The sequence below is a fragment of the Saccostrea cucullata genome, unplaced genomic scaffold, assembly GCF_032062105.1.
Source record: "Saccostrea cucullata isolate Sc308-1 unplaced genomic scaffold, CSIRO_AGI_Scuc_v1 ctg503, whole genome shotgun sequence".
Lineage (NCBI taxonomy): Eukaryota > Metazoa > Mollusca > Bivalvia > Ostreida > Ostreidae > Saccostrea > Saccostrea cuccullata.
The window spans coordinates 389,213-672,675 of NW_026935642.1; the positions used below are offsets into that span (position 1 = coordinate 389,213).

Sequence of the window (283,463 nt, forward strand, 5' to 3'; positions counted from 1 at the left end):
AGCCCCCCTCCCCATTTTTGTATCTCTGACCCAGGGGCCTTGAAATTCACAATTATGGAAGAAGAGCCAATCTCATCATAACTGTGTAAATAGTTCATTCTGCTTATTACCCAGGAGTAGAGAAAAAGATTTTCATAGATGTAATGTATTTTCACCATATAATCATTATAGAGCCACATCCTAACACCATAACCCCTGACCCTGGGGCCATAAAATTCACAATTTTGGTAGAAGCATTCTTGCTCATCATAACTATGTCCTTAATTAGTTTATTTAATACTCAGAAGCAGAGAAGAAGATTTTCAAAGATTTAATGCATTTTCACTATATAATCAATTGAACCCCGCCCTAACACCAGAACCGCTGACCCTGGGGCCATAAAATTCACAATTTTGGTAGAGGCACTCTTGCTCATCATGATTAAGTACTTAGTTAGTTTATCAAATACTCAGGAACAGAGAAGAAGATTTTCAAATATTTAATGCATTTTCTCTATATAATCAATAGAGCCCCGCCCTAACACCAGAACCCCTGACCCTGGGGCCCTGAATTTCACAATTTTGGTAGAGGCACTCTTGCTCATCATAACTATGTACTTAGTTACTTTATTTAATACCTAGTAGCAGAGAAGATTTTCAAAGATTTAATGCATTTTCACTATATAATCAATAGAGCCCCGCCCTAACACCAGAACCCCTGACCCTGGGCCCCTGAATTTCACAATTTTGGTAGAGGCACTCTTGCTCATCATGATTATGTACTTAGTTAGTTTATCAAATACTCAGGAACAGAGAAGAAGATTTTCAAATATTTAATGCATTTTCTCTATATAATCAATAGAGCCCAGCCCTAACACCAGAACCCCTGACCCTATGTATAGGCCAGCAAATTCACAATTTTTGAAAAGGCAGTCTTATTTAACATAATTATGTACTTGGTAAGTTTTTTAATACATAATAGCAAAGAAGAAGATTCTTAAAGAGGTAATGTATTTTCACTATATAATCAATTGAGCCCAGCCCTAACACCATAACCCCTGACCCTGGGCCATTAAATTCACAATTTTGGTAGAGGCACTCTTCCTCATCATAACTATGAACTTAATTAGTTTATTTAATACCAGGAGCAGAGAAGAAGATTTTAAAGAATAAATGAATTTTCAATGTTACCAATAGAGCCCCACCTTAACACTAGAACCCAAAGCCCAGGGAGCATGAAATTCACAATTTTTGAAGAGACTCATTCTGATTACATCATATAACTTTGTGCTTGATGGTTTATTTAAGAAGAAGATTTTTAAAGATTGCACTAAATTTCAAAACCAAAAAAAATTATAGAATGCCAAAATTTTCAATATATAGAAGCTGAAAAATGTTTAACGACCCCTCCTAACACAAGAACCTTTGACCATGGGGCCATGAAACTCTCAATTGTTTAAGAGGCAGCCATGTTCAACATTGGTTAGTTTATTTAATGCTAATTTTTCAAAGAAATAATTTTTTCACCACATAACCTTTATTGCCCCGCCTTAGTACAAATTTTAGTGGAGGATTCAATGCTGATTACAATCATGCTGACAGTTTCACTGCTTGACAAATAGGCAAATATTCAATTAACAAAACAAAAATGAATAAATAAATCACAAGTTTCGTTAGCTTGATGTCTACTGTAAGAAGGATATTGCATTTTATAGGTGCTTTTGCACGAACAGCCCCCCCCCCCGGGTATTCAATGAAATTCACAATGTTTATTCCATGCATAAAGCAATGACAAAATGGTAAAAATTGATAGAACGTCAGTCAGCATTTGACTCAGTGATAAATGTTATTTTTGCTAACACAGGTCATTGTATTGACAATAGACAAAAACCGATAACAATGACTTTACCTCTGATATTCCTTGTTTCATCAACTTGTTTGTACAATAATTTACATGTTTAGAAACATAACCATACACCAAGGAGCCGTTTCTTGATAAAAAAAAATATTTGCAAACATTAGGACACATACACGTATATATTTCAAGGATGGCAATTCAATACAGTATATTGCTGCATAAGTTAAGGGAAGTTGACGATAGAAAAGTTACCTGTTAACCGTTTGTCATAAAGCTTTTGTTGATTAATTAACTTCTTTTCGAATGTAAAATATCATATATAAACAGGAATGTTTCAGAGTCTAGATTTTTATTATCTTGATATTAACAAAATTTTGCACAATGAATGCTACCTAATAAAGACATTATAAAAGAATTCTAATAGATGCTATGTAATGGGAATAAAAAGTCCAACAAAAAGCTGTATTATAGGAAAAAACCTTCCACACGCCCCCGTGCTAATGATAGTGCAAGCGATATTTAATACAAAAAAAAGACTTTTAAAACAAACAGATTGAAAACTATGAGAGGTATAGGAGAGGCCTTACGAAGTTTTAGTACGAAATTTAATCTTTAAAGTTCAAAATCTGAATTAATTGATTATGTCAAGCAATTTGAAACTGTTACACACAGACAAAATTTTAAAGTGTATTTTTATCTATGACCTTTTGACCTCAAAATCAATAGGAGTCTTCCATAGGCCACAGGGAGTTGTTATGCAAAATTTCATTGCAAAAGTTCAAAATGGTTAAATTTTTAATCAAGACAGAATTTTCTTGATTGACCAAAAATCTCAAGTTCAAATGTTCTGTAGGCTATAAGAAATTGCTTTTTTATCTTTATCCTTATTGCCAAAACCCAAAGTGTTTTTGAGATATTTTGCGAAGCTAAAGCTTACAGACAGAAAAAAATGTTGGACGACTTTAAAGACAGGACAGCTAGACTGACAGACAAACCCAGATTAATACCGCCCACTTAAGTTCGAATTGGGAGAAAAATATATTTTAGTAAGGGAATAACTGAAGTCATCACGTTTGTCACACAATTTAGTTTGGAGTTGAATCTTTATGCCTTCTCTCTTTTTTGTTCCCCGCTTTTTATTTCTAAACAATCTCTATAATTTTTGGAGCTCTGCCGTTTAAAATACAATGTAATCACCTCATGTTGAAGGGCTTTTTTTCACAGGACCAAAAAAACTCGTAAAACCAAAACTCTCGTTCAACAATATTTTATAAAGCAATGGAATTTTTGGCAATTTTCATTCAAAATTAACTCGTCCAAAATTTATGAAAATGGACATTGCTTCTTCTAAACATTATTTTGCCATTCTATGATATTTTTCTGTTTTATTTCAATTTTTTGACAAAAACCTATAAGTTGAGAGAACAAAGATTAGTAAAAAAATATTTGCCTTTAACATGAATTTATTATGTCAATCTCAGTCCATAACACAATACGAAATAGGAGCAGAGAAAACACTGATCTCCAAACATCAGAGGTGGAACCCAATGTCAGATTATTCACTCTATTAAATTTTCCATTATATTTCATTAGTATAAACCAGAACAATGTCAAAACAAAACAGTCATTTTCTTCCAATGAAGCTTACTGAATGTACATATATCGGAAAAGAGCAGATATTTATATGGTGATGTGTGAGAATCATCCATCAATATTCATGGGTTTCAAGTACTTCAATAATTAACCATTTTTAAAATGATACAACTTATTCAATCTACTTGGCTTCTGAAGTTGGATTTAAATGTTTTATTGTTAAACATGATAAAACAATTACTAAGAAATTGGCCAAAGAAATAGAAAGTAATGTTTCCATCATGTGTTAGATTTCATTGACTACTCAGAGGTCTCAATTAAGAAACTCTGATTAAGAAAACACTGAGTAGCATTTGTATTTTATACTTTGAAAGTTAACTGTCTTATCAAAGGGTCGGTACCCCTTAAATTTTCTACATCCACAAAATATTTGTTACGATTTAAAGCAACTACTCCCCAACTAATATTTGCATTATTTTTCAATAAGTTGTATGAGTTCTGTTGGAAGGGTTTACAACTTAGTGAAACATTAAGACCTTTCTTTATTCCAGTTTTAAAACAAAAATTTGAAAATGAAATATAAACAAATTATATTTAAGTAATTTGAGAAAATATTTTAAAAATCATAACATTACCTCAGGTAAAAATGATTATAATATTATCATAAATATATCCTCACACGTAACAAAAAGGAGAAATCCAGAGAGTTCAAAAACAACATGAATATACAAATGTCAGCAAAAGCCTGAAGAAGTAAAAAAGCCATTTTGTTTAATCTGAAATTTACTATGAAGTTTTATTCGCAAGTTCAGTCTACCCTGATTACCCCTTGAGAGTTTTGTAAATGTCTTCCAAATATATCTTTAAAAGAAAATAATATTCCCATGTACATGTGTGTAAACTTGATGATGTTATCAAAGAGAAAACATTTTTTCCAAATATCAAAACTTATTCTGAATAGTTGTTTTTCCAAATAAGAATACAGCAATATATTGCTCTATTAACAAATACGCTTCACTGTAACTTTATTTCAAACTTCTTTGGTTTTTTTTCCAGCATCATACATTTATAAGAAACATTTTCTATAGATAATAAAATATAATTGACAATTGTTTACACTGTGATAGTTTTAATGATTATGATTCTTGACTATGGCGTATATAAACATTTTAATTATGCTTTTTGTTTATATTCACGGAATTTACTATTCTTATTCTATATCATATCACTCATATTTCAAAAATAATATTATTGGAAAAGTGGTACTCTTATGCAGAAATGTGATTTCTATTCGATTATTTATCATAATTGCAAATCATCATCATATGAAATGCCTTTATGTAATAAAGAATCTGTGAAAATAATCAAAATATCATTCAATTTTATCCAGTGGTATAGGAGGGGTTACGGATCAAAGATGAGTAGATTGATTGATTGTGTATTGTTTAACGTCCCTCTTGAGAATGTTTCACTCATATGGAGTTGGGACCTCTTGCCGGTGGAGAGCTGCAAATTTTGTTCTATACTCGGCATTCAGGCCCATTGATGCGGAGGTCTTCGTGTTTGCTAGTGCCTACTGCGATTTTGTATATTTGTTTAATGGTCGTTCATTGAATACGGTCGTCCATTTCCACAGTTGGGTTCAAACCAATGACGTAAGGATCAGCGCCTTACTTCTCGACTCTAGAGCAAATGTCTATAGTAACAACTGCGCCACGCCGGCCTTCAATATTAGAGAAAAATGGAAGTGTCATTATCTTTCTATTGGACACAAGAAATTTTCGTTATCTCCATATCCTTCATGTTTCCGATCAAGAATTGAAATAAGAAGTACACAACACTATATAACACTATGTCCATGTAACAATTAAAAATCTATGAAAGTCTCATTAAATTTTATTCAGTGGTATAAGAGGAATACCCCAAAGCTTAACAGATGGACGGACATATCGATCACTATATACTCTCCCATTTTTAAAGCGGGGTATAGCAATGAATCATACAATGCTTACGAAATATTTCAAAGGAATCATATCCACCTGTAAGTGGTATCTAAAAACCCAATCGTTTTATCGACAAAAGTATTTAAGAAAAGCTGTCTTTTTAAGTCAGGAGTTAAAAAATTAAAAACATCTATTTATTTTTCAGTCATTGGTCTTAAGGTAATTTGATCCTCAGGTTTAAAAAAATTAGCAGTTAAGAAATCAAAAATACTCATAAAAGTTTCTCTGAATCCACAAAGTTATGTAAATTTATCCACAGTATTTCTTTAAAGTTAAATATTAAACTTAATCATATTATATAGGGAAACTTGTCAAATCTGCAATATTTTTGCAGAAAAGGCGAATGGGAATAACAGCAATGCATTTTCTGATTTCAAATTGATCAACAAATATATTTTAGGTTAAAAAAAAGATAGGTATCCAGGCATTCAGAGAAATTATGGGTTTTAATTTTGTCTTCTATTTCCGTCATGTATTCTTTAATACATAGTGTTAAAGGCTTTTGCTCTCATTGGAAGACACCACAAATCAGTTCTTATTTCACATAATGCTAATAAGCATTGGTATCTAAGGCTGGATTCTAAAAAATCTTAAGTTTCAAAAACTGTATTAATTTTTTTTCCTTTATTGGGGTACAAATGTAAACTTTTATAAGACATTTTCTAAGACTTCCAAAATCCTTGAATCTTATAAAGATGAATAAAATGAAAATTGTTGCATGAAAACATTTCATTATCAAGCTTCATTTTGATGCATTTCAAATTAAATATTAATTTTTGGAGTTATCCTTCCTGGCTGAGGATCGGATATCCTTAAGGGCCGATGATACAAACCAAAAAAAATTGATGCCTGGATAGGTTTGCATTTCTGGGCCTATTTTTGTTGTAAATGATACAACTAATGATTTTCTAAAATATTAAAGAATTGTAAACCTTCCATGATGTTAAAAACGCTACCTCTCTGCAACCATCCTTATTAATCTATACAAATATTTTTCACTTCAAATTTCACTTTTGTGTAAATTTAAATGAAAAATTAAAACTCTGCGGTTAAAGTTGTTCATTTTACTCATTGAAACATGACTCAGTTTGTTATTTGCAATTTTTATGACAAAAGTGTGTTTATGTTATCTGTCATTAAATCAAAATTTGAGGTACACGACATGTGCTCTTGCGTTTTGAATCAGTAAGGCGTCGTCAACATACATTACTATATAAATGAGGGAAATTAAATACGATAAGCCAAAGTCAACCCAGTCGCCTTTATCGTATACAGAAAGTTGTTAATCAAAATGTCGACAGCTGACTCGGTAGTGTCTTTTATACTGGCTTATATTTCAAGTTAATTGAAAATAGTACATAGATGATACAATTGAATAAGTGTAACCATAGTTATTTGAGTAAACTTCAACGATATATTTAAATTAAAGGCAAGACCGGGGAAAGATTTTTCTTCTTTAATAAATCTGCATCAGGTCCGCTAATAAAGCAAATCATGGAAATTTCATCAGATTGTTGGAAGACTAGGCTACTAAATATAAAAGCAAATATTCATTTTGTCAATGTGGAACTTCATTTTCTTTGTCCTTTCAACTTTAAAGTACTTGTATTTAGTATCTTAATGATTTTTAACAAAGTAATTATGAAGATGGCCAATCAAAATATACATGCATGTATAAACATAGAAAAGTTCCAAATTTTTTAGTGATTTTATGATGTCAAATAGCCTGATGTTTAATTACAGCAAGAAATGACTGTACGGAGTACCGAGAAGGCAGAAAAGGTCTTTCTGCTATTTAATGAATATGTCCTTCATATCCATATACTGCTCTTTCATTGATTATCTGCTTTATACTTTGAGCAGGGTATGAGAAGTTTGATTGATTGTATATTGTTAAACGTTCCATTCAAGAATTTTTAACTAATACAGAGTCGCTACCGTATGCCGGTGAAAGGCTTCAGATTTAGACTTATACTCGGCACTCAGGTCCATGGAACAGCGAAAGTTCTTTATTGTGCCAACGCCTACCGTGACACAGGACTCATGATAGGAATGATAAAATGTTGTCTTTATAGCAATGCATAAAAACCTTCACAAGTAAAGACATTCTTACCTCCACTCTGGATATCTAACCACCATTCAAGTTGCCATATTTAAAAAAAAAATGGTTGGGAATTAAACGATTTCTGTAGAAGACTGTGTCTATTTTTGTAATATTCAATGAAAAAATGTGATTGATTTATGATAAGTTGTTTTACATTCCATTCGAGAATTTTACACTCATATAGAGATGTCACCATATACCATCGAAGAGCTTTAAATGTAGACCTACATGTATAGTTTATAGTAAGCTGTCAGTATCCTTATGCAAAGAAGGTTCTTTCTCATGCCAACATCCTTCTTGACCCGGGACTTTTTTAAAAAGCTATCATGATCATCCGAAAGACCCGTGAATTATACGTGTTCTTGGCAAAGGATCGGTAAATACCAAATGTTTATGTCTAAAATCGAAGTAATGTGTGAACAAAATTGATTAGATTCGACTATTTGTACTAGCGATGAAGATGAAAACAGAAAAAAAAAACATTTGTTATTATTTTGTGCGGGACTTAAAGGTCAAGACATTTTTACACATTGAATGTAGAGGAAGCGGATGACAATAACAATTTGTAGATAAACATTTTGAAAGCAAATTGAATGTTCCGTACGAACGTAACGCTTTTGGTAAAATAATAAATAGCGACAAACAGTATAACAGCTTATTACAAAACTGAGACAACAGGCAGCGTATTGTGATTTTGCAAATCAGGATGAGCAAATTCAGGATCAAGTGATTGAAAAGTGTAGGCCGCACAAAATTAGAGAAAGAAACAAATTTTACTTTAGAATAATTAAGCAACTACAAATGAAACAAGCATTCTGAGAGTATTGCATAAGCAATACATGTCCCCTACCGGGTTCCCCTTTTTCTTCAGGATGTCATTTTATTATATGCAAAAGTCATGTCCAAGGTAAAACTGAAAGATTTTCAAGTTGTAAATGCCTTGAAACTAATAAAATAATCCACATTAAGACGAAAATTCAACTCATTTCTCCACCCGACCACCGTCTTTTCCTCGCTTCATATTTTTGTCGACAATCGGAAGTTAGTGCAGTTCGAACCCGATTATAATTAAGCGATTATGAAAAATATTCAAAATGCCATAATTCTGTCAAAAATCAATGAAGCAAAGAGATATTCAAACTTGATCTGTAACTCATTAAGATACACTCACATGCCAAAGTTCAGCCCAATATCTACAAGCGTTTAGAAAAAAAGTGCGGAAAACCAAGTGGGACAGACTGACGGGGACAGACAGACGGACGGACGTAAACAGAGGAAACCTATAGTCCCCCGGTTTCACCGGTAGGGGACTAATAACTGAAGTACAGACAAGACATACTGACACTGAGATTTTAGTGTCGGTTAACAGAATTCAGGGGCATCATGAAAAAACTGACAAACAGAAACCAAAATTTCAGGACAAAAAACTAGGTAGTAAGTGTTTTTGTTGTGGACGTTGTGTCAGTCAGAGAAAAGGTTGTTTGCTTACAGGTCAACAGAGCTCTTAAAAATCAGATCTCAGAACAATTGAAGAAACTAGTAACAGCAGAGAGGAGCAATTCTATTTACTGGATGGAAAAGGACCAGCGTAAGTAGTGAGAGACACTGCTATGAATTTAGTTTTGAAACTTGGAGTCAACATAGTATTGCCAACTGACATTGTTCATGATTATTCAGACTAGGAAAACTTAAAGACTCTATGTTGAAGTTACATATAGAATTTGAAACCAGTAGCACAAGCTTTGTACAGAATACCGTACTGTTTGAGGGATAAAGTATGAGAACAATTGGATGAACTCGAGTCTCAGGATATCAATGAAAGAGTTAATGATCCTACACCGTTGGTCAGTCCCGTCATTATCGTATCAAAAACTGACGGTGACGTTAAATTGCGTGTCGATATTAGATAGAACCTATGCTGCTATAATTCGTGAGCGGCATCTTATTCCAACAGTGGATGACATACCCCACATGGTGAATGGTAACTAATTGTTTAGTAAGTTGGACATAAGAAGTGGACACCATCAAATTGAGCTGGAAGAAGCGTGAACGGAGATCACTGCATCCGTTACTAATAAAGGTATCTGCAGATATAAAAGACTGTTACTTGGGATTTCATCAGCTTCAGAGAAATATCAGCAAATGATTTCACAAGTGTTTCATGACTGTGAAGAAGTACAGATTATTTCAGACGATATTTTAATTTATGGTCGTGACAAATCAGAACATGATGAGCTACTTCGCTAAACCTTAAGGATAAGGATTGACACTAAATCTAAACAAGTGTGAATTTAGAATGAATAAAATAACATTCATGGGACGTGTCTTGTCAAAAAAATGGTATAGGGCCGACTAGTGAGGGGAACAACTCATTACTCAACGCTAAAGAGCCAACAAATAGATTTGAAGTGAAAAGTTTTCCTTGAACTTGTGAACGTTAGTGCTCGTTACATACCAAATCTCACTACTCTGGCAGAACCACCCAGAAGGCTGACAAAGGAAAACCTGAAGTTTGTCTGGATAGCTGAGCAGAAAAAAAGTTTTGACACTTTATAGAGTTGTTTTTTAAGTGTGAAAAACTTTTGGGCATTGCAGAATAGATACAGAAAAAAACACGATAGGTGCAAGCAATGTAGACCCGGGAGCTGTCCTATTTCAATTTAACATGAGTAAAACACGGTTCATCAGTTATGCTCGTCGAACATTGTCAGCGGCCGAAGCAATTATTCAACAATAGAGAAAGAAGCTTTGGCAGTTGTATTGGCATGCAAGAAGTCCCATATCTATCTATACGGGATTTTGATAATTTGATTTTTAATTAATCACAGACCACAAGCCATAAGAAGTGCTTTATGGAAGACAATGCAGACCTAATGCAAGAATTGAACGATGGCTATTAAAACTTATGGCTTAAAACTTCAAAATATGTTACTCACCTGGACATCAGAATATTGCAGATGCATTATCACATTTGGAGGACAAGACACCTGTATAAAACAGTAATTCAAGAGACACTGATTAATATGTGAAATTATTGCAAGGGATGCCACCCCTCAGTAATTGTCCACTCGCCAAGTAGAAAAAGATTCAAGGAGGAATGAAAAACTTGTTAGAATTCGGAAATTTGTCAAAGAGGGAAAGTGGGATAAATCATGTGTTAATTATTACCTACTCGGATATAAACTTTCTTGTATTGGAAACGTGGTGTTACGTGGATCCAAAATAGTGATTCCGATAAATCTGAGGAAGCAGTGTGTACAGTATGTACAGTGTGTACACCAGGGTCATTAATGAAATGTTGGTACAAAACAGCAAATACGAGGTTTAGTGGCCTTGGATGGATAAGGAAGTAGGGACGTATGTAAAATCGTGTCGTGGATGTCAGGTTACCATTGCATTTCCGAAACCAGAACCAATTAGTCCTACACCCTTGCCAGAATTACCATGACAAGAATTGGTAATTGACATTTTTGGACCGTTAAGATTTGGACAATATGTATTAGCCGTTGTTGACTATTACAGCCGATACTATGAGATTGATATTACCAAGGATACTGGTATTACAAAGGATAACATGATTAATACACTGGATGTGGACTTTCATTACCAATAATTTCAGACAATGGACCCCTAATCAGATTAAAGTTGTTTAAGGATTATTTGACAGATAACTGTATCAAGCACCGAGCAGTTACACCGTTACATCCGTCAGCAAACGGGGTGGTAGAACAGATCGTTGAAAAGAATTCGAATAGCGCAGCAGAGTCTAAGAATTGGAAGACAGATGTCCACAAACATATATTTGCATACAGAACGACACTTCATAATACGACAGGAGTACCACCTGCAGAATTTATGTTCCGTCGTATACTGAGAACCAAGCTCTCGCAAGTAAACCTACAAGAAAATGTTTATGATGATGGAGTGCGTGATAAGGATGTGAATTTCAAATACAATAACAAGCTTTATATCGACGAGAAACGTATTGCAGTGGATTGCGATATAGGGTCAGGAGATTCGGCCCTCTTGAAGAACGCTGTCAAGGATAAAATGAACACGCCGTATCATACTGAGTCATATAAACTTGTACACAAAAAGGAAACAGTTGTGTCTTAAAATCGGCGGAGGGAGTTTCAATGAGGCGAAATACTGCATTCGTTAAAAATATCAGGAACCGGAAGGTATTCCAGACAATTCTAGCGAAGAGAGTCTTGAGTCTACTTACAATAGTGACTATGTCCCGTCATCTAATACAGTAACTCTGTAACTGAGAATGTCAACCCATGTTAGGTAATTAGCGCAACGTTTTAAGGACTTTGAAATGTAAAACTTGTTTCTTGTGAATGTAATTGATTGTGAGTTATCTATATCTGAGAGTGTAGATTGTAAATATTTTCTAGCAATATTTTGGACAGTAATTTCTTTTCAGCAATTTATTTATTTGAGATTGATGTTATCTAATGAGTCTGAATGTGTGTTTTGTGTAAAAGTTTGTGCGCAAGAGTTTGGTCATGTGTCATTGGCATGGGTAGTGCGTTCAAGTGGAGGTCCTGACTGGAAGTGGTGATGTAAGCTGTTAAACGTGAAATATAGAATTGGAAAATGGATTAGATCTTCAATATTCAACCATAAATGTTTTTATAGCATTCCATATATAGTTTGACTATCTCCTAAGATACATTTCATTTCTGAATGTAATAAATAAAAGATAAACAAGACAAAAAATTATAAGAAAGTCATACATTATGTTATATAAAAGACTGGAAATAATTGTAGTATCCCCCAACAAATTCTTTAAATTGTGTTTTCTTTTTTTTTTTGACAGAAAAATCTCACATCTTGTGCACACTCAAAGATAATTGTTTGTTTCAAAAAATAAAAACCAGGTCTTGCTTTTCACTGAATACACATGCATACAAACTTCACTGTACTCTCTCTATAATTCTATTATATCAGGAAGAGAAATTTTCTGTTAATGAATGACAGTACATACCAAAAATATAAATATAAGGAAGAATAAATAATCCAAATGATAAAAATTTTAGTTCAGTATATGAAATACTGCAGCATTTAAACCATTGCGATTATAAAGTTGCATAAATTCTCTTTTATCTTCTTAAATATATAAAAAGATTATTCGGAAGCTTATAATTATAATGCTGACATAAATTATCATCAAACAGCAATAAATAATGTTATATTTCACTTCTTAGAAAAGATTAGTACATCTCATTGGAAGTTGGAATAGGCGTCATACTGTTTCATGAATTCCATAACAGCATCATAACAAAACTTGAACTGTTCCTGAAAATGCAAAGGTTGTAGTGAAAAATATACATGTAGAAACACAATGACATTTATTAGTTTAAAAAATGATGTATGTTCAGTATTATACACCGACGAACTTCAAGAAATTGATACAGTACCATATTTGAAATTATGCTCGGTCTCACGCTTCGCATGTGCTGAACAACTTGGTGGATAGCTACATCTTGTTCTATTTTCATTCTTTCCAACACGACTTGCAAAACACAAAACAAACCGCTTTTCTCAGCCCCATTTCTATAAAAAAAAAATCAATAATTTTTTCGTGTAATATTTTCTTTGAAACTACTGAACACTTAGAGCACAGAAAAACATCCACTTATTTATACTTTTAAAACAACCTAAATTTACAAATTCATCAGCAATTCCTCTTTAAAAGATCACGTGAGAAATCAATTTTAACCCCGCTTAGGAAGATATTCAGTAAAATCTGTAAAGGTTTTCTAAGCTGTTTAAGTTATATATCGAATGTTAAATATTAAAACATAATTTTATTGTAAAAGGTCACAAATCTTACAGGCACTGAACAATAATAGGTCCTGTGTTGTTCTTATTATGATGCATTTCTACATCATTTATCAACTTTAAAATTGGTGAAATGGACGGCGGAATTGTCTCGGAATCTCTCCAGAACTTGCATTTAAATACTGTGATCATCCTTTCTTCCTAATAAATAATAGTTTATATAAGTAAGGTTGTGTAAAAATTGTTTGTTAGTTTTAAATACAAAAGAAAACGATAAAACGAATTAAAAAAAATACAATTAAAATACATATATAATTTAAAAAAAATCTTTCGCAGAAACCGTTTGTAATCAATGGATGATTTTAAGAAAAATAAAACAAGTTTTTAATAAAATAAAGTCTAAATGTAGGCGAAATTGCTTCTTAATATTTAGAAATGTATTCCATATACATCAAACGTAATGATTTTACCCGTTCCTCTGCACTGAAGATAAGGGTAATAACACTGTAATTTTCATCTTCTTGTGTTGAAGTTTCCTTGGTTACTCTAAAAGGTCCATACTGAATACTATCAGTGCCTTCTGGCCAATATTTTCCAATATTCTACAATAAAGTTATCCTTATTTTCTATGAATTAATAATAAAAGAATGATGATAAAATTGACAACTAAATAATGATAAATTTAAAACATGTAACAACGTCTCTCCGTTAATGTAATAAGTTTCTAATTTCTTGTTTTGAAAAACTTAAATAGATATTCAATTAACTGTCGAATTTTAAAACAAAATCGAGAAAAAATTGAAAATCTTATATTCACTTTGAAACTTTAAACAACTCGTTTTTCTTTATTTAATAATTTCGTTTTTCTTTATATATTAATTTCGTTTTATGTTTTTCTTTATATATTAATTTCGTTTTTCTTTATTTAATAAGATTTTTTGAAACCTCAATGTGTAACTTAGTGTGAAACTATCAACGAATCTTGACCATACATGATATGCTTAATGTATGCGACGATTGATTGATTTTATGTTGTTTAACGTCCTCTCGAAAATGTTTCACTCATATAGAGACGCAACCACTTGCCGGTGGATAGCTGCAAATTCTGTCCTATACTCAGCACTCGGGACCATTGAGCAAGGAGGAATCTTTTTTGTGCCAACACCTACTGCGACACGGGCTCTTGGTTTATACGGTCTCATCCGAAGGACCCGGTCTCAACGTCCCACAGTGGGATTTGAACCCGCGACGTAAGGATCAACTCCTTACTTCGCGACTCTTAGAGCAGACGCTATAACCACTGCGGCACGCGGGCAACTGTGTGCACAGAAGTTCAAATTAAAGTCAAACAGTGTTCGGGATTTTCCTACCGTTAAAAATTAAAACCTCAATTTTATAAAAAAAAAAATTGATTTCATTTTTCAAAAAATTGTATTTCTAATACGTTATATATAAAATACATAATTGAAAACCTGTTCCAAATTTGACACATTTTCTTACTACTTCACCGAGGAGAACGATTGTAGAAACACGTTGCTGGTAAACTAGCCTCCAAAAGTCAACAACGGTCTCTCTGAGAGGTATCTGTGTCACTATGAACGAGTGCCTGTTTTTGTAGGCCTGAAATATACATTAAAAATACTGGTAATTTACACACTTACAGGTACATAAAATAAACAAAGATAATTGTTTAAATATAAACATTTCGTGAAGCGTTATTGGTAACTTTCACAAGGTACATTAAGTAAAAAGATACATTGTTTAAAAAGACTAAAAATGATTAACAATGTGAGGAATTCTAATATCTTTTTAAGGGGTCCTCATTTTTCTGACTTATGTTCATATTGTTTTGTGTTCATATTCGTATTGTTTATAATTGGGGGAAAACACACTAAAAATGTTTAGACGTAATAGGACAAAAATACTTGGCTTACTGGCAGGAAAACGGCGTTGATATAGATGGGCTTGTATCTTTCATCCCAAATCTGTGGCATGTCCTAACTTTTTTGATAGTTATATCTGTACATAATTTTCATAAAAGTTTAACATAACATAGATTGTCTTCTGAAGATATGTTACAATAAACATAAAATGAATAAACCTCAATTAATGAGCAAAACAATTATCAAAGAATTGTTTGACATATGTAAAGGTAATTCTTTTAAAAGTATGTATCACATCTTTAATCCTAAATAGAAATGTTGATCACGATATAAAATAGAGACAAATTAGAACCTTTATCTGCAATTTTTTTAACACGCGATTTTGCATGGTTTTATTCCAACGATCCAACGATTCAACTATAAAAACTATATTATTATGTATGTATATTTTCAAAATCATTCTCGGATAAATTTAAAAAATAACAGGTTTCAGTACCTGTAAATTCACAGCGAAATTCACACCGAAATCGTATGTTACTATAAACAATCAGCTTTAGATTGATTGTCAATCAGTTTGACCGCCCATATTAACTAGACATCAGACGCAGATTATGGTCTATAACTTAAGCAAGACTGTATACATAATAAATAACATTGTATGTCAGGAGGATATCGCAGACAATCTCTTTTCATTGTTTATTTATTGTTTAAATGTACCTCTAGAAAATTATACACCCATACTGAGACGTAACCTCTTGCGGTGAGGGCTGCAAATTTAGGCAACACCTACTGCGATTGAGCAGTAAGGGATCTTTTTCCTTGTCAACACCTACTGCGAAACGGGATCTTTTTTACATGGTATCATCTGAAGATCAATCTGCACGTTCCTCTATAAGATTAGAACCCAAAACGAAAGAATAAGCACCTTGCGAATTTAGAGCTTTAACATCTGCAATCCTATCTTGTTAACTGGTTACTAAAAAGAAATTTCAAATGCCATTCCAATACGAAATGTGTGCATTCTCCTATTTTCTTTGAAAAGCTGAATAAACTTGACTTTTCTTCATTCAAGCAGGTCTTTAAAATTGTCCAACAGTTATATAAAAACAAATATGGAATCGTCTTACATATATACAATGGCACCTACATGTACCTACCTAACTACTTACATGTACATTATACACCAATTTACTGACTATGAGGACAACAGCAAGTTTATCGCCCCCCAAGACAGCCAAATCTGTTGTCGAGTGTGACGATAAACTTGCTATTGTACTAATAGTTAGTAATTATGTGGTTTATTATACCGATGCTGACTAAACTTTCTGTACTTTTTATACGGCATAATCTAATGACACAATCCGGTTAAAACTATAGGTTTCCGAGATAAAAAGCGAGGGAAACATAATGCTGCGGGGGAATAGTTTGATGACCATTTCACCATGGACAGACGGCACAAAAACTATTTCATGGTAGGGAATGTTTGTAGAAAAAAAATGTTTATTCGTAATATTTTTTATAGAAAAAATTATAATAAGCATGCATATATCTGCTTGTGCAGGTTCTGACCTAGAAATAATTGATAAGTAATCTCTTATAAAGAAAGTCCATTTGATCTTAAAATTTAAATAAAGCTTATTCAAATTTAAAAATACTTGGTAAAATATTGCTGTATCTGTTCTTTCTTCTGTTTTCTTGTTTCTTAGCAAAGTCGTAGGCAGCTTGAGGGATTTCAGCACAACCAGTACACAGGTTCTACAAAATTAGTATACACATTTTGTCACCAATGTACCTCTATGAAACGAAGCAGCTTTCTGAAACAATTCGAGAGCGCTTTACCTCATAATATTGGTCAATATGTCTTTTGCCACTTTTTGGGTCTACTTTCATCAGATTTTGATAAATCTGAGAAAATTCGGACGTTGAAGGAACAGTTGATGTACACATTAATGCTTCAACAAGGGCATCGTGAAGAAATATATACTGCTCCTTTTAAAGAAAATATAGCAGCATTTAAATCACTACTACAAGATACAAAATATTTATCACTACATGTATAAAGAGCGAGAAAATAAAAATTTTTAAGCTACCGTATAAGTGAAAATTTTACCGAGACGCAAATTTAGCGCTTTGTTCGTATAAATGTTTTTTTTTTTAAATTTTAAGCGAGAAGTGATTTTAGCGATTTTAAAAAGCTCACTAAAGAAGCCATTATAAATAAAATTCAATTAATTTTTAGCGATATTCAATTTAAGCGATCCCACTACCCTCGATAATAATGCCAAAATTAAATTCTCGCTAAGATTTCTGCTTATAGGGTATTTCAACACACGTACCAGAGTTTGCACCATATTGACGCGTTGTCGTCTCAATGTTTCCACACATCTAAACACGTCTATAAAGCCCGATTCCTTGGCCTGCTGAATCAGGACATCTAACGCAATAAAGGTACCCGTTCTCCCAATGCCAGCACTAAATTTTATATATATATATATATATATATATATATATATATATATATATATATATATATATATATATATATATATATTAAAATAGGATTCCTCAAGTGTAAAACACAGCAGCAAAATAGAGAACATTACAAAAAGTAACAATGAAAAGAAAACCTGCAATGCACAACCATAGGCCCTTTGCCCTGAGCGATAGTACTTTTCACTTTTGAGTGAAAATGAACTAGAGATGAGGCGTAGAGAGGAACTCCTTTATCTGGCCATGCCGTAAAGTGGAAATGTCGGATGATTCTCTGTCCACTTTCCTGGTAATTGAAACAGATGTTAATTATCTCAAGATATAATTACTGTAAATACGATAAGTCGCTAAGAAATTAAATAAAAATTGAAATACATTATTACCTTTTTAATGCAAAATGTTCGAATTATGAAGTCTGCAAACTCTTCAGTATCTACAACTTCTATGATTAATTCTCCTTTCTTCATAAGGCCTTTCTCAGGCCAGTATTGGATGCATTTTATCTGAAAGAACATTTACAATGAATGATACTATTCAATAGCCAGAAGCTTTGGTTGTTACTGTACTCCAACGGTTTGATGTCTTGAAGTAATCCATGTATGTATGTGGTAGATGCAGTTGAATTTTAGTGGGCCAAATTCTAAACATGAAGATCGTTTTTATTTAGAAGGATCTATTTATCTATCTATCAATTTTGCCAAACTTTTATCCAATTTCTGATTGACTTGAGAGAGTTCAATGAGTTTTTAATACCCATATTGAATGAAATGTGTCCTTAATATTTCCATTTCCATTTCTATTCGTTTTCTCTGTGATAACTCTTTGAAAGTTATGTGGAAGCATATATCAATCTAAACAAAAAATACAAATTTAAGGATCATTCTTATAAATGCATGAAAAATATATAAATTTTGAAATATTTTCTTTCGAAATTGATCTCAGCATATCTAAAAAACTATACGCAATTTAGGAATGACATTTTTGCGGCAATTTAGTTTCCATATAAATATGAATATGTGACTAGAGAGTGGAATTTTAATTATTTATTCTATGATTATTTCATTGGCAATCTTGGGTAAACTATATGAAAAGGTCTATACATCTCTATAATGTTCATTCAAATTTGTCTGTTGATTTAGAGGAATTAAAGACCTGTGGAAAAAATAATGATTCCTCGAAACATTGTTAGGGAAAAAACATTCGTTAACAGACTGTTCTGTTCATTTTCAAAGCTTCATATCACCTTGTCATTCTCCTTTAAGTTTGTAAGCATCACAATTTTCCCACAATTTTCATTCCATACCAATGACCAGAAGTCGTCAATAGTATCTACCAAAGGCCCTTAGATAGAAAACAGTAGAACACTGTGATATTGCAATTAAAGTTCCCAACAGTAGTTACACATTATTACGCACTGAAAAGGTTTTTTAGTAAAATGAATTACTCATATAGCTAATTATTTTATAAGAAACAATTACTTTTAAAATAAAAGCTATACAGATTTATATTTTATAAATTATCATTATTTTATATGTCATAGATTGCATTTTATACCTTGTGCCGCAATATATGCCTTTACTTTTCCATATCCCTACGATCAGATCAATGTTAAAATTTATTAAGAAATTAATTACAAGAAATGACTCCGAAGAGGTTTCGCTATGAAAAAAGATACTAGTGATTATTTACACAATTGTATGATTTTAATTTGAAATAGACCTGTAATAGGATACATACGTGTATAAAGGATGCATTGATGAAATCTGATTTTCCAGGATCATTTTCTATGTTTAGCTTTACACGTGTTTCATCGTCTATTTATATCATTAAAAAAATAAAATTGAAAAAATGTTAATCATTCTAAACATTTTCATAAAAATAATGAAAAGCAAGATAGTCGCAGCAAAACAATACTAGTACTGACCAAGTATTAAAATATATTTATATCACTTAAAATGTTTCTTTATTAGTAAAGGAGGAGAATACTTCATGAAATGTTTTTTATCACTTAAAAAGTTTCTTTATCATTTAAGGAAGAGAATACATATCACAAAGATAAATCAGGATGAAATCTTACATGGATAGACGTGCTTATATTTGTTTTTCGACTTATTGCCAGAAGCTACAGCAGCCGTGGCCGGAAACTGAAGACCATTATAAAATTTCTGAAGTGAAAAATACTGCTGTTAGGCTTTCTTTAAAAAAGAAGTGGCAGGTGATGTGGTTAATCTCTCTCTCTCTCTCTCTCTCTCTCTCTCTCTCTCTCTTTATCTGGTTAAATCTTAATCTCTCTCTCGATCCCATCGAAGTAAAGTAAAAAAAAAATCAATCTTCAAAGTTCATATCTATGAATAATTTTAAGAAATACTTCAGCAGGTGCAAGGTAACGAAAAAATGTAGTGGTCGTCAAATAATTATCTGTCAGATGCCATCAATAATCAATAATCGGCTGCCGCCCTCTAGCTTTATATGTCTGCAAAATAAAGATCTAAAGGCCACCAGAAATTATTGGCAGCCACCAGTTCTTTTTTTGGGCCGCCGCCTTATCATTTTCTTTAGTAAATTATTTTTTTTCGTCCTGGCACCTACATACTTCCGTTATATACTTTGTGTGAACAATAAAAAAGTAATCAATAATAATTTAGTATCTTGATTGGACCTTCTTCAGTTACATTCAAAGCGAAAATGGTCTATTTTTTGCAATATTGAAAAGAAGACTACATGTAAAATCCGGAAGACTTTTTAAAGGATAAATCATAAAGCGAAGAATAGTGTTGTCAATATTTTGCACAGGCAATCGTTAAGAATTTATTATTGCCTTTATTTAATCTACCAGAAATCAAAAGAAGGAATTAACGTTAACATTACTGTAAAATTGAATGGTTTGTCAATAATAGAAAATTACCTTAAATTGATTGCTGAAGAAATTGTTTTCTCTCTTTCTGTTCTCCACGTGGTCCTTGAACATTGATAATTTGATGGCAGTTTCCGAAGGCTTTGAAGCTGGTAAAAACTCATAATAAACATTCTGATCTGGTGTATTCAAATTATCTTTATTTGTTGCGCTCACGTTTTCATATGTTTGTGATCCGTCGTTTATCTCTACAGAAAAATTCAAATAATTCCATTTATATTAAATATTGTATAAAATGATAAAATAAAATCATTAAATGAGCTATATGTATATAAAATACATATTTCGAAGGCAATTTTTTGTCACCTGCCAAGCAAATGGAGACCAACTTTGAGGGATAGGGATATTTGTGATTGCATTGCAGTCTTACTATGATTTTTTTAATTGTACTTGTAGGTTAATACACGAAGAAGTAGTATAAATCCGGTAGTAAAATAATAGACGACCATATTTTGAATTTACCTCTTTTATGCTAAAAAGAAGACGACACATTTATTCCTTTGAAAGCTTACAAAACTAGCTATTAATTTTCATATCTGTGTTTATTATTTGATGGAAACCTATTGAGTGATTTTTTACAAAGTAAAAAATAAGATGCAATGAATTTTAAATTTCAAGAGGAATAGACTTGTCCATAAGATGTTACTTTAAAGCTGTGAATTACAAATGACTTGCCTGTTGTTAGGTCAGTGATTATAATTCCTGTTTTCTTCCTTATTGGGTCAACCGCTGCATATTGATTATCCAAGTTGCTTAGCATTTGCTCGTTGTCTGGGGGACAGGCATTAGCTGCGTTTTTTATTTTTGATTTCCTCCTTTGTAAATGATATATTTTGTATCAAGTCCATGTTAGTATAATATAAGCGATAAATTGTTATCAGAATAACTTTGTTAGCTATTAAATTTATTTCATATAATTTAATTTTTTCATTTATTGTAGTCAATAAAACAATTTTCCTTTAAAATGCCTTAATTCTAATTGAGCATAGTTCATAAGTAAAAATAAGCGGAATAATACTGCTTTGACGTAAGTTATTATGACGTAGGCAACATATATTATGCGATATAAATCAAACATTTTATCCAATTGAAAGATGCGATACATCCAAAATTAAAATTATTGAGAAATGTACCATTTTCACCAAGAAAGGGTTGTTTTTACGAATTAATAAAAAAAATTATATTAAGCAAGGTAAAGAAAAATATATTTAAAATAAATAGTAAATATGTTATAAGTGAAATACAATTTCCTTAAAACAATGTTTAAAAACACTATACCTGAGGAGTATCAGTGCGATAAAAATAAATACCAATATACCAATTCCACCAAGTATCCCTCCAGACAAAGCTCCGATGATTGCTTGAAAATGATCGACTTTCTCTGCATCAAAAGCAATGCTCTGTAAATCTGCATCAAAAGCAATGCTCTGTACCCCTCGTAGAAGCGTAACATCAGATTTGTAATAGATCCTCTTAATTTTATCCCCACAACATTGCGACAAAGTATAATTTCCAAACAAAAATATATTGGATTCTTTCTGCATTTTTGTTGACATAACCCGCAAGATTCTACTTTTATTGGAAAGTTTTTGAGCCTGTTGCTGCACAAGACAACACAACAATAACAACAACAACAAAAACTTATTATATAAATTCAAAGCCATCTTGAGTTTTGCATGTCCCCTTCTTTATGTTTTTAAGCTTTATAATTTTTGTTGAACTAGCATTGCTTTTAATAGCTATATCAGTATCTGATATTAGTTGTTAGGCAGGAAAATTTACACGCTTCTTTCATTTTTCCCAATTGACATAAATCCTTTTATATAAATCCTTTTTTCTCTTTATGAATTTCAACACAATTTTGTAATACTATTATTAAAAGTCAAAATTCTTGCTACAATTTTTAAAGAAAAAAGTTATCATCAAAAAATAATTCAAGGTGCATTATGTCTTGAAAAATAGAGGAAGCTTCATACCTTTGCAAAAAGGTTCACCACTTACGGATGAAAATTCAAATTTATCTTGAATTTTGCATGTCCCCTTATTTGATCCATTGTTTATGAAACCTTCTTTGCACTTAAATTCTTTTATTTCATTGTATTTGTAGATAATTGTAGCATCCTTCAATATATTTTCAATTTTTATGGCCGAAACGTTGCACGTTATTGCGGTGGAAAGAAAACAAAGGCACATATGACAAGGATGTCCATTATTTGAAATATTTCGGATTACCATACTTCGGCATTAACATCACTGATGAAGAGACGTAAATTGCTGCAACACACATCTCATTAAAATTGGCACCATAACCCAAGATTCCTCACTATATATCAAATCAATTCTAAATCAAATATTTTTGAGTAATTTTCGCAGTTATAACGTTAAAGGATTGTTTCACTTTTGAGTGTCCAGGAATTGGCGGCAAGTAGAATAGGAGGAAGCACACTTGCTTCTCATCGTGAATTTATGAGTTTGAATCATGTCATCTACAGTGGTTGTACTTGACAGGGTATGGTTTGGACATGTGGTTTTTACCGTGAACGGTACTATATCTTGCAAAACTATTCCTTCTTGCAAATATAAATTATTGATATAAAAGGATGCACTTAAATATAACAGACTAGTGATAGAATATAAAGACCATTGTACGTTTTATCAATAGAGAAATTCTCTTCATTGTAGAGATATATTTTCACAAATTCCGATTAAAACAACCTTGGCATCATGGTTTGCCATCTTCGGAGGAAAACAGAAAACTGTTTGTGGCATCAGACGTTCCATTTTCTGATCCATGTCTGATAAAGCCCTCTGAACATACAAATGTTTTTTTTTCGTTGGAGTTGTAAAATTTGCTTTCTTCAATTATTATGTTGGGAATATCAATAGCTGTTTCATTACACCGTATGGCTGTAAAGAAAGTAAAACACACGCAGTATCACGAATCGGATGAAACGTTCGCGAGAGACATAAAGATGCTTAAAAAAGGTTTTCTGAAATTATTTTGAAAATCCTACGATAATACGTGTATGGAAATTTGATTCAGTTTCCAAATGTTTGCCTTCACTTTAGGGTAAGGTACCATTGTATAAAGCTTCCTTGGTCGAAGAAAAGATAAAATGAACCGTGCTGATTATTCCCTTCAATGTTTATTTATACCTGTGACAAATCATTTCTTGTCTGACCTGGTCTAGTTCACTTCAAGTATTTACCGATATTTATCGGTTCCAATAATACCTGGGGGATACAAATAGCAGCAGTCACAGAACACTTGACGTCATGTAACTTTTTGTCGTCAGTTTCTTCGGAAACTCTCTCCTTTTATTTTTCCTACTGGACATTTTAAATCGTTTTAGATTTTTTTCAAGCATTACGTTAGAATTAACAACCATCAACAAATATACATGTTAAGTTCTTAATTATATCCCATTGATATTTCGAGAATCTATCATGGAAGTGATCTTGAAAAAAGAAAATTTGACTTGACATGATATCATAACTTTCTTAATAGACTTTTTATTTAATTTCAATAATTCCAAATGGATTTCAAAAATACATTGCCTTAACAAATGTTATTTTCCTTTCAATGTTTCATATTTTGCATTTAGTTTGTGGTACAATCTTCAATGAATTTTTATTTTTTTATTGTATACATGCATACTGCATGTAGTTGAAGGAAACATTGATAAGTAATATCACAAGAAAACTATTATTAGCAGATACTCATGTATTAGTTACCTTATTGTACTGACTATCACATACATATTTAATATAAAAAAAACTCTATCAGGTAGACCAAACACGTATAGATTCCGCGATTTCAACATTATTAAAAGATGCATGTATTACCCGCCATCAAAAAGTGTTGAGAGTTGTTAAGTTCTATCACAAAAAGACAAAATTTAATTATTTAAAGAGGTTAAGAAAGTGTGTCTGTTTTTTGGAAATAAAATTCAAGTTATTAACAAGAAAGTATTATATTTTTCAATGATAAACGAAGTGTTAAGAGATTGAAATTAAGACTCTTTAGAATAGAAATATAAATAGATATTTATGTTTTGTCATTAATTTTGGATTTACATGCTGTTTATAAGTACGTGTGTATGCTGGAAGACAGTTTTACCTTCACAATATGGCTTTCCATCGTCAGGCATAAAAACAAAAATGTTGTTTTGTAAACATTTCCCCGACTTAGAGCCTTTTAAGTTGTATCCCTTTTTACATGAAAAGGTTATGGTCACATTAAATGCATACATTTCTTCTAGAGGATCTAAGAACAGATTGCTGCTTGTTACAGTTGATCTGTTACACTGTATTTCTAAAAAAAATGTTGAAAGATAAAGCGTTAGTAATTGCGATTAAATAGACAAAAGAACTGCATGCATAACACATTTTACCTGTACAATTCGGAGATCCATCTGTATATTGAAGTCCATCTTTTTCGCACACAGCTGTTGTTGGTTTTTGTAGAGAGTATCCACTTGCACAAGAAAAGTTTATCCTCTCATGGTAGTTATACTTCAGCTTTGAAGGAGTCTTTATTATATCCGATAGATTGTCAGCACTAGAACAAGTTATAGCTGTAAAGATGATTTAAATATATTAAATTATAGGTATTTGATATACATGTACTTATAAAAAGGAACAAAATCATAAAAAAGATATTTTTTAAATAATTAAAAACAATTTTTAGAATTTTTAGTGCGAAAAGGTGTATAACACGACATCACATTCTTATAATGTGCAACGCTTTTTTTGCTACATGTACCTTCACATGATGGATACATGTATTTGGCAGAACGGTTAGTGTTAATGAAAATCCCCGCTGGTCCACAAACTGCTTGCGTATATCCCAGGTTTATAAATCCTTCGTGACATGTAAAATGTACCGATGTATTAAATTCATAAGAGGTATAATCAGGAGAAAGGGATATATTTCTTTTTGCAAGATCTGGTCTTTTACAAGAAACGACTGAAATGAGAAGGAAAAAAAACAATTTAAGAGAATTATTTCAAATATGATAAAAATGCATGATTGAATGACCAAAAACTAAAATAGGAAAACATTGCCTTGTGTGCAATGAGGACCCTTCCATCCAGGATTGCAATTAGGACAGGTAAACTGTTTATTCAAACACTTTTCTGTTTGCTGGCAGTTTTTAGGACAAAAACTAACACAGTCTTCTCCTCTATTTTCTGTTAATCTGCAAGCTGAAATGAGAATTCATTAGTAAGTGACATTAGCAAAAAATAAATGGCACAATTTTTTTGATGAATTGTTTTACGAAGAGGGTATTATTTAAGGAATCACTGTCTAGTTAGTATAGTATGCCAGGGACATAAACGATAGTGGGAAACATGGGGTAATTTATGCATAACGGGCACTATTGTTTATGTTCTTATATTTCCACTATATTCAATTGGATAACTTATGCATTCGCCCGTTATGCAAATTATACAATGTTTCCCACTATCGTTGATGCCCTGGCATACTATAATAACTAGACAGTTATCCCTTAAATAATTCTTTAAAATGCAGACGATTAAATTATAGTCTTTGTCTACGACTTTATGCTTCGTACTTTTATATCAACCTATTTTCAAAATGGATGTGAACAATAAAAATAGTCAATCCTTTCTCAATCATATTTGGCATTCTTAAGTCCTCCAATTTTCCACAAGAAGATGATATTTATAAAATATGAAAGTAAAAAAAAAAAATAAATTTCATCCGCGATTTCATTGGTTGTCGTGCTCCTCACAACGTTCCTATACATTTCAGAAATCCCGTCGTACATTTTTGTTTCAAAAGATTCATTGATTGTATAGCGCTTAAAGTCCCATTCGAGAATTTTTCACTCATATTGAGATGTCACCGTCTGCTGGTGAAGGGCATCAAATGTAGACCTATACTCGGCACTCAGGGCCATTGAACAGTGAGGGTTTTTTATCGTGCCATATCATGACACAGGTCCTACGTTTTTAAGGACATTCTGAAAGACCCGTGACCTTTACTTCCAATGCCGAGCCCTTGGCGAAGAAACAGTCACTACTTATGTCTACGTCTTAGGTTTGACGCGGCGCCGCGAACGATAATCGAACCCAGGCCTCCCGATCACGAAACGAACGCTCTACCACTAGTTTACAGTGAACGGTTGTTTCAAAAGAAAATAGATGATAATTTATTGCTTTTTAATAACCAAAATATTAGTTCTTCCTGGATATGTTTAGAAAAAAACTATATTTACTATATTCTGTATGAAATTTGTTGCCCTTTTGATTTTGTATTATAGAAATCATTTGAATAGCATTAAACCCATAAATACCAAACACTTCTACTTCACAGAGCGCGAGAATCTGGTATCTGCTTTCGTTTTTAACCAGATATTCTCCATCAATGATGATCGTGTGGTACAAAGATGATGTCATAATTGACGAGTCTACCCAAACTGAACTTCTTGAAGTAGCATTTCCTGGATCTGTATACATCAACTGCCTCAAGTTTGTAAAGTTTAGTCCAAATAATCGAAATCCATTTATTCTCTGTTCTGCAAAATGTTAATATATGAATATAGAGGTGTTTGATGTACCTTTACCAACGAATTTGGAATAAGAAATTTTGATTTCATATATTTTCGTTAGGTCCATCCTTATATGCCCGTGCGCAAAACATATTGAAATAAAGCAAAACGGAATGCTCGATCATGAGTTTTGATTTTAAACTAGGAATTCAGTTCGATTACAAATTTTCTTCATTCGTTGAATATATATGCCCTTCTATATATATTGAGATCTGACAAATCAGTTTAGAATCTTCATGCATTAAAACAGCATTGTAAATGATTTGTAAAATATCGTAATATTTACATATATCAATCTGCGACACTTGTTTGGGTAATTAGAATTATGTGGTATTGAGCACGTACAGGACAGTTGCTTACTAGTATTTTGCACAGTTTAATTTGAAAAAAGAAGATACCGAAAAACTCTGATAGATTTTGAGATATGCAATTGACATAATTATATATCAATAGGATTATAAAAGGAAACATAAATGGCTCTACACATGTTTTGTTATAACTGTGTATATAGGGTCTTATATTTTATCGTCTCATCAAAATGAAGAATATAAAGATAACGAACAGTATTCAATGTATCAAAGTCCATAAAGCGATATAATAACCTATAATTTGTAATAACTCCTTATTTATACGAATATTTTGAATTGTATAAAGATGTTTTTACATAATTAAAGGCAAATTCTAACCTATAATCTGTAATAACTCCTTATTTATACGAATATTTTGAATTGTATAAAGATGTTTTTACATAATTAAAGGCAAATTCTAACCTATAATCAGTAATAACTCCTTATTTATACGAATATTTTGAATTGTATAAAGATGTCTTTACATAATTAAAGGCAAATTCTTTTGTTTAACAGATTTTATTGCTTTTATTTCGACAGTACTATATTGATATGATTAAATATCTTGTTTCAATCGAAATTTTAAAATCAATATAATTTTTCAGCTGACAAAACTTAAAGCAATAAAATCTATTGTAAACAAGAAGATGCCTTTGATTATGTAAAATATCTGAAAACAATTCAAAATTTGTATATAATTAACGAGTCATTACACTTAGTATTTGTTTAAAATTATTTCATCATTTAGTATCTTCTCCTTTATTCGAACTATAACTACAAGGCAAAAAAAAAAAAAAAAAAAAAAAAAATCAAAATTGAACAAACATAAAATATGAAAATAACAAACCGTATTTGTTTCTATTTGCGATGCGGACTGACATAATGGAATATGGGCTTCCAAGATCAACATTCCAAAAAGGGCCATTAGTCTCATGTTTCTCATAAGTGTGTGTGCATGAGTCATTGAATAAATCTCCTCCGCTATCCCATCCATCTACAGCTTTGTCAGGTGATGTTAAAGTATTGTTGTAAATTGATGACTGCGTGGTCTTTTTCCACAGTGCAACATTGCGTCCTAAAAGAACCAAATACGTAAACAAAACAATCTAAAGCATATAAAATGTTATACTACATTATATACCCCAGGTATCTAAATTAAAGACAAACAATAATTCAAGGAGAATATAAAATTAAGATATGTTGCTTTTTCTTTAAGATGAAATTTATTTAGAATAACATTTTATACTCTTAAATGTATTGCATGTCTTCAGTCGAATGCCATGGTGAAATTTGAAAAAGCCCTATACTTTGACTCAGTGGAAATAATCTTAAGTCTTGTAAGCGACATGTTACTTTTCTCAAGTTCAAGTTCAAGTTCAAGTTCATTTATACACTCAAAACCATTTAAACTTCATGGTACATGAGGACAATGAAAAATATTTACAGCATATATTTATATATATATATATATACATTCAGGTCAAAGGTATAAGTATATGATATACATAATAAGACAATGAAATGGGAGAAAAAGAAAAAAAAAAGAAAATGAAGGGAAAAAAATGCTACTCAAAAAACGATACGAAGCATTCAAGCTGAAAATTATTTGAAAGATATGAACCACGTTTCAGTCTAATTTAACATTAATTGAATTTTATTTTAACTGTCATTAATATCAAAGCTCATCAGTATCTACGGTACCTGTATTTGTTTAGAAGCAGGCCTGTGCATTGATTTTGTTCACAATTGCATATTTTGGTTGTTTATCAAAAAAACAAAAAAAAAAAAAAACGCTGAAAGACATGTTATGACAAACTGATTTACTAGTCAGTTTCGCTCTGCATTTATACTAAAACTTAAAGATTGCATTTTAAGATTTTGATATAAGCATAATACTTTGTAACAGCTGTAATCAAAGCCCTCAATAAAATTTGTTTTCTAGAATCCATGTATGAATAGAGGTGCATATGACAATCTCAGAAAAAAAATTACCTGAACATTCATAACAATAGGTATTTCAAAATAAAAAGGAGTTTTATGCATTTATCAATTCAAATTTCAATTAAGATAAAGACAATTATTCGATTATTTTAATAAAGTGTCATTCCAGTTTGCTTGCAATTGCATGGTTTCATATGTAACTCGTAAATTTACTTTGTCGTAGGTTATTTCCAAAATTATTTTCATACAAAATATTCTGATTGTACAAACAAGTTCTCTGAAGTCGACATCAAAAAGATGCTTGAGTTTCTGATTGACAATATTATGGTGTTTTGTGAGCAGGCCTTCCAACAATCTACTGGAATTCCCATAGGTACTAATTGCGCTCCGTTATTAGCAGACATGTGTTTGTATTCATATAATGCAGAATTTGTGCAAAATCCTATGCGTGAAAAGAAGAAAATACTTGCTGTGGCCTTCAACTCGATTTTTAGATATATTGACGACGTGTTGTCAATTAACAATTGTATTTTCTATTCACATGTCGATACGATATATCCTGGTGAGCTTGAGAAAAAAGATACCACAAGGTCTAACACATCTATTTCATATTTGGATATTTTACTCGAAAATGCGTTCATGGTAATCTAACAACCAAGCTCTATGATAAACGCAATGACTTTAATTTTTCTATCGTCAACATCCCTCACTTATGCAGCACTCTACCTTCATCACCTGCATGCGGAGTATCTGTATCTCAGTTGATTCGATACGCACGAGCATGCTTTACCAATAAACAGTTTCTAAAATGAGGTAAATTATTGATAAACAAATTGATGAAACTCGAATATCAACAGTCTAGTTAAAAGTCATCATTTTGTAAGTTCTATTGTCGATACAAGGACCTTGCCAGCAAATACAATTTATCATTGAATCAAATGCTGACTGATGTTTTTCATACTAATTGTTAGTCCATTATTTAAACACTGAATTGACGACGGATTTTTCCTTTATTTCCCGATCAAGACAAGAAGCACACGGCGGGTGTGACCGGTCGGCAGGGAATGCTCACTCCTCCATGGCACCTGGCCCCACCTGTGTAGTTTGGAGGTCCTGTTTGTTCTGCTCCTATTTTGTATTGTTTTATGGACCTTTGATGTTGAATATGGTTCGTTTTCTCCATATGTTTCATGCATAGTGTTTTGCTGTAAAAAATAGCGTATTGATCAGAGTACCACATTTTGTTATTTGTTTATAACATGTTTAACATCCCCAGAATTTTTCGCTTATATGGAAACGCCACCACTTGCCAGTGGAGAGCTGCAAATTTTGTCCTATACTCGGAACTTGAGAGGGGTTCTTTTCGTGCCAACACCAACTGTGACATGGGACCTCGATTTACGCGGTCTCAACCGAAGGACCGGTACGTCTTCATGTCCCCAAGTTAGATTTGAACCTGCGACAGAAAGATCAACTACTTTCTCCGCGATTGTAGAGCAAACACTCTAACCACTTCGAAACGCGGACGACCAATATTGTTTGAAAAATATGTAAAAGAATCTCGATGCACAGATTAAATTTAAGATATATACAATTGCAAGCAGAAGGTTGATATCTATTTATGCGTGTAAATTATGTTCAAAAAATTATCAGTAGAAATTGAATACAAACCTCCAAAAACTTCTATTTCCATAACAGTTTGCTTTTTTAAGAATGAAATGAACAAACTTCTTGTTCTCAAAATAAAATTGCAGAACACGATATGGGAGCCCTCTTTTATGTTACCCATGTAACATGTTTCGTTTTTTGGAGTTTTTATTGTCACATTGTTTGATTGTTTACCTGAAAAAAAGAAAAAAAATCTTAAAAGACAAAATCCATATTTTAAGATACTATTTTTCCCCCTTTAAAAAAAAATTCCTTCTTAGCTTAAAAGAAATATCAGTACATTACCATGAATAATCAAGGCCGATATTATAAAACTTCCATTAAATTCAATTTGTATTTCTAAAATCTGCTCAGATGTATTTAAGCTTCCATCAAGGCTTGCAATGGAAGAGGACGATCTGTATGCCAAGTTCACTGTAAAAAAAAAAAGCAGATTTAAAGTACCAGTACATGTACTTAAATGATATGTTGACTTACAGTGCTAGGGTAACCATATATGAATTGCTGCAAAAGACGGGAATGGTAATCTTTCGAAAACAGTTAATGACTATTGTGATGACCTCAACCTCTCCATTTTCATCGTCCCATATTTTTGTATCTCGGGTGTCCTATGAGGCCCATGGGCCTATTGTTTTTTTTCCCACATGAAATGCCATAGAAACACAAAAGTCATGATATTATACAGACAATATGAGAGCATATTAACGTCTTTTAGTTTTCTAAATCATGGAGATGAATGAAATGTTCGAACACTGTATAAGAATATTAGTACAGAACTCTCTGAGATAAATCTCTCCAAAAACAAGATCATCAATGTAAATATGGCGCCTATTTTGGTCATTAAAAGATTATTTTATCTACATATTCTTACGTTAAACTAATTTTCACACAACATCACGTAAATTTATAATTTAAATGAATTGTAGTTTGTACAAAATAGAATTTACTATGACTGTACATGGTTTTGTTGTTCTCAAGAAAGTTAGTCTCTTTAAAATATTACTTTATATTTACAAGAAAAAGCTCGTTTGCCTATCATTAACCCTATCCTTTACCTTGGGCAATTTTTAGTTAAATAGAAAATTCAATCTACAACATGTAAGAAATAGTTCACATAAGTTTAATCTTTTCTAGTCTGGTGGGTCTTAAGAAGATTTTTAAATGAACCAACCATTTTTCACCATTATTTAGCTCGTAGCTACCCTTGGATGACGGTTTGGCATTTACTTTGAACATATCTAAAAATCATTCACCCAGTGATATCCTATATTTTGTTAAAATCGGCCCACTGTTTCTTAAAAATGTAAAAATTTTACAACGACGACGGTGACAGCAGCTAAGGCAAAAACAACGCAAACAACGGAGAGTTTGATTAGAAAAACTTACTTAAGCAGTCGGCTCAGGTGAGCCACAGGTAATTGTAGACAGGAATCCCCCCCCCCCCCCAATATTTAATCCCGGGGCTTATCGGACATTTTTTTTCTCAAATTATATTCATTACACTTATTCATCATGTATACAATAGGAATAAATCATAAAAACCCAAAATATTCCCTCCACAAAAAATACCATACTTGTACATTAAATGTCGATCACACTGTATTAACATATATTTCTGACTTAGAACATGCTATCGGATTGACTCTGCATCTCGTTAGAATCCCACAATTTCTCCTTAAACAGCATTCCAGTCAGAACGTTGACATTTTCTTAGGTAAAAGCAACGGAAGTGCACAGAGAACTATATTACCTATTAGGATAACATCAAGAGAGATTATTACGTCATGTGGTATAAAACTTTATATCAAAATCTCTTTTGGAGATATTTTGTGGAAATATAAATGTATTAAATAGATAGTATTTATGAATTTACGACCTTGACCTTAGGATCTCAAAATACAGAAGAGTCTTCCGTAGACCACAGAGAGTTGCAATGTAAAATTTAATTGCAAAAGCTTAGTATTCTAGAGATAATTATAACGCGCTAAAACGGAAGGGTTACAGACAGACAGGGAGACAGGCTGACGGACGGAACCAAATTAATATCTACAATTTTCATTGAAATTAGGGGACAACAATACAAATCAGGAGCAGAGCAGACACGGACCTCTTAACCATCAGAGTTTGAATCAGGTGCTATATGTAGTAGTGATAATCCCTTGCTGACCAGTTAAATCCGCACGGGTTTTAAATTATGTTCAAGATATCGGAAATACCCACCAACAATTCATTGTGAAAATAACGGCCCAACAATGATTTGGAAAACGTTCATGATATATCGTATTTCCTGACTAGGTCACCGTACATATATCGACCATAGAACTTATGAAATTATTATTTTGACTAGAATGTTGACATCCTTGTTTCCTCAACTTGTTTCTTTAAGACTTACATCGCTTTTGAAATTGATCATACGTAGGACATGCTCTTGAAAATCGAATCAACTGAGAGATATTTACCACATATGCAGGTAATAAGGGTTTATTGTTGCATGCATAAGGGTAGTTGACAATTGAAAAAGTAAAAGTCTAACTAACAAGAAATAAATAGAATAAAAAGTTCAAATTATCCGTTTAGCGTCTATATCTGGAAAAAATTTTGTTGAAAAGTAACGATTCACAAAAAGGATAGTGTCGGTCCTTATACTCTCATCTTTGCTATACCAGGACAATATAAGAAAGCTTACAATTTGCTTTACTTATTGATAAAGACACTCAATAATCTTTACCATACTGACATCCCGGACCCATCCATCCTGGTTCACACTGGTTCTTTGGAGATGTACATTGTCCATCGGATTTCCGAAACTCCCCAAGGCAGTGCTCTCGTCGGGTACAATTTCCTTTATTGTCTATTGTTCTGCCCTTATGGTATTTGCAGTATCTATGTTCTTTTTCTTTTCAAAAGAAATATTAATGATTATGTCAATCTTTTAATATATGACAATTACAAAAGCATTATATCAGGTAAATTAACTGTGAACAGTTTTTGATTAAACAAAAAGTCACTTGTATGTTATTCCAATAATTTTGACAAATGATACTAAGTAATGCTGATATATTAATTCATCTTTGTATCCCTTCCAGCACTCAGACTGTGGTTCGCTATTTTCACCAATATCTACTTTAATCTCTTTTTCAAAAATGGCGAAAAGAAATTTTAAAGTGGTAATTTTTTAAAATATATACCACACATGAAAAAATGTGTGCATTTTCCTGATTAGGCCCTTTGTTTATTCAGTGAATACAATTATGCCTCTTTGCTTGCTTAATGCAAGCAGAGGTGTGAATTCAGGGTGTGAAATGTACGAATGTACTAGGAAAATAGGTCTTGCTTGTACGCATGCATCTTACTTGATAAGTTAAGCCTGGAGGAGTATCTTGAGCAAAAGGATTGAATTTACTTGAAATAAAATCAAGATTGGTTATGTAAGGAGAAAAAAAAAGTGTATTTGGTGATGAAATTAGTAAATTTAGATTTTTATTCTATAGTACTATGAGTACCAAAAGTAGAAAAAGTTATTTCTAATGTACCATGTATGTTTAATGATATCTTAATTTCATTTTTCAAAAATCTTATCAAAATATGAAGGAAAAATTTGAAAACAAATCGTGACAATAATTGCTTTGAACGCCAGGATATCACTTATTTAAAAAAATAATAATAATTACTGTGATTTGTTCAAAGAATGAAAATCTAATTTTTTAATTAAACAATTTAATTTCTTAGATTCATGAAAATATACAAGAAGGGTTATTTAAAGAAATAAGAGAATGCCTGTACATATTAGGGATGTCAACGAATAGTCGACTATTCGACCATCAGTCGAATGGATCGACGATCGAATAATAAAACGACACTTGAATATTAACTCTTTACAACTTACTGAACTTGCATGCAACGTACACTAAATGTTCAAGTGATAGAAATAGAAATTTACCATTTCCCCGCAAGCACCTTATAGCGTGGTACACGTTTCTCTAAAATTTAGCGTAAATAATATTATAACGCTATATTTTAATACAAAAATGACTGTTTTTCTTTGATGAGATTAATGCAAGTATAAAATAGAAGGAAATTGGCATTAAATTAACGATAAAGTGAACTTTTTAAAGTGCGTGAAAATGCGTGATTGCGGGGAAACGGTATATGCGTGATTTTGCGTTAGAAATAGGAAATGGTATATGCGTTAAAATGCGTGACTGCGGGGAAGGGGGTTAAATAAATGCAAAAAATAGAGGTGATAAAGAAATTCTCATCTCAGAAGTGCAAAAAACCAAATTATTTCTCATACCATTATAGTACAGTCCTCAGACGAATATGAGATCAATTGCCTTCACAGTACTAGTATATAATTTTCCACATTGTACTTATGGAAAGTAAAGTTAGTTATTATACATACCGCGATAATTATTTCTCAATTATATATACTAAACTCCAAAAATGAATTTGAAAATTATTAAATGGACATGTACCAATTATAAAATCTCTCCCCTTTTTAATTTTAATAAGCTTTAAAAGAATCGTGCTGACAATTCTGTAAGCTTACCGGAATGAAACTAACTGTACAGGCCATTGAATGTGAGGAGAATTTTAGGGAATCACTGATATACATCTATTTCAATATTCATTATCTTAACTCTTATATCTGAGATTCGGTTTGCAATACAGGCATTTGATGTTACTTTTTACATAAATTTACGAATATAGTCTTGAGTTATAAATCTTCTATCGATGAGATTATTTATGAAAAAATCTTCCTAATAGTCGACTATCGTTCGAATAATGCAATTGAATGTTCGACTAAGGAAAATATATATTTTAACAGCCCTAGCTTTTATACTCGAGTACTCCTAGGGGAGAAGTAGAAATCTGAGGATGATAAAATAATTAAATTTAAAAAAATTCCCCAAAATATCTTATTTAAATTGGATGAGCACATCGCATGTGACGAAATGATTCTTTCTTGTGGCTTCAGAGATACAACTGGCGATTGTCAATTCTGTACAATATAAATTGTTTTCGTGCATTTTGTTCAGGGTATGTATAAATATTCTGGTTTGAAATAGAATATCATATTTATGCTGAAATGAAGTAGCCAACTTTGCATTTTATGTTTATTGTTTAATGGACTATTTTTAGCTTGAATACTGTTCGTTATCTCCATATATTTCATGAAGTAATAAATCTTAAATCTAGTGGGTATTATGATCTAGATTTAGATTTGTCACTGAGGCAAGGTAAAAACATGCAACTAAAGAACAACTTTTCATCTAAAGCATATTCAAAATACGTACATGTATAGCTAGAAGAAAATGGTTTCATATTATACCTATGATGAGACTAAGATGTATAAAATTTTATTGGTATTTACTTATATCACAATAATCTCCAGTCCATCCTGAGAGACAAGCAGGACAGGCAAGGTTGTCACTCATCTTGTCAAAGGACGGGTGGCAGTTCTCAGGAAACAACTGTGTACATTCTGATGTTTCATTTTTTGAGGGAATACAAGCTAAATAAAAAAGCAGTTCTGTGTGTCATTCTCAAATATCTTTTGATTTTTCTTCAAAACAGGAAGTGACTAGTCATTTATTGATAATTAGTTTACAAATGTAAAAAAAAAAAGGAAAACATAGTTGAAAAAAAAAAGATTTTTTGAAATGTGTTTTTCATGCATTAAATTTAATTTTTGATGGAAATGTAATCAATTTCATTGTACATTTCATACTTAATAATATTCTGTCAAACGTAACTATATATTGTCAAATGACAAGAAAAGTCATTGTCGCAAAACGAGTTCCATTTTCTGAAATGAGAAAAATAACATAAACACATTACATGTATACCTAAAACGTAAACTTCACAAAGGTTGATTATTTTTTCATGGTTGATATTATCACCCCTGATTATAACCTCATTTACTAATTCATTCGGCATGTAGGAAGAGTCAATCCAGATATCTTTCCTTTTGCTTTGTTGTTTGTCAGTGTAAATCAAGCGTTCCTCTCCAGAGGCAGTTTTCACGTGTACAGTAAACCCGTTTATTCGTTCACCTATAAAATATAAGACTTGAATCAAGTAATCCATTAAAGAATATTTCTGTCATTACACTGTATAGATTTGAGAAAGAGAGAGAAAGGAAGTTTCAATCAAACTCTCGATACATAATCTCTGTAAAATTCTCCCCTATGGAATGAACTTACTTCTATCCTCTCTGTTTGATATATACACTGACAATATTCTGTAAAAATCGCCCAGCATCACACTCCAGAATGGATTATCTCCACGAAGCTCAGTATGTATACAGGTATTGTTGAAAAAGTAGTGGTCACTGTCCCAGCCATCCACCGCCTTGTCTGATGCATAATTAGAACTGTTTTCATAAGTGCTTGACTGTGAGGTTTCTTTCCACAAAGCCACATTTTTACCTGAATGAAATATTATGTCTAAATAAAATCAGGAATAGTTTACAGAAAATACTATGCCAGTGAAATTCAAAGTACTTTAATATTTATATCATAAAATGAGCTAAATATATAACGGTTATTCAATGTGTGTTGAAACGGGTGTTTAGCATAATTTAGAAAAAATGAAACAAAAAAAGAATACTAGTAACATATGCTGTACATGTAAAATTTATCAATAAATAAGTTGACATAAAAATGATGCTTGAATTTCAGATTGACAATATCTATGTTGATTTTGAGACCAGGTCTTCCGACAATCTATTGGAATTTTCATGGGAACCAATTGCGCCCCGTTATAGTAGACCTGTTTTTGTGTTCATAGGAAGCAGAATTGTCCAAAAGCCTTCTGTTGGAGAAGAAGTAAACACTTGCTGTGGCCTTCAACTCGATATTAAGGTATCGTGACGAAGTATTGTCAATTAATAATGATTATTCCCATTCTTATGTCGATACGATATATTCCATTGAGCTTGAGATAAAAGATACCATAGAGTCTGACACACCTGTTTCATATTTGGATATTTTACTTGAAAAAGATGTTAATAATCTAACAACCAAGCTCTATGAAAAACGTGATGACTTTAACCTTTCAATCGTCAACTTCCCTTACTTATGTAGCAATTTCTAAAACGATGTAAATGATTGAAAACAACAAGTGGATACAACAAGAATATCAGCCGTCTCGTCTAAACGTCTTCATTTTGTAAGTTCTATGGTCGATTTATACAATGACATTGTCAGGAAATACAATTTATTATAGAGTAAAATGCTAACGACGGTTTTCATTCTAATTGTTAGTCCATTATTTGTACACTGAATTAACGACGTATTTTCCCGCTATTTCCGATCATGACAAGGAGCACACGGCGGGTGTTACCGGTCGGCAGGGGATGTCCACTCCTCCTAGGAACCTCCATGATCCCAAATCTGATGATTTGGATGTCCGTGTTTGCTCTGTTCCTATTTTGTATTGTTTTATGGACTTTGATATTGAAATACTGATCTCCATATCCTCCATTAGTTCACGGTATATATGTTGAATTGATCACGGATTTTTCCGTTATTTTCTAATCATGACACGGAGCACACAGGTGGGGTGTGACCGGTCGGCAGGTGATGCTCAGTCCTCTATGGCACCTGTTACCACCTCTGATGTTTTGGAGGTCAGTGTTTGTTTTGTCCCTATACTGTTTTATGGATTATGATCATGATTCTCGTTATCTCCGTATGTTTCATACATATTTATGATTTCTTCTACCCACAGAATCTCCCAGTCTCAAAACCTACTGTTTTTTGCTTATATTCTTCGCCGTAAAATATGCCTCAAACGGAACGTACATTTCTGTAAAAAATATTCTACATTTGTGAAAAGTTTTTGTTAAACTGACAAATCGTGGAGATTTTACAATAATTGATTGAAGCCGAACACTTCTTTTAAAACGGCACCGTCAAACGGGTATATGAACCCTTCGACTTCGTTACACCCGACTGCACACTTAAAACTCGTGGATGACATGTAATATTCCTTTCGTGGTCTTAGATTTTTGCGTTATTCCTTGCTTCTATGTGCAATTTCTGTTTGTTGATTATTTATTGACTTGTATTATTCATGATACTGTTCACCTCTTTTGAAAAACAATGGGTAAAACTTGATCATTTCATCTCGACTGAGTGGCAGTGTAAGATGTACGTCTACACTCGTCGGACCTCTACAGCATAATACATTTAATTGTTTAGAGATTTGCTTGTAATTTGCTAGACATATGCTATGGGTCATTTCCAAAAATAAAAAATAAAAAGATTTAATTTTTTTACTTTTCCGCATTAGTGTCATTAGGTTTGAAAAAATGTATAGCATATGTATGTAATTCTAAACATCTTGACATTTTTATCTCGCATCTAGATATAATATTTAAAAGCATAACAGTGGCAGAAATATGCTACCCCTATCATACTTCTTAGAATGCACATATAGTAACTGATCTTTATGTTGCTATAAAACTAAACAAATATTACAGTTTCATCTTGAATTCACATATAATTCCAAATTATTCAAAGAAAGAAAGTAAATACCACCAAAAACTTCGACTTCCTTCACCATGAAAGACCGATTAAATGAAAACAGCAGTCTTTGAGTTCTCACAGGACGTTTAAGATATACAGTGGAATCCATCCGCAATGGTCCATCATAAACTGTTATGCCCTTGCTGACTGATATTCTTACCGTTGTATAGAAATTGTTTGAATCTTCCGAAATAAAGAAAACAATAAGAAAAAGGCATAACAGTTTTATATAAATGTATTTGGAAATATTAAGTATGAATGATATTGAAAACGTTCGAAAGTTTCTATAATAAATTTAAAATAAACTCGATAACAAATCCAATTTAACGTTTAATTATTATTGAAGAAAGTAAGTAATTGTCTAATCTATTTCGAAAAACATTGAAATAAAATTAACCTGATCTCATACCGTCATAAAAATCTTATAATCAAGCAATTATAAGGATATCAACAACGGTATTGAGCTAAAGCAAGCGTCAGTTTGGGTTAATATAAAATGTACCAAAAAAGATGTTAACAGCTGACACGATGAATACCCCTGGAAGGGTTAGTTCTTCTTTGGGTCCTATCAAACGAATTGTACTCAAATGTCCGTCGAATGCATGGTCCCGCTTTGATTATCAAAAGCCAGGTTAACTGATATTAAATTAAAAAAACATTTAATTTAAAATGCGTTAGACGACATGAAATAATAGGCTTTGAGCTAGAAGAAGGAAATGTAATTTATCTGATTTTACCACGGTCACATAAAATCATCTGTCTAGATGCTTGGAGCCATAATAGAGGTTTTATGTTCAAAGAGAAAAAAAATCAGGAAGTGTATTTATATATACATAAAAAGAAATAGAAATGCTCTATAGAACAGATTATGCAAATAACAGTAAGTCTAGAAGAAAAGATGTCCAAGGCTTCAAAATGTCAAATATCAAAAAATATCTTAATGTGTTGTTAATTTAAATCTCAATTCTCGCACTTTTGACAATATAAAAATGTATGCAAATTTACATTACTTTCCCAAGTTGTATGAAGTGGTGAGATTTAAGCACATTAAGAGGCTTATGAAAATTGTGTATCACCTAAGAGAATTTAGACCTTTGGAATGTTTAGATCCTTTTTCAAATTTAATTATTCAAAATCATACATTGGATGAATAAATAAATTAGTGATAATTGTTTGAAAAGCGTACTGGCTGTGACATCCAATGCAATGTGAATAAAATTATGTCCGGGAAATATAAGATTCCTATGCCTAGTAGTATTTTTGAAATTACTTCCCTCTTGATGGAGCATCCTAAAACATAAGTTTAGTCCAACTCTGTAATTATTAGTTTAACAAAGAAACCCGTGAACATTGGAGATGAGCTGTCTTATAGTACATTGAAAAGTGACACCAACAACAAATATTAAAAAAACCCAGAAAAACAGAAACCAAAGCAAAGAAGAAAACTTACTACAATGAACCAAACAGCAAAACAATATTAAACAATTTAGAACAAAAATGCATACTGCTAAAACTAGAACTGCCCAAAAGGAACAAATATCCCCCTTCCGCTAGATTTTGCAGAGAAGGTACCAAGTCACTTATACTAGTACTGGTGTTCACACTTTGTAAAAACATTTAGAGTAGAATCTTACTAGTAATTGAATCATTATATATTTTTAATAAATAAAACTAAACCGTAGCTAACTTAAACAACAATACTATTACATGGACTGAACACAAATTAGGAACCTTTTCTTCAGTTACTTTGAACTTGCACGAATGACCTTGGGTTTGTCAACATCATGAACCATCCTCAGGTCACAAGCATTCTTTGTTTAAATTGGGAACTTGAAAGGTATATCCATTAGAAAGATATGGACGTACCCAGATTAAGCTATTAACTTTTTCAGTGACAGTGCACTTGCACAAATTACTAGGGTGAAAGTGAAGACACACCCTCAGGTCATAAGCAACCTTTGTGCTAAATGGGAATTCACCATGTTTATCCATGAGGAAGATGTTAACCAGCCACTTATTATGACCTTGTTCTGTCAGTGACATTAAACTTACACAAATAACCTTCGGACAAGGTCAAGTCACACCCTCAGGTCATAAGCAATATCTGTATGAAAAAGGAACCTACTATGTTTATCCACAAGAAAGATAAGGATTAGACACATATCATGCACTTTATCTTTTAGTGACCTTGAACTTGCACAAATGACTTTGGGTCAAAGTCATGACACATATGGTATGAGCAATCTTTGTGTGAAGTGGTAGATTCTAATGATTGTCCATAAAAAATATGGACAGCATACGTTCGCACAGAGAGACAGAAGGACGACAGACAGGGGTATACATGCAAAATTACAAAAATTAACCATCTTCACGTTTCTATCTATTTTGAAATGTGGTTACATTTGAAGTTAGTTAAGCGTATCAGAACTCCAAAATGCAGTGTTTGGAATAAACATGTATTGCATACATGTAAGTGGCAGTATTTCTAATTCTGGGAACTATCTTAAATTTAAAGATTCAATTTTTTTGGGAAAACATTTTATGACAGATATATTTTTTTTCTCTTAAAGGTCAGTTAACTACATATACCGGAGCTGAATAGTTCTGAGCTCACCATACTGGCATCCTGGTCCCATCCATCCGGGTTCGCATTGGTTCCCAGATTCTCGGCATGCTCCAATAATCTCGTCAAAGTTTTTGTCTTCACAGTGTTCTAGTTCCGTGCAATCTTCAGTGTGTTTATACTTCCTCCCTGATTTGTATGAACAGAACTTCCCTGCATAAAACAAAACTTTATTTTTTTTTTATGTTATCTCATTACTCTTGTTTGTCAAATTCTTTCTGTAATATGTAGGTCAGACGTTAAATTATATTGCTGTTTTCAAAACTTTTAATTCATCAATTTGGAGATTGTCTTGAAAGAATTCTGAAAAAAGGCATAATATGTATAGAAAGGTCGAACAAAATGACTCACCTTTGATAAAAGGGATGTGTAAAATTGCAGCAAAATAAATAAAAGTAGTGAGAAGAGCAGTCATCTTGACAACTAAAAAAGAGGAAGTAAATTTAGTTCTTTAACGAAATTAAACTCTTTAAGTTTTAGTTGCAAGCAAAGGAAGCGGAGAAACACTATAGGACACTTAAAGAGTACACACATGTAAATAGAGGCATGCATTGGTAATTTTGAAAAAAAAAACTGGCTTTCTTAGTCATATGTTTTTTTTTAATCTTCGGTCACAGTTGAACATGCTTTAATAGTACTTGTGTTCATTTGCTTGTCGCAAGTAATAATAAATGTTTTTAATATTGATACCACTTTTTATTTTACTTCAGAAATATTATTTAGTGAAAGAGAACATAAAGAAGTTGGTTTAAATTAAGGTATCTTATTGAATATTTGTTTATTGTTTTGTGTCACTCTCGGAAATTGTTCACTCATATGGAGACGAAACCTCTTGCCGACGAAAAGCTGCAAATTTCTTTTTCGTGCCCGCACTTACTGCGACACGTCACTCGGTTTATACGGTCTCATCCAAAAGACTTGTATCCATGGGGTTCTTATTGATAGTAAGGAAAAAAGAAAAAGGAAAAAAGAAAAAGGATGCATATATGCATGCACATGTTCTTGTATATAACGACTACTTTTTTCTCAAATGTGTAACTTTAGTGTAGTCCGGATGCTTTTAAAAGTAATTGTATAACATTTATGGTTTGATCTGGATGTTTTAACTGAGAAAAATTTATAATGTATTCTTTTTTTAAGGCGCCGGAGTAACCTAGCGTTAGAATGATTTATTTATTGATTGAATATATGTTGACAGTTGTTTAACGTCCATCTCGATAAATTTTCACTCAGATGTAGGCGCCCATACAGTAAGAAAAAATGTTCTAGAGTTGCACACAGGAGTTGAACCTTATTCTTGGGTTAAAATCCCAAAGCGGGAAGTAAAAACCGGCCCTTTTGATGGCCGAGGTGATGTGTCGACGACAAACACCACTTAATAATCAATGTTTCTCCCCTGAAAGTGATAGGGTCTCTATATAATTGAAAAAAAAACTCGAAATGGATGTGAAACGTACAAATTGTTTAAAAGTATCAACCTAATTTTAACACTTCAAAAATCCGCTAGCAATTCACTAGTTTTTTTTTTTAGATAATATCAAGAATATTGAAATGATGAAAAACAGAACAGAATAAAAGAATTTACTGTATATGACCTAAAATACATTTGCTATACTGAAATATGCATACATGCATTTTATTTTAATTTTATCACAAATTAACCATTTATATCTCATTTTGATTTATTTCCTGAAAATTCGTCCCCTTTTTTCCGTCCTGTTATAAGAATCGTTAAAAATACTTTGAAGTAACCTATATATCGAATAGTTAGCATTATGTGCAGAATTTTCTCCTCTATATATACGTTTTTACCTTGACACTTTCTTAAACCGTCTTTTTAATTTTATTTTGTGATAAATTAACGTTAAACATCATTTTAATGCTACATGTTGGTTAAAATTTGTCTTTTATTAATTATCTTAAGCTTTCAGAAAGCGGCACTTTTACTACAGACAAAAAACCCCAATAAGTCAGTAAAAGAATGATTTGTGGAGAGAATAAGAACTTGAATGGGATTGGAAGGAAAGCAATGACACAACACACCTGACCGTATCTTTCTGAACAATTTCAGTCACGGAACACATTCTGCTTTCATAATTAAGTACGAATATCCTGTTATTTATTACAATACGCAATTAAATCAATGTGGTCCTAATTTTTTACATTAGAACCAAAAGGCAGTGACATTGAACTAAATGCATCTTTGACTCGTTAATTCTGAATTATATTAGCTCCCTCGATTTACAAATAAGCGTTGCAATTTTGATTCTAATAGATTACTTTAAAAAATCATATTATCAATTGCAAATATTAAACACATTATTAAACACATGCAATATATAGATTTAACCTTACCTTTTAACCTTGGAATTGTTAGTTTTTGTGGAAACTGGGTAAAAAGAAACAATCATAAAAGATAACTAAATGCATTTATAGGAACATACACATATATATCATCCAATATACTCTGTTCGGCATTGCACGCACACTAACTGGCACACTTATGTACATGAAAGCATAATTTTGTTCCGTGTAGATGATAAAATAACTTTGTTCAGGATTGATGTTATAATAATCGCGAAATATCAGTAGAAATTACCAGCTCCAATATTCAGATAATGAAAACTTCGGTCGTCTTCTCTCACAGGACTTTCATTTTACAAAAAATAGACAGTCTAAAGCTATCAAGTTGAGCGTATAAAGAGGAAAGATGATTATGGAGTAATATGATTATAATTGTGAATTCAACATCCATGCTTTCAAAACTTCCTTATTCATATTTTCCCAAGAAACTCAAATTTGAATTTTTTTTATTACGTCATCTTAATCCATCATTGCAAACCATGGATGTCAATCCGCTATTTCCTACCGCTTTGTTTTCACGGGAACAAGGAGGAAAGTAACAGTAACTGTACTGAAAATACATGAATTCTTTAAAAACTTCTCTGTTCCTCTTGGTATTCAATACATTAACCAAGTACATGGTTATGTTGAATCAGGCTGCCTCTCCCAAAATTGGGAATTTCATGGCCCCAGGGCCAGGGGCTCTGGAGTTAGGGTGGTACTCTATGTTCACAATTGGAGAAAAAAAAAACTTTTATCCTAACGCTTGGTAATTTTGTCAATGTTGCGTTTTTGTTATTATTAATTTGGGGTACAAAGTAACTGATGGTATACTTGATTCCGCATTTGAACAATTCAATTTTTTTAATTTTAAATTTTTTAAAAACAACGCTTTGCAAATTAAGAGATCAGGATTACGATATTTACGAACTTGACAAAATATTATTATATATAATTAAAGAAAGAATGAAATAAGTTACTCTACTTTCCTGGCTTTGAATTTTAGTCGTAAAGATTTTATGGTCTAAGATTAATTCTACTCTATTTGTATTAGTCATCTGTCTTAAAGAAATATCCTTTTTATACACGAGGGGTTATCAAAAAGTTCGTGGACTAGCGTCTTAAAATTAAAACCGCACATCAATGAATTTTGAAATATCTAGTTAGCATCATCTTTTCTACCTAAAGAATAAACGATAAATCATAAATTTTATTTTTTAATAAATTAGTAATGTTTTTGTAAGCAATGGTATGTCCAGGCGGCGCAACCTCGAACACGACGTTTTGCGACCTATGTGTAACTGAGAAAACTCTTTTGATATGATCATTTGACATCCAAAAATCCCGTTAATTCAGGCATGTGTCGGGACACAATTGTTCCATAAAATATTAAATTTTCACTTCATTCTGAAAGTTCTATGAAATTTTATAGTAAATTTTCACGGAATGTCCAAACAAATGAGGCCTTGAAAATGACGTCAAGGGGGGGGGGGGGTCCGTTTCCAACTTTCTATAAAGTTTTGCCCCCGAGTAAACTGGTATAGACCTAAAATATGTTGAAACTGGCTACAGAGAAATAATATGCATTCAGAGTACTTGTCGTTTAATGTCAAAATAGATTCAGAGAGAAAAGGGATACACAGTTAATGTCGATTTGCAGTCAAGGTGTGAAAAATCAATCACGTCAAAAAATGAAGTTGATCATGTGTTGTAGATATTGAACTCCCAAAAGCAAAATATGCCGCACAATCAAGTGCGGATCTCTCCCAATGCATAAATCCATTTGGAATATCATTTCATTGAAGGCCACTCTTCATGACATTGTAAAGTCATATAAACAAGGCGGGTTTAAGTCCTTATCAGCTCCTGGGAATCTCATCAAAAAAGTGTATGAGGTATAAGAAGCGGACATTGAAAAAGCAATGACGTTATCGGACGTCATGAAAATAAACGACGACAGCGCCGGATGATCATATAAGGTCGTTTCATATTATAATAATTTGGTAAACAATGAACGTATCAGGCTAAAATTTTCAACACTTCTTTAATTTTTGCCGTTTTATGTTCCGTATAAATTTTGAAAGCACAGACTACATAGTACTAATTTTATACCCTCAGTCCACGAACTTTTTGATAACCCCTCGTACATGTTAATGATTTCCTTAATTGATAAATTAATAATTTATTTGAGAACCCCATAACTCATACGTATAATTTTGAATGAATTTAAATGTCGCTTTCTTTGATGATGTCATTAATAGGATCATCTTTATCTATCTCTCACATACCCATATACAATCCATTATGTCGTACATATCAGGAACATATTAATTAAATGCTTTCATCTAATATCTAGTGAGTGGAAAGCACTTTTGTCGACGCGCTGATCAATTGATGTATGATTCTCCGTCCTCACAAAATGCTTAGAAAACACTTAATTCTTTATATTCGGTGAACAAGATATCTGGCGTCCTTGATGATGCTTTTCCTTTAGTAGAAAAATATCTTACGCATATTTAAAAAAAACAACTAAGAACAAAAATTTATATATAATAAAGCGTCTTATGATAATAGAACATATTATATATTATATATTTTAAAGCTATGGATGTATAAACATGATTTCTAAATAAATGTAAAATAAACTATAAAATTCAATCTGAGAAAAAACAAAAATATGTTTGAGCGCACTTTTTTAATGCAAATTCAATAAGATTTGTCTATGTACCTCTTCTTTTATTGAAAGTTGAATAGGCACTAATTGGTTCAAGAACTCCATAACTTCATCGTAACAAAACTTCAACTGCTCCTAAAAACGAGTGATTAATCAGTGATTCTATACGGAAATATATATTGAAATACGGACAAAAATAATGTTGGATATATTGAGAGTTATCTTAAATCTAATTTACATATCTTATGCAGCACTATTTATGCAGTGAAAAATGGCCGAATTTTCAAAAGTCTGCTTGAATAAAGAAAATTTTGACAGGTGTTATGTTCTTAAGATTTTTTATTTGATTATATTAAATAAGGATTCGTCTAAAAAAATCCTCTTGAAAAGAAAAAGGGGAAAAATAAATTGATATAGAAACGAACAACGTTTTACTAGATAGAAAAAAATATGTAAATATTAAAGTAAACTATGAGCACTGAGTCACTCAGTATCGATACCCACCTCCCCCCTTCCCCCTAAAAACCACAATAACTAATCGTGTTCCAGCTACAAAGTTCTTTGAGAAAAGGTAATTTGTGATTAGAGTAAACAAGATTTTATATTCTTAACTTATTTGTCGATAGTTTTTTCGTTAAACATTCTGTTTCCTATCAAATCAACGAGGAGATATAAGCTGAAATATGTTGTTGCACACTTACACTGCTGTATATGCTTTGGTGAGGAGCAAAGACAAAGGATTAGTTAAACTTGTATTAAAATCCGCCTGCCTCCTTTTCTGTAAGGGTTTATTTTGTACATGTATTTTCAGAATTTCATTTAAAAATTTCAGATACTTTTGAAATACTGTATTTCAAACTGATTAATTATTTCCGCCTTCGAAAAAGAACTATTTGTAGATAACCAGCTGCAGAGGGAAAACAAAGTTCCTCTTAAATACAGTGAAAATGACTAACCTTTGTTTTGATATGCAATATACCGTATTACTTCTACATAATACATAATCTACATAATCATAAATACTTACTTAATACCATTGTAATAAGATACAATGTTGCACTATTTCATAATCAGGTCGTTGTCAATAATTTTTAAGTGACATATTCTTCGTAATAAACCTACCACATTAGGTATGATGCTTGGTCTCACACTGCGCATCTGCCAGCATCTGCTGAATCACCTGATGTATGGCGACATCCTGTTCTATCTTCATTCTCTCCAGCACAACTTGTAGAACACAAAATAATCCACTCTTCTCAGCCCCATTCCTAAATTAGTCAATCAATAATAAAATTCTCCCCTTTTGCTTTATATTTATTAGCAACTTTTGTTCTTATATAGATAAAACAAATCTTATCAAATCTTTATTAATTACATCGTCCATACTGAACAAAATATATGAAAGAAGGGATCATTTCTCTACATACAAAAAACTATCGCAATGACTTCTAACCATAGCTATATCTTTTGAAATGTGCACCATGAAACTACACAATCTCTCTCTTCACCATTTAAATTCGTAGTGTAGTATTTGATTGCTAAATATCATATGTGCTATTGTTACATTGCACAATCATGCGATTTAAATGTCTCCGCCTATTTGCAGGTACCTAAATTCGACGGTGGTCCTGTTCAAATTTCCGGAATTTAAAGGCTTAAACATGTTCTTTTCAATGGCATTGTCTGTAATTATAGAAATATGTTTGACAAAAAACCAAGGCATAAATATCAAAAGCATATGCTTGCACAATAATTATAGATTAATTCAGGGATATATTGTAATGTAAAGATTAAAATGGGTAGCAGAAAATGTTCAACATGACGTACAAAAGTGCATTCATTCTTTTATATTTTACTACTAACGTAAAGCAGAATAATACAAAGACTTAATAATTTGTTCAAACAAAAGGTAGGGTTGATTTTACAAATTGAAAAGAAAACCTTTGATATTTTATTTTGCAAGGTAAAGAAAAACATATATTTAAAATATGCACTACATATATATGTTATAAATGAAATGTAATTTAGATAGAACAATTATAAAAACACCATACCTGAGGAGTATCAGTGCGATTTAAATATTAAATACTAATATCACAAAGCCAACAAGTATCCCCCCAGTCAAAGCTCCGATTATTGTTTGAAAATGACCGACTTTCTCTGCATAAAACCAAAGCTCCGTAAGCTAAACATCGGTTTTATCAAATGGTTCCTCTTAATGTAGCGCAACATCCCAACATCTCGATAAAGCATTATTTCCAAACGAAAATATATGTAGTATTTGATATTAGTAGTTAGGCAGGAAAATGTTCATGCTTCTTTCATTTTACGCAGTGGAAATAAATCCTGTTTTATGAATTTCAGTACAAACTTTTAATATTATTATTTGCAGTCAAGATTTTTGATTCCATTATTTAGTAAAAAGTAATCATTAGCTTTCTGTATATAAAAATAATTTATTTAAAACAATGTGAATTTCGTCTGAAAAATAGTAGAAGCTTCATACCTTTGCAAAAAGGTTTACCACTTTTGGATGAAAATTCAAAATCATCTCGAGTTTTACATGTCCCCATCTTTGATCCAGTGTTTACGAAACCTTCTTTGCACTTAAATTCTTTTATTTGATTATATTTGTAGATAACTGACGCATCAATCAAAAGATTTTCAACTTCTATAGCCGATTCGTTGCACGTTATTGCCGTGAAAACAAAGACACATATGGCAAGAATTCTAAGCATTGAAATATTTCGGATTTCAGTTTCAGCAGGAACATCACTGATGAAGAGATAGACATTGTCGTAATATGGTTCATCAAAATTGGTAGCGTGTATGATTTATATTCAACACGTTTTTGTCACAGAGAAAGAGAAAAAAAATAACACACGTTTCTTCACAAAATATTAAACCAATTCTTAATTAAAATTTTTGATTTATTTTCTCAGTTAACTGTAATAACGTCTAAGGGTTGTTTAACCTATGAGTGTCCGGTATTGGTGGCAAGTAGGGAAGTGATAAGCACACTCGCTTCTGATCGTGAATTCCTGAGTTTGAATCGCCTCAAACCTAAGAAGTAAACATAGGTAGTGACTGTTCCTTCGCCAAGCGCTTGGCATTGGAAATGAAAATAATGGGTCTTTCTGATATGACTTTAAAACATAGGTCCCATGTCACGGTAGGCGTTGGCATGATAAAGAACGCTCACTGCTCAATGGCCCTGAGTGCCGTGTATAGGTCTAAATTTGAAGCCCTTCACCGAAATACGGTAACGTCTCTATATGAGTGAAACGGGACGTTAGACAATTTACAATCAATCAGTTTGAATCATGTGATCTACAGTGGTTGTACTTGAGAGGGTATGGTTGCCCGTTTAGACACGTAAATATTTACCGTCTATTCCGACTTTCCCCTTTAGAATTGGTCTCCTCGTTCCAAAATTCATGCAATAAAGGACTCCATTGGTAAAAAAAACTTTCGAGCTTTCGTGGGCAATTATTAGGATCATTTTTTAAATAAATTGAAAAGACATAATTATTATTACTCATTCTAAGGAATTTAGTTTTGTTGCAAATCGCCTTTATCTAGACCACGGAATATAATCTAAATTGAATAAATGTAAAACCTTGATAAAAAAAAGTGATCAATATAATTTATAAAAAAAAATGAATCAGGAATAGGACAAAGAAGGACTCCTGAAAACATAGGATCAGGTGTCCAGTGAAATATACATCCTAGACGGTATCAATATCTTCGCATCATATTCCTTCTTGCAATTATAGATTATTGATATAAAAAAATGCACCACAACATAATAGACTAGAGATAAAATATAAAGGCCATTGTATGTTTTATCAACAGAGAAATTCTCTTAATTGTAGAGATATATTTTCACAGATTTTGATTAATACATCCTTGGCATGATGGGACACCATCTTCGGAAGAAAACAGAAAATTGTTTGTGGTATTACATATTCCTTTTTCTGATCCATGTCTGATAAAGCCCTCTAAACATTCAAATATTTTTATTTCGTTATAGTTGTAAGATTTCCTTTCGTCAATGATAATGTGAGGAACATCAATAGCCGTCTCATCACACCTTATAGCTGTATAGAAAGTAAAATATACACGCAACAGCACGAATCGGATGGAAAGTTTATACGAGACATTTAGATGCTAACAAAGGGTATTCATAAATATCTTAGAAATCCTACAATGGTAGATATACATTTAAGGGCATTTGATTCAGTTTTCCAATGCTTACCTTATCATTAGATTGAGGTACCATCGTATGAAATTTTCCTTGTCCACATAAAAGATATAATGAACCGTGTTGAATATAACCTTCAAATTATGGATTTTAAACACTTAAAATTAAGCCTACGTATAATTTATCAAAGTGACATAATTAATTGTCGCCTGACCTAGTAGATAGAGAATCTAGTTCACTTTTGGTTCCAATCATACCAGGGCATACGAATAGTATAAGACAAAGAACCCCTGACGTCGCGTAACTATTTTGTCATCTGTTTCTTCTGAAACTTACACCTGATATCCCGTTTGGGTCTCTCCTTTTATTTTACCTACCTGGTATTTTTCAACGATTTAGATTTTTTCAAGCCAAGCTGCGTTTGCGTTTAATCGTAGAGTCATTTTTATAGTTTAATTGTATGTACTGCATGTAGTCCAAGGTAACACTGATAAATAATATCACAAGAAAAATATTATCAGCCGAGACTCCTCTATTATTTATTATACTGACTATCACATATAAGGGTTGTCCCAAAAAGTCGTAGACAATGGTTATAACTATTTAAAAAATCATTCAATACTAATCAAATTTTGCATAGACATAATATATCCAATATTCTTTAAAACTGTGAATTCTTAAATATATATCTTCCATATTAATAAAATTAGGACGATTTATATGAAGGCCGATATGGTGTGTCGGCGCACGAACAAAATTCGGAAAATTATACGCAAAGAACTATAATATTTGCTTTTATTTCTTTAGAACTATTTAAAACATTGAACTCAAATTTAAATAAGTGAAAACAGAATCAAATCTTAATATCCTGTCAAATTTTCATATAAATAGCGTTAGAAACAGACGATTGGTGTCATGATTTTCAAAGTGTTGTTGGCATTGAGTTTGATGAAAATGACGTCGTCGGACGCCTACCCGGCGCACGGAGATAAATTGTTTTGGATATGTTTTATATACATAAGAGACGGGAAAAAGAAGTACAGAAGTGACATTTCACGCTAGCTTCTAATGGAAAAGTCGTTTTTAAATGGTATGAGATTCAATAATAGTTTTTCCTCTATACTGCACAGTAGTTACCGCATGTAAGAAGTAGAGTACTGTTTGTTAAACGCAGACAGCGCGAAACGTTCTGGGCCACGCAAACGTCAAACAATGTTTATTCTCTGGTGTCTACAATATAAGCTAATCTTTCGACTCAATTTCGGCAGAAATTTAAATCTTTAAAAAGATGGACAGTTGTGAATTCCCTTAGTCAAAAGTGGTTTTTTACTTTAAAAAATTATTGTACGTTAACAAACGCGTGTGAATCAGAAAAAAAGACCATGACGTTATAAGAGACGTAAATTACGCTTGCTCTCGTGCGCTGATGCACACATACATGCTCTCTTTATTTTTTCATAGTTTTCTTACTAAACGTGATATCATCATGAAACTTGAAATGCATGATCATGAAATGTTACTTGTTGCTATGACAAGAAAAGAAATTTTATTTAGCAAAGAGAAACTAAATTATTTTCCCTTTCTACGACTTTTTTGGACAACCCTCGTATATATTTACTTTTTTAAACAAAACTGTAAAAGGTGAACTGCAAAGGCATAGATTCCGCAAAGCCAACATTATTAAAGGATGCATGTATCACCAGTCGTCAAGCAGTGATGAGAGTTCCTAAGTTCTATCACACATGAAGGCATGATTTACTTATTTAGAGGTGAAGAAAGTGTCTTTTTTGACGAATCAAATTCAAGTTATTAACAAGAAAATATTATATTATTCAGTGGTACACGAAGTGCTAAGGAACTGAAATAAACTGATATAAAATGAATAGAAATACATTGTATCAATAATTATTTGCGCTATGTCATTAATTTTGGATCATCATCAATAAGACTTACTTGCGTGCAGAAGTATGTGTGCATGATGGAAGACAGTTTTACCTTCACAATATGGCTTTTCATCGTCAGGCATAAAAACAAAGACGTTGTTTTGTAAACATTTTCCCGACTTTGAGCCCCTTAGGTTGTACCCTTTCTTACATGAAAAGGTTATGGTCACATTAAATGCATACATTTCTTTTAGAGGATCTAAGAACAGATTGCTGCTTGTTACTGTTGATCTGTTACACTGTATTGCTAAGAAAGTTGAAAGATAAAGAGTTAGTAAACGCAATAAAATAAACAAAAAAACTGCATGCATAGCACATTTTACCTGTACAATTCGGATATCCATCTGTGTATCGAAGTCCATCTTCTTCGCACACAGCCACTGTTGGTTTTTGTAGAGCGTATCCACTCGCACAAGAAAAGTTTATCCTCTCATGGTAGTTATACTTCAGCTTTGAAGGAGTCTTTATTATATCCGATAGATAATTGTCAGCACTGGAACAAGTTATAGCTGTAAAGATAAAATTAATGTAAAACTACGTAATTATAGGTTAGGGTTGGGGTTGCGGCTAGTTGATAAACATGTACTTATTAAAAGGAACAATAATAAACAAAAGATATTTTGAAACAATTAAAAACATTTTTTAAATCTTTTAGTACAAAAAGGGGAGAAAAAAAGATAACTGTGTATCACGAGATCCCTTTCTTTCTAAATTAAAAAAAAAGCTGGTTGTTAGCTTTCCTGTCTTATGATGTGCAACGCTTCATACCTTCGCATGATGGATGCATGTATACAGAACGATTATTATTAATGAAAATCCCCTCTAGTCCACAAACTGCTTGTGTATATCCCCGGATTATAAATCCTTCGAGACATGTAAAATGTATTGTTGTGTTAAATTCATATGATGAATAATCAGGAGAGAGGGACAAATTTCTTTTTAATACATCTGGTCTTTTACAAGAAACGACTGAAATAAGAGAAAAGAGAGAATTCTTTCAAACATGTTAAAAAAGAATACAATATACAAATATTAAAATGAATGTGATAATTGATGGAAAGACCAAAAGTAAATGAAAAAAAATAACCTTGAGTACAATGAGGACCCTCCCATCCAGGGTTACACTTAGGACAGGTAAAGTTTTCATTTAAACACGTTTCAGATTGCTGGCAGTTTTTGGGACAAAAACTAACACAGTCTTCTCTGTCATTTTCTGTTAATCTGCAAGCTAAAAGTTCAATAGCAAGTGACAGCAGAAAATATTAGCAATTTGTTTGATATGATTGTTTGTACGCAGAAGGTATTATTATAATTACATGTATTTACTTTCACAGACATCCTCTGAAAATTTCACCCCCTTCCCAAAACATCTCACATAAATGTTTCATTTTTTGAAAATGATACTTGTCTTACAAATGTTTACAAGTAATGCTGATTTTTCTAAAATGGTGTCGCGCCATTGTGAGTTGGTAGGGATAGGGTAAAATAGTGTTTGTAAAAATTTGAAAGACGTGCTTTATGGTGTCAAACACTTTTATAGGGGTTCTATACAATCAATTCCTTAAAATGCAGACGTGTAAATAATAGCCTTTGACTACAACGTTATGTCTCGAACTTTTCTATCAATATTTTGTTTTTCAAAATGGAGTTAAACTATAAAAATTGTTTATCCTTTCTCAATCATTTTTGACATTTTAAGCCCTCCAATTTTCCACAAGAATATGATATTTGTAAAATATGAAAGTAAAGAAAAATAAATGTCATCCGTATTTTTATTGGTTGTCGTGCTCATCATAACGTTCCTATGCATTTCAAATATTTCTTTAAAAATGGGTACTGAAGGTCCCAACGTTCATTTTTGTGTCCAAATAATTGATTGATTTTATATTGCTTAACGTCCCATGCGAAAATCTTTTACTCATGTAGAGATGCATGCCGGTATGTATGCGTATGCGGGTAAAGGGCTTCAAATGTAGACCAATACTCGGCCCTCAGTGCCATTGAACAGTGAGGGTTCTTTATCGTGCCAACGCCTACCGTGACACGAAACCTACGTTTTTAAGGTCATTCCGAAAGACCCGTGACTTTAAGCGCTTGGCAAAGGAACAGTCACTAACTATATTTACGTCTTAGGTTTGACGCGGTGCCGTAAACCCGGACCTCCCGATCACAAAGCGAACGCTCTATCACTAGCCCACCGTGACCAGTTGTTTCAAAAGAAAAAAAATATAATTAACTGTTTTTTTTGAGGTGTAACTGAATATGTTCAGAAAAAAAATCTATTTTAATATATTCTGTATGAAATTTGTTGCCCTTCTGATTTTGTATTAAAGAAATCATCAGAATAGAATAAACCTATAAAATATTAATACCAAACACTTCTACTTCACAGAGCGCGAGAATCTGGTATCTGCTTTTGTAGTTAACCAAATATTTTCCATCAATGATGATCGTGTGATACAAAGATGATCTCATCAATGACGAGTGTACCCAAACTGAACTTCTTGGAGTAGCATTTCCTTGATCTGAATATATCAACTGCCTCGTGTTTGTAAAGTTTTCTCCAATTAATCGAAATCCATTCAACCTTTTCTCTGCAATATAATTCATATGAAATATTTGAAATAATATAAATACCTAAATTTACATAGTACGAAAGCCTACAAGGGTCAAATTAGAAAATGAAGAAAAAAAATTAAGTCGTAATAAGGACTTTTTATCTCGTAATAAGGACTTTTTATCTCGTAATAACGACTTTTTATCTCGTTATTACGACTTTCTTAAGTCGTAATAACGACTTTTTATCTCGTAATAACGACTTTTTATCTCGTAATAACGACTTTTTATCTCATAATAACGACTTTTTATCTCGTAATAACGACTTTCTTAAGTCGTAATAACGACTTTTTATCTCGTAATAATGACTGATTATCTCGTTATTACGACTTTCTTAAGTCGTAATAACGACTTTTTATTTTGTTATTACGACTTTTTATCTCGTAATAACGACTTTCTTAAGTCGTAATAACGACTTTTTATCTCGTAATAACGACTTATTATCTCGATATTACGACTTTCTTTAGTCGTAATGACGACTTTTTATCTCGTTATTACGACTTTTTATCTCGTAATAACGACTTTTTATCATCAATAACGACTTCTTGCATCAAACTGCTGATGAATGTCGGTTTTTATAGCGGGGCTATTCCACGGACCTCCCTACACATTAAACAACGTGATTTTAGCTCTAAAACAGGAGCATTATTTTGTTATTGTATATTCATTTTAACTGATCAATACAATATACGAACAATTTTGTAATTTAAAAAGGCTATTTTTAATGTAACGAAAGCTCAAATCGTCTGCATTCTATACACAAATAAGCAAACAAATTTTACCTCTGGTGTTAAAAGAAACAGCGTAATCGAGACATGGTGACCTAATTCGTTCCTCTATAGAGGAAACGATTATCCGTATTTTAGTGACTGTAGTATACATGGTAGAATAGAAATAAAGTCCTTGTTGTCGTGAATGATGCAGAATAACCTCCTCGGTCTCGAAATGTTGTTTGAAATATAAAAGCCTCGGCTAACGCCTCGGCTTTTATCTTTCAAACAACATTTCTCGACGTCGGAGGTTATTCTGCAACATTCACGAAAACGCGGACTTTATTTCTTAAATTAATTCTGAGAAGATGACAATACATTATAAAACAAAAACAAACCGAATTTATTTCTACTTGCTATGCGAACTGACATAATTGAATATGGGCTTCCAAGATTAACTCTCCAATAAGGACCATTAGGCTCAATTATCCCATATGTTAGTGTGCACGAGTTATTGAACAAATCTCCTCCGCTGTCCCATCCATCCACTGCTTTGTCAGATGTGTAATCACTGTTGTAGTCTGATGACTGTGACGTCTTCCTCCACAAAGCGACATTCCGTCCTAAAGAATTCAATGTTACCTCAATAAAACGAAAAAAAAAAAATCAAAATTCTTGTCTTAAAGTTGCTTTTCATAGAACTTGTACAACATGAGAGAAAATAGTATCCAAATAAATTTCTTGTTTGGTTTATTAGACTTGATGAACTACAGCTGATGTTTGAAATGAATTCTCAAGAGGAAAACATCTTGTAATAAATAATGTTTTTATGGTCTAATCATTCACCATTTCAATAGTCTCATTTGTTGTTGTAGAAAAAAAGGGTCTTTGAAACATATCTTTAGTGCAAAAAATTTGTTATGTGAAATTTTCTAACTGAATTCTTAGATCAAACGCACATTATTAAGAATATTTTTGGCATGATTAGGAGTCTATTAATCGTGTAACTTGAAGCTTTAAACAAAAACGTTTTATGTTCCTTCTGAATATATATCAATGGGTATAGAACACATTGTGAACGTATTGTGAACGCAGCAAGCGCAGTGAGAACGCTGTGAACACGAGGTGAAAACTCCTAACACGCCGAAGCGCAGTCAGTCACCAAGAGATTTCCATGGGAACGCAGTAAAACGCTGTGAGATCGTTGTAGAATCGCGTCCGTCGCCGTAAGGACGCCATGATATCTTCACATTGTGAAAATTTTACAGAATTTTGAGCAATTTCCCTGCGATTCCTCGGCGATTTTAAAAATTTAACAATGCCCTTAAGTCTCTGTGTGAACGCAGCTTGGTGTGACAGGGCCTTAATAAGCAAAACAATATAATAAGAAATAAGATAATAAATAATAATGAAAAAGATCTTAGTCAATATAAAATGAATATTCTAAGAAAATACCTCTGCGTCTTTCGTATATCAAATATTTTGGCTGTGAAATCTATTTTTTCAATAAAAGAAGTTTGCAATTGATAAGTGATAAGATATGCCATTTATATATATAAAAAAATCTAACAGTTAAATTTATGATAATTTAGCTACATTGACAATAAAAAGGGATATTTTCATGTCTGAATTTATTTTCAAAATAAACATATAAGAATAAAAATAAAAAAAATAAACCTCCATAAACTTCTATTTCAGATACGGTTGTTTGTCGTGTAAATGAAATATCTAACATTCTTGTTCTCAGAACATAGCTGCAGAATACAAGAGGGGTGCCTTCTTTAATTGGTCCGATGAAACATGTCTCGTTATTTAGAGATTTGATGGTTACGTTGTTTGACGAAATTGCTGTAAAAAATCCAAGCAGAAGAAAAATAAATCATATTTACCATACAAATTCGTTGGATATTGGTTTTAACTACACGATTTAGCCATGTAAAAGATTTCAAGGCAATAAAAAATTAATTTATTACCATGAATATTTAAAGCAGAAATTATAAAACTTCCATAGAAATCGATCCGTATTCGTTTGATGTCCTCAGATGTGCTCAAGTTCCCATCAAGACTTGGCCTGGTGGATTTCTTTTTATATGCTAAATTTACTGGAAACAAAGACGTAATTCATTGGAAATAAAGATATTCCTTTAAATTGTATATCGTATTATAGATAATCATACTTGTAATTGCATATTGGACTGAAGTCTTTCAGGAACTTTTTGATATCTTGAATGAATATTTACATAGCAACACACCAAGAGATTTGGGGAACAATCCTTTCTTTATTTTCACTTTAAAATATTGATATTCACATCATTGTTTGAATGATTTTTATGTGTGCAATAGGCATTTTTGTATTTTTTTTTTCTTTTTTTTTGGTATTTAGTATTATTGGCTAGTCTCATATAATAAAAAAGTCTGTAATATTCTTGGAATTACAATCATGGTACTAAATTAAGCAGATTTTTTTTAAAAAGTAACAGATTATTTTGATAAAGAGGAAAAACACAACATGTAATAAGCGTTTTCTGCAGGGAAGGATTTCAAATCCGTTATAATTTGTCACAAAAAATGTCAACAACAAAATAAGATTTTAAAATTCTTGTCAAAAACTTGATAAGGGACAAAATAAACAGAACTGTGTGGTGATATATCAATTAATGTATCTTAAAATATCCGGGTCTTAACTTTGACATAAATAAGTAAAGAAGACATGAGGTATAAAAACCAGAAATTTCCTGAATATGTGTTCAATCTGGCATTTTTTAAAACGTAAAATACATTGATAACAAAATATTATTAATCTCACAAATCTAGGGAAAAAAACCAATCAAGAGCAGTGCCAATAATATCCTGAAAACACCAAAGGTCGAATCAGGTGACTTAGAGTAGTAAGCATACCCTGTTAATCGTCCAGATCCTCCATGGGTACTATGTATTAATCAGATATACGGAGAACTTCATCAAATTTACAACAAAAACAATGATCTAACAAATAACGTCAAACCTGTCAGACAAAAAACGATTAAGCAGGAGGTAGCATTAACAGGCAATGCATATATAATCTTTAGTATTCAGAATCAATCATTCCTAATTCATAAATAATTGAAACTGGTGAGTATGTCCAGCAGTTATTCTAAAATCACTTATTTAAAGTTAAAAATTATCAAATTACATGCCGTTGTGTATTATTTATTGTGAAAGTCTTTGGTCCATATTTGCTTGGAATTATATATGAACATTGTTGGCAGAATAAACATGACGAGGACATGTTTACATGTTCAGGAATATTTAGTTGAGTCAAAAGTTTGAACTTAATCATGAGGAATGAAGTTGATGCCATAATCCCGATAAATGCCACAACTGCATTTTCCAACAAAACGAGGAATTTTAATGATGTCTTATTTCATAAAATTAAAATGATTAACAAGGACCATCGAAACTTATAAAACAAATAGCAGATTGAATATTTTAATTGGTATCTTAAGCCTCATGCAGAATTGTTCAGTTTATGGGATTTAATTAAAAAAGGAGTCAGCTGTAATACACCTATTGATGAAAATTTTCCATTTAAACTAGATAAGTATACTTGAATGTGAGGAATTGGCCCGCTACACAGACAATAAAAACGCTGATAAAAATAAATGTACGAGGGCCCTGGTATAATTTGTAATATAATTTTAGTGTTTGGAGATGGCCTTTTCTCTTTGATGTCCAGTAAATGTCCCCCAGTTAATGCCTGATAAATTTCAACAGTTGGCATGGAAATGGTATGGTTAAAGCCGTTATTAAATTTAATTTAAAAACAAAAAAATATTAAATATATACAAATACGTTGTTGTCACTAGGATTTCAACAATCCGGTTGTTCATAAATAAAACATATCGCTGTGTTCATACTGAAGAGCTAGGTTCACTTTATGCATAAAATGACCCTGTACTTAAATCAATTAATGAACTGTTATCCTCTTTACCATTTCTTATATCGAAATAAAGGAGAGACTTGGTACTTCAATTTCCTATAATAGAATTTCTTTTTGAGATTCCAGATATTGGAAAACAGGCTTTGAGAAGTTGCAATTTTCTTGAAATTTGCAGAAACCATGTGTATTTGACTCCATTCAGCAAAGAATTAAAATATGAGCAGAGCCTACGATCCAAAAAATTAAACATGTTTTTTTTTATCTTTAGAAACAGATCTTTCATTATGCATTTGTATATTTTGGATCTGATGTTGTGCTCTATATGAAATGTTGAAAAAATAGGCCATTTTCAAAGGAATTTACAGGATATGGGGAAAATGACGTATTTTTGACGTCATAATGCATTGACTAGAGGGAAAATTACGTCATGATTAATAGATACGTGGTCAACAACACTCCTAGTTATAAATACTGCATTTGCAATCTAAACTGAGCGGTTCTGATTTTTCAGAAGTCTCAGGGCCAAATAAGACCCTAAGTGGCTCTTGCTCTTAGCCTATAAATTACTCTGTATTTTGACCAGTACTCTGTACTGTTAGTGTGATTGTTCCACAAGAGATGCTGTCTCTACCTATGCACCTGAAGCTACTTCTTGAGTTTTGTCTACCTGATCAACACATGCATGCACTGTAAAGCGGGTTTGACAAGAAAACAAGGGATGCTTACTCCTCCTGGGCACCTAACACCTTTAATATTTCAATGGGTCTGTGTTTTGCTTTGTTCACAATTAATTATTATTCTGTCATTATGAATTAAACACCATTCCTTATTTTCACTTAAGAATTTCAAAAGGTCAATTTGTCTGAGCTTACTATATTGACAGCCTGGTCCCATCCATCCTGGTTCACACTGGTTCTCAGGCCCTAAACAAGCTCCCGTTTTATCATCAAAGGCCTTTTTACAGTGCTCTAGTTTAGTGCAGTTTTTTGTGTTTCCATACTTCCTCCCTAATTGAAACGCACAGTACTTAGCTGTAAAAAGTAAGATTTAAGTTATTTAATCGCTCCATTTTAACATTCTTGTATTCCTCAAGTAATAAATACGTATTATTTAACCGATTTTGAGTGACATATACATTGTTTATCCTTTCAAAGCTACTAGTATGTTATTTTTAAAATGTTATAATTATACTGCAAGAACAATTTGAGTAAAAAGTCAAATCAAAGTAACTCAAAATTATCACTAAAAGTTAAAAAAGAGAAAAATAACTTACCATTAATCAAATGAATGTGTAAAATGGCAACAAAATAGATATAACCAGAAAAGAAGACAGTCATTATGATGACTAGAACAAGAAGGAAGTAAATTCTATCATTTCAATCATCACTGTGTTGCAATGCAAGTGGATGGTACGTAGAAACACCATGTACGTGTAACAGACTTTGAAGTTAATGTGCATTAAAAGTGTAGTATAAATACTTTGCTAGGAAAGGCTTTCAGAGCTTTGTATGAGTGCTTTAGTACTATTCCATAAATTTTCGCTGTTTGTTGTTTAATCTTTTTGAATTTCAGAAAATTTGAACGAAGCATTCCCTTAATTTATAGATTATTTTAAATATATAAAAACTACGGAATATAATCACTTTAAAAATCTTAAAAAGGATTCACTGCATTTGAAATATTGCAGATTCCTTTTTACTCAAACTTTCAACTTCAAGTAGATACTGTCTACTGTAAACAACTTTTATTCGCATGCGAGAAATAAAAGTGAAGTTCGCAAGAGCTTGGTCATCGCGAATATTTCCCGACGCGAACCGGTTCTCAAAGTCTATGTGTCTATTAACAAAAGAACCTAAATAGGCTTGATCGCAAAAATTAATTGTCGCGTAGTTTACCCAAGGTAAATCGCAAAATAATGTCGTCGCGAATAAAAGTTGGTTTATGTTTAGTGCCACAAATTCGATTCATTACATATATTCATCCATAGCCATAATGCTCTCAGTATTCCTCAAGTTCTTTCTACATCAGTTCATGAGAGTTTAAAATGTCTTTGATTTATAAATCTATGAAGAAAACTCTTTTCAAAAATCAGAAAAGAATGAATAGTATATTTGATATACGTTATACGATGTAATGACATAGTGCTGAAAATTCTAGCATTGATCTATTTCCTGAAAATACTTCCTTTTCCGTCCTGATAAATTTATCCCTGTGATATTATTAATTATAATTTATACATTAATGTATTTTTCTGATCGATAATTTTATAGTAATGGAAAATTCTCTTTAAAAAATATAAATAATATTTATTTCCATGGTGTTCGCAATATTATTATTTCAATTATTGATATTTGTATATACTTAAACTATTGTAATCTAACCAATAACTCATTATAAACATAAATGGAGGAATTAAAAAAAACATAAGGATGTACTTGTTTTTTCCTTCGGCTTAAACAATGATTTGAAATACCAAGCAAGTTTTACAGCAGTTATTCAACTTTTATTTTACTGAAAATCTCTTGTTCATATCTCACAACTGATTCTTTACACTAGCACCTTTTCTGGTAACGAACATTTTTGTAACTGATGAATGCTACTTACGAATAAGTTGACAATACAACAGAAGATAAATATCGTTGGAAGTAAAGAAAATGAAAATAATGCAGTCGATTTTATTGCTTGTTTACAACTGATTTTTATCTTTTTGGCTTTAGTTATTATGGAACATTTTAGAGATTACAGTGGATGGTTGTCCACTTATTTTACCTCTTTGAATTGTTTCTGTATAAAATTATGACGAAGAAAAATGCTATTTTTTCCAAACAGCCCCTACTGTGAAAAAGTTCCTGTGCCATTTGCTTTTTTTAAATTAATCATCACACTATTCCTCGGCAGCATTCTGTTTCCTCTCCTTTTAATCACCGAAATCTTTTTGTTTTTATCCATATTATGAATCTGTGACACATATCAATGTACATATTGTCAAATGTGTAAGTCGTAACATAAATAAATTGCATGTTTCATATTACCATAGTAATCTAGCATGTTGACATAAACAAGTCGCATGTCTATATAATTATATTGCCTGTTAATATTAATATGTTGCATGTCTACATAATTATCTTGCACGTGCACATTATTATCTTGCATTTTAACGTAAAGAAGTCGCTTGTCAACATTTTTTTTGTATCTTGCATCTTGTATGTTGTCATGCAGATAATGACGTTAGTGAAATGAAGTAAATTTACCCATACTAAAATTGTTATATTCTCTGATAAAATTAGTAACTTGCATGCTTACATAATTATCTTGCATGTTGACATATTTTTTTCTTACATGCTAACATTATTTATCTTGCATATAGGGGACAGAAATACATGTATGCAGCCCTACGGGAGAAGTGTGAATGTCAAATGCTTTGTTTAATAAGAATCGAGGGAAGTATAAGTCTTCCCTGGAAACAATATATTCTATTATTTACCAACAGGAAAGTATACAACAAAAATGATTCGTTTCTGAAGGAAAAAAATCTGTATTTGAGTCAGGGTTAAATAAACAACCGCGTAAGCACCACTTTATTCTTTCAAAACTTTCTAAATGACGTGTAATAAAAACTAAACCTTGAGTTAGTTGTTTCAGTTGTAATGCCTAACCACTAGACCTGTGAAATTTGAAGATGATAAACAGTGATTGATCTCAAGATCGAAAACACGGACCCCTGGATATTTTAGACGTAGGCCAAGGCGCTTTAAATAGAGCCTGGAGTGTGTATCCCTTGTTGACCTGTCAGATCAAACATTAGTCCTATACTTCGAATACGATGGCAGATGTTAAGAACATAGGAAGATGATTCCGAAATACTACTAAATAGATGATGAACTTGACGATGGAAAAATTGAAGTCTCGATTTCCAAACAATTTAGTTTATAGTTGATCCTAATACAAAATTTGGATTAACATATCTTAATTGGTAAAATAAATTGTCTCATACGCAAAATGTTGTATTGTTCATAACTTATGTAATTTACCATTTGATTTTATTATAATTTCATGTTAAATACTAAAATCTGATTGGTTTAGACGCAGTTAAGATAATTCCACCCTCCTATGATGTCATAGGTTTTTGCAAAAACTGTAATTAGTTTAAATTCATACCTAATAGAACAATATCTCTTGGAAGAATGCTTTACAATAGGTGTAATGATAAATATGGTTAAGTTAAAGAATTTCAAAAATGCATATTTTCTATATTTAATCAATTATTCAACCTTTAAAAAATGTTGACAAGGGCAATAACTCCTTCTAAGGTCTCTTCATTCAGGCATTTGCTTTATTGTAAAATAGTTTCCCTGATATTCACAATTCAAAAGTATCTTTCAAGAAGGAAGTATTTAGGAACACTCAGCATCAGAATTATGCATTTTAACCAATTTTTACATATTTTTCATAATACTGTTTACAAAAAATGTGCGATTTTTTTTATGTTGACATACACTTCTGTTTATTTATGTTTTGCATCTTAAATAATATGGTGACCTATACTTTTTTCGCAATAATTGGAAAGTTTAAAGTATATTAAATGAAAATAAATGCAGTTTTTTTACTTTGAACCCATAAAATTGTGAGTGTGGAATCACCTTAATAATCCGTTCTATCACCTCAGCCTTAGCAACACACGTGACAACGGGTAACACAACAGTAATGTCACATGCGTGGAAATTATGCACGTACGGTTCACGGTAGCATTCTCAAAACGTCAGTTGCGCGTTTGAAAGTACCTGAATAAGCTTGACGTCAATAAAAGCTTGCGTCCGATGTAGCAAACTTGAAAACAACAAACGACAGACGAAACATGCTTGCGAGTGCCGAAATAACGAAACCTTAGATGATAAAGCACCCTCAGAGTATCAAATAAACAATAAAGAGGTCAGTAAATCTTTTTTAAAGTAGCGGGGAGTTTGAAAGCTTTCTAAACGTGAACGTAAAGATGATCGACAATTTTTTTGCTGACATTCTAAATCGAGAAGACATTCAGTATAATAAAAAAAAATGGTGCCTGTTTTGGAGGGTAACAGTTAAAATTTACACCCCTCGGACAATCATTGTCAACCTTCGCTGACGCGTCGTTTTCCTTGGGGTGGGGTGTTAGTTTTAAATGTTATCCTCCAAAACAGGCACCATTTATATAATGTCGCCCCGAACAAAGTGGGGGGGGGGCGACATATTGCGATTGTACGCATGTTTTTGTTCTCCAGGCTGTTTCTCGGAGATGGCTGGGACAACCTTCCTGAAACTGTTTTCAAAAGACGATCACTAGTTGTAGTTTTGCTGTGTGGTCATTCAGTTTCAAAATGGCTACCGTTGTCAAGGAAGCGTGTGAAAAATAACGAATTTTGTCCGGAAGTGTTCTCTCTTGTCCTTTGAACATTCATCATGAGACTTTCTTATATTAATGATTAGTAATTGTAGTTGTGCGATTCGCATTTAAAATTTTCAAATTATCGATTGCTGCCATTGTTGATTATTAATTCAATTTTTTTGAGTCATGCAGGCATACGAAAATAATGACGTCGCACCAACGTATATAACGTCGTGATGACAATATACTACTTCTGGTGAAAAATTGTAAAACTTTAAAGTTTTTTTGGAGGAAATTGAGCGAGAACACATACTAATTTTTTAATAAATCGATTCTAAATTTAATTCACATTCATTGTATCAAGTAATATAAAATTTCGTCTGCTTCGTTTTAATTTAATAAGTATGGTTTTCAAATGCGTATACCGGCAGAAAAGGGACATTTTACTATATATTTCATTGAATAAGCGTCATCTGTTTCACCAACATTAGCTCATTTGAATTACGATTGCAACCTAACCACGCAGACGAATCTCAAAAAAATTTCAGAAAGTAAAATCTCAAAACGAGAGGAGTTCAGCTGACAAATCTTTAGCCTATGTTTTCAGGCAGACAGTACACCCGCGATCTACCTTAAAGGACTGAAACGAGTTGATGGGTGTCCAATCTTCGCTATTGGGTATTGTTTTAGTGATGAAAAAAAAGAAAGTCTTGCCCAGTTCGGGGCGACATACACTATTGCTTGCAATAGCAGACTTTCTAGTTGTTATTCCTTTCAGGTTTCTTTTGCATTTACTGAGATAGCCAGTTTTAAAGTTATATATGGCGTGACGTATATTAGATAAGTCCAGACTTACTAAAATTAGAATGATCTTTCTATTTGTTTTGTTACTTTATATAAAGATAGAACTTTCCCGTAAATTACACAATTTAAATCAATTGCATTTTATAGATATTTGAGATTTAAAAAAATGACCGACTTATTTCCGACTCGGAATTAGACAAACAGACACAGTTTAGAGTCAGTTTAAATATAGAAACATGGGGATATGTAAATAGCAAATATCAGGTAAATCTACATTTTATTTCGTATTTTTTTTTAGCTCAGATAAACCATATATAGCTCTAATTGAAAAAAAAAGCCGAGGGATTTTACAGCAACCACCTCTTCCCCTCCGCCACTTTTATTGGTGTTTCTTACAATTTATATACCGGTATACTCTTCTTTACTTGTAATTTGTTGCTTATGAGGAACGTATATATATATATATATATATATATATATATATATATATATATATATATATATATATATATATATATATATATATATATATATATATATATATAATTTGGTGCATTTGCTTTTTTGTGCACTATACTTTTGCTTATTATGTGTTTCTGCCATTATACTATTGGATGAGCTGTTCTTGTGTGTCATATGATTAGGAAGAATTATGTCATGTGCATGTGACTAGTCAGTATGTTTAAGTAGTCATTAACGATATTTTTTGTTTTAAGCCAAGTCAATTAATTGTTGTATAAGTTATCATAGTATGTAATCCGTAGCTTTAGTTGTTTTAGTCATTTGTTCGTTCAAAAAATGACATTTTCACTCAATATTGTGTTTTTAATAATTTATACAAGAGGTTAAGCAAAAACAAGCTGCGAATAGCCAGAATTGTCTTTTCTAATTAAAGGAACAATTATAAAATATGAACTCTTTTGTTTAAAAAAATCATGAAAGTGGATGGAACAGATGGATCAATGCTTAATTGAAACTACATGTTTCACAGTTTTTCAAATATGATTTCCTTTTTCATGTTTTTTAAATAATGAAATTATTTGAAAAAAAGTCAATGTATATTGAACGTGGTACACAAAAGCTTTTTATTAAGAGTTTTACATAATATTTGCCAATTTCCGCAAATTGCCTGGGCAGAATCAATCAACATCACTTATTTACTTAACAAATGTTATTTTGGTAATATTGTGGACTAATTATAAATATGCTATATATTATAAGGAAAATAATTTCTGTACGTAATCGTAAAAAAAATGAAACAGGGTAGAACATAAAGAACGTTCAGAATACACATTTGAAATTCGCAATACGAAATTTAAAATGTGAAATTCAATGTTTAAAATCTAAATAAAGTAATAAGCAGGCAGTTAAGAAACAATTCCTATCCCATGCTATGTTTGACATTCAAAAAAAAATCCCACACATATAATTTCATGATGAATATTAACCTCATCAAAAACAATTAACTAAAATAAACACTTGGCCCTATACCCAAACTCTAATTTTGTGTGAAAAATTCAAATTAAATAAGACTAATTAATGAGTGATTTCCATCTAGAGGGGTGATGTAGATGCATTAAAGTTGTTAATTGGAAACAAAATCAATTCAATTAAAGTAATATTGGGTTTCTTCATTTCAGAACCTCAATCTTAAATTGTAAAAAAGCAAAATGACTTGAGTAATTGATTGAATGGTGTTAACGGCAGGTCAATATTACAGCAATATTTTACTGGGTGAGTTGAACGAAGACTGGGCCATTATGTGCCTTTTCGTGTTAAAAGCAACAATTAATGTACTAGTATTAACTGTATGAAGTATTGTCTTGTTATCTAAGTGGTTATTATCAATTTAACGTGGACACGATATATTCTGGTGAGCTTGAAATACATGTTAAAGATACCACAGAGTCTTCATGGTCTGACTCATCTGTTTCATGTTTAGATATTCTCCTGGAAAACGTTTATGGCAATCTAACAACCAAACTTTATGACAAACGAGATAGCTGTAACTTTCTAGTCGTCAACTTACCTCTGTGGGTATGATAAGGAAGCATATAAATTATTTCTCGGGAAATATAGACTTTTTAAGAAAATTAAATTTGATAAGTTCAAAACCGCTGCTAAACGTAACTATTATTAACTATTGCATTAAGATAAAAGAGTGTCTGACACAAAGACATACACCACCTCCACGGCATCGCTTGACTTCTTTAAATACCGAAATGTTCTTTAATAAACAAAAAAGCAAAGAGATCAACAATACTCCGGAGTTTAATAATATCTTTCAATAAATAATATAGTCAAAAAACATCTATTTTGCCTAAAATGTGCTGCTAGAATCCCCTGTCCTGTCAGTAAAATAAATATTCCAAACATTCGCACGAAACCTTACCCGATGTTTTGAATTTCATACATATGAATCGAGATTGTTTGCAAAACCATGCTTAACTCGGATTCCTACTATTTTAGAAGGCTAACTTACCATCTGTTTAAATCTTATGTTTTTAAATATCTAGATTTTTGTTGTTCTGTTGCATTATTTTTGTCACGAATGACAGAGGAAATGCCGACCAGGATACTTATATAGCTGACTGTCTTCGAACGAGAATATAATCGATGGAAATAAGTCAGCATACATGTTTAATTAACTGAACTTCATATGAATTTCAAATAATATTTACGATATTACCTTACCGATATTACCGATATAAACTGTGGTTTTTCCTTACAATTTTATGCCATGATTGTTTACACAGTGAATTGTCGACAGATTTTCCCTTTACTCACCGATTCCGACAAGAAGCACGCGCACTCCTTCATGCCACCTGATCCTACCTCTGATGTTGCGTTATGACCAAGACACGATGTATTTAACGATTTTGACAGATTACTTTTTTATAGTGTGCTAAAATATATCTTTATACTTGTGTGTATAACAGAAAACTTTAATGTTTTACTTACCGTTAAATCCTCGATATCGCGATATCGTACGGTTATCAAATCGTTGTTGCTCAATGCATTATGCAGGCACGTACATGTAGCAACAGGGGGGGGGGAGGCAGGGAGGGCCTGCCCCCCCCAAACTTTTTTCCCCAACATTACTCATACTAAAGGAAATGTACATTGAAAGGCTGGTTGACCCCCCCCCCCCCTCCGTGTTGGTATTGAAAGAAGTTGGTATTGAAAAATGTTGGCCTCTACAACCCCCAATCCCATCCCACCCCCCGTCCGAAAATAATATTTTCGAGTTTGGGAAGCTTATCTTTTTTCATTTTTTTGGCTTGTCAAATTTTTTTTTTGTTTAAAAAAATATTTCTGCCTGCCCCCCCCCCCCCCCCCCCACTTTCATGATTGATTGATTGATTGTATATTGTTTAACGTCCCTCTCGAGAATTTTTCACTCATATGGAGATGTCACCGTATGCCGGTGAAGGGCTTCAAATTTAGACCTATACTCGGCACTCAGGGCCATTGAGCAGTGAGGGTTCTTTATCGTGCCAGCGCGCTAAGTACCATGACACGGGACCTACGTTTTTTAAAGTCATATCCGAAAGATCCGTGACTTTCACTTCTGATGCCGAGCGCTTGGCGAAGGAAAAGTCACTACCTATTTTTACGTCTTAGGTTTGACGCGACGCCGCGAACGAGAATCGAACCCGGGTCTCCCGATTACGAAGCGAACCCCACTTTCAAAAACGATTCTGTTATAGTAAGAACCCTTGATACTGTGTTTTTTTTTATATAAGCAGTTGTAATATGATTACTATCTTGTTTTTCGATTATAAAAAGTGCACCTATGTTTTGTCTTTTATCAAGCAACTTTATCAAATTTTCTATCCTAAAAAATATCCTTTTTAAATAGACCGTTGCCACAGTTACATGTTTTCTCTAAGGGCCCTTTCACAATTGGCGCACGAGAAGAAGCGACAAAATATTCGTGCGACCGAAAAACTTTGATTTGGATCGTAAACTGTTGCTGAAATAATCGCATTTGAAAAAGGATTCGTAAGAAATTCGCACGATCTAAAGCGACCGTTGTGCATTAAATCTTACGATATATCTCTCGTCTATATGCGACTGTTATACAATGAAAGCGAGAGTTGTAAGATAATGCGAAAGGATCGCGCGAGTGATCAGGTGATCGGACGATTGAATGTGCACCAATGCGATTGGACGTAAGACGCTCGTGCAATCATGCGTTTTATGGTACGAATGACCTAGCGAGTGAGAAGGGGAATATATATATATACTACCCGTTTAAGCAGCATCCATTGTCAATTGTGGTCTGAAACAGAGATGCTTATACAGGGTTTACATATACTAGTGGCAAAGCATGGGAAATTGAAGCTGATAAATTGTGCATAGTAAAACGTTGCAAGATTACATGAGACACGTTGACAAACAGTCTCATGGTCGCATAACACACACATATACAGTTGCGATTAATCTTACGACCTTTAAAAATCGCGCATCACTCTTGAGAGTACACAAAACGTTGTAAGACGCTCGTGCTAATATTCGTGCGTTGAATTGCGATAAAAGTGGATCGCATTTGGTCGCGTCTGAATAGTGTGCATGTCAACTGTTTTGAGGAGACTTGATGCGACCACTAAAACGCATGCAACGAATGCGAAACATCGTGCAACGTATGCGAGAGCTCTGCGAGAGCTCGTGCGAAGCTAAAATATTCCGATCTCAAAGTGTTGTAAAGTGCTCGTGCGCCAATTGTGAAAAGGCCTTAAGACATTTGTAAGAAAATAGGGCGCCTATCTGATAGAAATATTATACTTTTTTTTCTTTGTCAAAATTCTACAAAATGCTGTGATGATTTAATGTTTGGTATCTTAACAATGTCTTTCCATGTCAATTTAGCATTTTCAGATATCATGTGGCACATAACATCGATATTTCTTGGTGTCCCCCCAAGTTTCAATCGGCCAGATTGATTGCAATGTTTAAACTCTCTTTTTTAAAATTCTGAGTTATAGTATTCATCTGAAAAGTATACAGCATTAAAGATAATTTTTTTCTACATATAGAATCATATCTTTAAAATGAGTTTTCACATACACTGATATTGTCATCTTCTTGGCAGAGATCATGTTATAAGCAGTTTTCCGCTCAGTGTAATGACCATGCTTACTTTGAAAGTGAATTTCTTTGCGAAGACAATAGGAAAATTCATGGGTATTTCTGTCTTTTAGACCTCTTTAATAGAACTTTTCAACAGTGAAAAAATAAAATTAAATGCCTCAACATTTATGATATGCTGTAAGTTGCATTACTTATTGAATGACCCTCATATATGGTATCGAGCATTTCCAATTTATGGTTCTAGTCAGCATCGATTTTCGATACGGTATTCACATCGAATTCGTTCTTGGACATGTATGGCGATGTTTTTTGAGGTCTGTGTTTGCTGTGCTTCTATATATTATTTATTGTTCCTTAATGCCATATATTTCTTTTGTCTTCTCAGTTATAAACCGTTTTAGATCAGCTCTTACATTCTTTCTGAACAGATTAATATTATCCCAAGAAGTCATGTTGTTAGGAAACAAAAACGTTTGATATTACAAAGGGTGATCAATAAAAATATCTTAATAAAATTATTTCACTTATACTTTTCAATTTTAAAAATTGAATTTTAAAGTATCTACTATTACATTAACTTCTTTTTCCATTTCTAAAAATTACTGAAAAAAATATCTATAAAATCTTTTCCCAATACTGTCTAACTATTTTGGAATTTGTTTTAATTTGTCGTATTTGTATATATGTTATACACTATTTTGGAATTTATTTAAATATTTGTACAAAAAAAAAAAAAAAAAAAAAAAAAAAAAAAAAAAAAAACCACTTGAAGCAGAGAAAGTTTTCTTATGACGTCAATATTGTTTTATCAGTGGTATATAAGCTAAATTTAAGCATGTGTTTTGTTTCTCGTTTTTTTTTCTTGGCCCGAATCTGTTTTGTCTTTGTTGTCTGAAGCATGTTCTCCTCTTCTTTTCAATATTATATTCAGTTACTTTAACATCATTGGTTTGATATATTGTTTATGCTGGAAAACTGACTTTTCATTCCCTTCTTTATGCTTTTTGGCCTCCATGAGCATTTCTTAACATTGTTGAAATGCGCTGTGCTTCGTTTTTTCGAATTCAGTTTATCTTCACATTGTTTAAAACAAAATTGAAAAAATACAAAAGTCAACAAGTGCAGACTGTTTTGCACAAAGATTGATTTGGCAAGCAAAAAGACGATTTCTTAAATGCAACTGCCGAAAAATTTGAGCGAACAAGACATAACGCGAAAATCTTGAAGTACTATGGTCAAATTTTTATAGACGATTGTTGAAGATCCTTTGGTATAGTGTCCTTATCAACATGAAATCATCGCTCTAAATGCAAATGTTCTAAAACCTTTGAATCCTTCCCAGGTTTCATTATGTAGCTACTAGTATATTAATGAAAACAGTATTAAAGAAAACGAAGGTATCAATTGGTTGTAGGGAAATTTTCCACATGTTTCTCTTCCAATGTACCAAAATCCCCTAAATGCTCATTTGTTACTATCTCTTATATAAACGATTATTTTGGCTGCAAAGCTTCTATAACTTTTAGAATTTAGAATAAAAACATAGTTGAAAAGGATGATCAAGAAAAATTATGATTTAAAGAAAAACTTGTTTGAAAAACATTTTACTTTTATATATACGTACACATTTGTAATGTTTGTGTTAAATTCTTAGAAAAAAATTGGTTTAACTTTATATTACATAAAGCTTTTGTATGAGATTGCAATAATTTGTTGCTTTTCGTAATTAATTAATCAAATCTCTTGAAATATCTGTTTGCTGCGAGCAAGTACTATGTGTGATTATGTAAAATACTTTCACCTTCATAATGTGGTTTTTCATCGCCTGAGACAGAAAAAAAACAAGGAGGTCGTTTTGTAAACAAAAGCAAACAAAATATTACGAAAAGTAAAATATCAATATATAACTTTAAATAAAAACAAAAATCACCTTGCGTGCAATGAGGACCCTTCCATCCAGGATTACACTTAGGACAGGTAAAATGTTCGTTCAAACAGTCTTCTCCTCCTTGGCAGTTTTTGGGACAAAAACTAACACAGTCTTCTCCCGTATTTTCAGTTAACCTACAAGCTGATATATTCATTTAATGCTTGATTTTATTTCCGAAATGGTATTCTGCAAAATAGAACTATGTTTCTTTATCTTAATTTTAAAGCAGGAAAGATGACAAACTTTTCATCAAAACATAAAATCGTGAAATAAAGTAATTTTTAAAAGATCTTTAAATTGTAATAGATAAATTCTTAAACATTAACCTGGGCTACTTGACAATGCTTATCAAATAAAATCATACTCTGGTAGTTCGTGAAATAGAATTTTATCATATACATTCTTAAGCAAACTTGAATATGTACTTCTCAAGAAATATTATATGTGAACATTATTGAATATTGTATTTCAGTAATTGCTGCCATAACCTTTGACAAAACGGTTAATCAATTTACCAAGTTATATATTGTATAACCCATTTCTTTGTAACAAATTAAAGTCAAAATATTACATATAAGATCGAAGCTGAGATACATTTAATCCTTAAACAGAATGTCATTCGCACGATGCTATACTTGAGTTACAAGTGTTTAATGAGTTTTTTGCATGCATTTGCTCAAGAACGAGGTGTTAAAAGGAACAATGCGAACATAGGAGAAGAAATTTTAAAGTTTCAGTATTTCTGATGCTATGAGGAGGCATATGAGTATGAACGAATGTTCCAGTGTGAATTTTCATTTCATTTCATGTGAATTTTCATTTCTGACGCTATGTATTTCCTATTTTTACTTAATATTTTACTCAAATTATCCAGTATCAATATGACTTACTGATTTAAAGTAACAAAAAAGCTATCTTTATTAAAAGTATTACACAAATTTGCGATAGATCAATTGATAATTCTAAAATAAGGCTCATTCTCAAATCGAATGTCTGATTTCACTATCTTCTTTTAGGAGTCTGATAGAGAAAATCAAGGATACAGATAAAATATGAAATTACCAAACACATCTACTTCACACAGAGTGAGAATCTTGTGTCTGTTTTTATAGAATACCAAACGTTTTCCATTAATGATTAATTTGCGATACGAAGTTGTTCTAATAATTGATGAATCCAACCATATTGGATTTCTTGGAGCAGCATCTATTTTGTCTGTATACATCAACTCCTCGAGTCCTGTTGGGCTGATACCAAAGAGGCGAAATCCATTCAACCGCTTTTCTGCAATGTAAATAAGGTGCAATGCTAAAATAATTAGAGAGCAATTTTATTTACACATGCCTGCAGGTTTATGGTTTATTGAAGCATTTCTTAAAAAGCAGAAAATTATAATATTCAGGGTTCTCCATCGTTTGGATTTTTATTGTATTGCAGTGTTTACGCAAAGCACTAAAATTTAGCGGTATTTTCGCGATCAAATTCGCAACTGAATCACTCTTCATTATAATTACAAAATATATATTCAAACACTTTTTGAAAAATTGCTAATTGGTTACACAAATAGTATGGTCGTACATATTGATAAAAGTAGAAACACATGCCTGAAAAGCAGAGGAAATTCTGGTCGATACAGTCGAACTACTTAACATTTTTTAAAGTAAATTTGCCGTGATTATTTGTAAAATAGTAAAGTGATTTTAAGAGTTCCTTGAACAGGTCCAATTTATTTACAACAATTAAATGACTTCGGTACGATGTAATGTTTGATATACAGAGTAAACCTATTTTAATGCAACTACCAATTAACCGTTACATGGAAGTTTGAAAACAAATTATTTGCCTTTGTTCCCTCATGCGTAAAGTCCGGCGATGGTCTAGGAGATAATTGATTGTGCAAGGTGAAGCCCTTGGTAATTAAAGATATATATGCCGTATTAGTGTTTTATCTTTAAAGAAATAAATATATCTGGTGTCTCATCTAGTTATGTAAGTTATTTACTTTCTACAAATAAGACCACTTCACTCCATTGCTTTTAAAAGTTATGAAATATTATTTGGTAAAAATTATTTTCTCTCCGAGTCGGATATTAAACCCCCTCTTATTGAAATATTCATGATCACGTGGTCTCGCATGCTTACAGCAAACAATGGTCCAATCTCGTGAATGAGCCGAAAAGCATGGTGGTCTACTACGTTTTTACTACAAACATGTTGGTTAAGTAAATTTAGGATGCGTTTTCAAATGACGGCTAAAAGCCATTTACAATTTTGAAGCGTGTTTTAGAAAAATAGGAAGAATAGGTCCAAATTGAGAATTCCCAGGCTCACAATAACAAACAAATTAAGTTTTTCTTGTTAAACAGTATTTTGAAATGCCGCTCACAAAGTCTCCACAAGTAAATAAGACTCCAGTTTTTAAACTCGATATTCGTAAATTTGCCATGTAACTGGATGAATTAGGGGACGACCATTTGATTCTGAGGGGGGGGGGGGGGGGGGCTGGCAAATTTTTTTGAGACGGATTATTTATTTTCATGCCTGTCAAGGACAGATTATTTATTTTCAAGATTATCGAGGACAGATTATTTATTTTCTTCTTTGTCTTAGGGTACCTTGATCGATTGATTCTAAAAGACTTATCATTTATATACCATAGGCGGATTCAGGATGGGGGGTGTGTATAACTTCGTTCAAGCAAGAGGTCTGGGGCCGGGTTAAGGCCCCCAGTGGGTTCTGGGCGAAGCACTGGTGGAGGCCAAGGGAGGGAAATTCCCTAGAAGCTCTTGGGTTTTCGGGTATTTTCAGAGTAAAACCAGGACAATTATAGTGGTATTGGTTATTATATAGCAAAGTATGACATTATTAATATTGGTCATATCATACTTTGAATGAAGGGGGTCCAGGGGGCGAAGCCCCCTGAAGCTCGTGGGTTTTTGTGTATTTCAAGAGTAAAAGCAGGCACAATTATGTAGGAATTGGTTAGTTATGTTCCAAAGTATGACATAATTAATACTAGTCATATCATACTTTGAATGAAGGGGGCGCAGGGGGCGAAGCCCCCTAAAGCTCTTGGGTTTTTGTGTATTTAAAGAGTAAAACTAGGCATAAAAATATTGCTATTGTACTTAAAGCATGGCAATATTAATATAATTCATATCATACTTTGAAATTTTAGGGGAGGGTCATACACATGTATGCCTTCCTTAAATCCGCCACTGTATACTTTGTATTAATTTATCGGGAAGTATTTATAATTCTTTGAAAAGAAAATCTATCTTTTGTGGTGTTTAAGAATTGGCTTGTTTTTAAAGTGATTCATCACATCTACTGAGTGCTCATTGTCATGTTGATCAACTGACTACAAGTATCCAGTCTGGTAATCTGATTTTAAATATTATTTGGTTCTAAAATGGCGAGCGAAGCGAGCCCAAAAAAATGCTGAATTGAAGATTCTGAGGTTAAATTACACGGAAATAAAAAGGTATTTTCACAATATTTAAGGTCAGATTATTTATTTTCTTTGCAGAGGAGGACAGATTATTTATTTTCAACATTTTCAGGGACAGATTATTTATTTCCAAAATCTGCCAGGCCCCCCCCCCTCAGAATCAAATGGTCGTCCCCTTAGTTGTTGCTCAGTTATTACTTTAATTTAAATTTAAAGTTTATGCATTTATAAAAAAGACTTAAGTTTCATTTTTTTTTTAAAATTACCTCGATCTATAATACTTCTCATGTGCATTGATCGTAAAACGTGTATAGAGTAGCATACTGTATGTTTCGAAGTTGTACACATCTAAAACATTGTTAATACGTGAGCACACGTCAGAGTTAGTTGCTTTTTGTACTGAGGAATAGTCACGTGAAATTGTCTTTTCCCTGAGAGTACAGCACGGGGAAACTGTAAACAAACGGACCTGTACAATGGAGTGGAGAAAACTAATTTTTATCATTGTTAATCAATCGTATGCAAATGTGAGAATGGGATTAGTAGATAAAGATGTACATAATGCATTAAGCGTGTAAATGCTTGGGAAAATGCTTCATGTCTTTCTGAGAGCTATTTAAAAAACTAGCCTTTTCGAAAAACACATGTAGTATTTTATGTAGTAACCCATAAATGCATTAAATGCAACTCATTGAGCTGACTGGTCGATTGGTCAGTCATGTTGAGTCCTCAATGAGCAGATGTCAGAAAAATAGTTTCCTCGACCTGATGATTCTCGGTATGCTTTTCCCGCGCATATGCGCAGATCCAGCATAAACGTCAGTCTTTTATAAATATGCATGAGAATATCGTGTTATTTTCCCGATCAGTACTTTGTTAATACCGAATAATATTTCGTCGAATTTGCAAGAATGCTTCATTTTTGATAGCTTGCCATACTTCAAAAATTTTTGTTTGGTTTCAGCTGTGCAAAAATACTGTTTAACACGACATACATATCTTTAAGTGCTCTATCTTTTAGAACTGAAAAGACGGTAGAGTTGTTTGATTAAAGTTTAAGTCAGGGGAAATTTATATGATTCTATTTTCTAATTATCACAGATCGTATTGTGTCGGCAAACTCTTTACTGTGTCGCACGCATAAAATTTGAATTGTTACTAAGTCGGAGAAAATTTTACTGTGTCGGGAGCAACACATTAAAACAGCTCATGGAGAACCCTGAATATTTTATGTAATCTTAAACGTTCTCTGATTGATATATAAAGTATATAAAAGAACTCACTTGGTCATTTGCAACATTATTTTGTTAAAACACATTTTGATTACACATACAAATACTCTGAAGTTGACATCAAAAAGATCCTTGAGTTTCTGATTGACATTATGTGTGTTTTGGAGAACAGGTCTTCAATCGATTGGAATGCCCATGGGTACAAAGTGCGCTCCGTTACTAGCAGACTTATTTTTGTATTCATATGAAGCAGAATGTGTGCAAAATCTTATGCATGAAAAGCAGAAAATACTCGCTGTGGCCTTCAACTCGACATTTAGATAATTATATCGACGACGTATTGACAATTTACAATGGTTACATTTGTATTTCCTTTTTGAGTAAATTTGATTATGATTATGTACAATGATAGATATAACTTGTTGACCTTAAAATAACTTTAGATTAAGTTGAGTTCCTGGCACACATTCTGAGAAATAACTGTCTGATGGAGGCAGTCTCCAACTGTAAAGTACTGAGTAAATGAAGAAATGTATTGAGCTAGTAACTAGTTTGATGTCATGATTATTGACACATTCTGAGAAATAACAGTCTGATGGAGGCAGTCTCCAGCTGTAAAGTACTGAGTAAATGAAGAAATGTATTGAGCTAGTAACTTGTTGCAATGTCATGATTATTGAAGTAATGAAATGTACGGGAATTGTTAAAAGTTTGTTTAATTTTTACACACTCGATCATTGTGTTGTATCATTGTTCCTTTACACAAAAAATTGAAACAAGTTTTATAAAATTATATTTCTATACTATGTTATAATTATGTCATTATGCTTTCTTACAGTTCATAAAGCTAATTGTTTAGCGTTAACATTGTTAATCATAATCTAGATGTTTTTCTTTGTTAACATGGTTAATATATAGAATTTTAGGTCAAATAGTATTATACAAAAAAAAGGAAATTCCCGGCGTAATTCTGATCTAGGCGTCATCTTAGTTTCCAGGCGTAATTTTTTCCGGGCTTCATTTATTTTTCTGGGCGTAGCTCATTTGCATTTTTCGCCTCAAATTCCTGCCCATTTCCTCTTGGTTTCCGATTGGGTTACGCCCGGAACGTGTGTATCACCATACTGTATATGTAGAGAGATAAACTGACGCCCGGAATTCCTTCCCTAAGTACGCCTCTATTCTCCCTATATGCCGGGCGGAACATTTTGTACAGGTCTCAAAATATTATATACTGTGTGTTTTAACTTATTCTTTTACTATTTTCAAAACAAACTATTCCTGTGAGCATTGTAAAAACACTTCACAGGCTTGAAATTGAGACAATCGAAAGAATTGCCTATTTATACTTTTACACTATTTTCATTTTGGGCGGCAAGATAATTCGTTCTAACGGCTGAAAAATAGCGACATACCAATCAAACAGACTTAATTAATTGTAAGATATTTATATAACCCGACACTCCAATCAATGCTTATAGAAGATAATTATTTTTGCATAGAGCAGATTTTTTTCGAATTATGCAAGTAGTTGTTGAGTGCTTCGAAAGTTTAATACTATTAGCCTCATCAGGGGTCACAGATATATAATTAATTTTAGGTGATACCTGATTATCTCGTCACCTATGTTCTTGTGTTTGAGTTAAGCTATGTCTGTTTGTGAATTAAATAGAGCTTTGCATTCCAGATTTCCAAGAAAGGCATTCCAATTTACAGAATTCATTTTTTTTTAATCCTGTAATACAAAGATTAAATTTAATAACCAATTCTGTAGGGCTACGCAATGACTGTTCGTGAATGTTTTGGGGGATGTATTTTGATCGGTTTGTGTTGATCGTTTGTTTGATATAATAGGATTAATTGTTGAACATGTTGAAGTAGAGTAGTCTCGATATGATCAGTGCGTCTAGAAGTCATTAAGTGTTGCATGTAATATTATAGGGTCAGTTGTGCTACTTCGATGTCTAATGCATTCTCCTTCAATAAATCCTTTAAAAACAGCTAGGCTATGAGCGTTCTGTCTGTCCTGGTTCTAAAAGGTATTTATTGTTTGATAAACGAATTGATACACGTATCAGGTTTAAAACTGTGGTCATTTTGGGCGACAAGATAATTCTTTTAACGCGCTTCGTGCAAATATCAATCATAACAGAAGTTGTAAAAGGTCTAAGATATATTTTGAAATCAAGTTCTTGTATAACTAAGATTAAAAAAAAATGGTAGAAAACTAGAAATTAATTTTAAAAAAATCGAGCACAACTTTTTGTGAGCAATAAATAATTAAAACTTTTTTTCCCTAAAGATTGCACTCTCAGCTAGTCATACATCCGATTTTTTTTCAGACCAAAACGTCAGTCAGCAAATTTCTCAATGATAAATTGTGTTTGCGGACAATTGTATCGCAATTGGTACCCATGGGAATTAGCATTACAAGGCAAGCTACTGATAGATACGGTAATATACCGGTATATCTCTATCTATATCAGTTACTTCGTTTACAACCTTTTTACATTCTATACTATACATATAACCTACATTACAGTAAGTTTGATTGTAGAATTAAAATATTCACCTAAACGTTAAATAACTTTTATATTAATTTACAAAGGTTTTATTCGTGTCCATTTGACTTTAAACGATGTTCTTTCTTACTCTTCAGAATTATTTAATTAATTTTGCCTTATCATTTAGCAAAATTGTCTCATTTTAAGTTTATCAACTAGAACAAAACCAAGATGATTATCTCTTATGAACATGCAAGAAACAAACCTAGATTCTGCCGATTTGCTATGCGAATTGACATAATGGAATAGAGGCGTCCAAAATCAACATTCCAAGAAGGACCATTAGTCACATTTTTTTCATATGTGTGTGTGCATGATTTTTTCGACGTGTCGCTATCACTATCCCAGCCATCCACTGCTTTGTCAGATGTGTAATCACTATCATAATCTGATGACTGTGAAGTCTTTTTCCACAAAGCGACATTGCGTCCTAAAGAAAACAATGTTACCTCAATTAAACGGATTAAAAAGATGTATTAAATTCAATTTTTTTTATTTAACATCAGCGAAAATTTAAAAAAAGTATCAATTCAAAATTAATTAATTTACTTGTGCGATCAATTAGACTTTATGAACTAAAGCTGGTGTTTGATTGATTAATTGTATATTGTTTAACGTCCCTCTCGAGAATTTTTCACTCATATGGAGACGGCACCGTATGCCGGTGAAGGGCTTCAAATTTAGACCTATACTCGGCACTCAGGGCCATTGAGCTGTGAGCTTAGGTTCTTTAGCGTGCCAGCGCTTACCTTGACACGGGACCTCCCTTTTTAAGGTCATATCCGAAAGACCCGTGATTTTCACTTCTGATACCGAGCGCTTGGCGAAGGAACAGTCACTACCTATTTTTACGTCTTAGGTTTGACGCGACGCCGCGAATGAGAATCGAACCCGGGCCTCCCAATCACGAGGCGAACGCTCAACCACTAGGCTACCGTGAACGGTAGCTGGTAATTGAAATGAATCGAATTCTATGGTGACATATTGATGCCGCCTATATGCAAGATAAAATTAAATTTATGGGAAAATAAAATAATTTATGACGACAAGATTAGATTTAAGTATTATATTATGTTTTTGTCATATTGTCATTATACTCAAGCATCAAATGCTTACACACATTTATTATTGGAAATGAAATATGACACCGTGCAAGTAAATTTTAGCTGTCATCCTCAGTAAACCCTGCCCCATTCTGCATACCTCGGAATACGTGCTTTTAATTGGTCTTTGTAGATGTGTCGCCCTGGATTTTCCAGGGGTCTGAATCGTTTGTGGCATTCATTGATTTGGCTGCTCGCTGCAAGGACGATTTAAAAGGGGCGAACCAAAATTCTTTCACATTTGTTCTCTAAATTTGATACTTATTTTGCGATCATTATGACCTGTCGGGTATTAGTTATTGCTCATTCCTTTATTCGTCGTCTTGACGAATTTATCAGAGAGTGGAATAATATATCTCTTGATGCCGGTTAATTTCAAGTTAGTTTTAAAGGAATTGGGGGTGGTACTGTCCGACCGAGTCAACGGTGTTTGCAAAAACCTTGTTATATTTATATCGTAGAGACGTTAACAACATTGTTAAGTTAACAAACATATCGAACATTTATGCAACAATGCAAATATTACCTTTACGAGCTCGAGCGTCATTCCTTAAGTAATGCAACATACTGTATATCATAATGAATGTTGAAGCATTTAATTTAATTTTTCACAGTTGAAAAGTTCTACTAAAGAGGTATTAAAGACAAAGACTGAAAAATATCGATGTTATGTGCCACATGATATCTGCGAATACTAAAATTACATGGACAGAAATCGTTAAGATACTAGACATTAAATCATCACATCACTCTTAGAATTTAGACATAGAAAAAATTATAATATTTCTATCAGGTAGGCGCCCTATTTTCTTACAAATGCCTTAGAGAAAACCATGCGGTAAATGTGGCAACGGTTTATCATTTTTTAAAATCAGAAGATAAAGTTGCGTGATAATTGACAAAACATAGGTGCACTTTTTTGTAGCTGAAAAAAAGATGAATAAGGAATGTGGAAACAAAGAAAAGGTGTTATCTTATTATGATAAAGAGAAGCAAGTGCTCCAAACATGTTTTATTAGTTTTGCGTATTTACAGATATCCTTTAGAATGTGTACATGTATTCAAATAAATGACTAGCAATGGTAACTTTCACGTTCGAATTTCACCTTTTAAAGTTAAGCGGATTTCTTGAAAGGGCATTCCAAGTTTGGGTGACCAGGGTGTTTTTTCCTGTGCCTGACAACGCAGTTGCATATAAGCCTAGAGAAATAAATAAGATTTTGAAGAAAAAAAAGTAAACAGTACTTTTCCATTGGTCATATTAGATAGATCTAAGACATTGTAAGATCTTTTGTTCCCATAGCAAATGAAAACAATGAAAGGAAGATTGTACAATCTCAGATATGTTATGGGATATGATAATTGTCAGTGCCTTTGGGGGATCCCTAAAGATGAATATGCTGAGGTTTTCTGTGCATGGATACAAAGACATAATACATATTTATGTAAAGGGTAACAGGGAGTACCTTGAAGGATTGAAACTATTAAGAATATGTTTTATGTACTTTTTCATATGTTTAGATGACAGGTTGCATTATTTGTTGAACGACCCTGATAGGTACTATTGCGGATTTGGCAAAACAGCAGATCACTTACGCTCAGTGATGGGTTGCTTTTAATCCATTTGGAATGCTGATATATACAAAGAGCATCTGCTATTGGTATTTGTCATAAACGTGTATGTTTTTAAAATTGTAACGTATCATACAAGGTATAAAACCCTGTCAATGTTATGTAACATTGTTTGATATTCATGATGTTGCCTATGGTATACAGAACAATCATTTGACCCTAAATTTTTGTGTTGCTTGTTTATATTTCACAACAGTTTTTGTATGTACACATTTAAACTGCAATACTTATGGGTAAATTTACTTACCAACGCCATTATCTGACATCGTACATGCAAGATGCAAATTAATTATGTTGACATGCAACTTATTTATGTTTCCATGCGAGATAATTATGCGAACATGCAAGATAATTATGTAGACATGCAACTTATTTATGTTAACATGCAACATAATTATGTAGACACGAGACTTGTTTATGTCAACATGCAAGATAACTAAGTTAACATGCAACTTATTTATGTAAACATGCGACTTATTTATTCAACATGCAAGTTATATTTCAATTTGCAAATTAATAATGTCAACACATGCAAGCTGATAAGTTGCATGTTAAGGAGGAACAGGACCTTTCGCTGAAAAAATTCCTGTCAGTGATTTTTTTTCGTATTTTTTATTATACTAATTTAATATGTACTTAACATTTTAAAACGGTCCTGTCATGGGATTTCTTGACTTATTTAAAAGATATCGCCCCACAAATACCGCCTTGTTTAGAGTTTGTATGGAGTTAAGATACTTCATGTTTACGGGCCCTTAACGGAGTCCATAATGCGAATTTTTACGCACAAACGATAAATATGATAGATAGCACTATATAATCAAATATTCCAGAATATTCATAGTGTTCAAATTATATGAAACCAATTGTTTTAATTTTATATAGTATTTGGATGGGATAATTTCTGCATTTTTCAAGGCAGCTTGAACGACAAAAACCTCATTTGGAAAAATTTTTGTCAATAAATATTTCTAAATTTATGATTGAATGTCAGTCCTTCATCGTAATTATTTACTGCATAAATATCAGAGGGTGAAGCTTACCTCAATATCGCACAGCATGATAAAAACGCTTCACATTCGTATTTTCCGAGTGCGGGAAATCAATTGTGACGTCACACGAAAACATAAACATTATATAGAGAGAATCTCTGCTACTAAACACGAAAAAAAATAATTTTAAAAAATCTGCTTTAGAAATTGATCACGATACATTGACTGTGACCTGTTTATTATGAAATAAAACTGATCATGACGGGTGTGTGTACTTGATCTCGCTGCACTGAGAATTCAAACACTACGTCTATGACGTCACTGACGTCAGACTGCAGGGTAAAGAGAAACAAATGTGTGGATTGGGCAACTTCACAATATCTAAATAATGGCAAGATCTTTAAAAATTTTATTAATAATAATTTCTAAAATCAAATGTTTAAAAAACAATTTTAGAATTTAGAATAAAATTACACAAGAACTGTTGATTTTAACAATGTTTAACATGTATATCATCACCGATTATGACGTAATATGTCTTTTTAGTCATGTGACATGTGTCCTGTCTCTCATTTCAAAATTTTCAAAATTAATAGAAAATATAATTCAGATTTTACCCCATTCATACGACGAAAATTTGCTATTTATAACATGAGTAATTTACAAACGTAAGTAAAAATGAATTTGCGATGCGTTCAGACGAGATTAATGTACTGTATGTAAACCTCATATTTTCTTAAAGAATGAGGAAACACATTCAGAATGGTGAATTTTTTTTTAATGTTCCCCAAAGAAAGAAAAAAAATCCAATCGACTGATTGGTAAGACAGTTCCGAACTTTATGACTAAGAACAAAGATTGGTATGAGAATATTTTAATGGAGATGGGAAAAAATCTACAAATTTTGTTAAAAGTTAAAAAATTCTTTGGCCCGGCCAAAAAGACTGTAACAGAGTTGTATGTAAAGGAAAACGTGTCTATTTCCATCTATTGGTTATCGTCTTCAGTCCATTATAGGGCAATTAGAAATCTTTATCCTGTTGAAAAATCTACCATTTATATGATTATGATCATCAAGTTTACAAGGCATTCATGAAACATCTGCTTGAAGAATTCGTGTTTTTTTTCCAAAAAGGGGAAAAAAAAGGGGAAAAATAAAGAACAGTGAATGATCTCAAATATTTTAAACAAATATGTGAAGCGAAAAACGAAAAAAAAATGACCCCAGGAAATTGCCGCCATGGATCTGGTGCTAAAGAGGAGTAAGAACCCCTCTTCAAAAGTCACACCCAGCATGAGCCCTACGATTGACCAGGTAGACGGAAAATTCCGTAGTAAAATTCCGTATCAAAATAAAGGCTTAACAATTTGATGAAACATGCAGAAAAAACACGCTCCAGTAATACTGTAAAACGAAAAAAAATTGGCGAATACGTATTTTAGCGCAAACGCAAGTGGGAATGCATTAGCGCAAATAAATTTTAGCGCTTGCACTTATCATTAAGGTCTTCAATCCCTAATAGGAAGAAATTCAATGAAATTGAAGACATAACAGATATGTAGGCATTGAATACTCAGTTTATTTAGACATACTTCCCATTTATTACTATAAGTATGTTTAATGCGATGTGTCCTAATTCATGACCTTGAATTTTGGTAAGAGTTATCTCCCCTTTTCTAATTAATAAAAAAAATCAATTAGAAAAAATTTAGCTGGTCAAAAAATTGTTTTCAATTATCATTCTCTTTTAAAATTTCAATGCATCTTTCCACCACAGGATTTATTGATATTCAAATTATTTGAATTTTTATTTTGAAAAAAACGCTTTTCCCCATAGACTTCAATGCAATCTTGGTTAATTAACTACTGCTTAATTAATGAACTTTTTGAAAATTTCTCGTGGGCAATCCTTTTCCACTATAAAATGCTTTAATATAATATCAGAGTATTGTGTACTTGACGGACATTTAAGGCTAGAGAATTTGGTACCATTAGGGATTGAAATCCTTAAAATATATGAATGTCAATTTTTTTTTTATCCACGCCCGTATTTGAATTTTTGGTTAGTCAAGCACGGAAACACAATAGCCAAGTAGGTATATAAGTAAACATTCGTCAACTTTAGATGTACCGTGGTGTTGCAATCACTTGGACGTGGCACAATGTTAAAGTTTATTTTAAATAAAAGAAATGGAGAATTTACGCATTTTTTTTCGTATTAAAACAAGGCACGCATCGAAAGAAAGTTACTTGGATAAACGGTAATCATAATCAGGTATTGTCTGCAAGCTCAACCGCCATGCTTGATTGCATTGTTTACCTCAAAGCGATATGATTAACATGCCGAGAAGCCAAACTTTGAAGATGCTAATGATAATTATCGGATAACAACTAACAATACTTTAATCAAATTATAATTTGGCAAAACTTTCTTGATCGATCCTACCATGTACACTGCTAGAGTTTGTATATAAAATCAACGACACTTCGACATTCCATATTCGTGCGTTTCGGTTTACAAGTATATGTGAAAGTATCGAACACACACGTACAAAATACAATTTAGAAATCCGTTAGCGCACAGTAAATTTTACTGTTTAGGGGCTCTTGCGCCAAAGGCGCTAAAATAAGTAGTGCGCCAAATAGTCTCGTTTTACAGTAGTTGCATTTGCTAACGAGATCAATGAACATAGAATAGAAAGTTTCCAATGGACACGATTTACTTTAAACGAGTTTGTTTATATTTCTTTAACATCAACTTATTCGTCAATAGGCTACGTCGGTTTAAACAAGAGGTCATAGGCCACATCAATCAACTGAGCACTGTGGGTAGGGAAAAGTAAAAATAAATTCAGTATTCAAAAGCTTGAATGCATAAGTGGTCCCGATCTCCCCTCAAAAAGGGGAAGGGGGTTTGATTTGAATTATCTTGAATCTACACCTACAAAGAATGCTTACATACTCGTATTTCTTTGACTTATTGTGGCATTTGTCCTCTGAGTTTGGCATTCTATTTTGGATGCACTCTACCCCTGGGGGTGATTATTTAAACAGGATTTAATATATATTACCTAAAGATGCATCTATATAAATAAGAACAATCATGGCTTTGCTATATTCTTGAGAAGAAGGTTTTTTAAAGACTTTTCTTGTATATTTCTATGTACATGTACAATTTTGATAGGCTATGGTGACCCTGCACTACCCCCAGGGATCATGATTTGAACAAATTTAAATATAAACAATCTGAGAATGCTCCAACATAAATATAACTAATCATGATTATTTAAACAGGATTTAATATATATTACCTGAAGATGCATCTATATAAATAAGAACAATCATGGCTTTGCTATATTCTTGAGAAGAAGATTTTTTAAAGACTTTTCTTGTATATTTCTATGTACATGTACAATTTTGATAGGCTGTGGTGACCCTGCACTACCCCCAGGGATCATGATTTGAACATTTAAATATAAACAATCTGAGAATGCTCCAACATAAATATGACCAATCATGGTTTTTATTTGTACTTAAATGAATTTTTTTTTTGGTATATTCCAAGGTAAAACTTTGATCGTCCAGTGTGGTCAAGCTTTACTCCCAGGGGTAAATGGTTCGAATGTACACAACCCAAAGATCCTACGACATTAGATTTCAGCTTCTTAAGAAGAAGATTTTTAACGGGATATTTGCATTTCTCAATTTTCAAAATGAATAGAAAATGAAAATGAAAAAACATACCTCCATAAACTTCTATTTCATATACGGTTGTTTTCCGTGTAAAGGAAATGTTTAGCATACTTGTTCTCAGAACATAGCTGCAGAATACAAGAGGAATGCCTTCCTTAATCGGTCCGATGTAACATATCTCGTTATTTAGAGTTTTGATGGATACGTTGTTTGACGAATTAACTGTAAAAATCCAAGCAAGAAGAAAAAAATAACATCATATTTGATATAGAAATTGGTCCGATATTGGTTTAAACTACAGCTTTGTCAATAGTGAATTTCTAAGCAAAACATTTTAATAAGTCAATTTCAAAGCAAAAAAACTTTATTTATTACCGCGAATATTTAAAGCAGATATTATAAAACTTCCATGGAAATCGATCCGTATTCGTCTGATGTCCTCAGATGTGCTCAAGTTCCCATCAAGACTTGGCCTGGTGGAATTTATTTTGTATGCTAAATTTACTTGAAACAAAAATGTAATTCATTTGATAAATATTTCGTTAAATTGTATATAATAATATAAAAAATCAAACTTTTAATTGCATACTGGACTGAGGTCTTTCAAACACTTTTTAATATCTTGAATGAATTACATAGCAAGAGACCAAGAGATTTGGAGATATAAGGAAGATTTTACCATTCTGAATTTATTTTCACATTTAAATTTATTTTCATCATTGTTTGAATGCTTATTATGTGTGGATTAGGTATTTTTATGCGCCCGAGTCGATAGATCCGGGGCGTATTTTGTTTTTGTCCTGTCTGTCTGTCAGTCTGTGTCTGTTTGTCTGCAAACTTTAACCTTCGCTATAACTTTTGAACCATGAAAGATAGAGACTTCATATTTGGTACACATACTCCACTAATGAAAGTCTTTCAAACGACACCAAGGTCAATGACCTTGTGACCTTGACTGTGACCTATATGCTAAAAATAGTTTTTTTTCCCTGCAAACTTTAACCTTCGCCGTAACTTTTGAACTATAAAAGATAGAGACTTAATATTTAGTATGCATACGACACTAATATATAAGCTCTTTCATATTTTCATATGATACCAACGTCAATGACCTTGTGACCTTGACTCTGACCTATATGCAAAAAATAGCTTTTTTGTCTTCAAACTTTAACATTTGCCATAACTTTTGAACCATGAAAGATAAAGACTTCAAATTCGATATACTTACTTCACACATACAGTTCTTTCAAATAATAATAAAACTTTATTTAAAGAGGGTAAACCGATTAGTGCAATGCACTAGTCTTCCTCGGGGCCCTCTATACATGGCTAGTACAATTATGTATACAATAGTACAATAATCAGAAAAATTACAAGTATATTTCATACGTGAATTACATTTGGAAAAAAAAAAAAGAAAAAGAAAGTATATACAATGTATTATCAAAACATGGAAACAAGTTACTAATTACGAAATGTTGCGTCCATTGATGATAAAATTTTCTACATTTTTACGGAAAGATTGTACAGTTGGGGAAAGACGTACATGTAGAGGTAATTTGTTCCATAAATGAACGCCTGAATATTGAAAAGAATTTTTAAACAGATTTGTTCGATACTTTGGTAGACTAAGGTCATAATTGGATTCAGAACGTAAAATATAATTATTGGAGGAAATAAATTCGAACGAGTCTCTCAGATAATCAGGTGTCATATCATGAAGTGTTTTAAAAAGCAGTATGTATTTATGAAAATCTATTAATTCATATATAATCAGCCAACCAAGTTTCACAAATAATGGTTGTGATGGAGCATCTGGTGCCACATCTAATGTAATTCTTGCTGCTCTTTTTTGTAATTTAAAAACTCTTTCTATGCCAGCACCTGGAGCATTGCCCCATATAGTTAAGCAATAAGGATCACTGCATCATAAATAGGGATCTTACCTATAGGACCGGGCTTGGTTTTATTCTCTACAAAAAGCTTGTCGATTTCCGTTCTGATTAATGGCATTAGGCTAAATACATATAACAATTTGTTTTTCCTAAATCTTTATTTCAGTGAGTAGAGATAGGAGGAACCCATTTTATTGATTTTCTGAGTTTGTTATCTCCAAATGTAATAAATGATATTTGTCTTTACTTCTCATTTTGCATAAAGGTAATGTCTACTGTCTCTGAAATTCTATTCTTAATGTCTAGGCTATTTATCCGTGGATATAATAAAAACTTGTCGTTAATGTGTGCAAATTATGAAGGCCTAAATGAAATCCAAATGAGTGCATTTACTGAAATATGTAGCCAAAATCAATGTGATTAAATTCTAAGGAATATATACAATTGAAATTCATCGCAGCTCAATGCTGCCAAGAATACCCGTATTGAGTAACACACATACTGAGTTATTCTTGTCCTCGGAGAAAGTGTGCTTATACTGAGGTTCGTTCCACCTGACTGACAACTGTACATTGGATTGTTACGATTTGATATCTCTTTAGTTTTTCTTATATCAAGAATGGGCATGCATAAGGGATAGATAATTGAAGGAAAAATACACAAGTCTATAAAACAAATTAAAATAGTCTTTGAAAAGGCGAAATTTAAAGCTGTATAAGTGTTTTACCAGGTGGATTCGAACCCCCGACTTTAAAAAGAGAGTATCCAAGATGTAAAAGTCAGCGCCTATATCAACTGAGCTAGTCTGACTATAAGAATGAATAGCATAAATTTAGAGAAGATTTTGAAAATCTAGTTTCCTTATTTTTTGTAGGTTTTTTGTGAATTTCGACCCCAGGGCAGGGGTGCCCCTAAAAAATCTTATCGTAAATTATTTCTTGCATCCTAACCTATCAAAATATTACAATTTTATTTAGGGGCAGGCCTGCCCTGATGGACTTCAAGGCCAAAATTCATGCAAAAATCAACGCTTTAAAGGACAAAATGATGTTTCGATCAACTTTGGAGGTTTATTGTAAAGTTATAAATAATAAATATTAGATATAAAATACAAATTTGAAAAATTTAGACATATATACGGTAGAAAAAACAAATTAAGACTGATTTTCAAATGTCACTTTTTCCGGGAAATTGTTCTCTCCTATAGGTCAATTCTTTTGTTAAAGCGAATACATCCTTTAAAGATGGCAGAATTAAGGAATAACTGTCTTATTTTTCGAATTCATGAAGTGATCAATGGATTGGCTTGTGTGATAATTTGCATAAACGCCGAAGGCGTTTATGCATAAAATTATCACACAAGCCAATCCATTGATCATCTTCATGAATTCGAAAAATAAGACAGTTATTCCTTATATTTACATGCTTTGATTCCGCCAATCCACGGGCTCCAAACCTGCTTCTCTCTAGGTGTTGTCCCGCCCTGCACGTGGTTTTTTTTGGAACCGCGCCAAAACATTCATGAGGAAATAAATTACATTTACAATTGGTAATTTTATCTCGGACAAAGACATTGGAAATGTAAATATTGTACAATGAAGCGCATTGAAGTGGTAAAATTTTCCGTTTGACTGGAACGTTTTGAGCTATCTTTAGAACGATGATTGTCATACAATGACACGCCCATTTCTTTAGAAAGGAAAATTCGGTCGGATGGTTCATTCGAATACCTGTAGAACAGGTATTCTATAAATATAATAGCCAATCAAATTGGCGGTCTACATATAAACACCGAGTAAGCACGTGTTCGACCGATACTTGTGTTATGGTAACTCCAATGAACATGATAAATTCATAATTATGGACAAATTCGTTGCAATATGTGTTTTACAGAAGCAGGAACTTTCAAACTTTCTCTCCTATGATATAAAAATCTCAATTTCGGTGTAACTCATGTTGCTTGTCACGAAGAGTGGGGTGTCCTTAAACATAACGACGAATGTTTCTTTTTCGTTTCTAAAGAAATGGGCGTGTCTTAATGTTATAATTGACGTTCAAAACATGACTCAGAACGTTTCATCCAAACGGAAAATTTTACCACTTCAATGCGCTTCATTGTATGCATTATAAAAAAGTTTCCGCGTGTGTAATGGGAGAAATTTTTTAATTTTACGTAACGTAAATAGTTTATACGTCAAGGACTTGCAAACAGAATCAATATGACTAAACACCAAGGTCATTGACCTTGTGACTTTGTCTGTGACCTATATGCTAAAAATAGTTTTTTTGAACTTTAACCATAACTTTTGAACCAAGAGAGATACGGACTTCATATTTGGTATGCATACACCACCAATCAAGTTCTTTCAAATTATACCAAAGTCAATGGCCATGTGACCTTGACCTATATACAAAAAATAGCTTTTTTCGAACTTTTTGCCGCCGGGCGCATAGTGTTTCAGAAACAATCTTGTTGTTTTAGTTACAAGGATTGAGCATGAAAAATATTTCAAAATATCAAGATTACATTTTTATATGCAATTATGCTGCTGCTAAAGTAAAGATAAAAAATTTTGTTTTTTTTCCAAAAAATTGAATTTCTAAATGAACCTTCGACACACGAAAAATGTTTTTTTCTAAAAAATAAATTGAATGATTTCATGCTTAAAGTTTTCCTGACAAATACAGAGAGCTTTTCCTGTGTTCAGTTTGCTGGATGACTCCTTTGCGACCAACTGCACATTTGCTGTAAGCAGGGTCATTATGTTTTCATTACTATACATTTTTTAGCTCACCTGAGCCGAAGGTTGTCGTTGTTGTTGTAAAATTTTCATATTTCCATTTTCTTCTCAAGAACCACTGGGTCGATATCAACCAAACTTGCTACAAAGTATCCATGTGTAAGGGGATTCAAGTTTTTTTTCAAATGAAGGGCCACGCCCTCTTCCAAGGGGAGATAATTATGAATTAAAGAAAAATTGATGCCATTTTAAAAAAATCTTTTTCTCAGGAACCACTGGGCCAGGAAAGATGAAACTCAAGTGGAATCATCCTCGTATTATTTAGATTTAAGCTTATTCAAATCATGACCCCCGGGAGTAGGGTGTGGCCACAATGACCGATCAAAATTTTACATATGAATATATAGGAAAAATCTTTAAAAATCTTCTTCTCAAGAACCATTGAGACAGGAAATATGAAACTCGTGTGATATCATCTTCAGGTAATGTACATGTAGAAACAAATTTGTTCAAATCATGACCCCCGGAGGCAGGATCAGGCCACAATGGCTGATCAAAGTTTTACATTGGAATGTACAGGAAAAATCTTGATAAAATCTTCTTTTCAAGAACCATTGAGACAGGAAAGATGAATCTCATGTGAAATCATCCTCAGGTAATGTAAAATCAAGTTTATTCAAATCATGACCCCCGGGGATGGGTGGGGCCAAAATTGCCGATCAAAGTTTCGCATAGGAATATATAGAGAACTCTTTTAAAATCTTCTTCTGAAGTACTTCAAAGCCATGATTAGTGATATTTATATGGAATCATCCTCAGGTAGTGAAAATTCTAATTGGTTCAAATCATGATCCCCCGGGGGTAGGGTGGGGTCCACAAAGACTGATCAAAGTTTTACATAGGAATATATAGGGAAAATCTTCTTCTCAAGAACCATTGAGACAGGAAAGATGAAACTCATGTGAAATCATCCTCAGGTAGTGTAGAATCAAGTTTGTTCAAATCATGACCCCCGGGTGTAGGATGGAGTCAAAATGGCCGATCAAAGTTTTACAGAGGAATACATTTAGAAATCTTTTAAAATCTTCTTCTGAAGTACTTCAAAGCTATTATTAGTGATATTTATATAAAATCATCCTCCTTAGTGTAGATTCTAGTTTGCTCAAATCATATTACCCCCAGGGATAAGCTGGGGCCACAATGGGGGATCAAATTTTTACATAGAAAAATAAAGGAAAAATCCCAAGAACAGAAAAGCTATGTTTAGCCATATTGATCTGTAAGCATCCTCATGTACTGAAGATTTAAATTTGTTGAAATCATGCCCCTCTGAGCTAGGGATGGGAATAATGGGGAATGAAATTCAATTTATTACGAAGTATTATATCGGAACAAAATGTTTTTAAAAACTCTTTTTATCAAGAATAGCAATGCCATATGCTGTGTTAATATGAAGACATTCTCAAGTAGTATTAAAATTCAATCCCCCCATCTCAGTAAACTTTTGAGTTCAGATCTGATTTGTGCTTTTTCCTAACCGATGTGCTCAGGTGAGCGATGTGGCCCCTCGGCCTCTTGTTCATTTATACACTAGCACGTAACTGCATTTAGTATTACTGGCTACTCATAATAAAAAAAAGTCTGTATAATTCTTAAACATTACAATTTTGTCACGAAATTAAGCCGATTTAAAAAAAATTAAAGATTATTTTGATAAAGAGGAAATATACAAGGTGCAATACGTATTTTTGGTAGAAAAGGATTTCAAATCTGTTTAAATTTGTCACAAAAGATGTCAGCAACAATGTAGATTTCAAAATCCTTGTCAACAAGATGTGCTTGTGAAACACTATGCAGCCGGCGGCAAAAAAGTTCAAAAAAGCTTATTTTAGCATATAGGCTACAGTCAAGGTCACAATGTCATTGCCCTTGTCACCTTGGTGTCATTTGAAAGAACTTAATTCGTGGAGTATGCATACAAAATATGAAGTCTCTATATCCTATGGTTCAAAAGTTATAGACAGCGTTCAAAAAGCTATTTTTAGCATATTGGTTACGTTAGAGGTCATAAGGTTATGACCTTGAAAGAGTTTAATTAGTGGAGATTGCATACCAAATATAAAGTCCCTATCTTTCATGATTCAAATGTTATGGAGATAACTCGAAAAAGATATTTTTAGCAGAAGATATTTTTAGCAAGATCACAAGGTCATTGACCTTTGTGTCATTTGAAGGAACTTAATTAGTGGAGTGTGCATACCAAATATGAAGTCTCTATCTTTCATAGTTCAAACGTTTTTGCTAAGGTTAAAGTTGACAACAGACAGACAGACAGATAAACAGAGAAACAGACAGGACAAAATCAATATACGCCTCGGATCTATCGATCCGTGCGCATAAAAATATTTTCCTGATATTAAAATGACTAACAAGGGCCATCAATAATCGAAACCTATTAAACAAATAATAGGGGTGGGACGATACACAGATCTTGCGATACGATACGTATCTCGATATATTGGCACGATACGATACGTATCTCGATATTTTGATATATTATAAAACTATTTAAAAAAATTAGTATTTTTTTTCATTTCTTGTCTTGTCATTAAATCAACATAATAAATTATAAAACTATTCAAAAGAATTAGTACTTTATTTCATTTTTTGCCTTGACATTAAATCTACAAATTATTCTATATCAAATCATGTGTGCTTTGAAATTAATACTTGAAGTTCATCAATAGCATTCACTAACATTTTACAAAAATACATGTACATATTATTATTACCAAATTACTTTTAAGAAGTTGTTTACAAATAGTTGTGTAGTTCAGCAGAGAACACTGACTAAAATTTATTTAAAATTATCACATTTACATTTTTATTAATTGCTGAAAGTCTGTAGCAAATCTGAGATTACAAAAAAAAAAAAAAAAATACGAGATGGACTAACAATTAATAATGTCAAATGCTCTAGAAACGATGTTTTCTGTGTAAAGCACGCATTACATACTGAACTTTTCTTGTCCAATCTTCCGAGGCTGTTTAATAGTGAAAACATTTTACCCTTAAACAACGACTTATTAGTTCTAAAGTGTGTTTTCAATAATCAAAATCATCTCTTCGCTTTGTACAAGCCGCCATTTTCTAAGGACATGTACTTTCATTTTCAATTTTTGGATAGGTCGTTCGTGTATCGTTTCGTACCGATATTTGAATGCTTGTATCGTAAACCGTATCTTAGAGAAAAATATCGATATGTATCGGTGTATCGGTATATCGTCCCACCCCTAACAAATAATGAGTCGGATATTTCAATTGGTATCTTACGCCTCATGCAGAACTGTTCAGTTTATGGGCTGAAATTTAATCATGAGACATCTGTAATGCACCCATTGATTAAAATTACCATTAAAACTAGACAAGTGTACTTGTGAGGACTTAATCATTACCCGCTACAAAGACATAAAAATTCTAATAAAAGTACATGTACATGTGTATAACCAATAATATAATATAACTGGTTGCAGATGGTTTTCGCTCTTTGATGTCCGACAAATGACCCTCAGTAAACATCTGATATATTAAAATAAATGACATGGAAATGGTATGGAAAAACCCTCTTTTAGTTAATTTAAAAACAAAGAAAAATATTGAATACATACAGATTCTTTGTTGACACATGACTTTCAGGTGACGTAAATATAATTAATAATGAGGACCTTAGATCACTTATTTTAAAAGGTCCTATATACAGGGAACCTCGATCCTTCAACTGGCGTCGAAAGTTCATAAATATATGTGTATTATTGATTCTGTTGAAAATTACGATGGGCCAGATATAAAAAAGAAAACGTTGAAACCTTGTCAGACTGGGTTAAATGTATCAGATCTATGTTAAAGTCGCGTCTTAAAAGATTGAGGGGCACTATGAAAACCATCTATCCTTCTGTGTTCAATAATCCAGAAGTAAAAAAAGAATTAGATAGATTACATGATCAGTACGTACTGGTCCCTACCGACAAAGCAGGTAACAACATTGTCTTCGTTTGTAAGGCTCATTATATAAATTGTATTTAAGAAGAACTAGGATTAAATTCTGAAAGTGGTAATCCTACTTACTACTCATAGTTCCCTTTCTAAGGAAGAAATTCTTCAAAATCATATGTCAGTTTTAATTACTTTTTAACATTCCATAGAGCCAAAATGAATTTGAACTACCATATATATATAATGGATTCTGAAACTTCCTAAAAATCCTTACAAACAAAGATACAATGCGGGTTCCAGTAAATATTCAACAAAGCCTCTTTCGTTACTCCTCACTATGATTTTGACAGTAGTGAAGGAAAAACTGTGCTACAATATAGTCAAGAAATGGTGTGAATCAGATGTGGATACTTAAAAGTTCCAAGGAACTTTTAGACAATTTGAAATCACAAGATTTTATCAAAATCAAGATTAAAAAAATACGACTTTCTACTTTATACACAACTTTTCCCCACGATACATTAAAGTCCAGGCTTTTTGATATCATTGACAGCTGATTTTTTAATGAAAATGGAACTCATATATTTACTGACCTGGTCATTGGTCATTTGCAAAATTATTTTCTTAGCACACACTCTGATTGCACACACAAGTACTCTGAAGTTGACATCAAAGGGATATTTGAATTTTTGATTGACAATATCTATGGGGTTTTTTTGGAGACCAGGTATTCCAGCAATCTATTGGAAATCCCTTGGGTACAAATTACGCTCCGTCATTAGTAGACCTATTTTTATATTCACATGAGGCAGAACTTGTGCCAAATCCTATGCTTTAAAAAAGAAGAAAACACTTGCTGTGGCCTTCAACTCGACATTTGGATACTGTATACAGGGTTATTTTCGCCCTTTCACATTTGGAAACAAGTTTGCCCCTTTTTAAATTAACCCAGAAAGATTTTTGTTAAAGATATTATAGTATTTACTTTAAATTCGCCCCGTTTTATATTCGCCTACTTACGACGAGGGCGGAAGGTGCGAAAATAAAATGGGGGCGAAAATTTCCCTGTGTACAGTATATCGACGACGTATTGTCAATTAACAATGGTAATTTCCATTCCTACGTCGAAACGATATATCCTGGTGAGCTTGAGATAAAAGATACCACAGAGTCTGACACATCTGTTTCATACTTTGATATTTTACTTGAAAAAGACGTTAATGGTAATCTAACAACCAAGCTTTATGACAAACGTGATGACTTTAACTTTTCTATCGTCAACTTCCCTTACTTAATATGCAGCAATATACCTTCTTCACCTGCATACTGTGTTTTTATAACTCATTTGATTCGATACGCAAGAAAATGTTCTTCGTATGAACAATGTCTAAAACAGGGTAAATTATTGACAAACAAGTTGATGAAACAAGAATATCAGTTTAAAGTTTAAAGTCAACATTTCGTAAGTTCTATGGTAAATACAATGACCTTGTCAGCAAAAATAATTTATCAATGAGTCAAATGCAGACTGACGTTTATCATATTAATTGTCCATTTTGTATTGCTTTATGCATGGACTTTGATATTGAATACTGTTCGGTATATCAATATCCTTCATACAGTAGACAAGACTGCTAACGCACCACTTGTGATCTATTTATTCATTTTTGTTTTGTTAATTGAATACTTGCCTATTTGGTACTACATGTGATTATCCCACCTGAGCTGCAAACTCAAGTGAGCTTTTCTGAAGACATTTTAATCATCGTCAGTCGTTACTTATTCAATGTAGTAATATATATGAAAAATCGTTTAATTATCTTCTCCTCGGATTTATACATGTATGTATATCTTTGTACTTTCAGTTAACCTAGCTTTTCGAGGCCTGAACATAGGTGAGCTTTTTGACGGAAATCAAAGCACATCTCAGACAATTCGAACAGCAAACGTTCAGCTTGGAGGCGTTTTTATCATTTCTGCTGTGAATGTACATGGTAAAATTCCTCAAGTGTTTGAAACATAATCAAAAAGAATATATTTTTGAAAAGAACACAAAAAAATAATCTGTTTTCTAATTGTTTTGTCTCTCTTTCTCATACTTGATTATGTAATATGATAACAGGACCTGACTATCAAAATCAAGGATAGTTATCTATAATAATTATTTGTACGTTAAAAATCTTTTTTCCTTGAAGTTTTTCCAGGAGATTCTCCTCATCTGACCATAAAAGACTCTGAAAACAGAACTAGTTACTCTTCTGTTCTATTAACAACTACGATTTACCTCGATCGAGTGTTCAAAACAAAAAGTTTGGCTATGTATTTTAGTAAAAAAGTTGCCGTTAAAGAAATAGAGGTGTTCGGTGGTAAGTATATCTTGTATCATTTATCTGAAGTTCTTTTTAAGAGAAAATGTGCTGATTAATGTTTTAACTTTGTAACGTTTTGTAATATATATTCTAATTTTAACAGGGTTGGCAAAAAATATACTAAAATATTTTCCTGTACGGTGGGAAATACTGGTAATTCTCGGGAGTTACATGTACCAGTATTTACCAAGAAAAACTGGGAAATAAGAAATAGCTATATATCTTTAATCATCTTATGTCGGTATACTCACAAGATAATACCTCGTTTTCACAAGATAATTTCTCGTTTTCAGAAGATAATTTCTCGTTTTCAGAAGATAATATCTTATTTTCACAAGATAATATCTCATTTTCACAAGATAATTTCTCATTTTCACAAGATAATATCTCACTTTACTTGAAAAAGACGTTAATGGTAATCTAACAACTAAGCTATATGATAAACGTAATGACTTTAACTTTTCTATCGTAAACTTCCCTTACTTAAGCAGCAAGATACCTTCATCACCTGCATACGAAGTATATATATTTCAGTTGATTCGATACGCAAGAGTATGCCCTACGTATGAACAATTTCTAAAACGAGGTAAATTATTGACAAGCACGCTGATGAAACAAGAATATCAGCAGTCTCGTTTAAAGTCACCATTTCGTAAGTTCTATGGTCGATACAATGAGGTTGTCAGCAACTACAATTTTTCATTGAGTCGAATGCTGACTGACGTTTTTCATTTCAATTGTTAGTGTATTATTTATACACTGAATTGACGGATTTTTCCTTTATTTCCTGATCATGACAAGGAGCCCACGGCGGGTGTGACCAGTCAGCAGGGGATGCTCACTCCTCCATGGCACCTGATCCCTCCTCTGATGTTTCGGAGGTCCGTGTTTGCTCTACTCCTATTTTGTATTGTTTTAGGGACTTTGAGATTGAATACTGTTCGTTATCTTCATACCCTTCGTTCAACAACACAGTTGTTCACATATAAAACTTATCGCTGTGTTTGCCTATGAATTACTTTGTATTGTGACCAGTGCTCTGTAATGTGACTGTGACTGGTCCTTAGGCGATGCTGTCTCTACCTATGTACATTGTACCTGTAACTATCTCTGGAGTTTTATCTTTCTGACCAACACATGCATGTACGGTAAAGTTCCCAGCGGGTTTGACAGTTCAACAGGGGGTGTTTACTCCTCCTAGGTACCTTTAAGCTCTAGTATTTCTATGAGTTTGTGTTCTGTCTTGTTTACAATTAATTTTTTTTGTTATGATAATGATCACCATTCCTTATTTTCACTAAAAAATCAATTCCAAAAGGTCAAAGCCTGAGCTTACCGTATTGACAGCCTGGTCCCATCCATCCTGGTTCACACTGGTTCTCAGGTCCTAAGCACGCTCCCGTTTTATCATCAAAGGCCTTTATACAGTGTTCTAATTTAGTGCAATTTTTTGTGTTTCCATACTTCCTCCCTAATTGAAACGCACAGTACTTAGCTGTAAAAATTAAGATCTTAGTTATTTATTCGCTCCATTTAACATTCTTGTATTCCTCATGTTCCTTAAAGTAATAAATACGTATTATTTAACAGGTGTTGAGAAACACATCCATGTTTATTTGTTTTTAAATCTATGAAAATCTATGTTATTTTTAAAACGTCTTAATTATACTTTAAGAACAATTTTAGCAAAAATTAAAATTAGATGTTAGATCCGCTCGTAAACTCGTTACACTAAGTGCGAGCGGATGTAACATCTAATTTTAATTAGATTGAGCAAAAAATCAAGTCAAAGTAACTAAAAATTATTATCAACATTTCCAAAGTAAAATTAACTTACCATCAATAAAATGACTGTGTGAAATGCCAATAAAATAGATATACATGTAACAAGAAAAGAAGACCGTCATTATGACGACTACAACAAGAAGGAAGTAAATCGTTTCATTCCAATTATCGTTGTATTCAAATGCAAGTGAATGATACGTAGAAACATCAAGTACATGTAATAGACTTTCAAGTTAAAGTGCATAAATAGAGATACAAAAATACTTTGATACAACGGTTTCCAGAGCTTTGTATGGATACTTGAGGAATATTCCCTAAACAGTTGCTCATATATATCCCCTATCCTCTGCTGAACTGGTCTGCTCATTGTTAAATATCATCTGAAATTGAACGAAGCATTCCCTTAATACAAAGAACATTTAAAATTTTTTTTAAAAAATACGGAATATAACCCCTTTCAAAAAATCTTATAAAGGATTAAATGCATTTGAAATCATGTAGGTTCCTTAATTTCTACCTCAAATTTCAACTTTTAAAAGAGATTGTCTAATTTATAGTTAGTGCAACTAATTCGATTCATTTAAGCTATTCATCTTATGCTATGCTGCCCTCGATATTCCTCACGTTTTTCAACATAAATTCATGAGTGTCTAAAATGTCTTTAATTAATAAAGCAACGAAAAAAATCTTTTCAAAAATCAAAAATATAAATAGTATATATATTATATACGTTATACGATGTAATGACATAGTTCTGCAAATTCCTGCATTGATCTATTTCCTGAAAATAAATTTACTTCCTTTTCCGTACTGTTAACGTAAACCTTGCAATATTTAATTTGGATCTATACATTAATGTATTTGGTCTGATCGGTAATTTTATAGTAAAGAAAATATTTCTTTGGAAATTTGAATAATTATGTATTGTCAAGGTGTTTGTCAAGGTGTTTGCAATATTACAGTGAGACCTGTCTAATATTAATCCGACATGCACTAAGAGACATATTTTGTGTCAGAATAGACAGGGTGTCGGATTGCATAGTGTAAAAACCATGGAAAGTAGTAAAATGGAAAGAAATTTCACGTCGGAATTAGCAGTGTGTCGGATTAGACAGTTTTCACTGTATTACTTCAATATTTGTACATACATGTGCTTAAAATATTTCTAATGTAAGCCTTAACTCATATCATATATAAAGATAAATGGCAGAATAGAAAACATAAGGGGTACATTTATATTTTTGCTTAAGACTAAGACAATAATTCTTCATATGAACCAAGTTGTACTGTAGTTATACAACTTTTTTCTACTAAACAATTCTATAACTGATGAATGCTACGTATGTACGTAAGTTGATATTACAACAGAAGCTAAATATCGTTGGAAATTAAAAAAATATTGAAAATAATGCAGTTGATTTGATGACTTATTTGAAACTGACATCTACCTTGTTTGGTATTAGTTATTATTGAACACTTTAGAGCATACTTTGAATTGTTGTCTTATGTGATAAAGAAATTGCAGTACATGAAAGTCATGTTTACATTTTACTACAAATACGTGGGTCGGGTAAATCTACGGGGCAATACGTATGTTAATTTTGTTATTGTGGTACAGGAATACCGCATGAATTTTATAATCTGACCACAAAATGTCAGTAAAACAATATGTCATTAAGTCACATGGTGACTTTCATTCTTTCATACTTCTTGATAGACTGAATTGTCCTTGAATTTTTCACTTATTTCCCGATCATAAAATGAAGCACATGACCGGTGTTGACGATCTGCAGGGGATGCTCACACCTCGATGGTACAATATCTGATGTTTATAAAGACCCGTGTTTGCTCTACTCCTTTTATTGTTTGAATAGACTTTAAAGCTTGAATATTGTTTGTTTTATACATTTATTATACCTCTTTGAATTTAATTCAGGCAAGCTACTCATATATAAGTTCATAAGGAGAAATTTTTCTATACAATCGAATACATAGCATTATATAAGAGATCAATAATGCACAGAACGACAATAATGTCATTTTGCTTTAATTAAAGCTTATAAAAGTTCTTCCATCGCAAATATGAGCAACTATAGTTTATAAATGTTCTATTTTTCTATCATTGAAATGCTTGATTATAAATTTTCAGCAAAATTTTCCCATGTCAATCTTGCAACTCATATTGATAATTTTAATAAGTTTTGCTTCTTCGTGTGTAAATTCTTATACCATTCTTTCTCCTTGAAGTCATTAATTAAGTTGTACCGAGAAATCAGTGAGGAAGATTTAAAAGTTAGTCGTAAAGATAAGACTTATACCCAAACAGTAAGGAAAAACCCTTTTCTATAAAAATTCACAATTCTGAATCTATCCATCTCCTTAATTTATATGAAAATATGAGAATCAAATTAACTTTTACTTACGTATGTAGATTTACTTATATGTAAATTTGCACACATAAGCAAATTTTCGTCGTATAAATGGGGTATGAGATGCTAAAATACACTCAACAAAAAAGTTAAGGGTTATAAAAACTTTCATTTATAATTTCTACATCGAAAAAGTATATATTGTTTGAATAGACCTTATAGCTTGAGTATTGTTAGTTACATCCATTTATTATACCTCTTTGAATCGTTACTGTATAAAAATATGACAAAGAAACATGCTATTTTTTCTAAATTGCCCCTAATGTGAAATGGTTTTTGTGCCTATTTGCTTTTTGTAAAATAGTCATCAAACTATTTACCGGCAGCAGGATTCTGTTTCCTCGCCTTTTCATATCCGATCTCTTCCGGTTTTATCCATATTGTGACGTGTAGATAGTGATGTTATATAAGTAAAATCAGCTTCGGTATAATAGAATATTTATTTACTGACTTTTTGACAAATGCAAGCTCTCAAAAGCATATATTTACCTCGTTTGCGCCTCGAGAAATATTTGCTGTCTTGGGGGATAAACATGCTAATGTCCTCATAGACAGTATTTAGGTTATAATATTTCATACATAAGTAGCCTTAAATAACGGAACAATGAGTTCCATGTTCATTAATGTGTTGTTTGTAGGTGCAAACCTGGAAATCGTACATATCAATGTACATATTGTATGTACTTTGTGAAATGCATAAAAAATTACAATATGCTTCGAAGAATAAGACGAAAGACAAGCATAAAATTTCAGATGTATTTTTGAAGAAACTCATAATGCAATTAATCTCATTTAGTCGATTGTTCAGAACGTAAGTCTTAACATAAGCATGTTAACATAGTTACCTTGCATGTTGACATAAACAATTCGCATGTCTACATAATTATGTTCCCCAAACGGAGTTTGGGAACATATTGTTTTTACTCTGTTTCTTATTATTATTATTTTTTTTCTTATTTGTTCTCCGGTACTTTTTGTCCGCGAGTGTTCTCAGAAACTGTTCACCCAACTGAGCTAAAACCTTTTTAGGGTTAATAGGTGTGTAGCGTAGGTGTGCGGAACGAAGGTCATTTTGCGCGCATACGCATGCACGTGCGTGCGCGTGAAATGAGTGAATTGGCTGATATACTTAATATAGCTATAACTTTTACATTTTTTGATGAAATGATTTGAATCTCATTATATAAGGATAGATTAGTAGTGTGATACTGTCAAATTTGCATGACGTGCGCTTCGCTCTGATTGGCTGAAACAAAAATCTCAATATCTTCTCTGTTTTTTGACAAAATGCTTTGAAATTTAAAACATAGGCATGCTTTAGGATGTTCTACAATATGGTATATAAGAATTTTCATCAAATCACGCGCATGCACGTGCGCTGCAATCTGATTGGCTCAAATTTTAAATGGCTATAACTCCCGTGTTTTTCAACCAAACAGCATGGGATTTAGAACGTAGACAAACATAATGGACTCCTAGAAGAAGATATAGTCATCATGAACATACTTGCACGTGCATGAACGTGCGCTTCGCTCTGATTGGTTGAAACAAAAATCTCAATATCTTTTTTGTTTTTTTGACAAAATGCTTTGAAATTTAAAACAAAGGCATGCTTTAGGATATCCTACAATATGATATATAATAATTTTTATCAAATCACGCGCATGCACGTGCGCTGCAATCTGATTGGCTGAAACTTTAAATGGCTATAACTCCCTTGATTTTCAACCAAACAAGATGGGATTCAGAACATAGATAGATATTATAGACTCCTACAGCAGGGAATGGTCATCATGCATATGCATGCACGTGAAATGAGTAAAATTCCAAATACACTAGATTCAACATATTTTTGGATTTAATGCTGTAATATTTAGTATATTAAAATATATCAATAGTGTAGACAAGATGATATGGTCATTACGCACATGCGTTCAGATGCGCATGCGTGCAATGCTTAAATTGAATACTTCTGGTAAAACTTTGTTAAAGTCTTAAATGTATGGCGTTTGTCTTATTTAATCAAGCTTACAGGGAATAAGGCACCAAAAGGGAGTTGGGGAGCGTTTGGGGAACATCTGTAACGGTTCCCGTTACAATTAGCACTAGTTATGTACCATGTTAACACAAGTAAGTTGTATATCTACATAATTATCTTGCATGTTCACATATTTATCTAGCATGTTAATATAGAAAAGTCGCTTATCAACATAATTATGTTGTATCTTGCATGCATGAAATATATTAAGACAACGAACAGTATTCAAAATCAAAAGTTCATAAAACAATTAACAAGAGGCCCACGGGCATTATAGGTTACCTGAGTATCATGCAACACAACTTTCAAGCAACTGAATTTGGTTTGTGTTTTAATCCAAAAGCCAAGAAATGCTTAATTTTAAAAGAGGCACCATTGCTTATCAAAGAGCAGATTTCAAAGCAATCAATTTATTTTTAGACAAAGTAAGCCCCCCCCCCCCCCCCCCCGACCAAGGGGCCTTGAAATTATCCATTTTGATAAAGGTACTTTTCTTCATCATAAGGCCAGTATTTTTTAATTTATAGATTTAGTTACGAACATCTGAATGAAAAAGTCGCATAGGAGGAGGAAATTAAAAAAAAATGGGGGGGGGATAAATTAATTATTGACATTTGTACATTCATCTTTGCTTCTTTTTAATGCTATCCTAACAGGATCCTTGCCATTGGACACATATTGGTTACAAATAGAAAAGTAGAACATTAAATTGTTTATAACATCATCTGCCAGGTTTGAGCCAGTGATATAAATCTTGTGATGTTGATCGAAATATATTTTTAAAAATCAATTCTTTATAACTCTTTCAATACATCTTCATTTATTAATATGTGTTACTCGGGTGAATGTGTAGACATTGTTCTAAAAATAACATCTACTTGATACCTAACATTATAATTCCAATCAAAAAAATAGACAGGGAGTGTACTGGGGAGTAGGGTGAACATTTTTTCAATTAAGTGTAAAATATTTTTTCTGGCTGTCACAAACGATACTACATGTCTGTATATATTTGTATATACTTGCTTTTAAATAGTTGATTTTTTTTATTTCTTAAGGCTATTGTTTATACCTCAAATGAACTTAACTTCTCTCATAGTTTTATTTATTACATCTGATGCATAATTAAGCAATCTTTTTCTGAAGAAAGATGCTTAGAATGTATATAAGCTACAACAGAGACCTAAACAATGCCGCTAGCATTAGCTACCACGGGTAGTTTTAAACCTGTGGGAAGAAAATAATTTACAAATTACAGATACTTTTGTATACGAATACATAATTATCTCACCAGTATGTAATTGTGCAACAAAGTCGACAGCATTTTATTTGTCCTCTAAAGGGGTGAAACGTTTTGAATGGCATTCCTATCAATACATTTTTACACTAAACCAAACTATGGTGCTGCTATGAACTTTGCAGATCTGTTAACCCGCCATGTTCATCTTAAAACCGGAAGTACGATATGGTAAATTTGAAATCTCGATCCCGATTCAAATTTGACATCGGAAAGACAAAATTTTTTTTTTTCCTGAAAATTCAAAAACTCTAGCGGCGGGTTTGCAAACCTAAAAATAAAATGCTGGCCTTAAATATGTAATTAGATCATTGGCATATTAAGCAGGAGCAAAGGAAAAGATGTTCAAAGAATTCATGATTTTCACTATACAATCATTATAGCCCCACCCTAACACTATACAATCATTATAGCCCCACCCTAACACCAGAACCCCTGACCCAGGGGCCATGACGTTCATAATTTTGGAAGAGGCAGCCTAATTCAACATAAGTTCTATGTACTTGGTTAGTTTATTTAATACCCATGAGCACTATATAATCACTATATAATCCAAAGAGTCCCGCCCTAATACCAGAACCCCTGACACTGGGGCCATCAAATTCACAATTTTGGAAGACACAACCTTATTCAACATTACTATGTACGTAGTTTATTTAATGCCCAGGTGCAGAGAAGAAGGCCATGAAATTCATAAGTTTGGTTGACTCAACATAACTATATACTTATTCAGTTTATTTAATGCCCATGAGCAGAGTAGAAAATTTTCAAAGTATTTATGCATTTTCACTATATAATCTATTTAGCCCCGCCCTAGCACTAAAACCCCTGACCCCAGGGCCATGAATTTCACAATTTTGGTAGAAGACTAAATGCTGATTACAACCATGCAAACACTTTGACTGCTTGTTGTCCAGGAGTAAAGAAAAAGATTTTTAAAGATTGCACTAATTTTAGTGGTTTTGGCCCCATCCCTGAGGCCCCCGTGTGAAATTCACAATTTTTAGTTACCCTTTACCCTTAGATGCTTTGTGCCAAATTTGGTTGAAATTGAGGCAGTGGTTTCAGAGAAGAAGATGAAAATATTCAAATGTTAACACACGACGCACGAGCACACGACGACGGACGAAAACGGATAGCAATAGGTCACCTGAGATTACTCAGGTGACCTAAAAATAGGAACAAAGCAAACAGGGACCTCCAGAACATTAGAGGTGGATCACATGACATGGAGGAGTAAGCATGTTGTCAGATAATGGTGTTAGTTAGTAAATTTAACAACACTAAAATTAAATTATATTCTCTGATAAGATTTGTATCTTGCATGCTTACATAATGTTCGTGCATGCTGACATTTTTTGCTTGCATGTTAACATAATTTATTTTGCATACAGGGGCAGAAATATGCACCATGAGGGTGTTAATAAAAAAAAAATGAATTGAATAAAGACTGGTCATGTCCCTTCTTGTTGAAAGCAAGAATTAATAGATTAACTGTAGGAGATATTGTCTTGTTATTTAAATGGTTATTCTCACTTTAAATTTCGACACGATATATTTTGATGAGCTTAAAATAAAAACAATCACGCAGTCTGCAGGCACATCTATATCATAACTAGATACTCTACTACTACTACCACTTATACGAGCCTGGTCTCGGATAAGTGAGTTTATTTCAGTAACCCTATGTCCCTCCATTTCGGATATCTTAAGTCCTTTCAGATATATATTATATTCACCCTTAGTCACAACGTATCATTCTGGATAATTTATGTCTATTTTTATAGATTCTAATGTATAGTTGTTTCCTCCTCTTCCTTTTTCGATGATTCGATAAAACGGTAAGGTCATAGAAAATTTTATGAAGTTGAATTGTTGCAATTTTTTAATTTTTCCCATCCACCCTCCTCTTGTTTTAGAAAAAATACTGCTGTTCTTGTTATGTCATTGCAGATGAAGACTGCTTGCTTGGTCCTGCGTCCACAACAGCCATGTAGTAGTGAGGATTGTGCTCCAATTTTCCTAAATGGTGTCCTGCTTGATCTAGCTTCTTCATCAACTTGTGTTGCAAAGTGAATTCTATATGATTGCGTATTCTGCAAAGACTGCCTGTTGGGTAAAGCGTCCACATTAACCAATGTCGCGGTGATGAAGTCTCCGTTTTACCTATACCGTAACGACTGCTTGTTAAGGATAGCGTCCACTTCAACCTTATGGTGGTTGGAATTCCTAGTGTTTGCGTATTCCGTCGCACATCAACGCAATTAGACGAGTGCAACACATATTCTTACGCTCATTCCACTGTTTATTGACTTAATTGATATTTTAATTGATTAATAATTGATTGATTGACAAGTAATTGACTTGATTGATATTTGAATTGATTGATTGACTGATTGATTAATGATTGATTGAATTTGATTGATTATTGCATTGGTGACGTTCATGCACTTGTGACCTACCCAGTGCATGATCCGCCCGATTTGGGTCGTCACATTTGTTTTATTGATTGTTGATTGTGGGGCAGCCCTGTGGTAACCCAGTAAATTATCATCGCGGCCAGAAGCGCCATATTAAACAAGCAAAAAAACATCCATATTGTTTGTTTGATTTATGAGGAATCTGAAATAAATTGTCATGGTAAATCTACCCAACACAATACCAACCCCTAAACCTTCGATTGTCATTTTATTCACATATGTATACCAAAGGTGAATCTATACCGACTTCATGTTTGGCCTTGCATAAAATTTATGTTCCAACTCATTTTTTAAAAATAAATTATTTATGCAAGTCGCATACATGGTATCCAGTATTTTCAATGTATGGTTCTAGTCAGGATCGATTTCCATACGATATCGACATCGAATTCGTTCTTGGACATGTATGCTGATGTTTCTGGAGCTCTGCTCCTATTTGCATACTTCGTTATCGCCTTATATTTCACTTGTCTTCACAGCGCTTTGTTTCTCGGGTTTTTTTTTCTTTGCCCGAATCTGTTTTGTCGTTGGTGTCTAAAGCAAGATCATATTGTATGTTCTTCTCTTCTTTTAAACAGTATTCAGTAAATTTCACATCATTGGTTTGATCGATTGTTTATGCAGAAAAACTGACTTCTAATCCCCCTTTTAATGCTTTTTGGCATCCAGAACCTGTCACGTTGTTGTAAAACATAAAATGCACTGTGTTTCCGTTCCTCCAATTCAATTTATTCTCACATTGTATAAAACAACATTGAGAAAATACAAAGGTCAATTTCAAATTAAATGATAATTTCAAACGAAATATTATAAAAAGCATATATAAATGGCACAAGGCACCGGTAAAAAATAAAATGTTTTATATGCAAATCAATTTATATAATAAGCAAATGTCTTTCAGTAGTCCGGTCAATTTTTTATTTCTTTGTCATTGAAAGTTGGAATATGCATCATACTGCTTCATGAACTCCATGACAACATCATAACAAAATTTGAACTGTTCCTAAAACGTAAAGTAAAAAATAGGATATCAAGTAGAATTCATAGTAATGAATTTAACCCCATCTTCAATTACCAATGTAATAAAATGTCTTCATTGGTCGTATTTTGTCTGTCATGTAATGTACCCATGGCCATTTGTTTTACCTATATCATTTACTGAATTTATTATATTTATTTTCTTAATTATCTAAAATAAGATAAGTTAGACTATAATCTTACAACATTAGGGATGATACTTGGTCTCACGCTGCGCATCTGTTGAATAACAGAATGTATTGCAACATCTTGCTCTATTTTCATTCTCTCTAAAACCGCTTGCAATACACAAAACAATCCACTTTTTTCTGCCCCATTCCTATTGTAAGAAAGTTAAATATAAATCTAATAAATGAAATAAACAAGAGGCCCAGGGGCCACAGCGCTCACCTGAGCACATCGGATAGGAAAAAGCACATATCAGATCAGAACTGAAAGTTTACTGAGGTGGGGGGGGGCTTGAATTTTAACAACCCCCCCCCCCGGGGATCATAATTTGAACGAACTAGAATCTACACTACCTGAGGATGTTTCCATATAAATTTAACTAACCATGGCTTTGAAATACTTGAAAAGAAAATTTTAAAAGGTTGCCCTATATATTCCTATGTTAAATTTTGATCAGTCATTTTGGCCCCACCCTACCCCGGGGGTCATGATTTGAACAAACGTGAATCTACACTACCTGAGGATGATTCCATATGAGTTTCATATTTCCTGGCCCAGTGATTCAGGAAATTAAGATTTTTAAATATTTTTCCTATACATTCCTATGTAAAACTTTGATAGGCCATTTTGGCCCCACCCTACCCCTGGGGGTCATGATTTGAACAAATGTGAATCTACACTACCTGAGGATGATTCCACATGAGTTTCATCTTTCCTGGCCCAGTGGTTCTTAAGAAAAAGATTTTTAAAGATTTTTCCTATATATACCTATGTAAACCTTTGATCGGCCATTTTGGCCCCAACCTACCCCCGGGGGTCATGATTTGAATAAACTTGAATCTACACTATCTGAGAATGCTTCCACAAGAACACTACCTGAAGATAATTCCATATGAGTTTCATCTTTCCTGGCCCAGTGGTTCTGGAGAAGAAGATTTTAAAAGATTTTTCCTATATATTCCTATGTAAAAATTTGATCGGCCATTTTGGCCCCACCCTACCCCCGGGGGTCATGATTTGTACAAACTTGAATCTACACTACTTGAGGATGATTCCATATGAGTTTCATCTTTCCTGGCCCAGTGGTTCTGGAGAACAAGATTTTTAAAGATTTTTCCTATGATTCCTATGTAAAACTTTGATCGGCCATTTTGCCCCCAACCTACCCCTGGGGGGTCATGATATGAACAAACTTGAATCTACACTACCTGAGGATGATTCCACATGAGTTTCACCTTTCCTGGCCTAGTGGTTCTTGAGAAAAAGATTTTTAAAAAATGCCTTTAATTTTTCTCTAATTCATAATGGAAAAGGGCGTGGCCCTTCATTTGAACAAACTTGAATCCCCTTCACCCAAGGATACTTTGTGGCAAGTTTGGTTGAAATCGGCTCAGTGGTTCTTGAGAAGAAGATGAAAATGTGAAAAGTTTACGACAACGACGACAGACGACGGACAAATTTTGATCAGAAAAGGTCATTGAGCCTTCGGCTCAGGTGAGCTAAAAAGGACGTTAGAACTGTAAGCAAAGTTTCAAAATCAAATGTCTTTTTGAAAGAGCGAGATTGAATTTATCGTGATTGTTAAAAAATATTGACCATTTTTACTTAATGTTAATAAAGGACTTTTTCAACGCTTTCTTATGTGATTTTTAAGATTAATATTGCGTCAGTTTTAATTGTATAATATATGTGGAGGGGGGGGGACGGAAGGGCCACTTGAAAAGAGACTGTGGGGACAACAGAAAGTCAAGGTGTATATTCAATTAAAAAAGCTTCCCGAGAGAGCGCCCAGAAACCAAAGTTCTACATACAAAAAATGTTTAATTATAACTTAAACCTTTTGATCTTTAAATCAATAAGGGTATTCCGTAGGCCATAGGGAGTTGTGGTAAAAAAATTCTTTGTAACATCTGAAAAACTTACCGACATATCACGTAGAAACAAGTATTGAAAGACAAAATATCTGATTTATGACCTTGAAACTTGACCTTCTGACCCCAAAATCAAATGGTTTCCTCCTTAGGCCACAGAGAGTTGTTATGTAAAATTTAGTTGCAAAAACAAGCTTCAAGACTTCTCGAGATATGTTGTGGAAACTACAGTGTAACAGACACAAAGACAGACTTATGGACGGACAGACAGACCCAATTTGAAAATAATACTCCTCATTGAAGCCACTTTCAGTTAAGGCAGGTGACAGGTGACAAAAAAATATATTTTGAAACATCTGCATGTATAAATTTCTTTTTTAAAATTAGAGTACGTTTATCGTTTGAGAACCTAAGTATGTGTTTTCCGTAAGGATGCTAACGCGTAACCACTCGCACTAAAATATATAAATGTTTTCCACAAAAATATATTTTATCAAAACTGTTTTCTTACATGCAGTGGACAACAAGTGGGCCTGTGTTGTGCCCATCATGGTGTAACTCTACAGCATTTATCAATTTTAGGAAAGAAAGAATTGATGACGGAATAGTTGTGGAATCCGACCAGAAATTGCATTTGAAAACCCGGATTCGTTTCTCCTAAAAATGTACATGCATAAATAAATAAATTCAATTTCTTATGCTACATGTAATAACCATCTTTATGTTAAAAAACGAGTTGATTTTCGAGGATAATTTGAAATCATTAGCTCGCTTATTCTTTCAAGAAATGAACTATTTAGTAAACAGTATAAATACTTCATCCTCTTCGTCGGCTTTTAGCTTGAAAAGAAGATCGATGATAGTGAAATCCCTTTCCTTGGTAGACGAACATTCCTTAGACACGACGACCATGCCATACTCTTCACTTTCAGATCCTTCTGGCCAGTACATTCCAATATTCTGAAAATTGTTTTTAAAACTTTGTTTCTGGGCATCAGAAGTGGTTTATGATTCAGATACTAATGACAGAGTCCCAGGAATCTATTCATAAAGTCTTTCAGGTAATTTGGATGCCGTGTGATTATAGACTATACATTAATTGTTTAATAAAGCTGATGAGAAAAAATATATTAACCTGCTTGTCATTCACCTTTGAAGGTACAGTCTCGTTAAGCATTACAATAGTTGAAACTTTTTGATGAGAAAGAAGCTTCCAAAAGTCGTCCACGGTGTCTCTGAGAGGCATTTGTGTCACGATGAAAGATCTTCTTGTTTTGTAGGCCTACAATAAAAAACATTCAGAAAAAATGAACATACGAGTAAATTATAAATAGTTATTAATATACTGACTGGTTTAGATAAAAAAAGTTAACATTAATTTACAATGTTTAATTACCGGAAGAAATACAGCGTTTATGTATACACGCTTATTTTCTTCATCTCTTAAGTCTGGCATCTCACTGTCAACTACAAGTAAAATATATACGTACATAAAATCGTTTAAGTGTACATGTATATCTGTGATTCAAATGATTATTAGAAATATGTATTCTTTGTGCGCTTTTATTTCAAATACAAGGATAAGAACTATAAACGAGATCATACATTTTAATTGTCATTCATAACCAATACTTGCTATTACATATTTTATTTCCTATTCTAAAATAGATTTGTAGTTTAACAAAAGAAAAAAGAAAAAGTCTAAGGGTCGACCTGAGTGTGACCACACTTGCCTGGCAACACATTACTATAGCGGTTTTTCTTCTTATTTAATGGTTCTTTAGCAAATCTGAAAGCAGACTCTGGAATTTCTCCCAAGGAGGACAACACGTTCTAAAAACAACATAAATATTCAATACAATTAAACCTAATTGGCATGTCTATATAAATGATATCGCATGGGATTTCCAAATCAAATGTTTCCAACAAAACAATGCATTCTCTTAATTGTTGTTAAATGAAAATGCAAAGAATTTTAGCATGCGAGCCTAATTCCTGTTTTGCATTAAAACAGTCATTATGATTTCAACAAAATATCCATTTAAATCTAGATCTTTTTTTTAATTCAACCTGGCGTTATTCTTCAGTTCAATTAATTTGCCACAAGAAAAATTGCTTTTGCATTACTTATTTGCTGCCATTTCAGTTTAAATGTACCTCAAATTGTATATCAATATTTCGTTTTCCACTGTTATGGTCTATGTTCATCAGATCTTCGTATAATTTGGGGAATTCGGCCGTAGAGGGATCAGATGATGTACACATTAAAGCCTCTAACAAAGCACTGTGTACAAAAATATACTGCTCCTAAAATGATTTATAAATATAAACATGAAAATCGAACTTGAGTTTCGTTGTATAAAATTTACAACATCTTTTGTACCAGTACTCTGGTCATCTCCAACTACACTGCAATATTTGATGTAAGAGGTAAAAAAAAAAGGTACAGTGAATGATCTCAAATACTTAAAGAATTAAGTCCTTTCCTACTGATGTATAATTTGATTAGATTTTATTCGTACATTAACCTACCAGAGTTTGTACCATATTAACACGCTGTCTTCTCAGAGTCTCGACACATCCAAACACATCCACGTATTGAGACTCCTTGGCCTGTTGGATAAGGTAGTCTAACGCTATAAAGGTCCCTGTTCGTCCTATCCCTGCACTGCAAGAAAGGACTTATATGTTTATAATAAGGAAAGCAAAAAAGAAAAGTATTATTCAAAAGTATCTATTTCGAAGATAGATATGTACATTGTACACCTTGTATGTAAAATACGGAGGAAGACTGAAATGGCATCAGGATCAACAACCGGTTAGATGTAGATAAATCGTCGTTTGAATATATATTTTTTTAGAACCTGCGCATTGTTGAACATAATTTTTTTTAAAATATAGATTGAATGACTTCATCATTTCGCCTCAAGTAAATATTTTGAATTACGCCGAAATAAATTCACATGTATGTAGAGTTGTGATAATCATATAAATATGAGATTTTTTTTATGAAATTGAGCAAAACTTGTATGATGAATAAAAGATTCAATATAAGCAATTTGAAATATTTTGACAAAATTAAAAGCTTAATCCAAATTTTAAAAGTTAGATATTTCACTTTACCTGATTAACCCTTTAATATATATCATTTGAAGATTTGTTGATTAATTAATTGTCCACTTTGAGAATTTTTCATTCATACAGATACGTCATCAAAGTCCGCCTATACTTTAAACTTACGAGTATATACTAAAGCACAGGAAATTATGGTGATAGGTTATTTTTTTGTTTATTACTTTTAAGCTGTGATAGTGTTATCATTTTGATTCTTCTAAGTCTTTGTAGGTAACTGGTTAATCTTCAGGTTTAAATTTTCACCATTAGAATTATTAATTCAAAAGATCATTCAATAATACCTGCAGTGCACAACAAGGGGTCCTTTACCCGGAGATGCTGTATTCTTAACTTTAGAGTGGAAGTGAACTAAAGAGGAAGCATACAGCGGTACTCCTTTATCCGGCCAAGCAGTGAAGTGGAATTGGCGGACTATTCTCTCCTCTTTACTCTGTAACAGAATTGGCATGCTTTCATTTTTGTTTTAAATTATCAATATGCCCAATCTTGGAAGTCATAATTTTATTCAATAATAAAATTCATTGAATGAAAACTGATGGAAAATTCTAAGCGTAGCTCCATTCTAATGACAGATTTACTATTACTGTAAACCAACTATCTCGGATATTTCTCGCACGCGAATAAAAGTTGGTTTCCAGTAATTCATGTTAAGAGATTTCTGCTTTATATATATTTCATAGATCGATAACAACGTATATTTTTAGATTAAATATCGTCAGAAATTTACTGAATGAACACAAATATTAAATAAAAAAAAATAAATTGATCCATCAAAACTACTTTTTAGTTATTTCAACCGTATTTTTTAAAAATCTAAGATAATATAGTGAAAGGTTTGAGATGCTAGGTTGTACAATGTTATATTATAATGTTCATGATGAAAGGCAAGAAGCATAGATGAACAGTTTCAATTTCCTCTTAGATTTTTCTAACATCTGTAAAATGTTGTTCCGTATTAAGTATTTTTCTACGACCTACCTCAAGGATTTCACACATGTTATGTTCCAATAGTATTTTACAAACAATTGTCATAACTTCTTCCCAGAGTCACTGGAATATTCAATTTGGGAAGTTTTAAAGCGATTTAATGAAAGGCTCAATGTAATTGTACTCGAGATTGTCTTACAAACATGTCAGGAAAACGAAAATCCCGTACAAGGTAATATTGAATTTTTCAAATCATTATTAGTGCATACAGACTGCAATCAAAGAGTTTCTGAAACTGTGTTGTTGGTCATTCTAAAGTCATGACGATTGAGGTCCACCTTCACGTGTGCTTTATCTTAATGCACTAATTGTACTAATGTTTTTGTTTTTGTTTTAGGAATATAGGTAACAATTATAGTTTCTTCTTGGGTAGGCTGGGGGTTGGAATTAAATAGGTGTTTGCAAAAAAAGACCAGATAGATGTTACTTACTTTCCTCAAAAGTAATGTTCGAATAGTATAGTCAGCGAAGTTTTCAACATCTACCACTTCTATATTCAAATTTTTGGCAGACATTTCATTCTTTTCTGGCCAGTATTGAATGCATTTAACCTACATAATGAGAAAAATAATCCCAGTTCAATATCATATTTTATAAAGTCAACGTTTCGGGTATTATTTCATAGAAGCTATGATGGCGAATAGTGATCAATGGTATTTATCCCATAAACAAGAAAGTTGGTCAAGAGGGGAAAACCTCAAAATGTGGTACTTAGAAGTAAGGCATCTCTGTCGACCTATCACACTCACAGTGAGTTCCTCGTTTATGTATGAAACAAAATTTGTATACATGTATTAATAAAGATTCGATAGCATTAAAATAATTGTTCAAATTTAAAACTACTTATGATCATCGTAATTTATGATATGATTTAATTTGATACATATTTTATTATGTAGGAAATACTTAAATGGATTGGGCAGCAGGCATAACCTATACAAACCCTCTCCATAATCGTATGATCGTAATTTATACACATTTTGCAACAGTCATAATGCATCAACGTTTCTTTTAAATGTATATTTACTACGTGTAATGATATATTACGGAAGCCCATCTAGGACCTATCAAAAAATCTTTTTGAATTCGATATAACGAATTGTCGAATTTGTAAAAAGGAATTTAATTGGTTATAACAATTTCCTAGAATTCGTTATAATGAATTAATCTGTTAATCTGAATTATAACGAATTTAATTTGTTATAACAGATTCATTGAATTTGTTATAACGAATTTAATTTGTTTTTACAGATTCATTGAATTCGGTATAATGAATTTAATCTGTTATTACAGATTTGTTGAATTCGTTATAACCAATTCAAGAATTTGGTTATAACGAATTAAACAAATCTATAATAAAAGATTAAATTCGTTATAACGTTATAACAGATTAAATTCGTTATCAACGAATCTGTAATAACAGATTAAATTCGCTATAACGAATTCAACAAATCTATAATAACAGATTAAATTCGTTATAACGAATTCAATAAATCTGTTATAACAAATTCGATATAACGAATTCAAAAATATTTTTTGATAGGTCCTAAATGGGCTTCTGTAGAATATAGCTTAAGCAATATACATGAAAGAATTTTTAAAAAAAAGGGTGATGAACTTATTTTACAAATCTAGAAGTCATCTGCATGGTGCAGTGCTGAGTCCGTTTGCTCTAGAGTCAATGAGTAAGGATTTTATCCTTACGCCCCGGTTCGAATCCTACTGCAGAACGTAGAGCCTAGTCCTTCAGATAAGACCGTTTAAGAAACTGAGGTCTTGTGTAAATGCAGGTGCTAGCATGGAAAAGATCCCTCACTACTCAATGACAGTAATTTGTAGCCCTTCCACGACAAGTAGTTGCATCTCAATATATCGGAGAAAAATTTTCAAGGTCAATTTAATCAAACAAACAAACAATAAAATCTTGATTCAACAAACAAAGAATAAAACCTTGCATTACCTTGTCATCCTCAATAAGATTAGTAAGCATGACAATTTTTTCACAATTTTCATTCCAAACCATCCACCAAAAATCTCCAATTGTTGCAACTAATGGTCCTATGAAACCCAATATTAAATGGTTATTAAAAAACTTTAAGTAATCTTAAAATAATGAAATCTTGATATAGTGGGACACTTTTTTTTACTTTAATTTGGTTTCATTCATAAAATAATTAAATGTCTTCTTAATATAAATACCTTGAGCTGCAATGTAGGACTTTACATAGAGAGAAAGAGAGAGAAAGAGAGAGAGAGAGAGAGAGAGAGAGAGAGAGAGAGAGAAAGTTATATGAAAGAGAGACCTACGTGTATTGTGGAAGCGTTTATGAAATCCGACTTGAAATGCTCATTGTCAGTTTTTAATTTTACTCGCGTGTCATCATCTGTAGGGAAAAAAAAAACAATTTATAAAATGTTATTATAAAGTATTTCTGAAAATGTATTTGTTCAAAGATATATAACTTTGTTGTCACATAGGAAATACTTATGGAAACGTTCATACAAGGGTAAATATTTTTATATTTATTCTTTGATCTATTTCCTGGGGATGTAGCTGCAGTCGTAGGAAATTGAAGTCCAGTGAAAAATTTCTGAAATTAATAAAACAAAATTATAGTCATTATTTTTAAAAACTAAGAAAAAGAAATTCAGATAATTATTATTATATATCTTTGGCATTGCAAATACTTAAAAATCATAAATTGAATATCAATAATGCTCGCAATTTTTACAAAAGATACCATGAATTCTTCGTTGAAGTATTCTTTTTGTCTCCTTTTCTTTTCCACGAAATCTTTAAACTCTTTAACTTTAACAGATGTTGCTGACGGTGCTAAATTTGGTGAGAATTCATAATAAACATCCTGTCGCGCCGTCTTTGCCTTTTCTGCATCTGAGCTATTGAGGTTGTAATAGGTAGATGTCTCATCTACTGCATGTAAAATTATATATACTTTGCAAATGCGATATATAAAGATCATAAATCGATTATCAATAATGCACGCTTTTCTTTTTTTTTTTTTTACAAAAAATATATTAAAAATTTAAAGCTTTATTTTACATTTTCAATTAGATTTATAAATTTCCATATCAATTTTTCAAAAAAAAAAACAAGAGGCCCAGGGGCCACATCGCTCAACTGAGCAACTGGCCAGGTAAAAGCCAAAATTAGTTCAGTATTGAAAAGTTTACATAAATTATGAAAATGGGTTCTGGGCAGGGGAGAGGTATTTAAACAAATCTACACTTCCATAGAATGCTTTTGTGACAAATTATGGTTTTGTTGTTTACAAGATGAAAATTTTTATTGATATAGCCTTTGTATTCATTTGTCCACTGTATGGTCCACTATATGTCGATTACAGCTGATTACAATTACCCAATCCCCATTCCTATGTTAAACTTTGATACCCCATTGTGGCCCCACCCTACCCATGGGGGTCATGATTTGAACAAAATTGAATCTACACTACCTGAGGATGCTTTTAAATGAGTTTCATCTTTCTTGGCCCAGTGGTTCTGGAGAAGTTTTTTAAAAGATGCCATTATTTTTTCATTAATTCATCATTATCTCCCCTTTAAAGAGGGCTTGGCCCATTATTTGAACAAACTTGAATCCCCTTCACCCAAGGATACTTTATGCCAAGTTTGGTTGAAATTGGCCCAGTGGTTCTTGAGAAGATGAAAATGTGAAAAGTTTACAACGACAACGACAGACAACAAACAAATTTTGATCAGAAAAGCTCACTTAAGCCTTCGGCTCAGGTGAGTTAACAATCAAACAAACAAAGAAATTACAAACTTGATTTTGGTTGATCTTTCTGCAGCATTCTATTGGTATCTTTTGAATCAAGATTATTAAGACTGCTCATGGAATGGGTTTCAGGTTTTCTGGTATAATTGGGTTTTTCACGTCGTCTTCTGTTTCATTAATATGTTGTGCATAAGTTCTGTTTATCAACTACCAATATAATTTCACAATTTTTTTTGTCTTTAGTTAAATGTTAGTTAACAATGGTATTCTACCTGAAATAATTTGATTTATTAATTAATATATGTCTGAACTTTTCATTTCTAGAAGAGAAAATGTGCCGAGTTTTGAAAAGTTTTGAAAGTGTAAATTATGCAAAAACCATCATTTTAATAAGCATTTCGCAATTTGGTATGAATGATAAAAGATGAAGATGAGAACAAAATGATCGATCAGAAAAACCGAACAGAGCATATATTTTACCTCCAAACTATGATGACAAGGATGATGAATGGAATTGTAACAAATAAAATTGCACCCACTACACCCCCAGCTATTACACCATTGGGAGATGATGATGATGATGACATTGATTGACTCTCCTCTGAAATCAAAATGTAAAAATTGTACAAATTCAACTTGTCATTACAGGCTGTTTTAAGTAGTCTTAATATTGAAAACGAGTCATTCTTGAAAAGAAACCTATAAAATAAAATTGTGAATAATTTTGTTTTTAAATTTTAATCATTTCGTAATGATATATTTGAATCTGATGTAATAATTCTCTTAAAAACATCATACAGACTATCATTTATCAAATAAAATCTGTTAGGTTTTACATTCAAGTGTACTTTTAGTGCAAGAAATTTGAAAAAGATATTGATATTTTCATTAATTGTTTTGATTGATTGATTGTATGTTGCTCAACATCACTCTCAAGAATGTTTCACTCACTCCTCCATGGCACCTGATCCCATCTCTTATGTCTTGGAGGTTCGTGTTTTATTTACTACTTGTTTTATGGACTGTTGATCTTGAATAATATTCGTTATCTCCATATATTTCAAAGAGACGCCACCACTTGCCAATGGAAAGCTCCATTTTTTTTCTATGCTCTTCACTCAGGGCCAAGGAGCAGTGAAGGGTATTTTTCGTGCCAGCACCAACTGCGGCACGGGACCTCGGTCACATCAGAAGGACTGGTCTCCACGTCCCACAGTGGGATTTGAACCCGCAAAGTAATTATCAACTCCTTACTTCCCTACTCTTGAGCTGAAGCTCTAACCACTGCGCCATGCGGGCGACCTTTAATTGTCTTTAACATTTATTTGTTTTGAACATTTAGACTACAGACACATACATGTATTTTATTTTCTCTGTTGCAGTTCATGAAGTTTTCCAAACACTTGTACTTATTACATGTGCATGTGCTTGATAGTCTAGAATCGAGTTCAATTGTTCTTCTATATCACATTATCTAGGTTCCTACCTACACATCCCGGTAGCTGAAGATTTCCATTAAGTTGACAGGTTTTATGTTTTTCTCCATTTATAGGGTGTCCCTTTAAGCATGATATAGTAATAGTAACATTGTAATCAAACTCCGTCAAATTTGGTGATAGGATAATACTTCTATTATGAAAATCTGTGGGTAAGCGGCATTTTATACCTATAGATAAAAATATATTAAACGGCAAAATTTCACATTTTATATAAACAATGTAATGATTTACTTTGATATTTAATTTCACAAATAGTATTTGATTTATATGGAACGTACGGTTGCATTTTGGCCATTTTGGTATTCTCCATTGATTCCCATAATCGCATGTTGCAGTGGCATTGTCAGATATGTAAAAACCCTCAGTACAAGAAAAAGATATGATATCATTGAAAGAATACTTCAAGTACTCTGGAGAAACTTTCCGATGTGGTGCCTCCTTAATAACACACTGAACGCCTGCAAGTATATGATATACATCGTATTTGTAGTATAAATATATTTCAGGTGTAGCACATTTTCTTCAATCGTAGTAGCTCTTTTTGTTTATTCTCAATTTCCGCTATTTTGATATCATAAGAAAATAGCGGGTTAATTTGTCGTTTCAATTTGTAGAATTATACTTACTTTTACAAACAGGAGGAACATGAATATTAAATTTGCCATCCGATTCACAAGAAGAGACTGTTGTCCCGTTAATGTTAAATCCTTCTTCACACGTAAATTGGATAGCTTCTCCGTAAAATACAGATTGCCTTGTCTCGTTCAAAATAAGATTATTTAGACTAAATTTTTTAGGAACATCACATTGAATTCCTAAAAAATAAAAAAAATTAGGAACATCACACCGAATTCCTACAAATAATATAAAGTGGAGGTAAAACTTAAGTACGTGTATACTATGCTTTCGGCAAGAATGATGAAAGAAGTCTGCAGCATTAAAAATATCTCTGTCAGTATGTGTTTTGTTCAAGTCATAATGGAAATGGGCATCAGTTTGTGACCTAGTAGAATAATTGCACAAACAACCCATAAATGGTCAAGAATAAAGTACTGACAGTGCAAGAACCATAGTTTTACTTCTGACGCACTAAGAGATCTACATGTATTTTAACATTTCTATATACATGTATGCCCACTGTTCCATACCATCTGATCCCACCTCTGATGTTTTGGAGACTCATGTTTGCTTCGCTTCTCTTTTGTAATGTTTAATGGACTTTCGAGCTCGAATACTGTTCGTTACCTCCACATCCTTCATGGTATTAATAATTCAATATTTTAAAATATGAGTAGAATTTACCGAAAAACTTAATGTTCATATGAGTCTATTTTCAAATTTAATCAATTGGAAAAAAAAATCCTAAATATTTATTCTTTTTTTAAAATTTGGCACGGAAATTGGAAGTTAGGTAAAAAAAAAATTAAAATTTTCCAAGATAGTGTATAATTTAATAATTCCTTTTCTTATTCCATATACATTAATTTTTTTTACGGCAACTACATACGTACGTGAACAGTGAGGTAAACTTTGAAAATTAAATGTGCCGTTCAATCCACAGACTGCAACTGATGTTGCGTTTAATTTGAATCCCGTTTCACAAGTAAACCAAATTGATTCACCGTAGAATACCGCTTGTCTTGTCTCATTTATTAAGAGCGTGTCATTTTTGGAAATATCAGGAACTTGGCACTTAATCCCTGCAATACAAATATATAAAAGCTGCATTCATTTTCCGATATCATTATTGTGTGGTTACAAGCTCTTGCTAAAGATAAGGAACAAGACAGTGTTGCATTGAAAACTATACTCAATGATTGATTGATTGCATCTTGTTTAACTCCGTCTGGAGGATGTTTCACTCATATGGAGACGCCACAATTTGCCAATGGAGAGCTACACATTTTTTCCTATACTCAGGAAGATTGAGCAGTGAGGGATCTTTTTCATACCAGCACCGGGAACTCGGTTTATACGGTCTCATACGAAGGATCAGCCTCCACGTACCACAGCGGGATTTGATCTCACGACGTAAGGATTGACTCCTTACCTTGCAAATCTAGAGCAGACGCTCTAACTACTGCGCCACATGGGTTACCTAAACTTAATGAATCTAATGTAGGGTAGGTAAAAATGACCCCTCAGAATAATTCCAAAAGTATATTTGACCAAGCTTTTGTTTTAAACCCTAATTATATTGCTATAAAAAGGCTTTAAATGCAATATGCTACTAATTATTCAATGGAAGTATCGTTCATTTCGTTCATTTCTTAATATCAATATTATTATTTTTAAAATATACACTATTGATTTTGATTCCAAGTAATGGTACAAGATTGCAATGCAATATCCAACACAATTGCTATTTCTCTTAAAATGGGATAGGTGCACATCAATCTAAGACTTATTATTTCAAATGTAGGCTAAAAGGATAAAATGAAGTGAAAATACCACAATCCTGAAACAAAATTATCAGTAGCATAGTACTTACTATGACATGAAGAATTGTGTTCAAATGTAAAGGAACCATTAGATCCACATATTGCAAAAGAGGATCCTTGAAGATAGTAACCCTCTTCACAGGTAATATTTATCGTCGTTTTGTAAATGAATTCCGGTCCACTGGGTAATATTACCGAGTTTGGCAAGATGGGTTTTCCACATTTGATGACTGATTAAAATTTTGTAATAAATAATACATGTGTAAAACAGTTATTATTGTAGAGGTAAATACATGTACATAAATTACGCCGGTTGCATTCACCTTCAAGGAAAAAATTCATTTGCCGACAAAGTAATTAATATTGTAAACAAAAAACTCTGCGTAAGTTTAACACATATATAAGGCACTTTTTTTTTTTACAAAGAGTCAGCTTAGTGAATGGTTTCAATCATAATCATTACATAATCAGATTATAGACGTTCTTACGCTCAAATAATACTCTACCGGTACAGTTTGGGGGACTTTGAAAGATAAAACTCGAATTCGATCCGCACACTCCCATCGAAGATCCTTGTAACTTGTACCCTTCTTTACAAGAAACACTGATAGTTGTGTTATAATCGTATTTGTTTTGGACAGGGCTTACAGTCATCCCCGTTGAAATTGGCGGCTGATTGCATGTTACAACTGCAAGAAAAGAACAATGGAATGGAAACATACTTCTTGAAAATAAAAATACCATAAATACCACTTAAATATTTTCCATATAATAATCTAGTACATAAAACAGGAAAGTCAAAAATCGATGAAAGTTTCTAAATACAAGAACAATCTGGCAAACGTTTAAAACTATGAACAAAGGTCTGCAGCGTCTTTACAAACATTCTTATTCTCCGGAATACTGGAATTTCATTTTACAAGTAAATTGTAGTTTTTAAAAGGAAAAATAATCATCAACCCAATTAAAGCACACTATTCCGTAGAAAAAGGAGAAAATGATGGATAAAAAAAAACTAGGCAAATATTTTCAATATGGTTTCAATGACATCTTTTCTGCAATGGGAATCTTTAAAGTGCGAAGCGTAGTAACAGCAATGTGAGGAGTCTTTGAATGAAAACGAACAATGATCAATGTTAAAACTATAATTTTTTTGAACAGGGCATAAACACAGAACTCAGGAAATTCCGGGGAAGTTATCGTGTGCATAGGCAATCGGAACTCCTCGGATGTTTCGTGAACTCAACAAAAACATTGTTGAGTTTAATAATTCATAATTGCTTAAAGATAATTATGGCCACCACAGATTTAACGGGGCCGAGTCTAATTATTTCTGCCCTAGGGATTTTAATAATTTTTTGATAATTAATTTTAACTTTTATATTTATTGTTTTAAGATTAAAAAATCGAATGACCCCTTAAGAAATCCCGATTTCTTAGGCGGTCATCTCAAAAGTTGTCAGATTTTACTACTGGACCCTATATGAATTTGTTGCAAACAAGCCAAATTATTTTCCCCATATTTTTTGTATACTAGTATCTGCCCTAGAGATTTCTTTTTCATTCAAGTTGATGAAAATTATTGTAAAAAGTCACCAAATTGTGAAATTTCAAAAAGGTTTACCATCTAGGTTGGTCTAGGAATTAATTATTAAGTTAATTTTTTTTTCAAGGCCCAATACCTCTAAAATTGCCATATTACGGTATAAATACATATCAGCGCAGATGAATTATCGGCGTTTATGATTTTTTCGGTAAAAATAGCAATGATCACATTGCTAGTATGTTTCTCTGAATGTTCTGTCATCAGTTTCTAGTATAATATCCACGGACATCTTGAACATACATGCGAGTCATGCGTCATTCTTCAGCGTCATGCATTGCTTTCAAAATCCAAAAATGGTGACGTCGTTAAAGCCATTTCAGCGTTTTTCCCTGATTAATGTCGTAAATTTACATTTTCAAACCAGTAGGGGTTATAGATAAAGTTAATTTTGTATTAAAATCAAAATATTTGGCAAAGGTGTGCTGTCGCACAAGAGACTATTAAATTGAAATTAATAGTTAAATTTGAAAAGTTGCGCAAAGTCATGCGCACTCGAATCAGACTCGGCCTCGTTAACACAATGCTGACTTTAAACAAAGTTATTAAAATTCCCGTAACATTAATCTATCTGTTGGTGGCCTGTCTCGCTTAAAAATATGATCGTTCTCAGAGCATTACTAACACTTTCAGCAATACAGAACGGTAACAGTGGTGGTTTCTGAAAGTCAAATGATCGATGTCTTTAAGGCATGACATAAACTATTTCGTAAAACAACTATTACAAACGTTATCATGGAACCTAAAGTGTTTAATATCGATAATATTTTTCAGTGATCAGCAAAGTGACTCTTGCAATCTTAAATATGTTACCCTGATTGCATCTGGAGCCTGTCCATCCTTTTTTGCAACTGCTGCAGGAAAAGTTTTCGTTTACACATGTGTCCGATTCGGAGCAATTGTATGAACAAAAGCTTAGACAATTATCCTTTCCATTCTCTGTAGGACTGCAAGCTAAAACATATGGATACATTTTGTTGATGAAATTAACAATTAATTTAACAATATTAATTCATATAATTATATAACTAAATTTTCTACATTACGTATACATTTTTTTGTCTTAACACTCATTCCACAGGTATTTTTACATGCATGTTGAAAGGTTTCAATGGTCCTTCTTGTATCTTTCCTATAAAAGATATCTATGGGCCTTCTACGTCAATCGCACAACTTTCAAACCATTGAATTTGGTATATGTTTCAAACAAGAGGTAATGACAAATTTTTCACCATTGTTCATGATAACTATACACTTACCATGCTTAGTTTGGTAACTCGATACCCATAGGCAGAGTAGGGGAACAATACAAGATATTTCAATCAATCAGTAATGTTCAACAAATAATCAACAGTGCTCCATTTTCAGTATATAATTAGAGCCCTCTATGTGTACCCCTGACCCAGGGACCTTGAAATTCAAAATCCTGGAAGAAGGACCCTTGTTCATCATCATAGCTATATAGGTAATTCATATTCTCAAAACCATGGAGCAGAGGCGAAGATTTCAATATAAATGCATTTTTACTTCCCTATGTTATTTAATATAGCCATCAAATCAAAACTCTTGAACCTGGTGCCATAAAATTCATAATTTTCGAAAAGGCACCTTTTCCCATCCCTACTATGTATGAAGTTACATGTACCTGTGGTTTGTTTAACACCCAGAAGCAGAGAAGATTTTCAAAGAATGAATGCATTTTCACTATATAAGTTGTAAAGCCCCGCCCTTACACCAGAACCCCTGACTCTGGGGTCATGGAATTCACAATTTTTAACAAGAAACCCCCTCCATCATCAAAACTTTGTATCTAGTATGTAGTTAGTTTGTTTAATACCCAGGAGCAGAGAAGAATATTTTCAAAGAATTAATGCATTTTCACTACATAATCTAGCACCAGAATTTCTGACCCTTGGGTCATGAAATTCGCAACTTTGGAAGTTGCTTCAATATTTATTACAATCATGTCAACAGTTTGAATACTACTTCTTAATGTCCAGGAGTCAAGGAGAAAATAGTTTAAAAATTGTATTTATGTAAGTGGGTTTAAAAATTGTATTAATTTGAGTGGATTTTTCTGAATCTCTCATGCCCAAGGGGTCAGGGACCATAAAATTTACAATTTTTATTACCCTTTATCTATAGATACCTATGTCAAATGGTTGAAATTGATTGAGCGGTTGCAGAGAAGATGCTGAAAATGTTCTCATGTTAACGCACAACAGATGATGACACACGAAAACAGATAGCGATAGGTTACCTATTATATAAAGCTGTGGTAATCGAGTACGCACAATTACACGCTTTCGATCAATTTTGAATAGCTTTTATCTGTTTGAGTAGTTTCTTCGATCTTGAAAACGTCCGTGCCATTGTGACAAACAAGTAGCATCATACATGTAAGAGTTAATTATTATAGTACCAAGACCCAGCGCTACGTACTTTGATATTTTCATGAACATATTGCCATATAACTTTCAAAATATCACTATTCCTTTATTGAAACTATTAATTATAGCATTTCACAGCTAAAATATGATATACAATAAAAAAAACTCTTACCAAACACATAAACTTCACATAGTGTTAATATCTTGTTATTCCCATAAGGTAACTCGATTTGTATTTCCTGAACTCGCACCTGTGGCATCCGGGAGGAATCTATCCATATATCGTCTCGATCAGTTATGCAATTTGGTTCTTTATCCTCATAAATGGTTATTTTTTGTCCACCATTTGTCACCCCAATTACCATAAAACCATTAATTCTTTCCTCTTACCAAAGGTAAAAAAAATAATGATAAAAATATATATAATTTAAAAATTAAATAATTAAATATTTCTCCTGTTTGCGTGTTTGAAAAAAAAAAGACATGGAGAAAATCATAATTCGTCTTTATGGAAATCCTTGAATGAAAACAAAATACTTATGAAACAAATAATTTCAAAAAAGTTCAAAATTTTCTTTAAAATAATCAAATAAGATTTGGTCGTGATTAATAGGAGCCAAATGATTTTTCAAAGTATGAAGAATAAAGAAAAATCTCTATTTTCTGATTACTAGTATATCCTCGCTGTATGAGAAGATCTTAACAACTTACGCAGTCCATTCCTATTGCGAATTCGAATTGATGTGATGGAGAATGAATTCCCTAGGTTAACAGTCCATTGTGGCTGGGTAGTAATATATTGTTGTGTGTGAGAACATGTATTAGTACCAAAATCTCCACGACTATCTCTACCATCTACAGCTTTATCAGAGGTCCAAACATCTAGAGTTGAGGTTTGGCGGGTTGTTTTCCATAAAGCAACGTTTTTACCTGCAGTTTTATAAAAATCTTTTCGATAAAGTGCATTTCAAGCAATGTTGAAAAAAAATGTTTTATTCTTTTGAACTTATTTAAGCCTGATGTAGTTTACCCTTACTATAGTAAATCAAAGTTTTTACAATCGTAAATTAATGTAGTTTTACTTCGAATTTCAGATAGATATATATATTTTTTTTTTAATTCTACAAGAACAATAGCAAACGGCCTGCAGGGGCTATTGTAAAAGTGTTGCCAATTTTATCCAAAATACTTTCATGTGTACAAAATTGACTCAATGTCAGGAATAACTGAAGATTCTTTAAAATATATTAATGTAAAATTATGTAATATTCTATGATTTTGAAAAAAAAAATTGTGGACAGATATCGGCTGACTTTCGCCAAGACACAGACAAGCTGGACAGCGCTCTCGTCCGCTTTATCGCAGAGTTTGTTCTTACATACCTCCAAAAACTTCAATCTCTTTCACAAATATCTGTCTTCCAAATTGTATTGTCATTTTGCTTGTTTTACACAATCTGTTGAAAAAGATAGTGGGGGACCGCGTGGGAATTCTCCCGTTGTAGCAGTTATGATTAGAGATATCACTGATCGTCACAGTTGTGGGGGACTGCATAGGATTGACTGAAAGCAAAAGACAAATAGACACAACCCTTATCTGATTAACGTCAGTCCTGTTGAATAAAAGATTCCCCTTCCTTCTCCATATGAGCGAACAATTCTCGAGTAGGACGTTTAACAATAAACAATCAATCAATCTTTCTATTTGATGACAAAAGGCAAAAATGCCACCATACATGTATATGGTTCCATCCCAGCTCAGTTCTTAGGAATAATGTATGAGGCGCCGTTTTGGTATTTACTGCCAAAAAGTGATATCACTTATTTGAATAGGTGATATCACCTATCCATTTCCAATAGGTGATGTCACCTTTTCAAATAGGTGATATCACTTATTCGAATACCTATCTGTATTTCTTACAACGATAAATAATGAATGCTCTCTAGACTATATAGATTTCCACTAGAACCAAGAAAATTCGGACTTCGGAATCCCAGTTTTTCACCAGTACTTTGGTCCAAGCCTGTACGTACCTTATATGTTATGGATCCCTCAGACCCTGTTATGTTATATAAATTTTGTACATTTTAACAAGCTGTGGTTCAAAAGAGTGGTCTGGCTTTCGCTCTTTATAATTTACAGGAGGTATATATTTTATCTATAGAACATTTTTCACGCGCACTGGATGAAAAATACAGTTTCCGCATGGCTGAAACTCTACTGAAACTCTGTGGAAACTTAAGGTTACTAATAGTTTCCACAAAGTTTCAGTGCGGAAACTTCAAGTTTCATCAAGTTTCCGCAGTGCGGAAACCAAAGGTGTCCACGAATCCAAATAGTTTCCGCAACTGAAACTTGCTGAAACTTGAGGTATACGCAAGGTTTCAGTATGCGTATATGGTTGAAATACATATGGTGTACCATAGGTTTCCGCAACTGAAACTTGAGGTTTACGCAAGGTTTCATTATGCGTATACGGTTGGAATACATATGGTGTACCATAGGTTTCCGCAACTGAAACTTGCTGAAACTTGAGGTTTACGCAAGGTTTCAGTATGCGTATATGGTTGAAATACATATGGTGTACCATAGGTTTCCGCAACAGAAACACTATAAATTATACAATTTAGCCCAGTTTTTCAACCAAAACTCATTTTCCCCCTGAATTTTCATGTTGGAAAAAACAAAACACACTCACACTAGTTATCAAAGAATATTTAATGTTATTATCAACATTTACATAAATTGGCTTGGCCATTTATTTTCTCTTGCATCATAAATATTTTTACAACTAAGTCCGAGCTCTCATGTCACAACAGGAGGACAGAGAAAATGTCTGCATTTAATGATGTCTGATACATGAGAGATATAATCTTGCGAGAGGAACTTAGAACTGCAATCAATCAACTAAACCTGAATTCGGTATATGCAAGTCTAGTATCATCAAGGAAATGTAAAAGTACTTGGTATACTAAATGCACAAGTTCACATCATTAGTAGCCAGTAAGCACCAAAGTGGATTTCTTTGTTAAATATTCTGTTTGTAGTACATCATCAACCAACAGAAAAGTCCTTGAGTGGTCCACATTTTTGAAGACCCACTTGCACTTCAAGTTGGATTGACCTGCTCGTCAGTTACTTCAACCTATTGAAAATATGTAAAAATATAGTTTAACAAAATCCCGATCTAAATAAAACAACATGTTAGATCCTCTTGCATACTCGCTACACAACATCTAACAGCATCCATAGAAGGTCACGTCAAATGTCAAATATGGAACAACTCAGACTCTAGACTTATTCATTCCAATAAATTAAATACAATAATTTTTGCATTCGAGTATTTGATTGGTAAATAGAATTTAACGTCTGACGTGACACTCTACAGGATGCCATTAGATTTTAGCCAGTATGTGCGCAGATCTAACATTTAATTTTAATAAGATTGACAAACTGAAAGTTCCTAAAACTGTTCTAGTACAAGCCTTTGTTTGATTAATTTCAGATTTTCAGCATTTTTGATCAGAATGATTTAAAATAAAATCTAAAAATTTATCAAGTGTAAAATCTCATTAGTTTATTAAAGTTGCCTCTTTTAAACACTTGACAAGGGATAATGAAATAAACAAACTTGAATGTATTTAAATGTACTGAATATGTATGTATGGACTTGTTTCTGATAAGATTTTCAAAGTAAATTAAGGATTTTTTTCTTCATTTTACTTGTTCATCAAAATATTTTTTGTACCCCTAACCTAGACCCTTAGACCATGATTCATGATATTTGAATAACAACTAGAGGCCCACAGACCTTATAGGTCACCTGAGTATCATGTAAAGCCTAGAAAAAACAAGAGGCCCACGGGCCTTATAGGTCACCTGAGCATTATGCAACAACTTTCCAGTTATTGAATTTGATTCATGTTTTAACTTAAGCCAGATGATATATGGCATTCACAATTTCGAAAGAGGCACCATTGATCATCATAACAGTACACTTAGCAGTTGCTTAGCTTGGTTACTGAATACCCATACACAGGGTAGGGGAACAAAAATGCATTCCAACTAATCAGTAATATTCAGCAATAATCAGTAGTGCCCCTAACACTGTGACATAAACCCCTGACCCTAGGTCCACATATTACACAAATTTTAAAAAGGCACTCTTAAAATTGCCTATCAAAAAATAAATAAATGTTTTATAAATACAAAGGAGCAGATTTCAAACAATTAATTCATTTTCAGTATATAAGTAGAGCCCCCCCCCCCCACCCCTGACCCAGGGTCCTTGAAATTCACAATTCTGCAAGATTAGGGCCCTTGCTCATCATGACTATATAGGTAGTTCATCTGCTTCATACCCAGAGACAGAGAAGAAAATTTTCAAAGATTTAATGTATTTTCACTATATAATCAATAGAGCCCCGCCCTAACATCAGAACCCCTGACCCTGGGGCCATAAAATTCATAATTTTAGAAGAGGCATTCTTGCTCATCATAACTATGTACTTAGTTAGTTTATTTAATTCCTAGGAGCAGAGAAGAAGATTTTCAAAGAATTCACATATTTTCAATATATAATCAAACTAGCCCTGCCTTAACACCAGAACCCCTGACCCTGGGACCATAAAATTCACAATTTAGGTAAAAGCACTCTTGCTCATCATTACTATACACTTAGTTAGTTTATTTAATACCTAGGAGCAGAGAAGAAGATTTTCAAAGAATTCATGTATTTTTACTATATAATCTATAGACCCCCCCCTCCTCAACACCAGAACCCCTGACCCTGGGACCATAAAATTTACAATTTTGGTTGAGGCACTCTTGCTCATCATAACTATGCACTTAGTTAGTTTATTTAATACCTAGGAGCAGAGAAGAAGGTTTTCAAAGAATTCATGAATTTTCACTATATAATCAATAGAGCCCCCCCCCCCCCCCTCAACACCAGAACCCTTGACCCTGGGGCCATAAAATTCACAATTTTGGTTGAGGCACTCTTGCTCATCATAACTATGCACTTAGTTAGTTTATTTAATACCTAGGAGCAGAGAAGAAGATTTTCAAAGAATTAATGTATTTTCACTATATAATCAATAGAGCCCCCCTCCCCCCCACACACACACACAAGAACCCTTGACCCTGGGGCCATAAAATTCACAATTTTGGTAAAAGCACTCTTGCTCAACATAACTATACACTTAGTTAGTTTATTTAATACCTAGGAGCAGAGAAGAAGATTTTCAAAGAATTCATGTATTTTTACTATATAATCTATAGAGCCCCGCCCTAACACCAGAACCCCTGACCCTGGGACCATAAAATTCACAATTTTTGTTGAAGCACTCTTGCTCATCATAACTATGCACTTAGTTGGTTTATTTAATACCCAGGAGCAGAGAAGAAGATTTTCAAAGAAATAATGCATTTTCACTATATACTTATTTAGCCCCGCCCTAGCACTAGAACCCCTGACCCCAGGGCCATGAATTTCACAATTTTGGTAGAGGACTCAATGCTGATTACAATCATGCAAACAGTTTGACTGCTTGATGTCCAGGAGTAAAGAAGAAGATTTTTAAAGATTGCATTAATTTTAGTGGTTTTGGCCCCACCCCCCAGGCCCCAGGGGGGCAGGGATCATGGAATTCACAATTTTTGTTCCCCTTTAGCCATAGATGCTTTGTGCCAAATTTGGTTGAAATTGGTGCAGTGGTTGCAGAGAAGAAGATGAAAATGTTCAAATGTTAACACACGATGGACGACGGACGACGACGGACGAAAACGGATAGCAATAGGTCACCTGAGTTTACTCAGGTGACCTAAAAATATGTTTGTTCCCGACCGACCCTAATATATAGTGCTGACCCTAAATTTTTTTTTAATGCTTTTGTCCCATGAAGTGCAAGATTTCACTTGGGGAATTATAGTCTCCAACTTTGCAAGCTTTTCAACATGTTCAAGACAGAAAGAAGTTTGAGTTACCTTTCTTTTAAGTCACAGAAATACTTGAAAACACCATTTCTTTTGTCATTAATGTTACTTCTATACACTTTTTGATTCAAGAAGCAAAAAAAAAAAAATGTTTCAAAAAAAAAACTAATTACCTACCTATCTACCTATATTTTTTCAGCCTGAAAGGGGAAACAAATATATTTTTTTTCTAGGCCTAACAACTTCCACTCAATTGAATTTTGTTCGTAATTTAAACAAAAAGCCATGAAATTCACAATTTTGAAAGACGCACCTTTGTTTATCATAATTATACACTTAGTTAACATGCTTACTTTGGTTACTTAATACCCAAAGGTAGATCAGAGTAATAAAGATACAATGCAATTCCATTTTATAACCACCAGTTGTGTACCCCACCCCAAAGGAACCACTAACCCTGGGGCCACACATTTCAAAATTTACTGAATGTTTTCATAGGTTTTATTTCATCTTAAATGGTTTGATTAATTCCAAAGTGCTATAAGACCCACCCTAATACTAGAATCCTTGACCCTGGGGTCATGAATTTCATAATTATGGTAGAGGACTCAATGCCGATTACAATCATACCAACAGTTTGACTGCTTGATGTTCAGGAGGGGAAAAGAAGAAGGGGATTTTCAAAGATTGCATGAATTTTAGTGGTTTTGGCCCCACCTCTCAGGCCCGCGGGGGGAGGGGGGATAAAATTTATAAATTTTGTTCCTCTTCACCAAAATTATATATTATATAAAACTTAAAAAGTAGAGGAAAGCAGCTTACATGTAAACCCCCTCCCCCCCAACCCCACAACACACTGACTATGATCATGATGATAAACACTAAATAGAGAGCTTAACATTACACAGTGAGATTAACAACACAATAGAAAATAAAAGCATAAACTTTATGCTTTAGTCCTTAATTTCCTAAAATAGAGCTATATAAATTATATTAAGTTCTTACTCACTGTTAAAACATACCTTTTAACAGATGTATTCTTCATCCTCTCCTATTAGCCTTAGTTTTCAGATGATTTGTTCAGTGGATATCTGAAATTAAAATAGATCAAGTTAGTACAGTACTGTACATTAATAACTGTTTTTGTTTTTAGCATGAGCTAAGAAAAGTCCCAAAAACCACTTGCATGTCCATTTCCTTGCATCTGACATTCAGTTAAAATTCTAATAGACACATGACAAAGAAAAAAAATGATGGAAAATTGTATCATTTTAAAATGGACACACTCTGGTCTAATTCTAAGTGGCAGTCCTATCACAACCACAATTTAAAAGTTCTTGAAAAGCAATTATATCTGAGAGTGAGAAAAATTAAATAAGTTGCAATTTTTCATAAAAGCAAGACTACATCTAAATTATGTTTGTTAAAGATATGTTGGCCTTCTTTGATTCAAAATTATAATCCATTTAATACTTTATTTTATTTATTCCACTTTGCATCAAGGGCAGATAACTATTTATATAATAAGACAGAACTATGACTCTTTAATGGCCATTGTTGAAAATTGATGTAATTAGTGATAGAAATATGGCAAATGGTAAACAGCTATAAACAGAGAGATTACAAAAATCTTATTTGTGTATCAGTCATTTTATCAAGTCAGTAAAATTTAGAAGTCATATAGACGTAAAAGTATTATGTCAAATTTTCATAATGGGTCACACAGTGTGGCCCAGTGGTATGAGCGACACGCCTCAAATCGGGAAGTAGGTGCTGATTCTTACATCACGGGTCTGAATCCAATGTAGTACATAGAGACCGCTCCCTCGGATGAGAGCAGAGACTGTGTTGGTGATGTATCCACATGAATAAAAAGTTCTCTAAACGGATATCATAATTTCTACGAGCAACAAACAAATACTAGTATATGACTATATAATATCAATGCATGCAACTTAAGAAATTGAAAATGGCCAATTGCTCATTTCATCAAGCTCCAGTCTATCATAATGCAGAATTTATATACAGGTAAACAATAGCTGTTCTGCTGTTATCAAGAGAATCATGTTTATGGTTAATATGATTTAAAAGTGATTTCTGATATTTAGAAACTGCACAGTGCAGCACCACATTTAATATTTGAAGCCCAAGGTACAAAAATAACATAAGTATTTCTAATGAAAAATTAAACCATGCACACTAAATCAAGTTTTAGGTTGCTTAAATAGTCTTATTTATTTCATATAGATCAAAACATGCATATGTGTCAACGTGAAATTAAAATTTAATTTAAAATAAATATCATTTTTTAAAGTTTAATTCATCATAATTATGCCTTGTACGAAAAGACGCTTATGTATCTTTGTATATAAATAGTTTATTCACTTTTGACATTTGCTTTAAAATCCTTATGTATGCTATGAATATAAAATACTTCAACTTGAATAATGTGCGGCATTATGAAAATTATCAAGTCACTTTCATAGCCCAAAAATCTGCAAGTTCTCAGGAATTTTACTTTCATGACTACAACATGTACAAATTGGCACTTCACAGTGATACAGTACTACACGATGGCATTCTCCCATCATGATGCCCTCTTACATGTCTAATATTTACGATTCTAGATTGCATGTACAGTGTATGTTAAAAATATATTGAACCCCTTCCTCAGCTGTGCAGCACAGTTTTCCATCAATAATAAAAACAATTCAGCGAAAAATAAATGTACGATTCAAGAAACTACTTCTGAGAATAACATTGAACACATCCAGCAGCTATAATGAACAATAAAGCTCACATTTTCTGAAAAAACATAAGCGTGGGGTCAAATCTTTCGATTTTCCAAATGAAAAAGTTAACACCGGATACAAGTACATAACGATATTATCCTCTAAAACCAACCTACATTTAAAATTCCGGAATACTACAACACGTTGTAATTTTAAAATTATGTAAATTTTACATGATCGGGACGATGCAGAAAATACAATAGCATATTCTAATATTCATACGAAAAACATGAAAGATAAATACAATGGTGCAAAATACATGCATGCGTTTAAACAGCAGTTAATTATCTGTATAACAACCTAAGCTGAGAATGATTTACAAGGCGCTTTTTCACAATAATTACAACTGTACAATGGTCATTTTGAATTTTTGGAACGCGCCATTTTATGTCAACATTATTCTTACGATTTCAGACGATAAAAACAAAAATAAAAGGTGCTCTGAACTGTAACAAATAACTACCTGTATCTAATCTGCCGTTTGGGGTGCCTTTCTTCTGTGTAGATTCAAAAGATCTTCTCATCTCTGTTGTTTTTCTTGAGCAAATTCTTGGTGTTTTCTTCGCCATTTTGTCCTTCTTTCTTCTCTGAAAACCGGGTGACTGGAGAAACCCGAAACCCCCCAATTTTTGGAGAATACCCATACAGGAGGGGTGAAACCCCAATAAAGTGGTGGAAACCCCATAAAATTGAACGTAATGGGGTACAATAAGGCTTAAGGTGATGTTTAAATGAATGATACTGACATCCGTAAATTTTTATAGCTAATTTTACCTCAGAATCGACAGAAATCGGGCGCCATTACGAGTCTAAATTCGAAGCGAGCTGTTTGTCAATATAATTGTATAGATAATATTAAAATAATTCATAATAATTTCCACAATTATATTTGTTTTACAATCATAATAGTAAAATATTAATTATGTAATAAGTATTTAACAAAAAATGTAAGGGTAGAGCCATAATTAAAAAAAAAAATTCATTTAGGATATTTTAGAGAAAATCTGAATTTAGAGATATGAAAATATCCAAAATCTTCAAAGCAACATTAACAAAAAAAAAATAGTACAAGATAATTCATTACTTATTTGTTACAAAGAGAACAAAAAAATAAATAAAATTCAAAATATGAAAATACTGAAGTTATTTTTGAGATTTTAGACAAATTCTGAATGTAGGTATATAAAAATTTGAAATTCAAAGGTTCAAAGCAACAATAATAATTAAAAATAAAAATACTAATTACTTATATGTTACAAAGAGAACAAAAAATAAATCAATGTCAAAAGATGAAAATACTGAAACCTGAATAAATAGTAAATTAAAATAAATATCAATTTTCAAACATATAGATATTTTATTTCAAAGTATTTTTACTATTCATCTATAACTTTTTTATGTTCTTTTCTTAGAAAAAAAAATATATATATATTTTACATCAGTTGTTTACATTTTGAATTGTCTTTAAATTACAACAAATATGAAATAAAAGAAAAAAAACAGAGGGAAAAAAATCACACAACAAAATAAAAGAACTGAAGTTTTGATGGAATTTTAACTATGAAAAATGTCTGTCTAAACTGGTTGAAAGATAACTGAAATTATTTGATCATCTCTAAGCACAGGTATTTCATGTAAATTTACATTTCATTGCAAGCTGAATCTGTCGACTAAAAATTTCCATTTCCTCTCTGTTCAAACTAATCCCATTGACATGCCAAATGTTTTTATTCGAATTCATTAAACCCGTAGACCTAAAACGAACCCTTCGTTTTAGGTCTATGTTAAACCCTTACATCTCCAAAATATCACATTCTGAGAATTTCCATATTTCCTCCGGAGTGTGTTATTTATATCAAAAACCGCAGAATTGTACTTTCCTGGATCCATAGTACCACAAATCATTTGCCTAAACAGACTTCCAATAAATATTTTTTTAACAGTTTTTCAATAATGTTTTGGATTCCTAACACTATTTCTGACACAGAAGATGAATTTATATCTTTTTCTCCCAGTCCCACTTGTAGAAACACTTTTGTTGGACAAAATTCAACTGCTCTTCCAAAAGATTGACTATAAATAAAGCTTTTTGTTGTAGTATCTTTGTCACTGAAAGACCTGTGAATACTGCATGTTTGGTGTTGTGTTAGGTTAGAAATTAGAGTAGGATTAGTATCAGGCAGTATTCCTCCTCCGCCAGATGGGTGCAGACCAGTGAATACTGTTTGGTGTTGTGTTAGGTTAGGTTAGGTTAGGAATTTTATTGTTTTTTTAAATGTTCCTAATTAAATTATAAATTCCTTTCTCTAAAGTTTTTATTATGTTATTTTATTTCATGTATATTACTTTCATTTGACTGTAATATTTTTATATATGAACAAAAAATTGACTAGGAATAATGATCCAGTATCTTTAAGTTTTTTAAAAATCTTTTTAAAGTTTTTTTTTATTTTTTATCTTTCGGTCATCTTTCGGTCCTTTGGTTTTAATATTTTTGTTTCAAAATTCAAATCATGGCTCTACACTTAAGGAGGCCTCCACGTGGCTAGAGCTGGGAACATAAGGAAACTATGAATATTTTCAGTTATTACTAATTTAAAAGGTCTTTATTTATTAATTTGTCATGAATTATCAAAATTATCAAAATTCATATTTTCCTTATGTGTGTGCTAACGTCCTTAAAGACCCAATTTTTTTACCGTACGGTTACCTGAGGAGGGGGAGTGGTCCAAGTAACAGTGCTGTTATTTACCTGGAGACCCCCAATACCCAAGACGTCAAAAATCTATATACACGTAGCATTACACAGGAAGTCTGTGTCTGGTGATCAGGGTCAACATTCCGTGTTTCATGTCTAAATCGGAGTGAAACTGCTTGAAATAATTGAAATATTTCAATATAAAATTTATTTATTTATTTATTATACTTTCAGCGATATTTTATGAAGAAAAAAAGTTATAAAGAAATATCGTTTTTCTATTTAAAAAAAAATATAAAATTAAAGACAAGAACACAGAGTAAAACTAAAAAGCAAACATTTTTTAATTAATTTTGTGTAAATATCGAAATTTTAAAAAATGATAAAATGTTCCATTCATAGGCCTATCCGTTTTGTGAACATATATACAATGTGCCGCAGGTATATATTTTGCCTACGTTCTGACCAACAATAGTGTCGAAAATATTCACCATTTCCGGGTGTTCGTGTGTTTAAAAATTTTTACTGTTTGCAAGATTTCTTTTATACTTTTAAGAATTGATCTTTGGCTTTATATATTCACTTTTTAACTTCGAATATTGGGTATTGACAGACGTTAGGAAATTCGAACTAAAAGTTACAATCTCGAAACGCATGTTTCTGACATTTCAATTACAACGGAACATGGTGTAGATTGTATTCAAATATACATTGATAAAACATTGGATAAAGGAATTTTTTATCCATGCCGTTTGTGCTAATATATCTTTTCTTATTTATCATATTCCAATTTTAATCGGCAAATAGCGTTTCTGTGCACGGACTGCTCTAAATTCTACAGCAGATATCTTGGACGACATATCGCCTAAAATACAATATAGCCGTTGAGATTGAAAGCAAATATTTTATGAAGTCATGTTTTAATTATCTGCTCTCAATTGTTTTTGAAAAAAAAATTACCAAGATTCTTTTTTTTAACCCCCGTGTATACAAGGCGGCTACATGAAAGTGTTTGACGCGTGACCAGGCAATCGTTTTCAAAAGACACAAACTCAGACTATCAAGTAGCACGAGTAGCTGGCCTGTCAATCAAATCAGAAGCTATTGTTTTTTTAATGATTGACAGGCGGTAAATTATTGATCTTGAATCAGGTAGATTTTAGGGGCGTTAACATAAAATTGGGTGTTTAAAATGAAATTCTGTAAAGCATAACTGTACAATTGAGAATAGTAAAGTTTCAATGTATATACACATGCCCTGCCAGAGGGGGGTTGGTCAGACTAGCTGGGAACCCAGGTGTTTAAACAAAAGGTGTCAACAGCTGTGTATATAGTGCATGTACACACACAGGGGTGCCTGTCTATCCCAGTACAAAACAACAGAGCTAGCTGAGGTGTGAATAATATTCTCACGATAATGTTACAATACCAACTGTACAAGAATTCACATATGCAACATGCACATTTTTATTATTTTTTATCAGACTTTTTTATTTCATAGACCTGGATTCTAATAATTTCATTGTAATGGATACACGTTGCTTTGTCATATCAATGAGTATATTTTTTTCTATTTACTTGCATAAAAAACAAAACAAAACAAAAAAAAAAAAGAAAAAAAACCAACACACTCTCCCAAAAAAACAGAACCAAAAACATTAAAACAAAAAATTAGTAACTGGAAAATAATAATGAATGAATACTGAATTTAAAAATTAATTATTAAACATAGAAGAAAACATTTCAAAACAAACACTTTTAAATTAACAAATTCATTTATTAGTTAATTTAATTTAATTACATGTTATAACTGATTGGAATTGAGAAAAATTCCTTTATTCCTTGATTAATGGACTAGTTAAATTCATTAAAAAAAAACAACATTCAATTAAAAATTTCACTGTAATGTTTTTCATTATAATAATTACATTAACAAATTCATTCATTAATTAATTTAATTTAATTACATATTATAAATGATTGGAATTTATAAAAATGACTTTATTTCTTGATTAATGGACTAGTTAAATTCATTAAAAAAAGTTCAATTAAACTGTAATTGCACTGTAATTTCTTTCAACATGATAAATATTTCATACTTCTTTTATATTCTTATGGTTTCCTTACAAATATTTTTTTTTTAAATAATATTCATACATAATATAATATTCATATTGATCAAGATTACAGTAATTATTTCCACGGATTACTCGAAACGACTTCAGCGATCGCGAATTTAGATAGGGCGTGGTGTGCAGTATATCAAGACAAGAAGAAACCCGTCGATTCTGAGGTAAAATTGGCTATAAAAATTTACGGATGTCAATATCATTCAATTAAACATCACCTTAGGCCTTATAGTACCCCATTACATTCAATTTTATGGGGTTTCCACCACTTTATTGGGGTTTCACCCCTACTGTATGGGTATTCTCCAAAAATCGGGGGGTTTCGGGTTTTTCCAGTTACCGCTGAAAACCTAACCAATGAGAGCATTCTGCCGCGATACGCCACCTAGTGATTCAAATTCTTTACGGAAATTTTGCATTTCTCTTTTGGCAATTTTTTTTCTACGTTTTAAATGCAAATGTCCTTGTATATATATGGCAACGCAGAAGGATAAAACGTACGCTCAACTAGGACCTGGGGTCCCCCGCAAATAGTTCGTCATTTTGCGTAGTAATGAAACATTCTAGGAACTCTCCAGGCATTAAAGGCACAAAAGTAAATTCATCGATATCAACACGGAGACCTCAGGTCACCTTATATATTAATTGAATTTTATATGATAGACAATTTTCTTTGTCTTGCTCCAAAATAATCATATTTATAACTTTATAAAGATCAACTTTCTAATATATATATTAGCAGAAACGTGAAAGTAATAAAGGGTGACCAGAGGTAACCTCATATTGTACATCAATAGGGGGACCAGAGGCCACCTTATATTTAATATTATTAGGGAGACCAGTAGTCACCTTATATTGTACATCATCAGAGGGATCATAGGTCACCTTACATTTTAAATCAATAGGGGTCCAAATGTAATCTTTTATTGCACATAATAGGGGGGACTTGGGGATACTTTATATCGTACATCATTTGGGGGACCAGAGATCACCCTATATTGTACATCAGTAGGGGGACTACAGGTAACCTAATATTGTACTGTACATCAGTAGAGGGACCAGAGGACACCTTATATTGTACATCAGTAGGGAGACCAGAGGGCACCTTATATTGTGCATCGGGGGGGGGGGGGGGCAGAGGACACCTTATACTATACTTCTGTAGGGGGGACCAGCGGACATCTTACATTGTACATAAGTAAGGGGGGCACAGGTCACCTTATACTGTACATCAGTAGGGGGACGAGAGGACACCTTATATTGTACATCAGTACGGGGACTAGAGGTCACCCGATATTTTACATTAATACGGGGACTAGTTGTCACCTAATATTGTAATGTACATCAGTAGAGGGACCAGAGGACACCTTATATTGTACATCAGTAGGGAGACCAGAGGGCACCTGATATTGTGCATCAGTGGGGGGGGGGGGGGGGCAGAGGACACCTTATACTATACTTCTGTAGGGGGGACCAGCGGACACCTTACATTGTACATAAGTAAGGGGGACAGAGGTCACCTTATATTGTACATCAGAGGACGAGAGGACACCTTATTTAGTATATCAGTACGGGGACTAGAGGTCACCCGATATTTTACATTAATACGGGGACTAGTGGTCACCTAATATTGTACTGTACATCAGTAGAGAGACCAGAGATCACCTCATCTTGTACATCAGTAGGGGGACCAGAAGTCATCGTATATTGTAAATCAGCAGAAGGACCAGAGGTCACTTTATATTGTACGGGGACTAGTGGTCACTTAATATTGTACTGTACATCTGTAGCGGGACCAGAGGTCACCTTTTATTTTACATTAGTAGTAGGACGAGAGGTCATCTTATATTGTGCATCAGCAGAAGGACCTGAGTTCTTCTCTTGTATATCAATAGGGGGACCAGAGGACACCTTATACTATACATCTGTAGGGGGACCAGAGGACACCTTATATTGTACATCGGTAGGGGGACCAGGGGTCACCTATTATTGTACATCAGTAGGGGGACCAGAGGACACCTTATATTGTACATCAGTACGGGGACTAGAGGTCACCCGATATTTTACATTGTTACGGGGACTAGTGGTCACCTAATATTGTACTGTACATCAGTAGAGGGACCTGAGGTCACCTTATATTGTACATCAGTAGGAGGAACAGAGTTCACCTTATATATTGAACATCAGTAGGGGGACCAGAGGTCACTTTATATTGTACATAAGTAGGGGGGACCAGAGGTCACCTTATATAGTACATCAGTAGTAGGACCAGAGGTCATCTTATGTACATCAGCAGGGGTTCCTAGGATCACCTTATATTGTACATCAGTAGGGGACCAGAGATCACCTTATATTTAACATCAGAAAGATGACCAGAGGTCACCTTATATTGTACGAGGACTAGTGGTCACCTGATATTGTACTGTACATATGTAGCAGGACCAGAGTTCACCTTATATTGAACATCAGTAGGGGGACCAGAGGTCACTTTATATTGGGGGGACCAGAGGTCACCTTATATTAAACATGAGAAGGATGACCAGAGGTCACATATGTGCATCAGCAGGGGTACCTAGGGTCACCTTATATTGTATATCAGTAGGGGGACCAGAGGTCACCTTATATTTAACACCAGAAAGGGGACTAGAGGTCACCTTATATTGTACATCATTAAGGGGATGAGAGGTCACTTTATATTGATCATTAGCAGTTGTACCAGGGGTAACCTTATATTGTACATCAGTAGTAGGACCAGAGGTCATCTTATATTGTAAATCAGCAGAAGGACCAGAAGTCACCTTATATTGTACATAAGTAGGGGGACCAGAGGTCACCTTATATTGTACATAAGTAGGGGGACCAGAGGTCACCTTATATTTAACATCAGTATGATGACCAGAGTTCACCATATATTGTACAGCGGCAGGGGGACCAAGGGTCACCTTATATTGTACATCAGAAGGGTGACCAGAGGTCACCTTATATTGTGCATCAGAAGGATGACCAGAGGTCACCTTATATTGCCCGGGGACTTGTGGTCACCTAATATTGTACTGTACATCTGTAGCAGGACCAGAGGACACCTTATATTTAACACCAGAAAGGGGACTAGAGTTCATCTTATATTATACATCGGTAAGGGGATGAGAGTCACTTTATATTGATCATTAGCAGTTGTACCAGGGGTTACCTTATATTGTACATCAATCACCCGATATTTTTCATTAGTACGGAGACTTGTGGTCACCTAATATTGTACTGTACATCAGTAGAGGGACCAGAGGTCACCTTATATTGAACAGCAATAAGGGGACCAGAGGACACCTTATATTGTACATCAGTAGTAGGACCAGAGGTCATCTTATATTGTAAATCAGCAGAAGGACCAGAGGTCACCTTATATTGCACATAAGTAGGGGGACCAGAGGTCACTTTATATTGTACATAAGTAGGGGGACCAGAGGTCACCTTATATTTAACATCAGTAGGATGACCAGAGTTCACCTTATATTGTACATCGGCAGGGGGACCAAGGGTCACCTTATATTGTACATCGGAAGGGGGACCAAAGGTCACCTTATATTGTGCATTAGTAGGGGGGCCAGAGGCTACCTTATATTGTTCATCAGTAAGGGGGACCAGAGGTCACCTTATATCTAACATCAGAAGGGGGAACAGAGGTCACCTTATATTGTACATCAGTGGAGAACCAGAGGCCACGTTATATTGTATATCAGCGGGGGACCAGGGGTCACCTTATATTTAAAATCAGAAGGGGTACCAGAGGTCATATTATATTGTACATCAGTAGGGGGACCAGAGACCACTTTATATTGTACATCAAAAGGGGGACCAGAGGTCACCTTATATTTAACACCAGAAAGGGGACTAGAGGTCACCTTTTATTGTACATCAGTAAGGGGATGAGAGGTCACGTTATATTAATCATCAGCAGGGGTACCAGGGGTAACCTTATATTGTACATCAGCAGGGGGACCAGAGATCACTTTATATTGTACATTAGAAGGGGACCAGAGGACATCTTATATTGTACATCAGTAGGAGGACCTGAGGCCACTTTTTATTGTATATCAGTAGGGGGACCAGAGGTCACCTTTAATTGAACATCAGAAGGGGGACCAGAGGTCACCTAATATTGCACATCAGTAAGGGGATCAGAGGACACTTTATATTGTACATCAGCCAGGGGTCACCTTATATTGTGAATCAGTAAAACCAGAGGCCACCTTATATTGTACGCCAGTATGGGGACCAGAGGTCACTTCATATTGTACATCAGTAGGAGACCAGTAAGGGGACCAGAGGTCACCTTATATTATACATCAGTAGGAGGACTAGAGGTCACCTCATATTGTACATCAGAAGGAGGACCAGATGTCACCTTATATTGTACGTCAGTAAGGGGATCAGAGGTCACTTTATATTGCACATCAGTAGGGGTCCAGAGGTCACCGTATATTGTACATCAGTAGCTGGACTAGAGGTCACCTCATATTGTTCATAATTATGGGGACCAGAGGACACCTGATATTGTACATCGGTAGGTCACCTTATACAAGGGTCGTTTAATAGAAAATGTCTTCCGTGCTTGGAAAGAAACAAAAGTCGCTTTTCAATAATTTAGTTATAATGATTTAACCTAAAATTATCTTTTCATTAAAACACAAGTCAAAAGGCGAAAAATCTGGCGAATATTGTTAATGTGAATGAACATTAACTTTTGTTTATCCCCAAGACTCTTTTACTCTTCAGGGCTTTCGGGTTTGGATGCTGTCATGAAAAAAAATCTAATGTTGTGGATTCCTTATTCTCATTAACCTTTTGATTTTTTGCCATAAAATTGCTTTCTAGATTCCTCCAGAAATTAAACTGCATCCCCGAATACGAATTTGAACAAGAAGACCACTAATATTTAAGAAAATTGCCTATAAGTCTATCTTTGTGCTCTTGCAATTCTCTGCTTTTCTCAGACCTTTGCTGTTTTTGTCAAGTACATTTTATTGTAAATCTTGTTTCGGGGTTTTAAGCAATAGATTCAAGTTTCATTATCTGTTTGAAATTCAAATAAACGTGGATAACTACAATTGCTGATATTTTTAATAATTGTTCATATATTCTTATACGCAGTCGTTTTCACTCATTTTTTTAAAGGGTTACTTTTGAGTACTAAGCTTTTTTTTGTCAAACGTTTTTAAAACAGTGTGAACTACTCCCGAAATGATATCTATTTTGAAAGAGGGCGTATAAGGCGTATACAATCCCCTACTCTGAGACAAAATGCTTTTCAATTTTCAAAATCCACAAAAAAGCTAATTTTTCTAAAATCATGTTCTCAGTAATGTCATCCTCAAAATATTTTATCTTTTATTTTACTGAACGACTTATCATTTGATAATATTTATTTCAAAGTTGACAGTTAAGTATATTTAGTGGAAAATCGGTTTAATAGAGCTATAAAAAACGAAATTTGAACATGAATAGGTCAAGTCTCCATTCTTCGTGAACGCCTAAATGATGGAAATGTAAATGTGAAATCTATTTCATTTATCCAAAAAATGGAATCTGAACCCATTCTATATGAAAATCGAACTTTTCTGAAAAAAATTTCTGCTTCAACAAACCCGTCCATTTAAATCACACTGAAAGACGTCAATAGTGCATATACTTCGTAGCGTAGTGGTTAAAGCGGTTGGTCTTGGACTAAACCTGAGTTATGAAGAGAGTTCGAATCATACATGAAGCTTTTTCTTCTTCCTTTTTTTTTTGTTTTCAAATGTCATAAAAACATGAATAAAAAATAAATTATTCATAAATTATTAAACCAATGAAATACAGAGATTGATATGTAAAAGATGATATAAACCATAACATTTTGAAAAAAATATTACTTTTCGAATTGAAAAATATCTTTTTTCAGAGCGGGGGATTGTCCTCGCCTTGTACGCCTCCATTCTTTGCTATGTGTCGTATAGTCAATCATACACCATTAGTGATTATTTGTTAAAATTTGGCAAACAGTACATTATTTGTTTAATTTTTGTTTGCAAGTACGGTATCCATTTTTGATGCCCATTATATATATTTTTATCAGTGAAATCCACATGCTCAATTGTCTATAAAACAAATACTGATTGCAGTAAATTTTTACATATTTCAGTGAGTATTTCTTTGGGATTAACAAGTTTTACAGCAGCTTTAATGGACGGTTTAATTTTACTTTAATTTACTGATTCTTTACAATTCATTTTTAATGCAGTGTCTCGAATACCCTTGTTTTCCAGCTACTCACAGTTAAAGTATGTGATGAAAAGTAGTCACATTAATTGTTATAAATTCATTAAAGATGCAATAATGCGAAAAATTCAAGCTTAGTATTGTATGTCATACAGTTCAGGACATTATTTATTGAACAGCCCTCGTAATTTGTACATCAGTAGGGGGACAAGAGATCACATTATATTGTACATCATTAAAACTAATGATAACGTTATTTTGAACGACAATGAAGAAACCGGAAGACACTTTATATTTTACATCAATAAGAAGCCAGAGGTCATCTTATAATATTATATTGTATTTAGGTCATCTTATAATATTATATTGTAAGTCGACAGGGAGACCAGAGACATCTAATATTTTACATAAATATTGAGACCAAAGGACTCCTTATTTGGACACCTGAATCAACGCATGTGACTTATTGCTATCAGTTTTTTTCTGGCGTCGTGCGCTGTGCATTGTGCGTTAACATTCGAACATTTTCAGCTTTTCTCTGTAATCCCTCAACCATTTACAACCAATTTTGGCATAAAGCATCTATGGGTGAAGGGGAGATATATTAATTCATGGTCCCTGCCCTCCACCCCCTAAGGCAAGAAAGTTTGAGCGAAATTACTACAATTGATGAAATCTTTAAAAATCTTCTTTACTCATTAACATCAAGCCGTCGAACTGTTGGCATAATTATTATAAGCATTGACTCCATACCAAAATTGTGAAATTCATTGTCTCAGGGTCAGGGGCCCTGGGGTTAGGACAGGGCTATAAAATTTATATTAATTTATATTCTCCCTCACTTCGTTTGTCCGAATATAAATTAATTATACTTTTTATTCTGTATTGAAAGAATAATCAACTCACATGTATGGAATTCTGCTCGTTAGAACGTTTATTACAAATTTAACACATTTGTATTCATTTCAACACACGTTATTTTTACACATTAAATAATACTTATATACATACATGTATGCGTGTGTGCCTAATTTACTGGTTTCCATTCCTTACACGTTCTGTACGAGCGGTAGAGTAACTTTTTAAGCACGCACCTGCTATTTATATGACCATGTCACGTGACATAAAAACCACACAGATCCACCACTCTGTTCACACAGGAAATACCCATAACGACAATAACAATAATTATGAAATGCATTTATTCTTTGAAAATATTTCCCTCTGCCCCTGGATATCAAACAAACTAACTACATGCAAAGTTGTGATGAGGAAGGGTATTCTCTCCAAAGTTTTGAAATTCGTGACCCAAAGGTCAGGGGTTCCGGTGTTACGGTGGGGCTATATAAACTGTTAAGTTTAAATTCATTAAAGAGGCTGAGGGGTGGCAGCCATTTTCAGACTATTTTGATCTCCTTTAAAAGAAGAGCTCCATATAAAGATATACAAAAATGATCAAATTTTAAAACTAAAATGTATGAACTTTTTCTTTCCCAAATGATAGTTGACAGCTTATGATACCGTATCTGAAAAAATAAGTTAAAACTGATGGTTAATTTGTGGTTAATTTGTTGACCCCCAGCCTCCTTAATTCGTTAAAAAAATCTTCCTCTCTGCTCCTGGTTATTAATTAAACTAACTACATATAGTTATGACAAGCAAGGGAGCTTCTTCCAGAATTATAAATTTCAAGGCCCATGGCTCATGGGCACCATGTTATTTGTAGACAATACTGTAATTGTATTAATGCTTTGAAATTTGTTCTTTGGTATAAACCAATTTTTTTTTTCATGAACAATGGTCATTTTTTTCAAAACTGTGAGACGTATGACCTCAGGATGAGGGTTTTTGTGGTCAATGAGCACTACTAATTATAGCTTATTATTACCGCTTATTTGAAATGAAAGTTTTAAAGTTTTACAAGATGTTCAGATGACCTATAAGATCCATAGACCTCTTGTCGTGTTCTTAAGTGAACCTCTAGCATCTCGTTAATATGCATTTTATCTGTACCCTCTGGTCCGCCCTTGTTTTCTTTTTAGGTTTCTGTTGGTTACGACGGGTCTAGAATCGTTGATGCTTCATCTCTCATTCATATAATTTTTTTATGTCTGATTTCTTTAAAAATGTACAACAAAGGGGACCACTGGTCTCCCCATTTATGTACAATACAAGGTGACCTCTGGTCCCCTACTGATGTTACCTAAGGTCCTCATAATGATCTACAACATAGGGTGACCTCTGACCCCTTATTGATGTATAAGGTGACCTCCGTTTCCCCTTATGATGTACAATATATAATCTGACGTTTGCTCTTGTACAGTATAAGTTGACCTATGGCCCCCTTTCTGTTGTACAATATAAGGATGACCATTAGTCTCCATAATCAAATAACATATAAGGTGACCATTGGTCAACTTATTGATGTACAATATTAGTTTACCTCTGATCGACCTAGTAACGAACGTTAAAACTGAACTGAAGGCTCTTTCCCCGTACTTTTGTACAATGTAAAGTGACCTCTGGTCCCCCTACTGATGTACAATATAAGGTGAGCCCTGGTCCCCCTACTGATGTACAATAAAAGGTGTCCTCTTGTCCCCAATATGATGTATAATATAAGGTAACCTCTGGTCCCTCTACTAATGTACAATATAAGGTGCCCTCTGGTGCCCCTACTGATGTACAATATAAGGTGTCCTCTGCTCCCACTACTGATGTACATTATAAGGTGTCCTCTAGTCCCCCTACTGATGTACAATATAAGGTTACCTCTGGTCCCCCTATTGATGTAAAGTGTAATATTAAGTGTCCTCAGGTCCCCTACTGATGTTCAATATAAGGTGACCACAGGTCTCCTACTGATGTACAATATAAAGTGACCTCTGGTCCCCCTACTGAAGTCCCCTACTGATGTTAAATATAAGGTGTCCCCTAGGTCCCCTTCTGATGTCCCCCTACTGATGTACAATATAAGGTGACCCATAGTCCCCCTACCAATGTACGATATATGGTGTCCTCTGGTTCCCCTACTGATGTACAATATAAGGTTACCTCTGGTCCCCTATTGATATACAATATAAGGTGACCTCTAGTCCCCCTAGTGATGTCCCCTACTGATGTACAATATAAGGTGCCCTCTGGTCCCCCTATTGATCTCATGTGTAATATTGAGTGTCCTCTGGTATCCCCCTACTGATGTACAATATAAGGTGACCTCTGGTCCCCCTATTTATGTACAATACAGGGTTACCTCTGGTCCCCCTATAGATGTAAAGTGTAATATTAAGTGTCCTCTGGTACCCCTACTGATATACAATATAAGGTGACCTCTGGTTCCCGTACTGATGTACAATACAGGGTTACCTCTGGTCCCCCTATTGATGAAAAGTGTAATATTAAGTGTCCTCTTGTCCCCTACTGATGTTCAATATAAGGTGAGCACAGGTCCCCTACTGATGTTAAATATAAGGTGTCCTCTAGGTCCCCTACTGATGTCCCCCTACTGATGTACAATATAAGGTGACCCCTAGTCCCCCTAGCAATGTATGATATATGGTGTCCTCTGGTCCCCCTACTGATGTACAATATAAGGTTACTTCTGGTCCCCCTATTGATATTCAATATAAGGTGAACTCTAGTCCCCCTACTGATGTCCCCTACTGTTGTACAATAAAAGGTGCCCTCTGGTCCCCCTATTGATCTAATGTGTAATATTGAGTGTCCTCTGGTCCCACTACTGATGTACAATATAAGGTGACCTCTGGTCGCCCTACTGATGTACAATATAAGGTGCCCTCTGGTCCCACTACTGATGTACAATACAGGGTTTCCTCTGGTCCCCCTATTGATGTAAAGTGTAATATTAAGTGTTCTCAGGTCCCCTACTGATGTTCAATACAAGGTGACCACAGGTCCACTACTGATTTACAATATAAGGTGACCTCTGGTCCACCTACTGAAGTCCCCTACTGATGTAAAATATAAGATGTCCTCTAGGTCCCCTACTGATGTACAATATAAGGTGACCCCTAGTCCCCCTACCAATGAACGATATATGGTGTCCTCTGGTCCCCCTAATGATGTACAATATAAGGGTACTTCTGGTCCCCCTACTGATATACAATATAAGGTTACCTCTGGTCCCCCTATTGATCTAAAGTTTTATATTGGGTGTCCTCTGGCCCCCCTACTGATGTACAATATAAGGTATCCTATGGTCCCCCTACTGATATACAGTATAAGGTTACCTCTGATCCCCCTACTGATGTACAAAATAAGGTGGCCTCTGGTTCCCCTACTGATGTACAATATAATGTGATCCCTGGTCCCCCTACTGATGTACAATATAAGGTATCCTATGGTCCCCCTACTGATATACAATATAAGGTTACCTCTGGTCCCCCTACTGATGTACAAAATAAGGTGGTCTCTGGTCCCCCATATGATGTAGAACAGAAGATGACTTCTGGTCTCCCTTTTGATATACAGTATAAGATGACCTATGGTCACCCTAAAGATGTACGATATAAAGTGACCTCTGGTCTTATTAAATTTTTATTACCCCTGGTATTCGCATAAAGATTATGGAAACAAGCGGAAGTCTTATATTGTCAATCAATAAGAATTTCATACTTCACAAATTGTAGTATATGAATGAGACATAGGTAATCTTATATTGTACATTATTACGATGTTATTGAAAGTTGTAAGTAGGCAATAATTTAAAATCATGGTATGTGTAGAATTATTTTTCAAATCCTCTCAAAATAAGAATTGTGATCCTAATTTTTTGACCGAGGAAAAAGTGCTTCTCCGAATTCTCTAAGTGTACATGTATGTAATTGGAATTTGAGGATTAGTCAACTTGCTTGTCTTCAAATACAGTATATGTATCCCAAAGTTAAATAACGATTGGTGCATTTTTTAAATTTTATTTCCTTTTTTTGTTGTTTGATGGGTTTATGAATTTGATGTGTTAATTCCAGGGAAAGGGGAGGAGAACTCCAAGCAGTCCCAAACTTTGTAATACAGGGTGTACATCTTCTTTGTAAGATAAATAAAAATCAGGGATTTCCGGCAAAGAGTGTTAAAGTGATGAGGTCACCTATTAAAGCATGACCTGATAAGGAAGACAAAAGAGACATTAAATAATTTATTAACAAAAAATTATTCCATTATGTTAAAGGATTGGTGAAAAGTCCGAGCGAAATGAAAAGGGGGTGCTAGGGGGCAAAATCTTTACCACCACCCCCCCCCCCGCCCCCTGCTTGTTAGAGATCTGCGAATGCAGAGACTGGTGTACGTCGTTTACTCTGAGTCGCTTACTATTAGTAAGGAGATCAGAGGTTTGGCACTGTGTTATATAGGTACTATAACCATACAAGGAATAATAAAATCAAAGGGGAGACCACAGGTCACCCAACATAAACCATAAATGTTAAACTCTAATATATCATATATCTTATAATATTGCAGTTAATGTTGCTCAGCAACCCCCCTCCCCCTCTTTGTTTTCTAATATCCATCACAGATGGTTCTTCCCTTGACAAAAATAATTTTCGGGGTTTTTTTAAACACTGAAAAGGCTTCACAGTATTACGATTTATTCTATTTTCACTTTACGTATATGCAACGCACTACATTTTGTAGCGGAGACCCGATAGACGTGAACTGCGCGGGGGACCTAAGGTCCTAGTTCAGCGTACGTTTTATCCTTCTGCTATGGCAACAGAATGAACAGTTTTGAACGATAAAATAAAATTGATCATGGAATCGAAGGGGATAAAAAGCGAATTTCGGACCTTTATTACATGATTATGGTAATTGTTGAAACGGACTCCGACTGTCCTAATGTTTTCAAATAGAATGATTTAAAGTCACATGTACACATGTACTTCGATTATTGTGTTAAAAAAAAAAAGAAAGAAAAGAAAAAAGAAAATGGTATACAAGTCAACAAAGTTATGCTGATGGCATATTAACCACATATGTGCAACTCAAAAGCAAAATTGGGGTTATAAGAATTATTCATCAATTGTTGAAAATTTTCTACTCAGAAAATATCAACATGAATGTACAAGTCTATTGTTATCTAGGAATTTCCTGTCACAGCTTACAAATTGAAGTGGGGAGATTTACCAATATTTCTCCTGAAGATCGATTATGTAGATGTAAAATTCATTTTGTTTTTATAACATTGTCATGTAAAAAAAAATATGATCGTCAAACATGCCCCCCCCCCCAAAAAAAAAAATATTTCAGTTTATTAATAGTAAATCTCCATACTTCTCAGCTTTAGATGATGGACCAAAAAATATTGGTCACTCAATACAGAAGATATAAACTCTTAATTTTGCAGGCAAATTTATATAAATGATATCATGTAATAGAAGTGGTCATAGTCCTTTACACATGTCAAATGTAAATTCTTCTTTATTCCTTTATAATACAGGATTTTTAATTGCTTTTAATAATTGTTTTGCTATTGATTGACTTATCTTTTCCTTATTATTGTAATAATCTCACACTTTTCTATTTTGGACTCTAAATTAGAAATAAAACGTTGTTTTAGAAATAACCTATAGAAAAAAGTTATGAAATAAAATAGACTTAGTTTTCAGTAGGTTGCGTTTTATTGACCTCTAAATATTTTCAATATTTGAAGTTTACAATGGTGGCAAACAAGGAATACCATTAATTGTCGATTTCTTTTTGTGATTGCCGATTTTTTTTGTGGAGAAATTGTAAAATAGTATTGAAATTTTTGAAATAGTCTGTTGAACTAGCTATAGCAAATATTCTCCTTACCAATAGATTAATTTTATTATATTAAATTGATAGATAAATATTTAAGAGGTTTGTCTATTTTCTTTTAATCACCAACACATAAAATAAAAACTTCTTATGCTAAATATGAAACATTCTATGAAATATTTTACATAACACATTATACATATGACATGTTTGATTTTAGGTGAAGTTTTATATAGTGTGATTTATTTTTAATTTTGAATGTTCAGAAACCTTGGTGTCATTAGAAAAGGCTAGTTGTGTATACCATGTACTGCGTGTATATATTACGCCTGGTCACAGTCCATTGTTCCTCTAAGGTAGAAAAACCTCTCAATCCACACAGAATATACAAAAAATACACCAACACGGTAGCAGGTGTCTTCGCAACACGTGTCTCCCCACCTGTGGCACGTGAGGACAGGTGCCCGCGAGTGGGGTTCAATGTAAAGAATTGAAAATTTGATCAACTTACAGACTACTTTAAATTTATTTTTAAAAAAACTAAGTTCTAAATCACACATTTAGCACAATTACATCTCAATACGAATATAATTGAACATATTACTAAAAACTATACCGTGTTTTCAGTGATCTTGCATTAATTAACATCACGAATCAAGATATATGAAATAAAACAAAATTAAAAAAAAAAAAAAAGCCTACACATAATATACAATCTAATTAAAATTTTGAGATTTTCCATTCGCTCCCAGGGTATTGTTTCACAAAAGCAGACTTTTTACATATAAGAGTTCCTCGTGTAAATAAACATTTGGGGAACAAATGGAAGATTTAATTTTAATTAGATTGACATAAAATGCTGCAAATCCTTGGAACCATGACATCAAATTTTCAGGACATGTTTTCTTGTAATATTTTTAATGCTGTAAAACTGCGGCTTACGAATAAAATGTTTTCACGAAGACGGAAATAAAAATACATATATGTAGATATTAAATCAAAGTTATTATAAAAATAACTAGTACATGTAACTATTGAACTATATATATATGAATAGTAAAAAAAGGCTTCCTAGTCAATATGTATTGTTAATTAACAAATTGAAATTATTGAAATGATATCCATTAAGGAATATATAGATAGAAACATGTATAAAGAATATAAATGCAAACCTTTCTATCTCAGATTATGTTCACTCTCGTAATTATCTGTATTTCATGCACCATGAAGACACACTAATTTTCTTTTTAAACAACTTTACATTAAACGTAATCGTAGTTTTGTGAAAATGATGTATGTTTTCAAAATAATCAATTCCCGAGGGGGAGTATTGAGTTGGGTAATGTAGAAAATCCTTGTGAGAGGAATCGATTTTGTTTAAAAATAATATTTTTGAATTCCGACACAATATGAAAAAAAAACAATTTTTATACATTTAATATGAAGCAAGGATCTTGTATAATATGCTTATCATTGATATCAATATCGGTATGTGTAAGTTTACACAGAGCAGGCACATCTCAAAATCTGAATATGAACTATTAGATATTTAAAAATAAAATCATTTTTTTTTAAATGTGTAAATAAATATAAGGATGATATGAGTTGATTTTTCTACCCTTTTGAAAAAAAATTATAGAGAAAAAGTTTCAGTTCGGTTTCAGCATGCGGAAACCATATGGAATCGAAATCAATAGTAAAAAGATCATATGCATGAGTTGATTTTTCTACCCTTTTGAAAAAAAAAAATAGAAAAAGTTTCAGTACGGTTTCAGCATGCGGAAACCATATGGAATCGAAATTAATAGTTTCCGGAAACTGAAACCTACTGAAACTAAAACGTATCGTTAAATTGACGTTTCATTAAATTTTACATTGGTTTCCGTTTTGCGGAAACTATTAGGAAACAAACCTAATGGTTTCAGTATACGGAAACCCTCATGAAACTTGCTGAAACTATTATATAGTTTCCGCATTGCGGAAACCATACAGGAAACTTCAACGCCAAGTTTCAGCAAGGTTTCCGCATAGTTTCATGAAAAATATAATAAAACTAAATTTAGAATATATTTCACTTTACATTAATATTATGTGTTCCCAACTTATCACGACATTTTTGTAAAAGAAATCATTTTTTTTCATCCTGGACGAGGTCTGGGATATCATTGCTATTGTTCGACCTATAATGCTGTCAGCAGAATTTAGCAAAGATGGCCATGTCAATCTTGACGAAACTTAATTGTCATAATAGACCCTTTTCCTATAACGTATTTTGCCTAAGAGTTATTGCCCTTAGCCACCATATGTCTTGTAGGCTGTCAACAGACAAGCGCTCGACAGACAAACGTTAATTAGAAACACTCACTTGGGCCTTTCGTTCGTTTTTATGTGAACGAAAGGCCCGAAAGAAGGAAACCAGATTTTCAAAATCTTCTCTAAATTTATGCCAGTCATTCTTATAGTCAGACTAGCTCAATTGATATATGCGCTGACTTTTACACCTTGGATACTCTCTTTTTAAAGTCGGGGGTTCGAATCCACCTGGTACAACACTTTTCCAGTTTTTAAATTCGCCTTTCTAAAGACTATTTTAAATTTTATTATAGACTTGTGTATTTTTCCTTCGATTGTTTATCCCTTATGCATTCCCATTCTTGATATAAGAAACACTAAAAAGATATCAAATCGTAACAATCCAATGTACAGTTGTCAGTCAGGTGGAACGAACCTCAGTATAAGCACACTTTCTCCGAGGACAAGAATAACTCATTATGTGTTACTCAATACAGGTATTCCTGGCAGCATTGAGCTGCGATGAATTTCAATTGTATATATCCCTTAGAATTTAATCACATTGATTTTGGCTTCATATTTCAGTAAATGCACTCACTTGGATTTCATGTAGGCCTTTATAATTTGCACACATTAAAGACAAGTTTTTATTATATCCACGGATAAATAGCCTAGACATTAAGAATAGAATTTCAGAGGCAGTAGACATTACTTTATGCACAATGAGAAGTAAAGACATATCAATTATTACATTTGGAGATAACAAACTCAGAAAATCAATAAAAAGGGTTCCTCCTATCTCTACTCACTGAAATAAAGATTTAGGAAAAACAAATTGTTATATGTATTCAGCCTAATGTCATTAATCAGAACGGAAATCGACAAGCTTTTTGTAGAGAATAAAACCAAGCCCGGTCCTATAGGTCAGATCCCTATTTATAATGAAGTGATCCTTTGCTAAAAATTTATCTACAGCAAAAATTTCCAGATTTACGGTATTTAAAAAGAAACATTTGAATTTTTGATAAAATTATGTACATGTACCTTATGTCTGGAAGTTTGCATAAATAAAAATGAAAACTCCTTTTTCAGAGCAATGAAGAAAAAATACCATAAATGTTGACTGCTGTTACTGTGAATATTCCGTTTAGAAGAACATTTGCCAATGGTATGTCACGGCCATTGTTTAAGTCTCCATCAAAAACAGCATCACTGTTCCGAGGGTTGGTAGCAAGATTGACTGAATAATCAAGACAAAGAACATATTAGCGCATCGCATATGCATGCATACCCGCGGTATTGCTTATACTGATATACGTCCTGTTAATATATGAGTGTACAAGGTGGAAATTTGCATAAGAAAATGTAACATTTAAAGATATCCGCAAAAAAAATCGAGATACAGAGAACTTTAATCGAAAAGGGGGTGGGGAGGGGGGCACTGTAGCTCTTTGGGTCGCCATCTCATATTTTCCTTACCAAAGAGCTGCAGATCTACAGCTACACGGTAATTAACTGATTTAATTCAATCATTATGTAATTTGTTTTTGTACACATCCAGGGAACCAAATTTCATTGAACTTGATTACTTTATTAACTACTTTATAATACTTCTAAAATATACTTTGTTTTAAGGGGGGACCTACATGTATGTCCGAAAAGTCTTTGTGTGAAATTTTCAAAACTGTGACATTTCTTTCCTGACCACTTGATCTTAATTTTTAGGTATTAAAAACAATACCTTTATATGCTTATTTTTACACAGGAGCACGTGCAAAAACAGTGTGAAATACTAAAAATAGATTATTTTCAGACGTTATTGTTCTACTCCAAATTATGCGCTAAAAAGAACCAAAAATGTCAAATCACATTCGAAATCAACATGTATTTAATTTATATGACTTGTATCTTTAAAATGAAGGCAAATTCATTGTAATTCATCTCGCATGAAAAATTATACAGGAGCACAATGTAAGTATCACCCCGTTTTTCTTGTCGTATTTTTTACAATTCCGACATGCATAACAGGTAATATCTTAAAAAGTCTTTGTGTGAAAATGTGGTAATTCATATTTTTTGAAAGAAATGACCCCTCCCTTTATTTTAACAAGGAAAAAAGTATACCTTTATGATAAAATAAACGAGAAATATAACGTTTTCTTTTATTTTCGTACTTTTTTGTCATAAATATTGACCTTTATGCACTAAAAAAATAAAAGGTAAGTTAGCACTGACAAACATCTGAATATAAAACTATTTTGCAAAAAACGAGTATTTTGTTTTGATAAGAAATATTTTAAAATTTTAAACAGATATACTCTTTTTTTCTTCATTCTAATCATTCTGCCCCCCCCCCCCCCCCCCGTCAACAACCACCACCTAATAGGAATGACTTTATACAATAAAATCTACATACACTATAAATCAATAAGTAAATATAGGTCCAAGTACATTTCTTTATTTTTCTTAGTTTTATCCAGAAAATACAATTAATGGTAATCATAAAATTAAACATATTTCCCTTATTTAAGCCGCTGTCTTTGCTGAATTTTATCTTATATTTTTTTCATTTTTATACCAGCATATCATAGAGGTATTTCTTCACAACTGAAATTGCTATGAATTATCAACCAAAGGAAGAGATATTAACAAACTCCATAAATCAAATAAAACTGTTTTAAATGATGAAAAAAAAATTCTTATTGTAAAATGTGTACGTTTTTGATTAATAACAATGTTATGCCTATAATCACAGTTGCAAAAGTCAGCGGGAAAAAAACAAACGTCGCTATTGTGACGTCACATAAAGCTGCTTTGACGTCGAACGACATAGGTCCCCCCTTAATATAATTGCTCTATATCGCTCATTTTTGCAAAAAATGTGATGAAATGAAACAAATTTCATTTAGGGTAGACATGATTTTTTTAAATTTCTTATTACGGATTTTGCAAGAAAAGATTTAGAATGAAACATACGGAGACAACAAACCGTATTCAAGATCAGAAGTCCATCAAATAACAAAAATAGGAGCAGAGCAAACAAGGACCTCCAAAACATCAGAGGTGGGATCAGGTGAAATGGAGGAGTGAGCATCCCCTGCCGGTCACACCCACCGTGTGCTCCATGCCATAATCGGGAAAATCCGTAGTCAATTCAGTGTATAAATAACGGACTAACAACTAGTAAAACAAACGACAGTCAGCATTTCACGAAATGATAAATTGTATTTGTTGACATTGTCATTGTATCAACCATAGAACTTACGAAATTGTGACTTTAAACGAGACAGCTGATATTTTTGTTTCATCAATTTGTTTGTCAATTACTTACTTCGTTTCAGAAAGTGTTCATACGTAGAGCATGCTCTTCCGTACGTATCGAATCAAATGAGATATAAACTCCCTCGTATGCAGGTGCTGAAGGTATATTGCTGCATCAGTAAGGGAAGTTGGCGATTGTAAAGTTAAAATCATCACCTTTATCATACAGCTTGGTTGTTAGATTATCACGAACGTTTTTTCAAGTAAAATATACAAATTTGAAACTGATAAGACAAACTCTGTGGTATCTTTCATCTAAAGCTCACCAGGATATATCGTATCGACATAAGAATGGAAATTGCTATTTTTAGTTGACAATACGTCTTCGATATATATCTAATTGTGGAGTCGAGGGCCATAGCAAGTGTTTTCTTCTTTTCACGTATAAGATTTTGGAAAAAAAATTCCGCTTCATATGAATAGAAAAATAGGTCTGCTAAGTGAGGTGCCATGCATTATCTAGACTGCAAGTGAAACGAAATAAATATGTGTTCACTTTTATATTAATTAAAATAAAATTCGCCGAATCACTATACTTTACCGTATTGACATCCTGGTCCCATCCAGCCTTTCTTACATTGATTATTCTGTCCAGTACAATCACCAGTTCTCTCATCAAATTTGTTAACGTTATTACAGTGTTGAAGTGCTGTGCAACCGTTCGTGTTGTTTGCTTTACGATTAAGTTGATAATTACAGTACTTTTCACGTTGCTGACTTGATGTTTCTAGAAAATAAAATACAATTAACGCAACAATTTTAACGAGAATCATTTCGAGCTTCTTCTAAATATATAAACTTTTAAACTAATTTTCGTCGCGAGCTTATTAAGAAACCAATGTATAGTTAGTACAATATGTCAGGGCATACGTGGGATAATTTGCAGAACAGGCGAAGGCTACTATGCATAAATTTATTCCATATTTCCTACTATCGTTGATGTCCCTGGCATACTATACAACTCGACAGCGATTCCTTATATTTCCATTTCATTGTAAACAAGATTTGTAGATTTAGATTTTAAAAATGTAGACTGATAGATTTAATTTACGCGAGGACTCCAATATCACAATATCAATTTCAATAATCCTCACCCACTGACGTCAAACACAGATACAGTAGCATGAGATTTACATGCATATTTGGTCCCCTTAGCATCAGACACAAAGACTGACGTGCACGAGATTTACTTGCATACTAGGCCTCCTTAGCTCCTGACCTATTGATTTGCCTAATTTGCATTCCGGTAGAATTATCAAGAAATATTTACATTTCCAATGTCTTTATCCTATATAAAATTACAAATTGTAAATGTACCTTATTTCCTAATCTATGTTTTGGCGCGGTTAAAAATATCACGTGCAGGGTGGGACAAATAGCTAGACAGAAGCAGGGCTTGGGGCACGTGGATTGGCGGAAACAAAGCATGTAAATATAAGGAATAACTGTCAGATTTTTTTCAATTTCATTACGATAATCAATCGATTGGCTTGCGTGATATTTTTATGCATAAACGCCGACGCAATTCATGGCCAATCGATTGATCACATCATTAAATCGAAAAATAAGACAGTTATTCCTTAAATCAACTCCACTAGCTTTCAAAGAGTTATCACAGAAAAAACAAATAGAAATGGATGTATGCTTTATAACAAGGTCATCTTTCAAGTGTGTAAATTTGGAACTTTTTATTTATCGATTTAAATTAAAAGAATATTATGCTTGAGAAGTTAGAAGTAGCTCTGGTAAAATTAAGTGAGACTGTTTATGAATAAGATAAAATATTCACGAAAGTGTATAGCATGTGGAGGTAGGATAAACAGAAATCAGCTGTTTTCAAATAAAAAGAACATTAATTTCACCTTAAAATAAAGATTTTTTTTAAATCAGTAAATCTTTATATGATTAACGTTGAAGCTATTTAGTAAAGGATGACTGCAGGAAAGGTACAATGATACTCTGATAAGAGAGTTAACTCTTAATGACACAGATGTCTATTATTCCTTTATAAATTTGTCAAGTTTACGTGAATATTTTGTCAAATTTTGCCCCACAAGCCATGCTTTAATTGTATGAATTTTATTCAGCATATACACTTCCTTTGGAAAATCATAAAAGTTAAAGAAAAATTTCATATGAGTGAGCAGAGGGTTTATGAACCTTAAGGAATCTTAGATATTGCGACATATAATTAATTTTAAAAAATGGGCATTTTTCTTTTAATGGTAGAAATGGCCAATGTCTTGACTGCAATTTTGTGTAATTACGTTAATTAAAAGTTCGTATTGGGAGGGGTCATCGCATATTCTGGAATCTCCATAGGCTAATGAGTACGCCCACCTTTTTACAGGCTTGACACATAGTCAACGCATGTTTGTCTATTGTTCTCCTTTTTATGGTAGTTGTATATTTATATATATTACCTCATATTTAAAGGAGATCAATAGACAAACATGTGCTCATGGTTAAAAAGAGAAAAAACTGTTTCTTCGTTTGTTCACTTTCTCTAAAGTAAACAGGCCATTTTGACCACGTTGTTACCTGTTGAATATTATAATTAACCACGTGATTTCTATACCCAGGTAACTCTGTGAATACTAAAATTCCATCACGTGACGTGTAAGGAAACACGCATTCTGCTGGGCGATAGTGTTTGTCCATATCTGTTTCAATCCATTCCCATCGAGCCACGAGCTATTCTTTTTTCTCTTAGATATCTATAAAGTTATTCTTATATTTATCTCAAAAGCGTTTCATTTTACTATATTTATATATTTTTGAGTATATTATATGTCTCTACATGTTCGTAGTCTACAAGAAAAAAGAGATTTATTTATAATGTGTTGATCCATTGCTTAACATGAACATCCAGAATAAGATCCAGTAAATAATCAAAGTACTGAAAGTACTGTTAGACGGAGGCTTCATGTATGAGAGAACACAAAAGAAATATATATATATCATACATAGCTGTAAAGAATATTTTGAGAAATAATGTGTGTTTTTTTTCAATTCAACATTTTTTTCAAAGGATACTCCAATATTCATGAGGTTTTGGGGATATTATAATTTCATCTTTGTAATGTAAACTTCGCCATGATTAAAGTTCACTGTTATTTAGATGAGCATCTTCGCTAGCCAAGGGATTCCGATCCGATACCTACTCTACAACCCTTGGCAGATTTAGTCCTATCAAACGGGAACTTTGATTGCGCCGCCTATCGCCGTAAAGTCCCTTGAAGCTCTTTAATATTTGTCTGATGAAAATAGCTGTAACATATGAAGATCAATATGACGTTTGAAACAATATGGCGACCTCCATGTGGAATATATTCCAAATAACTTCATACAGCTGTGGGCAGTGGGCACACCTCAAAAGTGGAAGAAAGTATCGTTCTTCTTGGATTTTTAGTCAAGAGTTTGACGCTACTTTCTACTTGTTGCCGTATCAATTATTATCAATGAGCCGTGACATTTGATTGGCTTAAATTGATGCATCTAAAATGTGGAACACGGACTTATTTGGTCCTTTCAATAATTCTTGAAAACATATATAATTAAAAGAAAAAAATCAAATTAATAAATCCCTTGTTTTTTAAGCATAGATCACGTCCTAACTTTCATCCATTGTAAATATTCCTTTTATTTTGTGCATAAAACATGAACAGACTTTAATTCAGCCGATAATCGTCGATTAGTAAAAACCTTGTGAAGACTCGGACTTCGCAGCCAATCAAATTCGTTTGCGCGAGTTCTAAAATTTTCGGCCAAATCTGCCAATGGTTGTAAAGTAGGTATCGGATCGGAAACCCTTGGCTAGCAAAGATGTTAGATGAGATACTTTCAATATTAAACATTTCAACGTAAGAAACAGTATTAATTGACTAGGCCTGGTTAACATAAAACTTAGACGGGCTAACTTTTTATCCCAGTCTCACTTAAAGAATATATATTGGAAAAGCAAGACTGAGATCAAAGGTGAGCTTGTCTAATATAAGTTGTATGCCCCCAGGCCCGATTTGATGAATGTAGGTCTAGTATGTTCTAGTCATGAGCCCACTGGCGGAATTAAAAGGGGCCCCTGGCCCCCTCCCTTTTGAGTCCAAAAAAATACACAATATTTGATAAATGAGTGTTTTAATTGCGGCTGTTGGCCCCTTCCCTGACCTCAAACTGGCCCCCCTTTTCCAGAATTTCTGGATTCAGCAATAGGCCTCAGCCAGTCAGGAGTTTCCATATTTCAAGATATCTTCTTTATACGTCACAGAGACCTACTTTTAACATAATTATGACATGTAACAGCTACCAAAATCAACATTTTTCGGCCTTATTGTAATAAAGTTATGATATGAGCTAACATGGAAAAAGAAGCAGCCAGGTAATTGGACATGAACAACATAATATAGTACAGTTTGTCTTAAACCTTTGTGATACAAAATGGAGTGATCTGGCTTTATGCAACACAGAATTTTCTTTAAGTAATATAAAGTCATTAACATGCAATAAATGTTCGTTCCAGAACACAATTTTTGAGTGGAATAAAATATACTTTCTTACTTAAAGTAAACAGAACAATAAAGTTCATAATACTTGCTATTTCACAAGTTTAAATTGTTTTTGGAGAACTGGGGTATTGCTTACAATAACAAAGATATATCTTGACAAATTCGACAACCAATATTTCTGGAATTATTAAATGTAGTATTTTATCATATGACAGATTTAACCCAAAAAATGTAAAAAAAAAAAAAAAAAAAAAAAGTTGACATGAATACCAATGATCAGAAATACATGTAATCTTGTATATAAAAAAAAGTTTGAGATGTGAGATGTGAAAGAGGTAAAACACAAGTATCAACTGCAAATAAGGATCAATGATATGACAATAAGACAACTTAATTATTTCAGAAGATATAATTTTTAATTATTAATTAGGAAATAATGTGATAAATCATGTAAATCCTATGAACCAAGATTTGGGTTGTGCCCAAAGGTCAAAAGTTACAAATGTAATGTGAGGGTACCCCAAACACTCAAACCGCTTGTAAAAAGTGTAAATCTATTTTCATGTGTTTCCTAAAATTATACATAATTACAAATAAAGAATCCAAAACTAAACTGTTAATATTCCTACAGATAAAAATACTATGCATTTGGTCATTCATCGATCCTTTTCAGATTAAAAAACTCCATAAAACCTATTGATGCAAGCGTCAAAAATCGGCCGCAAACCAATTTATCGGCCCTTTCAAGAAGAAATTAGAAAAGGAGTGAAAATGAGATTACAAATCAAGCACAAAAAATTCCATTAAAACTGAAATGCTTGATCTATTATTAAAATATCTTATATTTAAACGTGCGACATAAAAAATTTGCATGCGGCATTAAAGGATTTTCTTCAATACATAATACAAGTACATCTGGCCCCGGGATCATGAAACAGACTAAGACTTAAGTCAAAATTTCAATTATCTATAAAATCTTTAAAACTTGTTAAAGGAAACTCATAATTTGCATACAACAGCAGACTGATGATACAAAATCAGATGGCTATTTAATTTTGGGCTACTTAACATCTAAATAATTTCAGCATCTAATGCATTTTTTGACTCTAAGATGCTTCATGATCCTGGGGCCTGCGTCTCCACACTTAGTTTGATACAGGCGAATTCTGGTGGACGTTTTTACAATTAAATATAAAACTAAAGTTAAACTTATATCTTTAACTAGAGATAGTTTTTACTTTAATAAAAGAAGCAATTGATAAGTGGGATGCCTCGATCACTCTCCGCGGATGTTAAACCCCCCCCCCCAACTCCCTCTAGATCGCCACTTCATTTCTTCTCGTTCTTGTTTTGGTGTGAGAATCAGTGGGAAAAGGCTCGGCATATTGTAAAACACGTTTTATCATCGTCTGTTGGAACAAAATCTCCTAATATTTTGTCTGATAAAAAACAAACAGTATAAATCACATTCTTTGTTACATATTCCGTAGGAAATGTATTTACATACACGTCATTTTTAAATATTAGACAAATCCTGTTTATTTAGAAAAAGTAGAACTGTTTGTTCATACTTGTATGTGACGCGATCTTTGTTTTAGACTATGCCTAACCTTGCGGTCGGTGTTACTAAGAGTCGATTCTCAAGGTAATGAAAACAATTCCACCGATAGATGGTGCTTGAGAAATCTTTCCTGTTTACATTCCATGGGCAAGACAATCCCTATAACCGGAGGCTGTAGGACAGCCTCCGTCTAAAAATGAAATCATACCATCCTTAGCACGCTTATTTATGGGGAAAAGTAATTATAAACAATATACCCGAACTTTCTTTAGAAAGTGCGGGTATAAAGAAATAAAAAAAACTCAAGTAATTGTTATGTTTTTGTTTCTTTTTTTTTATAAAAAGGGAAAAACAAAGTACGTCTTACTGTTGTTAGCGGGTCTCGATCCCAGACCTCAATATTATTGATTCTGTGCATTTTCTTTCTCTTGATTCTGTGCATTACCGACTGAGCTAGTAGGTACTTATATTCTAAAACGCGAATTGTTGACATCAGCCATTGCTGTTGATTATCAATGGCTACTTCTACCGGTCGATGTTATTAGTTATATACTTTATTTGAAAACTTAAAAAAAATAGTGACAAATATATGACGAGAGAGAGAGAGAGAGAGAGAGAGAGAGAGAGAGAGAGAGAGAGAGAAATGCACTAAGTATAAATACAGTATAACTATTCTAATTTTAGACCACTCATTACAATATTAGTTCCACCTCTTGTGCATATTTATCAATCTTATCTTCAGTCAAGGCAGATAAGTCTAATTTCTCGATATTTGCAGAGAGGTGGGGTAAGAAAACAACAAATTTTTTTATTGCAAGGCAGTTTATAACCAATTTGACATCGCATTTCATTTGGAAATAGACCAAACTCTATAACAAATGACTTAAGGCAAAAATAAAAACAAAAATAAATGTGACAACAGAGATTGAAAAAGACCAAAAAACCGGCGTTAAGTGCAGTCATCCTTTTCTTTTTGGACTAAAAAAGCTGATTGAAGTACCAGTATGACTTCTAAAGCTGCGAATTAGAGATGAATGAATTGCATTATTAGTAACTACGTATACAAGTTTGTATGAATATGCGTAAAATCCAAATTTAAATGACAAACTCAACCTTTGAGTGTGTCATTTAAATTTGGATTTTATTTTATCCCTATACCAAGGGAAGATAATTTTTTGAATATACGTATATACGATTACTACCGTAGTTTAACGCTAGAAAAAGACACATTCTTCTATTTGCTCTAAGAAGAAAATCTTTGGATTTTATTGTCATCATTTCGCACATAAAATTACATTTCACAACTAAACGTATAACATGTACAACTTTGAATTGATCCATACCCACTCCCTTACAAAAAAGAACAGAAGTTCATGCATATGTAAATGGGGAAAAGACCTTTTTGGACAATTTAAATTGTATAAATGCATGAGAGATCCTGAAAGTGAAATAAATAAAATTTTGCTTTTTTTTCTTATATACGGAAGCCCATTTAGGACCTATCAAAAATATAATTGAATTCATGATTACGATTTTTAGAAATTCGTTATATAATTGAATTCATGATTACGATTTTTAGAATGGGTTATAACGAATTTAATTTGTTATCACAGATTCACTGAATTCGTTATAACGAATTTAATTTGTTATAACAGATTTATTGAATTCGTTATTACGAATTTAATCTGTTATTACAGATTTGTTGAATTCGTTATAATCAATTCAAGAATTTGTTTTAACGAATTTTGAATTGGTTATAACGAATTCAACAAATCTGTAATAACAGATTAAATTGATCTGTTACAACGAATTCAATGAATCTGTTTTAACAAATTAAATTCGTTACAACGAATTCAATGAATCTGTTATAACAAATTAAATTTGTTATAACGAATTCAATAAATCTGTTATAAAAAAAATTAAATTCGTTATAACGAATTCTAAAAATCGTTATAACGAATTCAAAAATATTTTTGATAGGTCCTAAATGGGCTTCCGTACTTATACGTAAATATAACGTTTAAATTCCTTTGCAAACCATACTGTGTGTGGCTAAGACTACCTTTTTATATGAAAATTGTCTTCAATTAATTGTTTTAATAAATAATGCATGTAACAGCAAATCACAATTGCATTAACATCAAATAGAAGGGCTTTAAAATGTTTTGTGTTTGCGATTGGTATATCAATACACAATATTTCAACATATGATATTTTAAAAAACACTTTACTTTTTTAATGTCAGAAAGAGACATTTTTAATTTCTCATTTGTATTTTTTTAATATATAGAACCAGTTAAGATTAATGTGTAAGCATTGAGAGAGGAATGCAAAATATACTTTGTTAAAAAAATATTAATTGAATATTAGTTTTTAAGCACGATTTTGAGCTTTTGTGTTAAAAAAATTAATTGGTTTATCTTAAGATTCTTTATAAATATTCTGAATGTCTTCAGTTTTTTTTATCTTCTGAAAAAAAACATCTTGATAAATTCTTTGAAATATAAACTTAAATGAATAATTTATTATGTCTTACATGGGAAAATTGTAGAAAGTACATGAACTATAAAAACAAACAAATATTATTTTTCACAATACAATTTTATAAAAATCATTTTAATATTTTGTTTACACCTAGTTACCTTGATCACAGAACGGTCCACTCCAACCGGGAAGACATTTTGAGCAAGAAAAGTTGTCATTAAGACATTCGTCTGAAGATTCACAGTTTTGGGGACAATATCCCACACACTTTCTTTGTCCACTTTCACTGGGTACACATGCTAAAAATTGTTTCAATAAATATAAATACTTGTTAGTTCAGTATCCCCTCGCAACGGAGATAGTAAAACATTTATGCGTGATTGAGTGCGTGGTACATGTAGTAAGTCCTCTGCGAAAAGGAAGTGACGTAATTTGCACCAGGATCGATTTCGAATGCTGTCCTAATTATAGATATGCTATCCTTTTCAACATTTCTCTTCTACATCCTTAATTATACGTCTACTTGGAGCATTTGCAATGATATTTAAACTAATGTAAAATGATAAATATAACATAAATATAAAAACAGTAGGTGCACATTAAAACCAATACGGCATTATAAATGTACAGCTCTACGCACTTTTTCATTTCGCATGGTTTTTCGCACAAATCCATGTCACATTCATATAATGCAAACATCTGTGACGAGACAACAAAAACTATTTTAAAACTCTGTGTGCTGCCTGTTCTTCACTTCTCCAGAAAAAACCATACTTGCCACAAAACATCATTTGGTGAAAGAGAACTGATGGGACGTACGCGATATAGATTCGCGAAATTAAGTCGCACGCCAGTTTTGAATCCCACTGTGAGACTTCGGATATAACAGTTTATCCTGTCTCTGATAAAAATGTTGGAAGTCTCATTGGTTCAGAGGAATACTGTATTTAACAATGTAATGCTGCCAACCCACATTACATTGCTAATGTGCCCCTCCATTTGACCTACCCACCAGAAATTAAACATACATGAAATTTACCAACCACACATCATCAATGAGCTTCATTTCTGACGTCACAGTGCGTCAGGCGACAACATCAACATAGTGGATGCAAAACAATTTGCCTCTCTCAGTGAAAGCGATATATCGACACTATAAATATTTAGTCTTTCAGAGAACCATTTGCAGGATAATTCGTTATTAAGACACTTAGTGGGGTAATTTGGAAATATGCGGGGTCTTTGAAAAAATGCATATTGGGCTCGTATGTCTTCTCGCTAGGCAGAAAAATGGAAATTTCTTCGTTCTTCGTGGTACGGTTATTACCATGAATTGTAATCTCATTCACAGGTTCCGAGGTGATATTTCCCGAGTTTATCCAGATATCCCTCCTTCCGGTTGACGGTGGGCTTACATCAGAATAGAAAGGTATAGCCGTCCCACTTCTTGTTTTACCGGTTATAGAAAATCCATCTATTCGTTTTCCTTTCAAGAAAAATACTGCATGCCTTAATCATTAGTCTATGGATCACACTTAATTTATCGCAGCTAGTGTCGAAGCTCAAAGCAAGGTTTCCTATTACACATTTATATGTTTCAAAAGCGTCTGAAGCAAATTGAAAGTGGGGGTGGGCTTATTGAAAGGGGGGGGGGGCTAAACCAACAAAAAAAGGTACACTCCAATTTATTATGTAATTTGCAAAAAAAAAGTTGGGGAGGGCTAAGTCTTTTAAGTAGTCTGATTTTAGAATTCAACTTTTCCAGAACTACTGGAGCTTTAATCTTAGCCCTTTGGTTATTTTTTTATTTTTATTTTTTTTTTTTTTTTTTTTCATCAAGAAGCATATTTCCCCTCAAGGCTGTTTTTATAGCAAAAAACAAACCCAGTTATTATTGAATTTAGGCTAAAAAAAAATTCTTGTGACAAGTCATCTCTGTTGGTTTCAACGCATTTGACCTGCTGTTCCCAATATTTTTTTTTTTGTTAATTATAATAATTTATTATTAAATCATATTTTTGTGACTTTCTTGGGTATCAATATACATATGAACTTTTAACATTGGCCTTAGAGTTTGACAAACTGTTGAAAACTTTAACATTGGCAATAACTTTTTAAACATTTAGTCCTAGGGTTTTTATATCCTTGTAACATGTCCTCGAGGGACTTTGAATATCAATAATTTCGACAATTTGACCTAGACCTTGGAATTTGACTTACTTTTGAAATCTCCTCATCTTGGCCATAACTTTTAAATGTTTTATGCTTGGCTTTTTACTTCCCAGGTACATTCAATGATACAATTTCTTATTGGGGTATCAGCATTTCTTTATCTCTTGACTTTGAAGTTTGATTTGCATTAGAGAAACTTTAACCGTCACCACTTATTTTACGTTACACTAGGGTATAAGTGTTTTACAAATACATTTTTTAACTGTACAAACAGAAAGAAGAAGGTATGGTTTCTATACAAATTTTGCCCCGTGATTTTCTAAAAAATGAAACTGGTCTAAAAGTTGAAAACTCATGCTTTTTAAATAATTGAAATTCAATGAAAAAAAATCATACAAGTCATTAATCTCAAATGTGATTTTAAATGCTAATTATGACGTCATAAACATGTGCATTTTCCCGTATTTTCTTAAAAAGTTGCAGAAGACAGCAATTTTCAATGGAATTTTCCTTCAGATAACATTGTCCACAGGCATCGCCCACAAAGATCTTGAGATATGTGATTTGTTATTGAATTTTGCACAAAATATCAAAAAATTAACGTGGGCGACGGCTGTGGACACTGTTTTCTAAAGGAAAATCACCCTTGAAATGTGCCATTTTGAGGCCTTTTCTGTTGAAAACAGAGAAATGCTTCACATTTATGATGTCATATTTGCAGAATGGTAAATTTTCAGGCCATATTCTTTCCTGATTTATCAGAATCATTTATTTAACTAATATTTAAGCCAGTTTCAAAACGTTTTGATGTCATTACATTTTTAGGGCGCAATAAAGCTAAAACCATACCTTCTTCTTACTATTTGCTTTCATATCTTACATGTACGAGGGTTGTCCGTAAAGTTCGTGGACAACATTGATAATTACTGACAAACATTTGATAAAATATATGAAACTATAATTTTCATTAAAGTCATGTTTCATTTTATTATTATGCAAGTTTTCAACAAAAACAAAGCACAACTAGATATATTTTGATCAGATACAAAAAAGACACACACTCATACCCGGAGCACTAAAACGAATAATTCTTGACGTTACCCGACGTCAAAAGCTTAATACGTGTACATGGTACTTTTCTCAACATAGTCACCGTTTAACTCAATACATTTGTTATGTCGCTTTATCCAGTCATAAAAATGTGCACAAATGTTCAGGTTTCAGACGTAAAATATATTTAACAATGCCTGTCTCATATCCTGCAATCATCGAAACTCCGTTCGGAGACTTATTCACGGATATATGGCAATGTCACGTTATGAAATTCATTTTTTACAGCACTGCTATTTCGAAATGATGGTTTTCCTTAACGCATGTCATCCTGTATACTGTTAACTCTGTCCGAAAATGTTATACATGTATGTCACTTAAATACTAATTAACAGCCTCTTTAACTATGTTTTTCCGATTGCTTACAGAATGTATTGTTCTCTGTGGGTGTTTTCCCGATGTCTACGCAGAATTTTATCATTGCCCACAGCACCACCTATTCCGAAAATGTCCATTTTTTGAACAATTCTGGTCCTGTCTTTATATAAGATTGTTCAGCCATTTCGAAACTTTGAACGTTCAAATTTTGCAGGTTTGATGTGATAACTTCTGTCAACCACATAATGTAAAAGTCAGCCAGATTTCTGAGGAATTTTATAGAATACAAATGTAATTTATAAACATAATAAATAATGTTTTAATTAAAATTTTGCGGTGCTCCGGGTCTCAATTCCAAGTCTAATTATGAAGCCATAATTGCAATTAAACATTTGAAATTGAATAAAATTTTACATTTTTCAATTCACATTATGTAAAGGATTAAAAATATCTAATAAGAAATATCAATGACACAACTTTTATTTAATTTTTAGCTTGTCTACGAACTTTACGGACAACCCTCGTATATCATTTTTCTGACTCCAAGTTGGGAAGAACAGTTGGGTTTGTATTTGTAAAATAATAGATTTCTATTTACGAGTATTCTTACTATTTTGGTCGTCTCTGTTGGCTATGAGTATTGACATAATAGAGTAAAAGTCTCCCAGTGCTACTGTCCACGAAGGAAATTCATTACCGGATGTATGAGTACAGGAATTAGAGTTAAAATCATGTCCGCCATCTGATCCATCCACAGCTTTGTCGGCTTCATATGTACTGCTCTGATAGACACTTGACTGATAGGCCCGCTTCCACAGTGCAACGTTTATGCCTTTAAATGTCATGGATAACACACGATTTAATTCAATAGAGATATTCAGATTTTTAATTCAATAGAAATTTAAATAGCGAGATTTTGATTCTCTTAAACGTTGCCAAATCTTACCTCCAAAAACTTCTATTTCTTTGACATTAATTTGAAAACCGAGTGATATACTTAAAACACTCGTTTTCAACACTCTATGACAGAATATAGTCCAGGTATTCTCAGGAAATAAACCTCGGTAACAGCTATTTCCAATATTGTCTTCGACTGATACTGTCAATCCAGACGAAAAGTTGCCTTGTAAAGAAATACAAACGGTTTAGAACAACATCAAATTATGCATCAATGTTCAATTTTGATATTAAAATTGTATTTAAACTAACTAAAGAAATGTACGTTCAGTTTTCACTAAATTCTTGCGTGCCTGGATAATAAAATTATATTAACTTGTACATGTATTGTTAACATAATAGTTGTTTTCGATGTGTAATTTACTTTTGAGATCAACATTTTATATGAGAGCTGAATTATAAAAGTAAATTCTTCTGGCATATCAAACGTTGCAATATATTTTCTTTTCCCTTTTGTATTCTGTTATTTCCCAGTTGTATTCCAACAAAATCATTTGAATTGTATATTTTTTCACTAGCATTCTAAATTTATCCATTTGTATTTTATAATTTCCTATTTGTATTATAAACCTCTTATCTGTACGAGTGTTGTTGTTTTTTTTTTTACATATGTCATAAACCGGACCAAAATAATTCATTTCCTATTTTTATTTCATTATTCAAGAAATTACCTCGTGCGCCGACCATCGATATTGAAAACCCTTTTAATGCTGTTTCTAAATGTATATTACGTGACAATCTTATGTTATTAATCCAAAATGAAGAAAATATCGTTCTCCAACATTGTACCAATTAAAATGATTAATTTTGGTTCGGTAGTTTATGAAATTAGTATAGTTAAAAAGTTCGCGTTTTTTTGGGACAACCCTCGTATAACTTTCTAAAGTTAGAATATAAACGTTTAAAATTTTTATCAAATATCTGTGAGTTTTTTGATTGATCGATTGATTGATTATTGTGTAACGTCCTTCTAGAGAATTTTTCACTCATATGGAGACACCACCATATGCAGGCGGAGAGCTGCAATTTTTTTCCAAAACTCGGCTCTCAGGGCCATTGAGCATGGAGGGATCTTTTTCGTGCTAGCACCTACTGCGACATGAGATCTCGTTAATCAATGTATATGGTCTCATCCGAAGGAACGGTCTCCACGTCCCACAATGGGATTTGAACACGCTCTGTAAGGATTCACTACTTACTTCGCAATTCTAGAGCAGACGCTCTAACCACTCCTCGCGAGTGATGTTTAGCCTCAATGTATTCATTTTTGAAAATCATAAGATAAAAAATCAAATATTTGTAGATTGCTGCTTGTTGCGTTGTTTTTTTTTAAAGTTTCAGTATATTTTACCTATTATATTTATGGCCGACACGATGAAAGTATTTTCAAGCTGTATAACCACATTCTTTCTAGTTGCATCAGTGCTCCAATTTCCGTCAAAAAGAGGATCAAGGGTACTTAATCTGTATGCCAGGTTAACTAAAAGTAAACATTAATACTGTCCTATTAAATCTTATGACAGAATTAGAAAAAAAAAAATATCAGTCAGAGAAACCAGAATTGTTATTTATGAATACATTTATGAGTCATTTTCAAAATTTGTCCAAATTCCACCACCAGTTTTTTGCAAAAATAAATGTGGCGATCTAAACTTTTTAAAGTTTTATTTTAGCATTCAAACATCATAGATGCATAAACGATGTTAAAGCACAAAGAATTCTATTAACATATACTAAAAAAAACATTATATGTACATGGACTCAACAATAAATGTCCATGGTGTTACTTACTTAAAAGTCGTAGTAAAATCATAATTAAAAAAAAAAATTCAGGTTTTTAGGATAACAATCTCAACATAGTGATAAAATTATTCTATTGAATCAAACTGAAGTTTCATAACAGAAAATTATCAGATAAAGTATTGCTGGAAGTTGTAAGTGTTGTAACTTTTGCCTATATCTTACATGTTTACTTAAAGCATACATCATTTACCTCAGCACAAAATACTTGCTTTGCAAATAAACTTAGTATTAGAAAACGACAGTATTGTGTTGCAAGTTTCGATAAAATTGTATAAAGATTTAGAACATGAATATAGGAAAGATGTGTTGGTAACACCAAGGATATTTGCATAACACAAAGGACATAAAGGTTACACTAAGGATATTTTGTGTAATACTTAGAAAGAAATAATAAAGTTGTTCTCCTTCCTTCCAAAAAGGATAGTAATGAAATTACCCTAGAGGTGAATATAAGAGTATATGGTTTTAAGATAAAAAATTGGCGGGGGATTTCTTTCATTATACATTTTGAGTCTGACTAGTAACACCAAGGATAAAACAGTAACGACATAGACATAACTATCCAATCATAAAGATATATGACAATAGAAAAATGAAATCAAATTGATATGCCCGAATAATAAATGATTACTATCACATGACTTTGAATCATTGATCAGTACTTGTTAGTGTATTTACATATCCAAGCAGAAGCTGTAACACCAATGACAAAAAATAACACAAAGGACATCTTTAAAAGATCCATAGGTTTACATAGACGAGTCTTAGATCAGCTAGAACTAATTTTTAATGAAGAAATAATTGTGAAACTAATACATGTACATGTATTTGTAAATGACCAGATTTCAAACATATAGAATGCATTAATCTTTTTATGGATTTTACATTTTCATTTCATTTATCTACAGCTAGCCTCTATCCACAATGAGCTCTCTACATAATACACATCTACAAGATATGATGGTGACAATATAATTAAAACATTAGCAATGCTATACCAGCTTTTATCTTTTAGAGTTTTTGGCCTGTTAAAATGTAACATGGTTTTAGGTTCTGTCTAACCCTGTGCATACATTTAAGTTCATTTTTTCGGTATTTTTATCCAATCTCTCTTCCAAGGATCTGATTTCTCTTCATCTGTAGTCTGATGTTCATTATTGAACTCCAATTGTTTCTCTTCCGGGGTGTCAGTCTTTTCAGTTTCTTTAGTCGGATTTCCTATCAGAAACTCTTGACTTTTTTCAATCTGTACTCTTTTTCATAGATATTTTTTCCGCCCTTTTTGTTCTTGTATCCACTGATCGTTTGCCAAACTTTCATTGTCAGTTCTTCAGGGTAACAATCCAACAAAGTGGCTTGAAATGTAGTGGCCTGCCACCATATCTGGCCTTGTTGTTGTCCAATGCTGCCTCGACTATATAATCTTCACCACCACTTTCCAAAAGCTTATGTACATCCAAGGTTAAAAACTTCTTTCAGCACCAACTTTTACAGGATGTAGAACACAGTCCTGAGGGATTTCAGTTAGACAAATCTGAAGAACATCCTCAACTAAATGCAAAACTGTATTCTATGGTAATGACTGTTACATTGTCTCCTTAAAAACATCTTTTGAAATCCTTTTAGATCAGTTATGAACAATTTGTGACTTTTTCATCTAAGGGTTTACATGATTAAAGGATTTTAAATGCATTTGCAAAGAAATGTTCCATATCTGATATAACTTTAAAGGTATTTGCAATTCAATGATATAAATCTATCTTTTACGTCTTGGATTCTATTGGCTTCATTGCAACTTTTTAATGTGTCTTGTTTACATCATCTTCATCAAGAGAACATAACTAGAATCCTCAGACTGAAGACAACAAATCATATTCTGCCTTATTTCACATTCCCTTGTGTTACATAAAACTTCCTTTGTGTTACCATTTTTAACCATCATTTATTTTTAGCACTTCATTATTTTATTTTTACTTTAATTGCAATATCCCATCACAATTGTTTTCTGCAATACAATGAACACAATTAACACTCCATATGCAATACGCTTGTTTCATTTTTCTATCTTTAATCCTTGCTGTGTCCCTTGAGTAACTGAATTTGTCTATGGTGTTACCATAGGTTACTATTAAAGAGCATAAAAGGGGATATGATTGTGTTACATAATGAATTTTGATATTTCAATTTATTCAAAAGGAATAAAAGTTGTATATTTTCCTACAGAAACAAAAGAACAAGCAATAGTATATTAATAACTTAAATATTTAATCGTTTTTAAATCCATTGTGTTACCAAACATTGTCCTTTGTGTTGCTCAAATTATTTATTGAATTAATTTATAGCTCATGGAAACATAATATGAAAAATAAATGCCAATTTGATAAAAATATTTCTGTTATTTTATATTGTAATAAACTTTACACAAATGTTGTATTAAAATTGGCAATTTAAAGGATTTTTTTTCAATTGGTCCACGGAGTTACCCAATTCTGTCCTTTGCATAACCAAGACTGCAAAATCATATGATTTTCAAATGGTAAAAACATTTAGTAAATAATTTGGCATTTAAAAAAAATTAGTTACCGATTAGCTTTAAATAAGGGAGGAAAATAAAACATACGACTCCAACTTGCATTCTTTTTAATTATTTTCTATGTAAATTGTCCATGGAGTTATTAGATGCGTCCTTAGAGTAACTTTTCTTGCAGTAACAAAATGGACAGTAACACCAGGGAATTATTATATACATAATTGGAATCATAAAAGCAATAGCTGACTTATGAACATAAAGCACAGCTCCTAGATGATAGGTATTTTGTTATAAACTTGCTCAATGCATCAAAGAAATGGTAAATGAATTTATCCTCACAATATCTAAGTAACTCCTAGGACTCAAAAATAAATTACTATTGCAATCAAACTTGCCTTCAACCACATATTGTGCCTATGGTATAAAAGATCTGTGTTAAGTGTCTCATGATATTTTGGCGGGAACAAGGTCAAAAGAAGGAGGCTGATAGTGAAGAGTTTCTTTAGGAAAGATAACTGTTACAGATAACTTTTATGTCCTGGTTACTCCAAGGACACGGCAAAAATAACACACACTTACCATTAAAAAAATCATATTCTTACTCTTTTTCAATCACATTTTAGCATGCATTTAGACAGTATTAAACATGTACAACACAATAAAGGTCATTTTACACTGCTTAATTATATTTACTACATCAATAATCAGAGTTGAAGTCAAACATCCGGCGAAATCACAAGCAATTCTCTCTAATTTAACTCAGGTTGAAGGACTTTTTTCAGTATTCAAGTCAATTTTTAATCGCACTTAATTTTTTTCTACACTTATAGATTGATGTTAAATTCATCGGGTAAAAAAAAATTTCGATTTTATTGCAATATTTTCAAAAAAGCTTGTATAACAGGAATTTGGACATTTTTTGAAAATGACCCTTATCATACAAATACATTTAGGATTCTTTTTTTTCAGTTCACATCTCTTTCTACAATATCATACATTGAATTAGTACATGATGTATTTTTTTTAAATAGAAAGAGGTAGAAAGAGGAGTAAAGGAGAGGAAGAGAACGAGAGGAGAGAGAGAGAGGGAGTTTAATATAAAAAAGTTGGTTCTATCCTACATGTAGGATTCAATAAAACTAAAGACACGATTTTTAACTCACCTTAGCGAACTTTTATGATCACCCGTTGTCCGTCTTCCGTCTGTCCGTCTAGCTGTCCGTAAACTTTTCACATTTTCAACTTCTTCTCAAAAACCACTGGGCTAATTTTAGCCAAACTTATTACAAAGCATCCTCGGGTAAAGGGAAATCTAAATTATTAAAATAAAGGACCAAGTTTCCTTCCAAAGGGAGATAAGAAAAAGAAAATACAAAAATAGAGTGGGGTCAATATAAAGCTTCTAATCAAGAACCACTGGGCCAGAAAAGCTGAAAGGTATGTGGAAGTGTCCTTGGGTATTGTAGATTCTAAATTCTTCAAATCATGACCTCCGGGGGTATGGCAGGGCCACAATCGGAAATCCAAGTTTAACATAGAAATATATATATATATATAGGGAAAAAAATTATAAGCCTTCTTCTCAAGAACCACTTGACCAGAAAAGCTGATTCTTTTGGGAAAGCATCCTGGGGTACATATTGTGTACATTCTAAATTGAACATGACCTCCGGTGGTTGGGCGGTGCCACAATAGGGAATCTATTTTTCATTTAAATATTTAGGGACAAACTTAAAAATCTTTTTTTTTTCAAGAACCACTGGGCCAGAAAAGCTGAAACTTAAGGGGAAGCATCCTGAGGGTAGTGAAGATTCTAGATTGTTCAAATCATGACCCCCAGGGGTAGGGTGTGGCGATATTATTAGGGAATCCAAATTTTACTTTGAAGTTTATGGGAAAAAATTTGAAAAATCTTCTTCTCAAGAACCTGCTGAAACTTATGTTGAAGTGTCCTTGGCTAGTGTAGATTCTAATATCTTCAAATCATAAACCCCAGGGGTATGGCGGGGCAACAATAGGAACGTCAAGTTTTACATAGAAATATATATATAGAATTTTTTTTTTATTTCTCTAGAACCACTGGGTCAGAAAAGCTAAAACTTTTGTGAAAGCTTTGTGGGCTAGTGTAGATTCTAATTATTCAAATCATGACACCCGGGGGTATGGCGGGGCAACAATAGGAAATCCAAGTTCAACATAGAAATATATAAGGATTTTGTTTTTAAAAACTTTTCAAGAACCACTAGGCCAAAAAAGCTTAAACTTTTGTGAAAGTATTGTGGGATAGTATAGATTCTAAATTGTTCAAATCATGACCCCGAGGATAGGGAGAGGGTCACATAAGGAAATCCAAATTTTTACATAGAAATATTTAGGAATTTTTATTTGAAAATATTCTCCTCCAGAACCACTGGATAACAAAAGCTGAAACATATTGGGAAGCATTCTGGGGTAGTGTAGATTATAAATTGATCAAATCCTGACCCCCAGGGGTTTGGACAGGCCACATAGAGAACCCAGTTTATAAATTGAAGTATTGTAAAATCACTTATTTCATGGGGTCAAATTTTCGCAGTTTGAGAACAAAGTTATTGATGTCTGGGGATTTGATTTCGTTGTCGGGGAAGTGTTGAGTACTTCTTCATTTGAAAGTTTACATTTCGTGGTATTCATTAATTCGTGGGTCTCTCCATACCTCGAAAGCAACGAAAATTACCCCCTCCCGATAATTTTCGATTTCACAGTATATAGGAAAAACCTAAAAAAAAAAAAATCTACGAAACAACTAGACCAGAAAAGCTGAAACTTTTGGGGAAGCATCCTGCGGTATTATAGAATTGTAGTTTCTAAATTGTTCACACCATGTCCCCCGGGGGTAGGGTGGAACCAAAATAGAAATTCCAAATTTTACATAGAAATATATAGGGTAAATCATTAAAAATCTTCTTCTCAAGAACCACTGGGCCAGAAAAGCTGAACCTTATGGGGAAGCAACTTAGGGTAGTGTAGAGTTTAAATTGGTTAAATCATGACCCCCAAGTTTAGGGTGAGCCACAATAGGTAATCCAAGTTATACATTGAAGTATATAGGAATAAAACTTTAAAAAAGACTTCCTCTATAGAACCACTTGGCAAAAAAGCTGAAACTTATGGGGAAGCATCCTGGGACATTATAGAATTGTAGATTCTGAATTGTTCAAACCATAATCTACGGGGGTAGGGATAGGAAATCCATAGGAAATCCAAATTTTACATAGAAATATATTGGAAAACTCTTTACAAATTTTCTCCTCAAGAACCACTAGGCCAGAAAAGCTGAATCTTATGTGGAAACATACGGGGTTGTATACAGATTCTAAATTGTTCGAATCATGACTCATTGGGATTTGGCAAGGTAATAGGTATTACAAATTGGAAACCTGTTAAAAAAAAGAATAGCCAAATTTACTCAGGTTTGCGATGTGGTCCAGAAGCCTCTTGTTTATGTGTAAAAGTTGCACTTGAACCAAAAGATAACCGAACTGTGTTTGGAGAAATAAGATTGAAAAAATGCTAACGATTTTTCTCATGCTTTGAGCAAATGCCGGACAGTTTATATCAACATTTTGAAGTTTAATTGTTTTTATAGTCAAAGGCGTTGAAATATTAAGAAAAATGTGATGCTTGCTAATGTCTAGTTGTATTATGGCATTCTACTCGAAAGAAAATGTGTAATGGCTGACAATGTCGAGACTGAGTGGTTGTGTGCAAGTTGTGGTTTTCAGAAACATAGGTATATTTCCTGAGTTTATTGAAAGAAGACATGTCATTATGCGGACACATATTTATTTTAACCAATCATTATCTATAGATGAATAGATGAAATGAGGTCATTTGCTAAAATTTGTTTAGAAATTTATCATACCTAATCATGTTGCAAGTAAGGGAAATGGGAAATATATGTTTATTTCGACCTTATGATAAAGTAGCATCTTTAGTTATAATATGGTAATTAAATTCAGGGTGAATGTTTATTTTTGGTCGTTATTATTTTTAAAATTATTTCCAAATGCATTTGGCCTAAAATATTTTAATTGGAGGGGTGTGGGGTCTTCTTGAGATTTTACCTATTTTGATTTAGTAAATTGAAATCAACCCATGCATCAAAATTCTGTTTAACCTTAATTGGTTAAATATACACAAGTCAGCCAATATTCGCCCGATCGATATCATCGATATCATTAGTTAATAAACTGACAGCCGATGGTCGGACGATGATCGAGGGATAACTTAAATTGAAGAAATCTTCTTCGATTGGCCGACTTGTGAATATTTAACCTATTAAGGATACATAACACAAACACAATTTTGATGCTTGGATTTATATACATTTTTTGATTGGAAATAACATAAATAATTAATCCATAAGAAATCAAGAAATCTTAAGTATTCTTTGCTGCTTATATATGCATCATTAGTCGTGTTTTATGCAATTCTATACACAATTTTGCACACATTTTAACATTGAGTCACAATCTTGCAAACTTCTGCCACTCTGTCTTGCAAACATTTATCACGTCACCTATCTGAATATAGATCTATGAAAAATATTGATGATTTTTAAGAGAAAAAAGTTTTTGTGTTATTTATCCTAGTCATCGGTGTTCCTATGAATAAATGTGACTCCTCCGTGTCGCTCGATACTCATGTCAGTCTATCATGTTGTTTCAGCCGGCAATACCTGAAAAATTTAGTCGCCCGACCATCGGTCGTGTCTACATGTTTAAATGACAAGGGAAACAATAATTTATTGGGGGGAAATTTGGATGCAATTTCGAATCATGTGAAAGAGCATTTCAGTGCTGGATTTCTTTACTTTAAATCTTGAATTTGGTCAGCGTGCCATTAATCAGTAAATTTTATTTAAGAAGTTCCTTTAATTTGTTCGTATCTATGAGATTGCGACTAGCATAACTTATAAAAACAAGAGGCCCAGGGGCCACAGCGCTCACCTGAGCACATCGGCTAGGAAAAAACACATATCAGATCAGAACTTAAGATTTACTAAGGTTGGGGGGGGGAGCTTGAATGTTAACCCCCCAGGGGATCATGATTTGAACGTGCTGGAATATACACTACCTGAGGATGATTCCATGTAAATATTACTAATCATGGCTTTGATAAAATTGAAAAGAAGATTTTTAAAGATGTTTCCTATATATTCCTATGTAAAACTTTGGTCGATTATTTTGGCCCCATCCTAGCCCCGGGGGTCATGATTTGAACAAACTTGAATCTACACTACCTGAGGATAATTTCACATGGGTTTCATCTTTCCTGGTCCAGTGGTTCTTGAGAAGAAGATTTTAAAAGATTTTTCCTATATATTCCTATGTAAAACTTTGATCGGCCATTTTGGCCCCACCCTACCCCTGGGGGGTCATGATTTGAACAAACTTGAATCTACACTACCTGAGCCTGATTACATATGTGTTTCATCTTTCCTGGCCCAGTGGTTCTTGAGAAGAAGATTTTTTAAAAATGCCATTAATTTTTCTCTAATTCATAATTATCTCCCCTTGGAAAAGGGCGTGGCCCTTCATTTGAACAAACTTGAATCCCCTTTACCCAAGGATACTTTGTAGCAAGTTTGGTTGAAATTGGTCTAGTGGTTCTTGAGAAGAAGATGAAAATGTGAAAAGTTTACGACGACAACAACAACGACGACAACGACAGACGACGGACAAATTTTGATCAGAAAAGCTCACTTGAACCTTTGGCTCAGGTGAGCTAAAAACTTGCCTGTTAAGAAAAAAATCAATATTTGCTCTTGAAATCTGATTTTAAACACTGAGATAAAAACACTAGCTTGAAATGTACCCTTCTTGCAATGTAAATCTTGTTACATTACCTTAAAAATCAAACCTGTGTTATCTTTATGTTTAACTTTAAGTTTATAAGATAAAACATCACAACTGTCTGACATTCACGATTGATATTTAATTGTGTGGATTCAAGTAAGTTGACGATCACATATATTTAGCTGACTTGATTATAAAGCTTCCCTTACTATACTGACAGCTTGGTCCCATCCATTCTGGTTGACATTGTCCACCTGATGTACATTGTCCTGTTGTGCTATTAAACTGATCATTTTCACAATGTTCCAACGCTGTACAAGTATCCTTGTTGTAAAATGTTCTACCAGGTTTGAACGCGCAGAAGCGTGCTGTTAGTGGAAAAGTTATCAGAGAATTAATTACGTTGTCAAATAGCAGGTTTTACATTTGAGTTGTAAAATAATTTTTGTAGGTTTATAATCTTAAGGAAGTTGATAAGAGATTTGATAAACCGATATAAATTATAAAAAGCAAGCAAAACGTACCGTAACTAAAGGAAAACAATGCTACTAACAACTGGACAGAAAAAAAGAAGTCATTTTGATAACTGAATAAAGAAGGAAGTTTAATTACATATCTTATCAGGGTGCGCTTTGTATAAATATAAACACAGATAACATTTTCAAATTTCTCTGTGTGCGAATTATAAATCTGCATTTCAATAAAAGCACGCGGCTTCGTTACTCCTTTTATTTCTTTTAAACACGTTTCCTTTTTTAAAGAACTTGATTATAATTTTTCCCATAATATTAAGCAGACTAAATATTTAAAGTAAATTTTAAACATCAGATGAGTACAAGGAAGAAAAAGTGCTTATGAATGTATTTGGGGCTTAGAATACATGTATATTGTATGTTTCACAAAGCACGAAAAACACTTAAATATAAAAATAAGTTTTTAGAAGCGAATAAAAAGCAGAGTGATAAATGAATTTAAAAATTACCTTAAAAGTTTCCCTTTTTTTTTTTTTTTTACAAATACTGCAATTAAAAAATATATACATTTTTAAAAGCAAATGACGCCCTGCAAGATTGCACTACTTAGTCCGTCACGGATAAACTAAATTTCTATTTTATTTTGAGAGAAAAAAAGCCTTTCCAAGGAAGCATATATGAAAGTAACTTACTTAGACCTCTTCATGCATTGCACACGTAAGGCCTTTTCTTAAGACCTACATCTCTGCCTGTCCACTAACATTTGCTGTAAGATGCCTCACTTAAGTCCATCTCCGATCTGTTATCTCTTTTTTGACTGAATGTCGCCATGTTTCACTTTTCCAGTGGAGTCCATCTAACGGCTACACTTGGTTTATGTGATGTTTCCATTCTCGTGACTTGGCCAATCTATATCTATACTTTTTCTTTAATCTGGTCGAATATGACAGCTGTTTTTTTTTAATTACGTTTAAATAATATTATACTCAAAATTTAATTTTTTTTTAGGAAGGATAATGTTTTGATCAGATTATTTGTATTTAGGGAAGAGAAAATAGCTGTAAGTTTTTATTGGTGACAATGTTAGGTGATTGAAGGGCACAAATATAAAGAAATGATTCAAGCACCTTTTTTCATAAACAGGTCTTAGTCATTTTTTGATTACTAAAACCATTATAAGAGTAATTCACATTTTTACCAAAATCGACTGCTTAAAATTTACGAATTTACTTTATAAACAACCATTCTACACGATAGATTAAAGTCCAGGCTTTTTAATATCATTGATATAATATCATATCAATAAAAATGGAACTCGTAAATTTACTTATCTTGTTATTGGTCATGTACAAAATTATTTTTTTAAAAACATTCTGATTGTAAACACAAATACTCTGAAGTTGACATCAAAAAGATGCTCTAGGTTTTGATCAACAATATCTATGGTGTTTTTGAAGACCAGGTTTTTCCCTCAATCTATTGGAATTCCAATGGGTATCAATTGCATCCCATTATTGAAAGACCTATTTTTGTATTCACATGAAGCGGAATTTGTCCAAAATCTAATGCGTGAATGGAAGAAAACACTTGCAACGGCCTTCAACTCGACATTTAGATATATTGACGACGTATTGTCAATATTAACAATGTTAATTTCCATTCTTATGTCAATACGATATATTCTTGTGAGCTTGAGATAAAAGATACCAAAGAATCGGGCAACTCTGTTCATATTTGAATATTTTACTTGAAAAATGTGTTCAAGGTAATCTAACAACCAAGCTATATGATAAACGGGACGACTTTACCTTTTTAATCGTAAAAAATCATAAGATTAGTTATGCAGCAATATACTAGTATCTTCATCACCTGCATACGGAGTTTATATATCTTAGATGATTTGATACATAAGAGCATGCTCTATGTATGAGCAATTTCTAATACAAAGTAAATTATTGACAAAGAAGTTGATGAAACACGAATTAATATTAACAGTCTCATTTAAAGTCATCATTTCGTAAATTCTGTGGTCTATACCATGACCTTATTAGCAAATACAATTTATCATTGTGTCAAATTTTGAAATTTTTCATACTTTTTGTTAGTCCATTATTTACAGAATTGACGACGGATTTTTTTCGTTATTTCCCGATCATGACAAGGAGCACACGGCGGGTGTGACCGTTCGGTAGGTGTTACTCACTCCTCAATGACATCTGATCCTACCCCTAATGTTTTGGAGGTTTGTATTTGCCCTGCTCCTAATTTGTATTGTTTTGTGGACTTTTGATATTGAATACTGTTCTTTATTATGTACCTAATGTGTATCACTCAATTTTACTGTAGATATATATATATATATTATTATAACAGTAACTTGATCCGAAGGGTCGTATCACGTCGAGTTGACAGGCGCGGATCATCAGATCTAACGAGACGCGAAGCGTAGAGTTTGATCTGATGATCCGCGCCTGTCAACGAGACGTGATTCGGCTCTTCGGATCAATTTTCTGTTATAATGATAGATTTATTATATATCCACTCATATAACTAGCAAGATATAGCAAAATAAAACTTTGGAGATCAATTGTACAATATTTATCAGTAAAACAAAGCATAATAACAAGGGACTTTTTAACGCGCAGGAAAAATAACGTCATTTTTCTGCGTACTACGTCATCAGTTTCAGAGAGTGGCGATATGGATTCAGAAAACCACAGTGTGGTGATCCGGAAAATCGGATCAAACTCTGTAAAATTAACAGTAACAAAAACAAGGAAATTGATGGGTATATAATAAAACGCAATCACGTGACGTCGTGATCCGACTTTCCGGATCACCATACTGTGGTTTTCTGAATCCATATCACCACTCTCTGAAACTGATGACGTGATACGCAAAAACATGACGTTATCTTTCTTACGCGTTAAGAAGTCCATTGTTTTTATGCTTTGTTTTATTGATAAATATTATACATTTGATCTTTAGAGTTTAATTTTGCTAAAGTTAGCTAGTTATTAGGGGGTATATAATAAAGAAGATGGGCGTATTTGGCGTGTGATCTGCAGGAATCATTTGTGCGAAACATTTATGGTTTAAATGTCCATGATTTGGTTGGCTGAACATAGCTGGTCAGATTTTACAAACACGTCCATAGGTTTTTTTTCATTTAGTTTGAAAGTGTGAGATTGTATCATTTTTGTCCGTTTTTCCTGGAGGGTACTATAACATAGTAGTGTTTCACAAAAAATAAACACCTAACATACTTAATGCATATAGATACATGATACGTGTACATGTACATTATAGAATAGAAGATTAGAATTGATTTCGTTCGAGAACCAAACTGAATCAAAATTTATCTAATTCAAAAGTTTAATACACCAGTACATAAAACGAAACTGACAAAATAAATGGTTGTTTGCATGAAAAAAAAACAATTACTTAGTAATTAACGCCCCATGCCAGGCTCGAACCAAAAACTTTTCAATAGCAGTGCACTGAACAGATATCCCAACTCACTGAGCTATCACCGCTTCATATTCACAGATGATTTTAAGAAGCACCACATTCTCACATTTGGATTTTGGGGGGGGAAAGTTCATTTTTCGTGGTCTCTGGGTCTTCTCTCCATTTTTTAAAAAAGTGTATTCGTTTCTTTGAATTAAAATACACACAAATAACGTTTCAAAATCATGGAGAGAAGACCCAGAGATAGAAAAATTTTAGAAAAAAGTGTTTAAAAATGTACCATTTTGTACCAGATGTCTGATCTGGCCAATTTTAAAGTGATTTTTTTGCAAATCAAAGCTCAATTTCGGGAAAATATTTTCCTTTCCTGTTGCACAGGAACTCGATAAATAAAAAAAATGTTAAAATTTCATGTGACATGTCGATAAAATTTTCACTTTTCAATTATGCCCAGATTCCTGCCGAATGCCAATCAAAAGCGCCCTCGTTCTTTATCATTATAACAGTAACTTGATTCGAAGAGCCGTATCACGTCTCGTTAGATCTGATGATCCGCCCTGTCAACTCGACGTGATACGACCCTTCGGATCAAGTTACTGTTTTAATAATATACATATCTCCATATGTTCCATTAATACAAGAAATAAAATCTCATTACAAAAATAAAATACTATAAATAAATATACCCAACTGACATAAATATTGTTGTTTTTCATTTTTTTTCCCAATGGTTTGTCAATAACACAAGACGCGATCATTGAAATGATTTTTTTTATTCCAGTTAACTGTCTGTTAATATTATTATAATAGTATTCATACTCTTAGATATTTTTCATGAAGCAACACGGTTTGTAGTTTAAGATTCAATATCTTCTTTAATATACTATACAAAATGTGAATAAAGAAAACCTGGTCGAAAAATGTACGTGGACTAAATTGTACATTCTTCTTTAAAATAATTTGAATAATTCACAGTTATCTTGAAGAAAACTTGTATACTGTAAATGGTCATTGAATTATATATCAATGTATGATTATGTTTTTTATTGTGCATAATGAAATCCTATGATGGACAATAAAAACTATACTTTAAATCTTATTGCTTAAATGTCAACAGTTGTAATCATGTAGTCAACGAGTATTTGTCTGAACAGTTCACATTTTAGTAACACAAATGCGACTGTTGTAAAGAGGCTTCGAAAGGAATGTAGGAATCATTGCAATCAACCATATTCTTGGTCTGTATTAATTCGAAATTTCCCATTTGATCATTTTGGTTAGAACTAGAACTGCACAGACTGATTGATTGGGGAACTGGATTAATTGAAGATACTATTATGTTATCGGATGCACTAGAACTATTGAGATCTGAATCATCATTGGAAGAGTCTGTTTGGTTGTTGGTATTAAATTCCATATTCTTCTTATATGTTTTGAGCACTGGAGTAATCTTTCTTGAATATTTGTTAAGAAGACATTCTCTTGAGTTCTTGGTGAATAACTTTCCACTTATATAATCAGATATTGTCTCTGCGCTGAGATTTTGTCCTGGTATTGCTGTGTTCTGCAAATACCCACTGTCCATTAAACTCTCAACTTCGGTACCTTTGCATTCTTCAGAATGGTCTCCTTTTGAAGAAAGCTCAGACTTTCCTTGAAGTGTGCTTTTACTCAAATAGTCAACATCTTTAGGGCATTTTGATTCCCCAAGCTGGTTTTGTATGGAATCTTTATTGTACTTGTATACCAAAGCTTTATCTTCCCCACAGGATCTGCCAGGATCCATGATTTCTTTAAGCGGGGGAATATACGTCAAGCTTTCACTGCTAGACGATCTCAACTCTTCGTTTGTATCTGATCTTAATATTCTTTCTGAATAGTTGATTGTTGACTTGTGAGCTGATTAAAGAATTTTAAAATATAATATATATATAATATATGTATACCATGTCCTATGAGTATGGGTAAAATATTTATGTTTTAAATGCATTTCTAGAATCTTTTACTGGTTGTTTTCAAGTACTTTATAACGAATGGATTTTATTTTTAATAATAAAAAATAAAATTTGAATTGATACCACTGATTTGAGTGCATGAATCTGTATCTTATTAATGTCATAAACAGTATCGAATATAACTCATTATGTAAAAAACATAATGTGGTTTTATTATATCATAATAATAAATATGATTTATAATACCATAAAAATGAGGTTTCTGATCTTCTATCAACAAATAGTCATGGTTTAAATGTGAATCACTTTGTGCTGAGGAGTTGCTGCTGTGACCACTATCTCTGTTGAGTTCTTTCGTGTACTGTTTGTACTCTAGAGGGAGATCAGATACCTAAAATGCATAAATATTGTATACTTGAGTTCATTGCACTTTTATAAGATCGCCTTGTATCAAACCAACAAAAACAACATCACAAATGGCGAAAGATAACAACCCTAGTAATTTACATATATCGTGTAAATATCGTGTATTACGTGTAAATATGGATCTTTAAGAAAATAGTCTAATAATTACAAAAAAGGGGAATGAAACAGGGAGAAACGTAGCGTTCTTACTATATACTCAGATTGTATCTTTTATTTGCAATGGTGTCTTTATAAATGTAGAGTGGGTCACAAGTCTACTTTTTTCTTCCTTCGATTTTGATTGTCTCTGACTTACAACACGACATTCATTTTCCTACTTAGATTATAAGTGTTTCTAACCTTGACTGTTAGGTTTTTTGATATGTGGATTGTTTTAAGTGTTTGTAACTAAGACTGTGAGTGGATTTAAAATGTAGAGAATTCTTTTTTTCCTTCAGATTTAAAGTCTATCTTATTAGAACTCTGTCTTATCTCGAATCTAACCTCAGTTTGCATAAAGGAAAGAACCTCTTCAGTATAATCCGGATCTATATATCGACTGGTTTTCTATTGTAAAATAAACAAAATCTCAGGATGTTATAAACTTAGTTATTAAAGTGCAATTCTTATTGATTTCTTTTTGATTGCATTTTTTAAAAATTAAAGTATGATTCTTAAACAATAATTTTCCAAATGATTCAAGTCATTAAATTAAATACATATTCTGGAATAGTAAATCTCAATACTTACAGTTTGTTCGCTACCTTCAATTGGAATAGTTTGAATGGGAAATTTTTCTCGAAAACCAATCTTTCTGATTACTTGTCTAAAAAAAAGACATTAGGAAAGGTAAATAATTAATAGATTAAGAGAGTTAATGCTTCTAAACCTTTTCTTTAAAAAAGCTCGCAGTTAAACCATCAGCAGAAATTTATAGATGAAAACAAAAATTACGTTCTTTTTACAAACCTGGTGATGCAAACAAAACCAAATATTGCAAGAATGAAACCAAGAACACTCCCAGCAACAATAAGAGAGATATCACTATTTGTCAAATCTAAAAGTTAAAAAAATAAATTTTAAAATCCTCGAAAAATCATTTCTAAAATATTTTAACTTTAAAATAGACGTGTTTGGAAATATAGAAACATAAACGATATCAATGGGAGACACAATCCCAATATGCGGGTGATAATGATATATACTGTTACGTGAATCTGGAGATGATAATACATTTAGATTGTTTATAATCATCACGCATATTAGACAGTTTCGTTGTTAGTTTGACACCAACGATTATCTTAAGTTAAAAATTCAAATAGAACTTTGACATGTTTGTCTCCCCTGTGTATCCAGTTTCGAGTTTGTTAGGATATATAAAATCAACGTATGAAATAAATACGTATGTATATTGCAAATTTATTAAACATTGTCGATAAGTCAAGAGTGTCTTATTCAAGACAAAAGCGAGAGATTTTCCTTTCCAGTTGCAATTTTACCAGTTTTAAACTATATTGTGCTTCAAAATAATATAGAAAGAGGTCTGCTGTTAATTAACGAGGCCGAGTCTAATTTTTTCTACCCAAGGGATTTTGATAATTTTCTTAAATTAGTTTTTACTGTAGTAAGATTTGTACTAAAAATCGAATGTTTACCTTCCCGGTTTCTTAGGGAACCATTTCAAAAGTTATAAGATTTTACTATTGAACTCTATGGGAATTTGTTGGAAAAGTGCCAAATTATCACATTTTCCCCATATTTTTTGTATTTCTCCCTTAGAGATTTTTTCAGTCATGAAGGTAGAAGGTATTGTAAAATGTTTACCATCTAGGTTGGTCAAGGTCTTAATTACAAGGTTATTTCGATGCCAATACCTCTATAATTGCTATATTGCGGTATTTATACACATATCGGTGCAGATAATAGTTTCAGTAAAAAAAAATAGGAATATTTAGATTGCTTATATGTTTCCTTTGATTTTTTGTCATTTTTGTCATCCGTTTATAGTATAATATTTCTGGACGTCTACGAACACACACCTGTATAATCGAGTTACGTGTCATTCGTTCATAGCTTAAACTGTGACGTTGTTGGAGCCATTTCATCGTTTTTCCTAATTATTGTCGTAAAATCCCATTTTCAGACCTGTAGGCGTTACAGGTAATGTTAATATTATTTTAAAATCACAATATTTGTGAAAGGTGTATTGTCGCACTTCTGTCTGCATGAAATTAAAAACTCGAAGTAGACTCGATCTCGTTAAGTACAATTGACAATTTCAAAAGGTTGTTGGAAATCTTGGCCTGATGCTCAAAAACGTACCCCGTGCTCAAATTCATAGTGCTCCAAATCCAAACCCGTATCCACTCCGATATGTATATAAATTTAGATGATGTTCATGATATTGGAGAGGAGACTATGATTTTGAGCACAAAGTATGTACTCTAGAACGAAACATATAGAGATAACAAAGAGTATTCAATATCAAATGTCCATTAAACAATACAAAAAAGGAGCAGAGCAAACAGGGACTTCCAAAACATCGGACGTGGGATCAAGTGCCATGGAGAGGTAGCATCCCCTGCCAACCGGTCACACCCGCCGCGTGCTCTTTTTCATGATCGGGAAAAACAGGAAAATCTGTCGTCAATTCAATGTATAAATATCGACCATAGAACTTACGAAATAATCAGAAACTCCGTATGCAGGTGATAAAGGTTTATTACTGCATAAGTAAGGGAGGTTGACGAAAGAAAAGATAAAGTCATCACGTTTATCATAGAGCTTGGTTGTTAGATTACCATTAATGTTTTTTCAAGTAAAATATCCAAATATGTTACAGATGTGTCAGAGTCTGTGGTACCTTTTATCTCAAGCTCACCAGAATATATCGTATCGACATAAGAATGGAAATTACCATTGCTACATTGTGCAATTGACAATACATGGTCGATATATCTAAATGTCGAGTTGAAGGCCAAAACAAGTGTTTTCTTCGCAGCTAGGTTAAGGCCGTTCATAAGAAATACATCTTAAAATATTCTGTGGAAATCAATATTATGTTGATATTATTTTTATTAGCATGAGTTTTTATTTAATGGGAATTCTACAACATGTGTTGCATATGTATGTATGGGGTCTCTGTCAAAAGTTTGGCCAAAGCGACTTCACTTACATCAGCTGTTTGTCACGTGACACGTTTAAAATTAGGAAAAAATGTACGACGATAAAGATCGCTAAAGTTCAACTATATACGAATAATTATTAACTCTGATATTGATTGTGTTTTGTTAAGGACAAATTCTTTAACACTAAAAGTGCTGGGAAGGATATGGAGATAACGAACAGTATTCAATCTCAAAATCCATAAAACAATACAAAATAAGAGAAGAGCAAACACGGACCTCCGAAACATCAGCGGTGGGATCAGGTGCAATGGAGGCGTGAGCGTCCCCTGCTGACCGGTCACACCGCTATGTGCTCCTTGTCATGATCAGGAAATAACGGAAAAATCCTTCGTCAATTCAGTGTATAAATAATGGACTAACAATTAGTGTAAAAAAACGTAAGTCAGCATTTGTCTCAATGATAATTGTATTTCCTGACAAGGTCATTGTATCGAACTTACGAAATGATGACTTTAAACGAGACGGCTGATATTCTTGTTTCATCAACTTGCTTGTCAACAATTTACCTCGATTTAGAAATTGTTATACGTTGAGCAAACTCTTGCGTATCGAATCAACTGAGAAACATACACTCAGTATGCAGGTGATGAAGGTATATTGCTGCATAAGTAAGGGAAGTTGACGATAGAAAAGTTAAAGTTATAGCGTCTATCATATAGCTTGGTTGTTAGATTACCATAAACGTCTTTTTAAGTAAAATATCCAAGAACGAAACAGATGTGTCAGACTCTGTGGTGGCAACTTCCTCATGCCCAGGAATAATATAAAATTTCGCCGTCTTTTGATAAACTTCGTACATTAATATTATACGCATTGAAATAATGTAAAAATTACGGGAAAAAAAGCAAAAAAAACAAAACAAAACAAAACAAAACAGCGCACAGCTTGCTCCCAGCAATGTTCAAATAGTAGGGACAATAGCTATAAGTGTATAAATAACATAATTTATAGTTAAGCGGATATCGTTGAACTTTTGAGATTTTCGAGAAGTTGTGCCTGTGATGTTATTACGTTTATGGATAAATGTGCATTACCGCAGCTTAATATGAAACCTAATCGCTTTCAATTCAAGTCTGGAAAATACTGATTAATGCATTTAAAAATATGACTGCATTTTAGTCAAATCACGCTTATTTTTTTTATTTCAATTTTACAGTCACAGCTTGATCTACGTCTCAAGTACAAAGAAACTGTACTGTGTCAAACAAGTCTATGACGTCATCTCAGTACAGAAAGATCAAGGTGGCTTTAATTCTACATTCAAATAGTGTTATAATGACAAGATAAGCTACACATTGCTTTATTTTTACAATATTTATGAAAAATGACTACATTCAAAAGGTATGAAAAGGAAAAATTAGTATTTATTGGCCGAGATTCATTTGCACAGTTTTTACCGTGACGTCATAATCGAATTCTCGAAGCTCTGCATTAGCTGAGGTACCTAAGGGAGTACTTAACCTAACTGCGTTCTTTTCACGCATAAGATTTTGCACAAATTCTACTTCATATGAATAAAAAAATAGGTTTGCTTATAACGGTGCGCAATTGGTACCCATGGATAGATTGATAGAAGACCTGGTATCCAAAAAGTCATCAATCAGAAACACAAACGTCCTTTTGAAGTCAGCTTCAGAGTACTTGCCAGATCTCCAAAACCTGCATAACTAATTCTCATTAAGGAACACAAGTATTTTCAAATACATGTATTATCTTCAGAGTATGTATGTGTTTAACTGGAATAGTATATCACTAAAGAAGTTTAATGGCGATCAAAGACAAAAAAAGTAAAATAAAGACACGTAAACGTTCTTGAAAAATACCTATAAAGATTTTAGAAAGAGGGTGGAGAAAGATACACCTCTGTAGATTTCGTTTACCGTTACTTATAGGAGTTCCAATGATCATATCACTTGTTGAAATATTTTTTCCAAGAGAAACTGCCGCAACCCAAATACCATATTTCTTTTCAGGTATAAGGCCTACAATGGTGTACCGTGTCATGCCATCAGCAGGAATAGATGCACTGGCTTTGTCCTCTGTAGCGAATGTATAAGATTATAAATTTTAAATTATATAAATATTGCAATATTGGTAATAGTGTTTTTTAACAAATGTTTCTCGACCAATCAAATTCAACTATTTTACATGAAAATATAATATATAAGTATAATATAATGTATTGTTTCTTTTGTTTCAAAAGTGTTCATTAAGAATTAACACTCCATATATTTATACCAAGAGTGAAAATAAATCTATATCACCTTTACAATTATTAAGTCCATCCAACTGACAATATTGTATTCTGTAAGAATGAACGTAAGCATTTTTTGCACTCGTCCTGTCGCACTTGATAGGAGACCATGACACAATAAGATTCTTATCTGAGGGATCCGGAAGTAGATTAATATTTGACGGCTTCTTAATCTCTGAAATTTAATTGAAGAGCTACATAAAAAATTAACATCTGCAGACCAATAGCAAATTGAAAAGGTCTTCTTTATCATTAAATTTATGTGTTGTTTCATGAAATATTTAAAAATTGCTAATTAGGTACTAGTGCTTCAAAGCACAAAACTCTCAACTTAAATCCAAAGAAAACCTATGTATAGAATGCAAATCAAAAGATGGCCTCATATTAACATTTTCCTCATTTATACTTTATTCAATCAAAGCCTGACGCATAATCACATGAAGTAAATATAGAACCAAACAATATATGAACCGTCTTACCACTGCCTTTAGTATATCTGCATGTTTCCTGCCAGCGAATACCACTACTTAAATTTGCACCACTTAAGAAGGCAACACCAAAAAAGGAGTCATCTACCGAATCATTTATGTCTTGTGTAGAAACCACCTCGTGATTTCCAGTAAGACTGATGTCTTTTTGTAGTACGTTGATTTCACCCTTAAAATTACAATGAAATAGAACAGATTGTGAATGCCAATACATGCAATTTTGAAAGGTAAATATGTAATGAAGAGAGTATTTACACTGAATTAAAAAAAAACAACCCTTAACAGCACTAGTTCAAAGTGCACAGGGAAAGATTTTTCAATTGGACATCACATAATATATACTTTCACATGCATTGACAGAATGATAATTTCATAATCCTACCCGACATTTCTGAATAACAACCTCCCCTTTGCACCAAATAATTTGTACTTGTGAGGCATCCTGAGAAGATCCGAACCAAAACAAATGTAATTTATCATCATCATCTTCTCTCTCCACAATCAACTTGTCTGGGGGTTGTAGTTCTACGAATCATTATTTTAATTTAAGTAAAAAAAATTGTTCTATTAAATTCTTCTATTGTAAAACAAATTACATAATAACAATAATAATAATAATAATAATAATAATAATAATACTTTATTTAAAGAAGGTAGCCCGATTAGTGCACGCACTATTCTTCCCCGGGGCCTTCTGTAGACAAAAATCAATATACATACATATATAAATATACACACTCAAATAAATAATCATAAGTTATTTCGACATTGTTTTACAAATTTTCTGACTTGATGTTTGAAAACATTCAGTGTTTGAGACATTTTTATATGTACAGGTAATTTATTCCATAAGATAGCACCAGAGTATTGAAAGGAGTTCTCAAAAAGCTTACAGTTACGAGCTGGTACACACAAGTCTAAATTAGATTCTGATCGAAGATTGTATTGATTATTACACTGGAAGTTAAACATACTATTTAAATAAGTAGGGTGAGAGTTGAACAATGATTTATATAACAAAACATATTTATTTACAATAAGTTGCTCATACACTGTGAGCCAATCTAGTTTCTCAAAGAGAGGTTGTGATGGCGCATCAGGAGGAGCATCTAAAATACATCTTGCAGCGCGTTTTTGAAGCTTATATACTCTGTCAAGATTTGAGTGAGATGTATTACCCCAAATAGTTAGACAATAATCAATTGAAGGCAGAATATATGCATTGTAAAACAGCTTGCGTGTTTGAAGAGGAAGAAACTTTTTAATTCTACGGAGGGCAGAAATTTTACGTGACAGTGTTTTACAAACATGGTCAATATGTACATTGTAATGTAAAGAATTATCTAAATAAACTCCAAGAATTTTTTCATTTGATACAATATCAAGCTTTTTGTTTGATACAGATAGAATAATTTCATGCTCAGAAAAATTTGATCTCTTTTGATGCGTACCAACTAACATGCATTTGGTTTTTGTAGAATTTAGAACCATTTGATTTTGAGAACACCATTTTTCTATAAAAGCTATATCCGTTGATAATGTATCTACAATAGTTTGACAATCTTTACTTGATGTATGTAAAGTGGCATCATCTGCAAATAATTCTAATTTGGATTTTGAAATACATAAAGGAAGATCATTAATGTAAAATAAAAACAGAAGAGGACCTAGTATAGATCCCTGTGGAACTCCCGCTGTGACTTGCTGATAAGATGAATGTTTGTTGGACAGATGGACACTTTGAAGTCTTTCACTTAAATAAGATCTGAACCATTGTAAAGTTATTGCATCAAAGTTATAACATTGTAGTTTTTTAAGTAGAATATCATGATTGACAAGGTCAAAAGCTTTACTAAAATCAAGAAAAACAGTACCAACAAGTTTACCTTGGTCCATTTCATTTAACCATTCATCTGTAATTTTTGTAAGGGCTGTTTGGCATGAATGTAGTTCTCTGAAGCCTGATTGAGAATCTACTATAAGATCAAAATCCGAAAAAAGAGATCGTATATATTTTGCCACATGTTTTTCAATGATTTTTGATAATGTTGGTAAAATAGAAATAGGCCTATAATTATTTGGATCTAATCTGTTTCCTTTTTTAAAGACTGGGTAACTTTTGCAAGTTTAAAACTTTCGGGGAAAATACCAGTTATGATACTAGTATTGATAATATGGGTCACGGGCTTATATATTATTTGAGAAGTAAGTTTCAATAGACGTGGCCCGATGGTATCAACACCTGAAGATTTACTTATACATGTATCTAGTTTATTGAGTAAGGTTAGTACTTCGTCATAATTTATGAGCGGGATAGAAAACTTGTCTGCACCTAATTTAGACTTAACAAAATCTAAAAGATTTGTAAAGTCATTTTCCTCCTTATTTATACCTGAAAGAAGTTCTGCAGAAATATTTGAAAAATGACAATTAAACAATTCTACTATTTCTTGTGTATCCTCTGTGATATAATTATTACTAGCAAGTGCAGCTGGAATATAATTACGAGATTTAGAGGCTAAACTGTTTAATATATCCCACATTTGTTTTGGATTTTTGTTTAGTTCTATAGCTGTTTTATAATAATTAATCTTGGCGTTTTCAATTAGTGATGTGACTTTATTGCGCCATATTTTGAAATTTTCAAAGTCTTTATTTTTATGGAGGTTATCACGCATGTGTTGAGCTTGCAAAATTTCTTGAGTTAACCATTTAGGTCTTGTGTCGTGCTTAACTCTTTTTGTTTTTACTTTTGCATGTTTATTTAATACAGCATTAAAAAGTGAATAGAATTTGTTGAGTGCTTCATTAGGGTCTGAGAATGATTCCAATGATTGGAAATTTACCTCTTTTAAGTCTGCAAGAAAATTATTTTCATTAAAACGCTTAAAGTCTCTGTATGTTATTTCTGTGTGTTTGAATTTGTTGATGTTATTATTTAATTTTCTCGTAAAACAGACAGGATAATGGTCAGATATCGCAATTGATGGTACTGCAGATTCACATATGTTTTCTGGTAGGGTAGTATAAATATGGTCAATAAGAGTTGATGAGGTGTTTGTTATTCGTGTAGGTACATTAATTAGCTGTGTGAAGTCATATTCTTCAAAAGCAGAGGTCCAGTATCTTGGGGGGTCTTTAATCAAGTCGATGTTAAAGTCACCTGTTAAAATAATTTCAGCATCGTCACAGCGGGATGCACAATTTATCTCCCGTGTTAGACTTTCTACCCAGCAGGTGGTGGCAGATGGGGGCCTATATGTGGTACAATAAAAAATTGGTTTTGAATTTGGGATATTAATTTCAAGCCATATGGATTCAATATTACCTATTTCAAAATCATTTCTACGTTTGTAATGTACATTTTTGGAAACATATACCATTAATCCTCCTCCTTATTTCAATAATCTATCTTTTCTTTCAAAATTAAATCCTTCAATATCTAACACACAGTTGTCTGTTTCCTCATTTAGAAATGTTTCACAGATACCAAATACATCCATAGAGCGATAACCTGATAAAAGAATTTTAAGTTGGTCAATTTTTGGCATGATATGACATATATTTAGATTCCCAAATCTAAGACCTTTCTTGACAAGTCCGAAATTGTTTGTCTTTTTTTTTGTGATTGGTCAATATTTGTAGAAATTGTTGAATTAAGAAATTGTTTTGGTGATTTAGTAATGGAGGATGTACATGGTTTCACGTGAAATACTTTTTTGACAGTATTTACATTACAGTTCCTGACTGACTGTGAAGGAGACATTAAATTTTCAGCTACATCTGATTCTACTGATTTATCTTTGATATTGCAGGCACTACAGATATAAGAACATTTGCATGATTTTTCACCGCATTCAGCACAGAGATTGTTTAAAACACTAAAGGGGTTTGAATTTAAGAGGGTAGATTGTTCGGCATTTTCTTCTTTGCCGAATTCCTAATACGAACAGTGTTTTGCTTTGTGACCTGGGGAGCGGCAGTTCCAGCAGACGATTTTAAATCCGTGCCGACAATTCTGGGAGGAATGGCCAGATTCACCACAGTTGAAGCACACATTCATATTACCAGGCATGTTTTGTGTTTCATTTGAACGACGCGTTTTAATTATCCGAACATGAGCGTCATATGCTTTCAAAAGTGTTGATGTTCCCCTGTCGGATAAATGGATCCCATCCCTCCAGAACAGATCCGAAGATTGGAACATATTTCGGAGTGAGATATAATTCACACTGTATTCCTCACACACAAATTTGATTATTTCATTTATTTGAGAAACACTAGTATCTCTTCGTGGTGGTATCTCCGAGATATAAATTTCGGTGCATGGCGATCTCCTTTGGATATCAAGCACGATTTCGGTGAGATCACATTCACTTGTCTCAATATCTCTGTTGCTGGAAGCATCATTTCCACCGGCAAGGACGACGATTGACTGGAATGGAGTTAGATCAATTCCTTGAAGAATCCGTCTAATATCGGACAGCCGAGCCCCTCTGTTTGTACGGACTGCAACGTTTTTCAGCAACCCACGGGTACGAATTCGCTGTAGGATCGAGCTTCCTATTATTAGAACAGATTTTCCAGATGGAACATCGGTCGTCAGGTTAGGGTTCTTTTTCGGTCTGTTGAAGGTTTTCTGTTCTTTTTGGGCTGGCAAGGTTTCTGTAGAAGTTGAGAATTCCCTTGTCTCAACTTTAGTACACTGAGTATGTCTTGACACGCCTTGTACATGATTCTCCTTAATGTCCCGCGTATCAATGGCCTTGGTTTTTCTAGGTGGTTCCCTTGTTTGAGTAGTTGCATCTACTGATTGAGTGTTTTTGTTCCGAAGAGAATGCAACTCCCTTTTCAGTCTGGCAACTTCTTCAGAGAGATCAGTAAGAGACTTGGTCAGTTTTTGAATGATTTGAGAGCTGTTACAGTTTTGACATGGTCTGCTTTCTATATCTTGCTGTTTACAAGGTTTAGGGGTGGAGGTGTTTTGTGGCTGTATCATCCCTTCAATTTTACTAACCTCAGTTATTGGCAGGTGAGGAATTTGTCCAATGAATTCTTGTAGCCAGGTGAATCTCTCACTCCCTTGAATATGGACTGTCTGAGTTGATTTGTAAAGTGTTGCTGTAACATTGCCATTATCTGATTTATAAATACATCCGTTTTTGAAACCAGTTTTGGTAAACAAAAGTTCACTGTTTAGAGTGGTCACGATGTCGTCAGTCCTATCTTCATCATAGTTCAAGGTGATGCTCTGTTGGTTATATTTCACTCGTAAGAAATCTGGTAGATCAATTAAAGAGTCTTCAGCAGCAGCATTGGATTTTCCGTGTGAAAAAGAAAATCCAAAAGTATCCAAAATAGATTTGAACAAACTTGTGTTTTCATTCAGATTAATTGATTCCATTATATACCATGATTAGCAGCATAGGTAATTACTGATAAGGAGGAGCACTGTAAAACACGTCTGGTCACCTTGAGAGCTTATCTATCAATCATATATATATATATATATATATATATATATATATATATATATATATATATATATATATATATATATATATATATATATATATATATATATATATAGGAAACAGATTTGACAATTTCTGGCATGAAACATAGGAGGGGGGGGGCTTGTGTTTTTGTTTCTATATATTTTTCAATTATGTTTATTTGCTTCCTATATAGCAGTATTAAAACTATATCAAAAGGATTCTTTTTAAAGCAACACTGTAGATGTATTATGTACCATGCCTATAAACTTACCTTTGTGGTCCATGATGATTATAGATGACTGCGGGGAACAACCAACAGAGTTACAGGCAGTTACACTGAGATTGTGACAACCTTCACATGGCACCAACAGGCTTCCGTAAAAAGTACTCGCTCCAAAGCTATAGTGCTCCAAACCGTCAGAGATAACTGTATAATTGTGTATAGCGCCATTCTGATACATTTCAGGAATTTTCTGCAACAAACCAATAACTTAATACTTTGTTACGGCAATTTACTGTGAAATCACTAAATAAAATAAAATTTCCTTGGAGTATATTTCTGTTTTAAAAAGACCAACCAATTAATGTCCATCACGAAATGAACAATTTACACAATCAAACCTTGAACTCATAGTTTTTTCTCAGAATAATGTAGCCAATAAAAAATCAGTAATTATTCTGTATTTGTTTAGGTTTTATTCTCTTCGTTTTTATTTTTTTTTTTATTTTCTCTTTTCTTTATCTTTCTTAAAGCAATATAAATGAGTAAACGCAAGTAAAAAAGTGTAATTGACAAAAGATAAAGGTCCAGTTACACTCTTAGAACTCATTTGTTCTTATAATTAAAAAAAGTAAAACCTAGAAGTATAAAGAGTAAACGATGAGGGGATAATATGTAGCAGAACATTTGCTGGAACCGACAATACATCTTTGTATTGATTTTCATTAACAAAAAACAAAAAGCTAACAGCAAAATATAACCACTGCAATGACATACTGCAGTAAAGCATTTTGTAGGAAAGTTGTAAATCAGATCTGGATTTTCAAAAGATAAACATTAAGACGTAAGATTTTGTCACATTTACAAAAATTCCTCACGTAAATTTATGAATAGATTTTTTTGTTTTCTTTCACTTTTTTTTTTATTTTATTCATAACATAATTTAAAAAATGGATTTAATCAAGATTATTGAGCTACATTCAGCTAAAATATAATCAGAGGTCTTTAATTTCCTAGAAAGTTTTCAAACTATAAGGTTTGGGGAAGGACATTACTCTAGAGACTTCATATCTATCTCTTAAATTCATTGTAATATTTAGAAGTTCTCTATTTGTTAATATAACATTCTTTTTTTCCCCTTTTTGTTTGTATTAAGAGCTATCATATATGATTTTGTAATGTTTGAAAAGTTTGAGTATACCTTCCAATAAATAATAACTGTGCGAAGTTCCGAGGAAGTGCCACACTCTCTCGCCGAATAACCACTGGAAAAAAGTCCCGGTCCAATTGTTGGAGCTGTTAAAAGTGCAACACTGATTAATCTAAAGAAATATACCTTCCATTGTTACATATTGTTTATCATTTACAACAAGTACATGTAAATTCATCATCTAGCTGTGTTCTTCATCAACTTCTCATTTTTTAATATTTTTAATAAAAGAACTCGAATGAATGTTCAAAGCAAACGGAAACAAATGGAAGAGGTTTACTAAAGAATTGTGTGAACTATTGCTTTTTCTAAATAAAGTAAAAAAAGAATATTGTCAAGAGATTTTATCTCAAAATAAATATATAAAACATATATTTCATAAAAAGTCTATGGGCAATAAAGTTGTTTTCCTTAAAAAGGCATGTATAAATATTCTTCTAGATGAATAAAGTAACTAAATATTTTTTGTCTAGGAAATAACTCTTCTTACAATCTAACAATTACAGTCTTTATTAATAATTCAAACTCCATATATATATGTGATTCAGAATTTATTAAAAAATCTTTACCTCAAAAGGATATTTTGCCTCTTTATTTAATTTGTTTTGTTGATTTATTGGCGACGTTTAATCAATTTTTACTTATATTCAGTTTTATTCTATCAATGATTTAATATACACATATCCCCCTGAACTCCAAACCAAGGAAAAAACGAAAAGAGTGGTACATCTTATTTATTATTTTGATATATTAATTGAACAATACGAAAAGACAACAAAAACAAAGCTGTGTGCTAAATATTATGTCTTCAATTCCTCTATTGTTAACCTTTTTAGCAATTTACAATTCAGCTGCATATGCATGGACTCTATGGCTCCAAACTGATTCGATACGCAAGAGAATGCTCTATAAACAATTTCGATTACGAGGCAAGCTTTTGACGAATAAATAGAGTATACAAGGATATCAAAAGACGTTTAAAATAAACATTTCGCAAATTGCATGGTCGATAAATATAAAATACATGGTTACTGTCTTGAAATGTAAGCGATATTTGGGCGAGGGTAAGAAAACGTGATAGAGGGCGAGGCTTGCCGAGCCCTCTTACGTTTTCGACCCCAGCCCAAATATCGTTTATATTTCAAAACAGTTACTATGTATTTTGTTTATCCTGCAACATATTTCAACATTTGAACGTCCAAAACAAGCTATTTTCGACAGATTTAGGCACATCTCTGCAGTTGAAACTATGACGCCTTGGCGTAAACATTGCAATATACGTGACGTCACAATGCTTTTGGAACGTCGGAATACATGCACGAGGCTTTATTACGGCAGTGACCGGATAAAGCTTTGGTTTATTAGGTTACCTTTATTAGGTAAATGCAAGGGGTAGTTGCAGAATAAAAAGATCTTGTCAGCGAAGACGATTTATTGCAAAGTCAAAAAATTCAACTTCTGTGACCATTGTTTTACGGATTTTTTAATTTGCCCGATCATAAAACGGAACAGTGGTAGGGCGTGATCAGGCGATAGAGATTCCTGACTCCCCCATGGTATCTGATACTACCCAATGATGACTTAAGAGATGTATGTATGTTTGCTCTCCTGATATTTGTTATGTTTCAATGTAATTCTGAATTTGAAAACTGTTTTCTATTAATTTACCCTATAATCATAATATTTACTTAATTTTAATCCCATTGAATTGCTAAAATGATTTTGTCCATAACTTTTATCGTGAACATGGTGTAGTTATGATATTTAGTAAGGCTAGTTTGCATGTTACTAAGTAATGGTACAATTAAATACGATCATTTTGCACTTGCAATGATATGTGTCTTAAAACTAAATCACTCTACACTATAACCTCCTTCACAATTTACCAGAAGGGTTTGTGGCGTAAATAGTTATCTTATTCTCTACAAAACTTTTTCTTTGTTTTCATTGTGGAGCGACCTTTCCGAAGCTATAAAATTTAATTAAAAAAAAAAAAAGTTCAATTTTGGCGGACTATTTTAAAAAGAAAAGTACTCCTATTTTATTGTAAAAAAAGAATAACAACGTAACTATTTCTTTGTGTAAAGATGAAATATGTGGAGATAACAAACAGTATCTGAGCTCAAAAATCGGAGGTGGGATCAGGTGCCATGGAGGAGTACATGTAAGCATCCCCTGCTGATCGCTCACATCCGCCGTATGTTCAATGATATGATCAGGAAAAACGGGAACAAAAATCTGTGGACAACTCTGTGTGTAAATAATGACCAAACATCCAGTTTTACGAAAGAAAATTTCTCCAAGATACACATGTAAATATGAATCGTAGATATGTTGAGTTCTCTTATGAAAACATTATTCTACGTCATTCTACACCATAAATCGAATTTTGTATTGATTTTCTGAGCACTCCATCTATTGAATGCCGTGTCATTGTCATTTTTAAGACAATTAAATTAAAAAAAAGAAATTTAATGCTTCATGTTATACAAGAGGTTCAGTCAAAACATTTTTTTCCAAAGATTGCATGCCTTAAAATAAATAAATACATAAAAAAAGCCAAAAAAATCCTTTAATCGTACATTGAAAATACTTATTTGATATTGTATAAACTATAATCTTCTTATGCAATCTAGGAAGGTTAATATACTAGTATCTGTTAACTAGATTTACCTGTTATACAAGTCTTGAACTTAGCCGTTGTGGAATCGCTGTAGTAGAAACCCACACTCGGTTTCTGTTGTATTTCAAACTCATACACAGAATTGGGAATGAGGCCACAAATCATCGCTGTTTCGCCGTAGTCTATCACCTGTACCTGCACAAAATATAATTTTTATCGAACGAAAAATGCTAAGGTCAATTATTGTATCGGATTGTGTATTTCTTTAAATAAATTAGCGGTTATATTTTCTCATTTAGCATACCGTAAGCAATCTGAATGATATATAAGTTTTGATCAAATATAAAAGTAAAGTAAAATAGCAGGTACACTGTACCATAAATTTTGACTTTATTTTCAATTAATTTGACATGAAGTTTTTAAACTTCACGAAAGGGTTACGGAGATCATATACCATTTATATCTCTTCTGGGATCGAAAATTATCTAATCTCCATATATTTTAATGTAAAAATCTAACATCTGCTTCAAATTAGTATTATTTGAAAATTTAAGAATAGACAATGATTCAATTTAGGAAGAATAAAACGTGAGGAATCACTAAATCATTTAATTTCTGAATTTTTTTTTCAGTACTGTTGGTTACTATAAAACACTTTCCATAGTATGCAGATGTATCTAATTTCTGATTAAATCTAATTCAAACATAGAAACTTCAGCAATATAATTTATAATTTAGTATATTTCTAATAACATTGGATATAAACCATATTTTGCATACTTAAAACTATGCAACTTGCCCTAGGGGTGACATTCCACTTAGAGTTGAGAACAATCTTTGTTGATGTCGCCATGAATCTTTCTCCAGAACTCCAGTTGAGCTTGACACAGGTACAGGAAGACATTACCTGAGATTCAATGTCTGTAGGTGGTCCAAGTCGTACTTCAGAAAATATATACCTTTTATTTTGACCAGATTTATTAAGGTTTTTAAAAATCTTGATTCTGTTTGTTTTTGATGTAAATGAATATATACAGTGTATAGACAAGTTTTCAAAAGTTTTTTGAACTTCACTGATAAATTATTAGACAATTACAATTTAACCGTTTTTACATAAATCTCAGTATATGCTTAACAAAAATTATTAAGTTTATAATGAATGAAAGATGAAAATTAAGCAAGTACACAGTTTTCCTTACACGGAGAACTAGTGGGAAACTTATATTTTCATTTCCATTCGGTTTAATCCAATGTATTCAATTTAGCCGTTTTTCTCATTTTACGTACGTATTTCTTTACTACGGAAGAAGTAGAAAAACGTCTTTGACAGTTTGAATTCCGTATTGGTGATTGTCAGTTTGATCCATATTAAAATGGAATAAATGTCCCCGTCATTTTGGCTCCAAGTGCAGCTCTCGTGTGGAGATTCTTCAGGACAGTCCAAGAAATGGTAACCGTCATCAAAAGACCTGTGTAATTCACAAAACATCTTGATTAAAACATATAACTGTAAAATACTCGTCAAATAAAAAAAAAATTTTACTGTTTTTTTTTTTAAAGAAAAGATGAAAAATATATTCATGTTTCTTGAAAAAAAAAATTTACAAGTTCCATCGATAAAGAGATCTTGCGATTCCACTAATTAAGAATTTGACTGACATGTGTATAATATAAAACAACATCTAAAATTACTGGCTAAATAATCGACATTACTAAGAAACTCACACAGAAGGCAAGATACTTAAATATTCTTCATGGATATACGTCCCTAATTCCCACTTGCACTGAAGTTCGTCTTTTTCTTGAATTACCATGCAGGTAAAGTTAGTTACATTACGTACAGCTTCATCTATATTAATAAAATTAAACCATTTTTTTTTTCATTTTTCAAATTTGAATATATGAAAATGACTGTCTCAGTTTTCGTGGAAGATTAATTGTTGATTTCATATAAACAAACTTCGATTATTTTAATATTAATAGACTTGATATCATATTATGCCTATGCTCAAAATTCCATTTTCTGATAAAAGCATGTGCTTGTGTGGAAATTATCCACTAAATAAAGACAAAAAATTATACAACGAGAAATGTCTTAAATACTTAAACATATTAACCGTTTTATCTATACTTGAATCATGAATAGTACAATCTTGTGAGAACTTAATACATGTACATATCACGTCCGAAACTTTCAGAAACCAGAAGCTCATTTGCAGCTCTACATTATTGTGTCATAAAAACGTTGTTAAACATAATTACATATAAAAAATTTTGTCTGAATCACCATAATGTGGACTCAAACTTAATAAATAAGCAAATTTTCCTGGTAATTATTTGGAACAACTTTAAACCTTATACACTTTTAAATTCATTTTAACGGAATAGAACATTTTCATATTGAAATTTGTTGATAAATCTGTTAATATTTTTGTGATAATCGACTTACACTCAACAAAAACATTTGCACGTGGACTTCTCGATATTTGCTTTTCACTAGTACTTCTACAGAGGTAAGTGCCTTCTTCCGATATACTGGTGACTTTTTTTCTCAGCTGAATTGTATAGCTTCCTATAATGAACGTTATGTCGCCCGGGGCTTTTCCTTCTGGTGTTTCCCAATACAATGTCGACGTATTTATTCCATTCTGAACTGTGCAGTTCAATTCCAGTGTTCCATTCAGAATAACTCTTCTTGTATGTGGAGTAATTGCTTGAAAGAATTATAAATTGGCATTAAATAAAAGGGATAAAAGTTTTGTTTGCTTTAAGGATCTTAATTAAACGAATATTTACGATCGAGTGTAAAGTAACACACACAGAAAGAGTAAATTTTAAAAATGACAGAGGCACAGTATTTTTTCAAGTAATTTTAACAAACTTCAAATAACATTGTACCGTTATATTTAGATTCCTCGTTATGTAATGTATTGATTTTATTATTTAAAAAAACCCAATAAATTCAAAAATTGCTACCTACCTCCAAATAGTTCTAAAGTTAAAGTCTCTTGGAGCACAACAGAACAGAAAAACCCAAATGTTATGTAGGTTAGACAGCAGCTCATACTTTTCGCTTTTTAAGTTTTCGCTAGAATGTTTGCGCACTTTTAAGTATGACTGTCAGTTCTACCGCAACCGGATACAGCTTATTACATCTCACTGAAAATTAATATAGCTAAACACAGTTAAATTGAACTTAAGAGGAGTATGAATTTTTAATTCTTGCCATTATTTCATTTTATTTTTTACATGTAACAGATGAAAACGATAAAAAAAAATAATTTTCATTTTTTTTCTAAATTCTTTATTTAAAAAAGTTTTTTAAAAAATCGATGTTACTAAGGATATATCTGGACTTAGCAGTTATTATCATCCTAAGATCCATTTTTTAAAATTTTGATTTCCATTCCTCTGTTTAACATTTGAAGAAAATGTGCTAAATTTTCTTCAAAATATTCTAAAGCAAAGAAAAAATATGAATTCAGATTTTATTTGTCAACGTTTATAAACAGATAAGAACACTTCCCCTCCATAAATGACAAAGCTGTGGAAAAGCAAGTATGGGTTTGTCACAAAAAGTATTGAAAAAAAATAAAATGTCTATTTCTGGTTTTAAAAAAATTTGAATTTTAATTAAAAATTTGATTAGCAATTTAACTGAATGTCCGTTAGATTTATTTGAAAATTATATTTTCTGTATTGTTACATATTTTAGCTACTTTCACATGATTTAAGACTGTTATGAGCTTACGACTTGGTCCATAGATCTTACTGATCATTAATTGTACATGAATGGTACTTTTTGTGTTAAATAATTTGTTCCCTTACCATAACTTTTATAACCCTCCCCCCCCCCCGGTTGAAAAGCGGGAGGGTATATAGTAATCGGTATGTCCATCCGACCGTCCGTTTGTCTGTTACTCTTTGGGGTACCCATCTCTTATTCGCAACTTCTCTTAAACCACTTAATGAAATTTCATGAGACTTTCAGAGAATCTTTATTACATAATGCCATTGAGCACCTCTTATTTTACTTTTTTATCCAACACATATTTAGGGTTTCCCATAGCAAGACCATGTCAATGCCATTATATCCATATTGGAGGCGAGGGTATCATTTAGTGAGCACATTGCTGACAGTACCTCTAGTTGTGTTTTTTTCTTATTTTCTTATTTACCATTACCATTATTGATAAATGAATGAAACATGGAAATTTTTTTTAATAAAAAATGTATGAAGCATATTAATTGCATTATTGTTCGCAATATTCTATTTAAAAAATTCTCTCTTTATTGTATGCTAAACCTAAATTTATTGATGTGTTTTATTTATCATCTGAAAAAGGAGGATTTGTTGAAGTTCTTGCAAAAAATACTTACAAGTACTTTTTTAAAAGATGTTTTAATCAATTCCATAAAAAGTTTAAAGAAGAAAGCAGTGAGTACAAAAGACTTCCGCTTGAAAGAAAGCAAATATTTATAAGCCGGATAAGGCATTCAGATAAAGCCCTTTTATGCTCAAGGAAATTAGTAACATCATCAATAAATGAATCATGTTTCAACTACTGATGATATTTGTTCAAATTGTTCAGGCGTTGACAAAGTGCGATCTGTTTTTAAATTGTTTTCAAAGTTTGACCACTTTCATTGTTCTAATATTTTTTGCTAAATTTCATTCTTTTTAAATTTTTATTTCTATTTTATTCTAACTTTATTTTTTGTGGTACCCTTTTGAAGATTCTTGCTGATTCATGGATGAATAAAAAATGTAACAAGACAGTGTAACAGCTTAAACAAACTTTGATATACAAAAGCAGCTGACTTTCAAATCTGATAATACATTAGATATAGAGTAAAGATAAAAATCAATATAGTTTTATTCATCTACACCGAAAAGTTATTTAGCAGAATACAAAAACGTCAGTGGTAATGTTTTCAAACATACAGCGAATTCCAATCTATTTTTATATGCTATGGTTATAAATAATTCAGTATAAAAGAATTTCATTTAGACATCATAAGTAAAAATCTTAGTGTCTTTTATAATTTATAAATTGATAATTTAAGACTGTAGGTTTGATTTTACCTTTGTAGTGGTCAACACGGCACACATATGCATTCCTTACTTCGACATGATACAGATGCATTACTTCTACTCCAGAATCCACAGGTTTTGAACTCCTACGTCAGTTATATCCTGTTGTGTGCACCGCCGGAAGTGGACTCTGTTATTTGAAAAAGCTTATTTGAGAGGTCTTATTCACAGCAGTTTTAACATCTTACGTCACGGAGTAAATGAGCAAAGCAAAAAAAAAATTGATATTAGAACCATGATTAATTAATTAATTTATCAATTGATCTTAAATAGTAACTACCTGTATTAAACTCCTTGAAAACTATAAGGATAGTTAACTTTTATAAAAAAAAAATATTTCAGATAGGATATAATGGTTATCCTTTATCGTTTTTTAGTTTGACAATGTGGTAAGGGTAAAATTAGATTAAAACTAGAGGCGCTGAGAGCACTGAGCTCACTAAATGATACCCCGCCTCCAATACCATTATAATGGTCCATGTTTTGTTCTGAGAGACATGAAATAAATGTCATATAAAAAAAAATAAAATAGGAGGTGCACAATGGCATTATGTAATAAAAATCTATGAAAGTATCATTACATTTCATTCAGTGGTAAAGGAGGAGTTGTGGAGAAGAGATGGGTATCCTTCAATATTATAGAAAGAATGGCCGTGTCAATGTTTTGCTATGGGAAACCCGAAATATATGTGTTTGATCAGAAAGTAAAATAGGAGGTGCAAAATGGCATTATGTAAAAAAGTTTCTGTAAAAATAGTTTCACCAAAATACATTCAGTAGTAAACGAAGATAAAAGTTGGGTACCCAAAAGGTAACAGACAGACGGATGGACGGACGTACAGACGGACAAACGAACGGAAATACTTGTCAAAATATAGCCTGCTACTTTTCAAGCAAGGAGTAGTGTATAAAAAATAAATAAATAAATTGAAAGTGCACAGTTTGGTGTGGACATTATTTGAAGGTCTTTAGCAACAATGAAAGATGCAGCTCTAAAAACTTACAGTAAATAGAATTTTTTAAGATTATGAGATTATTTTTGCTCAGATAATAAAAAATAAGTTTAATTATAATTTATATTGAATTATTCGAGACATGACAAACTGTGCAGAGACCATTGGAATTTCGGAGCGTATCAAAATGTATATATTAATTTAATCGGATTGAAAGCGAACTGTTTCACAATAGACCATGTGCGTTGGCGTTGAATTTTTCAACTTGTCTCGCTCATAATTAAACCAGTATTTGAACGTTTAAGGTAGCAACTTATATCGCTCTTAATCTATTCCCTTATTTGAACGTAAAAGTTAGCAACTTATATCGCTCTTAACCAATCCCTTATTTGAACGTATAAGTTAGCAACTTATATCGCTCTTAATCAATCCCTTATTTGAACGTATAAGTTAGCACCTTATATCGCTCTTAATCAATCCCTTATTGGAACGTATAAGTTAGCAACTTATATCGCTCTTAATCAATCCCTTATTGGAACGTATACGTAAGCAACTTATATCGCTCTTAATCAATCCCTTATTTGAACGTATAAGTTAGCAACTTATATCGCTCTTAATAAATCCATTATTGGAACGTTTAAAGACCCAATTTTTTTTACCGTACGGTTACCTGAGGAGGGGAGTGGTCTTAGTAACAGTGGTGTTATTTACCTGGAGACCCCCAATACCCAAGATGTCAAAAATCTATATACACGTAGCAGTACACAGGAAGTCTGTGCCTGGTGATCAGGGCCAACATTCCGTGTTTCGTGTCTTAATTTGAGTGAAACTACTTAAAATATTTGAAATATTTCATTAAAAAAATTATTTATAAATACTTTCAGCGATATCTAATGAAGAAAAAAATATATAAAGAAATATCGTTTTATATTTAAAAAAAATGACAAATTAAAGAAAAGAACACAGAGTAAAACTACAAAGTAAACATATCTTTTTTTAATTAAATTGTGTAAATCGTATTCCATTATAGGTAGGCCTATCCGTCGTGTGAACATATACAATGTACCCTACCGCTAGTATATCTGATCAACTCTAAAATATTCACCATTTCCAGGTGTTCGTGTGTTTAAAATTTTTGTTATTGTTTGCAAGATTTCTTTTATACTTTTAAGAATTGATCTTCGGCTGTATATTTTCACTTTGTAATTTCGAAAATTGGGTATTGACAGATGTTAGGAAATTCGAACTAAAAGTTACAATCTCTGACATTTCAGAACTTTACAATGGAACATGGTATAGATTGTATTCATATATACGTAGGTAAAACATGGGATAAATGAATTTTTTATCCGTGCCGTTTGTGCTTAATATCTTTTCTTATTAATATTTCAATTTTAATCGGCAATTAGCGTTTCGGTCTAAATTCTACGGAGCTGATACCTTGGACGACATATCGCCTAAAATACAATATAGCCGTTGAGATTAAAAGCGAATATTTTATAAAGTCATGTTTTAATTATCTACTTTCAATTGTTTTTAAAAATAAAATTTTACCAAGATTCTTTTTTTTAACCTCCGTGTATACAAGGCGCCTACATGAAAGTGTTTGACGCGTGACCAGGCAATCGTTTTCAAAGGACACAAACTCAGACTATCAGGTAGCACGGGTTGGCCTGTCAATCAAATCAGAAGCTATTGTTTTTTTAATGATTGACAGGCGGTAAATTATTGATCTTGAATCAGGTAGATTTAGGGGGCGTTCACATAAAATTGGGTGTTTAAGGTATCAAACAGTCCTAAATGTGTTCGTATGAGAATGTAATAATAAACTAGATTACCAAGTGCTTAAAATCAGTGTTTTGACAAGTAACATCGTAAGAAATGAAAATGAATTGTTTTATATGCTCAATGGTGCTTTCATTTAAGACCTTTTCTATGTATATGCAGCTAGGAAACTTTTGTGCTTAAATTAAGAAAAATTAAGTTACTTAGTACATACTTGTATACTTACCTAAATTGGAACAAATGAGTCAAAATAGATCATCAAAATAATGAATTGTACCATGACCAAATAAAACAGTAAGGGTTACCTAGTTTATGATCGTTCAGTCTATGACCAGGAAGCTTATATTTGATTTTCGTTCGCCACCTCAACCCTAGGATGTTTTAAAATATACTGAAAGGAAAAAGAAACGTAGAATAACGTAATATGCGAAATGTTCTTTACCGCATAACAAAAATTACAAAAATTGGTCAGGTGAGAATCGTGGCTACTATGCACTAAAATCAGTGTTCAGAATTACTCAACCGTGAAATGTATGACGTCACGTCGGAAATGTGCTAAAAGAGACATTTGAAACTTGAGTACGACAAGTTTGTCAACGATCTTTTTGTACCATTTCATGCAATTGAGGCATACACATTGATTTTCAGTATTTTTAGACGAAATGCATTTCTTGCAATCTTGTAACAGTTGACGGAAGTTTCATGGAGTCTGGCTTTCACATTGCCTAAGTAAGGACAAAGGCAACAGCGGCTTGATTTGTAGTCGTTATTAAATTTTCCCTTTAAAACGTCTTTGCCGTCGTCAGAGAGGGCCTTGGATTGTTTTCAATCATCCGTGACGACGACGTTGACTCGTAACACAGCCACGTCAATATCGGGTTATTCATCCCTCCACTAGTTTAATCGCCACCTTTCTGCCACAAAACTGCTATTAAAAGAGTATTTTTCATAAACATTACATTCACCATAAAACTGAAAGAATTCGAAACCGATTGCACGATTTGGATCTTCGAGCTTGTCAACTTTACGTTGGGATTTATCTTAATTATAATGCGCATGCGCGCGCCGTTTGACTAATTTTTTCGGCGTTTTTACCTCTGACCCATTGTAGGCGAGGTTTATCAAGACTTTCTTGAACATCTGTGGAAGATAGAGTTCGAAATTCCTTTCAAGGGTTATCTTGTTAAAAAAAGGTTGAAAATATTCCTATTTGTCAGAAAAACACATTGATGAACTCCATGCAAAGCAGAAACAAGACTGTGACAGATGGGCATTTGGGGGTATCGTTATATCAGTGTCGATAACTTACGAATTATGAGGCAAAATCAAATATTTTAAACATTAGATAGGAACACTCGAAAATACATTAGAAAAAATAAAATTATTTCACCTCTAAAGTTTACCCTGCGTTTCTTTTTTCCTTTCAGTATATAAGCAATGACTGTTACTTAAAATTCGTAAATAGGCCGTTGTTGTAAAGTTAAATTTGCCTAGATAAGAAGTCATACCCCCGAAATACACACTAGACGGAATTCTACTATAGGGAAATAGATAACTCACCAGGTGAAGGTTCACTCAAGAACCCTTACTTTCTTATCTATCACTATTTGTAGATACAGACTCTCCATCCCCTCAGTCTTAGGTCATTTTTTCACCAGTTTTCACCAACATGTCGACATTGGATGTGTATTCTACCCACAGCACCTAATTCCACCTCTGATATTTATAGAGGTCCGCATTTTCTCTAATTCCAATAGAGACTAGGTACTCCGACAATCTATTGGAATTCTCTTGGGTGCCAATTGCTTCTGTTTACCCTTCTTTTGTTCACATGAAGCAGTATTTACATGAAAAGTAAAATAACTATTGATGTGGCCTTCAGCACGATATTAATATGCATCAACGATGTAGTTTTAAGTAACATAAGTTATTTCCTTTCACATGTCAGAAAGATATTTACTATTGAACTTGAGATTAAAGATACTGCAGTGCCTGGATTTTATTTATTTCATATATGGATATTTTACAATAAAAACCACAGTAACCTAATAATTGTGCTTTATAATAAACCTGGTGACTTTCCTCTTCCATTTCGTCAACTCTCCTTACTTACATGTTCCACATATAGATAGGCCATTCTTAAGCAACACTTTAGAGGGAAGCCTCACTGGAAAAAAGGGGGTCTTTTTGGATGAGACCTTAAAACGACGGTCTGTATCTTAGTAGCAGCCGATGAGTAATGATAAACTGTATTTGCTGACAAGGTCATGGCTTTATAACAAGAATGCTGATTTCTTGCTTTATTATTGTCAATATTGAATGGCTAACATAATATTTTAGAAATAACTAGAGATATAAACTCTGTATGCAGGTGACAAAGGTATATTGCTGCACACTAGTAAGTAAGAGAAGTTGACGATTGAAATGTTAAAGTCATCACATTTATTAAACTTTTAAAATGAAAAACTTAAAAATTATAACAAACAGTGATTAATTTTACAACAAAAAATTCACAAACAACACAATTAATAAATACAAACCACCGGAAATTACAAAATTTAGATCAGTCGCCTGGAGTAGGAATAATAATTAAGCTTAAAATGTATACATTGTACATGCAAAATAAAACTAGAGGTACTGTGAGCAATGGGCTAAAATGTATACGTATGTGTATAAATTGTCCATGTTTTGCTATGGGCAAAATCAAAAAAAAAAATTGGCAATAAATATGAAAGTTTCATCAAATTTTATATTAACAGAGAAATTAATACCGGACGGACGGAATTAACGATTACTATATACCCTCCCGCTTTTCAAGCGGGGGGTATAAAAATTGGAAATATGATATTAACAGAGAAATTAATACCATGAAATGAAATATATGGAGAATACGAACAGTATACAAGCTAAAAGGTCCATTAAACAACACAAAATTGGATCAGTGCAAACACAGATCTCTAAAAAATATCAAAGGTGGGATGAGGAGAAATGGAGGAGTGGGCATCCCCATGCTGACGGTCACACCCGCTTTGTGCTCAATGTCATAATCGTGCAATAACGGGAAAATCTGTCGAAAATTCAATTTGTATATTATATTTGCTGACAAGGCCATGATATCAACCGTAATGCGTACGAAATTATAACTTCAAACGAGACTGTAGTTTCAGCATATTCTCTGTTAATGATTTACCTATTTTAGAAATTGTTAATATTTATAACATAGAGCATGCTCTTATATATCGAATCAACTGAGAGATGAAGGTATATTGCTGCATTAGTAAGGGATGTTGACGATTGAAAAGTTATTCACGTTTATCATATAATCATTCTTTTTCAAGTAAAATATCGAAAGATGGATCAGACTCTGTGGAATCTTTCATAATCTTCAAAATGGTAAATAGTTTTGTTCTGAAAAGAAGTGAAGTTTCAATCAGAGAGCGGTATATACCGCTCTACTTATCTAACGACGTTGGATCCTGATATTTAAAGTCATAAACTTTTTTGCCAAGAATATTTTGAATTTCTACAAACATAGGTTAACTAAAATTCAAATCAAAAAATGGCGATCAATATGCTTCTTCTTGGTGCTATAGTAATTTAATATGACCTTTTTGCACTGAAATTTGTGTCTTAATTAAAGATTACATCTTTGAGGTTTTCCCTCCAACATCTTTATCCAATTAAAGCATGAAACAAAATGAACTCTAGCCTATCAAACATAAGAATAACACTTTGAAATTGTGACTTTAAAAAGTTTCAAATTGCTTCGCACAATCAATTATTTGACCTTTCTGCACTAATAAAATGTGATTTTTCTGGCATTGAAAATTTAATAAGCAAGAAAATTATTTTAAGGTCTTAAACTTTTTCTGACTTCAAGCAAATAGGTCAACGTAATCTGAAATATTTAGAAAAGAACATCAGAAGTGGGGGTATATGATGTAAATTTTCAGATATTACTTTAAAAATGTTTCAATTTTACGTTAAAATAGGTTCAATTTTTTCCCGGATTTTCGGAATATATTTACTATATTTGTCACACTTCGTTGAAAGAATACATAATAAATAATTTAATAGATATTTCAGAATCAGCATAACACATTTCATTAAAAAAAACAGCTTTGTATGCAACCAGCATGAGAAAATAGGAATCTAAAATTAACAGTACTGTATTAGTTCAAAATGGAAAAACTAATCATTTTCTTCTAAAAAAAAAACCTTTCGCCACAAAATATAGTTCCTTGTTTAATTCTACTTGAATGTAATTAAATCGCACTTTTTTCATTGAATATAGTCCAATTTGCATTGTAGAATTCAGATTTAATGTTAGAACTTAAAAATGATGCAGAATATCATAAATAAAGGACAAGACCAAAATCCGCTCAAAAGCTCAGGATCGAACGTCCTTAAACTGAATAACTAAACTTTTTAATTTTAAAAATGTAGTTTAAGTGGTATTTACTTTGAGCATTTTATTAGCTTTTTTTAACTAAAGTATTGTATTTGACACATTTTGATTTACTATATTGATTACAACGGCACTTATAAGTGATCACTAATGCTTAAAGTGTAAAACGATGTTGCAGATAGAAAGCACTATATCAAGAATCTCAATCATTACCTAAATGTTTTTTTAATCATTCCTGAGTAATTTAACCCTGATTGTGATTCTTTTGTAATTCGCAAAAAGACCATATTTTTTCCTTCCAAAACAATTGCTTAACAGGATGTATATACAGCGCATGATGCTAAATCATAGTTGTAATTATGATTTTTTTTAAACGCTTCTCATGGCAAATTAACATTGTATTCTAATTAATAGAACTATTTATTATAAGAAAAACGTAAGATTATAAGAAAATGTATTATAAGTTAATTGACATTTGCATCTATTAATCAGTTTAAGTAATCACATACATGTATTTGGTTACACTAAATGTAAGACCGCTAAAAATACTATACAGTGTTATCTAATGTAATATATGACGCCTTATATTTACATTAAGAGTATCAAGGAATATAGAATATCATTTTCAACAATGGTCTGGTATTGACACACTTTCAGTAAAAATATGCTTTACAAACGTTTATTATCAACAAGAGTGTCTTATGAAGGCAGCAGATGATAGATAGACTTTCAACGGTAAAAACCAACAAATACAATATTGTTCATGCATATATGTTCCAAAACAACTAAATCAATTGCAATCTTAAGTGAAACTAATCATAAAAAGTAAGGTTTATTTAGCGTTATTGCATCAGTACTTAATTCTCGTTTTGCACAACACCAAGCAACTACATAAGACACTATAAGACAAAACAGTGTACATTTTTTGTAAAGAAAAGTGAATAGTAAACAACAACAAACAAACAAATATACAAGCGAGAAATGAACAACTCCATTTACATTTTTGGGACTAGAGATCCCCTTCCAAAGCTCCAGAATATGACACATATTCCATACTTCCCGTAGTGTTTTCACTGTCACTGTTATTCTGACTTACTCCATAGTTTATTATTAAGAGCTTCACTCCTGTCGCATTGTCTGGCTGAGTATCATTATAAACATAATCTGGACACATTTCCGCCTTGTCACAAATGTTACTTGCTACATGTTGGCTAAATGCAGAAGAATTAATATCAATAATTGAAATTTTATCGATTGTAGGGGCGCTATGAACATCAACATTGGTTAAAAAATCATTTGAAATGTAATCATCTGAGTTGAAATCTGCTGATGATATCGTCTTCTGAAATGATTCACCAATTAAATTTGTATTACTATCGCCCAGAACATTGTTTGTTGTTGTACTGGTGAGGTTAGCAGATATGCCTTTATTCCCATCAGATGTCAATGACTGCGTCAAACTAGAAAAGAGGGAACTCCCTCTCTGATGCTCCGCGTCATGTTTACTCGTACTCTCATCGTTCCAGTGACTAGGCTCATTCGTTACATAACTTTCATCATTATTTGGTTGGTCATTCAAAGATTCTTCATTTTTGATTGACCGTGGCTCAACTGAAATTTCAGCTTCTAGAAGAAAGAAACATAATCTGATCATAACTGTACAACGTATTAAAATGTTTAATAAACAGAATTCAACATAACATGTATAGTTCATTGAATATTTTGTGCATATGCTAGAATGAATCTGTTTAAATCATTTTTCTCTGACGAAACCGCGCCTTGAATAATTTTATTCTTGTTTGATCAATACCAAATACCACGTTGAGTATTATGTATCAATCGGTGATCTTTCAATCTTGTTGAAATTAAAATTAAATTGACTTTTTCGGATAGAATGCATCTAATAACACCTACTGAAAAAAAAGATATTGTTAAAAAACTATCACAATTTTTATGATTAATTAGCTCACCGTGGAGACAGGGGGACACAACTTTTGCATAACCAGGGGGTATAACGTCCGACATCTGTTTTCTCTTTAGATTAATCATGCACGATTCCGGACTTCTTCTGTCGAGAATTTCAGACATTTTATCATAGTCATTTCTCTTGTCCAACTCATTGTCATTTTCCTTTTCAATGTCTTTTTCACTGCGGAAATCAATCAATGGGAAAACAGTACCCTTACTCTGTGCACAATTATCCAGTAGGTTTCCTGTGAGACATTTGAGTACCCTCCCTTTATATTGGTCACTTTCTACATGCGATGACTCTTGGCATCCTTTTGTTTGATCCTAGATTAACAATGTTTTGTTTTTTTTAAATTGACCTTAGAAGCTTTTTAAGTTAAACACCCAATAAGGATGAGGTGTAAGAAAGTATAATACAATTTACAAAGCCTTTCTTTATTTTCCAATGTATTTGAATACTGTGAAAAAGGATCTAAAATGACGGCGGGAAAATTTTTTTAGATTGTTTGTTGTATGTTGTTTTGGGTCCCATTTGAGAATTTTACACTCATATAGAGTCGTCACCATATAACGGTGAAGTAGCTCTGTAGCTCTCTTCTTGAGAAAATTCGGACAGATTAAGCAGTTTTATCGGTCCGAATTTTCTCAAACAGAGAGCTAATGTTCCGCAGCTAATTCGAGGGACCCAGAACTTTCACTTCAAATTGTCAAGCGCATGGCGTAGTAACAGTTGCTATCAACTTATATCGACTTCGGTCAGTGGCGACCTCCCGATCACAGTCAATAAGCGCTCTACCGACTGAGGTACCTTGAACGCTAAAATAACTTTTTGTATAAAAGAAAGAGATATCCATAGACATGTCCGTAGGTAAATAAAGGCCAAACAATTAGTTCAAAAGGTCCATCAACATTCGACTTAATGATGGATTTTAATTGCCGACAAGGTCATTTTCATGACAATAGAACTTGCAAAATGATAACTTTAAACAAACGGCTGACATCTTTGTTACATCAACTTGTTCATGAATAGCAGGCCTCGTTTTAGTAATTGTATAGCATGGTTTTGCGTATCGAACCACCTAGGAGACAAAAAGTCAATATGCAGGTGACTAGGGTGTATTTCTTCCTAAGTTAGGGAAGCTGACAATAGCAAAAATAACGTCAAACTTTTTATTTAATTCATCTTTATCCTTTTATTAGAACAATTATCTAAAATAAAAAAATATATATATATGCGTATATATACAGTGTATATATATATACTGAGTTTGAAAAATAAATCTGTATATCAGCTTATAGCATATTTATACTTACAGAAATGTAGTTTTGAGATTTGTTACCATAGTAGGGAGCTGGGGAATTCAGGAATTTCTCACATGACTTCTAAAAATAATTGAAAAGAAGGTAATAAATATATCAACCTCCAAAAGAAAGGGTTATATTGATCAATAATTTACCAAATAAATGTCTCTAATTATTTACTCACCTCAGATTCTAAATCAGGCATGTGAATTGGAAAAGTTTCGCCTAAACCAAGTTTACTTCGTACATTTCTACAAAAGTGATAAACTTTCTTACAAGTGATAACTCATGAATTCTCAAATGATGATTGTATAAATAAAATTAATTTTGTCATTGGTCAACTTGATTTATTAAAAAATAATTTTAAAGTAATTTTTTTCAAAGACTGTAACACAACCAGAACACTTGTTTGTTTTACGGTATGAAATTCGAAAAAAAAATTAATAAAATAAAATAAAAACCGCAGTGAATATTAATTTGATTAACACTCGATCCTCACCCACCCCCTCCCTAAAAATGTACCACTGAAAATCGAAGAATTGCGTTCCGCTCTTGATATTAAGAATCCTTGAAAGTGGAAACTTATGAAGCAGCTATACATTTATGCATACAAACATATAGAAAAAATAATGTATATGAATCGTAAGGATTATATATCGTTGCCAGAGTAATCATGTACGTCAGTGCCTGCGATATCATACCAAAATAAAAGGCCCGGGATATGTAATATAATATACGTACATGACAGACAAACCCATTTAAAGATAAATAAAATGATAGCTAGGTGCCTTGCTCATAGCGTAAAGTGTACAATATTTGAAAACCTCTGCGTTGATAACTTTTTCAGTTTATTAGCCCGTTATAACAAATATGTATATGGATTTATGGACAGCAAGACGGACCGGCGGACAGCCAGACAATGTGTTTATCCGATTAGGCTCCTGCATTTTACTGTGGGACTCAAATTTATTCTTCATAAAGGTATCAAACGACAATATACTTAAGAATACCTCAGTATACACACTCCACCAGCCAGCATTACAACCAAAACGAAACCTCCAGCAATGATTATGCCTACTACAGCACCGGAAGTGAGGTCTGAAAAAAGAATACATATACTATTTTCTTTAAAAAATGGTGTTAAAAAATTACTGTTTAAGGTTCATAAACTCTGCTCACTCATATAAAATGTTGCTTGAACCTGAACGATTTTCCAAAAGAAATGTTTTAACAAGTAAAATACAAACAATTATAGCATAACCTGCACGGCAAAATTAGACCAAAAAGACAATATAACTTGACAAATCTATTAAGGAATCATAGACATTTATGTCAATAAAAGTTACCGGTATCTGTCTTGTCAAAGTATCAATGAACCTTAAATTTATTAGAACTTATATGAAGATTATAGTTATGCTGGACAGGCTTTCAACCTGCCCATCGATGAAGTTGAAGAACTATGTCAAAAAAAAAATAAAATAAAATGTGGCCTATTCGTACCGTTGTTGACAGGTATTCCGGAAACCATATCACTTATAGGTCCGACTTTCGTTAGAGACTTCGCCCTCACCCAAATACCATGAATAACATTAGGATGCAGATTCTTTAAAGTGTATTGCGTGTAACTAGTTGCTGAAATTTCTACTGATTTTTTTTCACCTGAAATGTTTGAAATGTAAACATGGTAAATGTACAAAAATACAGATGCATCAAATTTTAAGAACTACAAGTGAAAACTTGATATAGAAATTATATTCTTCGTGAAACATAAATTTATATGACAAATAAGTAACAAGAAGTCAAATTTGTGGGATGGGATTCTACCATTTAGTCCACTGAATTTTCAAAAAGAGGTCTTTAAAAAAGTGACAAAATGGCAGATACCAACCATTTAGCTTCATTTCAGTAAACTTTCTACCATTATTCAACCATTTAGCTATATATCAGTACACATTCTACCAATATTCAACCATTTAGCTGCATTTCAGTACACATTCTACCACAGTGACTATTCAACCATTTAGCTACATTTCAGTACACTTTCTACCACTATTCAACCATTTAGCTACATTTCAGTACACTTTCTACCACAATTCAACAATTTAGCTACATTTCAGGTCACTTACTACCACTATTCAACCATTAAACTACATTTCAGGTCACTTTCTTCCACTATTCAACCATTTAGCTACATTTCAGTACACATTCTACCACTATTCAACCATTTAGCTACACTTCAGTTCACATTTTACCATTATTCAGCCATTTAACTACATTTCATTACACTATCTAACAATATTCAAAAACCTGAACGGTATAGATTAACCTTTAAGGACAGACGAGACGTTTTTCAATAATAGATAAATTTTTCTAAGAGTTTGTCATTGAAGTATTGCTACTTAAACATGTTTAATCAAAAAAAATTTAGGTACCTTACCAGGCATTTCTCCACTATTCAATCATTTAGTTTTTCATTATTATATAATCCTTTGGGGAAGAAAAATAATTTTCCAATTTCAAATGTTAAGTGTTTGGATCTTTTAAAAACGTTTAGAAACTGGTTTAGAAATCAGAATGTTATTAAAATTTTGAAAAATTTTTCATACATTACGAAGATATACATAACAGATTTTGAGGAACGATTAACCTTTAAGCTACATTTCAGTACTCGTACACTTTCTTACACTATTCAAAAACATGATGGTAGAAAATAATCATGTGATCCAGCATTGTTAGCTGACAATTCAATTTGTTATAAACTTCATCTGCTGATTTACCCATATTTTCTACATGTTAGTGGCATTTTCTCTGGATAAAGTTTAGATATTTTTATTTACCATTGCAATGGTTCAGGGAATCCAGTCGACAGAAAATGATTTCATAGGAGTGAACGTAAACATTGTTTATATCTGAGGCATCACACAGTACAGGGGACCATGATATAACCAAGCTGTTTTCTGGAGCGTCTGGGAGAAGCCTGACGCCTGTTACTTTCTTTGGTTCTGTGAAAATTGGAATAATATCATTAATTTGTCAATTCCGTGGAATTTCAAGAAAATCAGTCATTTTATGAGTCATTCTTTATTTGTTCGTATAAAGCTTCATTAGAAATATCCGCGGGATTTGTAAAATGGTTGTAAAATGATAACGTATTCCTCTTTTTATTATACACATAAATTATTCAATGATTTGCCATTTTGCTTTCTAATGTCTTTTTTTTTAAATAGAGAAATCGATCATTTCTAATTGCATTTTAAATCTTCTACAATGATCAACTGATTGTTCGTAGCTATTCAAAATTATATGAATGGTTCGATTAAAACTTATAATGTACACTTTATCAAGTAGTAATAAGTGTAGATGTCATATATTATAATCAACTGTACAAAGTATTCTAATTTAATTTGAATTAAAACAAGACCCTAAACGATTACCTGAGTGTAAAATAACAATGCACAGAGGATCCATAGAGTATTAAAAACTGAAAGGATAAACCTTTTTGGCAAAAAGCAAGAGAAATAGGATGATATGGATTATCGAAATAATCTAGAATTCAGTTAAAACATATAAATTAAGTTCCAATTAGTACCCCCCATTTACATTATTTCTTATAAGTTTTATTTCTATTATGGTCCCACCTTACCTCCAAAATTCATGATTTACACCTCCAAAAGTCATTATTTGTACAATCATGAATATACGCTACTGTAAATTACTTTTTAAGTGACTCAGATGATCTAGAAAGATTGTTGACCTTCTAACAAAAACAGATATTGATAAAACTAAAACAAAATGAAAGATTTTACCTAAATTCTTTTGGTAGCTGCATGCATCCTGCCACTTAATACCGCCACTTATTTTTTTTATATTTATAATAGCCACACCAAAGATGACATCATCAAATTCGCTTTTGATATTTTCAGACGATATAGAGGTGAAGTTATATGTTCCATTCAATCTCATAAAATTGATCTCACCCTTAAGTACACAAAAAACTAAATTATTTAAGTTACTTCATTTTTACCTCATTAATTAAGAAATAATGATGATTTTTTTTAGCTACAGTATTACTAAAGTAGTAATTTGAACTAGTTTACCTGACATTGAAGCGAGCCAGATTTTCTTTTACACCACACTATGTCTACGGCAACTTGTCCTCCTCTGTGAAACCAAGTTACGTCTACACATGAAGTATTTCGATGTTCCACAATTACTTTGGAGGGCAGAATTACATCTATAATGGATAACATTACAAAATAGGAGCGGAGCAAACAAGGACTTCCAAAACATCAAAGGTTGGGTCAGGTGGCATGGAGGAGTGAGCATACCCTGCCAACCGGTCACACCCGCTGTGTGCTCCTTGTCAAAATTGGGAAATAACGGAAAAAATCAAAGACAACTCAGTGTGAAAATAAATGAATGCTTCAAATAAAGCTGTAAGAGAGGAATGTTGATTTCCTCGATTCCTCGGGTATATTATATTTGCTAATTTATATTTTTTCTGTATATTGAGTTTTTATATGACTAACTAGCTAATTGTTATACGTACTGGCCTCTTCACGTATTTTTTTTCCTTGATCGTTAAAGAATTAAAAACATTCAAAAATAGGTTTAAGTGATATTTATATACTAGTAGTTTGATATACTCCAATAAAATATACACCAAATATTATTGATAAATTTGTCATGCCTTGCCTTGTCAGGCCTTGTTTTAATTATATAATGTTTGAAGGCCATTGAACAATATAACCGCAAGTAGAGATAACTCTTTGAAATAAAGATTTTCAGAGTAAAACAAAATGATAAAATGTTTTTGGATGGACGTGAGAAACATGTAACATTTAACTGGACCTTAAATTGAAATTCGTAGCTGACAATGCATGTGAAGAATAAATTTATAAAAATTAATTTTTTTGCAATTATTGTCTCAAAACATGTCTTTGCTTGATTACCTGTATATGGTGGAATGAGTATTTTTGATTCAAGAGAACAGCCGTCTTTATTGCAACCCTTTATGCTTAGCATGCTGCTGTTTTTACATGGAATTTCTATTTCCCCAGTCAGCCTTTCACTGTCAAGATGAACAGTGTTGTTTTGAAATGAAATGGTATAGCCTGTCAATTTACCATTTTGGTATTTTCTTGGAATTCCCTAAATCAAAACATTTATAAAACATAAATATCATTGACCTTATCATTGTATAAATAGGTTTATGTATATTTTTAAAAGCACCACTATCTTACCTTCCAATAGACAGTGACCTTGCGACGAGATGTCCAATCGTGGCATATATCGGTCGAATACCCACTGCTGTGAACTGAAGGACCTTTCGATGGTTCTACTCATACAGGAAAGGAATTAGACTTTTAATTTTTCTCATTTAATAAATAAATATAAATGTTTGTATTCTTCAATTGATTATTAGAAATGAAATTCAGAATTTACCTCTTGAACACGTTGTAAATAATTTTTGGGTAACGTCACTGTAGTACAGTCCTTTTAATGGTTTTATTTGAACTTTGACATTATAGGTAGATGCTGGCACGAGACCGCACACAACAATACTTGTGTTTAGATCCACATCAGTTAACTGTACATTAATAAAAATATGCCGCACGTTTCAGAAATTAGCATGTAGCACAGGTAATTGAGCTTTTCAATGTTGTACCTGTTATAGAGTAACATTCTTTTGTAACATTTTTTTGCCTTCAAGATTTTAACTTTTCAAAATGATAATTTAAGTTTACATAAAAATGATAGAACAGTCACATTTTAATATTTTTAGTCTCAATATTAAAATCACAAAAATACTTCAAACATCGTCGTTTATAAACTTTTTTAACTGAATAATATTAAACAATATTTTATCAAGAATAATTTCTTTTTTATTATTTAGAGGAAATGATATTTACACAGTTTTGGTCACTATTATCATTCTTTGTCTGTATAAATACGGCTCTATATAGTTTCGATAGCCAAAAGAAAATATTCAGACTATAAATATCACAAAAATGTACAACACGTATATCCTTAGACACATTTCATCAAGATATCACCTGTTTCCGATTTATGCATTCAAAATGGACCATTCAAATTATTACGAAAGTTGGCATTGTAATTTCATTATAGTCTTGGGTTTCTCTAGTAAATATAAGGTGCCTACATATTTTCTCTTATTCCAGAAATATATTGCCATTAAGCATTATAAACCTGGCATGATTGAATTCTGTGAATTTCAAAATGCAGTATTTTCTACCATTTTTATTGAAGCTGTCAAGTACGGGAAAAAGTGGCATTGAATTAATTATGACGTCTTAATGGGTTAGCACAGGTTTAACACATTTACAAGTTATGATGTCATACGAAGTAGGTTCTACGTTAAGAAATAAACAACAATGTTAAAAAATTCTCTGGGAAATGAACTTTTAGTTGGTGATCAAATCCACGTGAATTTTTTAACATGGTTGTTTATTACTTATATTTACATTTGAAACGAATACCAGAAATGCCTTCCCAGGAAATGGAGGTAGAAGTTGTTTGGTCAAAATATACATTCCCCGGACCCCCAAATGAAATTCACACAGAATTGAACGTATGTAGGGTGTCAATTAATTTTGTAGGTCTATTATACTTTGCTAAAATGGATAGTTTGCAAATATCAGGAAGTAAAAATGAAAAAAAAACTTCAAAATTCAATACTTTAACGCCGGAAGTGCCTTAAGGAAATGGAGGCACAATCACATTCCCCAGAGTCAAGATTCGAGGTGTCAATTAATTTTGTAGGTCCATACTTTGCTAAAATGGACAGTTGCAAATGAATCAGGAAGTAAAAATGGAAAAACTTTACAATTCAATACTTTAACGCCTTAACATAATTATTCTATATAGCAGAAGATCATGGAAAAGTCAATTCATTTACGCTTGCAAATAATGGTAATACTTGCTTATGTGACGTGTAATATAATCTTTCCTAAATGACTTGATGACGCCATACTTTCGGTTTTCAACTTTAAGAATGACTATCTTTGAGACAGAATTAATGGCACCATCATCCGACGTCCATGTACATTTCCCTTTGACATTTGATTGACAAAATTTCCAGCTGGATCCGTTGTCCATAGATCTATAATGTTTTTCATTTGAATAAATGACACTTAAATATTTATATTATTCTTTACTAATGAAAGGAATCCATGATCATGTTATAACAAAGTAAAATGTTCATCAACGAGATTATATACAAAAAATCTGAAGTCCGTATGTATTTCTGTTTGACATTTTGTTGACAAGATTTCAAGCTAGATCCGTTGTCCATTGACCTATGTTATTTTTCATATGAGTAAATGAAAATTATGATTTGATATTCATATCTTTTTCTGTGAAAACAAAATAAAAAATATACAGTAACAAGATAATGACCAAACACTGTTGTCAAGAATTCATTTTTATCAAGAGCTAAATTATTCTGTCGTAGATTTGATTTAAAAACTTATTGAATTTCAAGTTTTTTATGAATGAAAAAAATCAAATGTTATGTCTTTCATGCTAAATAAAAAAAACTTAATGTGATATGAATTTATGTACATGCATCCTGATTCTCAACTTACACTCTTGCAGTAACGTTAAGGTATGCAGGATGGTGGTAAAGTCCTAGTTCCCAGGTACATGTGAACTCATCTCGACTTTTGTAAAGGATACATGAAAAATTCGTTACATCGCGTACCGCATCATCTGTTGAAAACACACATTTTTGTCTCTGGGTTTATATATTCGTAATGTGAGAAATGTCAGATAAAGCTTAAAACATTCAAATTCCTATTTTCTCTGCTACTACATGTAATCTTATTAGCGTCTTACTATCTTATAAATCTATATCGAAATATTTATAAAAGTTTATTTAAGGAACTAATGAAACTATTAATGAAACTATAAATAAATAAATCAGACTTACATTCAACTACCAGAGAAGAATGAGAAATATCACGACTATCGATACTCCTGCAGGTATACGTTCCTTCCTCCTCGACACTTGTTATGTTTTTCTTAAATAACAAAGTTCGTTCCCCAGCAGGAATCATTGAATCTTCCATCAATCTTGTTCCATTTTTTTCCCAAAATAACATAGAGGCATTCAATCCCGAATTAGTAAATACAGTGCAGTTTAGCTCCAAAATACCATTCACTAATACTACGGGATTCATTGGAGTTATTTCTAAAAATATTCATTTATCAAATTATTCACAAAACATTTTTTGTTTCTACTAGCTGGTAAATACACGGTATTCTATATGATCTTTTTTAATGTATTTAAGATTTGCTAATGAGGTCTAAACTTTTTTCCCGCTGAGTTCTTAAACAAATGTTTTGGGAAATAAAAACTTTCAAAAGATTGAATGTTTTTCTTTTTGCATAAAAAGATACTACCATAAGATGATATTACAAAAGTGACATAAATAATGTTACTGAAATGGATGTTGGCTAATCCGAATTTTCTCTACTTTCCTTAAATTTTTAGGCTATATTACTTATTTTTATACGCTTCCTATATTTAAATTTTTCTCATTTTCACATATGGTAGAGTTGTCACACAACGATACAAAATGCTACAGAACCAAAAAGTTGTAAAGGTTTCCTACGAGGAAAAAAAAACCGTTTACTAAGAGAGAAAAAATAATTTTTACGGATTTTTGGCTCAAATCTGTACTCCGATCGGAAGCATATAAGAGCTAACATAATTCTAGTTTGTTTTTAAAAAATCATGTTTATATGATATATTTAGGATCTTTAGTCCCTTATTTTTAGTTTAATTTACATTTGAAAGTTCTTTGATTGTGTAAAAATCATAACTAAATTCACTGTTCCATAATAATTTTGAGAGGTAGAAAAGAAGATATTTTCATTTGCAACCATTCCGCCAAAAGCATAGCCCCTGCTAGTTTTCATACGCGGTTTACCATTTCTATTTAAAGTTGTACAATTGTGATGAGGAAAGAAAAATATGGTCTTTTAAATCTCTTACACCTAAAGATATAAGACATATAAGCAAATTTACTCTGAATATGTCATCCAGTCAGAAATCAGAGAAAACTCCTACCTTAAAGTAACATTAAATTGAATACCCGGGTAATAGAAATTCAAACCTCCAATTGCAAGTTCTTTTTCAAAAAAGACTCCATTGACCAGTCCTTGAAGTTTTATAGTCATCAGGAACGCACATACTAAACTTGTCAATATCATTGCGTTTTCCTGAAAAACTAAGTAAAATCGTTATAATATAAATATAAAACTTGTCTCAGTAGGAGGCAAACAGTAGAAGCATTTACATACATGTAAGAGAAAAGTAATTATCTTTATTATTTTAAGTATTTGATTAGTTTAATCCTAAAATTAATTAAAGAAAAACATTCATTTTTACGAAAGGTAAAGATAACGATCAGTGCTCGATGTGTAAACCATAAACAATAAAAATATATGTAGAGGGCATAAAAACCGGGCCTCAGAGATTCTAAACGTGGGATCAGGTGCCTAGGAGGATAAAGCTTACCCTGTTGACCCGTCACACTTGCCATGAATCATACATATTGATCAATTAGACGAAACTTTTCGTAGTAAATTCAGTGTGAATTAATATCATTATATCGACCATAAAATTTATGAAATGCTGACTTTAAGTAATAGAAAAATACTTTGAATTCAGTGTAATAAGCAAAACTAGGATAAATGGTACCATAAAGCGGGAAATAAAGTGTATATAATTTACATATGTTATTTTAAAGTCTTCATATTCATTTTGATTTCATCGTTAACCCAATTTTTTTTTCAAAAACTTAAATGTATTTTTTTTTATTCCTAGCAGATTCTTTAGCAGTAAAGAGGACATCTACTAAGAAACCGGTTGGGCACTAAGTGTAGAAAATGAAAATAAAGATTTTTTTGACTTTTTTTAAAAAAATAAATGCAAAATGACAATGTGTCATAGTTTAGTAGAATATATACTGCATACAAAAATTAAAAGGTTCTTGTTAAAACTAATTGCAGTAAATTTACAATTTGAACATTAATCTAACTGCATGTGTAAACTATTCTTCGCAATATATTTTGAGCACTTGTATTTTAGTAAGACACATTTAATATACAGTAATTATCTACTGTACCTTATCTTAAATTTGTGCATTCGGTGATATTGTGTTTGCAAATGATAAGATATTAGTGTTTACCAATCGGGAACTTACGTTTTATATCCTTTTCTACGAAGACTTTATATAATAGTTTATAAATTAATATTTTTTTACTTCTACAGTATACTAGTATTTAAATGATCATATTATATTTGGTACTTCAGAAATTTTAACTTTATTTTACTTATTAAAAATCTTTCCTTATCAATTTGTTGATGAAGAATAACAGGGCATGAATTTGTTTTTACGACAGGTAATTCCAACAGGTATTCAAATAAAAATAGAAATTGACAAACAGCAATGCGATGCTTTTTTTTTTTTTTTTTTTTTTTTTTTTTACATTTTTCGTAGATGAGTGGACTTTTTAAATGTACGATGGGTATCAAAAAGTTCGTGGACTAGCTATATAACACTAAAGCCGCTTTAGTTACATCCTTGAATTTTAAAATATCTAGTAAACATAATCTTTTCTCTCCATAGAATAAACCACAAATCATAAATTTTATTTTTTTTTGATAAGTTAGTTATGTTTTTGCAAGCAATGGTAGGTCCAGGCGGCGCAACCTCGAACATGAACATTTTTTCGACCTGGGTGTAACTGATAAAAACTCTTTTTATATGAACATTTGACATTCAAAAACCCCGTTAATTCAGGTATGTGTTTGATTAAAAACTACGGAGTTCTGGAAGTTCTATAAAATTTTATTTTAAATTCTATAAGGAGTGTCCAAACAAGTAAGGCCTTGAAAATGACGTGAAAAAGGAGGAGGGGTTTCCTTTCCGAACATTCTATAAGGATTTGCCCCTGAAAAAAAAACTGGTAAAGATCTAGAAAATGTTTAAACTGACTACTTGGAAATAAAATGCATCAAGGGTACTTGTTTTTTGATGCCAAAAGAAATTCAGAAAGAAAAAAGATGCATAGTTAATGTCGATTTGTAGTCAAGGTGTGAAAAATCAATCACGTCAAAAATGACGTTGATCATGTGTTGTAGATATTAAACTCCAAAAAGCAAAATATGCTGGCAAAATCAAGGAAGGGTCTCTCCCCAAGGTTTAAATCCATTTGCAATATTATATGCATTGAAAGCTGATGTTCATGACATTGTGATGCCATATAAACAAGACGGGTTTAGGTCCTTACTCAGCTCCAGGGAATCTCACCAAAATTAATGTATGAGGTAGAGCAACACTGCAAAACAATGACGTTGTCGGACGTCATTAAACTGAACGACGACGGCGCCAGGTGATCATATAATATCGTTTTCATTTTATAATAATTCTGCAGATAATGAACGTATCAAGCTAAAATTTTCAACATTTCTTTATTTTTTGTTGTTTTATGTTCCTTAGAACTTTCCAAAGCACAAACTATATAATGCTAATTTTATAGCCTCAGTCCACAAACCTTTTGATAACCCCTCGTTTAATTATAGAAATATATACTTATGTTGACCAATAGCTTAAACACCGTTAAAATTTAAATTGTAACAAATAATACATGTTAAAAGACTTCAAAATTTACAGGTAAACGATAAATTTGTTCATTGAAGTTTGAGAGAGCGTCGAAAAATCGAAAAACTAGGCGACCTAGATATGTTGCATTAATGCAGGGTATGTATCCAATTTCAGGCAGACGATTGCATGGAAGCCTTCAAGCATTTAAACAATACAAATACTAATCCATTAAAAAAATTACATAATATGAATAAAAAATCAGATATGAAACGTTTAACTGCAAACTTAACAGATTGTATTCGAACAATGATTAAATTATATGTCAACACTGACAAATTTGTGAATATCTTACCCCAAATCAAAACAGGTGTCCAGCTGGGGTGCAATAGGAGCTGTATTTACACAGAGCACGTGGTGCTAAGTATGCACTACAAACAAAATTAAACAAAATTCTTGGAAAGAAAATACGCTTGATTCAAAGAAAACACTCCTTATGGCTTATCTAAAGAAGAAAGGTATTCGGTTATGACATTCAAAAAGTTAACAGGAACGTAACTCTTTATTCTATTGATTGATATATTGATTGTTTGATTAATGTTTTACGTCGACTCTGCACTATTTCAGCAATATATTGGCAATCTGTAAAAGTTGTATTTACCAAAAAAGTTCAATTTCAAAACCACTTATTGTAATATATTTATTAAAGAAACAAAACGATATATATTATATCATTTTGACGGAAAGTTGATAACCCTAAGTTGACCAAACACACACACCCTCTCCCTTACCCACACACACAATCCTTCTGATTCAACGTTGATATAAAACTAATACAAAAAATTGGTTATTTTCTTCATATATATTGGCTTTAATTTAGAATGCATACTTTTAAAAGCTGAAAAAATAAATTTATTCTCATATTTTCTTTTTCTTTCAGAAAAAAGATACATTCAGTTAAAGGAGAGTGACATAAATTAAAATACACTTGAGAAAAGAAGAAACAAGTTACACATATCTTCTAGCAAAAGGATGGCAAAGTAATTGAAGCACTGTTCAAAGTCAAATACATTGTAGAAGTCCTCAGAAAAGAAGGTGTTATCTATAATCCTTGGTTGATAATTTTTTCATGCAATTTGATAATCTTAGAAAAAAGGAATTCTTGTTGTCTTATAGCATTTTCAAATACCATTTTGATATCTAAACGTAAAAGAAAGTTTTATGAAAACGCACTGTAATTTAAAATGCATCCTAACAGACACTTATGTTAATAATTGTTTGAACAGAATTTAAACACTGAATTGTCTACGGCTTTGTTCCCTATTTTTTTTATCATGAAAAGTGGCACACGGCGGGTGTGATTGATTGGTTGGCAGGGGATGATCACTCCTCCATTGTACCTGATCCCACCTCTGATGTGTAAGAGGTCTGTGTTTGCTCTGTTCCTGATTTAATTGTTTGAATGGGTCTATGTGCTGAGTACTGTTCGATATCTCCATATTTTACATTCAAATAATTTTTTATCGTTAACAGAATGATAAAGTTTATTTATATAGGTTATATTTGATTGTCAGAAGTCTTTAACCAATTTGCCCTGGAAAGAAAATCATGCTTTTCATTCATAAAAAAAGTATGCTAAACTGCCTGCCAATCTAATTAAATTTTGATGTTCCAAATCTACTATCGCTCCTTCAGAACACCTAATTTTAATTAGTTTAAACAGCTTCCACCAATTCACAAACCACATCCCACTTCCCACCCAAAAATCTTTTAATGGAATTCTATTGTTTTAAATCGAGTTTTAAGATTTAACTGTCATTAATAGGAGGAGGTATCAAAAAGTTAGTGGACTAGCGCTATAAAATTAAAACCGCTTTAGATACATCAATGAATTTTAAAATATCTAATAAACATCCTATTTCCTATCTATAGAATAATCCTCAAATCATAAATTTTATTTCTTAATAAATTAGTAATGTTTTGTATACAATGGTATGTAATGGTGGCACAACTACAAACACGACGTTTTAGAGATCTAAATGTAACTGAGAAAAACTCTTCTGATATGAATATTTGACATCCAAAAATCTCGTTAATTCAGGTATGTGTTGGGACAAAATTGTTCCTTAAAATGTGGAATTTTTAGCTCAGTTTGGAAGTTCTATGAAAATTTATCGTAAATTTTACATGGAGTGTCCAAACAAATATGGCCTTGAAAATGACGTCAAATAGGGGTAGTGGTTTTCTTTTCCAACATTCTATAACGTTTTGCCCCTGAAAAAACTGGAATAGACCTAGGAAATGTTTGAACTGGCAACGGAGGAATAAAATGCATCCGGAGTACTTGTTTTAAGATGCCAAAAGAGATTCAGAGAGAAAATTGATGCACAGTTAATGTCGATTTGTACTCAAGGTGTGAAAAATAAATCACGTCAAAAAATGACGTTGATCATGTGTTGTACATATTAAACTCCGAAAAACAAAATATGCTGGCAAAATCAAGCGAGGATCTTTAAATCCATTTGCAATATCATATGCATTGAAAGCCACCGTTCCTGACATTGTAAAGTCATTTAAACAAGATAGGTTTAAGTCCTTACTCAGCTCCGAGGAATCTTATCAAATAAATGTATGTGGTAGAATAAGCAAACATAGAAAAACAATGACGTTGTCGGACGTCACGAAACTAAACGGTGACGGCACCAGGTGAGCATATAATGTCGTTTTTATTTTATAATAATTTGGCAAATAATGAAACTATTAATTATGCTAAAATTTTCAACATTTCTTTATTCATTTGTTGTTTTATGTTCCTTACAAATTTTGAAAGCACAGACTATATAGTACTTATTTTATAGCCTCACTCCACGAACTTTTTGATAACCCCTCGTATATTAATATTTATTTCAAGGTCGCCTTATTCCATGTGAGTAAACTTTTCTTCAGTTTTTAAAGGGTAATTATTTTCAAATTCTGTTAGAAATAAAGCATTTATGCAGTAGGAGAAACAATCGAAATTTATGCAATCTCCATTAAAATTTTTTGATAACGCTTTAGCGTAGACTGTATCAATATCAGCCAAATTTTATCAAATTTTTGAATCAATGTTTAAGGTTAAAAAACATAAGATAGGATGGTGGTATTTTTTGCTGTACATCGAAATATAATAATACAAAAAAAATTTCTTCTATCAGACTGTTTCCGTATCGTAAAATGTCCCAGGTGTAAAATATTGATCCTAATGAAAATATATCTTCTTATCTATTAAACATTGAAGGTTTTTAACGTCGACATGTATATAATGTAATGGACATTTTTTTATTAAATCAAAATTTTGAAATTTATGAGATCATTATCTCAATATTAAATAAATTGAAATGGATGAAAATATTTATTATGGACATAGATTTTTTTAAAAATCATTTCCTTCTGCAAAGAGAGGGGAAATACATTGTTGTTATGATGCTTTTTATCTCTGTAATTTAATATTTTCTATAGGCAAGTAAACACGGCTTTTCAACATATTGTTCTTAATCTTGACCTTAGCTAAATTATACTAAGTCAGTAACAGTTGGCACAGTATGGAATCCTTGAAATAATATGTCAATTAATGAATATTTAATGTAAGCCGTCTCACTTTATATAGGGAGAAACGTAAATTTATTATATGAGTAAATGGAAATGATGAAATTATAATATACTGTATACTGGGAAATTTTCGCCCCGTTTTATTTTCACCCCTTTCGCCCTCTTCTTGATTGGGCGAATTTAAAAAGGGGCGAATGCAAATTACACGGCATAATTTCTTAAACAGAACAATGACTGGGCGAATTAAAAACGGGGCATACTTGTTCGCAAGTGCAAAAGGGCGAAAATAACACGGGGCGAAAATAACCCTGTATACAGTACATAAATTGCATGCTAGTGAGGGGGACATGAAGATTTCTTCGCCCCTGAAAAATTATATTTACATATTAATAATATGCTTTTTCATGGGCTAAGAATCTTCACGTCTCCCAAACATTCATGTCATAAATTGTTTATTATATATGTCCAATTGCAAGAAAATATGGCAAAAGGTAATTTAGTGAAAATCAGAATCAAAAAGTTGAAAATGGATGTTTAAAGCATTGAAATTACCTTTCTGATAGATTTCATTGAAAATATATATATCTCATATGCTATATTTTATTCTAATGTAAAGTTATAGAAATATACATGTATTAAATTGATGCAATGCTTTGATTAATTTATTTAATCTTCCTATGTGTTAAAATAACAAACTTATCCAACTGACTATCGTATTCTGAATACACTGTGTAGGGCATTAAGTAACTCGAGCTTTCTTAATAATTCTTACACAACAAGGAATTCGTTCCATAGATATGAAATAATGTTATTTTAATCTTATATATAATTCCATACTTCTCTTCCTGGTCATCAGATCTTGATCTACTTCAAAAAATGCGAGAAGTCTTTACAAATCTAATAAAAAATGTTATCTAGATTGTGATACAAATGAATTCTTTCCAACATGTTTTTAGTCACAATCTTTTATCTGTACATTTTTCTTTTGTTATCAAAGAAGGATTTTGAACAAAATATGTAATAATACCACTAGTTAAATAAAATCTGATCGGAAGAGACAGTCACGTGACCGTCGTGTTGGCCCTGCAACAAAACTCAATTTCGTGTTTCATGTCTTGTTCCACGATTGTGGCGTCACAATGCAGCGACTGGGATGATTACTACTGATTAAGATTGTTTATATAGTTGATTAATAATGCCGATATAAAATTGTAACATTTTATTTATTTAAAAAAGTGTTCCAATGGGTGAGGAATGAATTAATTTTACTAGTGTGTAAATCAGAATGACTTGTCACGAAGAATTTTTTATGAAGCGAGGCTAGTGGTGAAGCTTACACCTGTTTTATATTGTTCATATCAAATGTTTACTCCATTTATCGGATTTTCTATATATTTCCTGCATTGCACGTGACTCGGTATAATGTACTATTAAATAATATTATACTTCATGTAAAATTGGTTGAATCTGATTGGTCGAGAAACATTTGTTAAAAAACACTACTACCCGCTGAATAATGAAGCCACGCCCTCCAGCGTAGCAACAGTCAACATTGCTTGACGACGGGTGGTATTCCAAAAAATAGCGACTGCGCAGAATTTATGCGCGCACGGTTCACTGTCATATGTATTTGTATAAAACATTCAGTATAATATAATAAATATAGCATGTACTAGTAGTTGAGTGTAACATTGAAAATTTTCACCCCTCGAAAACCATTGTCAACCTCGGCTGCGCCTCGGTTGACAATGGTTTTCTTGGGGTGAAAATTTTCAATGTTACACTCAACTACATGCAATATTTATATATTGTAAAAATAGAGGTACACTGTACCTGGCTTTTTATCTCATCAATATTCTATAAACCCCTTTTTGCTCAAAAAGGGAAGTTTACTCACTGCCCTGGACCAGATACAAACTAAGGTCGTATATTAAAACCACTGTGCGTCAACATATGATATCAGGAGTGCGTTAAATTATTGAAATATGTCACAGCTGCCACTGTTACTTGATTTGCTTTTTGATAAGTTTGTATGAATAAAGAATAAAAAGTAAACATAGCATGTTTCACAATGTCTCACGATGATTTACAATGTTTAAAAATTATAAATATTGGTACAGGTAAAATTTAAAAAGAAAAATCGATCATCTTACATTTAATTCTATGGTCGACATATTATTTTGCTTATAAATGTCTAAATTTGTATTTGGCACATAAATTTAACTTGTTTATTTATTTATTTGTTTGTTTGTTTCGTGGCTTCTTTGCACCAAGCAATGTAATTCACATACATTAAAGCAGTACGAGCTGCAACTTTGATGTCAAAAAGTTTCTGTCGCACAATTGTCATTTACTATTTCAAGGACAGAAAAAAGAACATTTATATACTTCTGATGTTCATATTTGACTTAAGCGAGGAGCGCTGACTTTTACAGCTGACTACTTAATTACTGTAACACTAGAATAATGTACAGAAGCTCTTTTTACGATATAAATATTTAGCTCATCATTTAATTAAACAAAAATAAAATGTAATTTCAAAGCACATATAAGTTGTCCTTGAGGAAAACGACAACCACCCTACCCTTAACCCCAAGCCCACCCTCTTTCACATGTAAGTGCCAATAACACCATACCCATGACCATTAGAGTTTAAAAAAAAAATTCATTATCAATTCTGTATCTGCGTACATGAGGTGTCTTCTACCTATTCAAACTTTTAAAAAATCTCAATTCCACAAATTCCCACTTGCATATAACAATAGATTAAATACAGTAGTTAATTTGTTTTTACAGTAATTTAGACTACAATTACATCCCCTCTTAGATTTACCTGTATTTTGTACCTTTTAAGAAAATAATGAATAAATTTATGAAATATATGAATCATACATTCAAATATATGTATTACAAGAAAAAGTACTTTAGTATTTTTTCTAGAACATAAAATTAAATAGATTTATCAAAAGAGCATTGAAATAGCTGGATTTTAGAATGAATAAATTAAAGGGGACAAATGAATTAATTCACTTTTTTCTTTCAAATATACGTGAAATGTCTGATTTATAATTCTAAAATGTAAATATCCCTGTTCTCTATTCCAACAGGTATTTCTTAATAATTGTTAATAATTGTTTATGTAGTGATTATATTTTTTCATAGTTAATTATTTGTTTACACAAAAATTTCACTATTCCCACATAAAATCTTACCTTTTCCTACCTGATTTTCAAAAAGTGGGAATAGGTAGAATAAACCGTATGACACAAATTTGAATGTCAAAGTAAATCGTCAACTGTAAAACGAAAGTCACTTTGAAATAGAACTATTAACAACTATTAACACAATTACATTAATGTCGTCCTGCACCATATTGTTTTCTGAAATACCCTTTAATATTTAAAATTATTATAAAGAGGTATTTCTTTTGAACCGATCTTATACTTTATTTAGTTAAATTGATCATAAAGGTTTTAAAATTAACTTTCTAATTTATCATATTTTTATTGCAAAATAAAATTCTTTAAAATGAAGCTAATATTGCTTTAATATTGAACATTTATACTTTTATTCAATACAAACATGCCAATACCAGGAATAGCTTATCATAAATACCTATAGAATTTTAAAATTAAACAAAGGAATATATTTCCGAAAATCAGGTTACAAAGGATTTCTATTTTTATACCTTGAAAAAAAATGATTTATTCAGAGTACTGATGAGTTGCAAACGTGCACTTTAAACTTATCTATAAATCCTGTAGATCTCAACACCGATTAGAGGGTTCCCATTGGTATAAATGTACAGGTGGAGAATATCTTCATCGCTTTGTGTTGCATGCCTCACCTGTTGCGCAGGTATCAGATGGTAGGCGGAACAAAGAAAGGACTATCTAATACCGAGAAGTTAAAGGTGTTGATGAATGAAAGATTGTCATGAATATCTTAAACATTGATGATAAGAAAAAAATTTTTTTTTGTTATTTCAAAGGTATTTCATAATTCCAGCTGGTCAGAATTATTTTTAAAATGCATGCTTTTTAAATTCCGGTTATTTTAAGATGTGGGTTGAACAGGAATTCGGATTGTCCCAAGAAAAATCTCACAATGTTTAATTCATTGAAAGATGAAATCAAAATAAAGAAAGTCTTATCAGCCAAAGATTTAAAAGAAATATTTTTGAACATATTCAGCTGTCTTCAATTTATTTTCATAGAAATTGAATCATTTAGAATTTTTATTTGCGACAAATTTAAATATCTACAACGATTTTTTTTCTAAAATGGTCAAAATTTTATTAACAGCCTCTCACAATCGCTTGAACTTTTTGATCACTCGATGTTGTGTCAAAAATAGCTTCGGTATTTTTAGTTAGAAATCTTTTCTAAAGGTTAATGCACGTTGAATTAGTAGAAGATCTAATGAAAAATTTAAGTACATGTAACAACGAGAAATAAACAAAATAAACAATCATAAGCAAACAAATATTTTGGTTTTTGCTTTTAAATAAAGGTAACGGAAATTTAGTGGTAGAGAGTTCGCTTCGTGATCGAGAGGCCTGCGTTTCATTCTCGTTCACTTCAAACATATAAAGAGGAAGTGACTCTTCCTTTGCCAAGCGTCCGGCATTAGAAGTGATAGTATAGGTTCTTTAAGTTCAAAAAGAATCTTTATCAGAAAACCCGGTCTTATAATAAACAGATACACGGTAATGATAACAAACATTGTTAAAATATATTATATTTAGAAACTGGAGCCAAATATAAAAATAATGAAGAGTTCACAATTTTGAAAAAAAAAATATTTATTTCATGAGGAAAAGCTAAAAATAAAAGGAAAAATATATAAAATTATAATCCACGTGTAGCCTTTGATAAAATACATACTAGCTAGTATATAAAGCTGTATTTTCAGTGTGACGGCGGAAATGATTCCAAATTAGATGTAACCTAGAACAATTTTAATCTTTTGATATCAAATGAGGAAACAAAATTAAGATTTATTTAGTTTAAATTCTAAAAGAGATTTTGAATTTATGTTGCACGCATTTCTCATTAAAAAGGCTTACATATCAATTTCTGCAAGCAATTAATATAGACACAAGTGAATAAACCTTATTGTTCAATAATATTTAACATAAAATAATTATATAAACATCTGAAATAAAATTTAAAATACAAATGTGCTTATGATATACCATATTAAGTTAAAAGCATACCTTTACTTTTATTTTTATACATGTACTTTCATTGGCTACAGTTGCAGTTCCCAACGAATTGTTCAAGATTACAATCTCTGAAGTGAAAAATGCCTGGCTCTGACTAGCAACTAACCAAAATAAATTAAAAAGATCGAAAAATAATAAGCAGGGAAAATAAAAAAAATCGTATAAATAAATCTGACTAGAGATTTCCTTCCATCGCTCCAAAATAAAGAATATAACCAATATGGTTTTCCGTTTTCCGCCTTGGCGCTCTCGCCTGCTGGATCGTTTGGGAGATGGTCAGACAGTTTGATTCATTGTGTCTCCTGGATTGGAATCTAAAGCTGCCTTGATGTCATTTGGAACATAATCACCCCACATTTCTACACTTTGTTTAAATTCATTCGCTAATTTATTGTTAGAGTCATACGAATCACCATCAGTATGTGGTGTTAAACGGAGATCCGAGGTACATTTTGAATCATTATGAACATCATCCGGAGGGCAAAAATCACTGCTCACGTAGTCCATTTGGTTACTGGTAGATGTTTCTGTGTCTAAAGTTGACACATTAGCGTTTATATTAGTAGTTTTTAGAATAGTGCTTTTAATGTCATCCATAATGTTTTCAGACATCTCTTCGCTCATTGAAGAATCCATGGACTGCCTCACAGTAGTGGTAAACAGGTCTTTTTGACATTGTTCGCTCTCGTTACCAGTATTCCAGTATCTTGAATCGTTAGTTACATAGCTTCCATCGTTATTGAAAGACTGGTTATCTCTATAATATTGTGGAGACGTAGTTGACTTTTCCTCTGTATAATCTGAAAATAGAATTGATCATGGACAGTAAGTTCATTAAAATTCACATTACCGACTATAATCATCAAAAATGTCTTAGCATATCATTTTTTCATATTTTTATACCTGTAAAAATCATACCTTTCTTCCATATTTGAGCATTTACGTCATTTTGTTTTTCATTGTAATCCCCGGAGAAAGTTGGTTCTGGTGTATTACCGTTAGAGTTTAATGGCGAAATATATGTACCAATTTCTTCCTTTAATGGCGAGCTTTCTATATCTGTTTAAATTCAGACGAAGATTTATTTTTTGACAATAAATGTTCTTGTTAAGAAATCTTTATCCATTTATTAAAATTCGTTTACCCTTTTCCAAATTAGGAAAATGTGTCTTTTAATTGTCTCTTTAAATGGACTGAAATTTGAACTCATTGATTTTCAGTTTTGATCATACAAAAGATAATTCCTGAAAAAAAGAATTTGGGGTTTATTCTCAAAAATCAATATCATTACCATTGAGACAAGTTAGTGCAATAATAGTCGCTTTGGCATAATCAGGAGGAAGCACTTCTTTTGCCTCTGCTTTCGATGTGTCTTGCTTTTCCCCGAGCCTTAGTATCGGGGATGCAGGTGTACTTTTGGCTAACCTAGCGGACACACTTTCCTCATCACCCCCTTTACGTCCGCTTATTTTATTGGGAACATCATCAGTCGGGGCTAAAGGTGTGTCATAATTAGTATTAATGGGTTTATTGGTTGGATTTCCTTTCAGAAATTTGATCAACGTTTCCTGGGTGGTAAAAAGGACATTCACCCTCTCTCCTGATTGTGATAATCCACTTAATTCCTTTGAATCACTCTAAAATGTCCAAAAGAATATGTATGTACATATGGCCCATGTCAGGCAACTCAAACAGAATAAAAAATACGAAAGAAAGCAGGGGTCAGATAAATGTGTCATACTCAATAACGGTGAAGGTGCATAAGCTTTGATAATTACTTTAACTTTAAATAGTGACTTACAAAGTCTTAAATTAAATTTATCCCTAACGACATCTCCACTTCAATACATATACGGTTTTGTCTTACATTCTAAGCATAACAATGAAATGGATTATGAACTGTGTATTGGATTATTCCTATACAGAATACTTGTGTAGTATAATATAATAACTCACAGAAATACAGAAAGGAGACTTGATTCCATTGTCGTGAGTGCTGAGGTTTGTTTCCCCAGTCTGCAGAGGTAAACAAAGGTGAAAACATACAATCTGTTTTTTTAACTAAAAACTGAAAGTCTATTGTCATGTTCATCTTCTGTTTCTTTGATTCAAATATTTTGGATAAACTTTTGAAATTATCAATTTTCTAAATGTAAAACTAAGGTTTAGTAGACAGCTGGAAGAAAGGAATTAATTGTGACGGAAAAATAATTGAATCTTAACTGTACTTTTTTTAATTCCAAAAGGAAAGAAGAATTCTTGTACGATAGGTATTGTTTCAACTCACCTTAAATTCTAGAGTAGGTAAGTGAATTGGGAAAGTCTCGTCTAAGCCAAGTTTACGTCTTACATTTCTACAAGATCAACAGTCATTGATTTTTCCAATACTCTACTTTCATATATATTGATGCTATTTGTGCACCAAGATTTAGCTCCCGTCCCGTGACTCACATTAGCTTTATAGCACTCAATCTGCTTGCAGAGTAGACTTTCTTACTCCAATATAAATTTAAAATGTCTGAAATACATAACATACCTAAAAATAAAAACTCCTCCTGCCATGACCAGAATAAAAACAAAGATTCCGGCAACAACTATTCCTGTTATAGCACTTGTAGATAAATCTAGGAAAGGTAAGAAATGAACTTAAAAGTTAACAAATTCCTATCGGAACAACAGATTTCAAAGTGGGAAATCATTAAACAAATACTGTGAAATCATACATATTCGTAGTGGTTAAATTTTAGTTGTTTTCGAGGAATGAAATGACCAATGAACTCTTCTCAACCACGAAATGTAAATTGTTTCATACATAAATACTCAACTACTAGTATTCTTCATCAACAAAATAAAATTTTCCACGAACCAAGAGTTTTTCTTCAAACTATGAAAAAATTAACCCCATAAACATAGGTGATTTTACAGTATTGAATTAAAGAAACAGGTCGTGCTGAAACTATCAGGATTGGTTATTTGTACCGTTATTTATGGGGATTCCTGAAACCATGTCACTCCTAGGGCCATTCTCTCTCAATGACCTAGCTCTTACCCACACACCATAATAAACCTCAGAATGAAGATTTCGAAGAGTGTATTGTGTGTTGTCAGTCGCTGGAACTTCTACAGAACTTTCCTCACCTGAGAGTTTTAATATGATATAAATATCATAAAGTATAACATGTGACGTATAATATATTAATTAGATCTAATGAATGAAATATGTTTATTAAAGCTATTGAAAGAGATCAATTTTTAGCAAACTTGTATGAAAAGAAAAAAATGCAACTGTTATGTAAGATAAATACATGAGTACACTCAGGTGATCTATACGGGATGAATTCAGCTATTTATTTTATCAGTTTTTTGCACTGTATGTTTTAGAAGTGTTCTTTTTTTAATCATGGTTTATCATTTATGTTTACCAATGCATTGATTCTTAGAATCCAGTCGACAGAAAATGATTTCATAGGAGTGAACGTAAACATTGTTTATATCTGAGGCATCACACAGTACAGGGGACCATGATATAACCAAGCTGTTTTCTGGAGCGTCTGGGAGAAGCTTGACGCCGAGTATCTTCATTGGTTCTGCGAAAATAGGAATTGTATATTCAATTTAAGTTTACTTTGCCAAATGTACACTCATTTTCTTAAAAATCAAATACAAGGCATACATTTTATAGTTCTCTGATGGAAAGATAACCCGGTTACGTCAAAGCATTTCTGAAATTCTGTGCAATAAATGATTAAATTGGGTCTGATGCTTTCAACACGTAGCTTTAACAGACAACTTTATAAAACAAAATCAAATTGAAAATATAAATGTTTACAAATATAATGCAACTCCCTCATAAATTTAATGACATAAAAGTACAAATTAGGAAAAAGAATGGTAATCAACCTTTATTTGTTGTTAAAAAGACTAGAAAATTAAATTGCTGTTTATATTTAATGACAGAATTTATCTATTTAGTGTACAGAAACAGTGAAATAGTACCTCTTCTCATCTGGTATCTGCATGCTTCCTGCCATTTTATACCGCCACTTAATTGTCTGTCATTTATGATAGCTACACCAAAATAGACTTCGTCAATTTTGCTATTAACGTCACTAGCTGATAGAAAGGTGTGAGAATCACTTCCTATCATTCTCTGTAATTCTATTTCATCCTACATGAGAAAAAATCCAAGTTATTAAACAATATTCACAATTCTTCAAATATGGAGTCTCTGCCACGTACAAATATGTATAGTTTTGTATTGTTTACCAAGCATTGCAGTGTTCCTGATCTTCCGTTACACCAAATTATATCAACTGCTGCCTGTCCGTCTGTATGAAACCAAGAAACCTTTACCGTTGATTCATTAAAATGTTCCACAATCACTCTTGTAGGCAAAATAACCTCTGTAAAAGAATCGAGAGATATTGAATATATAATAACTTATTTTAATTATAGTTCATATAGGATCTTTCGAAAACACTGCATATCAAGTTGGCTTCTTTAAATTAATCTCTTGTGTGCCCCGACAGACAAGAGATTACATATCGTCTTTTGCTTTCAGATTGACACAATAAAACATAAGGAATATCTTAAGTCTCTACTTAAAAGTTACCTTTTATATGTGGTATCGTTATACTTGACTCTGGTGAACAACCCTCATCATTACACCCCTTAACGGTAACATTACTGCTGCCCTTACATGGAATCTCTACCTCTCCAAAGGAACTGTCTGGGCTCACTTGAACATTTACATCTCCATTGAAAATGGTATAGTTTTTCAAACGACCATTTTGAAATCGTTTTGGAATTTTCTAATTCAAAACGGAAAGTTAAATTTGACAAATCATTCCTTTTATCAACAATCATTGCCTATATTTTTTTTAAATCAAAACAAACATGTGACAGTTTTGCTTCTTTTAATTTAATATCAAGTGTGTACATCTTGATAGTTAGGGTTAGGGTTATTTTGACTATATATGTAGAATCAAATAGCACTATTTAAGAATTGAATAGGTTGACCCAAGTAGCGCTATCTGAAGGATTGCAAAGTAAGGTCCAAATGACAAGATAGCTTACCTTCCAATAAACTGTGACTTTTCGATGAGATGTCGAATCGGGACATTTAGCAGATGAATATCCACTGACGTTTACAGAAGGCGCCTTAGATGGAGCTATAAGTAATTTATAAAATATGCAACATACAAAAAGAGTATATATAGTGTGTAAATTAACCAAAGAAAAACTGTAAGTTAACTTTACCTATTGAACATGTGTCAAATGAAGTTTTGTTTACGTCGCTGTAGTATTTCCCTCCGGTGGACTTCACTTGCACCTGAACTACATACACAGAAGCTGGTACTAAGTCACATACAGTAACACGTGTGTTCCCGACCACTTCAACAGACTGTAGTTATAGAAGATACTTTCATATCCTGATTTATTTTTCGGATTCATCTTACTGATTTAAACAAAAATTATGGCTCAATTTTCACTCTCTTTACTATTTAATGTTTATTTCAGTAAATGATTTTGATATAAAATATTGAACAATAAGAATAAATGACCTTGGGATTCATTGAAAATATCAACAATTCATATAAAGCCGAATCATTTACAAAATTATTGCCTACTTAAATGATTTATTTAGTAAAAAGTTAATGAATGAACGACAGTATGCTCTCTGTTGCTCACAATATAACTGGTCTCCCATTTCGAATGCAGGGTAACTCGAGAGGAGGTATCCACGCCACCAGATATGCCTTCCCAAGAAACATAAGCACATGTACAATCTGTTGAATTCTGGTTCATAACTTGTATTGATTTTGGAGGGTCATATTTTGCTGCAACACATTTGGAAAGTTAAAACCTTGAAAAGGTTAAATTATTGAGCTATTGTGCAACAAAAGAAAAAAAAAGAAATGATATGCCTCGTGCTTATCAATCTTTTTTTATAATGGAATTTCTGCGGTTGTGTATATAGCAACACTTACTTATATCCCGAGTAGTGTAAACCCTGCGAAATGTTTCACTGACGCCATACCTCTGGTTTGTTACTATAAGAATTACAATCTTCAGAACAGAGTTGATTGCACCAGAAGCTGATGTCCATGTGCATTCTTCTCTTTCATTTTGAGGACATGAAACAAGTCCTTTATTGTCCATGGACCTTAATATATAACAATTTTTTAAAAATAATTACGTACATAAAATTTATTCAAAACTGGGATGAAAATATAAATATGCGTTCAATGAAAATGAAGTTAGCGAATAAGAGTCATTCTTTCATTAAATGAATTTAAATATCAAACAACTTTTTATTTTTGTAAATTGAAGTAACAATCAATCACTATATATTTAATCTAATCACTATATATATTTAATCTACTCACACGCTCGCACTAACTTTAAGATAGGCAGGATGATGATACAGTCCAAGTTTCCAGGTACACGTGAACTCATCTTGACTTTTATATAGAACACAGGTAAAGTTTGTTACATTACGCACCGCCTCATCTATTAATAAACAAAACTATATTGTTTTCATCAGTCAGAAATGATGCCCTTTTTTTCTTCGTAAGAGTATATGAAGGGTGAAATATATTTTTTCTCCGAGAAATTATGAAGGAGATAAGAACGGTAAGAAGAAAAAGAAGCCAGTATTTAAACGTCAAAAAAGGATAAAGAACAAAGAGATAAAAAGGTTACATCTTTTATAACGAGTTAAGCAGTAAATTTTGTAATATTTTGGTTAAATGAAATTATCTGATCAATTTCGTCCTACAACATTGCTTATAGAGCAAAGTTTCAAGTATAATTGAACTATTGAACAATCATTTAAAGCAACAACTATCAAAGATACATAAAAACCTCAATCTTATGTTTCAAAATTACATGTCTCCTAATATCTTTGATCCCAAGTCATTCGTCGTGTATCTAGAGTGCATGACTTAGTCATTAAAATTCGCCTAGATTATAATTTAAAGTTTTTAAAGAAGTAACATGATAATTCTGAATCCATTCCAAGTTATCTTTTCATTATTCGGGAGATGACAAAATTGGAAAAACATTTGAAAAAAAATAGAAACTTACATTCAACTACAAGAGAAGAATGAGAAATATCACGACCATCGATACTCCTACAGGCATACGTCCCTTCCTCCTCGACACTTGTGATGTTTTTCTTAAATAACAAAGTACGTTCTTCAACAGAAATCGTTGAATTCTCCGACACTCTTATTTCATTGTAATCCTCCCAGAATATCATTGAATTGTTCAATCCGGAATCTTCATAAACTGTGCAATTTAACTCCAAAATCTCATTCACTAATGCCAAGGGGTTTATAGGAGATATTTCTGTTGATAATCATAAATACTATAAATTCCTCAGGTTAAATATGGAACTTTTTATACACATATTTTTTATAATGTTTAAGGGTTTTTTTTATTAAATCTAAATCACGTTAGTTCTATATTTTAAGGAACCCGTCAATATTTGTAAAATATATACTGTTTGCCTTATATATAGATACTTTCCAAAACTTTCTAAAATCAAGCCATATTAAGTACTCTGAAGTCGACATCAAAAAGATGCTTGAGTTTCTGACAATATCTATGTTGTTTTTGGAGACCAGACCTTCCAACAATATATTGGAATTCCTATGGGTACCAATTGCGCCCTGTAATTAGCAGGCGTATGAAGCAGGATTTGTGCAAAATATTCTGCGTGAAAAGAAGAAAACACTTGCTGTAGCCTTCAACTCGACATTGAGATATATCGACGACGTACTGTCAATTAACAATGGTAATTTCCATTCTTATGTCAATACGATATATCCTGGTGAGCTTTAGATAAAAGATACCACAGAGTCTGACACATCTGTTTCATATTTAGATATTTTACTTGAAAGAGACATTAATGGTAATCTAACAACGAAATTCTACGATAAGCGTGATGACTTTTACTTTTCTATCGTCAACCTCCATTACTCAAGAAGCAATATACCTTCATCACCTGCATAAGGAGTTTATATATCTCAGTTGATTAGATACGCAAGAGCATAAGGTATGAACAACTTCTAAAGTGAGTCAAATTATTTGACAAATAAGTTATTGAAACAGAAATATGAGCAGTCCCGTTTAAATTCATCATTTTGTAACTTCTATTGTCGATACAATGACCTTGTCAGCAAATACAATTTATCATCGAGTCAAATGCTAACTGACGTTTTTCATACTAATTGTTAGTCCATTATTTATACACTGAATTAACGACGGAATTTTTGTTATTTCCTGATCATGACAAGGAGCATACGGCGGATGTGACCGGTCGGCAGGGGATGCTCACTCCTCCATGGCACCTGATCCCAACTCTGATGTTTCGGATTTCCGTGTTTGCTCTGCTCCTGTTTTGTTTTGTTTTATGACTTTTCATCATGAATACTGTTCGTTATATCCATATGCTTCATTAAAGAACTTTTTTATTCTTTTATATATTGTTCAATAGACACTTTAAAACGGATTACATTCCTTTGTAGGAAACACAATTTAACATAGATTAAAGTAGCAATAAATAAAGGGAACACACTTTAAGTAAAAATTCAATTAATATGTACATGTAAATACTAGATACGTCTTTATAAGCTAGAGAATTCGCATAAATATGTTAAATTTGAAATAATTATGACATTGTCAAAATACTGGTCTAATCTAACAAAACCTAGCGATTTATTGATATCTCAAAGGTTTTGTCACTGTACTAAGATACTTATCGATTATAATAAATAAAAAAATTAATCAAATTTAAATATTACATGGCGATTCATTCAAATAAATAAAATACATTATTTATAATAAAAAAAAAAGTCCTAAAACGATTTTACTATGTTGAAAAATTGTGAAAATATAGTTTCAAACCTCCAAGTTCCTTTTCGTTGAAAAAAAAGCACTTGGTTATTATCGAATAATTCATAATAAAAAATATAACGGAGATCCTTGTTTGTTCCATTGTTCGCTTCTCAAGACAGTTCCTTCAATTTTTCACAGTTTCCTGCAGCACCCATAACCTACACAAATTTAAAAATAAAAAGAAATTTTTGACTCCATTTACACAGTACTTTTTCAAGTTTCAGAACGTTTAGAAGATTTCTGTACGTTAATATTTACGTTATAAGTATATTTTCTAAAACGTGTCAATTAAGGATTGAGGAAAAAAGTCTTAATTATATGTATAACTTGCTCTTCAACTTACATTGTTAGGGATACGGAAAAAAACTTTAAAAAAAACTATACTTAGCAAATATGTAAGAAATCAGTCAAAATTATAAAAGCAAGTTATAAGACATATTGTTTTAACTTTTGTTTGGATGTAAATACACCTGTAGAAGATGGTACAAAATCAAACCTACCATTAAGCTCTCATATAATGGAATTTGGACATATTTAACCAACCGTATTTTTATCCCGTTTAAAATGATTCAAAATATAACGATTTTTTAGTTGCTTTATATACTTTAATGTGTAATTTTTGGTTTGTTTCGTCTTTGCCAAATAAAGTCCTTAGTAACTTACTTAAAACAATGAATATGAACGATGTTCAGTTTCCATTGTTTGCTAAAATTCTTTGACTGGATATTAAACTTACTTACCAATAGGAAGTTGACACTTATCAAATGATTTTAAAACATGATCTAGTTTTTATTCAGCAATATCAACAGGGTATATTTAAAGAAAGATTTCAAGGCTATTGTATGTTTATGTGTTATAGAGTTTAAAACGATGCGTGCTGGAAATAGGAAATTTTTCTTTAACAATTGAATACTGTGTAAAAATTCTTACATTATCAAATTTTATCCCCATTACTGCCGGTAATAACACCAGTTTTACACTTTAGAGCGAGATATTTACAATGCATTATTCTGTAACCAAACATAGTCACTGTGCGGCACAATACACAAATGTTTCCCGTTTATTTATGAAGTAACAACATTACTTTCAGTTTGTTGTTATCAGTTAGTAGCACATACGGTGCTATAAACCGCAATGCTTAAAAAAAATAAAGGAAATCTATAGATAACCACGGTTACCCGTCAATCAATGTTGACTGAAATGGTATTCTATAACATAAATTATTAATCGCACTATTAGTGAGACCAGGAGGAATACTGTACGTTATATTTCATCTGGACAAACATCAAATATCGAGCAACTTTGCAGGTGCACTTGCCATATTCAAATATAAGCAAAAATGCACGAACAAGATGTGTTTGTATAATACTAATGCCTATATGACGGAGAAAGTGCTGAACTTTCTCTAATACAAGTCAAATTCCAAGGTCAAGGTCAAAAGGTCATAATTGTTAGTATCCAATTGAAGGCCTTGTTATAAGGAATAATCCTGTGAAATATGATAGTAGTAATTATTCAAAATTTATGACCAAAATTATTTTTTTTAAGTAGGCCAAATTCTTTGGTCAAGATAAAAGGGTAAAAAAAATAATATTTATACCCATTGAAAGGCCTTGTCACAATGAATGTACATTATAAATTGAATAAGAAATTCCTTACACCGACTGTTTTAATAGCATAGCTAAGGTTAAAGATTTCGGGAAAGCTCCAAGTTCAAGGGCAAGCGGTCTCATTTTGTTGTACTCAAAGAAAGGTCTAATTTCAGAGAATATGTACCTGTGGAATATGTAAGCCATAACCCCACCCACTCAAAAGCTACGGGAAAGGTCAAACATTTTGCAAACAGACAGACAGACAGACCGATAAGGCAGACAAAGAGATAAACAGAAAGACAGACGGGCGGGCGGACAGGACAAAAACTATATATCCCCGAATCTTCAATTACGGGGCCTTAGAATTCATAACCTCTTATATTGTCCCCCGCTTGAAAAGTGGGGGATATTAATTTGGGTTTGTCCGTCCGTCTTTCTGTCTGTCTGTAACGCTTTCGTTTCCACATGATATCTCGAGAACCCTTTGAGCTTTTGCAATGAAATTTAGCATAGCAACTCCCTATGGCCTAAAGAAGAACCCTATTGATTTTGAGGTCAGAAGGTCAAATGTCAAGGTCATAAGTAAGCAAATTCTGTCTGTTATAACACTTTCGTTTCCACACGATATCTCTAGAACCATTTGAGCTATCGCAATGAAATTTTACATAACAACTCCCTGTGGCCTAATGAAGACCCCTATTTATTTTGAGGTCAAAAGGTCAAAGTTCAAGGTCGTAAATTTATACATTCTGTCTGTGTGTAACACTATCATTTCCGGGCGATTTCAAGAAGATTCTGAGCTTATGCAATATAATTTTATACCAAAACTCCCTAGGACCTCTCTCAACCCTCTCAAAGTGTCCCACCCCGTTTGTTTTATTAGTATTTATAGTATTACATGTCGCTATTTTTAGCACAGGGGCATGAGGAGATTTATTGCGTATAAAACAGGTTCTCGGCGGACTTTTTGTTCTTATTACATCTATAAGAACTGTTTAATAAAGGCTAAATAAATCAAACACCATGGATTGTGTAAACTTTTGAGAATACCGAACATGAATATATACATGTATGTGACTTCAGTTCTGCATATATTTGAATCCAGGTAAAGCGATTGTCTAGTGGTATGTCTCTCGCTTCACATGTGAGAGGTTCCGGGATCGAATCTCGGTTGATCCTTTTTTTATTTTTTTTTTTTTTTAATACTTTTCTTTTTTTTTTACTAAATGATAGTATTCAGCATGTGAAATGAAAAATTTATGAGGTTATAAAATCATCATTACAGTGTGATAAATATTCCATATAAAAAGAATCTTCTATACACATAATAAAGAATAAGCAATCAAATCTTCATATGCATATTGACATACATGTATTTTATTTGCTTCAGTATACATGTATACTTTTAATAATTCTAAAAATTCAGTCAGGGGGATCCGACTTTTTCCCTAAGCGGGGGAAACGAATTCTCTGAATTAGCTTGTTTATTTTTGTTATTAGTTTCAAATGATTAAATCTCTCTGTCTCGTTAGCAACAAAAACTGGCTGTTCCAAAGTTTTCTCCTTTTTTTTTTTGTTGTTGTTGTAAAAAAGATATTCTGATAAAAAAAGTAGTTATTGAGAGATAAGCTTGATAAAAAAAATTAACATTTTTTCACTTATCCCGCTAAAACAATGCACAAAACAATGCACAATTTATTCACTTATCTTACAAAAAATGCACAAAAACAATGCATAATCTATCAAGAAGGTCCACCCGGTATATGAGAGAGCCAAGAAAATTAAAGACCGGCATTGCCTAAAAATTGAGCAGACGATATTGCGATTGATCTTTAAATATCAAAACAATGTGTATTATAAAATTTGAAATGTTATACAAAGTTGTATCATTTTAAATTTGAGACAGGCAATAAATTAAATTATACAGACCTTAATTAACATTACAATGATGAATGCTATAGTTGATATCCTCCAATGAATGCATAAATTCCTCTTTAAGGTGAAAAAAACTGAATAAAAAACAAATCTGTGTTGTGTTCTTCAGATGCACAATCTCATGCGGTTTGAATCCAAACAAATTTCAAGTACGCTATGAATGACATCATTGAAATAAAGTTAGAAAAATCTTGAAGAGTGCATTGACTGCAAACAGATTGGCCTTAAAAAAATTTATCAGCCCGTTGCACAAATTCCAGAGATACAAATGTGATAAGAGTTTCTATCATCTCATAAATAATTTCAGTTGTAAACATTAAGAAAAAGAGCAGGTGAAATAAAACACAATTACCCGTCATTTAGGTCGCAGTGCAGAAATGAAAATGTGTAAGCTCGTTACGTGTCTGGGTCTTTCTACACATAACACCTGGTGGTATTTTTTAAAGCTAGGAGGTTTGATCTGAATTCTTAGAAAGAATGTTCTTGTATCTTCTCAGAATGACCGATACTCTGATCAATTACGTACATGATCGTCGTGATAGGAGTTTAATACTCTATACTCAGTATTAGACAAACTATAGCTAACGTATCGCTACGGTAAAATTACCTTTGCAAAAGGTTTATGCTATGGGGAAAAAGTGAAGGCAATTGACTGTGATTGATCTAAAAAATAAACTATGTTCATTTTGAACAGAGCATATATCACATACGGACCCCTGGATATTTAGAGGTAAGATAAAAAGCCTAGGTGAAAAAAAGCATCCCCTGTCGACCAATCAAACCCGCCGGGAGACAAGTGTATCAATCACCTAAATATGTATTAATTCTGGAGATCCTCCAGTCAGATTAGAATTAGAAAGAAAGGCCTAGTAACTCTTGCTTTGAAAAACATCAGCCAAAATATGGCTGATAAGTTAAATTTCTTAATATGGTCATTGTAATGACCTTAAACTTTATGACCTTTAAACGGGGTTATCGAAATAACTGGTACAACCTTTCTGTTAGCGACATGCCTCGCTTTTAATATTGCTCTTACATAACATACGTTTGAGTACCAAAAAAGTTGGGAGACTTAAAAAAAAGTTAGAAGACATAAACAAGATATGCAGGTAATCTCAGTATATTATATTGATAAATACACTTGATGTATTCTTACGTAACCTTATTAAATAATCAGACATTTAAATCCCCAAACTACAAAAGGAATTTTTACTGGAGCGTAACCATTCCATAAGTTTTGCTTGCCACGATCCACTCTGCTCTTTCAGGAACGGAGTGGACCTAAAACCCTTAGCTAGAGAGATGCAATTTCAGTTCAAAGAATTTATTAAAAGTGGAGGAATGAATTTTTCTTGGCATTCTTCTTGTTCCTTTATTTTGTATTCATTAAACTAAAAAAACTGGCACGCACCGTTTGAAGTGTTTGACCACAGAGTGGCGTGGTACAGCATTCAGTGTTAGTAAAGTGTCTGCACAGAGAGAAATGCGAAGATACTCCAGTAACAAACACTGATCAGTCTCATATATCAAGTTTTGGTTTGTTTGTTTATTTTTTTTAAATACCTATCGATAATTTTTCACTCAAATAAAGAGGCCATTTCTTGCTGGGGAAGGGCTGCAAATTTAGGCCTATGGCTATTGATCAGTTATCGTTTTCGCTACTGCGACATGGGACCTCCGTTTATAGGTCTCCTCTAAGAGAACGGTCTTCAAATACCACAGTCGGACTTGAACCCGGATGTAAGAATCAACTCATAACTCTGACACATGAGAGCAAATCATCTAACCACTGCGTCAGGTGAGCGAACATAATAATCAACGGGGGAAAATAAGAAGAATCGTCAAGGGGGCAAAAACACAAACTAAAGGGGTAGGATTATAGATACTAAATATTAGTTAACATTCAATATTGTCCGGAAACATCCACCAAATTCCCTCTGTGTTGATGAGTTAAACTGAATAATTCGCAGTGCAACTAGTGAACAATGACTGAAATCAGTAACTAAGTTAGTGCTGGATATATTGTGAGTAAAAATGCATGTACAATTAACCTAATATAACCCGGTAATGATTTGTATTTTTAAACAAGTTCAATATAATTTTTAACCTTAAATGAGATTCACGGTATTTGTAAACCCCGTAAATCAACTTACTTGACAAGATAATTATATAATTATATAAACAGGGAAAGTTGGCGATGGAAATACTGAGAACATATCCTCTATCTTCAACAGTTATAAGTTGGCGGTTGACTTCTATATAGCCAGTAAAATATCCAAGTAAGAAACAAACGTGACAAACGTCATGTTGGCTTTTACCTATAGTTCACAAGGACATACGGAGTTTAATCCTAAATTTAAAACAGTAATCTAAGAAAAGACTCTTTTTTAAATTTATATTGATATCGATATATATATAATTTTAATGTATGTTTAAGAAATTGTACCTTTGTGTTATATTCAAAAGCAAACATCTAATGAAAATATTATATTATTATTAGAATTTTTTCAAAAGTTACACAAAATGATCATCAATTTTGAATAAATTAAGTTCATGGTCTTGAGGCCTTTTTTTCCAAAATAGTACCACAAATTTGTAGCAACCAGAAGTGTGAAGAGCATATTACAAATTCAAAAGGCACTGGGTGACTATTAGGCTATATTTGAATGATAGACTTATTGCGCTCCATTACTTCTATAACATCGGAATTACCGCAGTTTAAACTCACTAATACTCTAACCGATGTCTATCAAACTTATATCAAGGCATAAGCGATACGCAGTCAGCTTAGAAGTTTTGTCTGCTGGCTAGTGTAGAAAATTTAAGAAGCATGTTTACTGGAAAACTTGATTACATTAGGTATGGTGGTTGATTTATCAATGAGCAGGTGACGATTAGGAAAAAGTGTATTTATAGCTGAGAAAATCATTAGTGAGGTAATCATTACAAGGGATTTGTTAAAAATGAGGAATGTTTAAGGATAATACGTAAAGTAAACTATTGCAAAATTTTACCTCAGAAAATAAATTAAGAAGCAGTAAAAATTCCATATTCACGCAGCGTACTAGTAGGTAAAGAAAAATCCTACAAAGATGGTTACCTAGTAATCAACGAACCGACAAGAAATATCTACTATCTATTTAAAAGAGCGTATAATCTAAAATTTCTTTAAACTGAATGCAAAAGAATCTGACACCTACAAAAATTGCCGACCCTAACCGAAGCGATGTGTCCTGATTCTTTTTTTTTAAATAAAGAAATATGTTAATTCCATAAAAAAAAAAGTTAAAGAGGTCGTTTTTATTATTTAAAAAAAACCCACAAAATATGAAAAAGCAAATATTGAAGAAGAAAGAAATAGAATTGAAAGAATAGAAATATGCATTATAAAGTCATGAAAGTATCAATGCAAGACTTTAAAGGAATAAATTCAATTTCGTTATCAAACATAAAATTCAAATTATTTTAAATAAAGAAAAAAACAAAGTTTTAATAAAAAATATAAGCATTTATAATTTGATACAATTTAAAAAGCAAAATTTTAACATACAAGATAAATTATAAACAAAAACAAATTATTTGTAAACAGAATGTTTTTTCTTTATTAATACAATCTATCATTAAGTCAAATGATCACTGACGTTATTGATACTTATTGTTAGGCCATTATTTATACACTGCATTGTCGACGGAATTTTCCGTTATTTCTTGATCGTGACAAGGAGCAAACGGCGGTTGTGACCGATCGGCGGGGATGCTCACTTCTCTTTGGCACCTAATCCCACCTTCTGATGCTTCAGAAGTCCGTGTTTGCTCTGCTCCAAACTTTGCTTTGTTTAATGGACTTTTGAGCTTCAATAGTAAACTTATTTTCAAAGGATTAAGATATACCAGCGATCTTTTTTTTATAAATCCAATGAGCAAAGCGAATCGTAAACAAGGAAAAAATACGGTTCCCTGGAAACAGAGTGCCTATGAAGAGTAAGGATTTCCTGTCGACCGGTCACACCCGCCATGAGACATACATGTATGCATTGATTAGATAAAGTTACAAAATTGTGATTAATCAGACGGTATCTAACATTTCAGACAAAATGCGACCCAACGATCGGTTTTATCAATAAAGATATATCGACGGGAGAATTTGCTAAATGCAGAATAAAATTGGATTGATAAAATTTGTGCTAAACATTTTGTTTTAGTAGCTTGTCTCTATTTAACGATTGCATTCATGAAATGCTCATGCATATCGAATCAGTTATGGGTCATAAACGCCATAAGCAGGTGATTGTGGAATATTGGACCGAAGTAAGAAACTATAACGATGGTAATGCTGAAGTCACATTGCTTGTAATGTAAAGTTATAATTACATACTCTATGTATACACAGTGTACCAATCTTTCTTACGAGTTTTCTGGTATGTATCAAGTCAACAGGTAAACTGATATTAAGTCTCTTTGTGAAAACACAATGAAATGGATTATGATATAAAAAAGCTTCATGTTTAGTCTCTTAAATATATAGATTTTAATTAAAGGTCAAACCACTTTTCAACTTTTAGGACTAGACAAATACCTTAACCTTATAGACAATTTAGAGATTACACTAATTTTGGAGCCTGGCAAGGTTTTATAATACTAGTATGCCTGCTATCAGTAGACCAAAAAAAAAGTAAAAAGTTTGGCAAATTTTTGAAAACAGCTATCGAAAGATTCTGAATGCAAAAAAAATGACACCTTAAAAATTTTGAGACCCCGATGAGATGCGATGTGTTTCAAAATAAGACTTCAATATGCATTGTGCGATGTTCAATAGATTTAATAGCTTTAACAATCTTTTATTCTTCAATATTTTGGACATTCCATAACATGTATCTGAATGAAATTATGAAGGTATTAACATTTTTACCTAGAAACAAGTTGTTTATTTGTCTTTCATGTTTCAATGCAATGTTTATATTCGAACGATACTTATTTTTCGTCAAATAAGATATCATGATTATCCGCACAAGGGAAAGCGGGCAAATCAAATATAGTTTACCAAAACCTTTGCAGATATCATAGAGCATGAAATTGAGAATTTCCTGTTCAAGATTAGAGAATAATTAATTTTTTTTTCATAAACTTTTATGAGGTTTGATCCACAAATAATATCACAACTACTAGTCGACGTAAAAAAATAATTTTACACATGATGGAAGCTATATTTATTTTAAATCTGTACTGAAAAATTTAAATCAACATGATTTATACTTTTCAAAATATCAAATTAATTACAACGTGCATCTTTGGTACATTATATTTGATAATAAGACGCTAAATATAAAAGATATGGACACTGTTACCTAACTTTTGGATCAACCCTCGTACCTGTGACTGACAATTTGTAAAGAGGTTTTGTATTATAAGGCCAAAATGAAAATTATAGTTTGTTTGGAATTGCCTCCCGCCTCATTGAAATGCCCCCTCCTGAAAAAAATTTATTGACCAAAAGTAGGAAAATTTTTTTATTTAATCAATTTTTTGCCCATTACGTGTATCACATGCACCATACAAGACACTGAAAGATAGTGTCAGATCTATGTAAAATTAGGTTTTTTTGTTGATGGTAGATAAGTCAGAAAATGTATTTACTGTTTACTGAGATTCTTATCAAAAATTTAAAATTTATCTTCAATTTAAAAAAAAAAAATAAATTCCCTACCTCCCTCCTGTGTCTGAAACCCTTCAGGCGGCAATTCCAAACAAACAATTTTTTAAGGATGGCCTATTTGCCAGTATTGTTTTATTGCATGAAATTTGGAAATAACTCGTATTCAAGCTCAAAAGTCCATTCAACCATTACAAATAAGGAGCAGAGGGAATATGGACCTCTAGGAGGGTGGATCAGGTGCCATAAAATGAGAAATTCGACCGATCGACCACACCCGCTGTGTACTCATTGCCATGATTAAGAAAAAATGGAGAAATCAAAAGACACTGCATTGTGTAAAAATGTTTCTAACAATTAGAATAAGAAACGCCAGTCAGCAAATGAAGTAATGATAGATTGTAGCTCTCTATGGAAAATGTATTGACAGACCAAGGAGGCACAGTGCCCCTGCGAGACGATCATGAATAATTCATGAATTTCCTTGAATTTTTCATGAATTTTATTCATGAAATCTTCATGAAATGTTCATGAAGATCCTATGAACTTATTATTGGACATTTTCAAATCATGAATTTTTATTCATGAAAGAAAATTGATGAATATTCATGAATATTTTTTTTCATGAATAATTCATGAACAGTCATATTCATGAAGATTCATCATTTCAAGAATGTCCAATAATAAGTTCATTGCATCTTCATGAACTATTCATGAATAATTTGATGAATTTTTTCAGGAATGTTCATGAATGAATAAAATTCATGAACCATTATCATTCATGAATATTCTTGCTTATTTGTAAACAAAAAATCCAATATTATTATTCATGTTTATTCATGAAAATGCATGAAGTCATGCTAAAAAAGTAACAGTAGATGATTTATAATACAGCATCTTGAAAGATTTCACAGAAATGTTGTTTGTTTTCCAACCATGGCAACAAAATCTTTGTCAAAAAACTTAAAATAGACAATTCTGACACATTAAACCATAGTAAATGAGTAATGTAGTTCATTCCTGGTAAAAGTATAAAAAATTTCAATTCAAATGCAACTCCTTGCAGAATGTTTAACCTTACTTGGTCAAAAGGAGAGGGTGGTCCTTCCTCAGCATATTTCAAATTGTGTTTTAATGCCAGAAATTGAACAATTTTTAATTCCAGTCTAGGAGAAAAGTTTGTTCAGCACCAGGGTAACAGCTTTCAAGCAGTTCTTATAGCAGAGATGGTCAATTCAAAAATCCTTATTGTCTCTCCATGTGGAATTTCCAGAATTTCATCATTTGGATCCTTTGACTGAATATCATTCATATTTTCAATTCTTTTTTTCTTTCTTTTTCAAGAGCTCAGATTTTTTTTTGCAGCCAGAGTTTCTTGTCTTCTGCTCATCAACATTTGTGAACTGCTTCTCTTTTTCCTTCAAAAAGAAAGATTTTCTGAAATTACCCATGATTGTAAAACATAAGACTTTTTTGTGTATTTTCTTGCATTTTAATTTTGCATCAGAGGCACTTCCAAATTAAAACATTCTGAATGGAATTTAAGCCTATTTTCTTGGACCGCCATTTTGTAGATCAATCAGGCCTATGAATGTTTCGAGTCTCAGTCTATAATTAATGTATGTTATATGGTTGGATCCAAACTCAAAGCAAAGTTAGACAAAACTTTCATTTAAAAAAAAAGACATATTTATTAATTTTACAAATAGACAGTAACATTTACAGAAAGATTTCTGACTCAGTGATTGGCTCCATTTTTTGTCACTCACCAGTTATGAAGTAGATCAATCCTATATATAGTCTTCCTTCTTCATATTCTGTTATTTTCTTTAAAAGTTGACAAAGATCAGTGACTTTGCAAATATTATAGATCACAAATACCGATCCTTCCACTCTCCAAATTCCCACTTCCAACGTCTCGCGCGTTTTCAAGTTTGCGCCTTTTCAAAAATGTACGGTAGAGCTAAGAAATACGTTAGTTTCGAATTTCCAAGATTTCTGTTTAAAAAAATAACAAACACTATCTGAATAATTTTTCACTGAAAATACAATTTTTTTTTATATCAAAACAAGTTTTATTAATGAAGAATTCGAACTTTTTGCGTCATCAATTAAATTGGACTAATATTACAATAACATCGGGATCGAAGTCGGGCTCGATGAACAATTAATTTTAACAACACCGAAATTCAAAAATATCGAATACCATGTTGATGTTCCACAGTAGGAAAGTTGGAATGAGTGTCACGAACAGGGAGATCATGGTCAGCTTGGGATGGAAGAAGATGACGACATTTTTAAGACCGGTAGGTACAATATTGTACAGTATTTTATGTGTCCTCGAACGAAGAATGTTTCTGCTACTTTTGATTAATCCGGGCACCATGCACCATACATAAAATGCCCGACGGTGAAATCGTTAGGACAAGCACTATTTCTGTAATCATTATTTAACAAATCTATACATATCATTAAGGTCATTGATTTTAACCCGAATTTCCTTGCTTGGAATCGAACTGATGTAAAGAATTTTATCTGTACCTTCCTTTGTTCAAGATAACATTTACAGAGTATGATGTACATGTAATTAATTATATATTTTGTAATGCATGTTCATGACCATTTTCAGCTCTAATCTTGCATGTTTCGATTGTTTTAATAGTTGCTGCATTGCCTGAGATGATTTTCACAGCCCTGGCCTTTGATAAAAGTGCATATACATGTAGATGCTTAACCAATCAGTCACTAGGCTTGTGAATATGGTGAGAACCAGCTCAAATTAATATTATCATTCAAAACAAATAAACTAACTTTGATTTTATTAATCTATATGTCTTTAAGCATAAGATTAAAATAAATATTGCAACTATGCCAAGTAAACAACATTTAAAGATTTATATTCTTAACATGCCTAATTTCCATATCCTTATTATTTTTAACAATGAATTCTGAAAGGTAATCTAAACATGCTAACAGCATGGGTATGTATAATTATTTTGGATCAAATTTAATCAAAGATATCATCTTCTATGAAGTATACATGCATGCATTTTACAGGAATCCGGATGCTCACAAGAGTTAGGACAAGAACTGTATAAAAAAAATGGTAAGATTTCTTCATTATTTTCTTAATCAATAAAATCACATGAATTGAAATTAATTTTTTTCAATGTTAGTCAGTCATTGAGCTTCAGCTCTAGCCTTTTCATTTAAGCTCACCTGAGCCATTTTAAGGCCTAAGTGAGTTTTTTGATCAGTGTCACAGTCTTGTGTTTGTCTGTTGTCTATATACTTTTCACATTTTTACATTTTAATATCAGAATTAATCCTAATTTGAACAAAAAATTGCAAGACAGTGAATTCATATTCTTCAGTAAACTGATCTGCCAGGTAGAAAAGAACAATTGTTTGTAGAGCTTTAGTTTATTATTTGTCATATATTTATACTGATATCAATAATGATACATCTTAAATGGTCATCTCCTCTTTCAGAAATTGTGCAAGGGAAGTTTGAAGTGTCTGTTTGAATGATCAACATCGAACTTGCTGAGCCTTCGTACTAAAAGTGAATCTGTTGGTGATGCCAAATATCTGTCAACCCTCTATTGCAAATTTCATGGGATATCTGTGAGGATGTGATTCTAGCAACATGTCAGAAGTTTTGTATCTTCCATAATTGGGATCTTTGGCATGTACATTGGTGGAAAATAGCAACTGTTCATTTTTGTGGGATCTTTGTATCAATGTAGTTGTGTACTACATATATTTTTGCATTTAATACATGTGTTTGTCACTCTAGTCACTAATTTTGTACAGTAAATGTACATGGGCCTCTGGCACTTTATTGTAAATGTATATCCTGTTGAGGTTTCAATGACCTCTCCCAATCCTTGGCCAATGTCATTTAATGAATCTAACCTCTTATTTAAAAAAAAATGCATACTTTAGTTTACTGCATTACATGTATATCATAACTTGATTATCATTAATTTAACCAAGGTGATAATCTTATTTTTTCTTGGATATATCTGTTAATAACCTTTGATGTAAAATACTTTGCAGTTTCATTGAGAATACATACATTTTAAAAAGTGTGCTTATATTGTACATCTGAGTGGTATATGCTTTTATATTTGTCTCAAAAAACATTGTAAAAGAAACTGTGAATTTTTTTTATTTTGCAACTTGCTTAAAGTTTGATGTTAGAGAAAATTCGGTCGAACAAAGTTGTGTGATGAAAAATGACATTATTTAAAGCACATTATGATGAATATTACTGTTTAATTTAAATTATGAAGAAACATAAATAATCAATTTGAAAAAAATGCTGTCAGTGGTGATGCAGTGTTTGTTTAAGTAAAATTAAAGAAAAACACGAAATGTTTAGAGATTTCATGATTTATTTTTTCGGATAGTTGGTGAAAGAATGTTATTAAATATAAATTATGCCAGGGGCTTGTTCAACAATTGCATCTGCATGCAAAAGTTGCATTATGAGAGTAATGAGTGTTTTCTGTCAATCATTTTTGTCAATTATTTTAGTCTTCATGAAAATTCACGAACATTCATAATACCTTGAACTCTACATTTTTTCTGTCTTTAAAATGAAAATTACCAATATTCATATAAATTCATCATTTGTTCATGAACTACATTTTATGAATATATTCATGAATAAAGTTCATGAACCATCTTTATGAACCAGTCATGAACCGTTCATGAACACATCATGAATGTTCATGAACGATTCATAAAAGTTCCTGAAATTATGAATTTCACCTCGCAGGGGTGCTACCCCTTGAAAAAAGAATATTTATTCCACAAACAAAACCAAATTCACCCCTCTATAGTCTACAATTGTTTTCACGCATTCTCCTGATTCGAAGAAATATAACATTTAGGGTTGCATGGCGACTCCGTTCGTCGTCCGGATTACAGTTTTAACTTCCGTGTTTTCGTATAGTGCCTAGGACATCAAATACAAAGCATCATCTTACTCAACCCAATTTTTTATACCCTATTAAAGAAACAACACACAGGTCCCTTGTTTTGAAAACGTATCGATGGATATCTTTCAAGTGCTAATGATATATCGAAAATATATATGCACTTATATTTGAAAAAGATTAAATCAACCTCATGATAACGTTGTCTGACTGTAATTAGGAAATGCAATTCCAAACTGATCAACTGCAATAATCTGCCTTACACGTACATGTTTTTAATGAATTTTAATATATGTGCAAGATTTAAAAATTGCAGGTGTGTCAATTTTCAATTGTATAACCAACTTAGCCCTACCGTATCATAGTTGACCCCTACTGACCTAGATATTTACTAGGGTTTGACGCAACAATTGCAATGATACAGGGGAAAAAAAACAAGTGTTCACTTAACCATATCCTTTTTACAAACCATGGCCACTTATTAAAATTCCTCTTTACTAAAAAGAGTCTTATCATCCAAGGTTAATGAATTTGTGAGATAAATAAAGAAAACCCATTTTAAATATTTAGTAACTATACATTGCATTAGAAAAAGGAGAAATACAGGAGGCATGAATAAAATAACAGAAGCAGTATCCTTCCTTTAATTTCAACTTATTTTCGATGGAGTATTTAAACATTTTACGCTTACCTCATCGAGAGCCTAGGCATAAAAGGCCAGTTCTTAGCTGAGAGAAGGGAAGCAACTGTAACAATCCTCAGTCAACAGACACTGAATGTACCTCCACCCAATGCTTGATAAACCAAAGAAACAATTTATGAGTCAAAGTACTACTTTATGAATTGAAATAATGAAGCGATTTAATGTTTTATTGTAAATTAATACAATTGACTTTAAAACATTCATTTACCAAAGTTAAATATGGTTCATCAAAATACTTGAGGCTAACCATATTTAGTTTCGGATGAGTGCGAAACTAATTCTTATAAATTGAAAATTTATAACTATCGTGATCTTAAATGGAGGAAAGATTGATATTTATGTATTCTTATGCTTATATGCAAGCTCACCGCAGCTTGTTTTTGCTAATTTTGTGTAAGTCAAATAAAACACTTTCATAGAGATGAATAATGTCATTTATTAAAATGACGGTATATATGTGAACAATTTAACAAACAAGAAGGGGATCAGATTCAAAAGCTTTGATTAGCAGTTACGTAAAATATGATAATGTCTGATCCCCCAAAACTGACTAGAAAAAAGTATCTGTAAGACAAGAAAAGATTGATATTTATCAATCAAATACATAGGGTGCAAGGGTTTGTCCTCAATTTCTTTGTTTGGTGCGAGACTATTCCTATTCAGTCGAATAGTGTATAGCTTTTTATTATCACATATATCATGTATATGATCAGTGCAATATTGTTCGAAGACTAAATCTTCAAGTGTCAGTCCAGCCCCGGGATCATGAAACAGCTTAAGCTTAAGTCAAAATATTTATTTGATAATGATAATGAATTGTTGTAGAAGTCAAGCAGACTGAGATTACAATATTTTTTCAATATTGCTTCTCAGAATTGTTGTTATCTGCAAATTTCGAAATAAATTCCATGTATCATTCATGAATATTTAAAGACGATTGAAAATTTGGCTTAAGTCTAAGTTTGTTTCATGATCCTGGGGCCAGGACTAACCCTAATATTTTAGGTCGGTACAAGGAATAAATACAAGAGAAGAGCAAACACGGAGGAGGAGAGTATTCACAGACCTTTAAAAATAAGAGGAAGGATCAGGTGTCAAAATGTAGTAAGCATCTTTTGACAACCGTCCACACCCATAGTGTGTTCCTTGTCATGATCGGAAAACGAAAAAGTCCGAAGAAATTCATGGCCAAACAAAACTATGAAAAACGTCAGTCAGCATTTGACAAATTAGATTGTATTATATATATGATAAGTTATGACATGATAGATGATAGATAGTATAATAAATGTAGATTGTATTTGCATATAAGGTAATCGTATTGTTCATTGAACCTGCAAAATGACTTCAAACGTGACCGTTAATACCTTTGTCTAATCAACTTGGTAGATAGCTAACGGTACCTCATTTTATAATTGAAAAAAATACCTAAATATAACCTTTTGCGTGTCGATTCAACTTGGAGACGCAGTGCTACATCAGTAAGGTATTAAGTTGACGATATAAAAGTTTAAATGAGATATTAAAGTTGACGATATAAAAGTTTAAATCAGGTATTGAAGTTGACGATATAAAAGGTTATATCAGGTATTAAAGTTGACGATATAAAAGTTTCAATTATCATGTTAAGAATAAAGTTTCATTATGTTAACAATAACATTTTTTTCTGATTAGACATTGATGTGTCAGACTCTTTAATAGGTACCTTTTATTTCAAATTCACCGGGATATATCCAATCGATACATGTATATGAATGAAAGCAAGTATTGTTTTATATTTATTATAATACGTCGTGAATGTCTTTAAATGAGAGTTGAAGGTCACAGTACACGTAGGTGTTTTCAACGCATAAATATTTTGAATAAATTCCTCTTCATCTGAATACAAACAGCTTTGCTAATAACGGCAAGCAAATTTTATCTGGTTGCATGAGAAAATAGAATATAATTTGATCTTACTTCGTTTTCTACTAACCCTACACATGCAGTCATAATGTAAAAATAAGCCATGGTCGAATAGGGTTATATTCATCAAAATCCTTAGCAAAAAGTCAAGGTACACTTTTTAAAGAGTTATATTTTCTTAATTTGTTCCAATTTGGTTTATAATTAACCTCCTTAATATAACTTAATAAATGCGTTCACAGATATTTTGAACTTTTTATGTAAAAATTCAGAATCAAACATGTCCATCTAAAACTATTTCTCTCCTTTTTCTCCATTTATGAAATACAGTATACTTTTTGAGACAAGGTTGGTCAATTTCTTGTTTGATTGCGAAGTTCATTATTATAACTCTATTTTGGAAGAACTTTTAATTCTAAGTTTTAATTTTACACCTAAAAATCTTTGATATATTTTCATTTCACTTTGAGTTGATAAATTTCTTCAAAATCACTGTTCGATATTTCATACAACGAGTTGTTCCCTACCTATACTGGATTTCTAAACTTCGCAAACATCCTTAAAAATAAAGATTATTGCTCTACAAAACCCATATATTTACTCCTTACCAAAGTATAAACTGCTGATAAGTAGAAGCTTAGAGCAAACAGAGCTACAGCATATTCTAGAAGTGGTGTAAATAAGATGTGGATCCTCAATATCTCTCAAAAGAACTTTTTCAGAAAATTTAAATTCACCATTTTTTTTCAGAAGCCTTTACATCAAAACCTACGACTTATCTACACTTTATTCAACCATTCATTGTGATAAATTAAAAAAGCTAGGTTCTTTGATATCATAGAAAACTGCTTCTTCAATAAAAATGATAATTTGAATTTTTTCTTTCTTATAATTGATTATCACGAAATTACTTTGTTTAAAGATATCACTCTGATTCTACACACAAATACTCTTATCAATTTTTAATTGAAAGGAAGTTGGAGTTCCTAATTTTCAATATTTCTGTAGTATTTGGAGGCCTGGTTTTCCTACAAACTGCTTGAAATCCGATTTGGTCCCCTAAATTAGTTGACCTGTTTTTCAATGCATATTCCTATGAAAGATTTATTCAAAAACTTGAGTACGAGAAGGAAACACTTGCTGTGCTCTTAAACTCGATGCTTAGATATATCGACCATGTATAATCATGTAACAATAGTTACTTTCATTCATGTGTCAATTTGCTATATCCCAGTGAAGATGAATTTAAAGACATCACAGAATCTGCCACATCCGTTTCGGATGTTTTACTGACTGTAGATATATAATAGACAGCTCAGCTAAACTGTACGCATGAGTTCAACACTTCCATCGATATCATTCCTTATGTATGTAGTTAAATCCACCCATTCATCTGTGTATGGAGTGTTCATCTCCCAAATTAATAGCTTATTAGATACTCAGGATCACGCTCAAAATGCGATCAGTTTTTAAACTTAGACAGGCTACTGACAGATAAAATGATTGTTAGAGGAATTTGAACATCCTTGTTTAAAGTCAGCATTTAGTAAATTCTATGGTGGTTATAATAATCTTGTTAGTTATTATAATCCATCATTTGTGTCTCATTCTGTCTTAATTGTCTTGTAAGAAAAGAAGAAAAAACACTTGCTGTGGCCTTCAACTCGACATTTAGATATGGATCCTTTAGATATATCGACAACGCACTTTGTACTGTCAATTAACAATGGCAATTTACATTCTTATGTCGATACGATATATCCCGGTGAGACAAATCTGTTTCATTTAAGAAATAAACAACGTTATTTAGTGAACATGGCGTTATGAATAGCAATTGCTCTGCTGGTATATTCCATGATACGCGCTATGCCAACAGAGCTATTGCTATTCATAATGCCATGTTCACTAAATAATCGTTGTTTATTACTTATATTTGCATTCTTTGATGTTGTCAAGAATATCAGAGGAAATCCTGGCTTACATATGGATGTGGCTTGTTGTCTTCAGTAAAGAAAAACACACGGCTATAAAATTAGTATATCTGGTCATTGCAACTTTTCTCTAATAATCACAAACAATTTATAGAGTATTTGCCTCTTAAACACAGTTATCTGGATACAAGCTGTGCCGTCGTCACATCCCATCTCCTAATTTTTGTTTTGATTCAGTTGTGACGTCATCGATCAACGTTATTGAAACCCTCTGACAAAAATCAATAATTTAACCTTATGTTGAAAAAAGAGAATGTTTTAATAATACATGTAACTCCAGAATGCTTTTCTATGATTTTTAAAGGTTTTTCTATTCATTTTTAAGAGCTGAAATCGTTCTTGAAATAGACATATACTGCTCTTTCTGAATGTTTCATAACCCAAGTGTGAAGAGTTATTGTTCTTCGTACAAATATGCAAAAATATGATAAGAACAAATAAAAATATGGAGTTGTATTCAATTTTTAAAAAGTTTTATATTACAGTTTAATACATTGACCAAAATTAAATTTTTAAAGATATCAATCAGCAATTTTAAATTCTACTGAATTTTTTTTTCCCAAAAATATTATTAAAAACTTATATTTATTCCTTTTACGAAACATTTCATATATATACTTATCAACACGTTAAATAAGTGTAGTAGAGCTTGTTCTGCACGAGTGTGATAAAGCAATTATACACATAGCAGGAGCAGTTGCATTTATAGTCCTATGAACGCAGTTGATGGCTACATGTTCATAGTGGGAGAGAGCAGTGGATATGCAAATATATTTAGATATTTTACATGAAAAAGACGTTAATGGTAATCTTACAACCAAGCTCTATGATAAACGTGATGACTTTAACTTTTCTATTGTCAACTTCCCTTATTTATCCAGCAATACACCTTCATCACCTGCATACGGAGTATACATATTTCAGTTGATTCGATACGTAAGAGCATGCTCTATGTATGAACAACTTCTACAACGAGGTAAATTGTTGACAAAGTTCAAAGTTTAAAGCCATCGTTTCTTAAGTTCTATGGTCGATACAATGACCTTGTCAGCAAATACAATTTATCATTGAGTCTAATGCTGACTGACGTTTTTCATACTAATTGTTAGTCCATTATTTATACACTGAATTGACGGCAGATTTTTCCGTTATTTCCCGATCATGACAAGGAGCACACGGCGGATGTGACCGGTCGGCAGGGAATACTCACTCCTCCATGGTACTTGACCCCACCTCTGATGTTATGGAGGTCCGTGTTTGCTCTGCTCCTAATTTGTATTGTTTTATAGACTTTTGATCTTGAATACTATTCGTTAACTCCATTTTTCGCAGAACTCGGATGCAAAGATGACACAAAATAAAAGTTTAAAGTTTACTTGTGGCAAATTTTTGGCTGCGGTGGAATTATGAACATTAATTCTAAATGAAACAAAATTCAACTGTAAGGGGATGCGAGTTAGCAAGAGCAAGCCCAAAACAACACAACATATTTACATTTTATGAGATATTAACGATAAATTACATCAACAATCAACGTTAGATCAACATTTCAACATTATCAACAACTTCATTGTATTTCAACATCAACATTAAACTGTCATTATTTCAATGACTTAACTCGTACAATTTGTCTTTCATCAACATCAAAATCAATAATTGTATTTTCCAGTGACATGTTTACAATCAATTATGAAGGATGCCAACATCACCAGGTTGATTCGCACGTGTGTCAGCATCCCCCACAATATGGAATGCTACATGTCAGTTGATTTTTTATTTCCAGCATTGAACTTGAGTGGTTCTTCCGCCACAAGATCGGAAGATCTCGCCAACAAGATGGGGGTCCCTTATACGACCATCAGCACTAAGTACTTCATACTATACAGCGAAACCCCCATGTTGGCAAGGACCACTCAAACTGCGTAAGATTCCACCGCGGATCCCAAATCTCTTAGATTTTCAACACTTTTTCAGGAATTGTTGCAGATCATTTGTTAGGTTTTGACAGATTATATCATTTCCTTCTTTGGATAGATGAACTCCATCGATCTACTTTGAATAAATATTCATCTTTGTTTTTAATTATGGGTGATTTATGGCCCCACCTATACATGTATTTAGGAAGTAACGTATACCCTGCCTATTTATTCTAGCTCTTTCTGGAACGGAGTGGACCTCAAACCCCTAGTTAGAGAGATGCAATTTTATTTCAAAGACTTTATTAAAAGTGGAAGAATAATTTTTTTTGTATTCTTTTTGTTCCTTTATATTTGCATTCATTAAACTAAAATAAAACTGGCACCGTTTTTGACCACAGGGTAGCTGGTATGGCATTCAGTATTTGTATAGTGTCTGCAATGAGAGAAATGCGAAGATACTCCAGTAACAAACAGTGATCAGTCTCATATATCAAGTTTTGGTTTGTTTGTTTATTATTTTTTTTTTTTAATCCCTCTCGATAATTTTCACTCAAATGGAGAGGCCACCACTTGCTGGCAAAGGGTTGAAAATTTAGACCTATGGTTGGTACTCGCGGCTATTGAGAAGTTATTTTTTCGCTACTGCGACATGGCATCTCCGTTCATAGGTCTCTTCTAAGAAAACGGTCTGCATATACCACAGTCGGATTTGAGCCCGTATGTAAGAATCAACTCATAACTCTGACACATGAGAGCAAATCATCTAACCACTGCGTCAGGTGAGCAAACATAATAATCAAGGGGGGGGGGGGAAATAGGAAGAATCGTCAAGGAGGCAGGAACACAAACCACAGAGGTAGGATTAGATACTAAATAATAGTTTAACATGCAATATCCGAAAACACCCTCCAAAATCCCTCTGTGTTGATGAGTTAAACTGACTAATCCGCAGAGCAAATAGTGTAAAATGACTGAAATCAGTAACTAAGTTTGTGCTGGATATATTGTCAGTAAAAAAACATGTATAATTATCCTAATATAACCCAGTAATGATTTGTATTTTTAAACAAGTTCAATATAATTTTTAACCTTAAATGAGATTCACGGTATTTGTAAACCCCATTACATCAACTTACTTGACTGAAGCATACCTCTGTTTAAAGACTTTTCGTAGGAAGAACATCACGTTGGAATCATACACACCATATAAAGGTGATTAAGGAACATAATTATATATAGGCCTATAAATAGGGAAAGTTGACGATGGAAATACTGAGGACATATCCTCCATCTCTAAGAGTTATAAGTTGGCGATTGACTTCTATATAGTCAGTAAAATATCCAAGTAAGAAGAAAACGTGGAAAATATCATGAGGTCTTTTACCTATAGTCCACAGGGATATATGAAGTTAAATCATAACTTTAAGACAGTTATCTAAGAAAAGACTTTTTTAATTTATATTGATGTATATAATTTTAATTCAAGTTTAAGAAACAAAAGCAAACATCCAATGAAAATGTTATACGATTATCAGAATTTTTTTCAAAAATTAAACAAAATTATTTAAAGTTTTGAATAATTTAAGTTCATGGTCTTGAGGACTTTTTTCCAAAATAGTACCACAAATTTGTAGCAACCAGAAGTGTGAAGAGCAGATTACAAATTCAAAAAGCACTGGGTGACTATTAGGCTATATTTGAATGATGGACATATTGCGCTTCATTACTTCTATAACATCGGAATTACCGCAATTTAAACTTACTAACTGTCACTGATGCCTATCAAACTTATATTAAGACATAAACGGTACGCAGTCAGCTTAGAAGTTTTGTTTGCTGGTTAGCATAGAAAATTTAAGAAGATTTTACTGGAAAACTTGATTGCATTAATCATGATGGTTGATTTATCAATGAGCAGGTGACGATTAGGCGAAAAAGTCTATTTATAGCTGAGAAAATCATTGGTGTGGTAATTATTACAAGGAATTTGTTAAAAATGAGGAATGTTTATGGATAATACGTAAAGTAAACTATTGCAAAATATTACCTCAGAAAATAAACTGAGAGAAAAACTTTCCAGCAGTAAACATTCCATATTCATGCAGCATACTAGTGTGTAAAGAAAAATCCTACAAAGATGGTTACCTAGTCATCAACAAACCGACAAGAAATATCTACTATCTATTTAAAAGAGCGTATAATCTAAAATTTCTTTAAACTGAATGCAAAAGAATCTGACACCTAAAAAAAATTGCCGACCCTAACAGAAGCGATGTGTCCTGATTCTTTTTTTTTTAAATAAACAAAGATGTTAATTCCTGTTAAAAAGTTAAAGAGGTCGTTTTTACTGTTAAAAAAACACAAAATATGAAAAAGCAAATATTGAAGAAAAAAGAAATGTAATTGAAAGAATCGAAATATATATTATGAAGCCATGAAAGTATCAATAAAAAATTTGAAAAGAATAAATTCAATTTTGTTATCAAACATAAAATTCAATTCATTTTAAATAAAGAAAAAAAACAAAGTTTTAATAAAAAATATAAGCATTTATAATTTGATACAATTAAAAAAGCAAATTTAAAATTCAAGATAAATTATAAACAAAAATAAATTCTTTGTAAACAGAACATGTTCTTTATTCATTAATCTTTTCAATACAATGGCTTGTCTGCAAATACAATCTATCATTAAGTCAAATGATGACAGAAGTTATTGAATTAAAACTAATTGTTAGGCCATTATTTATACATTGAATTGTCGACGGAATTTGCCGTTATTTCTTGATCGTGACAAGGAGCAAACGGCTTTGTGACCGATCGGCGAGGATGCTCACTTGTCTTTGGCACCTAATCCCAACCTCCTGATGCTTCTGAGGTTCATGTTTGCTCTGCTCCAAACTTTGTTTTGTTTAATGGATTTTCGAGCTTGAATAGTAAACTTATTTTCAAAGGATTAGGATATACCAGCGATCTTTTTTTATAAATCCAATGAGCAAAGCGAATTGTAAACAAGAAAAAAATACGGTTCCCTGGAAACAGAGTGCCTATGAAGAGTAAGCATTTCCTGTCGTCCGGTCACACCCGCCGTGAGATATATGCATTGATTACGTAAAGGTACTAAATTGTGATTAATCAGACGGTTTCTAACATTTCAGACAAAATGCGACCCAGCGATCGGCTATATCAATAAAGGAGTTTCACTATGACGACGGGAGAATTCGCTAAATGCAGAATGAAATTGAATTGTTAAAATTCGTGCTAAATCATTTTGTTTTAGTAGCTTGTCTCTATTTACGATTGCATTCATAAAATGCTCTTGCATATCGGAATCACCCCCCCCCCTTTTTTTTGCAAATATATACTTAGTGAACATATAGGTTTAGCCCCCCCCCCCCCACTTTCTACAGGTACGTCTTAGTATAGGTTAAAATGGGGAAAGTGGTGGTGTTTGTAGTGGTGTTTGGAAAAAAGCACCCCCCCCCCCCCCCCCCCCCCACGAAATAGGATTTTCGTGTTTGGGAAAGGGACATTTTTTTTACACTTAGCCCCCCCCCCTTTCAATTTGCTTCCAACGCCAATGTGCATATCGGATCAGTTATGGGTCATAAACGACATAAGCAGGTGATTGTGGAATACTGGACCGAAGTAAGGAACTTTAAAGATGGAAAAGCTGAAGTCACACAGTTTATAATGTAAAGTTATAATTACAGACTCTTTACACAAAATGCCAATCTTTCTTACAAGTTTTCTGGTATGTATCAAGTCAACAGGTAAACTGATTTTAAGTTTCTTTGTGAAAACACAATGAAATGGATTATGATATTAAAAAAGCTTCATGTTTGGTCTCTTAAATATATAAATTTTAATTAAAGGTCACACCAAGTGACAAGTTTTAGGACTAGACAATTATTTTAACCTTATTAGTTAGAGATTACACTAATTTTGAAGTCTGGCAAGGTTTTATAACACTAGTATGCCTGCTATCAGTGGACCGAAAAAAGTAAAAAGTTTGGCAAAGTCAAATTTCTGAAAACAGCTGTCGAACGATTCTGAATGCAAAAAAAATCTGACACCTTAAAAATCTGGAGACCCTGATGTGATGCGATGTGTTTCAAAATAATACTTCAATATGCATTGCGCGATGTTCAATATAATTTTGAAATAGCTTTAACAATCTTTTATTCTTCAATTTTTTGGACATTCCATAACATGTATCTGGATGAAATTATGAAGGTACATGTATTAACATTTTTACCCAGAAAAAGTTGTTTATTTGACTTCCATGTTTTAATGCAAAGTTTAAATTCGAACGATACTTATTTTTCGTCATATAAGATATTATGATTATCCGCACAAGGGAAAGCGGTCAAATCAAATATAGTTTACTTAAACCTTTACAGATATCATAAAAAATTTTAACATTGAGAAATTCCTGAATAATATCAAAGAATAAATTTTATTCACAAACATTAACGTACCTGTGACTGTCAATTTGGTAAGAGGTTTTACATATTAATTGCTAGTATTGTTTTATTGTATGAAATATGGGAATAACTCGTATTCAACCTCAAAGGTTCATTTAACTATTACAAAAAAGGAGCAGAGGGAATGAGGACCTCTAGGAGGGGGGATCAGGTGCCATGAAATGTGAAATCCGACCGACTGAACACACCCGCTTTGTACGTATTGTCATGATTGGGAAAAAAGGAAAAATCAGACATTACTTTGTGTAAATAAGTATTGAACAATTAGAATAAGAAACGCCAGTCAGAAATTGAAGTAATGATAGATTGTATTTGCTTGCATTCTTATTGTACATACCATAGAACTTAAGAAGTGATGACTTAAACAAGACTATTGATATTCTTAATTCATCAACTTGTTTGTCATTAGCTTGCCTTGGTTATTCGTACTTAGAGCGTGCTCTTGTGTATCCAATCAACTGAGACATAAACCCCTAATGCAGTTGATAAGGGTATATTGCTTAATAAGTAAAAGAAGTTGACGATTGAAAACTTGAAATAGGAAATCATATGTCTTAAATTGTTAAATTTTAATATTTTTATTGAAATATGATGGAAAAAAGTAATCAAGCTTTAAATCACATCACAATTTTAGAAATTATATGCAAAGCAAACATAGACCTCAAAAATATCAATGATGGGGTCAGGTGTCAAGAAAGAGAGACCATCTCACGCCGACCAGTATAACCCACTTGTATCGAGCCACGATGGAGCTAACAAAAAAACCTACGAGAATCCAATATGATTTTACTAGCCTAACAACTAGTTGCAGAACTGTAGCTCTCTAAGGAAAACGTATTGACTGACCGGGGAGGCACAGTGCTATACTCCTTATAAAAATGGATATTTATTCCACAACCAAAACCAAATTCACCCCTCTATAGTTTATAATTGTTTTCTCAAATACTCCTGATTCGAAGAAGTATAACATTTAGGGTTGCATGGCGACTCTGTTCATCCTCTGGATTACACGTTTGTTTGTTTGTTTGTTTGTTTGTATAGTGCCTAGACATCAAATGCAAAACATCATCTAATTTAACCCAATTTTTTAGACTCTTTTAAAAAAACCAGCACACAGGTCCCTTGTTTTTGAAAACGTATATCGCTGTATATCTTTCAGGTGCTAATAATATAATTTAAATATATATGCACTTATATTTGAAAAAGATTAAATCAACCTCGTGATAAAGGTTGTCTTACTGTAATTAGGAAATGCAATTCCCAACTGATCAACTGCAATAATCTGCCTTACACATACTTGTTATTTACTGAATATTAAAGATTAAAAAATTGCAGGTGTGTTTATTTTCAATTGTATGACCAACTTAGCCCTACCGTAGAATAGTTGACCCTACTGACCTAGATTTTATTAGGGTTTGACGCAACAATTGCAATGATACAGGGAAAAAAACAAGTGTTCACTTAACCATATCTTTTTTACAAACCATGGCCACTTATTAGGGTTCCATTACATTGAAAAGTTAAACTCTCAGTGAAAAAAGTTTTGCTTTTTACTAAAAAGAGTCTTATCATCCTTAATGAATTTGTGAGATTAAGGAAGAAAAACCCATTAATATTTAGTAACTATATACATTGCACTAGAAAAGGGAAAATACAGGAGGCATGAATAAAATAACAGAAGTAGAATCCCTCCTTTAATTTCAACTTATTTTCGATGGAGTATTAACTGTATTTAAACATTTTACGCTTACATTATCGAGAGCCTAGGCATAAAAGGCCAGTTCTTAGCTGAGAGAAGGGAAGCAACCGTAACAATCACTAAATGTACCTCACCCCGATGCTTGATAAGCGAAAGAAACAGCGTTTATGAGTCATAGTACTACTTTATAAACTGAAATACTGCACCAATTTAATGTCTTATTGTTAAATTAATACAATTGACTTTAAAATATTTATTTACCAAAGTTAAATATGGTTCATCAAAATACATGCGGCTAACCATTCTTAGTTTCGGATGAGTGCGAGACTAATTCTTATTATGTTCCCCAAACGGAGTTTGGGAACATATTGTTTTTACTCGGTTTCTTATTAAGTCTTCCGTTCACAACGGAAGACTTATAGTGTTTGTATTGTTTCTTTTTATTGTTATTATTATTATTATTATTATTCCTCCCAAATTTTGTGAGCGCGATTACTCAGAGATGGCTGGATAGATTTTCACAATTTTTCTCATGTAAGTAGGTTGATATATGAAGTTTATATAAAATTCCGTTTTTTGAAAAATTCACTTCCGGTCCGAAGTTATGGCCGATTTTCGAATTTTAAAATGGACTTTTGTCCGGCAGTTTTCTCGGAAACGGTTTGAGGTAAAGATATGAAATTTACAGGAGTATTAGATCATGATATTCTATTTGTTTTGAAGTTGTTTTCGTGTGTTTCCAGTACTTCCTGTCGGAACCGGGAGTGAATTTGTTTTTGGTCAATTTTTGATTTTTTTGTTTTTAAATATTTTTTCAAGATATTCTTATGTAAAACAGACATTTTTCTACAAATGCTAAATATATAATTTGTTTTTTAATCAGATTCCGCATTTTGTATATTTTCGGTACCGAAATTTTCTCTATTTACGTAGTATGTATAAGGTGGGCAAAGAAAGATAACTCTGACCTGTGAATGAGAATAGAACTTTCGAGATAAAGGTGGAAATAGTATTGATGACGTTAGAGACATATATACGCTCTCCAGATCAACATATTTACACATTCAATATTCTCTCTTTTGCATATTACTTAATTCACTATATGCATATTAGTTTAAATTTGGCTGTGTAGTGTTAGTCTGTATATTGAAAGTTTTTGATTTACAAATTTATATCTTAAAAAGAATATCCGTTCTGTGTCAACTAAGCACTTTGAAGAAAATAATATTGTACGCAGTATACATTACAGCGATGTATATACAAATTATTCTACAAAAATACTAAACATATTATTTATTCAATCGGATTCTGCATTTTGGAGATTTAAGGTTCCGTCAATAAATTCATTTTCTCTATTTACGTAGTGACAATGAGCAAAGATAGATAACTCTGATTTGTAAGTGGGAATAGAACTTTCGAGATAAAGGCAGAGGTAGTATCCATGACGTCGCAGACGTCTATATCCACACTTTTCACATAAAAAAATATTTAGACTTTAAGTTTCCATATCCACTTCTGCATGAAAGATTACGTTGGTTACTGCTTTCAGTATATGCATAGTTTAAAGTTGTCAGCGTAGTGTAAATCTGTAATGTCTGTTATGATTATATTAAAAAAAAATATTCTTAATTCATTCTCTAATTTGAATGCGAAATTAACCCGGAATCCGAGTTTTATTTTCGATTCTAAAATATTATATGTATCAAAAGGGAACTGAGAGATAGAAGAGTAATGTAATACCGTTGTAAAGCCTTTAGAAATAAATTGATATCTGCAACTTAAAAGAAAGAAAATCAGTCTATAGATTGGATTTGGATTTAACACGTATATTTCATTGATTAAAAGTCTTATAGTGTTATTCATTATACATGATCTATACTTTTATATACCCGAGAAGTTACTAAAGATGAGAAAAAGCGATTCTTGCATTTTTGTGAAATACTAGTACTCAAAGGGTTAACATTATGTGAAAGTTACGCGTTTCTAAGTGAAATAATGCTACGCTAAAAACATGATACAAAAAATCTGCAAAGGTCTGTTGATATGTTAGATAAAGTATACGAATGAACACAATTTTATGCAATGCTATATAATTATATGTATGTACATGCAACCTTAAGTATTTTCCTTTTAATTCATAAAAAATAAAATTACCGCGTATGTAATTATTTTTAAGCCCCCCCCCCCCCCTCTTGATTTTATTCGGAGACATTATTGCAGCTGTAGGCCTTTGAATTATAAATTCGCTATACAATTAAATCTGGGACATTTGGTTATAATTACCATTAACATGTATACAGAATTCAGATTCTATAATAGTAGATTTTTCATTACGCAAGATACTGAAATTTACATGTCTGAGAGAGAGAGAGAGAGAGAGAGAGAGAGAGAGAGAGAGAGAGAGATTCCCTTTTAATCCTGATTATCCTATCCATTTACATAGACAAAAAATCAGTTCTATATCAGTTGTACCCATTCTTTATTAAATATTTTCTGATTTCATAGTCCGTCATAGTCACTCTCTGTATATTTTTTCTGCTTAAGAAGTATTACACTAAGTCCACATGTATTGCCCTGTCAATCAAAATCACCGGACGCTGTATGCATTGCAATAAAGTTGTTCGAAATGATTTTTATTATTAAGTATGATCTTTAAGAAAATCTGATGCAACAAATTTGAGAAATGAAAAATAAAATAAAAACATGGCTAGAGCATCATATATCTGTATTATGGACTTCAGTTGTGGGACGTGGAGACCGGTCCGTCAGATGAGATCGTTTAAATCGAGGTCCCGTGTGTCAGATGGTACTGACTCAAAAAGATTCCTCACTGCTCAATGGCGATTAGAGCCAAATTATAGGACAACATTTTGCAGTCTCCACCGGCGAGTGGAGGCTTCTCCATGTGAAAAATTCTCGAGAGGGACATTAAACAACATAAAATCAATTAATCGCTGAATAATTCCTGTAGTTGAATTCGAATAATCTTTCTGCTGACAAATCTCGATAGTATTAGGCCAGCATTTTTTATTTTTAGGTTTACAAACCCGCCGCTTAAGTTTTTGAATTTTCAGAAAAAAAAATAAAATTGAGAAAAACAGAATTTTTTCTTTCCGATGTCAAATTTGAGTCGGGATCGAGATTTCAAATTTACGAACTCGTACTTCCGGTTTTAAATGAACATGGCGGGTAATGAAGGGAGATTTGTGTCAAGTCCATAGCAGCACTAAAGCTTGGTTTAATGTAAATATTTATCGATAAGAGTGTCATTCAAAACGTTTCACCCGTTCAGAGAACAATAAAATGCTGACGACTTTGTTGCAAAGTGACATATTGGTGAGATAATTATGTATCCGTATTCAAAAGTAACGGTCTCAGTGTCGGTAATTGTAAATTATTTTCCTCCCACAGGTTTAAAACTGCCCGTGGTAGCTATTGTCAGAGACATTGTTTAGGTTTCTGTCATAGCTTACAGTCTTAGCATCATTCTTCAGAAAAGGGTCGCTTATGCATCAGACGTAATGAATAAAACTATGGGAGAAGTTAAGTCCATTTGAGGAAGAAATAAACAATAGCCTATAGCAATAAAATATTTCAACTATTTAAAAAGAAGAATATACAAATATATACAGGCATGTAGTATCATTTATGGCAGCCAGAAAAATTATTTTACACTTAATTGAAAAAATTCCACCCTACTCCTCAATACTCCTTGGGAATACTCCCTGTCTGTTTTATGAAAGGAATTATTACTTTTATAGGTCTCGAGTATATTAATATTTTAGAATATTTTCTACCTAACACACATTAAAAACAAAAATGAAGATATATTAAAAGAGATTTAAAAAAAGATTTTTTAAAAAAAAATCTGTATTTTGTCCACCCCCAACTGGTAGATGATGAAATAAACAATGAAAGGTTGTATTTTCCCCTTTGTAACCCTTATGTGTCCAGTGGCAAGAAGCCTGTTAGGAGAGCGTAAAAAAAGAAGCAAAAATTAATATAGAAAAGTTGATAATGTATCCAAAATATATATATTTCCTCCTCCTACGGGACTTTTTCATTCTAATGTTTGTAAACCTAAAAATAAAAAAATGCGGGCCTTACTGTAAAAATCAACGACTTTACGTTTAATGTGGTACTAACTTAGTTCATGACATTTTTATAACACCATCACAATTGTGCCAGAACATAAACACAGTGAAGTTTATGAGAGTACGGTGTTCGTTCGTCCGTTGGTTTGTCTATGATACACGTGTAGCTCTTATAAGTGCCAAAATGCATAAGAACAAGATTGGTCATGAAAATCAAAGTACCTAAAGTATTGAAAGACCTTTTTGCAGTTTTTTTTCTTTCAGAGTACATATGATATCTATGTTTTTTGCAGAGAAAAAAGCAAATTCTTACAGATTTAGAAGAACGGAAGACATATTTGTTGCCATGGCAACAAGATTCTAGTTATTATTATTATTATTATGTTCCCCAAACGAAGTTTGGGAACATATTGTTTTTACTCTGTTTCTTATTATTATTATTATTATTATTCTTTTTTCTTCTTATTTCTTCTCCGGTACTTTTTTGTCCGCGAGTGTTCTCAGAAACTGTTCACCCAACTGAGCTAAAACCTTTTTAGGGTTAATAGGTGTGTAGTGTAGGTGTGCGGAACGAAGGTCATTTTGCGCGCATACGCCTGCACGTGCGGGCGCGTGAAATGAGTGAAATGACTAATATATTTAATATAGCCATAACTTTAACATTTTCCGATGAAATGCTTTGAAACTCATTATATAAGGATATATTAATAGTGTAGATAATGTGACACTGTCAAATTAGCAAGAACTCACGCGCATTTACGTGCGCTTCGCTCTGATTGGCTGAAACAAAAATCTCAATATCTTTTCCGTTTTTTGACGAAATGGTATGAAAATTAAAATATAAGCATACTTTAAGATGTCCTACAACATGATATATAACATTTGTCATGAAAGCACGCGCATGCACGTGCGCTGCAATCTGATTGGCTTAAACTTCAAATGGCTGTAACTCCCTTGTTTTTCAACCAACCACGATAAGATTTAGAACATAGACAGACACAATAGACTCCTATAAGAAGTTACGGTCATCATGCACATGCATGCACGCGCATGCACGTGCGCTTTGCTCTGATTAGCTGAAACAAAAATCTCAATATCTTACTTGTTTTTTGACAAAATACTTTGAATTTTAAAACATAATCATACCTTAATACGTCCTAAACTATGATATATAAAAGTTTTCAAGAAACCACGCCCATGCACGTGTGCTGCGATCTGATTGGCTTAAACTTTAAATGCCTATAACTTTTTTGATTCTCAACAAAACAGGATGAAATTTAGAATATGAATAGATATGACGGATTCCTACATTATGCTACTATCAATCTTGAATGCAGGGACTTGCATGCACGTGTGGCGCGCAATGCGTTAAATGACCGATTTACTTGATATAGTCGTAATTTTTTTTATGAAACGTTTCAAAATTCAAAGAATAGAAACACATTAAAAGTGTAGTCACGATGATAAAGCTTTCATGCATTGCACCTGCGCGCGCGTGCAATGATCAAATGACTTGTGTACTTGATATGGCCGTTACTTTTATATTTCTTTATGAAATGCTTTGATGACCTTGACCTTTGACCCCTTGACCCAAAGGTCACAATCCAGCTCAGGTTCGTAGATGTATTTACAAACTCACTTTAACAAATTCTTAGAATAAAAAAGTCAACCGCCCCCCCCCCCCCCCTTTCTCCTTAAAAAAAAAAAAATCAATAATAACGTAGAAAATTTCTCTGAAACTCGATCAACACCTGGGATCGACATAAAATTTCACTTAAGGTGCAGAAAAGACTTCATAGAAAGTTTCCTGAAAGTTTTAAGGTAAGTCTCTAAAGTATATAGAAATTATGAATTTTTACGGCAAAAATTACAAATTCTGTCGTGTTTGAAATTTAAGTGCAGACGAACAAAGATATGATATAAACCTTTTAAAACCTATTTCTCCAGATGT

General features: G+C 32.5%; 9 protein-coding genes and 3 long non-coding RNA genes across 20 annotated transcripts; 1 reads left to right on the plus strand and 11 right to left on the minus strand.

Annotated features, from left to right (window-relative positions):
• Nucleotides 1-11,740: 11,740 nt before the first annotated feature.
• Nucleotides 11,741-20,853, minus strand: LOC134243486 (receptor-type tyrosine-protein phosphatase mu-like). Its single transcript, XM_062725754.1, is given in 17 exon segments — nt 11,741-12,840; nt 12,963-13,098; nt 13,379-13,527; nt 13,797-13,928; nt 14,815-14,946; nt 15,261-15,327; nt 16,262-16,265; nt 16,880-16,964; nt 17,049-17,198; nt 17,546-17,681; nt 17,837-17,985; nt 18,083-18,202; nt 18,943-19,040; nt 19,254-19,290; nt 19,437-19,513; nt 19,777-19,864; nt 20,605-20,853. Coding segments are annotated over 17 exon segments (1,698 nt in total). The 5' UTR covers nt 20,668-20,853; the 3' UTR covers nt 11,741-12,765.
• Nucleotides 20,854-21,226: 373 nt separating this feature from the next.
• LOC134243460 (uncharacterized) lies at nt 21,227-23,253 on the minus strand. The gene is made up of 3 exons (XM_062725711.1): nt 22,590-23,253; nt 21,892-22,021; nt 21,227-21,428 (listed from the first exon to the last, which is right to left on the minus strand). The coding sequence occupies exons 1-3, from the start codon at nt 22,846-22,848 to the stop codon at nt 21,227-21,229; spliced, it is 591 nt and encodes a 196-aa protein (XP_062581695.1). The 5' UTR covers nt 22,849-23,253.
• Nucleotides 23,254-25,660: 2,407 nt separating this feature from the next.
• Nucleotides 25,661-45,090, minus strand: LOC134243461 (uncharacterized). The gene is made up of 14 exons (XM_062725712.1): nt 44,660-45,090; nt 42,656-42,727; nt 42,296-42,457; nt 40,184-40,317; nt 39,691-39,864; nt 37,354-37,578; nt 36,997-37,203; nt 36,522-36,662; nt 33,876-34,043; nt 31,433-31,561; nt 31,151-31,321; nt 28,386-28,613; nt 26,937-27,158; nt 25,661-25,821 (listed from the first exon to the last, which is right to left on the minus strand). Exons 5-14 carry the CDS (start codon nt 39,788-39,790, stop codon nt 25,661-25,663), a joined length of 1,752 nt encoding a protein of 583 aa, XP_062581696.1. The 5' UTR covers nt 39,791-39,864; nt 40,184-40,317; nt 42,296-42,457; nt 42,656-42,727; nt 44,660-45,090.
• A 2,123-nt stretch (nt 45,091-47,213) lies between these two features.
• On the minus strand, nt 47,214-50,159 carry LOC134243487 (uncharacterized). 3 transcript variants are annotated; one of them, XR_009987038.1, is made up of 5 exons: nt 49,828-50,149; nt 49,376-49,667; nt 48,932-49,004; nt 48,444-48,589; nt 47,214-47,456 (listed from the first exon to the last, which is right to left on the minus strand). It is a non-coding gene; the product is annotated as an uncharacterized LOC134243487 (long non-coding RNA). The 3 variants fall into 3 exon arrangements; XR_009987036.1 differs by having other exon boundaries at nt 48,932-49,667; nt 49,828-50,159; XR_009987037.1 differs by having other exon boundaries at nt 48,932-49,481; nt 49,828-50,158.
• Nucleotides 50,160-50,728: 569 nt separating this feature from the next.
• LOC134243483 (uncharacterized) lies at nt 50,729-62,061 on the minus strand. 3 transcript variants are annotated; one of them, XM_062725750.1, is made up of 11 exons: nt 61,987-62,061; nt 61,586-61,744; nt 58,768-58,896; nt 58,472-58,642; nt 57,193-57,417; nt 55,841-56,062; nt 54,556-54,696; nt 54,237-54,437; nt 53,792-53,977; nt 53,521-53,715; nt 50,729-51,421 (listed from the first exon to the last, which is right to left on the minus strand). In XM_062725750.1, the coding sequence occupies exons 1-11, from the start codon at nt 62,048-62,050 to the stop codon at nt 51,207-51,209; spliced, it is 1,908 nt and encodes a 635-aa protein (XP_062581734.1). In that variant the 5' UTR covers nt 62,051-62,061; the 3' UTR covers nt 50,729-51,206. The 3 variants fall into 3 exon arrangements, with proteins under 3 accessions (XP_062581734.1, XP_062581736.1, XP_062581735.1); XM_062725751.1 differs by lacking the exon at nt 50,729-51,421 and adding an exon at nt 51,758-52,803; XM_062725752.1 differs by lacking the exon at nt 53,521-53,715.
• A 12,875-nt stretch (nt 62,062-74,936) lies between these two features.
• Nucleotides 74,937-101,721, minus strand: LOC134243462 (uncharacterized). The gene is made up of 6 exons (XM_062725713.1): nt 101,655-101,721; nt 100,906-101,064; nt 88,947-89,075; nt 88,623-88,793; nt 81,356-81,580; nt 74,937-75,187 (listed from the first exon to the last, which is right to left on the minus strand). Exons 1-6 carry the CDS (start codon nt 101,719-101,721, stop codon nt 74,937-74,939), a joined length of 1,002 nt encoding a protein of 333 aa, XP_062581697.1.
• An 8,642-nt stretch (nt 101,722-110,363) lies between these two features.
• On the minus strand, nt 110,364-184,506 carry LOC134243463 (uncharacterized). The gene is made up of 37 exons (XM_062725714.1): nt 184,469-184,506; nt 184,154-184,312; nt 175,123-175,251; nt 173,761-173,937; nt 173,425-173,646; nt 170,395-170,700; nt 169,373-169,513; nt 161,206-161,391; nt 158,455-158,583; nt 129,867-130,046; nt 129,196-129,414; nt 128,657-128,869; nt 126,908-127,048; nt 124,998-125,180; nt 124,542-124,721; nt 123,562-123,750; nt 122,677-122,865; nt 122,329-122,508; nt 122,038-122,217; nt 121,032-121,152; nt 120,600-120,718; nt 119,539-119,729; nt 119,301-119,388; nt 119,094-119,181; nt 118,997-119,022; nt 118,758-118,855; nt 117,229-117,348; nt 116,092-116,240; nt 115,208-115,343; nt 114,833-114,982; nt 114,409-114,508; nt 114,072-114,142; nt 113,811-113,957; nt 113,492-113,635; nt 113,187-113,332; nt 110,820-110,955; nt 110,364-110,601 (listed from the first exon to the last, which is right to left on the minus strand). The coding sequence occupies exons 2-37, from the start codon at nt 184,173-184,175 to the stop codon at nt 110,527-110,529; spliced, it is 5,271 nt and encodes a 1,756-aa protein (XP_062581698.1). The 5' UTR covers nt 184,176-184,312; nt 184,469-184,506; the 3' UTR covers nt 110,364-110,526.
• A 4,219-nt stretch (nt 184,507-188,725) lies between these two features.
• Nucleotides 188,726-210,969, minus strand: LOC134243488 (uncharacterized). 2 transcript variants are annotated; one of them, XM_062725755.1, is made up of 18 exons: nt 210,816-210,969; nt 208,710-208,888; nt 208,179-208,442; nt 207,455-207,578; nt 207,017-207,198; nt 206,529-206,671; nt 205,780-205,924; nt 203,098-203,192; nt 201,948-202,149; nt 196,561-196,703; nt 196,170-196,347; nt 195,701-195,865; nt 195,317-195,475; nt 191,218-191,305; nt 190,999-191,074; nt 190,753-190,815; nt 190,090-190,234; nt 188,727-189,787 (listed from the first exon to the last, which is right to left on the minus strand). In XM_062725755.1, the coding sequence occupies exons 2-18, from the start codon at nt 208,792-208,794 to the stop codon at nt 189,051-189,053; spliced, it is 2,994 nt and encodes a 997-aa protein (XP_062581739.1). In that variant the 5' UTR covers nt 208,795-208,888; nt 210,816-210,969; the 3' UTR covers nt 188,727-189,050. The 2 variants fall into 2 exon arrangements, with proteins under 2 accessions (XP_062581741.1, XP_062581739.1); XM_062725757.1 differs by lacking the exon at nt 190,753-190,815 and having other exon boundaries at nt 188,726-189,787; nt 210,816-210,954.
• A 7,483-nt stretch (nt 210,970-218,452) lies between these two features.
• On the minus strand, nt 218,453-229,448 carry LOC134243465 (uncharacterized). The gene is made up of 16 exons (XM_062725716.1): nt 229,192-229,448; nt 228,848-228,971; nt 228,181-228,363; nt 228,032-228,035; nt 226,686-226,830; nt 226,484-226,578; nt 226,193-226,391; nt 225,338-225,474; nt 225,047-225,218; nt 224,078-224,242; nt 222,741-222,899; nt 222,251-222,338; nt 221,425-221,491; nt 221,253-221,321; nt 219,941-220,262; nt 218,453-219,596 (listed from the first exon to the last, which is right to left on the minus strand). The coding sequence occupies exons 1-16, from the start codon at nt 229,439-229,441 to the stop codon at nt 218,980-218,982; spliced, it is 2,796 nt and encodes a 931-aa protein (XP_062581700.1). The 5' UTR covers nt 229,442-229,448; the 3' UTR covers nt 218,453-218,979.
• Nucleotides 229,449-241,534: 12,086 nt separating this feature from the next.
• On the minus strand, nt 241,535-254,468 carry LOC134243489 (uncharacterized). 4 transcript variants are annotated; one of them, XM_062725758.1, is made up of 19 exons: nt 254,114-254,468; nt 250,602-250,750; nt 248,778-249,041; nt 248,078-248,201; nt 247,679-247,854; nt 247,380-247,528; nt 246,948-247,092; nt 246,765-246,859; nt 246,301-246,499; nt 245,955-246,091; nt 245,685-245,856; nt 245,111-245,275; nt 244,668-244,826; nt 244,225-244,312; nt 243,976-244,042; nt 243,645-243,704; nt 242,980-243,325; nt 242,607-242,747; nt 241,535-242,488 (listed from the first exon to the last, which is right to left on the minus strand). In XM_062725758.1, exons 2-19 carry the CDS (start codon nt 250,690-250,692, stop codon nt 241,965-241,967), a joined length of 3,102 nt encoding a protein of 1,033 aa, XP_062581742.1. In that variant the 5' UTR covers nt 250,693-250,750; nt 254,114-254,468; the 3' UTR covers nt 241,535-241,964. The 4 variants fall into 4 exon arrangements, with proteins under 4 accessions (XP_062581742.1, XP_062581743.1, XP_062581745.1 ...); XM_062725759.1 differs by lacking the exon at nt 254,114-254,468 and adding an exon at nt 251,523-251,709; XM_062725760.1 differs by lacking the exon at nt 250,602-250,750 and having other exon boundaries at nt 241,536-242,488.
• Nucleotides 254,469-260,587: 6,119 nt separating this feature from the next.
• LOC134243459 (uncharacterized) lies at nt 260,588-261,675 on the minus strand. The gene is made up of 2 exons (XR_009987035.1): nt 261,539-261,675; nt 260,588-261,187 (listed from the first exon to the last, which is right to left on the minus strand). It is a non-coding gene; the product is annotated as an uncharacterized LOC134243459 (long non-coding RNA).
• Nucleotides 261,676-262,027: 352 nt separating this feature from the next.
• Nucleotides 262,028-263,762, plus strand: LOC134243458 (uncharacterized). Its single transcript, XR_009987034.1, has 4 exons — nt 262,028-262,075; nt 262,432-262,531; nt 262,827-262,875; nt 263,262-263,762. It is a non-coding gene; the product is annotated as an uncharacterized LOC134243458 (long non-coding RNA).
• The last annotated feature ends 19,701 nt before the right edge of the window (nt 263,763-283,463 follow it).

Bases quoted from the DNA above. Each gene is read 5' to 3' on its own strand.
- LOC134243489 (XM_062725758.1), bottom strand. From the start codon at position 250,692: ATGGAACAAACAAGGATCTCCGTTATATTTTTTATTATGAATTATTCG. The intron at 247,529-247,678 runs GTAAGTGTTGCT...AATGTGTTGCAG, and splicing joins TTACACTACTCGGGATATAA to CAAAATATGACCCTCCAAAA. The intron at 246,500-246,764 runs GTAAGCTATCTT...GTTTTGAATTAG, and splicing joins AAGTCACAGTTTATTGGAAG to AAAATTCCAAAACGATTTCA.
- LOC134243461 (XM_062725712.1), bottom strand. From the start codon at position 39,790: ATGGATTCCACTGTATATCTTAAACGTCCTGTGAGAACTCAAAGACTG. The intron at 36,663-36,996 runs GTATACATGTAA...TTTTTTATTTAG, and splicing joins TTGTGAAGTTTACGTTTTAG to CTTGTATTCCCTCAAAAAAT. The intron at 28,614-31,150 runs GTTTGTATTCAA...TGGTTCTTTTAG, and splicing joins GGAAATAGAAGTTTTTGGAG to GACGCAATGTTGCACTGTGG.
- LOC134243462 (XM_062725713.1), bottom strand. From the start codon at position 101,721: ATGAGCAGACCAGTTCAGCAGAGGATAGGGGATATATATGAGCAACTG. The intron at 101,065-101,654 runs GTATCCATACAA...TAATTTTTACAG, and splicing joins GTTTAGGGAATATTCCTCAA to CTAAGTACTGTGCGTTTCAA. The intron at 88,794-88,946 runs GTAATAAATAAA...GGATTTTTACAG, and splicing joins ATCTGCTTTAAATATTCGCG to TTAATTCGTCAAACAACGTA.
- LOC134243460 (XM_062725711.1), bottom strand. From the start codon at position 22,848: ATGGTAATCCGAAATATTTCAAATAATGGACATCCTTGTCATATGTGC. The intron at 22,022-22,589 runs GTATGAAGCTTC...CTTTTGATGCAG, and splicing joins TGGTGAACCTTTTTGCAAAG to ATTTACAGAGCATTGCTTTT. The intron at 21,429-21,891 runs GTATAGTGTTTT...TCATTTACAAAG, and splicing joins ATCGCACTGATACTCCTCAG to GAGGAAATCAAAAATAAAAA.
- LOC134243465 (XM_062725716.1), bottom strand. From the start codon at position 229,441: ATGAATCCCGTAGTATTAGTGAATGGTATTTTGGAGCTAAACTGCACT. The intron at 226,579-226,685 runs GTAAATTCTGAA...CTGTATGAGTAG, and splicing joins ATTTACAACGTGTTCAAGAG to AACCATCGAAAGGTCCTTCA. The intron at 226,392-226,483 runs GTAAGATAGTGG...GTTTTGATTTAG, and splicing joins AGGTCACTGTCTATTGGAAG to GGAATTCCAAGAAAATACCA.
- LOC134243483 (XM_062725750.1), bottom strand. From the start codon at position 62,050: ATGACTGTCTTCTTTTCTGGTTATATCTATTTTGTTGCCATTTTACAC. The intron at 53,978-54,236 runs GTATGAAGCGTT...TTATCTTTACAG, and splicing joins CATGCATCCATCATGCGAAG to CTATAACTTGTTCCAGTGCT. The intron at 51,422-53,520 runs GTAAAACTGTCT...CTTTCTATACAG, and splicing joins TGAAAAGCCATATTGTGAAG to CTATAAGGTGTGATGAGACG.
- LOC134243488 (XM_062725755.1), bottom strand. From the start codon at position 208,794: ATGAGCTGCTGTCTAACCTACATAACATTTGGGTTTTTCTGTTCTGTT. The intron at 203,193-205,779 runs GTAAATCTAGTT...CACTTTTAACAG, and splicing joins GTTCAAGACTTGTATAACAG to CTCCAACAATTGGACCGGGA. The intron at 196,348-196,560 runs GTAGGATTATGA...TGTAATTTTAAG, and splicing joins TTGTTATTCAGAAATGTCGG to GGTGAAATCAACGTACTACA.
- LOC134243463 (XM_062725714.1), bottom strand. From the start codon at position 184,175: ATGGGACCAAGCTGTCAGTATA. The intron at 127,049-128,656 runs GTAAGAGTTTTT...CATATGTTTTAG, and splicing joins ATGTGAAGTTTATGTGTTTG to CTTGCAGTCCTACAGAGAAT. The intron at 119,389-119,538 runs GTATCTTTTGTA...TATTAATTTCAG, and splicing joins ACTTCAACGAAGAATTCATG to AAATTTTTCACTGGACTTCA.